A 288,358-nucleotide genomic window follows, 5' to 3' on the forward strand; every position below is an offset into this window, starting at 1 on the left:
GCACAGGCTCCCTTCAACCCCTGCAAAATCCTTAAGCCAGTCTTGTTGGAAACGAACCAGCGCTGTAACAAACAGTGCCTACTGCAGTTCCATCTATTGAGGCTATTATTCTGTGACAAGGCCAAAAGCAGATGTTTATGGGAAGGGTCAGAGATATGATTTGTATCTAATCTGGGGAAAATAAAATTCACTTTAAGTGTTTGCCATTCTCAGTCTGCTTCTTTGATGAATGGTCAGTTTACACTTGGTTCCTACCTTCCCCGCTACCACGTCCGTCTTGTTTGATTTGCCGGAATACAGTTGATGATAGTCACTGAGAATAGTTTGAGGGCTGGTCCAGAGGGGGTGTCATGCACCAAACACTCTCTCAGCGATTGAGTGCAAGTCACCTGGAAAACATAGCTATGCTCCAGCATCCTAAAGCTTGAAAAGACGGTTACTCACCTTTGTAACTGTTGTTCTTCAAGATGTGTTGCTCATATCCATTCCAGTCAGGTGTGCGCGCACCGCGTGCACGTTCGTTGGAAGACTTTTTTTTTACCCTAGCAACACTCGGCTGGGTGCCCCCTGGAGTGGCACCACTATGGCACCGGATATATACCCCAGCCGACCCGGCCACCCTTCAGTTCTTTCTTGCCGGCTACTCCTACAGTGGGGAAGGAGGGTGGGTTTGGAATGGATATGAGCAACACACCTCGAAGAACAACAGTTACAAAGGTGAGTAACCGTCTTTTCTTCTTCGAGTGATTGCTTATATGCATTACAGTCAGGTGATTCCCAAGCCTTACCTAGGCGGAAGGGTCGGAGTGAGATGTGGCAGCGTGCAGAACCACTGAGCCAAAGGCTGCGTCATCTCTAGACTGTTGGACCAGAGCATAGTGCGAAGCAAAGGTGTGGACTGATGACCAGGTCGCTGCACGACATATCTCCTGGATAGACACGTGTGCCAGGAAGGTGGCTGATGAAGCCTGAGCTCTGGTAGAATGTGCCGTGAGATGGCCCGAGGGGACATGAGCCAGGTCATAGCACATGCGTATGCACGCCGTTATCCAAGAGGAGATCCTCTGGGAGGAGATGGGTAGACCTTTAATCCGTTCAGCGACTGCCACGAACAGTGGGGGGATTTCCGGAAGGGCTTTGTCCGCTCAATATAAAAAGCAAGCGCCCTACGGACATCTAAGGAGTGCAACTGCTGCTCCCGTCAAGAAGAGTGAGGCTTCGGGAAAGAGACCAGGAGGAAGATGTCCGGGTTGGTATAGAAAGCCGACACTACCTTAGGGAGGAACGCCGGATGAGGTCGCAACTGTACCTTGTCCTTGTGGAAGACAGTATACGGTGGGTCCACCGTAAGTGCTCAACGTTCGGAGACCCTTCTGGCCAATGTAATGGTCACCAGGAAGACTGTCTTCCACGACAGGTACAGGAGTGAGCAAGTCACCAATGGCTCAAAAGGCGCATGCATAAGTCTGCTTAGGACTAAGTTGAGGTCCCAGGTGGGGGTAGGGCGGCGTACTGGGGGGTAGAGGTGCTCCAGGCCCTTAAGAAATCTAGTAACTAAGGAGTGGGAAAACACGGAGCAGCCACTTTCTCTGGGATGAAATGTGGAGATAGCTGCCAAGTGCACCCTCAGAGAAGATATCACCAGGCCCTGTTGATTAAGAGACCAGAGGTAATCTAAAACAGCGGGGATCGAGACCTCAGAAGGAGTAACATCCTGCGTTGCACATCAGCAGGAGAAACGTTTCCACTTGGCCAGGTACGTTGACCGAGAGGAAGGCTTTCTGCTGCTTAGGAGGACATGCTGTATCGGAGCGGAACAGCATAACTCCGATCTGTTCAGCCATGCAGAAACCATGCCATGAGGAGAAGGGCCTGCAGGTCTGGGTAGCGAAGACTGCCGTGGTCCTGCGTTATGAGGTCTGGAAGGAGTGGTAGGGTAACTGGATTATCCATGGACAGGTTGAGCAGTGTGGTGTACCAGTGCCATCTGGGCCACGCTGCGGCGATCAGGATTAGATGCGCCCTGTCCCTGTGGAGTTTTATTAGGATCTTGTGAACCAGAGGGAACAGTGGGAAGGTGTAGAGCAGCCAGTGCTTCCACGACATGAGGAATGCGTCCGTGATCAATCCCAGTGAAAGACCCTGGAAGGAGCAGAACACTAGGCATTTCCTGTTCGTGCGAGAGGCGAACAGGTCTATGAGGGGAAAACCCCACCTCTGGAAGATCAAATGAATAACATCTGGTCTTATTGACCATTCGTGACAGAGGAAGGATCTGCTCAGCTGATCCACCAGAGTGTTCCGAACCCCTGGGAGAAAGGACGCTACCAGGTCTATTGAGTGGGCTATGCAGAAGTCCCAGAGTCGAATGGCCTCTTGACACAGGGGAGAAGAGCGAGTCCCTCCCTGTTTGTTGATATAATACATGGCCGTTGTGTTGTCTGTAAACACTGAGACACAATGGCCACGAAGATGTTGCTGGAATGCCTGGAACGCGAGGCAGACTACTCTCAGCTCCCAGACGTTTATGTGGAGTGTCAGCTTCTGTGATGCCCAAAGGCCCTGGATATGAAGGTGACCGAGATGAGCCCCCCAAACGAGAGATGACGCATCTGTCGTTAGGGACAGCGAGGGCTGTGGTGGATGGAACGGTAGCCCTGCACACACCAGGGAGGGAGTCAGCCACCAGTCAAGGGAGCGTAAGGTGCTCGGGGGAACGGTCACCAGCATGTCTATTGGGTCCCTGCCCAGGCGTTAGACCGAGTTGAGCCATGTTTGAAGGGGCCGGAGGCGGAGCCTGGCATATTTGGTCATATAAGTGCAGGCGGCCATGTGGCCTAGTAGGCCGAGACATGTGCGAGCCGAGGTGATTGGGGAGTTCTGCAGACCTCGAATGATAGCCCTGATCATCTGGAAACGTGGCTGAGGTAGGTAGGCCCTGGCTCGAGTGGAGTCCAGGGTTGCCCCTATGAAGTCCAGCCTTTGTGTAGGAACCAGTGTGGACTTTTCAGCGTTGAGGAGCAGCCCCAGTCGGGAGAATAGGTCTGTGATTATGTTCACGTGCTGTCTGACCTGAGTCCGGGGGGTTCCCTTGATGAGCCAGTCATCCAAATACGGGAATACATGTATCTGCTGCCGGTGGAGGTGGGGCGACGACGGCCATACACTTCGTAAACACCCTTGGGGCTGTAGACAGGCCAAAGGGGAGGACCGTGAATTGGAAGTGCCGGTGACTGGCTACAAAGCGAAGATACCTCCTGTGTGGAGGGAAGATGGTGATATGGAAGTATGCATCCTTCATATCGAGGGCGGCATACCAGTCTCCAAGATCCAAGGATGGGATAATAGTTCCCAGGGAGACCATGTGGAACTTCAACTTGACCATAAACTTATTGAGGCCTCGCAGGTCCAGGATGAGCCTGAGGCCTCCCTTGGACTTGGGGATTAGAAAGTAGTGGGAGTAAAACCCTTTTCCCTTCTTGTCTGGTGGTACCTCCTCTGTTGCTCATGCGGCGAGGAGAGACTGCACCTCTTGTAAGAGGACTTGCTCATGAAAGGGGTCCCTGAAGAGGGACTGGGTTGGGGGGTGGGAAGGTGGGATTGAAACAAATTGGAGGTGGTATCTTTGTTTCACCGTCCGTAGGACTCAGATGTCTGAGGTCAATTGGGACCACGCCGGGAGGAAGTAGGAGAGGCAGTTGGAAAAGGATCCTGTCCTGAAACTGGTACGCCGTCCTTGTGCGTATCTTCAAAAGGTAGACTTAGGCCCCGGAGGTGCTTTTGGGGGGCCATGGTTTTGACCCCCTTGGGGTCCCGACTGGCATCTACGGCCACCCCGCCCACACCTTCTGTTGAAGTCTTGTCTGTGTCGGGGCATAAAGTACGGCCGGTGGGGTTGGGGCTGTAAGGGTCTGCGTTGGGTCACAGGCGTATGCATGCCCAATGAGCGCATGATGACCCTGTTGTCCTTTAAACTTTGCAACCTGGGGTTGGTCTTTTCAGAGAACAAACCCTTGCCATCAAAGGGTAAGTCCTGGATGGTGTATTGGAGCTCGGGTGGCAGGTTGGAGACCTGTAGCCATGAGATGCACCTCATGGTGATACCTGAGGGCAGATTTCTAGTTGCCGAGTTGACTGCATCGAGAGAAGCCTGGAGGGAGATTCTAGCCACCTTCTTCCCTTCTTCAAGGAATGCGGCAAATTCCTGGCGAGAGTCCAGGGGTAGAAGTTCTGTGAATCTACCCACCTCCGCCCAGGTGTTGTAGCTGTAACGGCTCAGGAGAGCCTGCTGGTTGGCCACCCGGAGCTGAAGGGTACCTGCCGAATATACCTTGCGGCCTAGTAGTTCCATCCGCCTAGCCTCCTTTGATTTGGGGGCTGACGCCTGTTGGCCGTGGCGTTCCCTGTCGTTGACCAATTGGACAACTAATGAGGAAGGAGGAGGATGAACGTATAGATATTCGTACCCCCGAGAGGATACCACGTATTTCCTCTCAACTCCTTTTGTCGTAGGGGGAATGGAGGCTGGGGACTGCCATAAGGGTCAGCAGTGGCCTGGATGGTCTTGATGAAAGGCAAAGCCACCCTAGTGGGGGTATCTGCCAACAGGATGCTGACAACTGGGTCCTCGACCTCCGGGACTTCCTCTACGGGAAGATTGATGTTGAGCGCCACCCTCCTAAGGAGGTCCTGATGGGCTCTGAGGTCTATTGGCGGGGGCCTTGATGATGAGGTCTCTGCCACCGCATCATCTGGGAAGGAAGAGGACGACATGCCGGGGACGAGGGGGTCCTGGATAGCCTCTTGCTCCTGGGTTGGTTCCTGCTCCAGCGGTACCGGGGAACCTGGTGGATGGATTATTTGCTCCTCTGTCCCAGCTGGAGGGGGACGGCTAATGGTGGCCTCTGGAGCTCAATGCTCTGAGGAAGCGGAGCGGGTCTGGAGCAATAGAGCACCCTGGGCATGATGGTATGCCCAGGGTGTCCAAAAGGACCACTGGTGAGGTCCCGGGTCCTGAGACCGGACCTCCTGGAAGACCCTGGTAGGCACCTCCGTATCTTGCTCCTGGTCGTAATAACTGTCCGCGTGAGAGGACACCGACATCTGCCTGGATGGCCATGGAGGAGCAGAGAAACCTTGGGCTGAGGTTCCAATGGACCTCGTTCCCTTCTTTAACGGGGACTGGTGCCAGTATTCGTAGCAGTACCGGGATCGAGATCGGGACCTGCGACCAGACCGGTGCTGGGAGGTTGACCGAGATCTGCAGTGTGAATGGCTCCGAGAGGTACAGTGCCTGGATCGGCGCCGAGAACTGGAGCGGTGCTGCGGATAGTGAGGAGGAGAGCAGGAGTCCGACCGGTGCCACGAGTCTGACCGGTGCCATGTAGGAGAACGGTGCTGGGACTGCGAGCGGCGTCGAGAGCGGGAGCGTCGTCTCGACCTGGAGCATCTGCGGGACCGCAATCTTGAGCAGTGCCAGTCCGCTGAGCTGACAGATGGTGGTCTAGGCAGGGTCGGCTTGCCCTGAGATTGGATTACCCACACCAGCGGTGCTGGGGGTAGAGACAGTGCCGAGTCCGTTAAGGCGATGAAGTCTCTCGCCGCCGAATATGCCTCTGGCATGGTGGGCTCTACCGAGGCACGCGCCGGGGAGCTATTAGGCGCCGGACTCGACGGCCCTTGTGGGACCGGAATCAACGGTGCCAGTTTAGTCGGTGCCGTGGTGGGTAGCGGCGCCAGGCAGTCTGAACTGGGTGCACTCTCTGGCTGCGGCATGGGTGGTCTCCAAGCAGCAGGAGTCTTGGCCTTCTTCGACCTCGGGGAGAGTGAGCGATGTGTAGTCGACTTCTGTGCCGGTGGCGCCTGGTGCCGAAAGTCTTTAGGCATACTGGTGCGATCTGGTGCCATAGGGGTGTCTCTGCTCACCAACTGACCAGTGCTCGGTGCCGAAGGTGGCGGTGTCAAGGCCGCCTCCATGAGGAGCTGTTTTAGTCTGATGTCCCGCTCCTTTTTAGTTCGCGGCTTGAAAGCTTTGCAAATAGGGCACTTAGCTGTTAAGTGCGATTCCCCGAGGCACTTCAAACAGGAGTCATGTGGGGCTCCTGTTGGCATCAGCCTGTGACAGGCAGAGCACGGTTTGAAACCCGGTGAGCCGGGCATGAGCTCCGGCACCGGGTGTGGGGAAGGGGCTACTCCCCGAACCCCACTAAGTAGTACTAAACTAACTATACTATTAATGTAAGAACTTACAACTAAATCTATCTATATCTACAAGAACAATAACTATGTACACAATAACGAGAAACTACGAGTAGCTAGGGAAGGTGGAGGTCAGCTAAGCCGCACGCCACTGTTCCAACGACCGACACAGGCGGTAAGAAGGAACTGAAGGGTGGCCGGGTTGGCTGGGGTATATATCTGGTGCCATAGCGGCGCCACTCCAGGGGGTGCCCAGCCGACCCACCGAGTGTTGCTAGGGTAAAAAAAAAAAAGTCTTCCAACGAACGCGCATGCAGCGCGCGCACACCTGACTGGAATGCATATGAGCAATCACTCGAAGAAGAATCTATTATTTGAATATGCAGTACTGAACTCCAGCAGCATACAGTTTGGTAAATCAATTCTGGGTAGCTGTTTGACGCTCATAAAGCCTCTTACCATCAACTTTCTTCCAATCGCCATTGCTCATTGCTACAGCCTGCAGCTGTAGAAAACATGACAACATGAAGAGCAAGAAATTTGTCGTAACTGAGTTTGGGAAGCCAATGAAACACCCCGAGCTCTCCTCACCGCTGCATGATCAGTGCCACTCTGCCACCCCTCTTCCAACTTCTTTACCAGTTACTGCAAGGTCCTTTTTCCTTCCCCCATCTCTTCTCCCCAGCTCCTCATCCCCCCAGTTATGGCAGTGTGGGGGGCACATTCCCTCTGTTTGGATTTCTGGGTTCTCCTCCACCTCTATGCTAGTCCATACAGGTTCCCGTACCACGTTCATCACGGCAGTATCTGAGCTCCTTCCAGGGGTGCATTAAGTAACATGACTAACGTCTGGCGCATTTTTTCTCTTCCCAGGGGGAGATGGTTGGGCAAAGGAGTGTTGTGTTCTGGATTTTCTTTTTTTCAATATACACACGCAGTTCATAATATGTTTAGGGTAGAGGAAGCAAGGTCAAAGCAATACACTTTGCGCTGAGAGTGGAAGGCAGTGAGGCTTGGGATGGCCTTTTACTCCTGTAGAAGCTCATTCTGCCATCTCATCCCAGCCCCCAAGAAGCTCTGTCTCTCTATCCTTATTGTAGAAGCTTCCACTGTGCCAGAGAAGAGAAGTTGCCCAGCAGTTCCTGTGGTCCCCTCCATTACCTCTCTTCCTCACCAATTCCTGCATTACAGAGCACCCGATTCTCTCCTCGCTCTCCTCCAACCGTCATTCCATTACTCCAGCACCGGACACCTGTTTCCCCAGCCCATAGGGAAGTTGCATTGGCTGATGAAATAACCACAAGGCAGGAGCCAGGAACCCCTGCGTTCTAACACCAGCTCTGCCACTGGCACAAACTGCGACCTCTTGGACACATCACCAGCCAGGGTGTACGGATGGGCTGGGGGAGAAGAGAGGGTGCCAGGAGACTGCAGCAATCATTGGGTGGCTGTGTAGGGCAGAAGGGACATGGATGATGCCAGCCAGGAAGGAGGCACCACAAGAGGCATTTCTGGGCAGGCCTGGGAACTTGGTCTCCCCAACCCCAGCTCCCTCAGCTTTCTGAGAGGTGTAATCAAGCTCTAACTTCGCTGCTTGTTTCCCCCTTTTATTCATGGGGGGATAACACCTACTTCACAAGGTGCTTGAACATTAATGTCTGCACAGCACTTTAAACGTGGGGCAGGGAACTGCCTTGGGTACCATTAACTAACCCTCCTCCCTCTTAACTACTGCAATATGAGGCACCCATTTCTCCCTCACTGGGCACCTCTCTTTATCCCTCCATTAACCCCCCCCAGCCCAGGAATGCAGCTCTAGGGTACCCTATATTCTGGGCCCCAGACCCCAGGTAACCCTCCCATTTCCCGCTGAAGCGAAGCTGTTCGGCGAGGTGATGCTTTGGAGAACTAGCAGGGACAGTCCCACCTGCCCCGGGAAGGCACACAGCCCTGTGTGTCAGAGTGACATGAAGCCTCGGGATCCTGACTCGTCAATGAGGCTGGATGCCATGCCAGCGCCAATAACTAAAATCCCTCTTACGCCTCCAGCTTTTTAGGAACCTTCGCTTCTTCCTCCGGGATGGGGACCTGGCCAGGCTGGTCCTGCAGGATTCCTGTCATTCACTATATCAGGAGATGAGGGCGAGAACAGCACTCAGACTCCAGCTGGTGTAAAATGTGACAGTAATCACCTTCATGGCTTAGGCCACTGTGAATGTATCTAGCCTTTGCTCCAGTTCCTCCTCATCCCCCAGACAGCTGCTGTGCCCAGTTTAGAGCTTTGGTTATAATCATCAAAGCCAGGAATGGATGCACATGCACCTATGTTACACACTGCATTGCCATCCATCTTCCACCAGGACAGTCAGGAACAATGCAGCTCATAAAGCCCAAAATGAAATATGCCAGAACCAGGGACAAAGCATTCCCAAGCAGATCTGGTTGTAGAAGGAACTTCTGGAGGACAGGAGATGACTTCAAAGTCTAAAAGCCTTTAGGAATGTTGCAATCACTTCCTCTTTAATAACACTTTTCCTCCACAACTGATGGTCAACACTTCAAACCACCTCCTGTTCCAACCATCCACTTCCACCCCAAATCCTACCCCAGCAGAACTTTCTATAAGAAGGAGCCAGAGACTTCATGAAGTACACCAGGAATGTTACTGTTCCTAATCTATTTTACACAGAAGGTGTTCAGATGCTACAATGATGGATGACAGCACTACACCCCCACCAAATAGACCAATAAAATCACACAGAAAGTGAGTGCTGGAGGGTTTCCTGACCTGGAAGCTGCTGGACAGCTAGCTAGCTAGCCAGGCAACCAATCATCTCCTGGCTTCTGTTTTCACTCTCTCTATGTGACAAGCTCTAGCACAGCAGCATGCAGAGAACACACATATGAAGAGAGTTGTGCTCTCATTCTGCAGGGCAGCTTTTGGAACAGGGCACAAAAAACAAAACGAAACAAAAACCAACAGGAACCCCCCCTCCTCCCCCCAACATCTCCTGAGGAGGTCAGAAGCACAGCAAAAAATTTAACGCTGCACCCGTCCACACAACAAGGCCCTTTATATCGATATAAAGGGCTCGATAAATCGGTTTCTGTACTCCTCCCCGATGAGAGAAGTAGCGCTGAAATCAGTATTACCACATCGGATTAGGGTTAGTGTGGCCGCAAATCGACGGTATTGACCTCCGGGCGGTATCCCACAGTGCACCATTGTGACCGCTCTGGACAGCAATCTGAACTCGGATGCACTGGCCAGGTAAACAGGAAAAGCCCCGCAAACTTTTGATTTTCATTTCCTGTTTGCCCAGCGTGGAGCTCTGATCAGCATGGGTGGTGATGCAGTCCCAAATTCAAAAAGAGCTCCAGCATGGACCGTAAGGGAGATACTGGATCTGATCGCTGTATGGGGAGGCAAATCTGTTCTATCAGAGCTCCGTTCCAGAAGACGAAATGCCAAAGCATTTGAAAAAAATCTCCAGACAGAGGCCACAGCAGGGACTCAGCATAGTGCTGCGTGACAAGCGTAACGGAAAGCCAAAGAATCAAATGGACACTCATGGAGGGAGGGGGTACTGAGGACTCCAGCTATCCCACAGTCCCCACAGTCTCCGAAAAGCATTTGCATTATTGGCTGAGCTCCAAATGCCTGTAGGGTCAAACACATCATCTGGGGTGGTTAAGGGTATAGCTCGTCAATTTACCTCCCCTCCCCCCCGTGAAAGAAAAGATAAAAAAGTCAAGAAACGATTTTTTTCCATGTCACCCTATGTCTACTGCATGCTGCTGGTAGACACGATGCTGAAGCACTGAACAGCAGCACCCTCTCCCCTCCCCTCCCCGGTGGCAGACGGTACAATATGACTGCTATCCATCGTCATCATCAGCCCGTGAGTGCTCCTGGCTGGCCTCAGGTGAGGTCGGCCGGGGGCGCCTGGGTAAAAATAGGAATGACTCCCGGTCATTCCCGGTAGATGGTACAGAACGGCTGGTAACCGTCTTCATCATAGCAACTGGGGGCTGAGCTCCATCAGCCCCCTCCTTTCATGTCTAAAGAAAAGATTCTGTACTGCCTGGACTATCATAGAAGCGGGATGCTGGGCTCCTCTCCCCTGCACCATTTAATGTCCTGCCTGGACTATCATAGCAGCTGGAGGCTGCCTCCCCCTCATTTTATCTCACTAACAAGTCAGTGTTTCTTATTCCTGCATTCTTTATTACTTCATCACACAAACTAGGGGGACTCTGCAACGGTAGCCCAGGAGGGTTGTGGGAGCAGGGAAGCAACGGGTGGGGTTGTTGCAGGGGCACCCCCTAGAATGGCATGCAGCTCATCATTTCTGGGGGATCTGACACGGAGCGGCTGTGCTCTCTAGTACACTAGTTCTCTAGCACACTTGCCCCATATTCTAGGCAGGACTGACTCTATTTTTAGATACAACATAAATAATGACCCCCGGGTCATTCCCATTTTTGTCTTTGCGCCCCCGGCCGACCTCAGCCAGGAGCACCCATGACAGCAGCAGACGGTACAGAAAGACTGATAACCATCATCTCATCGCCAATTTACAATGGCACAGCAGACGGTACAGAACGACTGGTAACTGTCTCTGCTACCTTGCAAAGGCAAATGAATGCTGCTGTGTAGCGCTGCAGTACCGCCTCTGTCAGCGGCATCCAGTACACATACGGTGACAGTGACAAAAGGCAAAACGGGCTCCATGATTGTCATGCTATGGCGTCTGCCAGACCAATCCAGGGAAAAAGGGAGCGAAATGATTGTCTGCCATTGCTTTCACAGAGGAAGGAATGAGTGACGACATTTACCCAGAATCACCCGCAACACTATTTTTGCACTCATGCATTGGGATCTCAACCCAGAATTCCAATGGGCGGGAGAGACTGCGGGAACTATGGGATAGCTACGGGATAGCTACCCACAGTGCAACGCTCCAGAAATCGACGCTAGCCTCGGTACATGGATGCACACCACCGAATTAATGTGCTTAGTGTGGCCGCATGCACTCGACTTTATACAATCTGTTTTACAAAACCGGTTTATGTAAAATCTGAATAATCCCATAGTGTAGACGTACCCTCAATTCCTGTCCTTGGCCAGTTTGGTGGCTGTCCTAGCTAGTAGTGGATTTGTATCTGGTTTGTTAGTATGTCCCTTATTGTGAAAAACAGACTGGACATTGTATTACAACAAAGCTCTCTTGGGTCTGAGGGACAAGCGAGTGTCTGCACAAGTCTCACTGGAAGGAGAGAGAAGACGAAAAATTCCCTTTCCTGTGACCTGTTTGCTACTGATGGAGATCAATTGGGTTTCTGAGTAGTGATTTCCTTACCAGGGATAGGAAGCAAATGCTGAAATTACTAAATGTATCCATCTGGCACAATGGATCATGTGCTCCGAAGACTGAAGGCCCACTGCTTGCAAGCTGCACCCAGGGACTAGATCAAGCCTATTATGATTCCCCAGAGATTCTCAACTGGTCTGTGCAATACATACTGGCTCTTCCTTATTTCCAGAAGCTTGTTGCACGTTAAGAAACTTAAATGTTTCCATAAGATTACTTTCCAATATAAGCAACTGCCGTACTTACCTCAGGGATGTTCTTCCATAGTCAACGAGAGGAGAAGAGTCCATGTATTAAAATGTGGCTCATGCTAGGAATACAGCTGAGTCCCCCTGCTACAGTGGTTGTTAATAGTGGGAAGGGACTGCCACATGGCAGCTTTGCAGACCAATTCTCTGTTTTCCCCTATTAGCAAAATCATCAGCTTGCAAAACACAGGATCTGAGTCATTTGCCTATTAGGAATCTGCAAGTTGCCATCGTACCATAAAGATAAAAACAAGTTCTCCTGAAAGGAACGGATTAGAGTCCAATACCTTGAGGGCTCTAAAAATATCACAGGAAGGGCCAACTTGGTTGTTCTCCATCTAAGGCTAGTGGACTCTTCTGGGTGCTGCTCCCTAGGAAACCAGTGCTTGGTCCAGTGAGTAAAATCAATACAACGCTCTGCATAACAAGAATGAAAAATCATCATCATCCCAGCAAGGGTGTGGGGAAGAGATTATAAAAAATGGTGCAAAGAGATGCCAGCCAGAGCTTCCAGCTGGCAGGAGCAGGAGCAGCCAATTCAAGGCACTCTGGACAGTCCAGTCAAAGCGGTAGAAGTTGTGTCGCCCTGCTGATTGGCTGTTTGCTCCAACTCCCTCCACCACAGCCTCTTTACCAGTTTTATTCCATACATGCCCTCCTTGCTCCCCCCTCTGCCCCTCCACTCCCTTTCTCTTTTCTTTCCAGTTAGCTCAACCCCCCCTATGTAAAGCTCAACCCCTCCTATGTAAAGCCACCCTAACCCCTGGGGAACTAATGCCATGTTTGCCACCATCACTCTGCTGGTGTGTTATTGCCCTTCCCCCACCTGTCTTGTCCAGTTAGACAATATTGTCTCATTGTCTCCATGTACTCCCCATCTGTCTGTCTCCATCGGCCGTCTCTTGTCTTATATTTAGATTGTCAACTCGCTGGGTCTTTCTGTTCTGTGTTTGTACAGCATCTAGCACAATGGGCCATGACTGGGGCTCCAAGGCAGTGTAAGAATACATATAAATAATCATAATAAGAGGTAGAAAGCAAATTGGCTGAGACAAACAAACATCCAATATCCTGATGCAGGACCTGCATCTTGATGTAGCATGATTGGTTGCCACCTGCCTGACAATGAAAAAGGACTATGTCAATAGTCTGCAGCAGTGGCAACCAGCCAACAGAAAATACTTTTTCTATAGCACCTTCCATCAAAATATCTCAATGTGCTTTACAAACATGAGTTATTCAAGCTTATTATTCATTATCTCTATTTTAGTGAGGGGGAAACGAGACACAAAGAGGCTAAGTGACATGCCAAGGTTACATACAAAGGTTCTGGCACAGCCAGAAATAAAACCCCATTCTGCACATTAACCACAAAACTCTCCAGCTTCCTGATCTTCTGGATCATTACTGATCTGGGCTTCATTTGCACTGAGAGAGGGGAAGTCTTCATCTGCCATTACCAAGCCCCCAAACCATCCAGTCCCCAATAATCACTATAATAATGGATTTACTAGACACATGTATGCTTCCTATGTGCAAAAACAATCAATCAATCAAAAGACCTTTGCTGCATCAGTTATCCGTTTTTGTATCAGTAATATGTAAATTCATATAGCCATAGGATGCAGAAGGGTAACCCCTCCCTTAATATGGCAGCTTGCTGGATTATTCCACTGTCACCATTCTCATTATCTAGATATGCATAATATACCAAATGGAGTTTTGTATCAGCCAATCTGATTGACAGCTAGTTAATTTACTGGTAAAAACTCATTATGTGCAGATTTAGGGACAGTGGATTACTAAAAGCTTTGTGTGTCTGGGAGTGATTACACAATACAGCTTTCTGTTGCTATTACAATCCTTCCAAAAGGATTAGCTCGCAGGTTGGGTCTTCCTAATTTGGTTAAACTAACCCAAAATTAATGTGCAGTGCTAATCACTTACCAGTGATTGACTGACAAAAGACTAAGCAAAATTGGCATCTTGGGGAGAGTGGTGTTTCAGTGCATTGGGATTTAATGGCTTGCATTTCAAGTGCGCTCGGTTTACAAACAAAATATTTGGCCACACTAGGGGCATTTGGCTATATAGCTTATTCCAGCCCCCACTCCCACAGCAAAATAAGCTATACTGGCAAAGGCAGTTTTGCCAGTATAACTGCATCTACACTATTTACAGCTATGTCAATCAGGGATCACACCGTATACTTCCGACCAACATAACTTTTCGAGCACAAGCTGAGAGTGTAGATCTGAACTAAGTGCCAGCCATGCAAACTCGCCAGAGGTTTAGAGTCAGGCAGGTTTTTTCCATCTTTCACAGCACCAGCCATAATAAAAGGTTCTGCTGTCCTAACTAGGCCCTCTTCACACTCTAGCAACCCCATGTTCTTCCAATTATTCCTACAGTAGCATCTGTGCAAAACTCATGGTCTCCACAGGGAATGCGGATTACAAGTCAGCAAATAATTCTGTTGATCCACTCAATGGAAGACAATCCAGCTGATATTCTCTTTGTTATGTTGGTTCTGCAGGGATAACAGGAGTAAAAGGAAGTGAAAACTTCTTTGTTACTAAAGTGAGCAGAGGTGAGTGACACTTAATATACACAGGGAGCAGATCTGTTTAGGGAGACAGGAGAGTTTTACAAAGCAGAGTTGTCAGCATATAAATGCCACAAATGAACTCAAAAGATGTCAAAAGCATTTGTCCTCCTGGAAGTAATTTGTTTTTGAAATTACGTATTTGAAAAGTATTTATTGTGTGCACACAGTACACAATTTTCCATGAAACTTTCAATTATATATTACAATGCTAAGCTCTAGCAATACTTGAGACTCAGCACGCTCAGGGCCAGAGCACTCCACGCTAAAACAACAGTTGGACCTGGCGTGTCAATGAGTTAACAGTGCAGTAAAACTGGAGTCCCACAGCAGTGGGTAAGGCCCAGTTGCCCTTACTTTTGATTTCATATAAATATACAAATACAAGTCACATAATATGCTGCTTCTATTTCAATGTGCAATCATTTAACACAGAGCTGCAGAGCTCCAGTTGAGAAACTTACACACACACACACACACACTATCCTGCATGTGTTAATCTCCCATCACACATTGAAATAAGCAGTGTTTTCTTCATTTCTCTTTCTCTTTGTTGTATTTCCCTAAAAATAAAGAGGCTATGGCAAAAATATTATGGCAGATGCTGCTCTTGCAAAGATGTAGGCAGGTGTTTACATTTATGCATAGTGCCACTGGTTTCAACAGGACTATTCAGAGTGTATAAAGTTAAGCATGTGCATAAGTCTTTGCAGAATCATGCCCTTAATGCAGCATTCTGGCTGACAGTTGAAACTCCCAAGAGGCAGGAGTTCAGAGTTATGATTCTCACAACCACTGTAGCACCTGTTCATACACACACCTACATATGTGAAGTAACTTCACACGAGTAGCCCCATCAAATTAAAATGGGATGGCTTAGACATATAAAGATACTCACGTGTGTAAGAGCCTGCAAGACCAGGACCTTAATCTGACCACAAAGGCCATACGTATTAAGGTGTGTTGTTTTTGTTAAGTAATACACACATTTCTGACTTTAGAGCAGTTAAATGCCCACCTATGAAGCTTCTTTTATATCTGTTTTTCAAGGATGAATTAAGATGGCTGATGCTTTTATTACATCTACCATGTTTTAAAACTGAAATTATGAAAAAAAATCAATATCAGCTTTAAGTGTAGAAACATTTTTAGAAATTCTCATAAGAATATTTCTTTTTTGTGGTTTTGTTTCACATGCACCTGTCCTAGATTTGACAGACACATTTCATGATGACTGCATTTATAAGACATCTTCAATTTTTATATATCTACAGTTGCCAGGACAAAGTTGTTTAAATATACAAACCTGTAAAAAAAGTTCAATTCTGGATGTACAAAACATCTTGGAATCTAGATAACTCTCCATTGAAGATAACAGTCAAAAGGACAAAGAGAATGCAGTTTTAATATTGAGAGACAGCTCAGCACAAACACTGTGTACACTACAATAAAATAGCCTTTTAACAAAGTCACTTTTTTTAAAAAGAAAAGCACTTCACATTCATTAAATATTAATTTTTGTAATGTTTTATATATGTAATTATATAATATTTTGTTTTATTCAAGTTTTTTTCATTATCTTAGATATTTTTATTTTCACAAAGTATACATAGTTGTGAAGTGTAATCTACATTTAACCTTTAAAGGCCTAATCTAAATCCCTGTTGACTTTAAGAGGCTTTGGATCAGGCACCCTATGCAGAGAGAAGAGATAGCTCAAAGGTTTGAGCATTAGCTTGCTAAACCCAGGATTGTGAGTTCAATTCTTGAGGGGACCACTTAGGGATCTGGGGCAAAAATCAGTAGTTGGTCCTGCTAGTGAAGTCAGGGGGGTTGGACTCGATGACCTTCCAGCTCTGCAAGATAGGTATATCTCCATATATCAAGGTAAACATACACACTGTTTAATGTGGGGTAGGGATAGCTCAGTGGTTTGAGCATTGGCCTGCTAAACTCAGAGCTGTGAGTTCAATCCTTGAGGGGGCCACTTAGGGATCTGGGGCAAAATCAGTACTTGGCCCTTCTAGTGAAGGCAAGGGGGGCTGGACTTGATGACCTTTCAAGGTCCCTTCCAGCTCTAGGAGATAGGATGTCTCCATTTATTTAGAGATCTGTAAAGAACACAGTAAGGCAAAGTGATAATATCCCATGCAACATCAGACTAGGACAAACACAAGAGGCTAAAAATGGCTCATCATAATTTATTTTATGTTAAAATGTACAGCTTGGGGTTGTTGGTTTTTTGTTTTTTTTTTTTTTAAGTGACTGACTAAAAAGATAACAGATAAATACAAGAGTGTCACTGGGTCCTATTTTACACAAGTATCAAGCCTTTTCTGCTTGGCCCTTACAGTCACTCTGTACAGGTACAAAGGCTACAAAAAAGGAAGCAATATAAACAGACACATAACTTTTGCCTTTTTACATGCGATCTGTAAGCTTAGTTTGAACTATTCACACGCTACTGCTCTATTTTTTTCCCTTAAAAAATAACTTCAATATTTTATAAAGATAGAAAAATCTACAGATGGAATGAAAATGTAAAGTTAGAGGCATTTCCATAAAATAGCAACTTTACAACAAATTCACTATTTTTTAAAATCCTGCCAAGTATTTAGACATATGTGAAAATGTTTCAAAACATGACAAATAAACACTGAGATATGCTTCATTCGGTCAAAAAAAGTCTGCAGTTATAAAACAGAAAGCTGCCTTTTTATCCCTCCCTCCACAAAAAAAAACCAGATATCGGTCACCAAAAATGGAAAAGAGTCTCAATTTTACACCAAACATTTAGCAATAAAACCCTTTGAACTAATGAAAATGTGAATAGCTTTTACAGGTTTTTTTATTTTTACAAGTTTTATAATTAACAAAAATATAGTTTTGTTTTTTTACCCTCAAATTAGGGTAACCTAATCAAGGCAAAAAACTTAAGAAATGGCTTACTGTTAAGCACAACACTTGTACAGTACTACAAAATGCACTGTCACTAACAAAGACATTAGCGGCATGCGGAAGTGTCACCTTAAGAAACAAAATGTACAATAAATGAAATGCTAAAAGGCATTTACATGTGGGGGAAAGTGGAGAGAAATCTCAGGGTCCAGTACTAAGTTTTGGAGTCTATGTATCCACATTTTTAATGGGAGCAGGCACATAAAATGGCTCTGAACCATTGGCTGCTGTGTAATTGCAGTTCGTAGAAAGAATTCTTCCTTTCCAGAGAACTTCAGTTAAAATTAAAAAACCAAAACAAAGAAAATTTTAAATAAATCAAAAAAAAACCCCAAAACCCAAACCCACAACCCCATCCCCCTAAAACAAAAACAAAAAAGAGAGGTCCAAAAAAAAAAAAAAGAAAAAGAAAAAGAAAAGAAAAGAAAACTTGTATAAGGCTTTCTGCTGCATACAGCTTTTAACATGGTGCCAATAAATGTTTTTGCATTCACACCGATTGCTGGTTTTGAAATCGTACTCTCCTATTTGTGCAGATCAATCCAATACGCCAGTTTGGTAATCTGACTCTCCAAAGAGCCTACCTTCTCATGTAGGATCCATTAAGAGACTGTTTAGACATGCCAGTATTCATGTAGCCATGATGCCCTGGAGGAGTGTACATCATGTTACTGTGTGGTGTTGTCTGCATTGGTTGCTGTGCATATGGCTGAGTTCCCATCATTCCCATCTGCATCTGCATAGGGTACTGGGGTGTTTGATTCATATATCCGTGGTTACTATGATATCCACTGTTCATCATGGGCTGGGACATACTATATCCATTCATAGCATTAAGGGTGTTCATATTCATGTTCACTGAATTGACATTATAAGCGGGGGCTGGCATCAAATTTACACTCATATTCATACCGCGTTGCATCGTTAAGGTCCGTGCGGGTCCTTGCATAGCCACAGTCTGTGAAGCACGCCCATAGATTTGTGACTGATGGGCTGCTGCAGCTGAGGGCAAAGGGGCTGATTTGGTTCTCACAGACACGTGGCCTTTGCCGGCCATCTGAGTTTGCAGTCTTTGGGTATGGGATATTCCAATATTTGATGCTGCCATGTTACGTTGCAAAAGGGGAGGAGGTAAATTCATGGGAGGTGGAGTAAGATTAGGGGGCGGGGTCATAGTAGCCTGTGCTTGGGGTCCGCCAGGAACAGTGTGTGGAGACTGAGAAAGCTGAACAAGCCCTGTGTTACTTAAGGGTGTGGACAAAGAGGCACTGTTTGCATAGGAAGTTACAGCAGCTGAATGGCTGTAAGGCAATGAATGATCCATAAGTGTGTTAGTTAATTGTTGCAGTTTGGCAAGGCTAAAGGTGGCAGATGGCTGTGGGTAATGACCTGCTCCAAATTCACTCTGACCCATTCTTTCATATAGGCCAATGTTGGCATTGCCAGTCTCTGGGATTTCAGTTAACTGCATAGGTGGTGTAAAATTAGCAGCCATGCTGCACTGAGATAACTGTTGGTTGTTGCTTGGTGGCCTCTCAACAACACAGCCTTGAGGAGATTTTACATTACAGGTAGGAGGAGAATTGATGTTGGTTTGTTGCATCATACTGCAGCTTCCATTAATATTAGACATTTGCTGCGTCACTGCACAGCTACTCTGTGTTAGGTTACTAGATGTAAGGTTGCTATATGAGCAACTGTTTTGGGAAGAGTTGTTTCCACAGATACTACTTCCCATTGTAGAATCGTAACTGCTTGGGTTTTCATAGTTTTCCGTTGTGCTCTCGATGCTTCCTAGATCACTAAACCCACTATCCACAACTTGTTGTGAATGATCAGAAACTGATGGGACATCCATCATTGGGCTGGTCTCCATGTTCTGTAAAGATGGCACAGAGATGGCACTTCGATCTGGGCTGATTTGAGCATAACTGTTCTCTAATGGAGGAACGTTTGGACTATTAACAGAACGAACTGACTGGCTAGGATGAGAATGGACAGATGAAACTGGGCTACTGTGGTCAGATTGTTGGCAATCATCCAGTGTGGTCATTTGTGGACTTTGGTCAGTATGAGTATAATTCTGCAGGCTTCTACATGCCTCTTGCGTCTCTGAACAGTCCTGAAACGCATCTTCCTGTTCACTTGTTTCCTGGGTTAGAGATTGGACTGCTTGTACTGTCTCTGAATCAATCTCCATGGTTTCAGTATTTTCTTCCTTGAAATCAGAATTTAACTCTTCACTCTCCTTTTGGTCCTGATTATTATCTGTATGATCATCATCAGATTCAGGCACAGGCCCTGAATCTTCAGTAAGCTCTTTATGGTCACCTTCACACTCAGCTGCAAGGTCAACACCACAGTCCATTAAGTCCTCTTGATTTGAATTACCAGTTTGTACATTTAAGTCTAAAAAAGACTCCTGGTTCTCTAGCACTTCTTTGAAGGCTTCTCCTGGTAACTCCTCTTTCTCCACTTCTGTTGAACCCATATGGCTATCATCTTCATCATCTGCATCATGATCCTCATTGTGAGATGGTTCTTCCTCTTCTTCCTCTTCCTCTTCATGATCATCCAAATGCTCAGGTTCATCTTTTTGCGCACACGTTTCCTTCTGTGGATCTTTATCTTGATTTTTTGCACTGGCAACATCTTCCTCTACATTTTTTTCTTCTTCCTCTACTTTCATTAGATCATTTTCTATGATTTCAAAGGGTTCACTGGGTGGGTTTAGAAGCTCAGATTCCAGCTCTTTTACCTCATCTTGAGGCTGCAAATTCTTAACAGGCTCTTTAATCTCCTCCTCTGCAATAGCAGGAACTTGGCTGGGCTTGACTTCAGATACTTGCTTCTGTTCCTCTACTATTATCTGGCAGTCAGGCTCCATAGGAGTCTCAGGTGGAGTGTATAAATTAAGTTTAAAACCAGGCTTTCTTTCTTTGTTCTGCCGCCACTTAGATGCACCACGCTTCAGTCCTTTGGGCCAGCCTTGTTTACACCTCAAAGGTTCAGGATTGTCTTTAGTGCTTTCTTCCAAGACAGCTACATCCTCTGTGTTGTCTTTGGGAAGCAGAGAATAGAGAAAAGAAAAAAAGGTCTTAGTTTGCATAAACAAATCCATTTCCATCAACAGACAGAACTGATTAATCCAAAATTAACTTGTACATTCTTTAAAAAAAAATTTGGATAATTAAAAAAAAGTTATACTGCCAATAGATACTCTTAATATAACCATACATGACAGTAAATAGAGGTAATATTTACTTTACACCCACTGCTTCCCACTCAGTAGAACTGCACAAGAGTTTTAAACATTATAGAAAACTAGCTGAATAAATGTAGACAGACACCTTACTTGTAGCACTATAACACTTAGTCTCATAATTATATACGTATTTTAAAATGTCATCTGATACTTCCTGAAAGAATTTTAAGCAAAAAACATTTTTAAACTACAGAAAATGTACCCTACAGACCTTTTATTTAATATAAACTATCTCCTCACCTAGTGGTATTTATAAAATGTGGTGGACAAATAGAATACAGAGCTAGTTTGCAGAATAAAACAGAATGCGACAAAGTTTACTATTGTTAATCTCTCCCACTAGTGAGATAAACCAACCCCAGAGAGATTTTTTACACACAAGAGCTCACATACATGCACCCCTTCATACAATAATATGTACTTTTATAAAAGATGGATATCAATTCTCATTATCTAGATATGGAATGCATGACTACACCCTTTCTGTTACTGCAGAAATATACAGCTGCTGGATACACAAAGGTGCTCTAACTCTAGGAAGTACTATGCTGAGTTTGATGCACGTAAATTATTGCTCCAATGCTGAAAAAGGAAAATAATTTTTCCTCCTCACAAGAAGCGTCTTGCAATACAAACCAAAATGTGGGGGAGATTCCATGCAAAAACACATTCTGAAACAGAACTAAATAAAATTGAAAGCAGAGACAAAATTAAAAAAATAATTCAATTAACCATAAAAACAATTAGGAAGAAATGTATTTTGGTGTTGAATACTGCTGCCTTCAAAGACACAGCTTCAGAAAAAGTGTTACATTCTTAAATACTACCTCCCACTGAAAGGGTTACTCCAAACTCATTGCAACAGTTGGTTAATGTGATAACGAGACTCTTAGGCCTCATCTATACACAAATACCAGTATACTTAAAGCAGTACAACCTCACTACTGTGGATGCAATTTTATCAATATAAGTGTGCTTACACCGGTACAATTTATTTCTGTACAGGAAGGGGGCTAAACTATACCAGTATAAGGCACCTTTACAATTGTAAAACGGCATCCACACTAGATGTTGTACTGGTGTAACGGGCAACATAAACATTTAACTTCTTCATATGTCCTGAGAATTATTAGTTCTCCAGTACCAAAGAGATACCTGCAGTTTTTGAGGAAAAAAAGTGTTTATATGTAGGAATCTATAATTCATTCCAAAATTGGAATTAACTCTCAGATGAAAACATCAGTTTAAGAGGGACAGAGATGAGGATTTTCCCAAAACTGCTCATTGGTGAATACACTTTACATCCTTTAGCTTTCCTGCTGGGCAATATCCTTGAAATCTAACTTGGTGAGCAGCTGTTAAAATGTGCATTAAATAAATTGTTACACACTTTTTAGGGAAGACCTGGGACCCCAGAACCAAACATCTCCCTACAAATCAACAGAAGAACCCAGGCCTTTGGAAGTTGTGTCAGGGCTTAAACAGCCCCAGGCTATTTTGAAAGATGGAAAGGGAAGTCTCTGGATGCTCATAGTGGAAGAATGTGAGGTCTCAGAATTTATTAATATAGCATTGCAGAACTGCCAAACTAAAGTGAAGAGGACATATAGTTCCTGGGGAACTATGCAAATTTCAGTAGTTCTCATAACTAAATACTGAGCGAAAAAAAAAAAATCTGTATCAACTACCTCCTGCTTTTTGTAGATAAAGGTTTCACGAAACAAACTAAAGAGAAAGAAATCCCCTGGTTTTCCCTGGAAAAGTATGATGAGGTCTATTGTAGATATACAAGATTACATTTTTGTTCTTTCCCAAATGGTAAATACATGAATATCCCAAACGAAACAAAACCTGCTAATGAACTGAGGTTAATATACTGAAGAAGCTGTAACAGGACAGAGAGAAAGCAGAAATATTAAACACTAAAAATACTGAAAAAAGAGCAACATGCCTCAGGCTATTACACAAAGCAAGCAGATAAAGTGGGACTAACAGCATAAAGCATATCTCAGAGAGACGGAGCATTAGTTAAAATTCATGTTATTTTGATCGTGAAACGTAAAAATTTCAACAGCTCTGAAAATCTGGTCACAAACCGGCTAGTTAACTACAAAAGCAAGTATTGCCTTTGAATCCCAAGTGACAAGTTAACTTTAACATAGTTTAAAAATAATGTTCAACTTACTTCTACACTGAACATCATTTTTATAATGATTGTCCTTCTCCTCTTTGTCCTCTTCTTCCTCCTGGTTCTGCCTACCAGGTTGATACTGGAATACTTTTCTGATCACAGGCTTTAAATTATCACCTTCCCCATCTATCTCACAAGTAGGTTCCAGCTGTGGCATGGGTCGCTCTTCATCCGAGTGATCAAAGGGCTCATTCAACACCTCTGTGGTTTCAGAAATTGTCTCTGTTGTAACGCTACTATTAATCCTTCTGCGTTTACGACCCCTTTTCTTTTTCAAGATGAAAGGTCTCTAAAAAAAAAAATTCCAAAAAATATAACAATGAACTGTTAGAGTCCAAGAGGAGTTAGCTGACTTGGTACACAGAGAACAAGTTAATTTTTGTGAAATGTGTTTATGATGGTCTGATCTATTTATTAACTTAGAAGTTAGCTTGTGTTACATCAAGATTTGATTTTTTACTGCTATATACTAAACCCACACAGTTAAGCAATGAGCGTGTACCATCTGAGACAGAAAGCACACTGTGGTCTTTGTTCTATAAAGGTGAAAATTAAGATCTACAGTTTATGGTTGGCTTCCAGCCTTTATTCTGGTTAAATAAATAAAAATTCAGAATAGTAGTATATAAAATATTTATGCTTACAAATACCTGGTTGTATACTTAGTACCTCATAATTCCACTAAAAACATTTGCAAGACTCAAATGTACATCTTACGCTTTTAGATTTCAGGTTCCTTAAAATTATGAAGCTGCTTATAAACAAACAAGCAGAAAATGATAATCAGCACAGTGCCAAGACAAACAGTCCAAGGGCTTGTCTACATCAGAAAGTTGCAGCGCTGGTGAGGGAGTTACAGCGCTGCAACTTTGAAGGTGTACACATCTGCAGGGCACCACCAGCGCTGCAACTCCCTGTTTGCAGCGCTGGCCGTACTCCCGTTTTGTCTCGGGTGTAGAGGATCCAGCGCTGGTGATCCAGCGCTGGTAATCCAATGTAGACAGTTACTAGCGCTTTTCTTGACCTCCGTGGAAGGAGGAAGCCTCTGGTAATCAAGCTGGTTTCCTTTCCCGGTTTGCTCTCTCGGTCCCGGAGCCACCCAGCAAACCGCAGGGAAGGAGACCTGCTTGCTCGGGGTTCCGGGACCGAGAGAGCAAACCGGGAAAGGAGACCAGCTTCGCCGCGGTTTGCTCTCGCGTTCCCGGAGCCACCCAGCAAACCGCAGGGAAGGAGACCTGCTTGCTCGGGGTTCGGGGACCGAGAGAGCAAACCGGGAACGCCGCGGTTTGCTCTCTCGGTCCCGGAGCCACCCAGCAAACCGCAGGGAAGGAGACCTGCTTGCTCGGGGTTCCGGGACCGAGAGAGCAAACCGGGAAAGGAAACCAGCTTCGCCGCGGTTTGCTCTCTCGGTCCCGGAACCCCGAGCAAGCAGGTCTCCTTCCCTGCGGTTTGCTGGGTGGCTCCGGGACCGAGAGAGCAAACCGCGGCGTTCCCGGTTTGCTCTCTCGGTCCCGGAACCCCGAGCAAGCAGGTCTCCTTCCCTGCGGTTTGCTGGGTGGCTCCGGGACCGAGAGAGCAAACCGCGGCGTTCCCGGTTTGCTCTCTCGGTCCCGGAACCCCGAGCAAGCAGGTCTCCTTCCCTGCGGTTTGCTGGGTGGCTCCGGGACCGAGAGAGCAAACCGCGGCGTTCCCGGTTTGCTCTCTCGGTCCTGGAACCCCGAGCAAGCAGGTCTCCTTCCCTGCGGTTTGCTGGCTGGCTCCGGGACTGAGAGAGCAAACCGCGGCGTTCCCGGTTTGCTCTCTCGGTCCCGGAACCCCGAGCAAGCAGGTCTCCTTCCCTGCGGTTTGCTGGGTGGCTCCGGGACCGAGAGAGCAAACCGCGGCGTTCCCGGTTTGCTCTCTCGGTCCCGGAACCCCGAGCAAGCAGGTCTCCTTCCCTGCGGTTTGCTGGGTGGCTCCGGGACCGAGAGAGCAAACCGCGGCGAAGCTGGTTTCCTTTCCCGGTTTGCTCTCTCGTCCCGGAACCCCCTTGAAGCCGCCCAACAGCGCTGCAGTGTGGCCACATCTAACACCACTTGCAGCGCTGGTTGCTGTAAGTGTGGCCACTCTGCAGCGCTGGCCCTATACAGCTGTACTAATACAGCTGTAACAACCAGCGCTGCAAAATTTTAGATGTAGACATGGCCCAAGTCTCAAACTTGGTGTAAATAATAGCAATATACTAAAGAATGTTACAGTTTAGCAGCTGTAGAAAAGAAGGGTTTGAACAGGTTCTGCTAAAATTTCAATGATATATTTCCACTGTTACCTATTCATTTCTCAAAGATTCACATTTACTTTACAATTCTCTAATCCAAAATATACACAATGGGATACTCATCTGTAAATTCTTACCAAAGCCATGTAAATACATTTCATTAAGCCAAGCAGCTTAACATTTATGGGTTCTTAAGTTACTGAACATTCAATGTGATTACATAATTTTCAGCAACAAAAATTCAATACTCAAGTTTAAGCAGAATTTAGAGAGTTTAGTTCTTGGAATAAGAAGGCTCTGTATAAGAAAAATAAATGTAATATTTTGAGAAACCAATTTTTCTTTAAAAATGTATTTGCTTTAACATATCTTGCAAAAAACCATCTTATCCTGCTAATCTTGTAACAGGAGAAAACACATAATTGATTTGACTCCATCCCAAAAGGACAAAAAAACCCAAGTGAGGGTATGGAAGAACCAATTAAAATGTTTAATCAGTACCAACCCTAAACAGCAGAGGGCAGTCATTAGTTTAAAAATAAATTCTAATTCTGATGTTTAGTGCTATCCATTTTTTCTTAACAATACAAAGAAGTCAAAAGGAAAACCAAACTTCCGAGGAAACAACTATGAACTAGAAAGGGCTCAGTGTGCAAACACAATTTAGATAAAAAAAATGAACAGTCTAATGAAAGCTCGTAAAGAGAAAAAAAACCTGCCTTTTTTTACATCTTTTTGACAAACATGGTTTGATTGTAATGGACACTGAACAACTTTAACTGAAAGTGCTAAAAGTAACATACCTTTCTTTTTATGGCCAGTGATTGTGGTTTGGTCAGCCGTGGAGGTGAATTTTGATGATTCCCATCCCCTTCATCATCCTCACTGCTTTCTTTAGATTGCTCTGTGGATTGCCCTCGCTCTCCAACCACTGCCACACTCTCTGGAGATCGCAAGTATTTATTTTTAGATTGTACTTTTGCAGGTGATTCCCTACTATTAGTTCTTGTGGAGAATATTTCTTGCTCTTCCTTTTCCCAGCAGCTAGCCTGTTCCATCAAACGCTCAGCCTGAAGGGTTGGGGTTAAAATAATGGGTCACTGAAACAGTATTAGCCATATCAAGTTCAGCTAAAGAGTTACAATAAGTCAACCCTGATTAGCACTGCTGCCTAATCAAGCAACAACATTTCAGCTGAATCATCTAGTAGCTACTTTATAACAGTTAGGATAACAAACCAAAGAAGATTGCATTTCATGGGATATTTAGCACTATTAATGATGCAGCGAATTGATTTAAGTCCTTCAGCACTACATTACACGCCCGCTGACATGGATCACTTTGAGGAAGTTCATAAACACAAAGAATCAATTGACACTGCAGCCTTTGAGCTCTGCACCAAATCTGATCTGATTCCATGCTCCTAGACTACTTCAGGAGCAGTAAATACAACTTCATAACAAGTGAAACAGAGTTTAAGTTTTCATATTCTTTTTCCAAAATTTACTGTACCATCTCCAAAACCCGAGTTATTACTGATTAGTGCTGAAGTGTTTCACATAAGCAGTTTTCCTCATAACTAAGATCTGACAATGTTAAACAATGCTATATTTAAGACAGCCTACTACGTAATGATAAAGACTGGAGAAGAAATCTTAAGGAAAGGAATTCAGACTGACAATGTCTGCTGTTACCTCTTTTTCAGCTTCCCTCTCTTCTTCAGAAACCGCAGCATTAGAAACAAGCAGTGGAGTCCATCTCAAACTTTCAGGGTCTACTTCATTGACACGTGGATTAGCTTTCAGTTTCTCCATGTGGCTTGAGATCAGTTTTTCCCTTCTAATTATTACAAATCTAGAATTCAAAAAGGATTTTTGATGTTAGAAAAACATCAAGATAAAGCAAAACAATCTCATATCTTAAATCTCAGGCCTTCCTGGTTAGCAGCCATTGATGGATCTATCCTCCATGATCTTATCTAATTCTTTTCTGAACTCAGTTTTACTTTTGGCCTTCACCAGAACCGATGGCAATGACTTCCATAGGCTGACTGTGCCTTGTGTGGAAGAAGTACTTCCTGATGTTTGTTTTAAACCTGCTGCCTCTTAATTTCACTGGGTGACCCCTAGTTCTTGTGTTATGTGCAGGAGTAAATAACACTTCCCTGTTCACTTTCCCCATACCATCCATGATTTTATAGAACTCTGTCATATTCCTCATAACCTCTCTTTTCTAAGATGAACTTAAAAGAGCAAAGCAATCCTTCGGTTTTCCTTGGGAACCACTTCTATCATGATACCTGTAAGAAACTTAATGAACTGAAGGGAAGATAGGTATAGTTGGCACCTTGTATTTTTTCATATCTATCTAGTTATATATAGTTATTTGGGGAAGGGGGAAAATTGCACAGGTAGATGTATATAAAAACCATGTGTATGTGACTTAATTCCTTTCTCCCACCCTTTGTGGGTTGCTTTTTAAAATTTGGATGCTGTTTGGGGCAGGGACTGTGGGCCAAATTCTCTGCTGATATAAACTTGCACAGGTCCTGTGAAGGCAACAGAGCTGCATCACAAATATACCAGCAGAGAATTTGGCTTCATGCTTTCATATTTGTTTGTACCAGGTGCAATGGGGCTCTGATTGTGACTGTCACCCATGGATGCTGCTTTCATCGTGCAGGGGATTCTGGAAGGACGGCACACGATGCTGTGCAGACAACAAAACTATGGCTTCAACATCAAAAGTCTGGAACCTGACACAGAAAACACAACACTCTGATTCTGCAAACACATACACATGTGAGTAACTTAATGCACCTGAGTACATAACTATTCACATGCTTGAAGTTACTCATGTGCTGAAGTGTTTGTAGGATCGGGCATTGGTGCGATTATTTCTGTTTATTGAGAAGTATCTATTTATAAACTAGAGGCATATACCATTATTATTAGCACCACATCAAAAACCAAACCTGGAAAAATATACACTTAAGAATCCTCCCAACTCATCACCATATACATGGAGACTCTCCCTCCTTAACCTACTCATTCCACCCAAACAAGGAATTTTATCTCATGGTTTGTTCTCATGTGAGTTATATTTTAATTTGCTGCATGACTGTTGGAGATTGTGTGGCCTAAAATACAAAACAATATTTCTCAAGACAAGATATACACCATCAGAATATTTGGGGACTGTCGTGGTCCCCTTCCCGAGCACAAGCAAACTCTAACTTCCTTTAACAAACTTACATGCTGTGTCTGATACTGCAAAGTGGAACATTATAATCCTAAATTACGCCCTACCAAGATTGGCAAAATCAAGGGCAGAGATCAAGAATATCTAAAATGGAGGATATTACCATTGGCTTTCCTCCTATGAAGGAGAACACGTGCTTAATTCCTATGTAGTGCTACTAACTTTTGTGATTTTATTGCAAGTCTTGTAATTTTAGGGTCATTTTTAAAGCTCCAGCTCCTGGAATTATGAGAATCACATGTCTAGCCATCATAGTTGCAGAGAATAGCTTGTAAAGTGATGCACTCTAACAGCTCAGAAACCAGAAGGCAAAGAAAAAGAACCTCAAAATTATTTATTTTTTAAAAAAACCAACCTTATTTTTAAGCCAATCTCATATTTTGGTGATGGACTCATGATTTTATTTTTTAATGCCTGAGGTTGGTAATACTGCCTACAGCAAAATGAACATGTGTTATTGAGTCCACAGTTACTACCTTCTTCCTTATAATATATGGAGATATACCTATCTCATAGAACTGGATAGGACCCTGAAAGGTCATTGAGTCCAGCCTCCTGCCTTCACCACCAGGACCAAGTACTGATTTTTTGCATCAGATACCTAAGTGGCCCCCTCAAGGATTGAACTCACAACCGTGGATTTAGCAGGCCAATGCTCAAACCACTGAGCAATCCCTTCCCCTTGCCAACAGGAGGCATTATACAGTCACACTGTCCCTTCACCAACTAATTTTGCAGACTTTTAGTTTCTGAAGCTGAAATTTTCAAACGTGTTTAAGGGCTTACTTATGCTACAAGGACTACACCAGCATGGCTCTAGTGTCACAGCTATGTTGGTACAACCCCATAGTGTAGATACAGCCTACATCAATGGAAAGGTTTTTTCTATTTGTGTAGGAACACCACTTCTCCAAATGACTGTAGCTAAGTTGACAGAAGTATTCTCTCATTGACCTAGCTGCGTCTACACCGGGGGGTCAGGTCAGCATAGTTATGTCACTCCAGGCTGTGGATTTTTTATATCCGTGAGTGATACAGTTAAATCGATCTAAAATGGAGACCAGACTCATGAGACATAGAAGCACAGGTTTCACTGAAAATTAATAAGACGTGTCTTAAATCAGTTAGGCCTTTTGATAATTCCACCCTAAATGCTAAATCTAAATTTTTTCAATCAAGTATATTAATAAAAAGAGACATGTAAAAAAGGACCCTGTCAACTTTAAAAATCCACTAATGTTACAAGCTCTATTAAAGATTTCTATAAATGAAAGCAAAGAAAAATATTCTGTTGTTTTGCTTTCTCTGCGCATCTGCCCGAACTTGTGTATAGTCAGTTAGCTTCCCTTGTTTGTGTGTCTTTCACACAGTAATAAGAGGAGAAAACCCATTTTTTTTTTGGTGGTAGGCGGGGACGGAGGGACTAGGAAAACGTGATTGTAAAACAATGAAAATTAGTGAGGGGACTCTGGCATGGGTATGCTATCTGAAACTATCTTCCATTCAAAAGAGGTGTTGGCTAGATTTTCAAGTTGGCAGTCCCTTCTAAGATAGTGACTATCACCATTAAGCCTTCATAAAAGTCTATGCAAAGTACACTAGTTTTTTTCCTATGGTAAAAGGTGCACTTTCAATGAGTATTGCTACAATGAATATTTTTGTCTTCATAAGTACTTTCCAAATAGCATATGCTTTACTGACCTGTCTTCCCTCCTGTCTATCATGCTGTGCTGTTGCAGGGTTGTGGCAATATCATGTGGACACATTCCGGTGGCTCGGCTCATTCCCTTGATGCTGATATGTTTTTCATGATGGCAATAAAGGTATTCTAATATGACACTTTTCCAGTAGGCCAAGTATGAGAGACGACCCAGATCAGACAGCGGCTTTTCAGGAGACCCTGCTTGTCCCTCTCTTCTAGAAAGTAAATAACCTAACAGAGTGAAGAGAAAGGACATTTTATTGAATTAACTCACCTTGAGAATTTAGGACATGTCCTATTAGAGACACAATACATAACAGACATGTCAATGCGACCACATGCTATGAAAACAAGAGAAAGATTCAGCTGAAAAAAGGCAGAAAAGGCTGTCTTTCCCTGTTCCAGTAGCATCTAAGAATGTTTTGTGGGCCTTATTTTTCTGAATTCCTTATAGCAAACATCAGATACGTTTGTGTGGTATCAGCATTTTAAACTTGCAGCCGAAATGTTTTAATCATGGAAAAAAATAATCTTTCAGGACAATAACTTGAACATACATACTGTCATTTAGACCGTTTCTTGCCAATACTGGAAATCAGGAGATAACATGGAAGTTCTCACATGGCACCATCACAGGGAGTAACAGTCAATTCACTTTACCTATTGGCAAGTGTGTATTATCAGAGTCACCTAGACTAAAATGCAATAAACAATGTACAATATAACTTGTGGATTAACCTGAACTTGTGAGAAATTTTTTTTAAATGCCATCTCCTTTAAGTCAGCTGTAAGAACACTCAGATAGCTCCAGTTTTAGGTCTTCCACAGTAATGACCCTATTTTGCAGTAGAATATAATAATCCTGTTCAAAAATGTCTTCCTCGATATATACCATGTAGGTCTCAATGGGATAATCTAGGCTAGTCCTTTAGCCTGCCTCAACTTCAAGAAGCTTTAAATTATAAAACGGAGCAAACCTGATTACAGATGGTGAAAAAGAATCTGGAAGCCTTCAGAGTAGCAGCCGTGTTAGTCTGTATCCGCAAAAAGAACAGGAGTACTTGTGGCACCTTAGAGACTAACAAATTTATTTCAGCATGAGCTTTCGTGAGCTACAGCTCACTTCTTCAGATGCACAGAATGGAACACACAGACAGGAGATAATATAATATAAATCTCCTGTCTGTGTGTTCCATTCTGTGCACCTGAAGAAGTGAGCTGTAGCTCACGAAATCTCATGCTGAAATAAATTTGTTAGTCTCTAAGGTGCCACAAGTACTCTTAATCTGGAAGCTGTTATTGTAATTAAAATCTTTTTAAGGAGAAGAAATGGTATAAACTAATGTTGTTTACCTTTCCCTGTTAAATACTCCTTTAGCTTCACCTTTATGAACACTATTCAAATGTAGACCTGAAAAAGCAGGTGCCCATATTTATGAAATTACATTTCTCAAAAGGTGTCAAACTAGAGCCTACCAGCAACTGCTAGTTTTCTCTCTTACAAATAACTTTCTAAAATGGCTTGATGCATTAAACTTAAAAAAGAGTCAATTTCATGTCTTTAAATCTCAAAGCTCACTGCAAATACACCTTTACTATAAGCAACTTTGCATATCCCAAGACAAAATCAGCATATTCCCCATTACATTTCTGATTTCTCCCCCATTTTAATCAATGTTTTTCGCTATAAATTAAAGCCAGGTGGTTAACATTTTGGTTAGTGAAACACAGTTGTTCTTATAGACTTATTTTTCCTCCCTTTTCTGCATACTTTATGCTCTCCAAATCAATATTTTATGGCGTGAAACAATGGTCTTTATTTTTCTTGTTGTGGGCCCCATCAGAGCTGACAATTTGAAAGTGTATCTACTCTGATCACTCTCTCTCGCCTCTGGACCACAAAATCTCCATAATACAGAAAGGCAGACATGCCATTACACACAAGATGATTAGTAACATCGTGGGTGCAGTTAAATATTATTCAGATATCTATTAGTCTATTAATAAAAGGATTTATGAATAATAAAGCCCATTAGTTCATTAGGAGGAAAGTTGCCCCACAGGAAATGTAAACCTATGGAAACCATGAAGACACTTGGGTCAGTATAACCTGTTCTATTTGCTGCACAACTGCCATCTTATATAGTGCTACTTAAGCTTACTGCAGTGAGGTAGCCTATAACAATATACCCATTGTATACAGTAGTGCCTTACAACCTCTGTTGACTAAAATACATTTTCTAACAAGCTAAGTCACTGTGCATACAGAAGACACAGGTCTTCTTGTTCTAAGACTGATTGTATTTGTTCAGTGTGTATTGGGTAGGCCGAACGCCAAGAATAAGCATCTTGCTTCAGACTTTGTTATACCACAGCCCTCTTTACACCCGTACATTGTGTACAATTTGGGGGAAAATTTTAGTTTTAACTGATAAGAATTCTAAACCAGCTTACTTATGCTGTAAAGTAAGATGAACTTTGTATTTAAACGTATACTAGATGTCACTGCTAATCAGACAGAATGTGAACTTGCAGTTCAAGAAATGGTGGGATGGTTTTAGATGCAGACAGAAGGAGCATCTAGGTTTGTACAAGGATATGAAGTGTCCCATAATGCAGAGATCGAAGCTGGTTAAATTATTAAGTTATTTGAAATCATCAGCTAATGCCATAACTTGCAAAGACACTCAGACACAACTTTTTATGTTGTTTTGCTTTTTCTAACATCAAGCCATGTATTATAGTGTTACTGCTCAGTGTATACTCTCCTAAAGTATCTTTGCATATCATTATGGTTGTATAGCCTAGTGAATAGAGCACTAGACTGGGATTCAGGAGAATGTTTCCATTCACAGTTCTGCCATTGGCTTGCTGGGAGACCTTGGGTAAGTTACATATGGAGATACACCTATCTCATAGAACTGGAAGGGACCTTGAAAGGTCATCAAGTCTAGTCCCCTGCCTTCATTAGCAGGACCAAGTACTGTCTCTGGTGGGTTTCCCCCCTATCCCTAAATGGCCCCCCTCAAGGACTGAGCTCATAACCCTGAGTTTAGCTGGCCAGTTCTCAAACCACTGATTAACCTCTGTGTCTCCACTTCCCCCCATCTGTAAAATAGGGATGATTATCTCCTTTATAAAGCACTCGGAGAACTACTGATGCAAAGCACTACATAAGAGTGAGGTATTACTCGCTTTTAGATCACTGTAAATCACTTTACAATTTCACCAATTTATACTCTGAAGCACAGGCTCCTTCTGTTTGCTACAGACTGTGATAGACCCACGCCAGTTGGGTACAACAAAGTAGTAGAAGGCAGATATAATGGCCACGGGGTTAGCAGTTTTCTGTTCCCTGACTGATCAGAGCAGGGGCTGCTCCAGACTAATGAGAACACCTGACTCCAATTAACCTGCTAAGTCAAATGAGTCCATTAAGGTAATGTGAACACCTGACTAATTAAGGCCCTTTTGATACTAGAAAAGGGCTCACTATAGTCAGGCTGGGGAGAGCCAGAGAGCCAGAGGAGAGAAAGTGCGGCTGAAGGGCTGGTTAATGAAAACACCCTCAAGCCATCGGTAAGGGAGCCCTAAGGGAAGGGTGAAGAAGGGAGAAGCGGGAGAGCTGTGGGGAAGTGGCCCAGGGAAATGTAGCAACTCTGGCACTGAAAGGTTGGCTGCCAACAGCTGCTACTATTATGGTCTCTGGGCCTGAAACTGGAGTAGAGGGTGGACCTGGGTTCCCCCCCAACCTGCCACTACAGAAACACCCGCTAGGAAGGGAAGACAGGCCCCTGTCAGGACAAGAGGCTAAACTGTTCTGAAATATGCCCTAGTGACAACAGAGACTGTGGGAGTTCTCTCACCAACCTCCTTGCTGGTTTATGATGAAAAGGGCTCAGTAGACTGTAACCCTGGCCCTAGAGAGAGAAGGACTACGTGGAGAGTCGCAGTGAGCCACTGAGGCTAGCATAAACCGCCTAGAAGCACGGGACTCACGGGGACAAGGTTGGAGCTCTGCCACAACCGGTGTCAGGGGTGGGATCGTGATTGTTCACAGCGTGGCAGAACAGAGTTTAATTAAAAAAAACAAAAACAAGAGAGTGCACTGGGGTTTTTGGTTCTGCGTTTTTGTTTGTACCACAATGGAGGAGGTGGTGGAAGCGCTGGTGCAAGCCACAGCAGCCCAGCAGGAGGCAACCCAGGCTTAGGCGATGGTGCAACAGGAGTCTATGAGGTTACAGCAGAAAACCAACCAATTATTGAGCCCAGGTGACCCAAGATCGAGCTGTCCTGCGCAAGGTTGTGGACCAGCTGAAGATCCTCACCACCTAGGCCTGGGAGTGCGATGGGACACGAACCCTGAGGGCCACCGGTTGTCTGCCAAAGATGATGGCAGAGGATGATGTAGAGGCCTATCTCCTCTCATTTGAAAGGACTGCTCAGCGTGAGGCATGGCCCCAGGAGCAGTGGACCAGCATTCTCACCCTCTTTTTGTGTGGAGAGGCCCAGAAGGCCTACTTTGATCTGCCCACCAAGGATGATGCTGACTATTCCCGGCTGAGGGCAGAGATCCTAGCACGACCAAGGGTGATGGCAGCAGTACGGGCCCAGAGGTTCCAGGAGTGGAACTACAGGGAGAACAAATCTCCGAGGTCCCAACTATTCAACCTCATACACCTCGCTTGGAAGTGGTTACGGCCTGAGGCAAGCAGCCTGGATGAGATTTTAGAGACCTTGGTCATGGACCATTACATGCGGGGACTGCCGCCAGATCTCTGCAAATGGGTATGCCAGAATGATCCGTCCACCTACGACAAAATGATCACATTGGTGGAAAGACAGACAACAGCCATGGAATTAACCCAACTACCCAAAGAAAGCCCCTCACGAATCAAACACTCGACCCCGACCGTGGAGGGTCAGGCAGCCAAACCCCCAGGCAGTCCTAGGTGGAAGAAGAGGGAGGCTGAAAACCAGTCGGGAACCCAGAAGGAAGGGGAAGGCCTGAATGGGGAGAACCCTGGGACTAAACCCACGTGATAGGAGAGTGACTAGAAGCAATTATAGGTGTTACAGGTGCAGGGAGCTGGGGCACACAGCTGCCCAGTGCCCCAATGTCATAGAGCCAATGCAGTGTAACCTGGGGGACAGGGCAGACCCATGCAGCCTACTCAATCTTGTAGAGGTCACAGTCACCCCACATAAATATACAAGGCACGTAAAGGTGAATGGGGTAGAAAACATGGCACTCGTAGACTTGGGGAGTGCTATCACCCTAATTTCGACTAAATTAGTGAAGCGCAGCCAGTTAATGCAGGCTAAGTGTACGGGGGTAACCTGTTCCATGGGACTGTTAGTTACTACCCCATCATACCAGTGAAAATTTGAAAATCAGGGAAACGTCAGAGGGGTGAAAGCAGGAGTAGTTGCAAACCTCCCATACCCTGTGCTCATAGGTAGAGATTTCCTCGGGTTTGGAAACTTGCTCCCACCAGAGAGACTGGGGAGAAGGGAGCTCCCCGAACTTCAGAAGGCTTCTGCGGCAGAATGTCACCTCCCATATTTTGTGGAAATGTCTCAGGAACTATTCCCTGTCCCAGGGAAAGGCAGGAAGACCAAAACAGAAAGAAGGGCGGCCAAGGCTTTGGGTACCCAAATCCTGATACAAGGACAGAGGGCAGCCTGTGTAGGCAGACATATATGGGCAACTGAAGGGGAGGGCCCCGAGACGCAGGAGGGGTCAGAGACCAGTTCCAACCCCAATCTCACAGAGCCGGCCGAGAAGGCAGAGACAGATCCCTCCGAGTTTGGGCTGATAAGCTCCGGGAGAGAGACATTTGGATGGGACCAGCTGGAAGACCCGAAGTACAATAATGCCAGGAAGGAGGTGGCTGAGATAGATGGGGTACCTATAGACGGAAAGGCCCAAGAGCCAGGGCCTTATTTTGTGATCAAGAGGAATCCCCTATACCGGGTAGTGCAAATGTAGGAGCAAGAGGTACACCAGATCCTAGTACCCCAGAAACACCAGAAGGCAATATTAAGCTTTGCTCACAGTCACCTTTTTGGAGGGCATCTGGGAGTCGAGAAAACCCAGGCGCGAATCTTACACAAGTTCTTTTGGCCGGGGATACGTGAAGATGTCCGGTGGTACTGTACCTCCGCCCTGAATGTCAACTGCACAGCCTTTGTCCACATCTAAAAGCTCCTTTGGTACCCCTGCCGATCATCAAAGTTCCGTTCGAGAGGATCGCGATGGATCTTGTGGGGCCATTAGAGAAAATGAGCCGAGGCCACCAGTATGTGCTTGTCATCCTAGACTATGCAACCAGATACCTAGAAGCTGTCCCCTTACGAAACACAGCTTCCAAGAGCATTGCCAAAGAACTAGTGGCAATCTTTGCCCGGGTAGGGCTACCAAAAGAAATCCTCACAGACCAGGGAACACCATTCATGTCCAAGTTGATGAAGGACCTGTGTTCCCTGCTCCATATCCGGACCCTGCGAACCTCAGTTTACCATCCACAAACCAATGGTCTGGTGGAACGATTTAACCGGACCCTCAAGGCCATGATAAGAAAGGTGGTAAGCAAGGATGGGAAAGATTGGGACAACCTACTTCCATACCTCATCTTCGCCATCCGTGAGGACCCCCAAGCTTCTACAGGATTCTCTCCCTTTGAGCTGCTGTATGGACGCAACCCCTGAGGCATCCTGGACATAGCCAAGGAAATTTGGGAGGAGGAACCCAGTGAGAGGAAGAACGTAATAGAGCATGTGCTATGGATGAAGGACCGGACATGCCGGGTCACTCCCACAGTGAGGGAGCACCTAGAGAAGGGCCAAGAGGCCCAGAGAACCTACTACAACCTTCAAGCCAAGGTTCATCAGCTTCAACCTGGTGACCGAGTAATGGTACTGGTACCCACGGCCGAAAGTAAGCTGTTGGCCCAGTGGCAAGGCCCCTACGAAATAGTCGAACCCATAGGGGAAGTAAATTACAAAGTGCGACAACCGGGACGTTGAAAACTAGAGCAGATATACCACGTCAACCTTCTGAAACCCTGCCATACCCGAGAGGTGTGCACAGTGGTTCGAGAAGACCTGCACTCAGGCAACAAAAACTCTGAACAAGCGAGGATGTCTCCCAATCTAACGACAGCCCAGAAGAAAGAGGTAACCGAGATGATCACCAGATATCAAGATGTATTCTCAACAAAGCCGGGTCGCACAACCGGGACATATCGCCACTTTGTCATGAACCCTGGGGCCAGAGTAACTATGAGGCCCTACCGGGTGCCAACAGCCAAAAGGGAAGAAACAAAAGCCGAAATCAGGAAAATGCTGGAGATGGGGATCATTCAAGAATCCCACAGTCAGCGGTCTAGCCCAATAGTGTTGGTGCTCAAACCTGATGGCACCACGAGGTTCTGCAATGATTTCCATCAACTAAATGAGATATCCCAGTTTGATACCACCCTATACCCCGCATAGACAAACTAGTGGACCATTTGGGGAATACCCGGTACTTGACAACCCTAGCCTTGACAAAGGGGTACTGGCAGATTCCCCTAGCGAAAGATGCAAAGGTAATGACGGCATCAGAGGGTCTCTTCCAATATACAGTTCTCCCTTTTGGACTACATAGGGCCATAGCTACCTTTCAGTGCCTCATGGACAACTTATTAAGCCCCTATGCCAGTTATGCTGCTGCCTACTTGGATGATGTGGTGATTCATACCACAGCCTGGGAAACCTATTTGAAGAAAGTGGGGGCGGTCCTTGATACCTTCAAGTGAGCAGGCCTTACAGTGAACCCTATTAAGTGTGCCGTGGGGTTCACAGAGGCCAAATATCTTGGCTACGTGGTAGGAAAACGTCTGGTAAACCCCAACTGAATAAGTTAGAAGCCATCCAAAATTGGCCACAATCGAGTCATAAGAAGCAGGTCCGAGCATTCCTAGGGATGGTGGGGTATTACCGACATTTCATCCCCCATTTTGCCACAACAGCAAGTCCCCTAACGGACTTAATGAAGGCCCATGGTCCTGATCTGGTCAGACAGTCTGACGCAGCAGAGATAGCATTCGCGGACCTAAGGACTGCCCTTTGCAGTAACCCCATATTTCACCAAGGAATTCATCCTACAGACAGATGCATCCGAGGTAGGGTTAGAGGCCGTCCTATCGCAGATGGTTGGGGAAGAGGAACACCCAATTCTCTACCTTAGGAGGAAACTCCTTCTGAGGGAACAAAAATACGCAGTGGTAGAGAAAGAGAGTGCTTCGCCATAAAATGGGCCATGGAAACGTTGCCTTACTACCTGCTGGGGCGCATATTTGTCCCGGTAACCAACCATGTCCCTCTTCAATGGATGCAATGGAACAAGGAAAAGAACACAAGGGTAACCAGGTGGTTCTTATCCCTCCAACCTTTCCAGTTCCGCATAGAGCACAGAGCAGGGAGTCACCATGGCAATGCTGATGGCTTATCATGCGTACACTGTCTGGCATTCCGAGCTGCCCAACCCCTTGGTGTTGAGCAGAGGGGAGGGAAATGTGATAGACCTAGGCCAGTTAGGAACAGCAGAGTAGTAGAAGGCAGATATAATGGCCACTAGATAAGCAGTTTTCTGTTCCCTGACTGACCAGAGCAGGGGCTGCTCCAGACTAATGAGAACACCTGACTCCAATTAACCTGCTAAGTCAAATGAGTCCATTAAGGTAATGTGAACACCTGACCCTAATTAAGGCCCTTTTGATACTAGAAAAGGGCTCACTATAGTCAGGCTGGGAAGAACCAGAGAGCCAGAGGAGACGAAGTGCGGCTGAAGGGCTGGTTAATGAAGACACCCTCAAGCCATCGGTAAGAGAGCCCTAAGGGAAAGGTGAAGAAGGAAGAAGCGGGAGAGCTGTGGGGAAGTGGCCCAGAGAAATGTAGCAACTCGGGCACTGAAAGGTCGCCTGCCAACAGCTGCTACTATTATGGTCTCTGGGCCTGAAACTGGATTAGAGGGCGGGCCAGGGTTCCCCCCATAACCTGCCACTACAGAAACACCTCCTGGGAAGGGAAGACAGGCCCCTGTCAGGACAAGAGGCTAAACTGTTCTGAAATAAGCCTTAGGGACAACAGAGACTGTGGGAGTTCTCTCACCAACCTCCTTGCTGACTTATGATGAAAAGGGCTCAGTAGACTGTAACCCTGGCCCTAGAGAGAGAAGGGCTACATGGAGGGTCGCAGTGAGCCGGCTAGCATAAACTGCCTAGAAGTGCGGGACCCACGGGGACAAGGTCGGAGCTCTGCCACAATACTTATGCTCCCAGAATCTCTTACTATAACTTTGTCTACACTAGGGGCTTGTTAATTATACCCATTCCAGTGTAACTAACAAGGAGGTAGCACCGGTGTGAATTTCCCCCCTAAAATTCTGCAGTACGCACATAGTAAAATGATAAAAAGTTTAGAAAACTTGACCTATGAGGAAAGGTTAAAAAAACTGGATATATTTAGTGTTAAGAAAAGAAGACCGAGAAGAAGGGGGACTGACAAGTCTTCAAATATGGTAAGAATTGTTATAAAAGAGGACGGTGATCAACTGTTCTCCATATCCACTGAAAGTAGGACATAGAAGCAAGTAACTTAATCTGCAGCAAAGGAGAATTAGAGTAGATATTAGGAAACTTTCTAACTATAAGGGTAGTTAAGCACTGGAATAAGGGAGGTTGGGGCATCCTTGTCACTGTAAGTTTTTAAGAACTGATTAGACAACCAGTTAGACTAGGTATACTAGGGCCTGCCTGAGCACAGGGGGATGGATTAGATGACCACTCAAGGTCCCTTCCAGACCTACATTTCTTTGGTTCTATGGCCTACCAAGATGCTCATACCATATTACTGTAAAAATAATTTGCACTCACAGTGTAAATAGTGCAGATTAAATAAGTTCCTCTTACTTACAGTGTACACAATTTAATTGGTTCTGTGATTTAAATTACATCTATTAAATTAAACTTACCAAACAGATGCCAAATAATTGATCTAAGTTGCGGGTAAATAAAAAACATTGATCTTGGTAGCTCGTGTATTTATCCTGAAGCATCTGAAATGAGTACAACATGCCCCTGTTAAAAAGATAGCCCCAGTGCTGGTATCTCCATCTAATCTTAATAATGGATATTCTCAAAATGACAACCTAACAGATTTTCTAAAGATATAACCCATGACTTGAGACTAGGAATGCTAGCAATATTTGGAAGGAAAAGCACAATAAATGAAGTATAAACAGCCATTAGTGGAGACTGTTACGAAAAAGAAGTGAAGCAAAAGTACTGCTAGGTGTAACTTAGTTAAGAAAAGAGTCCTCGCTCTCTACACACGGATGCATGGTGATAACTAGAAAGTCTATTAGACCCATGCACAATAAAATTAATATCCAGAAAAACATTAACATTTAGCACTCCTAGCCCTATCTCCACGTTTGAGAAACAATTTGTCCATGCACATTCACTTTGTTGCATGAATCTCCTCATTACTACTACACTTCATCAACAGAAGAGACTAAGATTATATATGGGGAGGGAAGAATTGTATAATCCTTTTTAATCAGGAAAACTCTAGTCCACAAATTTAAGAGCAGAGATGTGTAGCCCCCTAGGATTCCCATTAAAGAAACTATAGCAAACACTAAAAAGTTCCCGTTCAATATGTTGCTATGCTCAGTTTGATACTTAATTCCCTTGGAATCCATCTGAATAAGAATTTATCTATGAAAGATTCTGCAGAATGCTTATTTAAAGCAATTAATTATATATCTAAGTAGTTTATTCTACATTGAACAATTCTGCGAAAAAAGCAACCTTTTAAATATTTATACCACCTTTATGTAACTTAAGAACACAATCTCCCTTCTTTGGCCTCCATGGTTACTGATGATATTGCAGTGATCTAGATTTTGAATACTCCAAAGTTTGGGGCTGTCTGGATCTAGGATTCAATTTGGATTAATCCTGACTTGCCAAGCAAGAGACTCAGAGGCTTACGAACATTGTATGAAAAAGGCAACCCTGATCCATTATTTACTGATCAAATTCACATATTAATATAAAAGTTTTTCCCCAGCATCTTTCAAGGGAAGTATCAAGCCCATTGTACCAAGTCTCTCTGCTGACAGGGTCATAAATCTGAGCTCACATATATGAAAGTGTGGTAGATTCAGCTTCCTGCAGAGACTGCAAAGTCTGAGGGAAGCAAAATCCAAGCTTAGCAGACTGAAGCAAGCTTCCGTTTAATCTGACTGGAAAAATCAGTTCTTTTTTCCTGGAATTGAGAGATTTTGCTTTGTACCATTCTCTCTACAAACGCTAAATGAAGTTCTAACTTGCTGCAGGACCTGGCCACATCTTTTCTACCCAGTTACCGTTCAAATCTGTATTGAAATAATGAAGTCTTACTAATTGTTTAAAAAAAAAACACAAAGATTTATTAAACTACAATTGCTGTCTCCATGGAGTCAAGATGAGACTATCATGAAGATGCCCAAACAACTTCTTAGTTTGGGTTAGAACGGGGGAGATCAGTCCCAAAAAGCAATTCAAGTGGCAAGTGGTCCGGAAGAAAACTGCACAGAGGAAGATGTGCTATGAGCATTATACTGTCAAAAGGTCTGCAGAGGAAAGAAGTTAAGCCAGTAGGGCTTTATAAAGATGTTCAACTGCTGAGACACACAACAGGATAGTTGTCTTGCAGATCTTCTCCATGGGGGCTGATGCCCTTTCTGCTCAGATGGCTGTTGTGGAACATGAACAGTGGGCTCTGATCCTTTCAGGAATTAGTTTATCTGTCGCTGAATAGATATTTCAGTATACAGCACCCAATCAACCTACCTACAGAGGATTTAGTTTCTTAAGCATTTATGGCGAAAGGAAATGAATAAATATGTTTTCCTTGTTCTCCTGAAGTGACTGACTATAATAAGGTAAAATTTAACTGCTCAACAGCACTTGCCATGTTTTTCCTATTGTGTTAAAAGAATGAGGGAAGAAGAATCTCCTCTGATGTATGGAAACGTTAACCTTAGCAATGAATTAATTGAGAGCATGATCAACCACCTTGTCCTGAGGGAAGATGAAATAATATTTGTGTCTTCTAAATGCAGATGTTTCAAAATTCTTGGAAAAAGGAAGCATGCCTTTATATAAAGGAAACAAGGAAGTAGAGGTGACTGACTCGAAGGGATATAAGAGTTGCAGCAATTTAGAAAGATCTTATGTCAAGAAGATAGAACTAGCTGCTGTGAAAGAGAAGGAAGGAAGGCGCCCACAATCTGATGGTCCTCCTGTTTCCATGAAATGAGGAACTGGATCACTGTGGATGAATGTTGTACTCTGCTTTGCATCTCTTGTTAAGAACAGCTGCAGGCTTTCAAGGAATCCCTGAAGCTCTCATGCATGTGTAACCTGAAGACCAAGAAGCTGCAGATACAGATGGATTGATGACATCATTCCATGACACTTCAGAAACCAATGCCTGGATCTTATCAAACTTCTCCTGTGTCAGGAAGACTTTGGCTCTCCTTGTGTCAATCCCACCTCGTAGGTGGACTATCCACTCAGAAAGAATCAGATAGCTCTTTAGGTTTATGGAAGTTATTTTCCTAGTGACTTTGAACCTCTGATCGGAAAATCATCTAAGAAAAGTCATAGCTGAGCTTTTTGGGGCATGACTGGAATACAAAGATAAACTTTTGCCAGATCCACTGAAGTAAGAAGGTCTCCTGCAGTGACAGTGAAAGATGTTTAGTGCTGTGGAATATTGTTGCTGCTGTGGCATTGTTACTGCTGCCAGTGTTGCTGTTCTTGGGGTGCCAATGTCAGCTGCACTAGCAGACAGCGCAGCATGTTAATTCAGCAGACCTCAATGTTATTCACAAGAAAGACTACAGGCTCGGTTGGGTGGCAAAGGTGCTCAGCCAGGTTTATTTGTCAACAAAGTACATAGAGCCTCATAGAAGCTACAGGTACACTAATACTTGTATGACTGAGACAAGGTACCTGCTCAATCAGTACACCAGGATGCTGTTCCCTTGGCTAGTACAAAGTTGCCCCTCCTATGACTTCTTTTATACATGGATACAAACAAGTTCCATAATACACTCCAGACATTGTTAGTTACCACTCTTATCCTTATACTTGCTAGTTCGAACGAAACATCCTTATCCTGTCATCCCATCCTTATCTTATGAGGGATCGGTGAATTCTTATACCATCTCTTAGGAATGTGTATATGTAGTTACTCAAGAGATCTGTGTGTTTTTACACTTGACTAGAGAGGATGGTATGTGCTTACGTGGTATTAGCTAAAACCTACTGTGTGGTTATTTTGTCAAGGCCAGGCCTGCTCTGGTTCACAGCCTTTGGTTTAAACTGTTAGTTTTGCCCAGGGCTTCAGCCAGGTCTATAAAAGGTAGAGTCTCCATCCTGAATTTCATCTTTTTTGTTGATTTGTTCAGTTCCTCTTGAGGTCTAAGATGGCCTAGATATCTTGAGCCCTTGTGCTCCTCATCCAATATGGAGTAAGAAAGGAAATCCATGCCTGAAAGGGCCAGACCTTCCTCTTGGGAAAGAGGGAGGTCTGGATGGATGCCTGATTCCTTGCCAGGTGACTATTATTCAACTAAGAACAGACATTCAGGGAATTCTGAAGCTGTTTTCCCCTTCTGTTGTGGACTGGAGTGGAGAGTTGGGGGGGTGGATTTTTGGACTTACCCATGAGGAATCCCTGACTAGTGAAAACGGTCTGGCATGCTACATCCCAAAGAAAGGAAAAGCAATGACTTGCTCTAGAAGAGATGTTTCTAGGGAAACCTTAGCTGCTGTGGGGAAGGAATGTGGAGCACCCCCACTACAACTCATCCACACTCTAAGGGCCTTCTCCTGGCAGAGCATGAGTCTGTAGGCTGACAGCCTTCCTTTCTGCAACTCCTGAGGTCTCCTCAGAGATGGAGTCCTCTCATCTTTCTGCTAGCTCTGCTGTCATGGGGAGGGAGGAACAAATTGGGAGACAAAGCTTCAGGATAGTCCAATTTGGGGTTCAAAACCCAAGACATCTGCTGCTGGAATACTATTGGCTTAGGCAAGAGTGCTGATCACTTCACTCTGAGGCAAAAAAATGCAGGCATGTGGACTGAAGGGACATGGCCAAAACCTAAACCCATGTCTCAAATGCTGCTGGAATGTGCAGAAAGAGAGGCATAATAGACGATGCTTTCCGGAAGAGGCCAGAATCTAGAATGAATGTTTTAGATCAATTATCTAAGCCAGTCCCTAAGAGTCACAGAATTTTTAACTAGCCATCTTATGCATTCAGCACACTATAACAAAGGCACATTTTTAGAAAGTTTTCTTAGAACATACTATACCTCTGGACTCAGCAGACTTACAAATTGGCATCTACTGAGAGACTTGCAGCAGTGCTCAAGGGAAAACAGTGATTTTCAACAAGGTTGTCATCATTTCTTCAACAGGACTATGTCAACTTGGTTCATTTATTAACCTCATTTATTAACAGACTTTAAACGTATCACTCTTTCCAACAGTATCCATTGCACTTTGTTAAATACAGACACAGTCCTGTGGGGAAAGAGGTCTCTTCCAAGTGCTTGCATCTTGTTATGCTGAAATTTTGAGGATTTTATGGAGTTTTATGTAAGGCCCCCTTCTCATGAAATAACCTATGCCACCACAGTCACCACCTCCCAAACTAAACATTCTCAAACTTTCTGATAATATCTTGGGCACAGGTTGCTCTTTAAATTTTAAAAATAAATATAAAAAGGGCAAACACCTAATTCAGGGCAATCTAATTGAGCTTCATGAAGATCAGCCGATGGAACTGTTAAATTTGGTCATCCACTCCTCTTTTCCAACACTGCCAAGCTGTCTCACCAGCTGCATTCCTCACATAGCCAAAAAGAGCCAAGGACATAGGCTGTTCAGTGAGAGCAGCAGAGGTGGGCTCTGGGACAGACTGTAAAGGTCAGCTGTGCATTGACGTCTGGTGAGAGCAAGGTTTAGATAACATGTAGGTGGCCAGGTAAAGATCTATTCATATCATGATGGGGTACCCTTGAGGGCTCCCCTGCAATCTATATATAGGCTTTAGGGCAGAGCTTCCCAAACTGTGGTCTGTGGACCATCAGTGGCCTGCGAATAGTTCCCTCTAAGGTGCATGCCTGGGTGGCCACACACGAGAGAACGAAGGGCCACCCACTTAATTAGTGGAGCCATGCAGGTGTGGCTCCACTAATTAGGTGCCTGGACCATGGAGAAGATGCACATGTAAGGTGAGGTGGTGGCCTTGGGGGGAATAAGGGGTAGATGGGAGGGGGCAGTGGGGTAAGAAGAGGGGGTGGGGGGATTTTGGGATGCGCAGGGCTGCGGCAGCCAGAGAAAGGGGCGACTTTCTCCAGCTCCAGGGTTGTGGCTGCCAGGGAGAGACGGCCCTCCCTCCCAGCCTCAGCTCTGTGGCGGGGAGAGATCCCTCTCCTTCCCAGCCCCAGCTTGGGGTCTGCCATGGCGGAGGAGAGAGGGCACATCCATCGTTAGGAAGATAAGACTACTGATATTAAAATGAATTGTGTGCTCTTATTTGTAGAGCAAAAAATGTTAATTATGAAGATTGTTTTTAATATAGTGCTTTTATCCAAAGCGCTTTACAACAGTTAGCTAACGGTACAAACAATATTTGGAAAGATCATTAAGTGGTCCGCTGAGACCCTCAGCAATTTTCAAGTGGTCCGTGGGGAAAATTTTTTTGAGAACCACTGCTTTAGGGTCATTTGAGATGAAAGGTGCTATTTCAAGCAAAATATGAATTTAAATTCCTCCACAAAGAGTCTTGGCTGAAACAACAGTTCTGGTTCATTGAGTGCATTTACCACCAAACACACTCAGAAAAAAAACAGGAAACCAATAGGTTAAGACCCCATCCAACTTTCACAACCTGCAAGCATGATTTTGCCTTCTCCATATTACCTCATTCATACTCAGTACAAACTATCATGCCTCTTCCCTACACCTGCATTCAAAAAGTATAACCCCCAACACTTCTGACTGCAGTTAAGGCTGCACTTTGGGAGGGCAGAGGTATGCATGTTTTAGAGTGCGAGAGGACTGGATGGGATGAGTAACTGTAGAAAAGCTAAAATCAGTTTGTAGGTTGCATGGGTTGGGCGAGGGCTTCACTAGTGGTTTCCTGTTTGTTTTTACATTGTGCTGATGGTAAATGCACTTGAGCAACCTTAACTGAACTTCAACAGATTTTTTTGAGAAGATAATATATTAAACAACCATTTCTACTTGTAGGACACTTTTTATGAATCCCAATGAATCCTTCAAGTATTTGACTTATAGTAATATATTAAACATATGAATCACTTTTATCTGGCCCAGAAATAACCTGTTTCTGGAGTGGCCCATGGCAGATGGTTAATAGCAACATTAAAAGTTAAGAGCAAGATTAACATGTCCAGTTGCAATACAGCATGTTTTCGGGAGGAAGAACATAAGAGCATTTGGCCAGGCCACCAGATTTAACAGTTCTTCTCCCATGAAAGTGCCATGAGATATTTAACAATCACAAATTGTTGGACCAAATTATTAAACCATCAGTTTATAAGCCCGTACAGGATAACAGGGTTATTAATAATAGCCAACAAGGATCTGTCATGAACAAATCATGCCAAACCAACCTAATTTCCTTCTTTGACAGGGTTATTGGCCTGGAGAGGGGAAGCTGTAGACTTGATCTCCATTTTAGAAAGTTTTTTCATACAGTTCCACATGACATACTCATAAGCAAACTAGAGAAATGTGGTCTAGATGAAATAACTATGAGGTGAGTGCAAAACTGGTTGAAAGACCCTACTCAAAGAGTAGTTATCAACGGTTTTCTATCAAACTGGGGGGGATATAGCTAATGGAGTCCCACAGGGGTTTGTCCTCAGTCCACTACTATTCAATATTTTCATTAATGACTTGAATAATAGAGTGGGGAGTATGCTTATAAAGTTTGTGAATGACACCAAGCTGAGACGGGTTACAAACACTTTGGAGGACAGGAGAGGAATTCAAAACACCTTTAACAAATTGGAGAATTGGTCTGAAATCAACAAGATGAAGTTCAGTAAAGACAAGTGCAAAGTACTGCACTTAGGAAGGAGCAATCAAATGGACAATTATGAAATGGGGAATAACTAGCTAGGTGGTCATACTGCAGAAAAAGATTTGAGACTTATAGTGGATCACAAACTGAATATAAGCCAACAATACAATCCAGTGGAGAAAAAGGCTGTGGTGTACTAAAAGGAGTGTCACGTGCAAGACACAGGAGGTAAGTGTCCTGCTCTACTTGGCAGTGCTGAGGCCTCAGCTGGAGTACTGTGTGCAATTTTGGGTCCCACACTTTAGGGAAGAAGTAGATTAACTGCAGAGAGTCAAGAGAGCAACAAAAATGCCAAAGTTTAAAAAATCAGACCTCTGAGAAAGGTTAAATAACTGGGCAAGTTTAGTCTTGAGAAAAGAAGACTGAAGGGGGGGGGTCTTCAAATACGTTAAAGGGCTGTTATGAAGAGGACAGTGATCAATTGTTCTCTATGTCAGCTGGAGGTAGGACAAGTAGTAATGGGCTTAATCTGCAGGAAGGAGGATTATGTTAAACATTAGGAAAAACTTTCTAACTATAAGAATAGTTAAGCTCTGGAATAGGCTTCGAAGGAAGGTTGTGGAATCCCCATCATTGGAGGTTTTTAAGAATAGGTTAGACAAAACACTTGTCAGGGATAGTCTGGGGTTTACCTGATCCTGCTCAGTGCAGGGGGCTGGGACCAGGGAACCTCTAGGAGGTCCCTTCCAGCCCTGTATTTCTATGATTCCGTAAGTGGTTAGGACCTCGGCAGTACCTCATGTGAAAATGAGCACTTCCAGAAATACAAGGCATGCTAAAACCAGTCAGGGCCCATGTTTCAAAATAAATTCTTAGGGAGCATCCCCCTACTGAATCACTAAAACCACTTCCTGCAGCATCTATGTGTTCTCTGAATGTTCCTCATCCACATATTAACCCTAGTTCAACCTTGCTTAGTTTGCCGTGGGTCGTTCATTTTATGTGGTAAACAAGGGCTATGGATCTGATCCAGAATGGCCATTCCTAGCTTCCTATAATGTGAATGTTTACATTTATGCTGTTCCTTTGAGGATGACATCATAGAAGACAATTGCTTCATTCTTGTGGAGGATCTTAAGTGCGAAATTTTAAAGTCTGGTCTGACATTCTCTTTCACTGCATGTCATGCAGTACATGGGAGCATCTGACTCTTGGATAAGACAAAATTTGGTTATGTTACATATCTGAGTTTAGAGGGTAAATAGCCTATTCACCAAGACTACTGCCTTACATCTGCCATTCATATCCTCATGTTAAAAGGACTGAAGGACATTTCTTGAAAGAATGCTACATCACAGATCAGATGCTTCAGATACTTTATTATGCAATTTTAACCAGCTACCAATAACCTTGGTATTCCATGAAATATAGTTTAAGAGACAAAATATAGGCAATCCACAGAAAACTAACACATACTTCCTCTCCTGACTTTTGGATTTTTCTAAATACTTATCTCCTGTTTTCATTTTTTAATAAATTTAGCTGGATGTTACTCCTAAAACAGTACACAGTGATGAAGTTAATATATTGATATCTAAATTGATATCAAAGTTGCTGATATGAACGGGACCAGTTCCCATTTCTCAAAGTGACTGTTTCTGACTGGCTTTCTGCAGACTTCACTTGACTGCACTACAGTGGTTCACATATAGAAGAGTCTCTTTTCACTCATAAGGGCTAGAAACTAGGTTCTTTTAAAAAATTAAATAAAGGATAAATTCCACAGAAGCTGATGGACACACCAGAGCCTTGCTAGGATAGTATATAGGCAAGGCCAGCTCCATCTGAAACCAGGCAGAAACGTATAACTTGCAGCATTTTGTTTTGATAAAAACACATTTGTTTTTCAGTTATGCAAGAAAAAAAAGCATTTAAAAAATGAGCCACTTAGGCTGAGACTCATGTGATCTGCCTTTCAGTGAGGATGGAATTCTCATGTCTGAGTCATAAACCCCTGGTGGAAAAGACAGCACAACCTTACCTCTGCCTCTGTCACTGGAAAGCAATTTAATACATTAAACAAATTAACTGCCTCAAAATATATTAATAGCTCTGAGCAAATATTCACCTTTTTGTAATGTTTAGATTACACTACTTGCCCTCTTATGGGAAACCAGAACCTAATGTTACTCTGAATAATAAAAAAAACCCACAACATTCCCATCCTTTCAAGTAAAGAAATAAATAGCTAATAAAATTTGGAGAACTAAGGAGTTGAGTAGCTTAAGGCTCACAACTGAAGTGTCCTCAGCAATAGCTGGCCATCAGAAACAGTTTGAGAGAAGGAATTGCTGGCCTCCATATTGAAATTACTCTAGGATTGCACAGGCTCAACAAACTGATCGAAAGTGGTTTGAGAACAACTCAGCACAAACCAGTTACATTGCAAACACCACCCTGTGCTGCAAATTAGTACAGTAACTCCTCACTTCAAGTCTGGTTAACATTGTTTCATTATTAGGCTGCTAATCTATTAGAGAACATAGTTGTTTAAAGTCGTGCAATGTTCCGTTGTAAGATTGTTTGGCTCACCTTGCTCCACCCGCCTGACCAGTGTTCCAGCTGGGGTGAAGGGTTAGGGCACGGGGGCTTGCCCCACTCTGCCTGGTATTCCAGCCAGGGCATGGGGTCAGGGAGTGGGGGCTTACCCCCACTCCGCCCGCCCAGCATTCCAGCCAGGGAGCAGACAAGCCCCTGCGCCCCGACATCACTATGCGCCTGCCTCAACCAAGCTTCACAAACATCATTGGTGAGTACAGTATTAAATTGTTTGTTTAAAATTATTTATATACATATACAGTATAAATTAATGTCTTGTCTGGTGAAAAATATTTCCCTGGAACCCAATCCCCCTATTTACATTAATTCTTATGGGGAAATTGGATTCGATTAAAGTAGTACTTTTCAGGACTGTAGCTACAACACTACTGTACTTCAAATGGAGCCTGACATAGGAAGTCAGATAATTACTACGGCCCTGGCTAAAAGGTGGGACAAACCTGGAACAACTGTGCTCGAGGCCATAATAGAGTAACTATTTCCCAGGTTAGAATACCTTTCTCACATGTTTTTAGCTCATCCACACTGATTTACTGTTCTGAAACATGGGTTTAAATTCTGAAGTTCAGCAAGTGTAGTCAAGGCCTTAAAATAAAACAAGGTAGAAGTGTGTGACTAAGGATAAGCAGATATTTTGAACTTAAATCCTTATTTTGCTCTGCTAATTACTTGTGGATTGAAGCTAAATAGCTTCCTGCACAGCTCTGTTAAAGACAGAGGATATAACTGTTCGACATCCACTCCATTTAAAAGTTAAACTCTCCACCTTATTTAGCTAAACCCATTACTTATGGAGGCATGTGTGATTGTATCAAAGAAAGTTCATATTTAATCTCTTAAGTATCGGTTTGAAATTCCACTGATGTCAATCATCCAGATATTATAGCAAGAAAGTAATGGATGATGGAATTGTATGACTACATACACAGTCCCAACTCCCTGTGTTCAGACTTTGCTTCTCATTGCACTGCCTATCTAGTAATCTAATCTGTATCTAGGCTTGCTTTTCAAATGGGTGTAGCCAGAGAATTCTATTTGTGTTCTTAGAAATAGTAGGAAACAGAACCCTTATTCCTCTTGTGGTGTGCTTACAAATCCTTTTTCGCATCTTCTGTATGGCCTGGATACTTTACTACTGCTCACTGGAAAAGCCTCTTGATAATCTGTTACAACTCACATTTCATGGAGCAACAGCAATAGAGAGCAATAATTTCTTCTTTAAATAGGGAAGTGGAAAGAGTGTCAGTTCTGGGAGAGGAGCAGAGTTTCACAGCAGGGTCGAGGAGAGCGGTTTTAAAGAAACTGGTGTTTCACTGGGAAATTTTTGCTTCCTCCATGTTTCTGCCTGTAATCAGTTTATTGGAGACCAACTTTCAAGCCACACAGAACTCCTCTTCAGGTCTGGGAAAGAAGAGCTCTATGTGGCTCGAAAGCCTGTCTCTCTCACCAACAAAGCTGGTCAGAGAAAAGATATTACCTCACCCACCTTGTCTCTCTAACATACTGGGACCAACACGGCTACACTGCATGTAATCAGTTTGTCAAAGATCACCACCCACTTTTCACTCTGAGTGTTCAAAAACCTCACATACTTCTCTCACAGATGCCATTTCTGTTTGGATCTCAACCCACTTTCTGCTACAAATGGTTCTAAAATTGATGGATACACAGCATGTAAGCCTGTTCCAATTGATGTGATTTTTTTCTTACCCGGCTGGAAAATGACAGTTAAAGCATATCACCATTTGAAATTTTTCAAATTTATTATTTTTTTTCTTGAAAAGAAAAAATCAGGGGAAAATTTCACAAACATTTTCAGGATTCACCTTTGCAAGAGGAAAGAAAATATGATGAAAAGACATAAGCTTTCAGACTCCCAATAAGCTTTTCAGTGTCTTTCTAAGGGTAATTTAGAGAACTGTAGAATATCAGTAGCTCAAATTTAACCCATTAATCACTAGAACCAGAAGAATTGGTCCTACAGGAGACAGTGGTAATTTCTAGGGTAAATTAAAAGAACAGAACACAACTGAAGCGTACGTGCACGTTTCTGCACAAATGTAAGACCTACTGATGTCACTGCTTCCATGTACTTTAGCTGACTTCTCTGAAGAGGAATCAGGAACTCTCACTAGTGGGATATTTCACAGAAAGTGTCACGATGAAGTTGTCACTTAGGAGGAAGATATGTTTCCTCCCCTAGGACACAAAAGGAGGCAAGGAAAGCTTAGCTGCATTTCCCAGAATGATCTCATATTTATATAACATCACTGACTGGAAAAGGAACTCAGAATCTGAGTTGTCAAGACAATCAGTCCATGACAACTGTGATCTGAAGTGACAAAGTCGCAGAAGGAATTCCCTGAACCAGTAAGAACTGGAAAGTCTGCCAAGAGTGAGAATTTCAAAAGTAAATTTAACCAGTACAGGTCTGTTCAAGGCATCTGTTGGTGGAGACCAGTGGACTGGGGATAGGAGTCCACTGAAGAATCTTCATGCTGACACAAGTTAGCAGTACCTCTGTAACACTGCGCACTGCACTCTTAGCAAATAGGTCCAGAGTCTGGATGAAGCAAAGCCTGTTAGCTCACAGAGCAGCCACAGATTGAGGGTTTGGGAGAATATCACAATTACAGCATGTCTGAATCAAAGAGTACTTTTCCGGGTTGACAAAAATAAAAAAAAAGAGGACGACAAAATACCAAAAGAAGCTTATGCAACCTGCCTAAACAAACCTGTGGCTATCCAACTGTGGCTAGCCGTACACACAAACCAACTTTCTGCATATACACATTTATTGTATTTTTCTTGATTTACACATGGCTTTCTCAAACTCAGTGCAAAATCAACTATGCACTTTGTTAAATACAAGACAAAGACAACACAAAATCACCTCCTCTTTTTGCTTCCACACATCTCAAATTATGCCAACAACCAAGCTACTGAGGGGCTTCTTAAAGGAGCTGTTGGGATAACGGGATAACATTAAAATGCCTTCCTATAAACACATTGTAATTGGGCCAGACTGATGCCAGACACACAATGTACAGGTCGTTTTATAACACAAGAACAGAAGAGTGCACTCAAGTTCTGAAGAAAGCTTTAAAAAAATTCATAAGGGCAATCAATCCCTAGAAGCTGGGAGAAGAACATGCTCTCTTACTGACTGGTGCTTGAGGATGTGCAGCTCTTATTAAAGTGGGAAAGTGGGGGCTGGAAGGGTTAGCTTCTAAGAACCTTTGTGGCTCACAAGATGCGTGTTCCTGGAAATAAATTACCATCACTGATCCCCTGGACTTGACTATGACAAGATCACCTATAGTGGCGAGAACCACAGAGCTACTCCATTACCCAAAGGGTGCTTGTGAGGCAGAAAGAAACATGACGGATGGTCTGCCCTTCCATGAGAATGATTTATAATTTTCTCTTAATGTTTCTTTTATTCCCTTCAGCAGAGTCTCATCAACATAGCTCTGAATAACTCCCCCTCCTTCTCCTGACCTATCTCTGGGAATTGCTCTTTTCTTACTCACCTCTGCTTTTGTTGCATTTCTTCCACAAAAAGCCTCATAGTCATCATGGTGTTGCTTATCTTACAAAGGCAAGTCTCTGGCCTTCTTCCCTATCAGCAATAGTGAAATTTACAAGTCTCTTTCTCTCTGAGGCACCAAGGAACAGGATTTCAAGAGCAGGATTCTTGTAAATTTCAATTTACCGCTTGCATATAAAAACAGAACAGAAAGGCATACTAAACAAGAGTTCTCAACACATCCCTAAAGGCTTCTGATCAGAGCAACTGAGCTTTTTAAAAAAACCTGGTGCAATTTTAAAACCCTGTAACAATTAAGTCAGGATTGCAATGATGTTTAAAAATTAGAAGAAAATTTAAGTAACTGGGAAGACCCTAGGACAAGGTACGCACACATTAAGGAAAATTCAGATTTGGGCCTATTAACCCAGACAGTATCCCCTAACAAAGCTTCTTTAGTTCATCTAAATCCTATTGTATTGGGGGGGGGGGCAAGTTACCACACAGCAGAGTCCTGGTTGAAGAATTGCTCAGTCTTGCCCACGTAAACAAGACTAAATGTTTTAATTATGTTACCACACCACATTAGAGTCCTATGGCTGTGGTATGATCCAGTCCTGTAGACAGGACTGCTGTTTTCACAAAACTAATCTCCGTTTAAAACTCTACCAGGGAATTATGCTGTTGTAAATCAGATCATAGAATCACAGAATATCAGGGTTGGAAGGGACCTCAGGCGGTCATCTAGTCCAACCCCCTGCTCGCCCAAAGCAGGACCAATCCCCAACTAAATCCCCAAATGGCCCCCCTCAAGGATTGAACTCACAACCTTGGGTTTAGCAGGCCAATGCTCAAACCACTGAGATCTCTCCAGACTAGTCATTTATTTCATTTTTTAGGCAGTGTGTCATGGAGCTATTTTTGCTAAAGTTCCCAGGCATTGCTAGTTCTAGTTCAGTTCCACCAGCAGTAGCAATAGTGGAATCACAGATGTAGGCAGGCGTTTAGGTAGCTGCCAGGTTTGAAGTTGCATGTCATCTAACCCTGGTCATAATATATCTACACAACATGGTGGTTAAATGCCAACCTGCTGATGGCACCTAACCTACACTGATACTTCTGCTGGTGGAGCTCAACTGGTGGTAGCAATGGTGGGAAATTTTAGCAGCAGTATCCTAGATTAGACATGACTTTTGAAAACCTGCAGCAATTTACAACTTGTTTTGTTATCCTGAGATAAAAATCAAAAGCTTTCCATCATCTTTTGTAGCGTACTGGTGTCTCAAATCCATTTACTTCATTAACTGCTCATGCTGCAACATGAACAAAAGTAATCACACATATAACTGAATTCCTCTTAACCCACTGCACTGAATTTCCAAGAGCTCTATTTTAATTTGAAAAAAGATTTGCTGATGTGACAACATACTGCACTAAGCACCATTCAATACAAGTAGTCAACAGATTTTTTCTACTGAATTTATTTTCAGTCTTATTATGTTTAGAGTAACGAACATCTAAACTTCTACTGTCTCTGCATCACATCAAAAATCCTTTTAAAAATCACACTTTGTCAGAGCACTAAAACAGCCAATGAAAAGACTTCACCAAGAGGCACTGTGCTTTCATGCATAGACATCACCTCCTGAATATGCTATTATTGGAAACTGGACACTGGAAGAACTAACCAGTTTTATGTTTTTCCTGCTAACATCTTGCATGTTGTTCTGGCTTTCATACCACAAACAGGTTTCATACATAAATCTGATATCCTCTTACACTGAACAACATATATTAACAGCTGCTTAAACAAAATTGATGAATGGACAAAAGTCTCATGAGTATTCTGACTGATCACTTGTCCAGAGTGATTACAGTATAAAGAGGAACATTTGGACTTCAATTTAGTATGCAATTAGCTAGTTTATACTGCTAGCCAATATGCAATTAATTAGCGCAACAAGGACCATGTCATTCTCAAGCACCTAAGTTGATTATGTAGTTAAGCACTATGCTCTGAAGTTCACTGTATTTAATCTATCTGCCACTGAAGTTACAAATCACAATTTCGCTACTGATAGGAGTGTGATTGGGAAACAATGTCTATCCAGACAGTCAACTGCATCAGGCACTATGCAAAGAGAATGGATTTGGAAGAATAATCTGAAGCTTTGAGACACATAAGTATTCAGTCCTATTAAGAGCTGCAAAAATTAACCTCTCAAAAATTGAAGTTATTGAAGATCGCTTTATTATTGAAACTTCTTTCTGCTTTAAAGGCCATACTCTGCATTTCACTTGTCTCACTTTCCTATTTGCACAGCACAAATAACGATAGAATTCAGATGCTAATATGTTAGTAAAATCATAAATTCACAACACATCATTACACACTGCACTTAGATCTGATCTAGAAAGATTATGTAGAAAGCTTTTGTAATACCTTTGACATCTCAAGTCTGCCAATCCCAGTTTCAAGTGTGCCTGCATACTATATACACATATGCAAGTATATGTACACTTACACACACACAGCATCACAGACAGCCCCTGTACCATCTGAATGGTTCTCACAATGAAGATGGACTCAAATTACTTAGGAAAGCTTTACAGATACATATACTACAGATGCCATCGCATTGCTGAAAACCCCAAGCACACAAAAGAGTTGCAACAAAACCGAACTGCTGCCAAAACTTGGGAACAGCTTGAGATCTTAAACTTTCTCACACTGAGGCCCTCACGGACTAGAATGGGGTCTTTCAGAAAAAGAAAAAGTCAGCAGCACCATTTCGTGTTCAAGAGATTGCTCTTAAATAATATGCATTGCTGAACTCTTATTTTCTCTCCTACATTTGATTTTTTTTTTAAACTTAGCAACAGAAAGTATTAAAAAGAATCCATCTAATGCAAAGGAAGAGAGGATGAATGAACTTTTCTCAAAAGCATATTCTGTGTTTTTACATATCCCCTTTAAAGACTTCCAGTGAGTGAATAACCAGACTCAGAAGGGTTCAGATCATGCATGTTTTTATTAACCTGAGTTTTATTTATCATACAACCTGGTTAAATAAATCATTAATATGCAAAGTAAGAACCGGAAGGGTTTAGTGCAACATACTGTACCAAACAAGAGCTTTGAAAGCAAAATACCAAAACTAGTAACAATTTTTATGATACACTACCACATAAATGGAAAGGCAAGATATTTTCACAGCATTTTAAATTATAGCAAGAGACAGCTTTCAATCCTGTGCCATAACAAACAGTTGGTTTGTAAAAAGGAAATGATGCAAGAAATTATCAGAAAATAGATGTAAAGCACGGTTGAGGTTTCAGCACAGAATTTCAAGCTCCACATAGGAAATACCAAGGAAAAGAAAAAATAGAGAAAAAACCTAGAAAGGCCAAAATGTGAGATTAATATAAATGTACCCTCCCAAAATATGACTTCTTATTTTTTCATAAATAGTCTGTTCTATTTATGGCAATATTTTCCATGTGTGTGCATCCACACCTCCGATATAGGTCAGGTTGGTGGGGGGGGACTGTCAAAGATCGAGGACCTTAAATAGGAGTTTATATCCTATTTGAAGCTGCCTTAAGAATGCTTTCAAAGGAACCACAATGCCAGGGTCATTGTAAACATTGCTGCTGAGAAAAAGAAAGGTCAGTTGTAACTTGAGATCCTTAGGTAAGTGAACAATCTGCTACATTCTCTTTTCTTCTTTGTCCGGTTAAAGAAAAAGCTTTACTTACTTTGAACATGGCCAAGTCAAAGTTTCTCTCATTATTGTTACGAGGAAGAATGGTAGCTATCACTCGTTTCTACATTCTCAACTAAACGCAGCACAGAGGGCCGGAAACCTTTGGTTCCTTTATAGAAAGTTTCATAGAAGAGGCTAAACAAATTCGCTCGACTAAGGGAAGGAAGGGTAATGCGGACAGCATTAAAGTCAAAACAACAAAAAGCTCCCTTTGAAAATTAATTGGCTAACACTCACTTCACCTGTGCTGGTTGCCAGTAAATCCTTGACTGGGTTTTTTTTTGTCTACACAAGTGGACTAATTAGAACTGTAGTGAGAGAATAAGTGAGAGGAGAGGAATTACAGCACCTCTGAAACCAAAACCATGGTGCATGGTGCCAACAGGAGGAACAGATTTGTCAGCAGGTTAAGCAGTTCAAAAGATCATTACTGAGGTTTGATTCTTGCCATGGATTTTACGTGCAGATATCTTGATTTTAAAAATATATTAATGACTTCAAACACTGAGATGTTTATAAATAGTATATGTAATTGTAACAGTTGAATAAAAGTCATGAAGAACCACCATTACATTCTGGTGCTCCCATGATGTCGAAGGCTAAGCAACAACTTCGGTTGCAAAATATACCAGATGGTTGATTTGAAGATGGTGATCATATTTTTAACAAACTTTGAGGACTGCAGAAGGTATCAGAGGGTACTTATTATGAGATAACCCATATTTCCAGGTAAGCTATTTATAATCGTCTCAACTGATAAGTCTGTCATTCCAAGACACACAGAAATTGTCTCTAGCACTAATAAAGGGCATTCTAACAACTGGGAAGGGGGCTCATGGCAGTTCTGTAACCAAAAGTCGCATCACAGTGGAGAGAAAGAGGCAAATAACCTGTAATGTGGTGCAACTTCCAGGTCTCACAAATCCTATATAAAACTTTCAATTTCTTTTGTACCAGAAAAAGTTGGAACTGAGGGTTGCCTGAGGTCAGATGCAAAATCCTTGCACTCCAGTCTGGCTAAACAAAAATTAAACCAAACTGTAGCATATAATTATGAGCTCCAGGTAAGACGCGAGAGTAAAGCAAAGTGATGAGGGCTCAGACTTCACCTCGGAGTCTCACTGTGGCAACAGTTAGCTACCAAATACTGTGATCAATACAATGAAAGAGGTGTGTTATATTGCCACCCAACTACCATCATGGTGAGAAAGAGCAAACTATGACACACACTCTGCAGGTGTTAGTCTCAAGGTGTGGTAAGTCTGACCTGCCAAAGGGACAGAGATGCTCAATGTGGGTGGAGGAGGGAGGGGGAGGGGAATCACACACTCCAGAGAAAAGCTGACCTGCCTGATGAAAGCGAATAGGATACTGGAGGAAAAGTGAAGTAGCTAGAGAGGGAAAACCATTTTCCAAATTAGCCTCTCTTTTCTAATGATCATCCCCTAAGGGCAGAAAGCCTGACTTCAAGGACTTACCTACATGGGGACATTCAAGTTCTCATTCACAAGTCAAGTGGCCTTAGTTTGCTGTAGCTTAATCCTCCTTCACAGCAAACTAAGGCCATTTTACTTCTGAATGAAATCATCCACACAGGAGTTTAATGCACTTTAACTTACGTGCATTAACCTTACAGCTTTATCTGATTCATCTTAACTTTCCTGAGAGCCTTTAATCCGTCTAAGGAAGTAAGGGAGGAGAGCAACAGACATGTGTTTGAATTTCTTATGCACCTTTACAGAAACGTACACAGAGAAATGGGTTCTGATACAGGGCTCCTGTACACCTTATTGGTGGGACTAAAGAACACAGTGCGGCTGAGCAGAAGCTCATGGCTCATGCACCTGCAGTGCACAAGCTGTGCTTCCCTCACTCTCCCTGTTGGCTGGGAGAGAAACGACAGCCCAGCTTGCAGCTCCAGGTTCTATCTGGATCCTGATGGCTTCTTCCCCTGAGGCTGAAGTGGGGACGTGACGATCCCAGCATGGCTTCTCCTTCCCACTCAGACCTGCACGGGCATAGGGAAAGAAGGTTTGCAAGTGTTCCCTCTAATTTTTCCCACGCATGTGTGGAATGAATTTTGTTACGTGCACCAATATGGAGATGATGTGTGACACACCACCTCCATATTGGTGCACATAACAAAATTCATGTTGCAGGGGTGGGGCTGAGGACTTAGATTTAGCAGCGCTTTTAGGAGCAGTGTGGGAGAGGGCTCAGGGCTGGGGCAGAGAGTTGGAGCCAGGGGCGGGGTGCCTCTCCCCTGGCTGCAGCAAGTCCAGGGGAGAGGTCTCTCTCCCCCCTGCATTCCTGAGCGCCTGCGTGACATTTAATAGGCTGCTGCGCAGCACTCAGCTTAAAAGGAACTTAGGTTCTGGCCTAAGGTCAGGGAACAAAGCTAGGAGTAGAGCAACCCTCTGTTTTTTTAAAAAGAAGGGAGGGGAAGATTGAGGGTGGGGTGGCCTAGATGCCAACACAGTAACTCCTCACTTAACGTTGTAGTTATGTTCCTGAAAAATGCGACTTTTAAGTGAAACAATGTTAAGCGAATCTAATTTCCCCATAAGAATGAATGTAAATGGAGGGAGGAGGGTGTTAGGTTCCAGGGCCTTTTTTTTTTTTTTTTTCCATACAGTACAATACTATAGTTGAGAGGTGCCCCCGCCTTACCCCACACAGGCACAGCCCACTGGCACTGGAGACAATGAGGTAGGCAAGGAGGCTGAAGGTGTTGTAGACTAGGAGAAGCAGGTTGCGCAGCAGCAGTGGCAGCTTCCCCTACTCCGCAAGCACCAGGGGCGGGGGACTCCACCATCAGCCCACCCACGCCACCCCTTCCCCTAAGCCCCATCCTTAACCCACTTCTTCCCCTCCTCTTTACTCTGCATGACGCATCCTCGCTCCTCCCCTCTCCCTCCTGCCCACAGCAATCAGCTGGCTTGCGACATTCAGGGGGCAGGAGGGAGGAGTGAGGACTCAGCGCGCAGTCTCCCTCCAGCCCTCCCCTGCCCATGGAAATCAGCTGGTTTGCGGTGTTCAGGAGGCAGGGGAGGGAGAGGGAGCCTGTGCATTGAGTCCTCGCTCCTCCCCCCACCCTCCTGAATGCTGCAAGCCAGCTGCTTGCCATGGGCAGGAGTGGGAAGGCGCTGATCTGCAGGGTCTGCCAGCGGGAGGGCGGGAAGTGCTGGGAGGGGCGCGTAGGGGAGCTGATAGGGGGGCTGCCAGCTGTGGACAAAGCAGGCAGCCAAATGACATTATAGCGAAGCATTGCACAACTTTAAATGGAGCAGGGATGCAAGATCGAAACAATGTTAAGCGAGAGGACGTTAAGTGGGGAGCTACTATATATGAGAGGAAGGGAAGGAGCTGAGTGCCTTAGGAGGACTTAGCTGGAGCACGGAATGCAGGAGGAGGACCTTTAAATGTGCCTGATATATCAGTGGATACATGCGCATATGATGTGTGATGAAAGAGAAAAATGGAGTAAGTAATGGGGAGAACATGAACAGTGTGAGAGACTGGGCGAGAGGAGAATGCAATGGGCGATAGGGATTAAGGAGAGAATGGAGAATGGGGAACAGGAATAGCAGAGGGAGAAGACTGAGGGACTAAGAAAGGAAAGGATGACTCAGGGAGAATCGGAGAGGAGAGAGAGTGAATTAATGGGGACAGGTAGATTGAATTTAGATGAGTGTGTAAGTGAAAGAGAATGTAGACAAAGGACTAAGATTTAAACAGGAACACTGTTGAATGGGAACAATCCCTTGGTCCCTCTACAACCCAAACTGAGGACAGTGTCTATAAGACCAAATCTCACAAAACATACTATTTAGGAACATCTATGTAACAGGCTAGTTTCATCTATCTGACCCAACCCTCTTTGTTAGGAATAATACTTTTATACATCACTGTACAACATACACTATTGTTTATCAGTCTAAAACTGTTGAAGATATTTAAACAAACAAAAAAAAACACCTTTAAAAAGTAAAATCAATTGAATAAAGGAGTTTAGTTTGAAGTTTGCTTGGAGGGACGTGGGAATAAGGTATTGGAACTAAAAACAGCAGGTGTTAGGTATGATACACAAACATCTTTATGCCAATTTTCCAGATTCTTAAATCCTCTATTAAAACCTGGAAAGGCAGACTTCCTGCAGTCAGATGGAATTCTTATAATTTCAGTAAGTTTCTTATGGATCTTTCAAGAGTCATCCTGACGAAGGGGCTCAAGTTTTCATCTGAGACAATCAAATACCGAAGGTAACATGTTGGTAATATCTGCAACAGGCTGTTAAGGGAAGAATGAGGTTCTCTTAGTGAGGGCGCTGTCTTGTTGAAAGGAAAGTGCTAGACTACATATGCTGCGGGCAAATGACTGCTGTATTCATCAGCATACTGCAATATAACTGGACTGTGTGGTTGACCATAGAAGCAAATACGTTGGTCAATGCAGATGCTTTTTTATTAAAATCTGTAACCTCTCTGGGTCAATCCTGCCTACTCATGCATTCTACTTTGCCTATCAAATGCCCTGTCTTGACTGTTACCATGTTTTATCCTTCCTTCTGGTTGCTTTCAATGCTAGCAAGTCATCACTGAAATATAGATGCTTTTGGGTTAGAAGTCTTATTCATGATGTCTGAAGTGATATGCCAGATTTCTTTTACCATTTTGATAAATGCACAGTGTCTTGAAGCTACATAAAATATGCTGAGAGATCCCCACAGGCTGATTTTCTTGGAATAATCATAAATCAATATAACTTGTTTCAAAATTTATCGTTAGGAGAAGTTTCTCTCTCTGAACCAGGGGATTGTTGGAACTGCAGTCCACACACAGAAAGGTTTTAAATAATATTTTGATTCAGCAAAATGAGCCAAAACAGATCAGCATTTTTCTAAACATAAAATGCTCATATTGATTCCAATTAGGTGTGGCTGGCCGCCCGAAAGTTTTCCCCAGCAGCATCCGTCAGGTCGGCAGTGGAGTGGCGCCTCCATGGTGCTCAATATATGACCCTGCTGAACGTCAGTTCCTTCTTACCATGATAGTCACTGGAACTGTGGTGTCTTGCTCAGCAAGTTCTCCACATTTCCCTAGCTTTATTTTGATAGTAGTTGCTCTGATTTTTGTTGAGTTTTTCTTTTGGTTTTGTTGTAGTTAGTGGCAGTTGGGTTGAGGGGGTTTACCCTCCACCCAGACTTACTTTCTTCTGGGCTCTCATTCCCAAGTCCCCGAGATTTAAGCCCTGCTAGTTCTGCTCCAAGCCCATGCCAATGGGCGACCCCCACGACTTTTGTCTGAAGGGTCTGGGGGAGGCTCACCAAGCTGAGCAGTGCAGGATCTGCAAGAGATTTCGTCCTCAGACTAAGGCCAGGTCCACACTACAGCGTTAAATCGATTTAAACAGCGTTAAATCGATTTAACGCTGTACCCGTCCACACTACCAGGCACTTAAAATCGATTTTAAGGGGTCTTAAAATCGATTTATGTACTCCAGCTAAACGAAAGGAGTAACCCTAAAATCGATATTACTAAATCGATTTAGGGTTAGTGTGGATGGAAATCGAAGTTATTGGTCCCATTCTTTTACTGAACTACCCAGAGTGCACCGCTCTGGAAATCGATGGTAGCCTGGGACCATGGACGCACACCACCGAAGTAATGTGCCCTAGTGTGGACGCGTAAAATCGATTTTATAAAATCTGTTTTATAAAATCGATTTTATTAATTTTGATTTTACTCTGTAGTGTGGACGTGGCCTAAGAAGGAGTAGGACTTTCACCTGAAGCAGCTCCTTAGACCCCAGCCTCCTTCAACGCGGCAGGACCCGGCACCTGGCTCTTTGGTGCGCAGCACCCCGGTGGCCATGGTGGAAACGGCACTGTGGGTGGACTCTGGCCAAGACCCAAAACATTACCGCACCCCGGCACCAGAGCCAGCAATATCGACCTGGCACCACTCCCACTCCCCAGCACTGAAGCGGCACCGGAAGCCGGAGAAGGGTGGCTCTTCTTCATAGAGACCCCAAACACACACCTGGAGCAGGCTTCTGTGGTAAGTCCAGAGAAGAAGCACCCAGGAGCAAAGGTCATGGACATGACACTGTTGACTTCGGCCCCACTGAGGGAGCCACTGAGTCTGGTGCCGCTGGACTCCCCGCCCCGCAGCGTTGTGGAAGTTCAGCTGCTCTCCACCACGGACACTTTTGTAGCTGCGAGGGACCTCATTGCCATGACAGCACCAGAATCTCTTCTGCTCCACATCAAGCCTCCGGTGCCTCAGTGGATGGCACTATCTCGAGGCAAGCCGGTATTGATCCATTTGTCGGCACGGTTGGCTCCATTGGGCAAGCTCTGAAACAAGTGTGCCAGAAGTCTTGGCCAGTCAGTCCACTCCTCAGGATGAGAAGGAGATGTCGTGCCCCCTCCCCAGCTTGGGACTTCTTCCAGCTCCGGTTCCTGAGCCTGGATCTATGGTCAGCGATGCACGGCATCAAGGCCCTGTGGAACAGGGAGTTCAAGATGACCCTCTCCCCATCTTGGCCTCTTGGTCATCCTTCCCTGATGAGGCTGTGGCAGGGATCTCCAGGTCACCCCCATAAACATCTCCGCCCATCAAGACCTCCTGCACAGGGGGGCGTGCAACTTGGGTCTGCAGGCCGAGGAAGGGGTGGAATCAGAGGAGCCGGTATTTGGCCCCGGAAGATCCAACAAGGGTAACCTGCTCCTCATCAAGACCATTCAGGCCAATGCTGAAACCATCTGACAGTCTCCATTCCCATGGTCAAGGGGATCAAACGCAAATATTTTGTACTCTCAAAGGGGTACGACTACCCTGCTCGCTGGTGGTTGTGGCCATGAACGAGAGGAGAGGCACAGGCAGCAGACACCAAAGCCGAAGTTTAAGGATGCCAAAGGTATACTCCACGGGGGGGGCTCCAGCTCAGATTGCTAATCAGCAGACACTCCTGAGCAGCTACAACTTTAACTCCTGGAACTCCATGCTGAAGTTCAAGGAGCTTGTGCCACCTGAGTCCAGGGAAAAGTTTGGGGCTCTTATTGATGGTGGCAAGATGGTGGCATGGACCTCTTTGCATGCCTCACTGGATGCTGCAGACTCAGCCACGCGTACCTTGTCCTCTGGGATTGCCACGAGGTGCACCTCTTGGTTGCAAGCCTCTGGCCTGCCTCCTGAGGCTCAGCAGACACTCCAGGATCTGCCCTTTGACGGGGAGGGCCTGTTCGCAGAGCAGACTGACTCTAGGCTGCATAGCGTTAAGAACTCGAGAGCGACCATGAAGTCCCTGGGTATGCTTACCCCAGCAACCCAGTGGAGACACTTCAAGCCCCAGCAGCCACAACAGTGCTCCTACCCTCCTCAGCGGAGGCAAGACTTTTACAGGCGGCGGGGATGGAATGGCAGAAGGAAGCCCTCCAACTCCCTGTCTGGACAAGGCCAGGGCCTGACCAAACCACCATCGGATTCCAAGGAGGCCTTCTGAAGGGAAACCCGAGGACAGCATACAGACTTACCCCCGGATCCTTCCCTGCCCTTTTTGAATCATTTATCCCACTTCCACCTTGCGTGGTCCCAAATAACCTCAGACCACTGGGTCCTTCGCATGGTGGAAGCAGGATACTCTCTCCAATTCTGCTCTTGCCCGCCCTTCCACCCCCCTTCCCTGTCCCTTTTCATGGACCCCACTCATGAACAACTCCTAATTCAGGAGATTTGGGCACTACTCACCATGGGGGCGGTAGAGAAAGTTCCACGAGACCTAAAGGGCAAGTGGTTCTACTCCCGATATTTCCTAACCCCAAGGTCAAAGGGGGCCTCCAGCGCATTCTGGCCCTACACAGGCTCAACAAATTCATGGTAAAGTTGAAGTTCCACATGGTCTCCCTTCGCACCATGATCCCTTCCTTGGATCCTGGAGACTGGTATGCCGCCCTCGACATGAAGGATGGGTACTTCCACATAGCAATTCATCCAGTGCACAGGTGCTTCCTGCACTTCATGGTCAATTGCGAACATTACCAGGTTACATCCCTTCCATTTGGCCTTTCAACAATCCCCCCGAGTGTATGTCAGTCGTGGCTGCCTTCCTCCGTCGATGGCAGGTGCAAGTGTATCTCTAATTCAATGACTGGCTGCTTCGGGGCCGCACCAGAGAATGGGAGCAGTCCCAACTCCACTTGGTCAGGCATACGTTCAAAGGGCTGGGTCTCCTCCTCAATGTGGAGAAAATCGACCCTAGAACCAACCCAGAGAATAGAATTCATCTGGGCGCTGCTAGACTCTGTTCAGGCACAGACCCTCCTACCAGACTCCTGCTTCCAGGCTATCATGGACATCATTCAAGGCCTTCAGCAATTCCCAGCCTTGACAACATGAGGGTGCATGAGTCTCCTCGGCCACATGGCTTCATGCACATACATGACCCGGCATGCCAGGCTCCAGCTCAGGTTGCTGAAACCATGGCTCACCTCGGTCTACTGTCCAGGGCGTGACAACTTACATTCAGTGGTCACTGTACTAGGGCAGGTCCTTGCCTCTCTCTGCTGGTGGCTGGACGCCCAAGTGGTGTGCGGGGGGAGTACTCTTCCACTGCCCCCAGCCTTCCTTGTCCCTGATCACCGACACATCAGTTTTGGGGTAGGGCACAGATCTGGGAACCCTTCAGACTCAGGGCCTGTGGTCTCAGTCAAAGCTCTCCCTCCATATCAACACCTGGGAGCTGCTGGTCCTGTGCCTTGCTTGCCAAACTTTCCAGTCCCAACTGCAAGGTCGCTGCATAGCAGTTCTAATGGACAATACCACAGCCATGTTTTACATCAACAAGCAAGTGGGAGCCCATTCCTCCCCCCTCTGCCAAGAAGCCATTCGACTGTGGGAGTTCTGCATAGCCCCCTCCATTCACCTGGTCACGTTCTTTCTTCCAGGGATCCAGAACATGCTGGCAGACCACCTCAGCAGGTCCTTCAATTTGCATGAGTGGTCTCTCCGGCCAGATGTTGTGCACCACATCTTCCAAAGGTGGGGGTTTCCCCAGGTCGACCTGTTTGCCACCCGAAGCAACAGAAAGTGCCCAGGGTTCTGCTCCTTCTAGGATTGCAGCCTGGACTCCCTCACGGATGCATTCCTGCTACCCTGAACAGGTCACCTGCTCTATGCCTTTCCTATGTTCCCTCTCGTGCACAAAGTCCTGCTCAAAATCGACAGGGAGGGGGCAAAGGTGATTCTGATAGCTCCAGCATGGCCTCACCAGCACTAGTACACCATGCTGCTGGAGCTGTCAGTGGACATACCAGTCACATTGCCTCTCCTCCCTGACCTACTCACTCAGAACCACAGTCGCCTCTGCCATCCCGACCTCCAGTTCCTCCAGCTCATGGCTTGGAAGCTGCATGGCTGAACCCCAAGGAGCTTCTGTGTTCAAACCAAGTAAGACAGGTCCTGCTACACAGCAGGAAGACCTCCACTAGAGCCACATATCTGGCAAAGTGGAAGAGATTTTTGTGTTGGTGTGACCAGTGCTGCACATTCCCTCTCCAGCTGCCGATACCCCTCATTTTGGAGTATCACCTGCACCTGAAACAGCAGCGCCTGGCAGTGTCTTCCATGGAGGTTCACCTCGCTGCCATCTCAGCCTTCCACCTGGGCATGTCTAGCCGCTGTCTTCACCAATCCTATGGTTGGTCACTTTCTCAAAGGCTTAGACCATCTATACCCACAGGTCTGCTAGCCTATCCCTGGCTGAGATCTTAACCTGGTCCTTTTGAGGCTCATGGGGCCCCCGTTCGAACTTCTGGCAACGTGTTCCCTCCTATATCTTTCCTGGAAGACAGCTTTCCTGGTTGCCACTACATCTGCGAGATGCATCTCAAAGCTGAAGGCCCTCACCTCGGAGCCGCCTTATACTGTCTTCCACAGGGATAAAGTATCAGAGGGGTAGCCGTGTTAGTCTGGATCTGTAAAAGCAGCAGAGAATCCTGTGGCACCTTATAGACTAACAGACGTTTTGGAGCATGAGCTTTCGTGGGTGAATACCCACTTCTTCAGATGCATGTGGTGGAAATTTCCAGGGGCAGGTATATATATGCTAGCAAGCAAGCTAGAGATAACGAGGTCAGTTCAATCAGGGAGGATGAGGCCCTGTTCTAGCAGTTGAGGTGTGAAAACCAAGAGAGGAGAAACTGGTTCTGTAGTTGGCAAGCCATTCACAGTCTTTGTTCAATCGTGAGCTGATGGTGTCAAATTTGCAGATGAACTGAAGCTCAGCAGTTTCTCTTTGAAGTCTGGTCCTGAAGTTTTTTTGCTGCAGGATGGCCACCTTAAGGTCTGCTTCAAAGAGAAACTGCTGAGCTTCAGTTCATCTGCAAATTTGACACCATCAGCTCACGATTGAACAAAGACTGTGAATGGCTTGCCAACTACAGAACCAGTTTCTCCTCTCTTGGTTTTCACACCTCAACTGCTAGAACAGGGCCTCATCCTCCCTGATTGAACTGACCTTGTTATCTCTAGCTTGCTTGCTAGCATATATATACCTGCCACAGGGATAAGGTGCAACTCAGACCGCATCCGGCCTTCCTCCCCAAGGGGGTGTCGAACTGTCAAACCAGCCAGGACATTTTCCTGCCCGTCTTTTACCCAAAAATTCATGCTGGTCCCCGGGAACAGCGGCTGCATTACCTTGATGTCTGCAGAGCCCTGGCTTTCTACATCAAATACACTAAGCCATTCAGAAAATTGATCCAGATCTTTGTTGTGGTGGCAGACACGATGAAAGACTTTCCGGTCTCCTCTCAGAGAATATCCTCATGGATCACATCCTGCATCTGCACTTGCTATGAGCAGATGGTGATTCCAGCTCTCACCGCACACTCCACTAGGGCCCAGTCCTCGTCAGTGGCATTCCTGGCCTAGGTGCCTATCCAAGACATATGCAGAACGGCAACTCTGTCCTCGGTGCATACCTTCACATGGCACTATGCCATCATGCGGCATGCTTGCGCACTGGCCTGCTAAACCAAGGGATGTGGGTTCAATCCTTGAGGGGGCCATTTAGGGATCTGGAGCAAAAATCTGTCTGGGGATTGGTCCTGCTTTGAGCAGGGGGTTGGACCAGATGATCTCCTGAGGTCCCTTCCAACCCTGATATTCTATGCCAAAGACGACGCAGCTTTCGGTAGAGTGGTGCTACAATCTGCACTCCTTCACTCCAACCCCACCGCCTAGGTAAGGCTTGGGAGACATCTAATTGGAATCAGTATGAGTAATCACTCAAAGAAGAAAAAACAAACACTTACTTGCCTTTTGTAACTGTTGTTCTTCGAGATGCGTTGCTCACATCCATTCCAAACCCACTCCCCTTTCCCTCTAACAGAGTAGCTGGCAAGAAGGAACTGAGGGCGCGCTGGGTCGGCAGGGTCATATATTGAGTGCCATAGAGGCGCCACTGCAGGGGGCTCCACTGCCAACCCGACGGATGTTGCTAAGGGAAAAGTTTCCGACAGCCGTGCATGCGGCACGCACACCCAATTGGTATGGATACGAGCAACACATCTCGAAGAACAACAGTTACAAAAGGTGAGTAACTGTTTATCCCCAACCCTTACAGCCCAGCAATCCCAACAAAGGGCCTTAATCCAGCCCTGCACCTGCCATCCTGTAATAGTTTAACAGTGGACACCATTGTACAACAGTTTGAAGGAAGTTAAATGTAATCAGCTGAAAAATTGTGTTTTTTTGTTTTTAGGCAATCAAATAATAAATCAAGTTAAAATTTAACCAGATTATGTAGGAAATGACATGGGATTTGTAATGTACATCAACAGAGCATCTACTCCAAGTCTAATCAATAAAATTACAGCATTGTGGAACAAGGTTGAGGTCTAACTCAGACAGAAGAATACCACCTACTAAACCATTATCACTTCATGAACCAGCTAGGATTGCACCTGGAGGTCTCCAATTCAGGTACTGACTCCGCCAAGTCCTGCTTAATTTAGTGTTCTGCTGGAAGGTGTTATTGGCTGCCATCAAGTGGTCTGATCTATACACAATTGCCTTGTTAAAACTGGTGTGTGTGTAAAGCACCTTTTTCAGGATAGATGGGGAGGAACAATTAAACGCACTTTTATGTAGTGATATCTGGAAATAATATGAAGCAACAACCCAAAGCAATGGGCTGCATGGCAAGGTTGATCACTAGCTAAGCCACACGGGCTGATGAATTTTCCTGGGACCAGTTGTAAAAAACAGAGGGCTTGGGGACTGAATGGTTGCAGCTATGTGCGTTTATGTATGAAAGAAGGAGGAAGCTTCAGGAAAGCCAGGAAATACTGAGAGGAGCAGTGAAGAGAGTAGCCCTGGGAGGAAGACAAGATACTTAGATTCTAATGGGCACAATACTTGCTGGAAAGGCAGACTTGGATCTCTAAGCAAGGAAACTGCCTGCTGTTTGTTTCTAGAAGATTCAGGGAAACATGTCTTTGTGTACATTCTTCGTATATAAACAGGACTGCACAAAAGAAATACTTGATTTGCATCATCCATTTCTCCTCCTAATAGAGACAACCTGGTCAGGCCTCGAATATTGACTAACCACTGTGCTGCGTGGTTTTGCAGCAGAAGTGGTATGGTTGCAGAATATAACTATATCTTAACAGGAACATTGAAAAGAATGCATATGCTGCAGGGAGCGCAACCTGATTAGAAAAGCAGAAATGAAAATGACCAGGGACCAGCCAACAGAAAGGGTGTAGGACTAGAAAGTCTCACTGAACACTGATTCATACAGGAATCAGAAAGACTGCTAGAAGCACATAAGTTAAATAATGTCTTTGGCTTATGTGATGGCTTGGTGCAAGAGCTTAATTTACCATCACCCCACGTATACCCATGTGGCGGTGCAAATCTTTATAACCATCCCTCCAACCTGAAGGAACATGTGTGCACACACAATTTTCACTTTTATAGGTTTAAAAAAAAAAAAAAGAAAGGAAAGAAAGAAAGATTAAGTCCTGAATGTCTATGGAGCAGGAGCGTCCTTCAATATATATAAAGAAAGGAAGAAGGAAGCTCCTGCCCCAGGCATATTCAGAATTTGCTGTTTCTTTTAGGAACTGCTTAAAGCTACCAAATTAACCTGCCTTCACTTAGGCCATGGCTACACTCACACTTTACAGCGCTGCAACTTTCGCGCTCAGGGGTGTGAAAAAACACACCCCTGAGCGCTGCAAGATACAGCGCTGTAAAGCCTCAGTGTAATCAGGGTGGCAGCGCTGGGAGCACAGCTCCCAGCGCTGCACGCTACACCCGTAAGGGATGTGGTTTACATGCAGCGCTGGGAGAGCTCTCTCCCAGCGCTGCTGCTCCGACTACACTCACACTTCAAATTGAAATTCCAAATGTAGCCATACCCCTACTACCACACCAAACACACCTCTTCCAATTCTCTAGAACACACAATGTGATCTAAAGAGACAAATCACCCTAACTCAATAGAATAGGACACCATCACAATCCAGGGATAAAATCAACACCTACGCTGACACAAAAATCAGTATTGATTGGGCCAAATTTTGAAACACTGGTGATTAAAGCTAGGCATCTAAATAAAAGTAGCCCATTTTTTGTAAATACTGAGCACCAACAGCTTTCAAAGAAATTATAGGTAGTTAACATGACCATCACCTCTGAAAAATTAGTTTTCTAAATTTAGATTTTGAAGCCCAACTATCCTATTGTGAAAATTTTGGTCATGGGTTTTCCCAAGACAAAACAGCATCTGACAATGAGTAACAATACTGTATTTGTAAACTGATATTTTTCTAACGGCACAAGTTGGAATAATGAGTAATGCTGTTAGAGTTATTCCAAATACAAGTGAAAAAACACTGTGTGGAAACTAACACCCGTAATATAATGTAATATAGGAATATTTAGTAAAGTATACTGGATGCAATAAACAGTCACATGAATCTTCTTCATAGCTAATAATATTGTTCAAAACTCTTCCTTTTAGAATATGTCAAATTAATTTTAGGGTAAGAGAATTAAAGAAAGTCAAACCAAATCTGGGTTTATATATGAGCAGTTTTTCAATCTCAACAAATAATTTGGAACTGGATGTTGCATTGCCTACATCCCAACAAAACCGCTGCAGTCAAGAAACAAACTATTATTCTATAAACATACATCTTACCAGATTTTCAAAAAACAGAATTGACAAAGCGCATAAAGTGGTGTTACAGAACATTTCCATTGAACTTAGTTGTCACATACAGTAAGACATGTGAAAAGAGACGTTGGCTGAAGGCATAATCAAATTTTATCCACGCCATTTAATTGTCTTAATATACAAACTTCTTCCTCCTTCATAATTTGGTCTGCTTTTCTTCAAAACACACTTTTTCACTCAAGAGAATTCACACTATTCTTTTTGTCTGTGGGAACCAAGGAGCTTGAACATAGTATTATACTAATAGTTCTAATCAGGTTTAGAAACAATAGTAATTTCAGTTCCTATCTCTCACTCCAGAAGCAGTTTATTCCAGGTAATCTAACTGAAAAATGCAACATGGAATAGCCCTAGAAATAGGTTACTTACACATAGCCAGCTGTACGTTAACAGCTGTTGAGAAGAAAGGGACAGATAGTAAAAAGAGAAATATGGATCCTTTATATAATTTTATTCATTTATTTTTGCAGTAAAAACCTAAGATATTTTCCCTTGGGCATCACATGCCGAAAATCAACCTGAACTTTCTCTAAGGACAAACTTGTTCCACGAAATCTAAGGGCTTGGCTATACCACTCTGCAGTTTGGACAAAAGTGTGACTAGCAGTGTGCACCAAAGTGATATGCTTTAACTCCCCCCGGTGTGTGCTGTGGGCACAAATCAAAAGGTTCACAATGCATGTTAATGAAGTCCTCTTCCAACAGGACTATATTACTGTGAACTAGGAACCTTTTACTTTGCACCTCTAGGGTCTACATGGGGAAGTTACAGCACATCCCTTAGGAGATCCCTGCTATTTATTCCTCTGTAATCGGAACTGCGGTGCAGTGTAGACACAGCCTAATTAAAACGTCTGCCAGATACCAGATGCTGCACAATTCAAACTATACATGATTATCATGTATTTTAAAAAAACTAATAGGATGCAATCAACCGATTATAGTAAAGTGATATTAAAATGAAAGTAGTCCAGTGACTGACTTTCTCCTTAAAAAGTTTAACCCCCCAAAACAGGGTTACCTCAACAGAAGCTTGGGCAAATATAAACAGAAAGTTACATGTGCAATGTTAATTTTTATAAAATGATAATTATGCGCCATGAAAAAGAGGCACTTCTGCTATTCGTAAGCAGTAATCTGCTCATTGTTTTGAAATAAGTATCTGATATGTCTCTAAACTGCAAAGCGGTGCAGCTGTTTCTCAACAGCATGATTCAGTGAGCTCGATTTTGATTATTTTGGGCTACAAACTCTGCTGGCTGTCTTTATGAAATCAACAGATATTATCAATTATCACTTCACAAAAACAGAGATACAACAATTATTTCCTGTTTCAAGTAGAGGGAAATACTACAGTGTGACAATGTGGTAAATTAAGACCTTTTAGTATTAATCACTATGTCAAACTTACAACCACTTTGCAAAAATCACATTAGAATGAAACATTCTGCAGACCAATGTTTCAGGTAAATGCTTCTTTTAATATTCTGAACTTTGACTCTCATTTTGTGCTGATAGGCCAGGAACGTGGGGGTTAATTTTACCCTATTCAGCAGAATGTTAATTGGGCCACTCCGCTCTGGCTAGCTGCGAAACAGTACATTTCACAGCAACCCTCACTGGCCTGCAGCAACGAACCGCAGCCACTGGGAGCCGCGATCGGACGAACCTGCGGACGCGGCAGGTAAACAAACCAGCCCAGCCCGCCAGGGGCTTTCCCTGCACAAATGGTGGAACAAGTTTGGGAACCACTGCCCTAAATCATCTCTGAGAATGAGGACAATTCCAGGGCTCTGATGTATTGCAGGTTCTTTAAAGAAAGAGAATTGGAACACAGACTTCAGCAGGGCTACCTCCAAAGCCCCACTGGTACCTTCAGATTAACAAATGCAGGCAAGTAAAAGGGATAGGAGAGGAGGCAGGTGGAAGAGAGATCCTGTAAAATATATAGTGCATTGAGTTCCTGTGCCTGTCACTCCCTCCTGGACTGAATTAAATGAGACAACACTCCCTTGTGCTATTATCCAGCTAGATCTCACCAAGCTAAGCATGGCGGGGCCGTGCCAAGGAACATCTAAGTTTTGAAGCGGTGTTGGCAATTCAGTAGGGGCCACTCTGCTCTTTGTATCAGTACTAAATCAAAAATCTAGCATGGTGTTATTCGAGGATGTGGGTATTTTACTGTATGTGCGGTCTTTCAGATAAGGCACAAAACAGAGGTTCTGACCACCTGTGGTCATTAAAATTTCAACATCCCTGTTCATCAGAGCAGAGGTGTTAATCCTCATGCCTGGGCCAAATTCAAACTCAAGTAACTATCCTCCTAAATTCCCCCTGCTGTTCTAATAGTATATGGTATTCTTCAGTTCCTGCCCTAAAATGTGGTATAATCTAACTGCACAGTTAGACAGCTGTTGTGTTCCACTCCACCGGTGGCTGCCTTTCAATGGTGGATGAAGTGATCCGTATCTGTCTCACTGGGGTGTTGTGAAGCTTAATGGTTTGTAAAGCTATTGGATGAAAGGCACTATAGACATCGTATTATTATTAATCCTAATGTTTTTTAAAAGCAGTGTGGTCATGCTGCGTAGAATGTTGCAAGACTGAGAGTATCAAAACTCTATAGTCATAAGCTATTGTCTTAGTCATGCTGTTATACCATAATGTGTTTTATTTGTATGTTAATCCACTTGCATGCCCCTTTGAGGCAGGAACCATATTGCTAGAACCCTGCGAATTTTTTTATTTATAAATTCTTCATTTTATTTTTTGGGAAGTTTGTCTCCTCGTGCGAAGCTCATTGTAAGAGGGTGTTGGGTCCTGCCCCTGGAGAGGGAGGCTCTGGGGGAAGGAGCAGGGTGCTGCAGAATGAATCAGCCCTACACTCACACTACAGCAGCAGCTCTTCTCCTGCAGGGCTGGGCCCAGCTCCCCGCTCTAGGCGTTGCAACACACAGGTGGCATTGCCATTCAAGTTTGGCCCACCTGCCTCTCCAAATTTGAGTATTTGCTAAAAACATGGGGCTCTACCTATTATCTTAACTGCCTATAATGCCACGTACCCTTACAATGCTTTAAAATCATAGTGAAATCTCTATTTCCCATTTCCTCACATATGCTAACCCAGCTTCTCTATCCTCTCTCTAAATGACATTACAAAGTCAGATTCAAAAGCATAGAAGGCATTTAACTGGAACATTTACCTACAGAATTTTGTTTTGAGTTGTATTGTGATTTCAAATTGAGTGGTTTTGGGTGATACACGGGTATGTTTAAACAAATTATCCTTAGGCTTTTCGAATAGGTCAGATGTACAGATTTGCATAATAAAGCAGCAAGCAAGGATACAACCATGAATGCCAGTTTATATATTTGCTACAAAGAGCAGAATTTTCACGAGAGAAGGTAGGTAATGAAATACCTCTTTCCCTCTCTCCGGCTTTTTAAAATATTTTTCATGTTCTTTTCATAAGAATTGTTCCACTAAAAATATATTACAAGTTAAAAAAAAATACAGAAAGTGGAGAATGCCTTGGACTAACACCTTCTTTAGCTTTAATCACAAATAAATAGCCTCTTTTTGTACTAATGAGCAGCACAAAATGGAATGTAATTTAGACATTCATTCAGTGTAATAGCTTTGTGAACTAACATTACTGCAGAGAGATCTATGCTCAATTTCCTAGAGCACAACAACAGAGCAGCTGTAAGTTTTTCACTTCAGGGAGCTTTTCTGCCCTATGTAAATATAAACAGGAATCCCATTGTCTATTGATAAAAACAACAAAGCAGGTTAAATAAAGTTTTATATGTTACTGTTTCCCATAACAACCATCAGCTCTGTAGATCATGAATGTAAATAAAGCACTTCACTTACTGAAATCAATGAGAAACCTTCCAAATCCTTGCCTTTGATATTGAGGCATGATCATTATGCATGAGACATTGTACTTCTGCTGGCAAAGCTTTTCCTGAGGGAAGGAGAAACAGATCAAGTATGTCAAAGCACCGCTGAAATGGGCAATTCCCTGCACCTGCCACTGTCCATGTAAAATATTCCAGAAAGGTGAAAAGATATATCTGATCAATATCAAAACAGAATAATCCTAAAGTATTCATTAATGATAAGGGAGAAAGTATCAATCAAATGCACTCTCTAAAATATTTCTTTTTTTACAATTTAAGAAGTCAGAACTATAGAAATTAAACAAAATCCCAATGACTTGCATAAACAATGAAGGTGAAGTGCAGAATGGGGGGGAAAAATCTTTTCATGTGACATTGATTATTCTGTCAGGTATATACAAGTGGAAAAAAAATACACACACTCACCGAAGAGAGCAAGTTAGGTTAGCAGCAATTGTCATGTTAAATAACTTACTGCCTTTCACCCACATTTCATCTTCTACCTTTTAGCAAAGACCTTTAATGCTAGTACGATTGTGTAACTGAAGTGATACTTTTTTTCCCACAGACAAATGCATTCTCCTCTGATTACAAAGTGAAGAAAAAATGCTTGAGCCATCAGATCTCAGCATTTCAGACAAGACAAAAATCACATGACTATGAACTTAACAGAGGCAAAGATTACACTGACTGCTTAAGACAAAGGGGAAAACAGAAACAGAAACTAAACTAGGAAGCAGCCTTTGTAATATAGTCTGAAGGATTTTTGTTTTTTAAAATTTCAATGCAATGTAGGGGCAGTATTGTTTTAGCAGGAGTATCCAAAAAATGTCAAAATCCAGACAAGAACAGTTCTGAGACAGGCCTCTTCCTGTCTTTAGGAGTAATGCAATTAAATATAAGTAACTTTTTAAAATAAAGCTAACAGCATCAAAGACCTACATCAGACCACTCAAATCCAAGGTGACATGTTCAACGGAAAGCTGCAGCAAGCACAGACTTGATAGGAAGCTACTCAGGGTAACACATGTAAGGAAATGCCAGAATAGTATGGGAATTGTCACCGTCACAAGTGGCAATAAGCCAGCCTCAAATCATGCTCCCTCACTTATGAAATTCGATTGCCTCTTTGCCACATTTCATAAAACTATCCCATCTCGTGCAGATTTATACTGACAGTACTGCTTAGTCTCCATTATGGCCTCAAACCCCTTGAACTGACTGCCATAATATGTACTTTGAAATATTACTGTGCCCCTGCAAAGGATTCAGGGGAATTTTTGCCCACAAAAGAATACTAGCTACAGAACACTGAAAAGAAAGGGCCCTAAATTCAGAAGAGCACTCCAGCATATGCTAAGTCCTATTGAAGTCAAGTACATGTTTCAGTGGTTTCCTGAACTGGTGCCAGGGGGTGGGGGAGAAAGAAGCAAAAAATTCCTGTCTTCATTTTGAATGCTAACGCATTTCCTGCAAGTCCTTATATCTAGTAAAGTTTAGGAATGATACCTCAGACAATGAATGTACTAGAAGGTATGTGCCAATTTCAGAAGTGGCAGTACTACTTTATCTGTAATCTACATACTTCGAATCATCTAAACTATGATCAATGAATAGGCCTACAAGGAAATAGATCAAAGGCATACGAAAAATTCTAGAGTCTGAGGCAGTGCAAATTATGTCTGTCAATCTCGCTGTTACTTAGGGAACGTCTACAATAAAAACGCTACAGTGGTATTCTTCCATCGCTGTCATAAATCCATTCCTCTTGAGACATGGTAACTAAGTCAAAGACTTCTGTCAATCCAGCGGTGTCTATAGTGGGGCTTAGGTCGGCTTAACTGCATTGCACAGGGCAAAATTGAAAAATTTCATGTCCTGAGCAATGTAGCTAGGTCGACTTATGTTTTAGGTGCAGACCATGCCTTAGATTCTCTCCAAGCCTTATATTTGAGGACAAATGTATCAGGCCCAAAACACCTCAGTAGACTATGCTGCTACTTCAACTTAATCACTTTCAACAGATCTCATTAAAAAAAAATATTTCAGATCTTTTTTGTTAAGAGCAATCTGAAGGAAAATGAGAAAAATCACCTAATTTCCAAAGATAAAAATGATTGTATGACATGTTAGTTTGGAAGCCACTGATATACCAAACATCTGACTTGAAAGTTGACAAACAAATATAGCTTCTCCCTATTCCAAGAAATTCTACTTTTACCTTGCAGTTAATTTTACTATAGCCTCTGTCAAGGCAATACGGAGGAAATTCCTTCTTAGCAATAATTGGGATTGTTGTTTTAAAGTTCAAAGTATCACCACAAGTCATAAAGACATCCACTATGAAAATTAGTAACTTAGGGCTTGATTTTCAAAAGTTTAATGTGCAATTAAAAACTGCAAAAAAAGTCAGGTATTTATGCACACAAGCGACCAAAGATGAACAGTAATGGTCATTTGTTATATGTGTAAATAGCAGGTTTTACCAAAATACATCTGTAAATACATATGTAAATTGTGCCTATTTTGTACATCTAAAACTTTTGAAAACCAGGTGTAGTACAGTATATCTATGCAGAATCTGTAACTAAGTGAACTGTATAGAAAAAGATTTCATGTCAAACTGAACAATTATAAATCACCAGATAAGCAGTAAAAACAGACTTAACTGAATACTAGGTCTGTCAAGCGATTAAAAAAATTAATCACGATTAATTCCACTATTAAACAATAACAGAATATCATTTATTTAAATAGTTTGGGGTATTTTCTACATTTTCAAATATATTGATTTCAATAACAACACAGAATACAAAGTGTACAGTACTCACTTTAGATTTATTTTTATTACAAATATTTGCACTACAAAAAAGAAATAGTATTTTTCAATTCACCAAATATAAATACTGTAGTGCAATCTCTTTATCATGAAAGTTGAACTTACAAACGTAGAATTATGTACAAAAAAACTGCATTCAGAAATAAAACAATGTAAAACTTTAGAGCCTAAAAGTCCACTCAGTCCAACTTCTTGTTCAGACAAACAAGTTTCTTTACATTTGCAGAAGATAATGCTGCCTGCTTCTTGTTTACAGTATCACCTGAAAGTGAGAAAAGGCATCCACACAGCACTGTTATAGCTGGCTGTGACGTTGCACTCTATATGATTTTATGAAAATATGCTATTGAGTGGAATATGCTTCATGCAAAAAGTCTCTTGTAAGGTATCCTTACAAAGCTTATAATCTATTGAGTGTGGTCATCCTATTCGTATAAATGTATCACTTGTATCTGAAACTAGAAATATGAAATATAACTCTGAGGTGTTAATGTAGTTATGCAAAGTGTGGGCCATTAATGGTGGTTTAGAATCTTGATGGCTCCCATCAACTAGAACAATTGACTGTAGATGGCTCTGTTTACTTGTAAGTCTTCCTGTATACCTGTGTGCTGGCAGGTGGGTAATGTAGCCTTACAGTGACATGTGATCATGTCACCTGAACTGGAATCCATCTTTAACCTGGTGCTTTTCCATTTAGAAGGAGGGGTGGGAACCCAGAGAAAGATAAAGGATTCCAGCCTTTTGCAGAAAATATTTCAGAGGGTGGAACAGAAAAAAAGGGGGCTGCAGACATGAGAAATCCCCTAGCTACCACCTGAGCTGGAACAAGGACTGTACCAGGGGAAAGGATTGGACACAGACTAGGAAGGCGTCCAATCTGTGATAGAAGCTTACTGAAACATCTCTGAGGGTGAGTTTATATCTGTAATCACTTTCTCACTGTATTAGGATTAGACTTGCGTGTTTTATTTTATTTTGCTCAGTAATTCACTTTGTTCTGTCTGTTATTACTTGGAACCACTTAAATCCTACCTTTTGTATTTAATAAAATCACTCTTTACCAGTGTGAAACCCAGAGTATGTAGTAATACCTGGGGGGCAAACAGCTGTGCATCTCTATCAATGTTATAGAGGGTGGACAATTTATGACTTTACCCTGTATAAGCTTTATAAAGGGTAAAATAGATTTATTCGGGGTTTGGACCCCATTGGGAGTTGGGTATCTGAGCAGAGGAGACAGGAGCACTTCTTAAGCTGTTTTCAGTTAAGCCTGCAACTTGTGGGGCACGTAGCACAGACCTGGGTCTGTGTTTGTAGCAGGCTAGCGTGCCTGGCTCAACCAGGCAGGGCACTGAAATCCAAAGCTGGCATGGAAAACAGGCTCAAAGGCAGTCTAAGCACACCAGGTGGCAGTCCCAAGGGGGTTGCTGTGATCCATTCTGTCACACCATACTTCATCCACCATTCCAGAGGATATGTATCCTTGTTGAAAATGGGTTCTGCTCGATAACCATCCAAAGCAGTACGGACCGACGCCATGTTCATTTTCATCATTTCAGTCAAATGCCACCAGCAGAAAGGTTGATTTTCTTTTTTGGTGGTTCAGGTTCTGCAGTTTCCGCATCGGAGTGTTGCTCTTTTAAGACTTCTGAAAGCATGCTCTACACCCCGTCCCTCTCAGATTTTGGAAGGCACTTCAGATTCTTAAACCTTGGGTTGAGTGACGTAGCTATCTTTAGAAATCTCACATCAAACACATTCTTTGTGTTTTGTCAAATCTGCAGTGAAAGTGTTCTTAAAATGAACAACGTGCTGGATCATGATCCGAAGACTGCTATAAAATGAAATATATGGCAGAATGCGGACAAAACAGAGCAGGAGACATAAAATTCTCCCGCAAGGAGTTCAGTCAAATTTAATTAATGCATTTTTTTTTTTAAATGAGCATCATCAGCATGGAAGCATGTCCTCGGGAATGGTAGCCGAAGCACAAAGGGGCATACAAATGTTTAACAGAACTGGCAAGTAAATGCCTTGCAATGCTGGCTACAGAAGTGCCATGCAAACACCTGCTCTCACTTTCAGGTGATGTAAATAAGAAGCTGCCAGCATTCTCTCTCATAAATGTAAACAAACTTCTTTGTCTTAGCAATTGGCTGAACAAGTAGGAGGACTCAGTGGACTTGTAGGTCCTAAAATTTTACATTGTGCTGTTTTTGAGTGCAGTTATGTAACAAAAAAATCTATATTTGTAAGTTGCACTTACACAATAAAGAGATTGCACTATAGTACTTGGATGAGGCAAATTGAAAAATACTATTTCTATTGTTTGCCATTTTTACAGTGCAAATATTTGTAATAAAAATAATATAAAGTGAGCACTGTCAACTTTGTATAGTATGTTGTAATTGAAATCAATATATTTAAAAAAATATAGAAAAACAAAAATATTCAATAAATTTCAATGGGCAATCTATTGTTTAACAGCATGATTAAAGCAGAGATTAATTTTTTTTAACCTGATTAGTTTTTTTAGTTAATTGCGTGAGTTAATTACAATTAATTGACAGCTCTACTGAATACAGTAACTGAGAAAAGTTCTATGTGTAAGTGTTTTGAGGAGGAATAAAGATATTGTTATTGTCTATCAGACAGTGAATAATTTTATGAGACTTGCAGATCGGATTTCATATTTTAAAAACTGTCTTCATCTATTGAAATTACATACGCAAAAATACTTGAATAAGAAGCATAATTTTTAACAGTGGAAAAATTATGAATTGTTAATATTAAAAAGCATATAGAGATATTGCTTTACCTTAGAGAAATATCCAACTAAGTGACAGCCTTTTTCATCATTTTTTGTAAGAACATAGAAAAGGAATGGCTCAACATCATAATACAACGTTTTGTGGTCCAGAAAGAGCTTGGCTAACAAGCAAAGATTTTGGCAATAAATTTTGCTCACATTTCCATCAACCTAAAAAAAAAAAAGTTAAAAAAAAAAAATCACACTGATAAATTTATTTCCCACAAAACCATTATTTCTCACATATTATTTCACAGAAAATGGTATCTTGTACTTACAGTATCCTTTAAGAAAACCTGAAAAATGTAGTATTAAGGGGGAAAATGCTAATTTCAGAATAGAAATTCTCTATTAGTGCTAATTGTTTGCATTAGCAAGAATCTTCAGAAGATCTGGATTTCTCAAACAATCAAGGTTATCTGATCTGATAACTGGTCCAGTCAGACTTGGTTACATCTCCTTCACTTATTGCCCTATAATTAAACAGATATGAATAGCAGATAATGCAAACATTATTAAAGCTATCTTAAGCTCTGGATCATTATTGCAGGAGCTGCGCTCCAAAAGTAGAACAGATTGAACTGCATTATCCTGAGTCCCTGAAGTGTAGGGCCAGCAAATGGGATGTCACTTTGGTATTATACACTGCAGTATTTTAGATATAACTAGAGAAGATAAAAATTATACACTGGAGCGAAGATGCTACTGAGCAAGAGAAGTAAATTTTCAAGCTAAATACCATAATTAGTCTATGTCTGTTATAAGTATAAAGAATCAAGCTGTGATACTGATGGTTGCAGACAGGCTAGGCACAAGTGCAGATTTCTTTGATCACAATCAGTTTCTCCCTGAAATGAAGAGCATAGTCAATGTGAGCAGCCTAGTCTTTCCCCAAGATTCTTCTTCAGGGAAACGATTACTTGCAATTAGAGTTCTTTGATGATGGGACCATCTGTATTTCATTTACACAGAGAGCTTTCTGGTCTAGGCACAGCACCAGGAAGAAATTCTTCTATTATAATCCATTGCCAGAGTCAGTTTCTGGTGTGGCTTGGACAAGTCTCTGCTTTACCTGCTGTAAAGTGGGTAAGCACTAACCTCATATGTGTATCTGGGGGTGGATAAGACAATATCTGTAAGTAAGCTTAAGATAAAAAAACATTACTTACGAGTTAAGAACTACTGATACAAATACTTTTATCAAAAAGAACGAGGAGTAATTGTGGCACCTTAGAGACTAACGAATTTATTTGAGCATAAGCTTTCGTGGGCTAAAACTCACTTCATCGGATGCATGCAGTGGAAAATACAATAGGAAGATCTATATACACAGAGAACATGAAAAAATGGATGTTGCCATACTAACTATGATAAGAATGATCAATTAAGGGGGCTATTATCATCAGGAAAAAAAAATGTTTGTAGTGATAATCAGGATGGCCCATTTCCAACAGTTGACAAGAAGGTGTGAGTAACAGTAGGGGAAAAATTAGCATGGGGAAATAGTTTTTACTTCTCCATGCAAAAGAATAAATGGACACAAATCAGACCTCAAGAATTGTAACATTCAAAAACCAGTTGGAGAACACTTCAACCTCCCTGGTCACTCAATTACAGACTTCAAAGTCGCAATACTCCACGAAAAAAACTTCAAAAACAGACTCCCAAGAGAAACTGCAGAATTGGAATTAATTTGCAAACTGGACACCACTGAATTAGGCTTGAATACAGACTGGGAGTGGATAGGTCATTACACAAAGTAAAAACTATTTCCTCATGCTAATTATTTTTCCCCTACTGTTACTCACAACTTCTTGTCAACTGTTGGAAATGGGCCATCCTGATTATCACTACAAGTTTTTTTCTCTCCTGCTGATAATAGCCCACCTTAATTGATCACTCTCATTATAGTTAGTATGGCAACACCCATTTTTTCATGTTCTCTGTGTATACGATCTTCCTACTATATTTTCCACTGCATGCATCCAATGAAGTGAGTTTTAGCCCATGACAGCTTATGCACAAATAAATTTGCTAAGTCTCCACGGTGCCACAAGTACTCCTCATATTTTTTGCTGATGCAGACTAACATGGCTACTGCTCTGAGATACTTTTATGTATCTCACATATAGTACCTTACAATTTCAGAAGTATTTTAAGCACACTCATGCAACTGACTCTCTTGTACGAAACTGGGGATTTTTTTTTGTTTTTTTACACACATGCAAACAAGTGATAAAAACAAGTGATAAAGTCGACCTTAATTAGATTTTTAAAAACTTGTTATGGTTAACTAAAGACATTTCAGTTCCTCTAAAAATGTTGGCAATGAATATTGGATTTTGTTTTTCAACTCTCCTAAAGAGGAAGTATCCAATTGTTATGTTGTTTCAATGGAAGACTTCCCTGATATTAAAAAAATTCCTAGAAACAGACAATCCTTTAAAACATTCTATATGCTATTTTGTGAAAGAGCACTCATGTGAAGATGGAAATGCATTCCATAACTTTCTGATAAGACCAGCTTGTTCAGCAGTTCAATGGGGAAAAATGGACTACAATCTCAGACACCAATGTTTGCTCAACTAGAATGGAGTAATAAATTATGACAATAAGTCTCCTCTTAGATTTGTCGAAGTTTTGCACTGGAAGGAAGGCATACGTAAACATAAGATGCCCTGGGGCATTTTCTGCTCCTTGGAGAAAAAGAAGGAGAATAAGAGCCTATCCCCTTCTCTGTCCTGTCACACAGGGAATTAAGGGGTAAAGTCACTGTATCTTGCTGGAAGTCTGCAGAATTTTTATCAACTCCTCATTGAGTTTCTGCAGCTATCAAAATCAGAAGTAATGGCCTGAGCCAACACTTCAACCAAACTGGAAAAGTTAGTCTTCAAGAGTTTCAGTAATCCTATCCAAATGTCTCAAGTACAGAAGGAAAAAAGGGCCATCTGATGAATCCAGATTTTCCTTCCACAAAATATTCTCTCTTCCATGGCTCTTTCTGAGAGACCCTTAAGAATGCTTAAAAAAAGAAAAATGAAGGACTGAATAAGTTTTGATGTACGGATTGATGTTCACAGAATAACACTAACATAGTGGCAGATTCACCTGTTGCCCTACTCTGTATTAGCAGGTATTAGAAGAATCCAGCAGAGAGGAACAGGTTAATCATGTTCACTGGTGACTCACTAGGAAATGTGTGGCTTTTTATATGGGAAAGTTTGGCTTTTTATATGGGAAAGTTTAAGGAAGGTGGAAGTAACTCTGTGGATGAGAGATCTAGGGTGTGGCTCACCTGCATCATGGGAAAACCATAGGAGCAGAAATATGTGGGAGAAAAAAAAATGTAGGCTGGGGGAAATGAGCGACTAGTAGGGGCACCAGCTAAAAGGGGGCATGTGACCCCTCCCCCGCAATTCGTCCCCACCCCCAGCCCAGGAGCTCCACACTCTGCTCCAGTCCCCCTGGCATGTGTGGAGCCACTAATGCACTCTCCCCGGCAGCCTCTGGCCATGCTGCCTGCCTGGACTGTAGGCAGCATGGCCGCAGGCTTCCTGGGAGAGCGTAGCCACTGCATGTTGCAGCAGGCAGCATGGCTGGAAGAGGAGAGGCTCTGGCCCCACTTCTTCTCTTAAGGTTCTGGCCTTGCCCCTTCATCTTCCCAGCTGCTGGCCTTGCCCCCCCCCCCGCCATCCCCCAGCATTTTGGGGAGAGTCATGTGTCCCTTTGTGCCCCCCCACGAATCACATTGGCTGGGGTTGGTGTAGTTTTAATTCAGAATTTTCTTTTAGTTAAGAATATGAAATCTGTGAATGACTAGAACAAGCCTTAAGGTTTGGTCAGTTGCATGGGGACTCCACCCAATTACATATCAGTATTTCAAGACATGGAATAGACAAGCATACCTGCAAGGGTAACAAATATATTTACACAACATGAAAGTGCTAGGTAGTGACATTTTTTAAAATTCAGAATTATTTTTCAGTATTGATAGTCAGAAATAACTTGTGCCATTCTTCTGAGAGAATTAAGATGGTCCTAAGACCCTGGAAGTCTTTTCTGCTAGTAGTATTGGGACTGGTGCTTAAGAAATATGAATAAGTAGGTTAGGGTAATTGGGTGCAGCAATGACACTTGAAGCCATGATACAGAATACTCATTAGTTAAGCTCAAGGGTCTTTTCACAGCAGAGCAATGTGGACAAAAGTCCTTAAGAGATTAGCTCCAAAATGTCCCGAAGAATTATATTCTGCTTGGTTTAATTTCTGAATTAATTAAATTAAAGGCAGTTTACTTTGACCCAATTTGCAACAGGCTGTGAAAGTAATATAGATAGCTAACAGGTTCAGCCTGGGAGCCAACACACCCTGGCAGAATGTCTCAGGAGGTATTTTTCAAGCTCTCTGTAGGGGTAATAACTTTAGTTTCAAAATTTAAACTTCTGAACATAAGAACATAAGAATGGCCATACTGGGTCAGACCAAAGATCCATCCAACCCAGTATCCTATCTACCGACAGTGACCAATGCCAGGTGTCCCAGAGGGAGTGAACCTAACAGGTAACGATCAAGTGATCTCTCTCCTGGAGTCCTAAATCAACCATGCAGAAAACTTAAGTGAGGAAAACGTTACCTTTGCATTTTCTATACAGTCAGTCAATGGTCATGCTCATTGTTCTCTTCCTTCCCCAAATAATCAGTGTCACAACTGAATGTCTTTAAAAGTCTATAAAATCATGAACCATGAATGGTGTGGAGACAGTGAACAAGGAAGTGTTATTTAACCCTTTACATAACACAAGAAGTAGGGGACAACCAATTGCATTAATAGGCACTGGGTTTAAAACTAACATAAGAAACTATTTCTTCACACAACACACAGTCAACCTGTGGAACTCGCTGCCATGGGATGTTGTGAAGGCCAAAAGTATAACTGGGGCCAAAAAAGAATTAGATAAATTCATGGAAAACAGATTAATCAGTGGCTAATAGCCAAGATGGTCGCGGAGCAATCCCATGCTCTGGATGTCCCTAAACCTCTGACTGTCAGAAGCTGGGACTAGACGACCAGGGATGAATCACTAAAAATTGTCCTATTTGTTCATTCCCCCAAAGCATCTGGCACTGGCCACTGTCAAGAGAGAGGATGCTGGGCTAGATGGACCATTGATCTGATCCAGTATGACTGTTCTTATGTAATGGATAGAAAGGAAAAAAGAAGGGTGCCCTTATCTGACCAGAAGTAAAAGAACATGTAGTTGGAAGATATAGTTTCAATATACATCTAAAAGCCTGCTGCACCAGAAGGCTAGAAAGCTCTTAAGTTCTACATAACTTACAAGTCCACAGGATATAAAAGGTGGGGAAAAGTGAAAGAGGAGACTTATTTTTTGAGTACAATATGAATATTAGTAGAAAAATATTTACAGTAGAACCTCAGAGTTACGAACACCTTGGTAATGGAGGTTGTTTGTAACTCTGAAATGTTTGTAACTGAACAAAAGTTCAAAGGTCTGGTTGTTCTTTCAAAAGTTTACAGCTGAACGTTAACTTAATACAGCTTTGAAACTTTACTATGCAGAAGAAAAAATGTTGCTTTCCCTTTATTTTATTTTTTAGTATTTTATACATTTAACACTGTACTGTATTTGACTTTTTTTTGGGTGGGGGGGTGGAAGCGTTGTCTCTGTTGCTGCCTGATTGTGTACTTCCGGTTCCAAATGAGGTGTCTGGTTAACCAGTCAGTTTGTAACTCTGGTGTTCGTAACTCTGAGGTTCTACCGTAATACATTTTTATCTTTTTCTACTGTGGCCTTCAACTGGTATACAATCAACAAATACATGTAAGTTTTTCTTTTTTAAACAATCTGGATTTTAATATACCTACCTCAAATACTGAAAGATCATTTCTTCTGTAGATTTCATTGGCTGGAGGATGGAACCAACCACACTTCTTTGAGTGTCTTAGCAAAATGTTTTTACTTTTCATATATTTAAGACAGAATTCACACAGGTAAAGCTTTGATAGTCTGTTGAAGTATAGAAATCATGAAGAGTTTTAGAGTGCTGTTACAGTTCTAAACTCTGTGAGCAAAAATCATGTTCTCCCTCTCCACCCATCTTAAAAATATCTGAACAGACTTGAATTAAACTGTATTTCTGTGTATGCCAAACACGCACCACAGGGGGAAGATTAAAACAGGCATGCATTATTTGAAAGTAATGCACAGAGACTCTTGTACGTGATTTTCTCCTAAATGAGATGAGAGGCTTTATTACATAGTAGAGTTAATTCAGCTGAGTCAGAAGTGAAGAATGCCTCATCTTGGCTGATCCATGGCCTGGACTGTCATTAGCTGCCTCACCAAAACACAGAAATTAGAAAAAGAAGACCAACTAGATCATCTAGTTTCATAGAATCTTAGGACTGGAAGGGGCCTCGAGAGGTCATCTAGTCCATTCCCCTGCACTCATACTGCCAGAACAGCAAATCCCTGCAGTAAGTTTTCTAGCACTAGGTTTATCCTCATTTTGAAACTACAGACACAGCAGGACACTGTTGCATAAACTAATTATATTATATCATCTTTGGAGCAGAGGCCTATTTACACGTGCTCTAAAAGCAACTCGCATGTCCTGGGACTGCATATAGGTGGTTATAATGATTTACTTCCTTCAAGTATTTGTAGGCACTTATGTCCACATCTCCATCATCACTTTGCCAACCTACAGACATTTATTTCTTAATCTTTCCTGGGAAATCAACCCTGAAGACCTTTAAGCATGTATATTTTTTCCCCTCTATATCCGCATCTTTTTGGTAATTTGGTGGCTAAAACTGCACTTATTCTAGGGAGAACTGCCTCCACCACCATAAAGAGGCATCATCAATTCTCATTCCGTAATGTAATGCCTTTTGCAAGTGCAGCCAAGAATCACAATGCCCATTTTAGATGCCATATCACACTGTTGGTTCATACTAATGTACTACCTGCTATCACCTCAGCCTACTTGTTGCTCCCTGTAGCTGGTTGCTCAGTCCCCAGTGTGGTAGAATTGAGGAAAGTTTACAAATAAGTGAAGTAGGCTGTTGCCACTGGAAAGTCCTCTAGTTAATAAAATGAAATTGGTCTAATCCAGTATATTCTGTTTACAATATACACCTCATTCTCAGTGGAAGAGGGAAATACTACCTTGGGGAAAAAAAAAAAAGTAAAGGCAGGATTTACAGTATGTTTGCAATAAAGGGACAACTAGGAACTTATACAAAATTAATGAGACTGCAAAAGAAATGCTGTAGAAGTAATAGTTTTGGGTGCTGCCTCAATGTGTTAGTTAAATTTAATCTCAGCTGAAATACCGTGAAACAAAAGAACAGGATGAAGCCCCCATCCTCACCATGACATAAAAAGAAATAGTAATCTCGACCACCCTATTACCTTGCATATTCCTGTGGATAAGGTGAAGAGTACCAGGTCTGGATCTCATACTTCCCAAATTCTATCACTGAAGGGTACCGGCTATTTGTTTCACTGCTGTTTTTACATCCAATTTTCTGTCAGGTGTAATAAAAGCAAAAAGTTGCAGTTATAAGGAATTAGACGAGGCTCAATTCAAATCTTCATTTTCATTTGGTTAAGATTAGAAAATCTTTAAGTTTCTCTGACATGATTAGTTGTTAGAAGTCTCTGGAAATGGTCAAATGTGAGGCTAGAACCCAGGCTGCAGAAATCCTGGCAGGATTGGAGTGCAGCAGTAAAAGCTGGCTATAAGCTCCATTCCACTGGAGGGCCTGGCACTGGGTGATGCTGCCCACAAAATAGGCAGGGCTGGCAGAGGCTGGGCACAGCTAAACAGGTTTTCTGATTCACTAAATCTCACAGGCAGTTGGCAGAGCTTGTCTGGGGTCCTGGCTCAAATTCCAAGAGGTCCTTCTCTGCAGAACCAAATGAAGAAGGATGGTGACATTGGGAGCACCTTCTTTATCCCAGAAGTGGGCGTACCCCTCCTGCAAGCAGGTGCTGTGGGTACCGAGGGTTCAATTTGCAACCTCCAGTGCCAAAAGGGTTTTAAAATAAGTTAACTTTAGCTGAGATGACAGTAGTTCACTTGGTAGGACAATGACCCCTAGGGGGTCAGAGGAAGTTAAATGAGGACTGTGTGTGTGGTGGGGGGAGGTTACCTTAATCAAATAAATTCAACAGAATATACTCTGACCTGTGGGAGAGGGATGAGAATTTATTTATAAAGACAAGTAGCTAGCAGCAAACTAAGAGGTAAAATCCTCAATAGCCAATCTCAAATTAGGTTGAAACACTTAGGGCTGAGAAGGTGCCTAATTTACACTGTGTGTCTATACCAGACATAGTCTCAGTACTTTCACTTCCGGCCTGCAAGGGGAAGTTTATTACTGAGAGACAAGCTAGACTCTCTTTAAAAAGACTGCAGGAGCAAATTTAAGTATTTTCTTGTGTATCTCTTATAGGCCTTTATAGGCTAGTTCAACTGTGCTACATGAATTCTGAACACAAACCTCCTGAAACTGTTACGGTGATACTAAGTATATGTCTAATGTATTTTAAGTCTCCAATGCTCTCTCTCTATAAAACTAAAAATCCTGTGTCCCCTTCAGTGCTAGTTTAAACAAAAAACTTTTTAAAAAATTAGGAGACCAGTGCTACGCTAAATGGGGGCTTCCACAGGAGACCACAAGTCTAGATTCAGACACAACACTGTAAAAAATTGTAGTAGTGGATGTTAGGTGCACCCTCCATCCCTTACTCTCAGAGATGCAGTTTTTGCCTGTCTCCTTGAGCTCCCCCTGTGAATAGCACCTTCCACAATGAGGTTCAAAGAAAAAATCTTATCCTTTCACACTGGCACATTAAAGTAAAAGCTCTTTTTGCGAGAGGGAAATCCAGTCTTTATGTCGGGAGCTCTCTCAGCCGAGTGTACAAGGAGCAAGGGAAGATATACAGCCTCAGCAGGGTATGTATTTATAACACATACTAAAAAAAGAGAGCATCTAAGCATCAGCTGGTGCAACAGTTTTAGGCAGATCCAGCTCAAACATTTCAATGACCATAATAATCTTATAGACTATTAAAATAACTGGGCAACATAAAGCAGTGAAGTTATATACTGATCATAAAATCCAGTTTTGCATTTTTTATAGAAGAGTGACAGGATACTGAGATTATCTGGTGGCTTTTCCACAGTGTCTGCTTTCTGCATGCGGGGCTGGGGGTATAAATGCACAGTTCCTAGCTACCAACACCTACATTTTAAAAGGGCTGATCAGGATTTTAGCCTTTGATTTCTTGTCTAGAGAACAGGAGCCAGATATCTAAAATCCACTAGTGTCACTCATCTGGTTCACTCCAGGATGACAGGGCTCCAGTCTAAGGGAATACTACTGTATACAGAACATCTCCACTAGATATTCATCAAGTATGGAACACTAGGTCAAAGGAGCATATCAAAAATACCATGAGGCTGAATGAACATCGGAAAAATAATTCAATGTTAATTTATAAAGGTAATTGAATTGACCACAACATGCTTCATTACTGAAATGATTTTCAGTCTTACCTCCAGAGAAAGTTCCCGAGCCTGCTTAAAAACTTCCACATCCTCCTCTGTAACAATTTCCTTGCTCCCCACCAGAATTACATCTGTATTTTCTTGTTTGATGCTTATTTTGATTTCTGTATCTGTTATTTAAAACCAGCAGAAGGTTTATTCACAGACATGAAGACCACATGCCTTACAGTTCCTGTGTGGTACTCCTAAATAGCACTGCAGGCAGCGACAGCTCTTAGAAACTCCCATTCTAGTTTAGATTTGGAATCCTTTATAACTATGCCCCACCTCCCTCTCTAGTTTTTAAAATTGCAGCTGCAGGAGCAAATTTCAGCATTTTCTTGCATATCTCTTATAGGCCTTTATAGGCTAGTTCAACTGTGCTACATGAATTCTGAACACAAACCTCCTGAAACTGTTAAGGTGATACTAAGTATATGTCTAATGTATTTTAAGTCTCCAATGCTCTCTCTCTATAAAAGTAAAAATCCTGTGTCCCCTTTAGTGCTAGTTTAAACAAAAAAACTTTTTAAAAAATTAGGAGACCAGTGCTACGCTAAATGTACATTCAGACATTATAAATATATTTCCTCTTACTTTAATAAAAATAATCAGAAAAAGGACATTTTACAGCAGTACAGATCAAGTGTCGTGGAGACTGCAGCAGGATGGAATTGGTCATGAAAAAGCAATGGAGCAGAGGGAAATGAAGAATTGAAATGTCCATCATTATAAGCACTGACAGCACACAATTATGACAGCACTACTGCCAGAGAAAGGGCAGGGGAAAGAACAAGGAAGTAGCATGAAAGTGGCTACTCATGCGGTACTACAAAGCCATACGCAACGTTATGAAGGCATTTGGGGCTCCTAGTGCCACTACAGATGCAAAAATAATAATAAAACGGTGGTATAGTATTAGTCAGAAAACACATTTTGGAGGTTTAGTCAGCATTAGGTAAAAGGTCAAAGTTTCATTGCTTTGGTATGAGAGTGAAGTAAGAATAAGAGAAATAGCTAAGACCTATGTGATAAAATAAGAATTTTGGTTTTGGACGGGACGCAGGTTTGGTTGGAGCTTTGACCTTTGCTTACCATCATCCTGATCAGGTTTAATCCTTCCGTCTGCCAAGCTCCCCTTCCCTGGTGAGGGGGTCCCCATCTGAGGGGTCACTTTATACTTTAATCTGCCTAGAATCCTGTGCTTTTTAAGGAAAGTTGTTCGCTTGAAGTGAGCAATTGCTTTAAAAGCATGTCCTCTAGACACACCCCATCCAGATGTGGAGGAATGAGAAATAAACCTACTTCTAATCTCTTTCTTTCCATAGAAATGGGTATTAGATTTTGATGTGGAAGATAACTCTGGTTTACGACGCATACGCTTAGGTGGTGCATAACTCGGGTGTCCCTTTTTTCGAGACTGTCCCTGGGTGGTATAAATATGAGAAAGTCCATCAAAGAGTCCCTTTAGCTGACTGTTATTAGGAAGGCTGCTAAAGGAGGGTGCACTTGACTGACTAGAAGAACTTTGGGGAGAGTTAGAAGAGGTGGAAGTGCAGGATTTTTGTGAACTGGGGCTCTGACCAGAGATGGGAGTTTGGGGTGGAAGTGAAGAAGGTGGAGGTTTTAGCTTTTGTGTGGTACCTGTAGCCAACACATGAGAAGTGCATGACTGTTTCTGAGAGACCTTTTTCCTTGGACGATAGTGCTTTGAAAAGTCTATTATTTCACCTCGTGATCTGCGACCATCGGGTGATGGTGTAAAAAACTTAGTAAGGCCATCAATGAGCCCTTTGGTTTTCTTGTTAACTTTAAGTGTAGAGGCAGATATGTAGGTGGAGGTGGTGGTGATTTTGGTGGTGGCACCAGGCCGAGTGGGGTCTGTAACAGGCAATCTGCTGCTTGAATCCTTCACAGATGCAGCATGACCAGATGAAGGTGTGGTACAGACTTTAGTCTTTTGACCCCTACCAGGTGACCCCCTTCCTGTGAATGCATTCATGGATCCTTCATCACTGGTTACAGACCTATGCAAAAATTTGGAAAATAAAATCAGCATTAAAAAAAAAACTATAAAAACTGGTGTCAAAACAGTTCTACATAAAACATATATGCCATTGCACTTAAAAGTCAAGAGTGGAACAATGACCCTTAAAAATAATTATGCACTACTGACACATGATTCACTGAATGAAAGTGAGCTGCTGATATCTATCAGATTTCACTGGGTAGTCCATAGCATGTACCAATAGTAGGGAGGTGGAATGGAAAAGTCTTCAGTATATACACAACACATACTTTAAGGAAAAATTTTCTCTCTCAAAAGAGAAAAATTGTTAATATACTGGTTTTGTTCAAATCAATCACTTCACTTCTGTGAAATCTGTAACATACATCCAGGAGATGCACATGTCCTGTGCTACAAAGTATACACAGCACATCAAAACATTTTATTGATTTCAGCAGAATGTTCACTAAAACCCAGCAAAGGTGTTCCACCTGTATGGGTAAATAATATAGCCAATCTTCAGGAAACTGGTATTTTTGTATGATTTTATTAGATTACACTGATGAAATTAGTATTTTTTTATATAAAAGACCATAAAAATATCCCTTTAAAAAAAATGAAGCTCTAAAGACGGAATGAGGTAGTTTATGCACAGCACTATCCATACAGCTAACAAAGCGACCTCTCTATTTAAAAAAAATAAAAGTGTAGTTAAAGCAAAAAAGAGAGAGCGAGAGAGAGAGGGAAACAGCAAAAGCATACATAAAATAATGATCAAAGAAAAGTCATAGCTGGGTTAGGCATGACATGGAAGAGCTTAAACAGAAGTGGTGAAGTTCACTAAGAATGAGCAGAGGGCATGCTCGAGGCCAAAGCTTGCATTAAAAAAATGCTGATTTAGCTGATGGCTAATGACTGAAGAAGACGACAGAACACTGAAGGAAATATTGAAGAATGGTATTTTGTTGAAGTAAATACAAACTGAACAGCCGAGGTTATTCATAGTAAAGAAATACATGTCATCAGGAAGTGTTATACTGCAAACCCAAACAAAGCTGCATAATTACATCAAATTATTCCACTCCCACTCTCCCCCAAATGCATCCTTACATTTGTTTTAAACATTTGTGTATTTTGCAGAGGAAGGTTTCCTTCCACAGGCTTTTCCCTTTTTAATTGTAAAGCTGAAACAATTAATTCCAACAGATTACGTTTCGTTAGAGATGGAACAGCCTGGGGCTACCATCTGGTACCTGAACTCCAAGAGCCCACCAGCCATAAAACTGACCCCTGCTTCACTCCCACACATCACTGAATTTGGGTAGCTGAAGAGCTCTTAAAATTCCCAATCGTGTTTAAAAAAATCTTTTTCTCTAAAGTCTTCTGAATCTGTTGATGCCAGAAGTTCATATTTCTAGCTACAACACCTATTGTCACTACCAGATGTGCCAATAACCATCAGTGCCCAAAGGTTAACAAGCATCTTGTTTTATTTAATTTCCTGCAGTAATTTGTCTGTTCAGGTTTCCATACAGAGGTCCTTTTAAGCAATGCTAATCCACTAGTATGGGATAAGATTCCATACACTATAACAAAAGGGATAAGCAGCTTCAGCAACTTTATGCACATTAAGGTCCAGCCCCATATGAAAGATGGCTAGATTCGCTACCTCCCATACCCTCATGCTGCTTTTATAGTGGGGGTATTTCTGCAGTAGATTCCATCTACGGAATTATTCTTCTCCAGTCTTTTTACCCATCCTTGTAAATTAAGATATAATCCCATTTTTAAGGAATATTGTTCAATGGGAAACCATACACTGTTTTGAGTTTTAATGACAGAAATACATACATACAATTGAGAAAACATGGAAATAATTTATTCTTGGACAAATCCTACAAATCAGTCACTAGGATTACCCAAGAATCCTCGGACACAAGTGGGGAAATGAGATTTTTATAGTCAAAGAGTGTAGAAGAGAGTACAGCAGAATAGAGACAATGGATTTCAGGAAGGCGGATTTTGGTAAGCTCAGAGAGCTGATAGGCAAGGTCCCATGGGAATTAAGACTGAGGGGAAAAACAACTGAGGAAAGTTGGCAGTTTTTCAAAGGGACGCTATAAGGGCCCAAAAGCAAGTTATTCCGATGGTTAGGAAAGATAGAAAATGTGGCAAAAGACCACCTTGGCTTACCCTTGAGATCTTGCGTGACCTACAAAATAAAAGGCGTCATATAAAAAATGGAAACTAGGTCAGATCACAAAGGATGAATATAGGCAAATAACACAGGAATGCAGAGGCAAGATTAGAAAAGCAAAGGCACAAAATGAACTCAAACTAGCTATGGGAATAAGGGAAACAAGAAGACTTTTTATCAATACATTAGAAGCAAGAGGAAGACTAAGGACAGGGTAGGCCCACTGCTCAATGAGGAGGGGGTAACAGTAACGGGAGACTTGGAAATGCAGAGATGCTTAATGACTTCTTTGTTTCGGTCTTCACTGAGAAGTCTGAAGGAATGTCTAGTATAGTGAATGCTTACAGGAAGAGGGTAGGTTAGAAGAGAAAATAAGGAAAGAGCAAGTAAAAAATCACTTAGAAAAGTTAGATGCCTGCAAGTCACCAGGGCCTGATGGAATGCATCCTAGAATACTCAAGGAGTTAATGGAAGAGGTATCTGAGCCTCTAGCTATTATCTTTGGGAAATCATGGGAGACGGGGGAGATTCCAGAAGACTGGAAGGGGGCAAATATAGTTCCCATCTATAAAAAGGGAAATAAAAACAACCCAGGAAACTACAGACCAGTTAGTTTAACTTCTGTGCCAGGGAAGATAATGGAGCAGGTAATCAAAGAAATCATCTGCAAACACTTGGAAGATGGTAAGGTGATAGGGAATAGCCAGCATGGATTTGTAAAGAACAAATCGTGTCAAACTAATCTGATAACGTTCTTTGATAGGATAACGAGCCTTGTGGATAAGGGAGAAGCGGTGGATGTGATATACCTAGACTTTAGTAAGGCATTTGATACAGTTTCGCATGATATTCTTATAGATAAGCTAGGAAAGTACAATTTAGATGGGGCTACTATAAGGTGGGTGCATAACTGGCTGGATAACCATACTCAGAGAGTAGTTGTTAATGGCTCCCAATCCTGCTGGAAAGGTATAACAAGTGGATTCCGCAGGGTCTGTTTTTGGGACCGGTTCTGTTCAATATCTTCATCAACGATTTAGATGTTGGCATAGAAAGTACGCTTATTAAGTTTGCGGACGATACCAAACTGGGAGGGATTGCAACTGCTCTGGAGGACAGGGTCAAAATTCAAAATGATCTGGACAAATTGGAGAAATGGTCTGAGGTAAACAGGATGAAGTTCAATAAAGATAAATGCAAAGTGCTCCACTTAGGAAGGAACAATCAGTTTCACACATACAGAATGGGAAGAGACTGTCTAGGAAGGAGTATGGCAGAAAGAGATCTAGGGGTCATAGTGGACCACAAGCTTAATATGAGTCAACAGTGTGATACTGTTGCAAAAAAAGCAAACATGATTCTGGGATGCATTAACAGGTGTTGTTGTAAACAAGACACGAGAAGTCATTCTTCACTTTACTCTGCGCTGGTTAGGCCTCAACTGGAGTATTGTGTCCAGTTCTGGGCACCGCATTTCAAGAAAGATGTGGAGAAATTGGAGAGGGTCCAGAGAAGAGCAACAAGAATGATTAAAGGTCTTGAGAACATGACCTATGAAGGAAGGCTGAAGGAATTGGGTTTGTTTAGTTTGGAAAAGAGAAGACTGAGAGGGGACATGATAGCAGTTTTCAGGTATCTAAAAGGGTGTCATCAGGAGGAGGGAGAAAACTTGTTCACCTTAGCCTCCAATGACAGAACAAGAAGCAATGGGCTTAAACTGCAGCAAGGGAGATTTAGGTTGGACATCAGGAAAAAGTTCCTAACTGTCAGGGTAGTTAAACACTGGAATAGATTGCCTAGGGAAGTTGTGGAATCGCCATCTCTGGAGATATTTAAGAGTAGGTTAGATAAATGTCTATCAGGGATGGTCTAGACAGTATTTGGTCCTGCCATGAGGGCAGGGGACTGGACTGGATGACCTCTCGAGGTCCCTTCCAGTCCTAGAGTCTATGAGTCTATGAGTCTATAAAACCACTATGCAAGCTCTTTCAGAGGACTTGCCCATTTTTAAATGTAGTATTTATTATATATGGTTGTGGTGCAATGACCCAAATAGCTAAAGGTAAGAGTGGCACCACATGTCATTCTAAATGTTTCCACTTCGTTTTAGCAGAAGTGAAATCAAGGCCCTCAGGTGCCAACCGCTGCCATGCTGCAACATGCACCATGCTTGGGTGATCAGATTTCAGCATCCCAAACTTCGATCAAAGTTCTCACTAGGGACTAGGTAGTGAGGAGAATAATGGGGCAGCAGCACTTCTACAGTGAGAGGCTGAGATAGCTCTTACTCTCTCTTTTTTTTTTTTAATTTTAAAAACTCCTACCCTTGTACTTATCTACAAAGTAAAGTAGAGAGCCTAGGGTTTCCCCTCCCCACTCCCTTAACTGGTGTGCTTCTCACAGTCCCCTGGTTAATATCTTCATTTCTCCCCAGGGCTCCTCCAGCCCCACCAGGGACATGGAGAAACAAGAGGGAGGGTGGAATTGGAAAATCCCTCACTTTCCTCCATGCAGGTGCCCCTCGATGCCCCCTTCATTACCAACACTTCTTCTAAAACAAAGGGCCAAAAACTTGGTTAACGCAGAGTTATGGTTGCCAGTAGTGCCTCATATGATTCCAGAACATCAAATGCAAACTGTACTTAAAGCTAAGGTGATGACTCCCGTACCGCTGCCCTCATGCAATTAGCAATAGGCACTGGAACAAATCAAAACCTGACATACCTCTAATAAAATCTGCACTCAATTTTGTCCAACTCAATGCTACATTGTTACTGCTCTTCACACATTCTTACTGACAGTGGGCTAGGCTCATAGCTCATTAATCCAGACCTTAGTTGCAGCAAGTCACCACAGCTCACACAGCCATTTGAGGAGAGGTGCAGCTGATGCTAGATGAATCAGGGATCCCTCTCTCTCTTTTTCTCTCTCTGTGATACACAGGAGGTCTGAGCAGACAAAAATTGTTAAAATGTCTGTAGAGTTTTAGTTTGCAATCTTCTTGTATCCATGTCAGTCCCAGATATAGAGAAACAAGATGGGTGAGGTAATATCTTTTATTGGACCAACTTCTGTTGGTAAGAGAGGCAAGCTTTTGAGCTACACAGAGCTCTTCTTCAGCTCTTAAGGCTGCTGTAAAAACTGCTACTGTCACCTCCAAGTACTGGCATTCCACTGTGCGTGGCAATAAGACGGGAATATAAGAGTGCTTCATCCACTTCTCATAGACTCATAGACTCTAGGACTGGAAGGGACCTTGAGAGGTCATCGAGTCGAGTCCCCTGCCCTCATGGCAGGACCAAATACTGTCTAGACCATCCCTAATAGACATTTATCTAACCTACTCTTAAATATCTCCAGAGATGGAGATTCTAACACAGTCTTGCATATTCTCAGTGCCAATTAGAACTCCACATTGTCTGCACTGGCTTTCACCAAGTATCATGTACCCTCTCTGTCCTGCTCTACGGCGGTCTAGCAGCTTGGTGGCACACAACAGTGCACTGCCAGTCTCAGTCAGGGCGAGGTAAAGGTGATGTCTCACAGAGATTGGCAAGGATGAGGATGAACTGGTGTTAGAATCTGGGAACTCTTTGGTGGTTTGTCAAGAATAAGTGAAGTGGTTGAATGTAGGTCACGCCTAGCTAATTTGTGTTTACTAAGCCTGACCTACGCTTGACCTAATAGTTTCCATCACATTACTCCTGTGCACTTTTCAAACTGTCCTCCAGCTGCTCAGGAAGGGTACAGTCCTATGCTCTCTCACAGTGATGTAAGGGGGCAGGGTTAAGGTTTTGTGGGACACTTCCTCTAACAATATATATCCCAGTTGTCAAAGGTTTTAAGTTTGTTTTACCTTAACTCTTTATTCGTTAGTCATTCAGAGGTTTAAGCATAGGTGCATCTGATATTCTGGAGAAGTATAAGATGCTGCCAATCAACCTTAACTCTGCATTAACCAAGTTTTTAGGCAGTGAATAGTAGATTTTTGGCAATGTGGAGTGAAGAAACCTTAGGATGGTCTTAGGTGTGTAGAGAAAAATTTGATAGGGGCAATAGGACTGGGGCAAGTAGTAGAGTTCATTAATAATTGTGAAGCTCTCCTACAGTACAGTGATGAGAGCCACAAAAGTACAAATCAATAGCACTAGAGGAAAGCATGTGGGGGCAAAAGTAGGAACATGTGTTGGACAGTGACATGCTACTATCCTTATCTCGCTTTGCAGATTCAAATAACCCATTCCTCACATTCAATATTAATGCAAAAGTTTGACTCAGCTTCTCTACTGGGCCCAATGTGCTACCAACTCATCAACCCGCCTCTCTGATAGTCACCTCTCTCTTTGATTTTGCCACAGTAGTGGGGATATCCCAGGTACAACCTGAAGCATGGTAGTACAGCCAATAAAGAAGTGGAGAAAGGGAATGGCAGAGGAACTTCATTGTGAAATGGAGGTGTCAACTGAGTGATCATTATCCCAGACCTGCTGAACTTGGTCCTAAAACCTACCGATACAGTTGCCAAAAAAAAGAGAACAATCCTGGAGAACCAGGAGATCTGTTCACTCTATAACTATGCAGCAGTGTTTGCACAATCATCTTCTCCTTCTAACACCACAATGTTGGACAGGTCATTGGGCTCCCCTAAAGGATGCTACGAATCAATCTACTTTATAACATTCACACCTAATTCCTAAATAGTAACTGTCATTATTAGATGAGCAAAAAGTAATTCATGTGCTCCAGACCTTGCAAGCTGATGCTATAGTGTTAAGATGTGGCAATCAATGTGTGCATACATCACTGAACTTCACTCATATATTTCTTGTTGCATGAGTGATTGCCACAAATGTTCTTAGTGCAAAGTTGATGAAATGAATCAATGAGATGGCTTTACATTTTGCCTTTTTTTTTTTTTTTTTTTTAAGGATGTCTTTTTAGTCCATGCTATGGATTTTTCTTGCTTTGCTCTGTTTTCTCTTGCGTGTGAGCATGAAAAGATGGTGAAAAGGACAAGGGAGTTAGCTCCTCCTCCCACAACAGCCCTCCCTTCAGCTTTAAGATGTTCAACAAGTCTGTGTTCAGTTACATAAACATTCATTGGGAAGGTGGGTGCCAAAGGTGTTACAGTACCCTCTTCTCTCAGACACTAAATATCCCCTGGGCTGGAGAGAAGCATGACGAACTGCAGCCCGCTCCCGTCCTGACTGGCATCTACTTAGCAGCAGCAAAGGTCAAAAATGTTACTTTTCCAAAGTAACTCTGGACTCAATAGCTCGGTCTCACGGATACCTCTGGGGCTTGAACTGAGCACTGACTCATTATGGAGCTTGTGTTGTAGGTAGGGACTTTATACATATTAAGAGGGCATTTGTACCAATATTAGGAGGTGGCAAGCAGCATTTCTGAAATAGTATATTCATGCAAATAAATATTCAGCAAAGAACAGTCTCCTGAACAGGTGACAAATCAACTGTAGAAACTTTGCAAGACATCTTTTGGGGTGAGGTGAATTACATTTTTCACTTTATCGGTGTATCATCCATTTGATATGGATTGTGCACATAATCCAGGTATGATGGATTTTTACTTTTTTTTAAGTAATCGATCATATGGCTATTTGTTATTGAGGACTGCTGGCACCACTTGTATTTGGAAAAATGGCACTGTTCACATATGAATTTCAGTCTAATTCCTTCCCTAGATCCAACAGTAATTCTTTTTAAAGTGATGCAAACTTTTAGGATAATTTTTTGCTGCCATCAAAAGACTCAGAAATATCAACTGTACTTAATTATTTTCCATTACACTGAAGATTATGCATGTTATTTTTTTTCAGGCTGTAGTACTCAGTTAAAGCAGTAGTTTAGTTTTAAATAAACTGTCACCTAAAATCTCACTGTATTACATTTTTCAAGAACACTATAGTCAATTGGAAAAAGGGAACCTACAACATTCGTTGCTTTAGTTTATTTTTCGGCCGTCCAATAGGTTTTGCATATCGTCGTCTTATTTGCGCAGCTTTCTCATGAAGTAGTTTTCTTCCCTTCTTCTTTGGTCTGCAGACCTGGCAAATCCACATCCCTGCATTGATTAAGAAAAAACATACTTGTTTTAACTGTACATGCATGTGGCGGGTGTCCAGTTTGTACCCAAGGTATAGAAAGCTACACCTGAGGTGCATTATTCCAATAAGGTCTACTCCAGCAAAAAGGATGGTTGGGGGAAGGGAAACTCTCTCTGTAATTCAGAAGGACACTTTTCTCCTTCCCATAGCAACAAGAATCATGGGAGAGTGGCACTAGCAGAAGGATTCTAACATGTCCCCTCTTTCTACTGCCAGACAGGCCTCTTCCCATCCAGGAAGTACTAGACCAAGTTTTCAATTTAAAATGAAGTGATGTATGTGAAGAGTTTTACTGTAGCTTCAGCATCTGTGTCAGGTCTGCACAACTCGTAAAGCGGCGAGGGCCACATTACTCCAAAGAAAACAGCTGAGGGCTGAAACCTCCCAGCCCTGCGGAAACAGCCCCCCCAGCACCTCTAGGCCCCGCAAAAACACCCAGCCCCAGCACCGCCCAGCCCTGCCGAAACAAACCCTCCTTCCCCAGCGCCGCCCTACCAAAACAGCTGTGGGCCAAAAAGAGAGGTTGGGGGTGGGGAGGTGATACTTGATTTTAAATCAACCAGGGACTCCCAGCTGAAGAGGTGGTTGGGAGCCCTCAGGGGCAAATTAAAGGGCCCGGGGCTCCGGAGGCTGGGGGAATCCAGAGCTTTCCGGGGCTGGGGCAGGGATTTAAAGGGCCCAGAGCTCCTGCCCCTGAGGGGAGCCTGAGCCCTTTAAATCCCAGCCCCAGCCCATCCGCTGGAGCCGCGACCGAGATTCCAAGGGCTCTGGGCTGCCTGCAGCGGTGGGGAGCCCTGAGCCCTTTAAATCTCAGCCACAGATGGGAATCTCTGTGGGCAGCCCAGAGCTCTCTGAATCCCGGCCGCCAGGGCCGGCTCTAGACCAATTCAACCAATTCCCCTGAATTGGGCCCCGCCCCTAAGAGGGCCCCAAACCCACGCCCCAATAAGGTGTACTGGCAAGAGCCGGTGCACTGTACCAGGGTGGCCCGGCTTCCCCAGGGGCAATTTAAAGGGCCTGGGGATCCCAGCAGGGATCCCCAGGCCTTTTAAATTGTCACCAGAGCCCCACTGAGTAGGGTTGCAGGGCTCTGGGAGCTATTTTGAAAGTTCGGGGCTCCCATTGCTTCTACCACCCCGGCCCTTTAAATAGCCACCAAAGCCACACCGCTTCCCCAAGGCTCCCATGGCTATTTAAAGGGCCAGGGTGGTAGAAGCAGAGGAGCCCCAGGCCCTTTAAATAGCCCCCGAACCCCAGGCTGCTGCTGCTACCCTGGTGGGGGAGGGACAAGGAGGGGCCACTCACCATACAGGGTGGGCTATACCCCCTGTACCTGCACTCCCTACCTGCAGCCAGCCCCTGCTGCACCCCTGCCTGCACCAGCTCCTGTCTGCAACCAGCCCCGCACCCCCCGCCCTGCCTGCATCCAGCCCATCTCCAGCCAGCCCCGCATCCCCTGCCCTGCCCGCAGCCAGCTCGTCTCCAGCCAGCCCCGCATGTCGGGCAGGCCTGGTGCATGTTCTCTCAGGCTGTGTCTACACTGCCATTTTCAGCGCTAAAACTTTTGTCATTAAGGTGTGTGAAAAAACACCCCACGAGCGACAAAAGTTTTAGCACTGAAAAGCATCAGTATAGACATGCTTTATTACTGGGGAAGAGCTCTCCTGGCAATTAAAAAAAAACCCACCCCCTAATAAGTGGTGGTAGCTTTATTGCCGGCCCAGTGGGTTTTTTAAAAATTGTTGGGAGAGCTCTCCCTCAGCGATAAAGCATGTCTATACTGCCCATGTGGCCCCACAGTAACCTGGGTAATGTAGACATACCCTCAGTTTCATATTGTTAATTACCCTCATTTAGGTTTCCTGGACCAGTCAATGTGAGGCTGAACACCACCACTAGAGAACGCAATCAGACTTCTCACCATACAATCCCTCTGCTGAGGGCACAACAAGATACGTCTCTACCTTGATATAATGCTGTCTGTGGGAGCCAAAAAATCTTACCATGTTATAGGTCAAACCACATTATATTGAACTTGCTTTGATCCACCAGAGCCCAGGCCCTCCGGAGCACTGCTTTACCGCGTTATATCCAAATTCATGTTATATCGGGTTGCATTATATCGAGGTAGAGGAGTACCTTAATTCAACACTTATCAAGCTTATGTTACAATCTGCTCTGAGACACTCAACAACAGACTTAAAAGTGGTCATTCTTCAACAAAAAAACTTCAGTCACAGACTTCAACAAGAAACTGAAATTTCCAATAGAATTGGAATTAATTTGCATACTTGTCACCATAAAATCAGGCCTGAATAAAAACTGGGAGTGACTGGGTCACTACAAAAAGTAATTTTCCCTCTGCTGATATTCACCTCTTCTTGTCAACTGTTGGGAATAAGCTACATCCACCCTGTTTGAATTGGCCTCGTTAGCACTGACCCTTCACTTGGTAAGGCAACTCCCACCTTTTCATGTGCTGTAATATATACACCTGCCTACTGTAGTTTTCACTCCATGCATCTGATGAAATGGGTTATAGCCCACGAAAGCTTATGCCCAAATTAATTTGTTAGTCTCCAACATGCCACAAGGACTCCTCATTGTTTTTGCTGATGCCGACTAACACGGCTATCCTTCTGAAACCTGCTGACTCAAGATCCTTTGTAGCTTGCCCTCTTGGGTTTCTTCAAGTAGCATCTGGCATCTCCCCCTCCCCTGCCCGTCGCTGATTCCCACCAGTCCTGCTTCCTTCTCTGAAAGTATTTAGTTCTTTTCAGAATATTTGTGTTCAGTTGGCACTTCCAGGTTCTAGATATGCTCAGTATACTTTATACTGGCTGCAGTGCTAAAAATTCCCCATCCTCATTTCATATGGGCCCTTTAGACCTTTTCCATACCACTCAATTCCAAGATCCTGAAATAGTTCTCAAGATAGTTCTTGAAAGCCATTTCAGGTAACGTGGTTCTGCTAGACTACGCAAGCACTAGTAGATAGTGAAGCCTAGGTAGGAGATACAGCTTAGAAACAATTAACAGTAGCAGAATTTTCTTAACCACTGTCCCAAAAAATTTTCTGCAGGAGGCTAAACCATGTCACACACAGTGACAGCAGACTATAGCATGGTTTCTTTTAGCACTGTTTGGTAAGGCAAATTGTTTTAGAACCTTGTCAACAGTAATTATGTTAAAGAAGGTTGTACAGTAGTAGATGCTGTTCTTCCCAGTGTAGGTGGGACCAAACTTTATAACACTGATAAATATATAATTTTGCCATGTTTACATCTATTTTCAGTTTCTCTAAATTCCCTTCCAAAATGTTAGCCAGCTTGAAGCACTACAAACCCAATATATCAATGGCTCTTGAAAAAAAAAGGCCAGATTACATCTAGCTGTAATTTCAAAAATATGGTGACTCAGATATGCTAACAACCTAACCTTACCTGGCCAAGCCTAAAGAGGGGCAAATAATACAAAAATGTTGTTTAAGAAAAACTTTATATCTAGAGCAATTTTAATAATGAAATATAAGAAAAAGCAGTGATCAGCTGTGATACAAAAAATGAGATATTAAATACAGTACATATAATCCTAGATGGAGAAAGAGATCCTTTGAGAGGAGAGAGGAACTCTGACCACATGATTGTCAAATGGCTTTTTACAATTATATCTTCTGGAAGACACAAAGGAGGCTTTCTCCATGTGCCCTGATATGTTCTAGTGCATATATCCCATATGTTATTGGCTACGGCCTTGCCCAACAGCTTCACTCTGAATAAATAGTTCAGTGATTCAACTCATGTTATAAAATTGATCAAGAGGAATGTCATTCACTTTGCAGGAAGGAATCTTAGGAACAGTCAAGCTCAAGAGGCTTTGCTTTTCATGTTCAGGACCATACTGCTAAGCAATCTATAAATGCTTAAAGTCTAACCTGGAACTTGAACATCTGGTCTAATTAATACATTAGTACAAGAAAGGCTTTCAGTATCACCTTTAGGCATTCGGGAAAGTGGTGGGTCACAGCATTCCATGTGGAACCCTCTATCACAAGAATCACAGAAGAGCATGTTATCCTGAAATTGAAAAAAAGGCTTAATACAAAGTTACTGGAGATTCTGCATCAATACTTTTTGTATTTTTAAATCTGACAGTAAGATTAAAAAAGAAACTGAAAACTGATTATAGAGCTTATTACATTATATAGAAGTTTATATTTTTACTCTTTTTAAAGTAGCCTGAAATTGTAAAGCTGAAGGGACTAACCCACAGAATACGGGTGAATATGCAAACATGAACTCAAAAGACACTATGCTATTAAAATATTAACTTACTGCATTTTTGCCTTGGATTCTACATGCACTGCATGTCTTGCATTCGATACACTGCCATCTTAAGGCCTTTACATTTGTTGTTAGCTCAGGACAAAATTTCAGACATGATGGATGCCCTGCAAAATAGAGTATTTAAAATGTGTTGAGGTTTAATAGAGTTTCAACTCCTGTGTTCTACAACAGCTATGACACCACTGCATTTTCCATCTCTAGAACCCTGCCAATGTCAACTATTCTCAGAACTTTATATTACTCAACTTATTTTTTCTCTTCTGGAGAGGATATGAAATAGCTGCTCAGAACGCTTTAATGTGGGTAAAGGTGGAAAGTTTGCATTTACTGTAAACATAATGTGTCAATAAATCCATAAGCACCTGAAACTGAATGATGTCTTGCCCAGGCTTTCTCCACAGTATATTAAACTATCACTGAATCTGAAAAAAATGCTCTTCATACACTTGAATCCATCCCTTTCATAGTAGCCACAATGAACTATAATTTATTAAAGAGTTTAATATAATAGCATTAATACATTTCTAAATTTTAGAACTAAATTACAGTATTTTTAAAGTATGCACAACGGAAAACCTAATAAAATATATTTAATGATATATAATATTCTTTTCATTTTAGTTATATTACTACTTAAACTGTCCTACACCAAACACATATTATGGCAACAGTAAAATAAAAAATGTAATAAGATATTTATATGTAAAAAACTTTAAAAAAAATCTTTGGCTTCAAACAGAAATAAGGAGTATCTGATCCATGACTTCCTATGAAATGGACCCCTCTCCTTCATAGGGAGTGAAATTTGGCGAGAAAACAGTTCTCATGGTTAAGATGGTCAATTCCTCCTTCAAAGAATGCAAATGAGCAGGCACCTTCGGAAATGCAGTGGTATTCTTCTTCAGGATTGGTTGAACAATTATTGCCATTGATCTCACCAGTAATCACCCTTAATTCTGACAAGGCAGATGTTATATTGATAGGAAAGGGCGAATCTTTAAAGGAAGAAGAATTTGCCAATCTGTACCCACACTGATCATCAAGGCCATCAGACTATAAATTGTCAGGATGGTAAGAAGCTTTGGAGCCATAGTAACTCATCGCTATTATTAGACAGGTGCATTGTCATAGTCACAAGGAATGCTCTTGTACGTATTTATCAGTGTACTCTCAGAGGAGAGCCTAGCCATGTGATCCAGGCTGTCTCCTCCTCCAAGTTAGATTGCTGTAAATCTCTTTACCTGAGGATGAGCTAAACCATCACAAAAAAGCTAGATTGGATAAAACATAGAAGAATTTCCTATCTTTGTCCTAATCTCTAAAACCTGCCAATAGGCAGGGACATGGCTACCTCAGGGATGACCTCACCACTCCATAATCCTTCAAGCAGCTTTGCTCCAAGGTATCAATGTAGTCGGAGAAACTCAGTTTTAGACTATCAGGTGCTGGAGGAGAAGATTCATTAGACAGAAGTAGTTTTTATTTTAATTGAGAGCAGATTCTCAAATTGTAATTTAGGCTCTGCCTCTATCATCTATGGCAATTGTCTCAACCTCTCTGCCTCAGTTTCCTCACCTGTAAATTTGAAAGATTTATGTTTACCATTGAGTGATTTTGTGACAAATCAGTTATCGTTTTTAAAGAACTATGAAAATAAGCATTATGTAACAAGCAATTATTATCCTGCTAATTCAGATATGTTAATATACTGAGTTTCCAAGATTTTGTGGTCTTCTATTTCCACCATTCTTGTTATGCTGCACAATTCAGACATATCACTTGCTTCCAATGGTATTCTATGTGGAAGAGAATTATTCACTAGAGTACCATTATTTTTTACGCAGAAAGGATCAGGACACCTGTCACAGTCAGGATGCAAGTAAAAATGTTTTAATAGCTGGAAGTTTCTTAGTTGTTCATTCCTCCTGCCAAACCAACCACCCTCTCCCAGTATTTTGGAATAAAAAAATGGGACATGGGCAAATAAATGAGCAGAGAGAGTGGGAGGCAGTCCTCACTATTCCCTTACTTTTGGCTCCAATCCCCATCCTCTTAACTGAAGTCATCTGTCCCATGCCCTGCAGACCCTAATTCCCCTTCTCCCTCTGCCCTGTCCCCTCCTCTTCTTGATTTGTTCTTCTGTCCTCCTACCCAGACCCCCATGCCTCCTTGCACTTTTCCTTTTCAGTCTAACCTAGATTTGTGCACATTTGCTAGACTCCACTCTCCCCTGCGCCCTCAACTTCCAGCCATCTTCTCTTCTCCTTTTTTTCCCACCTCCAACATAACTATCTTCTTCTGTCCTCTTTCCAAACAGGTCCTAAACTGACTGATTAAAAATGAGTCTGCATGACACTAGCTCCACTCTCCAAAGCTCTTTGGCGCCTTTCACCTCTCAGCTGTGCAGTGGGGAGCAAAAGCAATATGATCCTTCCTCTACATAGGTGAGAGGCAGCTAAAAGATCCTTCCTCTACATAGGTGAGAGGCAGCTAGCATGAGGATCAAAGGGCTATTAGGAAACTGTCAAAGCTGAAAAATATCACTGCTACAGTGCACAGCAGCATCAGCAAGGCCAGGAGCAGGGTGACCAGATGCCCTAGCTAGTTCTATGTGTACTCTGCTGGAGAAGACCAGCAGTGAGCAACACAGAGCTTGCCCAAGATTTCAGTTCTGAATGGCCTCTTTTAAAGAACCCTCCTGATGAAGGAGGATTACAGTCACTTCAGAGGGAGAATATGCCACCTTAGTGCACCCAGGCCCTACATGATTGGGAAATGGAGATGAAACCTGGTTCCCAACAAACCCTAGGGCCAGTTCCCCTTCCTTTTAGGAGTCTTCTCCCTCCCATGCATACCTAAAGTTTCCCTCTGTCCCTCTGTTCTTGCTGGAGTTAGAGAACCCCCGTATGAAACGGCACATGTGACTGAAACAAAGAATGCAGGGGAGCATAGAAAAACACACACTGATAATAGGCATTGCAGTTTAACCTCTGAATCCCAGTTTCACAGATAGACTCTCTCTGTCCAGCAAGAATGCAGATTATTCCTATAGTTTCTTTAACTCCTGCACAGAGGAACCTGCTTGTAGGCGTGCTGCAATGTGCAAATCACAAGTTCAATTACAATGAACAGCCACAGTCAAGTTTTTCTGTTTATATGGTACTCTGAGATTGGTTTTTATTTTAATAAATCATCAGTAACTAAACTTCAGCCATCTGGTGATCTGATTGGCAGTCTCAACATTTCATTTTGTATATCTAATACATCCGAGGAACTAATTAAAGATAATTTAGTCTTAATGAGGCAGAGCAAATGCATCAGTGTTAATTTAAATGGAAGCTGATCCATGAAAGTCAAGGCTTCCAATTCTAATGCTCCTTAAAACTGCCAAAGATTGTTTTATAATGGAAGAATAGCTGATATTTATTACATCATGATTAATGCAAACTATGTTTGCAAAAAGCCAGTATAATCAACTATGTACCAATCCAGTTCATTCTAAAGAATATTTGATTTGGGGTTGACAGAAAGCACAGAGAATTTGGTAAGTCACAAATAAAACAGTTAAAGGAAACATGAACTTTCTAATATAGAAAATCCAGCAATTTGCTTTACTGTATGGTGTAAATACATTAGGATACATGCTTATGGAAGTCTATCGCAAGGTGATACAAATCAATTCAGAAGTGGATAATGGCAAAACTTGATCCTGCATAAATGAAATTTCCCTTTTCTTACTTATAGATGTCCACATTCTATTCTATGCTGTCCTGTTTTATCCAGGTACTTATATGAGCCATGGCTGCGGAAATTTGAGTGCCTCACAATTTTTAATGCATTTATCCGCACAATACTCTATAAAATAGGAAAGTGCTATTATCCCCATTTTACAGACGGGGAACCAAGTCAAAGAGACATTAAGGGCTTGTCTACACTGTAGTGCTTTAGTGTAGATATTATCTGCACTAACTGACAGGATTCTCTCATCAGCGTAGGTAATCCATCTCCCCAAGAGGTAGTAGGTAGGTCGATGGGGGAATTTAAGATGGCTCAACTACAGTGCTCAGGGTGTGGTTTTTCAGACCTCTGACCAACTTAGTTAAACCAACCTAATTTTCTAGGGTAGATCAGGCATACATGACTTGCCCAAGGTTACACAGGAAGTCTGTTGCAGAGCAAGAAATGATCCAGACCAAAAGGACGAGTAAGAACCGAGTATTATCTGCATACTTGTGTCTCTAATGACCAGCCAACCTCATTAATTCTATTAATTACCTCATATACAAGAGGTAACAGAAAAGAACCCTATGGGAAAAGTCCTTCGGGAAAATGAGCAGTTATCTAAAAGTCCTTTATGGGTCTGCTCCAAAATTACTTGCTATAAACACTAAGTTGTCACAATATCGTACACGATTACCCTGAGTTAACTTAAAGTACTTCTAAACTCATACTCTGGATTTCACACATACAAAGCAAAGATTATGAAAATTCAGTATTTTAAGAAAGATTCTATGCTAAGAGGTAAAATGCAAATTTAAGTTTGCCACAAACTTTGAAAGAAGAGTAACTGCCATGGAGCCAGCAGCATGGGGAAGTGCGATGACCAGGACAAAACTATCAGGGAGCTGATCAGAAGAGGAAGATGGGTTACTGTACACTGAGAGGAGGGAGAGAGAGAATGAGCCGTTTAAGCAATTTTCCTTAAAATCATATGACATCTGGGGAAGATTTTCAAAGGTGCAAAGGGCATCAACTTTCCACGCAAGTTGGATGCCTAACTGTACTTGTGCTTTGCAAGTCTCCTTCCGATCTGCAGGGATGCATGACTATACAGTATTTATAAAATTAATGTTTAAAAAAAATGTTTTAATCTTCATGCATTATCGGTTCATAAATTGTTTCCTCCCTCCCCAGGATAAACATGGGGAAACTGGTATACTAGCACTTAGCTAATATTTCAAGTGATTTACTAAAAATTATTATTTGTATTTTCATCCATACATATTTTGTAAAAATTAACAGAATTTTATGTAAAATCTGCAGCAGTATAGATAATAGCCAATTTCTCTATCCTCTACCCCAACTTTTTAAATACTGTAACTGAGTGCTTGTGAAATGTATCAGACTGATAGCCTTGGAGATGATGGATAAGATTCTGAAACATGGATGCCAGAGGTAGGTTTCTAAAATCAAAGCTTTTGCCTCAATTTTCAAAACCTGCTGCCCACACTGACTTCAAGGGAGCTGAAGTCACTCAGATCCTTTGAAATTCAGGCCCACATGAATACTATGAATTTAGGAGTCTAATTTTTAGTTATCCAGGTTTGAAAAGCTTGGCCTAAGACTATTTTTGACTGTAACAGGAAATTTACATATTGAACAATGACCAAAAAGATAGACTTAACGATGGCTCTTGTACAATTTGCAAGTAGAACCAACTTACCGCTGCTGCCACAGTCTGCGCAGGAGAGCAGTTCTTCTGGTTTTTTTTCACGATTTGATTCTTTAGTCCCCAAACAGAAACTACATATTGGAATGGGATCAGCTCGTGGCTAGGGCAAAAATAAATACAAATTGTTGTTACTTTTTTTTACACAAAAAGTGACATTCCAGTCCTCTTTCCTCAGAATTAGAGGACAATTTACCTTCACTTTATTTTCTAAATGTTAGTTTCTTGGTTTATCAGACACTTATTCTGGTATATTAAGTTAATTTTTCCTAATCGATATTATGTTGTAGTCATCTCCTTCACCTTACTCTTGAGGCTCAAATGTAAGTTAAACGTATCATTCATCATAGTAGTATCAAAGTGTTTTATAAAAATGTTCATTTAGCCCCAAACACAATCCAGTTAAGATAATAAACTATCTTCTTTTACAGATGGAGAAAACAGTGGCATAAATGGTGAAATGAATTGCTCAAGGTTGCTTCACATCAGTGGAAAAGCCAGGAGCAACTACCCATCCCATGCTCAGCTGTATCAATTTAGCTGGAATAAATGGGCCAAACGTGTTAACATAACCCAGTCACCTTCTAACATTAAACAGTGTAAAACAAGGTCTGGGGTTTGGTATACACAGACCTAAGCCTGCTTAGTACCATGGCAAACACAGCATTAAAAATCTTTTTAAACTTTTATTAAAAATACGGAGAAGGAAACACATTGAAAGCATTTAAAACAGGGGTGTGCAAACTTTTTGGGCCCAGGGCCACATCTGGGTGGGAAAATTGTAAGCAGGGCCGGGGCAGAGGGTTGGGGTGCAGGAGGGAGGGAGTGTGGGGTGTGCAGGAAGGGCCTCAGGGAAAGGGATTGGGGCAGAGGAGGGGTGCGGGGTGTATGAGGAGGCTCAGGGAAGGGGGCTGGGGCACAGGAGGGGTGCAGAGTTCAAGAGGGAGCTCAGGGCAGGGGTGCAGGAAGGGTATAGATTGCGGGAGGAGGCTCAGGGCAGGGGTTTGGGGTGCAGGGTGTGGCAGGGATTGGGGTGTACAGGGTGCAGCATGGAGCTCAGGGCAGGGGATTGGGGTGCAGGGCGTACGAGGGGGCTCAGGGCAGAGAGTTGGGGTGCAGGAGGAGTGTGGGGTGCAGGCAGGGAGCTTAGGGCACGAAGTTGAGGGGGTGCAGGCAGGGTTCAGGATCCCACCCTGCTTACCAAAAGCGGCTCCGGGGTGGCAGCCGTGCGCACTGGGGCTGGGGCAGGCTCCTGGCATGCCTGCCCTGTCCCCAGCCCCACGCCACTCCAGGAAGAGCCCCTTGCCGCACCTCCAGGTACCTCCCCTGAAGCTCCCATTGGCTGCAGTTCCCCGCTAACAGGAGCTGTGGAGGGCGGTGCCTGGAGGCAAGGGCAACGCACGAAGCCCTCTGCCCCTCCGCCCGGGGGCCGCAGGGACGTGGAACTGGCCACTTCTGAGAGTGGCGCGGGGCCCACGGCGCCATGGGGGGCAATCCCACGGGCTGGATCCAAAGCCCTGATAAGCTGGATCTGGGCCGTAGTTTGCCCAACCCTGATTTAAAATGTAAAGCTTTGAATGAGGCTTTCATTTTAGCAACATCCCTTTTTCCTTTTCCCATTAGCTGGAGAGAGTTTTTAGAAGGAAAAACCCCTTGTTTGACAGTCTCTTCGATGGGAGTATCTGAGATGGGAAAAGAGACCAAGTTAGTTGTGACAGGCGGGAACTGTTGCTGAAGTCCAACCTCATTTCATCTCAGGTGGTGTCTGGGATTCAGCCGGAGTTCGTAGGGATGGCGATATCATCTGGATCCAGTTCTCTGGCCCTATCTAGTTAGGGCATCCCTCAGGATTAGACAAACAAGGTCTGGCATGTCAGAAGAGGGTGGGGGCGACAGACATTATGGTGAAGCTTGCTCCACTAGCCTCAATCTGTTATTTTTGTATTTTCCCCCAAAGTCTCTTTAAAGACCCAAAAAGGGAGTGATGGGTGGAATTCCCATCCCCATTCCCTCACTATTTTGTCCACCAGTTAGGCCTAATATATAACACACCAATTTTGGATCATTAATTTCCAATTCCACATGTTCTGCTTTTACCAAGCAAGATTTCAGCATACTCCCTGAACCATCTCGGCAGGCTTTTTTGTTTGGACTAATTCCGTTTTTCCTGTTTGGTTTTCTTGCACCTGTTCCCACCACCATTTGTTGTTATAGGTTGTTGTGACATCTTATGTACTTTTACATACCTTTTACAGTGGGGCTTATAACTAGACTACTTTGGTAGGCCCAAACACCACAAACACCTCTCATCCACGCTTACTCCAACTTAAAACAACACCATCTCTAATGAGACAAGAGCAAGGGGATATCAAATAAAATTGAAGATGGCAAATTCAAAACTGGTAAAAGGAAATTACTACTCCACATCAGAGACAACTAAATTGTGGGAACTCATTGCCAGTATATACAATTGAGGCTAAGAGCTCAGCAAAATTCAAATAAAGATTGGGCATTTGTAGGGAAAACAAGAATATCACAAGCTATAATAATAACAACAACTATTACAACAACACATTAGAACTTTGGAAGAGACCGAGACCCTAAATCAGGGGTAGGCAACCTATGGCACGCATGCCAACGGCGGCACGCGAGCTGATTTTCAGTGGCACTCACACTGCCCAGGTCCCGGCCACTGGTCCGGGGGGGCTCTGCATTTTAATTTAATTTTAAATGAAGCTTCTTAAACATTTTAAAAGCCTTATTTACTTTACATACAACAATAGTTTAGTTACATATTATAGACTTATAGAAAGAGACCTTCTAAAAACATTAAAATGTATTACTGGCACGTGAAACCTTAAATTAGAGTGAATAAATGAAGACCCGGCACACCACTGCTGAAAGGTTGCTGACCCCTGCTCTAAATATTAGGTAGGAGGAAACTCTCTCTGAGGACACGTTATCCCATAACTGTCCACTAGAGGGGTTTCTTGCCCCTTCCTCTGAAGTAGCTGGTACTGGCCTCTGTTGGAGAAAGGATCCTGAACTAAAAGGACCCCACCAATCCGATCCGATCCGATCCGGCAATTTCTATGTCCCTATTGAATCAACATATTCTACGGGAATAAATTAGACAAACACAAACTTTAATTTAGGAAGTCTGAGTTTTTCCCAACAAAGCACATTTTTCTGATCAGGAATTCAGTTGAAGGGTCTCACTGTTCGTCCTCTGCTGTATGACAACTTAACATCAACATATTAAAATACTTCAAAATAATTTGTGTAATAGATTTCAATGTGTTAAAAACAACAATCACATTAGCTAGAAAAGGCTAGCTTACTTAAGGTGCTTATGGGTCTGATCCTGCAGACATTTCTTCAAATGGAAGTACTCACAGTAGGAAGTACTAAATGTTTGCACAATTAGGTTCTAACAGAATTTTTAAGTTTCATAATCACTAGAAGATAACAAAACAGTTAAAAAAAATCATGTGAAAGATCTGGAATGCAGCAGAACTATAGTATTAGTGTAGATACCAAACTGAACAAATGATATTTTAAAAGATATACAAGCTCCAAATCAACATTTTTGCATTTCCAAGTGGAAAAAGAGGCAAGACAACACTTAACCAACCACTGGTATTATATGACGTTACTACAGAAATTCATTTTAAGAACATGTAAGTCTACAATTACTTCTCCCAATGGTTCTTTACTACTCCTAGTGATACTAAGGCCTCATACATCTGTTTATGTGTAGACTCATGAATGCATAGAGGTAGCAGTTTTCATAGCGGTTAACATACTGCATTAAACAAATATTTATTTCTCAGAACTACAGTTTTGTTATTTGCTGGAATGTCCCTTTAAAATATAATTTAAAGGATTTTGATATTCACACATACTCTCAGACACAAACACACCACACCACACCACACACAAAATCCACCCTTAGCAAAATATTTTTGATTTATCAGGAATCATAGATTTACTGGTCTTAAATTTTGCATAAATGCATTAAAGGAGACTGAAACATCATCTTCTGCTGTGTCAGATATAACTGCAGACAACATGTACTGATTAGTTTTATTAATGCCACCAATTGTTACAAATTATGTTTACTGCTGAAAAATCAAATCGCCACCTTGAAAGAAATAATTAGGAAAATTATAGCATTGTGTCATTTCTAATTCAATCATGTTTCTAAAACAGTGAAAATGAATTTCAATAATTTATTTTAAATTGTTGTGGGATGACCTTCAATAGCTTCATTAACCTTACTGGTCGGAGCATTCTTCATTTCAAAGTTTAAAAACCAATGCAAGAAGTGAGAGAAGAAAAAAAAGAGCTGTGTTGATTGTTCTTGCTCAACAGGGGCCTTTTGAATTCAGTAAGCCCCTCCCTCCCACTTCAAGCACACTGCAATTTTTGCCTATGCAAATATACTTTCTAAGAGTGTTAGGAACATTTCTCCAGTACAGAAACCTTTAAAGAATTTGCAAAAGCTATAAATTGGTTACTGACCCTGCCATCACCTTAAAAAAATGTCAGGCAACCAGTGCTACCCATTGGTGGATCTAGTTATTACCTGCAACTGCTCAAATGCAGCATCTTGGGAACACTTTTGGCCCTTTAAACAACAATTAAAAGAATAATCTGATTTAAAAAGCAATAATATTCCCTCAACAGAGGCCAGTGAAAATCCTGTCTTTGCAGTCATAGTATTCTTTCCTTGATTTGATTTAACAATGGTTTAGTCATTTCTGCCATGCTTACTGCAATAAATAATGCACAAAATGTCACATATCATTCATGCAATGAAACAAATCCAGGTCTACAATCTCATTTGTCTTTCCCAGATAATTTTTTTGCTGTAAGAGAGACATGGCTATTGGCCAGCATTCATGCTCTTTTTTGTTTTTAACTAAAGGTAACATAAAGGACAAAGGTTGTCGGTAGTTCAGGGCTAGAAAGACTGATGTCCCCATAACAAACCTAATAATAGAAAGCTTACAGATCCTATCACTTCATGCTACGTTTCCTAGAACCCTACAGCGCTGATGTTCGCCGTCAGCCATTTATATTAATGGTAACTACTTCAGTGCACCAGTGCATTATAAGACAAAAATAATGTCTGCTGTGCTACCTATCACCGAAAATTCAAAAGTCTTTAAAACTCTTTCCCAATACACTAACTCAATTATCCAAAATTATGTGCCTAGGATTTTAAATGAAATGGCATACAAACTGGCTGTATGATTATTTTGGCTCACAGCTGTCTCAACTAGGACATGTACAAGAAATAATTTTTTACTAGATCAGGATATGATCCAACACAAACTAAAAATAGCATATTAAGTACTGTACATACTTCGTACCTATACCTGTGTTTTCAAGTCATATCCATTAGTTTAACTGCCCAACCCAAGTAATTAAATACCAGTGTCATCACCACAAAGGTAACAGGTAAAGAGAACAAAGTAATTCCACTCTGCCTCTTATATGAACAAGAATTGCCAGGTAAGCTCAGATCCCACAGTCTTTGTAGTTGGAAATAACTGCAGGAAGCAGAAAAGACACAGCATGACTTTCATCTTGAACTCACAATACTAGTATAGTTAAAGAAATCTTGTTGTGTCTTGTAAACTGAACTGATTTGAGAGAAAAAATGTTGACTGAATAAATCCAGCACCTGAATAGGTTTTCTGATTGTAGAAGATAAATACAACTAATAATTTTGCTACCAACTGTAAATTATTTTAAAAGCTCATTTTTTTAAAGAATGTAGTTACTAATTATGTTAAAAACATGTCTAATCAGATGAGCTATTAGAGGTTGCATGCCACATGTCCAAACAACGTGCCATTGTTCCTTCAATACACCTAATTAATCAAGGGCCATTTTTTCCTCCGTATTTACTTTGAGAGCCAGTGAAAATATTGTGATATATATGATGATTTCATTTTGTTTTTAAATATAATATTTAATATTTCTAAATTGTATTTTCTCTTCAAAAGATTCTGACTTACCAGATCATGCAGAGTGATCACCACTAGCAAAATTTCCAAGGTTAAAAATCGCCTCCCCTCCCATTTCTCCTCAGTTTGAGAACTTTGTACACTACCAGGTTGGATAAAAATCAATTATTTAAACTAAAAAAAATCAGATTTTATTTACATCAGTTATTTTTATAAAATGCTTTTTGAGGAAAAAACCTAAAGATAAATTTTAATTAAGATATTTTTGAGCTATAATGTATATCATCATGGAATAGGTATTATAAATTCTAATTCTATAGTATGAGACAATATATTCATGTAATGTTTAAGAAAAGTTTTGTAAATGCGTTCCAATAGTTCATGGATTAGGGATCCAATCTTATGGGATTCCACAGGCTTCTGTATAGATTATTTAGATTAAACTTTCTATCTACACAATGGGACTCAGTGCTCAGTCTAGAGCAGTACTTCTCAAAATTGGGCTGCAGCGTGTTCAGGGAAAGCCCCTGGCGGTCCAGACCGGTTTGTTTACCTGCCGCGTCCGCAGGTTTGGCCGATCGCAGCTCCTCGGTTCATCACTCCAGGCCAGTGGGAGCCACGATCAGCCGAACCTGCGGACACGACATGTAAACAAACCGGCCCGGACCACCAGGAGCTTTCCCCAAACAAGTGGCGGACCAGCTTTGAGAAGCACTGGTCTAGAAGATACCATCAGAGACGCTTAGTTTCGCAGTTCTCAAACTGCAGATGTGTGTCTCCAGAAGTAACATGCTTGTTAACAGCAAAAACGTTTTCAATAAATAAGTATTATAGAAGTGAGAAATAACAGACCTCAACTCTATTGTCCCTCTGCAAATTTGTGTACACAGAATCCATCTCTTACCTCTCTCTAGAAGTGCAAAGTTTCAAAAAGTTCAATGAATAGAAGATTGTTGGGGGCGGAATAGATCTGGATAAGGAGAAGAAGTCTGGAGATAAATGTGAGAAGTGAGGGATATATGCTTGTTATGTTAAATATTATATGTTTGTTGTAGACGAAAAAATCCAGAATACTTTATGTTGTTGTTTTAGTTAAATAAAACAATTTAAAATGTCTGCCTGGTGTTGTTCTCCTCCTAATACAACATGGTAAGAAAATCCTTCAAATATTAATTATTAACCCATTCAACTGGAGATAGGTCACCTCCCAATGACTTCATAAATATCTGCTTCAATTACCTTTGGTATATGAAATAACCAAACAATCATTGATTTTCTGATATAGCTGTAAATCTAATCTAAAAAGTTTTAAAAATAAATCACTGTTTAAAAATGTATAGTATGTACAGTCTAAAAATGAAACTTACATCTATCGCTGAGTTGTGAAGGATATGTATTAAGAATATAACAACCAACAAGAATGCACTTTAATGTAGAAATCCAATATTAAATCAAGTCTTCCTGACTAGTGATTTAAATCATGATTTGATTTAAATCAAATCCACCCTGTGAGCTACTGATAGTTTGCAAAGATTTCAGATGCTAAGACAGGGGAGGAGGGGACTTCCAATACACTCTCCCGATATATGTTAAAAAAAAATTAGGACTCGAGGCATTTTCTACTATTCGTTAATGTGAAAGTATCATGACAGGACATGTACAATTCATATGTATTTTAACATCTTACTAGGTATCAAACTACTATTTGTGTATACACCAGACTACTGTAGTTAATCAACCCCTTGAATGTCACAAAAATACTAGAATCCTACAGTGATAGTAATTTCACTGCCATCAATAGTTCTGATACATGCCCATGGGGAACGCAAGTGCCCTGCAGCTGCACACTTCATGACCTGGAGCTGCCCAAGGGCAGCAAGCTGTCACTCCTACAGTACATACCAAAGACAAGACTGAGCTATAAAATAATAAAAATGTTTTATAAAACCACTGAAGTAATATATCTACAATGTTCAGCACTTTGTTATTTTAACTTTAATAAAAAGAACTATTTACTATTTGCTAAGAGGTACTTTTTCATTAATGTTACAAATATAGTACTAATGTCAAAGAGGGTTCTACTCAACACTCACAATTTCAAAGTATGACATTGTTATGTTAGTTTAACCAGTGCAAGTTGTTTTTAGACAAGGCTTAAGTACCACTGTCACTGAACTTGTTATCTAATCTATGCAACCTGTACTTATAGCTTTCATGAATCACAGGTATTTGTCCTAAGAAATTAATGAGCTTTTCCTAGTAAGCCAAATTAACAGTTGGTGTAACTCCACTGGACTTTAATGAATTTACACTAGGACAAATTTGCCCAAAGGGTCAACAGAGCTTGTATTAATTTTCATTGGTTACTTAAGATTGGGGCAGTGTGTTGGTGTTTAAAGGTCATATGTCAAACCTATGAGAGATCTTCCAGAAATTCTAAATTCCTAATCCTGCAAACTCCTATGCCAGTGAGTAGCTTCATACCTTCGTGTAGTTCCACTGAATTCTATTAGACTATTCTTATTTTTACAGGGGCAGCACCTAGATCTCCAATCAAAGGTTAAGATCACATTGTGCTAAGCAGACTCCTACCATGCTCAAAGTTACTTATGTTCTTAATGAGAGTCCATATTACAAACATACATTTAAAAAATCAGATTTTTAAATTTGTGCTTTTTTAAAATACAAGTTTCTAAAGAAAAAAGTTACAAATCTTTTTGAAAAGTCAAGCTCACTATTGTCCCACAAACTCCCTTACCTCAAAACTTCACCTCTACTAGAAAACAGTTAAGTATATTATATACACAGACATTATACATCTAAATTCTGTGGAGACAGACAGCATGCGAGTAATTTCAGGCTGAAAAGAGCTTTTTAAGCAAGTTAGATGCTGGGGTCAAAACTGTTTAAAATGGAAATTGTCATGACCTTAACTGTGGATCCCATGCCATGGTCCCATCATCTGTATCCCTCTGCAGACTGCTAAACTCTATTTACAACCTCATGAAAGACTTCTAAAAACATTCCAATTAGAAGCATAAATCTACTTTCTCTGGCATTTTCTATATTTCCATAATGTTATTAAATGGCCCCTGAAGAGTCTGCTTTTCATTTCAGTTCCTATTGAGAGAAGGGTCTGCATATATAGACCACTGCCAGAGCCAAGATAACTGACACCCTTTTACTGCCTCAGAAGTAGGGTGACCCGACAGCAAGTGTGAAAAATCAGGACAGGGGGTGGGGAGTAATAGGAGCCTATACAAGAAAAAGACCCCAAATTGGGGACTGTCCCTATAAAATCAGGACATCCGGTCACCTTACTCAGAAGACAGGCCAAGGACCAAATGGGCCATATTATTTTGATGGTTGATCATTGATGAGGCACATTGGCATGGTATGATGAGTTCTTTAAACTGCATCTCCCTAACCGCACCTGTTGTGTTGATAAAAAGTAGACTATTCTCTAGAACTGATAACCCATCTCCTTCCTCACTTACACACACACACACACACACACCACCATTTCTGCTCATGCTTGTTTTTCATCTAAAGTCAAACTGTCTTTCTGACATCACAGTTGATTGAAAGGATGATTATGATGTCACAGTTAGGATTTAGGTTTCAGGTGCATAATAAAGAGAAGCAGGTGCTTGGAAATACTTCTGTTAAAAGTTGTTTAAATATATAGTATGACAGACTACCCAGACCAGTGGGGTACAAGAATCTGCTAGAGAGCAAATATACTGGTCACTGGATGAATAGTTTTCTGTTCCCTGAGTGACCAGAGGAGGGGCTGCACTAGAGTAATCAGGAAACTGCTAGAACCAATTAAGGCAGACAGGCTGATTAGATCACCAGCAGCCAATCAAGGCAGGCTAATCAGGGCACCTGGGTTTAAAAAGGAGCTCACTCCAGTCAAGTGAGGAGGAGCCCAGAGGAAAGGAAGTGTGTGTGAGGAGCTGGGAGCAAGAGGCACAAGGAGCTGAGAGTGAGAGGGTGTGCTGCTGGAGGACTAAGGGGTACAAGCGTTATCAGACACCAGAAGGAAAGTCCTGTGATGAGGATAAAGATGGTGTTTGGAGGAGGCCATGGGGAAGTAGCCCAGGGAGTTGTAGCTGTCATGCAGCTGTTACAAGAGGCACTATAGACAGCTGCAATCCACAGGGCCCTGCGCTGGAACCCGGAGTAGAGGGTGGGCCCGAGTTCCCCCCAAACCTCCGAACTCCTGATCGGACACAGGAGGAGTTGATCCAGTCTGTGGGGAAGATCACTGAGGTAAGCAAATCTGCTAATAAGCGCAGGACCCACCAACGTAGAGGAGGGACTTTGTCACAATAGTCATACTACCATTACCAGCTTTTTATCCAAGGATCTCAAAGTGCTTTAAAAACCTTCAACTACCTGAGCCTCCAACACCCTTGTGAAATAGTAAAATGGGGATAACACTTTTTACAATTGCGAATCGGATGCAGACACACACTAAAGGACTTGCTCAAGGTCACACAGCAAATCATGACAGAACCAGGTCTTCGGACTCCTAGCCCTGTGCTTACCCTTAAGATCACTTTTCTTTTTAGCTTAAAAGTGCCAGAATGCACCGAAGCTCAAACTAGATAGGTTAACACGTATTCACCTAGCACTTGCATTTTTAGAACAGATTCCCATCCAAAGCCCTTATTAATTACTGTAGAAACACTTCACCCATCACTGACGTGCACTTTGGAAGTACACAATTCTCAGCCACACTATTTTCCCCTAATGTTTCAAATCAATACAGAATGTTCAGTAGCAACATTCACTAATTGCAGTTGATGGATTTTTGTATAAAAGGTACCCCTTTATGGAAAAAACCTAGGTTTACATGCATAACATTTTAGTGGGGGAAGAAATGCACAAAACAGCATACACTAGAAGATAGGTTTCTAAAGGGGATATTTTTCAAGATTCTCATGAGGCAGCAATAGCTCTGTCAAACAGGAAGAGAGTGTTTCAATTTGCACTAGTACAGGTGAGCTCACAAAAGGTACTATACCTCTACCTCAATATAAAGCTGTCCTCAGGAGTCAAAAAATCTTACTGCATTATAGTGGAAACCACATTACATCAAACTTGCTTTGATCCACCGGAGTGCAGAGCACCGCTCCGGAGTACTGCTTTACCACATTATATCCAAATTCGTGTTATATCGGGGTAGAGGGGTACTTAGACAACAGTATCCAATTTCTAGCTTTGGATGTCTAGAACAGTGGCTCTCAAACTTTTGTACTAGTGCCCCCTTTCACATAGCAAGTCTCTGAGTGCGACCCCATTTATAAATTAAAACCACTTTTTAATATAGTTAACACCATTATAAATGCATAAGGCAAAGCAGGGTTTGGGGTGGAGGTTGACAGCTTGTGACCTCTCATGTAATAACCTCGCAACCCCTTGAGAGGTGGGTCCTGACCCCTAATTTGAGAACCCCTGGTCTAGAATATGAAAGAAGCTATAAAAAGTCAAATTCTAGTCTACTTCAAATGAAACTGTCTATGTTCCACACATGATTCAAGAGATTAAATTGAAACCCTACACTAATCTCTATAATGATGTATTACATCTACCACAGTAACACTCAAATGCCCCACTCAGGATGATTGCCACGTTGCACTCAGCACTATACAAAATACACATATATGTAGAAAATTTAATATTAAAATTCACCTCATGTGCAGGGGACCACCTCAAGACCTAGGCACGAATTAAATACAGTTTTAGCAATTTAAGTCAAAATAAGACTTAAGTAATGCCAAGACCTTGGGTTGGTTCCCTACAATGTTATCCCGAAGTCCACTCTCTCTTGAATCTTACTCTCTGTCTGGTTGCAATTTATAACCACATAGACTGAAACCTAAACAATAATCTCCTGCCACTATAAATCAATATTTCCCAAAGTGTGGGGCACACCACCCAGAGGAATATGCAAAGAAATAGCTGAGAGGTGAAAACAAATATCGCAGTTGTTCTCCAGTGTCTCAGCTTTCATTTTTAAAAAAGTCAGCCTCAAGCTGTGATGGTTGTGGAGAAAACCATGACCTGAGTGTAATGGAGGCAGAGAAGTCTGTCTGAGTCTGCAGACAGCCTAAAACAGTAGCTCCGAGATGTCAATTCCCTTAATCATTTCAATGGGCATCCATTCAGATGCCAAAGATGATACTTCAAGTGTCACATAATTATTTCACTGTTCATCAGAACATGTAAAAAAAAAGTATAGAATTAGCATATTATGAAGAATACTGCATGGCAACACTGAAGGCAGTCTGATTGATTTTACTTTCTTGAACAGGGACTCATTTTTCAAAATTTCATAACTTCAGTAACTTCTCTTCACATCACCCTTTCAAGTGATACTATCAAACTGAAATTTAAGTAACTTCTTAAAATTCCAGTTCCTGAATAGAGCAACTTCCTTTAAACAAATGTGTCATTTTTCTTATATTCACTTTTAAAATATATGCTTATATGCATCATTTGAGTTAAGGAAAGGAGCTTCTTTCAGTTACAGTAATCTTAAGTGTTATTTATTTCTAACCACTGTAGGTACACATACATTTTCCTCACAGAAAGGAGGATTTTGAAGTTGAGAATGTCCCTTTAAATTGTGCATTTAAGCTTGGTAAGCATAAAAACAAATTCAGTGATGAATCCTGGTCAGGACCCACCTGAAGCATGTTGCGCATATGCTAAGAAAAGCCAACTACCAATTGTGCCAAACTGTAATAATTACGTGATGGTTTGGTAATATAAACAAATTAAAAGCTAGATCAACTCATCTTCACTTATGTCCTAAGGTTGCATTTAAACCTAAAGTGAAGAGCAAGTACATTAATCCCATTGTGCTGCTGGATACGCTGACTTTTAGTCAGTCCTGATTACTTACCAAGCAGCGAAAGTTTCAGAGTTAGAAGTTGTCATCTTGCAGTGGCCTAAGACAAGCTATTCTCATGTCTTGGCCACTCCCGCCAAACCACACCCCTTAGGGGAAGGCAGGTTACCTTCCTTTTCAAGTGACCTCACAAAAATGAAGGAAGAAGATTCTTCCTTCCCCTAGATAGCAAAGGGAAGGTTGGCTATTTCATTCTGCCATCCTTTCCAGCCATCCCATTCAAAAAAAGAATGGGCATGAAGAGGACAATCTCCTCTTTCCTCATAAAAATCACTGAAAACGCTGTGGAATATAGGACTTTAAACTTTTATGTTGTTGGAAAGGTTGAGACTTTTCCTCCTCTCCTCCCACACTGAACTCATGGCTCAGAGAGAAGAACCTGACAACTTCCTCGTCACTGGGAATTTTTGCTGAGCAGTCAGATCATAGTAGCTGAAGTGGTCTGATATGTGCTAAATAATATTCCTTTCCAGTTTGATCACCTTATAGTTCTGGACTGCTACCAATCACTTGCTGTTAAACCAGAAAAGCAAGTTTTCCCCCATCAGCACCTGATCAGAATATCTCAGTAAAAATCTAATTTATATTCAAGATGCTGTCAGATCTCTTATCACATGAGGCACCCAAGTATATTATAATTGCCTGATACAAGCTGGAACTTTGCTGTAATTCTCAGTCATCAGTGGCCAATGCCCTTCAAGCAGGTAGTTTAGGTATCCTGGTCCATTGCAGAAAGGTTTCCACATCAAAGCTCTGTTTCTGCTTTCACTCTTCATAAATGCAGTTTTTTTCCCCCATCCACTAGTCACTGGATTATGGAACTAGGAAGATGGAAAAAGGTGTCCCTCAAACTCCTGACTAGGTTTGTTAAGGTTCACTACACATGCTACCACCACTTTATATTATATCTTAAAAAGGATCAGAACAGCATTAGATTTTGCCTAGCAAAAAGAACCTGCCTAAAATATTTCTGAATGTGTTACAATTTTAATTGCATCACAGGAGTAATCACTTCTAATCTGCAGTCTAACCTTCAAGTAACCTGTGATCAGAAACAGTTATAGAAACAGTTCCTCCATCAGAAGCATTTGGTTATGCTAAAATTGCTGGGCAGAGTTTGTTATTTGAAATACACCTTCTGAAGAAACATGCAAGAGCAGAAAAAAAGAAGACAGCAATGTAGCTTACAAGCTTGTGAGGAAGCTATAGTTTAATACTTTTCATAGATTCCAGTGTGAGAGGGACCACCATGATGATCTAGTCTGACTTCCTGTGTAATATAGGCCATAGAACGTCCCAAAATAATGCCTAGAGCAGATCTTCCAGAAAAACATCCAATCTTGATTTTAAAAATAGCGAGTAATGGAGAATCCATTGTTCCAATGGTTAATCACTTCCCTGGTTAAATTTTTACAGTTTATTTCCAGTCTGAATTTGTCTAGCTTTAACTTCCAGCCACTGGATCACATTATACCTTTCTCTGCTAGAATGAAGAGCCCATTATTAAATATTTGTTCCCTATGTAGGTATTCATAGACTCCAATCAACTCACCCTTTAATTTTCTCTTTGTTAAGCTAAATAGATTGTGTTCTTTGAGTCTATCACTATAAAGCAGGTTTTCTAATCCTTTAATCATTCTTGTGGCTCTTCATATCACCTAGACCTCTAATAGAAACTACTGTCCACTACATCACCTGCAGCCAGATAACACCCTGAAACTTTTAAGATAGAGTACAGAGACTTTGCCATTAGCCTGCTTTGTGAACTTGGGCAAGTCATTTCACCTCTCTGTGCTTCTGTTTCTAATAAATATTGACCTCTTTGTAAAGCCCTTTGAGATCTACTGATGCAAAGTGCTACATAAAGAGCTAGGTATCATTATTGTAAAAGAACAAACAAATCCAGTTGAATGCTATAGATAATCACAAGGGAGTGGGAGAGGATTTTCTATTTAAAAGGAAAGGCTAACTAAATGTAATGAACGACAGGTGGAGGCCAGTGATGTAGGTAAACTTGAAGAAAACCTAGTAACGGCCAAAAAAGAGCTCAAAATCCATTCAGGGACCAGCTGCCAAGGAAGAAAACAGAGAACACTCCTTCAGTGTTCTGTTTGGAGTATTCCCTTCAGTTCCCTCCAGCTTTCAGTGGGGCTTCACGCTCAAGTCCCCCTATCTCTAGGGGATCTTATGGCAAACACAACTTCAGCTTTACACTAAAGACTCGCAGATCTACCTCTCTAAACTGGATCTGTCTCCTTCTGTCTAAATTAATACTGTTGCCTCTTTCTAGCATCTCTGTTGAGGTGCAGCTGCCAAAGTAAGTTCAATGCCACCAAAACTAAATTATTGATCTTTTCCTTCCGAAGATCTCCCACTAGCCTCAGTCACCCTGGGCACCTCCCCTACCCTCCCTGTAACTCAGATTTGTAATCCGGGCCTCATCTTTGACTCCAGCTTCTCTCAAGATCCACACAGCTCGACTGCATCTAAATCTTACTGCTGCTTCTTGTGCAAGGTCCTCAAAATCCAGCCTCCACTGATTCACAAAAACACCAGGTTTGTTATCCCCAAAGTGTCAGTGTACACACCAGCCTGTTTGATTCAATTGAGAATCACTTCCTATACTGATTCAACTGAGGATCAGCTCACAGCACTGAGATAGATTTATAATTATAACAATCATAAGTTTATTCTGTTAAGATTTAAGAGATAGTGAGCAAGGATAATACATGCTTTCTAGAAACCAAGCTTAACTTTAACAGGCTAATCATATGTCTAAAAGCTGTCTTATTTCACCTAAATGTCCTTTACAGTGCTTCCAACCAAGGCAAGATGGGATCCCCTTTTCATGAATGCAATCGTACTGCCCAGTTGCTTTCTCAGGTGCAGGATAAAGGTGTGTCCATCTGCCTTCATCTTTTATCCCCCAAATCCACTGTTTGTCCCCCAAGTCAGGATAACTCCCTCTCCTCCCTGTGATTATTCCCTGGTGTACTGATTTCATGCTGACTGTGTGCAAATAGAGCGTTTGCTGTGTTGGTTTAGAACGCTTAATTTACACGTCAACTGAGGCATACGTCCTTTATGTGGCAGAAATATGTTTGTCAACCCTGCCTTGATTCAGACTTTTTTAGGAACATATTTTCAGGGTATACGTACACACACCCATTTAACACACTATCTGTACAAATATTCACAATATTCATGTGCCTCTATTTTTTTTATTGAAAACCCCACATGCCATTCTTTATGAAAGCAGTGTCTGCTAGGTGTGATTAGTTTATCAGACCTGTCATGAGTTAGTTACAGAAGAGTTCTTAGGGTCACATACTTGTCTTCACTTTTAGGTTTAACACCGCCTTATATATCATCTCTTAAACATCATCAACTATTGCTTCTGTTGTACTAACAGGCCACCACTTATCCTTGGGAAGGGCACCTTTAAAATCCAAAGAGACACTATATTATCCTTCTTCAAATCTCACCTTATCACATGCCTCTGCCACAATGCCTACAAAACATTTGACAAGGGGCAGACAGCTGGTGGGCTGTGATACTGCTTATGAAGTTCTTAGTCTTCCTGTTTCCTTGTACACCCCTGTTGGATGAATCCTACTGTTGTCTCTCCTCTTAGACTTAGATTGTATGGAACTCTCTGGGGTAGGGCCCTGTCCTTTTGTTATACACGTGTACAGTGCCTTGCACAACAGGGTCTCTAACTGCCCTTGCAATACAAATTATAAATACCAAGATAAAGCAGGATATCGGGGACACAGATGTGACCATGCCAGCAATCAGACAGTAGCACACTTCAGAGCGTAGGGGCCTAGTAAGCACGATTGTTTTCAAAGCCTTTGGGAAAGCATATCCTCTACGGGGACTGAAGCAATTTCTTTCTTTAGTATTAAATTACTTCATTACTGTAATGCGGTGCTTGCCCAGATTTTCACATAACTGTGTATTTTCTATTCATAACTTATTATCAAAGTCATCCTACATAAATGTTGATAATATGTTTGCAGTGTAGCAAAAAATATGTAATATGTAGCACAAGGCAATTAATCGTTTTGGGAAGATGTTTAACTGAATATTAAATTGACCACATATATGTTTTATTTAAGTACTCTTTTGTGGCAAGGTTGCTATCACAACAATACTGATTTGAATTGCCTTGGAATAAACAGAGCAGTATGGGTTTCATGGAACCAGACTAAACACTTGAAATGTCATCTTAATCAGAAGAACTCCAGTCATTGTGCTTCGGCAGTAAATTGTTTATTTCCACACACCAAAGCAAATCATACAAGAAATAAATACTCTCATCCTCAAACAGAAAACCAACAACTGGCCTGTTTGCCTTTGAGACTTAAAAGGGCTAGAAAAGGGAGGCCAAGGAGAATTGATTTGAAGTTTGAAACAAGACAATGTCAAATGAAATGCAAAAATTCTAATCCAACAACATTCATTCCTCAATACATCCACTATCTATACATGGACCTGTATAATATTGTTTTATTGAAAGTCAAACATTGTGGAATTCACACTCATGGAAACAGATTATTTCTTCATCACAGACATATTGTGCTTTCATTTTATTAGTTTAAGAATAAGCACAGTACAAATCATATTTCATCTGAATTAAAAGGGCATTCAGCTCACTTACATGGAAGCACATTAGGGAACTTACACTACCTAATACCAATTCACCATGTTAACTAGTGTGAAGAGGCTTCCAGGAAACATCAGGCATTCCATTTATCTGTTGTTGAGAGTTGCTGATTTGTCTCTGGTAAATATCCCAAGGAAGTACTATGCCATTTAACAGGAGTGGCATTTAGGTGCACTATACTGTATTTACTTAAGTGCCTTGTACATTATGCAACAATACAGACAATGAACACACATCCTGACAGCTATGAAAACAGATTCCTGGTCTCCCTGGTGAAAATGGGAAAAAACTGCACAAATGTCCAACGGAACAAGCGTGAGGCCATTTAACTTCTGATCCAACAGAAACTGAACTCTACTCTCAGAAGCATTATTGTTCAACAGTTAAGACACTGAAGTCACTCATGGACTCCTTGCTTTACAAATCAGTACATATGAGATATGATGCCATTGAAAATCCATCAATATTTATAATAAATACCAGTGCAGTTCATACAAGTCTTCTGAAGGAATTATGACTTATGTGAATAGCAGCCTTAGTGTATCGGGTGCTGAAATCCATGGCAGAGAGGTAATGAAGGTGAATAAGTCAAGTAGTCCAAAGCCATGTGGAGATGCTTAAATTGTTGGAATTTCAATAGGAACTAGCCAGTTATCATTAATCCATGCTACTTTAGATACATAAATAATAGTGCCTATTCAATGCTTCCAAGAACAGTTCCACAGGAAAAAATAATTCCATTTTATAATTACTGACTAAAGAGACGCTATATCACCACACTTAATTTTTAAAACAAGCAAAATGTCTCCATGCAAAATTAGACTAATAATTTTAACAACTGATGCCACATACTCAAGTCCACAAGTAGCAAAGAACAAAATTAATGTTCTGATTACAGCAGTCTACCAGTTTTTGGCAAAGTTTTAAGATATATATGCTACTCATATACATAAGGATGAAACCGAAATGCTTTAGAAAAAGGAAATGTAAAAAGATTAGATTCCAAATCATTGATAGTAATGTAACATATATGATTAACAGTTATTATTTAGAGACACATTTTCAAAAATAGGAACCTACTCAGGCTGCCAAATCCTGATTGTGACCCCTAAATAAGCTATCTGATTTTGAAAAGTGCAGGATACCTAGCAGTTCCTACTGCAGTAAGACTATGCTGTCTATAGAGAGTGAAATTAAAGCCTGTTACCAATAGGTAAGGATCTCTCCACCATGATTTTCTGAGGGATTCTCCGAACTGCAGAACAGACAGCCTGTACTTTATAGATAAGACTTTAGAGTAGAGTCACAGTATCAGGGTGCATCTGGCTATTACTCTGCTTAGTGTAACTTTTGACAATACCTTGAGCATGTTCAGATCTGCATCAGGAGAGGAGACAATATGACAATAGCATTGCTAGTAGCCGCTGGTGGGCAAGCTCACTCCCTGCAAGGCAGGGTGGATAAAAATCTGATTCATTTTTAAAAAAAAATTTTAAATGCATTTTTTTTTATTTATTTAAAACCGATTTATTTGATAAAACGCTTTTTGAGGAAAAAATTAAAACAATCTTTAGATAGGTTAAGATATATTATAGCTCAAAGATATCTCATCATGGAATATGGACTATAAATTCTAATTCTATAGTATGAGACAAAATATTCATGTAATGTTTAAGAAAAGTTTTGTAAATGAGTTCCAATAGTTCATGGATTAGGGATCCAGTCTTATGGGTTCCACAGGCTTCTATAGAGATTATTTAGGTTAATCTTTCTATTTACACAATGGGACTCAGTGCTTAGTCTAGAAGATACCGGGACATGGGGCAGAGTGGGGGCGGTCTGTGGGCAGCACTGACGGCACCCCAATGTGTCCCAATATTTTAGTGTTGTGATCTGGTCACCCCATTTGAGATCTACCATACCATTCTCTCACTAGAAAGAAAAACCTATAATGGCAGCAGGCTGTAAAAGAGATCCAGTTTGGGAATATTTTAATGAAGTTCCTCTACCTGTGGGTAAGACAGGCATGCATGCAAAATGCAAACAGTGCAACAAAGAAATGCAAGGCCTGGTCGCTCGAATGAAACAACATCATGGGAAGTGTTTCTTCTCAGGAGGAAGCTGCGTTGAAGATGATGACGGGAACATGTCTAAACATGCAGGATCTTCAGGTTGGTAAACTTTACTATTTCATACTTCATTCTTAAGGACTGCCTGTCTTCCTTCTGGACTATTCTTGAATTCTCATGTTTGAGCAAAAAAAAAAAATAGTTGTTACCCTATGGTACTATCATTTTAGATGCAGTTGTGATAAAAAAATAAATAGCTGAAATAGGCAGATCTTCCTTTTACAATTTCACCTTTAAAGTAGTACTGAGTGTCAGTGAATGCAATGAGTAATACTAAATGAGCAGTATGGTAATAATAAATAGCTGCACTGACTTATTTTGTTTAGGAGAATCCATCCTCAACATACAGGGTTCTGAAGACTATCTACCTTCAAGATCACCATCATTTTCTATAGTTTCAGAGTTACCTGCCAGTGATACTGTTTCAGTCACATTATGTGTGGCACATAGCCACCTGTAGCAAAAAGGAAAAAAAAATCTCCATCACCCAGAAACAACCATAGATAAGGCTGTGACAAGAACCAGCAGATTGTAAAAAGATAAATGATTAAAAAATTGCCCCGTTTGTTTATGCAACAAACTCTCCTTTCCGTATGATTGAGAACCCACACTTCATTAACATGGCTCAGTCATTAAGACCAAAATTGCTGGACAAAGTGTATGAAAGAGAAATTGAGCAGTGTGCAAAAGATCTAGAGGGTGAAATATTAACCTGAGTCTTGATGGGTGGAGCAATGTCAATAACAATCCTGTTGTATGTGCTTGTGCGACAACATAAGAAGGGAATATCTTCCCTACAGAAACAACTGATACATCAGGAAATGCACACTAAGCAGAATACTTACAAGACATAGCAGTAAAAGCTATAACAAACTGTGGGAAAAAAATTCAAATGTCTAGTACGCAGTTTGGTCACAGACAATGGTGCAAATGTATCTAAGATGAGCAGAAATTATTTAGAAGAGAGTCCTAAACTAATAACATACAGTTGCAGTCCTCATTTGATGCACCTCCTAGCCAAAGACTTCAGTGTTCCAGAAACAAAGGCTAATGTTGAAATTGCAAAAAAAACACTTCCATAACAAACACTTTGCAGCAGGTGCTCTGAAGAAAGTGTGAGGAACCAAGCTAACTCTCCCACAAGACATGCAATGGAACTCAGTAATGGACTGTTTTGAGCACTATATCAGGAATTGGCCTAATCTGATGACAGTTTGTGAACAAAATCGTGAAAAAACAGATGGCACTGTCACAGCCAACGTTCTCAACATTGGGCTTAAGAGAAATGGTGAACACATGCTATGTACCCTGAAACCTATTTCTGTAGCCTTGAACAAAATGCAGAGAAATAGCTGTTTTATTGCAGATGCTGTTGAAATTTGGAAGGAACTGAGTGAGATCTTAAAAAGAGAAATATGCAATGACAGAGTTAAATTACAAGCATTAAAAAAATGAATAGGACCAGCACTATCTCCAGCTCATTCTTCTTGCAAATATTCTCAATACTTGGTATCAGAGTCAAACCTTAACTGCTGAAGAAGAGGAGTTGGCTATGACATGGACATCCAGCAACCATCCTTCCATAGTGTCAACTATAATCAACTTCAGAGCTAAGGGTGAACCATTCAAGAAATATATGTTTGCTGATCATGTTTTAAAGAAAGTCACACCAGTGAACTGGTGGAGGTCACTTAAGCACTTGGATTCAGAGACTGATGAAGTGATAATCTCATTTTTAGCAGCAGTAGCTTCTTCTGCCAGTGCAGAAAGAATATTTTCTTCCTTTGGACTAATTCATTCCAAATTGAGAAATTGTTTGGGAACTGAAAAAAAAGCAGGAAAGCTTGTTTTTCTTTTCCAGATTATGAACAAACAGGAAAATGAAGGTGAAGACGATTGAGTTAGCTGCAGAAGCCAATATTTTAAGTTTCTCATGTTGACCTGGCTGACATAGTCGATTTAATTTTTGTTTTTTAAATATTTCATTTAACTATTTTAATTAAAAACCAATTTTAACAAAAACAAACCTGATTTTAAAAACTTGAATGTTTAACTAATTCAAAAATTCACATGCTTGTTTTGTTAAAATATATGTTGCTGTTGAATAAAAAAATCCAGAATACTTCATGTTGTTGTTTTAGTTAAACAAAACAATTTAAAAGTCTGTCTGGCGATTTTCTCCTCCTAATACAGCATGGCAAGAAAATCCTCCAAATATTAACGATTAACTTGTTGAACTGGAGATAGTTCACCTCCCAATGACTTCATAAATATCTGCTTCAATTACCTTTGGTATATGAAATAACCAATTATTCATTTTCTGATATAGCTGTAAAACTAATCTGAAAATAAATCACTTCAAAAAAATGTGGTGTGTACCTTCTAAAATTGAAACCTACATCTCTGAGTTGTGAAGAATATGTATTAAGGTTATAACAACCAACAAGAATGCACTTTTATGTAGAAATCCATGATTATATTGAGTCTTCCTGGCGAGTGATTTAAACCAATTTGATTTAAATCAAATCCACCCTCTTCCAAACAACCAGGCTTTAGCAGCAAAGAGAGTGAAAAACAGTTACCATTTGGGAAACTAATTACACACACAGACTAGAAAGACAAAAAGATTATTGGATTTCTAGGCCTTGTCTACAATAGAAAGTTGTATACTGCTGTAACTAAACCTAAAGCTGTAGACACAGTGCTTATATTTTTTTTTTCCATACAAGAAGGGGAATGAGTAGTATAAGGCACCTTTAAACCAGTATAACTGCATCCATACTAGAGCATTTACCAGTATAAATGTACCAAGTAACAAAATGAATAAATAATTTAAATACTCAAAGGTGCCACAAGTACTCCTATTCTCTAGGCAAAATAGTTATACTGGTAAAGCTTTCAAGTGTAGACCAGGCCCAACGATCCAATAATCTTTGTCAGTGTAATTCCATATATTCTAAGAGAACAGTAAACTGATACACTGAAGCAATTGCAGGGATCCACTTTTTGCGATAACCTCTAAAACTGATTTTTTCCTCTACAGAATTATACAACTTTTCCTTCACACAAGCAGGAAGTAAAAGGGGTGCGGGGTAGGGGTCTTCTATAGGAACAGCATGACAGAAACTACCAAAGGGCATACAGGGACGCCCCTAGTCTAACCAATTTGAAAATTACTTTGTGACAGGTTAAATGACCATAGCACAGACAGACACGTCCAAGTCTTCCATCAAGGTTTTTATAGTCAGGCTCTGGTATTTTTAGAACAGAGCCTGTGGAGATCCTGTCTTCCTTCAAGACAGATCATGCTATTTGGTAGGCTCTAAAGGCACTTGCTCCACTCTCCACGTTCTCTACAACTAATTTAGTTTATGAAGGGGAATCATTTCCTTAAGAAACAACCGTGTGGTATGCACACAATAGTTCTCACAGCATGTAATTAAAGATTATAACATAGGCCCTGTTAAGAATTAACTACTCTGGTTATAATTCAGACCTTCTGGTGGACTAAGCATTTGCTGTCTAGTTGCAGCGTCTATAAGAAGGGCCTGGAAGGAGAACCCTGGCAAGGAGATCCTCAATTTAATCACTCTACTAGTCCTCTTTGAAGTGAGCAGCTTCTCCAGCAAAAAAAATAGTACAGAATGATTAGGCAATTTATTCTGAAGAGGTTTCTCTATTTATGTATTTCCTTCCCTGCCTTGTGTTTTGATCTTTAGCTGTGTCTGAAGGGCAGAAAGTCCACTAAAATAATTAAAAATGAACAAAACAGAAAATAAAAGTTTTCCTCTCAGGAGCTGTTGAAACTAACTAGAGAGGCAGAAGAAAGTCTGGAGAAACAGTCTACTTATGCCTATCTAAAGTGTTCATTTGGCCCCCATCACTATAGCATCTGAGCACTCTGCAATTGTGTATTCATCCTCACAACCATGAAAAAGGGCAGTGCTATTATCCCCATTTTACAGATGGGGAATTGAGCTATGAAGAGGCTAACTAAGTTGCCCAAGGTCATACAGGAAGTCTGTGGTGGAGCAGAGAACTGAATCCAGGTCTTCCTCATATCCTAGACCAGGGATCAACAACCTTTGGCATGTGGCCCGCCAGGGTAAGCACCCCGTTGGGCTAGGGCCAGTTTGTTTACTTGCTGCGTCTGCAGGTTCGGCCAACTGCAGCTCCCACTGGCCGCCATTCACCGCTCCAGGCCAATGGGGGCTGCGGGAAGCGGTGTGGGCTGAGGGATATGCTGGCCGCTGCTTCCTACAGCTCCCATTGGCCTGGAGCGGCGAACCATGGCCAGTGGGAGCTGCGATTGACCGAACCTGTAGATACGGCAGGTAAACAAATCAGACCGTGTGCCAAAGGTTGCCAGTCCCTGGCCTAGGCCACGTCCTAACCACTGGAAATTCCTTCCTCTCAATTTACTTGTGATGGTACCCGAAAAAATCCCCCCAACATGCCATATAAAAACCCCTCCTGACAGGTGGTATTGTTGATCTGAATTGGTGTCCAAACAATGCAGACCTCTTTCAGTACTAAAATCTGTATTTGTCTGCTTCTGTTTAACTTTACTAGGTTGATAACCAAAATCTTATTTTAAAAAGCCCAATAAACTTAAATGTCTGTAAGATTAAAACTGCAATAATTAATGTATTTTACATAATGCTATTTCAAGGTAAAGAGACAAAGTTAAACTCTTACAGGAAAATCCTAGCCCCACTGAAATCAATGGGAGTTTTGCCACTGACTTTAAGGGACTAGGATTTCACACTTATGGTTTAAAAAATATCTTCTGCAAATTGTTTAAGTGAACCAGGTTTGGATGCATCATTTAAGAGGCCCTGTGCTTTACAAAAAGCAGTTATGTGTTTTACGACTGGTAAGCTAAAATGTACTTACAAGTCAAACCATCTTCTTTTTAAGTTTGTTTGAACCTTACTTTCAGGGCCAAATAAACTGGCTGCTACTAAATCCAATGTATGTTTCATGTTTGCAAAACGATCAAGCAAGGCATACAAGACTTAGTAAGAAAGCACTCTAAAGTAACCTGATCTGAGCAGAGCGCCTTAGACCACTGCCAAAGAAAAAGCATGACCTAGTTATTCCACACGCACCAAAAACATTTTGATAGGCTAATTAATCATGAACATAACTTTTCAGACATTACATAATTTCACACAGACTTGCTTCTAGCTCCTGCCAAAAAAAACAATGATTTGTATGAGAAATAAATCAATACTTAAAAAGAAGCAACAGTGACAAAACAAGAAAAAGGGAGGGAAAGAAATGGAAGAGTTGGGGGAAAAGCTGAACATTAATACTACAAAAAAAAAATCTTAATCTGTTTAATTTTACTGCTCAAAGCATAGTAAAAACCCAGAGTACAAAAGTGAGATTAGTTCAAAATGTATGTATAAAAAAATAATTTCTCCCCTCTGATGACATCCATCACAAAGTCACTATCAACCTCTCTATTTGTGATCTCCACAGTTAGATACAAAGGGAAGCCATAAAACACAGTTTCTCAATCTCTGGTACTCCTGTTTGGGGAAGTTAATATCCCTCAATGATAAAATACATTATATTTATCATCTGGGATAAATTATTACTTGTATACCCAACAGAGTTGAATTAATACTTCATATTGATGCAATATTCTCTAAAGGTTTTATCTGTTTGACAGCATGTCAACATCTGTCTTCAATAAGTCAATATATGATCAACATGATCTGTTCAAAACAGATGCACAACTAATCAAAAATGTTTGTTTTTTTATATTTCCCTTTCAAAATAAATTGAAATAAAAACAATTAACAAGACACTTAAATTGCTGTAATCATTATTACAGTCAGGAGAGGGTCAGAAAGTCTAATGGTAGGCTACTAGACTGACTCCAGACTCCAAGTGACATGGATTCATTTCCCAGCTCAGCCAGAGTCTTCCCACATGACCTTGGGTAAATCACTTAATCTACTCTGTATCTGAGTTTTCTATCTGTAAAAGGAATTTTACCTCACAAAAGGTGTTGTGAGAATAAAATCCATTCATGAACATAACTTTGGGAAGCAGTCTGACACTATGCAGATGAAGATTATGAATGGGTTAGATAGATAGGACAAAGAAATGAAACCGACAAGTCTAGATTTCCATTTCTGAGTACTATATCAGTAGTTATTCGGATGCTACTATGATTTCTGCTGTTGTCTGGAATATTTAAATCATCTGCTAACTACACTATACCAGTTTTGCCAGAATTCATATGCACAACAATAAAAATCAGGCCCTTAAAAACATCAGTTGCCCCGTCAATATATGTAAGGAGCCAGGGTTAACTACTCTGCATCACTGTTAAGTGGTGTTCCCTTCAAGTCTAAAAGGGGGCTTGAAAATTCACTTGCCAAAGGCAATGAAGAGCACCATTTAATTTATACTGTGGTAACATGGATAGTGTGCTGCTTGCCAAACAATAAGAAATAATGTCCTTGATCTGAAAAGCATAGTCCGAAAAAGGAATTTTCCTTGGAAAATGAGGTATGGATGGGGTTATATCATCTATTTCCACAGAATTTTAGTTATCAGGGCTGTGAAATAAGTTTGCATGAGCAGCAAAGAGTCCTGTGGTACCTTATAGACTAACAGACGTATTGGAGCATGAGCTTTCGTGGGTGGATACCCACTTCATGAGATGCAAGTTTGCATGGGAGGTTATGTGGGCAGGCAGCAGTAATGTCACTGCTACAATGTGTGAAAGGAAACAAACAGTAAAAATGATAAAAATCATGTTAATTTCACATCTCCTTCTGGTTGGGCAAGTTATGGTTGGTGGCAGAAGTGGAAAGCAGTGGAGCTATTGACTAGGCAGGACAAACCGCTTCATTTCCCTCACCCCCCTAAAAAAAGGGTCTGGAAAGACATAGACCACTGGAGACTAATATCCATAAAAACCTACTCTAAAACTGTCAAGAGCTTCTAGAGTTGGCAGCATATTCTCACCCACTTGCCATCAAAGACCCTCCCAATGCCCTATAACCTCTCAACCTAAAAGTTTACCTTCTCAACCTTTCCAAAATAAAACCTCCAATAAAGACAGCCTTCTCCCCTATACGTAGTCACTTTATGCCATCTACCCACAAACCACCTTCAAGTATTATCATCCCTCCAAATCCACTCTCTATCTGCAAAGTACCTCCTCAAAAGGAAGCACACACGAGTCTCACCTAAACAACAGAAGACAAGTGCTCTGAAATGTAACTGACTCCATCACTGAGGCCAAGTTGGAGGACATGATTCATCCACGATGGAAAAGCCAACTAATATCCTGACTCTGGGTGACATTAAATTACCACAAACACACCCTCTATCCATGCTTCAAAACCCTGATCTCCAACAGCAATGAAAATTGTAGGACTGGGGCAGTAGTGGTGAAGAACTGATGGGAGACTTTCTTCATCAGTCCTCCAAAGATTGGCTCAGCAATTGCAATGGAACCAAGCAAGTAGAAGCTTTAACTCATGCTCGGAATTGAAACTACATGCATAATAGGACTACACTCCCCAATGCGCACAAGATTTGATGGCATGGGTGTCATGGGCCAGCAGACTGAAAGAGATAATGGTCCCTGCAATGCCGTAAGTGAATAACATTCAACTTGCTATTTGCACAAGCACATTTTAATTCTAAAGACTGACTAATTGGATCACGAATCATAACTGCAATTATTACAAATCTATAGGGTCACATAAATCAACCAAATAGCAAATAGGAAGCAAGTCCCAGATATTTTTTAAAAGGTTGTCATAACTTTGGAAGCAGTGTGTTTCAAGGCCATGCATAATGTAAAGCAATTTAGAAATGATTGCCAGTCTTCATTCAATGCTTTAAATTTAGAAACTAGTTAATAGTATTCAAGAAGAGTTGGTGAACATGTACACTCAATCTGATCAAAGATCAAAACAGACCATGCTGCACAATCTCTCAATCTAAACAGTTCAGTTTTCCAAAAAGCATTAGATTCAGCCATTCAAAAATTGCAGAAATTACTCTTTTGCTTTGGCTAGGATGCTGTATGGCAAAATAAAAATTCTGAAGTTCTCTGGAAGCAAACAGGTCCAGAAAAAGATCATACCGGCAGACACCCTGAAAGGTTAGATTTAAAAGATATTGGCCTACATTTTCAATAGGTTCTAATGATTTGGGTGCTCAACTTAAGATAACATAGGAGCATGAAGATAGGTTTTCAAAACTTTCTGATAATCAGGCCCCTTTAAGATGTCCAATGGGGCTCCCAAATATGAAGACACATAAAAATCACTTTTGAAATTTAGCCTATTAGCTACTGAAACAGCTGCACTCAACCTGCCTAATCCCATAAATGAATAGGTGATAACATGGAATCAAAAACCTGATAAGTATCACAGTAAGTTGCCTAACATTGTTACTGAATTGTTGCTATGAAATCTATGCCAAGTGGGTCATGTAATGCCTGCTCTGGTGACCTTTTGTCTTATGGCCAAACTACTGAACAAAGTTTGCTAGTAACATGGTTGTATTTTGAGCATGTTTCTGATACACTGATATAGTCTGTCTATACACAGGAGTCCACTTTTACTACATGTAAATTACCAAATATTTAGTTATTCACCAACATTATTGAAATTACTACACAAAACAATGTTAAACTCACATAATGTGTTGGTATTCAGTCCTCCCCTTGGCCAATTCCAGTCATGTAATGACCACTGAAGGATGATGAAGCCTGTCTACTTAGAGACCCCCATTCTTTCTACTAAATGAGCTGTGTGGATGGTAACTTGTGATCCTTTAACTCTGCAGGGGGAAAATGGTACCAATGGCAAAGCACCAATTTACACTAAATTTACAGCCACATGTACTTCAGCAACAACATCAGGACTATTTGTTTACTACATGTTTTAGCTTGGTGAGTTCTGAAACAATCAAGAGAATAAATCTTGAGACAGTCCAAGTTTAAAATGAAATAATTTTAATCACAGCATTGCTACAAGAGTACTAGATCAATATCCTGCTGATCCTTCATTTTATCAACTGCTAAGAGAAGGTAGCTTTACAGAAAGAAAAAAGAAGGCCAGACAACCACCCACATTCACAAATCGTACTTGAATACGTATAAGCTGGGATCAACAGTCTCAAGAGATCATAGAAGTTCTAGACATCCCTTCTGAATACCTCATTAGTGAGAGCAATGCAGCAAGTCAATTAGAAGCCCAATTACATTAAGTTTGTAAATCACTTTTAAAAAACCTAAATACTAGAAAGTTAATATTCAGTTACCCCAGTTGAAGATACCGGATAATTATTCTATCCTTAGTTCAGGGTAATGTATTTCAACATAGTTTTGTTCTCTATGTATACTTTCTGGAGTGAGGAGGAGGTAACACATGTTCTCTAAACCCTGTTAACTATTGTGTGGTTAAGGATCGATTTCATATTATATTAGCTGTGTGTCTAATTTAGTGCAAATCTATAGAATAAAACATTTATTTTTAAAGAATCATTGGTATATTATTAACTATGTACAATAACAGTGTATCTGATTTTTCTCCCTCAGCAATACTTCACTTGATACTCATTCATCTCCAGGATTATCATATAACTACCAGTTTAAGGCTGAATCAATGTTTTTTCACTTGACTGAACAACCCAATCAATAGCAACAAGAACAAAAAGCAACTGCTGTTCATGCTGCTAGTTCCCCTTGGGCTTGGTGTTACAGAACCATGTTAGATAGATCCCACCACACAGTGCTCAATATAACACTGATCACTCTGTAGGCACAGTACAGGGTACTGATATCATCTATATGGCTAAATCAACAGAGATAATTACTTGCACCTTAAGAAAATTAAACAGTTGTCAAGGCAAAAGAGTTGAAAAACTATTTGTATCTTGCACTGCTAAGAAAAAAAATCAACCCACCATTTCTATATACACAATACCCTTGAACATAAGATATTATATAATTAAAACAAAACAGAGTTGAATATAGATAAAAGCTTTTTTAAAATTTGACATATATTTGCACATATGAAAATCAAATTCTTCACGCCAACTCCTGGAATCAACAAGGTTGTCCTTTCAACCCAAAATGTTATAAAGACTTCAAAATTACACCAATCACAATTTCCTTATGTATTTGGCGTACAGAAAACATGTTAATATTTTGTACATTACTAAACACATTTTCAGTTTAACACATGAACAGCAAGTGGATAAGGGGAAAAAAAAGAGATAGGAAATGGCTACAAGATTTCACCATTTAAATCCTTAGAAGTATTTGTTTAAAATATATTCCCAGAAATCTTTAGTGTGCACATTAAGTTTACTCGCTGGCCTGTCCAATTTGTGTTCTGATCCTTCTAAAGTACCAAGTATGTGGATTCAGTTGAACCCAGTGATACTAACATAGTTCTGTTCCAACACAGTGTTATTTTTATAATATGCAGCAAAATAATGGCTAGTACCAATGTATCCATTATGTGACAGCCTAGAACTTCCACAAACATGAAGGCACTAGCTTCCGTATCCTGGAAAGAACAAGTCTGTTCACACGCTGTGTTTGGGATATTCCAGCTAACCGAATCCATACCACGTGCATTTAATTGACTGGCAGACTCACATTCTTTAGTTATATTTAGCGTTAGCTTTCATCTTTGCAAGAGTTTACAGAAATTATTGAGCAAACATATATTCTGCTCTACATCGGGTAACAATGGTCACTTACATACTACCGTTCTCTTATTTAAATTTATAACAGAACATATATAAAAATGATCCTATCCAAGGTTCTAAGTACTTTTACTAAAAATTTAAAAAACACAATTAAAAATAAAGCTAGCAGCTATCATCCGCCCCCCAAAATCAATCAAAAATAATCCCCAAAATACCCCCTCTCCAAAAACTGGAGTAAATTAGATGGGCCCCATAGAATACCCTGAAGTAGGGGTTCTCAACCTTTTTCTTTCTGAGGCCATCCCCCCTGCCCCCATGCTATAAAAACTCCACGGCCCCCTGTGCCACAATAGCTGGTTTTCTGCACATAAAAGCCAGGGCCAGCATTAGGGGGTAGCAAGCAGGGCAATTGCCTGGGGCCACATGACACAGGGGCCCCCTGAAGTTACATTGCTCAGGCTTCGGCTTCAGCCCCGGATGACAGGGCTCAGGGGCCTGGGCTTCAGCCTCATGCAGTGGGGCTTCATCTTTCTGCCCTGGGCCCCAGCAAGTCTAATACTGACCATGGTTGGAGGACCCCTGAAACTTGCTCACGGCCCCTTAGCAGGCCCCGGAACCCTGGCTGAAAACCAATGCCTTGAAGGTCACCAAATTTGACTACTCCATGTGAAGCAGAGCGAGAGTGTACAGACACCAAAGCTAGAGAAAGACTTTCACAGAGAACAACTTACTGGCAGTTCATTCTTTTTTATACCACCTTCACCTTGAGCACTTGTGGTGATTGCAATAGCAGTTCGCATCTGAAGAAATGAGGTTTTTTACCCACAAAAGCTTATGCCCAAATAAATCTGTTAGTCTTTAAGGTGCCACCAGACTTCTTATTGCTTTTGTGGATACCGACTAACATGGCTACCCCTTGATAGTTGGCACTATATGTTTCAAGTCAATGCAGTGCTGTTGAAAAATACCTGTAAACTGTTGAGTCCCGATCCAGCTCACACACACCCCCAAAAAAACAAAACACAAAAAAAAAACCCAACAACTCCGTACATGTGTTGTAGAATCAAAGCCAGACTTCCTGGGATCTACTTTTATTAACAAATGGGTAATTCTAAAATATACTATGTAGCCCACAGTCTAAGCTTTCACCCAAGGCCTTGGTGCTCCCTGAGTTGACTGGCAGATTGATTCAGGAACCATGTACTAGGCTGAAGGTGCCTCTGCCAAAGGCCAAAGCCCACCACCCTCATATCCACAATGAAGTGGAATGAACCACACTGCTCATAAGTCACCAGCAATCAACATGAAGTCCCTTGCAATGTTTCAACACCTGCTACCAAAGTGAGGAAACAAGAGAAACCTACCAACCTGTAATACTATCATACTGACAGCCCTAGAAACAGAGAGTCTATTTTTAAAATTCATAAAACAGGTCTAGCATAGGAAACATTAATGAAGGTTTGCTTATCAACATGCCTCAACTGTTTGTAAAGATACTCAGCTTGTGTGAATGAGTGTATGTAGATCCATTTACTTTAATGTAATAACACTATCTTACACCGAGGATCAAATCATCTCCATGATCTTGAAATCGTTGGAATCTCTGATGAAAATGCTAGTTAAGGATATGAAATTTTATTGATAGGTATAATGTGCAACCTTATTCCCTAGGAACTAGACTAGGACTTCAGCTCATTTACATAAACCACTGAACAGCCAAAGAGAGAGTATTGACCTTCAGGAATTACTGACCTGAACTAGATTTAAAATAAATAATTACCTAGAGGTGAACAGCTTCATATCCCATTAACAATCTCTTGATGGAAAAATATATTAATGGATTGCAAAAACCCTTTCAATAGGCTTCTCACACTAAAAGTGAAGTCTGCAGAAACTCCACAAAACTTATCTGAACATGGTACATGTAAACATTGAGAATGTATTGCATTGACGTCTTTTAACACAAGCTTCCAATGAAATTTCACGTCTCCATGCACATCTTCTACAAGACTTTTAGTATATTTGCAAACCTTACGTGAAACAAGCTACTGCATAAAACTAAGGGGGTGTCAGTCTCTAAAATATATTGGGCATCAAGCAAGTTCACACAGGAGACTGAAATTTATGACACTAAACCTCACACTACAACAACAGCTGGGACCAACAAATGCAAGGTAGAAATAAGCCAAATAGCTGTGGAAGACAGACAGAAGAATGCCATTTTCTTCAATAACCTACAAGTGAAAAAGGAAATGACTAAGTAAACAATAAGCCTCATCAAAGAACTAAAGCTGTAAGTCTGCTTCAGCGGCATTCCATTAGCACCCAAAATTGACATTTCCCCTTTTTTTTTTTTTTTTTTTTTTTTTACATTTTTACCTCTTCTGAAAGCAAAATATTAGAAAGTCTGAAAATTGCCATTGCAACAGTCACTCACTACTCTTCCTCTGTTTACACAGCCAACCAAACTTAATTTTCTGTTGCAGAACGAAGCAAGGGGGAAATATGCTGTTGGATGTACACACTTGATGTTTATTAAATGTGAAGGAAAGACTTAAAAAGTGATATAGTCCCAGAACAGTACATTAAGTTATCCCTGAAATCTCTCCGGTTGTTCTCCTAGTTTAATATTTTAGTGGAATGGAAGAATACTTTTTATGACTCATTGGTTTGTTTGGCATTATGAGGTGTGTTTACTGTAACATTTGCACATTTCTATAAGTACAGGTAGACCTTAACTTTTAAAGTGTATGGACAATATTGTTTAGAAACCAATATATGTTTTGTTGTAACACTGTAGCATAATGAAAAGTTCCAATATTTTGGGCAAAATGCATCTCAAATAGGAAATGGGGTTTTTAACTTCACAATTTATTTTGATCTTGGTGTATATTTTTGCAAATTTACAGGACAACAACAAGTTGGGTAACTCAGGTGGGGCACAGGAAACAAAAGTATTATATGGCAGTGGGGAACTAGCTAGTTTCTACAGGAGGGGAGCACAGCTCCAGCTGATCTTAGGAAACTCACCAAAAGCCATATGCACACTTTATTAAATCTGTGGGATGTGTATGTGGAGTGGGAGGGGTATTGGTGGTAATGTAACACCTAGACAGGATATGAGGCGATGGACAGAGATAAATGAAAGGGGACGGTCTTATCTACTTACATTTTTGATCCAACTGTAAGCATTTACCTTTTAAAAAAACCAACAACATGAATATAATTCTTTGCCTTTTCCTGTCCTCCTAGATGCCCCTATTCTCATCCTCTATACCTCCCACAAACCTCAGCATCTCCCATCCTTGTCCCCTGCTCCCAAGCATCTCCCCTTCATCTGCTCTCCCTGTCCACTTTTCTTTTGTCTCCTCCACAGCCTCATACCACTCAGTCCTCCACCCACAAATTCACCTCCCTCTGTCCACTGTTTCTCCCTCTAACCTGAATTCTTCTCCTTACAACTCCACCACCACCCTTATCTCCTACCCTTCCACCCATGCCTGGAGTTAGAAGAAAAACTATCACATTTTATTTTTAAATTGTTTCTTAGCATTTTGCTGCTCTGTATACATGTGAAAACAGCTTTGTGCAGATGCAGGTAAACAGAAAATGGTGGGAAAACAAGGGGAAAGCAAATAAGGTACACCACAGAGTATTTCTTCACCCTTGACAGTGTGTATACAGAGTTAGGACTAGAGCTTACGTCAGCCTCCCTGGAAAAAAGAGGCTAAACAGTTGACACCAAAAATGCAAAGCATCCTTAACTTATAAAACTGTATTAAGCAGTAGAGCAAGATGGTTAGTTTCCTAGTTTTTTCTTCTCTCCTGTCTTGGCATTTAGGGCTTCATACTTGAGATTGAGAATACATCCTCTTCCTCTTGCTTTCCTTTGCCTTCTATACATATCCCTACCCTCATGAGCCCCTAAATTACCACTTCCCTGATTTTCTTACTGTGGCATTTATTCTCTCTCTTTATAATAATTCCCCCACTAAGCCACCTCTCTCCTCCTACAAAAACCAAACCCATAAGGAACTTCTTTCCTGCAAGGTGAGCAAAACCAAGCAACTAAATTTGATTTTTCCCAGACCAAGCCACTTTGGAGAAACAAGTCAGAAAAAAAATTAGGAAAATTTTCAGTGTCAACAGTAACGTTTTTGTAACATTATGGGTCAGATTCTCACCTGTCTTAAACTGATGTAGGAGCCACACTGATTTATGGTAGCTGAAAATCTGGCTTCATAACTTAATTTTTCCACTGATTTTTTCCCAGGACCCCCTCCCGAAAAATTATACCCAGAGATGAGTTATGACACGTGAAATTTCAGAGAACTTGGTTTCTTTGGGGGATTTTAGGAACAGGATGAAAAGTTAGGCTTTACGGGGGAAGCTAGCTTTAGTCTTAACTTTGGAGTGGCTAACACCACTCCACGGCTCTTGCACTTTTTATTTTAGTTTTATTACCTCATCAGATTACAATCGCCTCTAAAAGGGAGATAAGGGTATTTTTTCTGCAACAGAAAGCAATCCTGGCCAAAACAGGATCTGCCCATTAGCCACCCAATCTCCACAAAGACAGCAGCCTTATTAAATTACAACTGTTTGAACAAGGTCAAGCACTAGGGGTTTAATTCAAAGTGTTTCCAGGTATAATGCTGTCAGGTCAACTTAAACAAGCCAACAGAGGCTTTGAGCCTGATTAAATATTAAAACAGAATCTTTCACATCTGTTTTTACCCAAGGATGAAATTACTGTACATCACTTCAAACAGCTCATTAATACACTGTCCACATATCTTGCTTCAAAAGGTTACAGGAATATCAATGCTTTCGCAGTGCCTGCAGTGAAACCTACACAACACAGCTAGAAGTGAGGTCACTTTATACTTTAGCAGGATGTCAATATTTCTTTATAAATGTGAGAGGTAATCAGTTAGACATAGATTAATTTTAAATTAAAGGATGGAAAGCTCCAGTGAAGCTAATCCAGTTACTTTAGAGCTGAACCTTTTAATCATTCATCTCATTTTCTTTGATAGATAACTTGATAACAGACGTTGCCAAAGAAAGTTTGATCCAACAGTAATTATTTTTCAAACTGGAGGGCTGTCATGTCCAACTAGAAATCTGTGGTAGTTTTTTTTTTTAAATTTACAAAGCATAATTTTTAATTGGAACATAAAAAGATCCATCAGGATCATCGGTTTAAGCACCTTCCATTTCTAATGATACTTTGATGCAAGATTAGGGAGAGAAAACGTTTGAAGATATGTTTCCTTTGACAATGAAACAATGCATTAATGTACTCAGTGAAATATCTGTAGTACTCTAACAACCAAAATAATGGAAAGCTCCTCCACTATGACTTTTGTGAGACAGACTAGAAATTAATCATACCATGCTTTTGAATAAAATTTATAAAAATACACCATGCCAATTTAAAGACTTATCTTTAAAAATGTATGGGCAGGGTGGGACTTGGAGAAAAGATGCAGGAGAAAATGACTTTGTATCTAATCTCTACTTATCTTGGAAGAGAGTGACTGTGATCCACAAGCCAATTGCCTACTGAAGTGAAATTTAAACGTGAATTTGCCAGGAAACACTTTACCTTACGATGCAGTTTTACCAGCCCAACACTACAGAAAAAAAAAACCACTCCTATGAATACCAATAGGCTTACATAACAAATAAGAGAAACCTAAAAGAAACTTTCAGAATGTTTTGGCATCTATACCAAGGATCAAAACTACATATTTTATGCACTTTTAGTTAATAAGGCATGAGACAATTTCCGTAAGAAAAAATAAAATTCCAATACAACACACAGTCTTCTACCACCCACTAATTTACACTCGAATGATATAATCAGCGAGACCAAACTATGCTCAATGTAAAGTCAATAAATTCTTTTTTGGCCATTGACACAAAAACCTACTGGGAATTTAACACTTGAGGAAATTAATCATTATAACACTTTGGCTCAATGCACTTCTACATTGAAATAATTTGGTCTGTAATCCACTTTATTTGTAGTTGGGTTTAAAGCAGTAAGTTTTATAGAAGCTGGTCTCATTAAACTGGATCCAGTTCAAAACTGTCTTCCATTAACACTATATATTTGAACTAAATCAAAATATTCATTTCCTTTAACATTTACAATTGTTCATTATAGAACAACCCAAACAAACCATCATCATTAGAGTGTAATCGAATAAAAGCATTTAAATTTGATTTTATCAAGTGTCTACAGAGATAGGTTTGCCTACTGCAGAAACAGATTTTCTTTAGGCATTATAGGTGTCATCAATTCTTATGTTCACCAAATAAATCCACAGCAGCCTAAGTTTTTCCAAATACAGCACCCACATACTATGACAAAATCTTTGCTACCTGAACTTTTCTTTAAAAGCTTAGTTCATCTAACATGGATTTGGGATGCTTTGCAGAGACACTACAGATTAAACTAAATCATGCTGAACGTATTCTACCAGGTCTTAAGAACACAGGCTCCCACCTCTACCCTTTTTCAGTGTCTCTACCCTTTTTCAGTCTGAGAAGGGAAGGCTGTGAAGGATGTGCTCTTTCAGAGGCATATCCTTCAGTCGGCATAGCTGTCAGCTACATTGCAGTCAGTTTATACTCATTGAGGATCTATCCCTCTACGCCCCACATCCCCACCATTTCCCCCTCCTCCTTCAAAAAGGAATTTGCTTCCATTTAAAATGGAAGCCAGCATGTTTACATTTTATTTTCAGAGAAAAATCCCCCCCAGTTTGTGCTTCTGTTTCCCAATCTCATTTGGAAAGGCAGGTAAGCAAAGAACCCTGGCCCTCGTTGTAAGATATTAACCTGCTTCGACACTAGGTTTCGTTCTGCAGCAGTTCTGCGTATGTTTGAGAAGTCTGTTTCAGGGATGGAGGATGTCCTATCTGGGACGCAAAAGGTGTTTCATAATTAAAAGAGCGGAATTGGCACCTTATAAATGGGGCTCTGGACCTGAAAACAGCTAGCCCATTGCCAGTCCAGTTACACTAGCGAGGCTACCTCTGCACAATCCCTACTACCCTGGTTGACATGGAGCAGGGCTCATAGCAGGATAATATAATTACTGTGCCTGATATAGTGAACCCAGCAGTGGGGCAGTGCAGGTGGCAAGAAAGAGAAGTGGTATAATGGGCAGTTCAGAGAACACATTGATGGGCACACTTAATCCCTGCAGCCTCAGGAACTGGCTCAGATGCAGCAGTTTCCATCAGACAGTTGCAGCATAGCAAAAAACGATCATCTCTTTCAGCACGGAGACACTAATTTTCATGTTAAAGCTTGTCTTCACTGGAGACAGGCTGTACACCTCCATTTCAAGCAGACTCCATCTGCCCACTGCATCCTAATCATCAGTGACATAAGGTAGAAATGGAGAGTGTGTTGGCAGAAATGTGGCACTGCACAATTGTGGGGTCTCCCTCTGATTAATAGGATCATCGGAAGAGAACAGAGAAAAGCCAAATTTAGTTCTCTTACCTGTATTTCCTAAAATGGATCCACTGCTCTGGACCACAGTCATAGCTCATGGGTATTTCTGTCCCATTTAGCAGAAGTGAGGCAGAGCCGTTAGTTAAAAGTGCTTCCTGTTGGTAGGTTAGCTGAACCCATAATGCCCTCCCTACACGAATGCTTCCAAGGCCAGGGAGGCAAAACTAAATCATTAATTTTCTTTTCCTTCAGTTTAAGTTGTAATGTGTTTGTCATGACTGCAACGTTAGCCCCACTTAATAGCCCATCTTATCCTGAATTGAAATTAGACATAAAAGAAGATTACGCAAAACCCACAGAGAATACTACATATAAACGTACTAGGAGAAACTAAAACAAACAGGTAATGCAAAACCAGTCCTTCTCCTACAATAGATTTACTGCTCTAGACAGAAGTCAGAGGTAATGGAAAGTAACAATCAGTGACCATCAACTAGTCATATGCAGAAGGTAATAAAATAGCAGGGAAATGCAAAATGTCACTACAAATAAAAGAAAAAATGGTTGTGGTTCAAACAGAAACGAGACTAATAAGAAACCCTCTATAAAATAATATTAGCCTGAGAATTAGAAGCTATGATAATGCCTATTGAATTAGCCTTGAATTCAAAAATAATTATTGCTTCGGCAAGCTAGTTATCTCTATATATTTACATATAAACTGTATTAATATACACATGAAAACAAATTGTACTGGTATCTCATGGTCCTGAAATGCATGGATAGCACGGTAAAGTTTTGATTTTTTTGTTTTGTTTTTTTTTAATTTGATGAGTATAACAACAATTCAATTTTGAACTCTTTAGAAAAAGAATGAAGTTTTTGGTGACCAGTTAGCCTTGCAGGTTTCCTTCAAACAAGGTTGGTATTTTTTCAACCCAACATACTACATAGCTTTTCTTCTGTAGCATGAGCACCAAAATGCCACAGGTGGTTTCCAGACCACTGATTTATTTGCCTGGAAAAAGGCATTCACTGATCCTTCTGGCACAGCAGAATGTGGAGGATTACACACCCTTTTTATATGACTGCCAAGCGCACAAAAAGGCGCATGCTTTCCTCTATAGATCAATTTTTGTAGATACCTGGAAGGAAAGTGTAACATGGGAATGCTGAAAAAGGAGCAAATAATTAACTAGTCCTATTGCAGAGCAAGCCATTTGGTTGAGATTAGTTAATCACCAGGATGGGATCCAAGAAACGCATGGAATTTTATTAACCAGTCTGACGGGGGTGGAGGGGTGGGAAAAAACCCTGGGCTTGGGATTTCTTTATCTTTGTGGGTCAAAACATAAATAGTCCCTCAGCGAGGGATGTGTTCTAAGCCTTGAGGATTTCAACCAATAGCTTAATGTGCTTCAACAAAAGTGGGTTTGCTGGTATTCTAGCTTTTAAAACAAAAACACACACATTAATACTCCAGAGCTCCTTTTGTATCAACTATAAGGAATGCTAGAGCAGATTTAATGTCTGATGTGGCTTCGTCATATACTTGGTTCTTTGGAAGTTAATCCTCATTATCCACTTTAGACCTCAACAACTGCAGCGCAGAAGGGAATTGCATGCAAGGTTTCATGCAACTTCAGGGATAGGACTGTAGGCACCGCTGCTGCCGCTACTAATGTCTGCTTATCTGGACTTCAACTATTTAGAAAGCACTGAAGAATCTGTCCTCCAACAAGCTGAAAAATTACTTGTGGCAGATCAGTTGAGTTAAAGATAAGTACTGTGTATTTTGGGACCTTTCCCTGTTTTAAACGAATGCCAGTCAGCCTTGCTGCAGAGGTGGAAAATTAAGTCAACCCTGAGCTTTACTGCCATATCATGGTCCAGGGGAAAGAGGAAACTGTCATTGGCAGGCTGGTGGTCAGAACTACTGTCCCCCATGTCAGTGCAGCATCCTGGGTAGGTAGCAAAAAACAAAAAACAAACAAACAAAAAAGAGAAACTAAGCCAATCTAGGATCTCTGAGAGAGAGAAATAAACAGTTAGAAATCACATTGATTCACCATTTCAGTACTGAGCTGTGGCAGAACAGAGTACTTCGAGTGTTTGTTAAAGACAGATGAGGCACTCAACAGGAAAGAAGGACAGTGGTATTTATAAGAGAACCAGAACCAGCTATTATGTCAAGCAGTGGGGTCCCATGCACTAAGTGACCTTGCAAAACATCTCCTTCAGGAGTACTGAGCTACACTAAGAGTGAAAATGAAAGAAAGGGAGGGCTAATTCTCAGGTCTTTTCTGGCCCTGCTTTCTTTATGAACTTTGTCCCTAGCAGCCGCTTTGGATTGGGAGATTCCTGTGGCTTTAAGAGTTCTGTGGTTGTGTGCATACACCAGGAAGTTGTTCTTTTTTCCTCAGATGAGCTACCTTACAATCCAGTAGCAGAAGAGCATGCAATGAAAAAATAATTAGTTTCCTGAATTAGATATGCTTTGGAGATTATTTTTAGGAAGTTCTATGGCTTGCGTTATGCAGCAGGTTAGACTTGGATTACAATGGTCCCTTCTGGCCTTGGAATCTATTAAGAGCAGAGAAAATGAATGCATACGGAGAAAAAGTGATTGTAAGGCCCTCCCTTTAAGTGCTTAAAACAAAAAGAAAATTGTTCTAGTCATCATCTGCATGGGGCTCATTGCCGGCACAGATAGTGCCCGAGGCCAAGCAACAGCGGGGGGGGGGGGTCCTTCGCCCTGTGTGCCGCGCCAATAAACACACCAGGGTGGAGAAGCAAACAAAGTTTATTTGAGATCTCAAAGCGGTGCAAGGAGACGAACGTCTCAAATCATGCACACCTAACACAAGCAGTTTCCTCCTTTTATATCCCAGGTGCTTTCTGAGAACTTTTCTCGCTGACTAGCTTACCCCACCACTTCTCCTTCCTCTCCTGTCTGCTGCAACATTTTCTTCTCACACACTCTTTTGTCTTCCCCCTTCCTCCCCCCTCTCCGCTGCTGAGACATGTATACTGTATCTTAAAATGGCCTTGAGCGTGCTTTAGCCTAGCTTCAATGTATTACAGCAGAGAACTGGCTGTTACAACCGAAAACTAACTGCTAACACTACATTTTTGCAGCTATTAGTACATTAGGTTACACTAGGTTACACAAAGTGTTTAACATGGAGGGACATTGGTTCATTGAGGCCTGAGCAGGAGGGCTTCATCGGCACTCGTGATCTTCCACCCTCCCAAGTTTTCTAGGGTTTTGCCTAGTGACACCAACAGGCTCCTACAGGGTCTTCCTTCCCTTACCTGGACTTGCTTGCAGGCATTGTGGGGAACAGACTGACAGTGTAAGTTCAAAGATTGCGCGGCTACTGACCCCAAGAGGATCCCAAACTCTATACCAGTAAAGTGGAGGCTGGCTCACGGTGTATGCATGATGCTATAGGGCTGGTTACATCAGCTTTACAGCTCCCGAGAATGCCCCCACAGCACAGGAAGGCCAGCAACTGCAAAATAAGCTATTTATCCAACTTGAAGGCAAGCAAAGAATATATAGTTGGCAGAATGGTTGCCAAAACCTCTCAGAAAGTAAGACAACCATAAATTCACCATTTCACAATTAAGAGTACAGAAAGACAGTCGCATTCCCATCCTCTTGCTTCACATTCCACTATCCTGCTTTCATAAAGCTTCTCTTTACATTCCCCCCGCCCTTTCTCATTGAGTCTTGCATCATTTTTTTCTGTTTACCAACAATCTTTACACGACAGAAAGGGTGGTAAATCACTGTTCCAATGTGCACAATCGAGAGGGCACTGAAATTGGCAAATGCATGGGGAAAGACAGAAAGAAAATATTGTTTTGAAGATAAACAGCTTACAGCACCACAGGAAAATTCTGAAAACCCCCCAATTATTTGCATAAATATCTGAAACTCTGATGCTAAGCAGCCTTAAACACAAGATCATAGCATATCCCACAATTTTCCCCTGCTGGGAGTTATAGTTAAAATTCTAACAGAAATACTTACTGGTTAAATTAGATAGAATGAGATAAACCTTTTATCAGACCAACAAATATTATAGTACACAAACTTCTGGGCCTAAAAGATTTTTCTTTGAGTGCTGACAGTTCGTAAATTAAATTATTTGCAACATAAAGAGCTTTATAAATAGTGCTTATATCACGAAAACCTTGCAATTCGCTGCTAGGATGTCGCAGACTAATGAGTTTGCTTCTTTCTTTCTATTCATTTGCACAGCCTATATTCTTGCATCTAACCACAGTCAATTCCACTATTTTCTATATAAACTGACCAACTACAACAGCCATAATTCTTTCCCCATAAATATGGTACATTAAATGATCTAGGGTCATAGTTACCACTCTTAAAACAATTCCACAATGTACACTGGGCTCAGTTTATGTTCTGACAAGGCTTAAGATGCTTCACCCTGCAGCCCACAACAGTTTGATTTAAAAACACACTGTATAGTAATTAGATTTAAGCAACAGAATTACTTAAAGTAGTACACTCATTGACAGGTAGAACTTTTACAGTAATAGATTAGACTCATTACCTAAAGAAACTGAAAAGCAGAAGGAACTTCATTTACCTCCTATTCCAGAAATTTACACATTTAGTTCCAGTGACAGCAGTCGATAGGAATATGTAGATATGAGTCCTGCAGGTCCACCAGTGCCAGATAATGACCTGGACTGACGGAGAGACGGAATGTCTTGGCTGATTCAATCTTGAAGCAGTGGCAAACTTGTTTAGTACACCTAATCTTCTGGAAAACCCTGGAACACACTCACTTAGAAACCCTTCTATCCAGAAAACTAAAATGGTAACTCCTATATTGCACCCAGATGCAAGACAGTCGATAGCATTCTTTAGTAATATTTTTATCACTTAACATAAAATACTGAGATATCTGCATGTTCTTGTGCACAACATATTTTGTTCTCATACGAAGAGCAAACAAACATGGTTGGGGAAATACAAGTGTACTATTTAAACAGGCACTAAAGTAAATATGCTATGAAAGCTGAGAAACATTTCTTTCTGGAGCAGAGGAGGAATAAAAGGACAGAAATAAGAAGATGGCAGATTTCATCAAGCTAGAGCTGTACTTTATAAATGTCCCAACTGTTAACATTGTACATGTGATCCAAAGACTGTATTTAGGCACCCATTGGTGTGATTTTTCAAAAGTGACTTAGGAGTACAACTCCAACTGATTTCAAACTGCAAATTCTGATGGAGGAGTGTAGCCTGGTAAAAGCATTTCAGCTCTCTTGACCTGTGGAAGCTCAATATATTGAAGGTGATGTTGGTTGAAAACATAGTGTGGACTATTTGTACAGCAATTTTATGTCTGAGTTTTTGTTTTAATAGGAAGGATGTTAATGGGCACCTGGACTTGTCTTTTTCAACACAGATGAACAGCTGAAGTGTAAAATTTAGCAGAAAAAAATCTTTGTAAAATCTAAAGTTCTACTAACAATTAGCAAACTAAAGAAAAGTATGAAACACCTAGTTAGTAATTTTTCTATAAAATGAGAAATGAACTAGAAATGTAAATAAACCCAATTTATACTTTAAAAAAAATAGCTGTTTTTAATCCATTCTGCTTCTACAGTGTCACTCACTCACACACCTTCTCTCTAGCTGGTTGCCGTTTTCTATGGTGGAATTGATGGTAATATCCCAATCAAGTAACTTATTCATAAATGTACATTGAAAACATCACTAATTCAATTCTTCTAGTTTCATAGAGTCACCAAAGATCTTACTATTGCAATTTCCGATCCAGTATTTTACCAGCTTCATTATTTAAATTTGTGGTGGTAGGAGTGGTAATTCTTATAGAGAGTATCTCTCTATTCTGCAGGGCTTTTCAGCTTCTTACTTTTGGCTTCTGCATTAAGATACTGTAGACTGCCAACCCGCCCAATCAGTATAGGAGGGTCCCAGAGCTCAGGCTGCAACCTGACTCCGAACTTGTCTCCACCACAAATAAACACCCCATTAGCCCAAGCTCTGCAAGCCTGAGTCACCTGACATTGGCCAGCTGCAGGTTTTTAATTGCAGAGTAGATATACCCTTATAGACAGTGAGAAATCTAGGCCGCTACCCTGTCCCTCCGCACCCTCCACAAACCCTATATTCCCCATGTAGAAAAAGCCCAAACACTGTTTAAGGATTTGGGGCACTGGAAGAATATTCAGCTTTCCTCCAAGTAGTGTAAAAGAATTCCATCAGAACCAGAATACAGCAAACCTGTATCGTTAATACATCAGCAGCAAAAGAAGTAGTTTAGTAGCCAACAGAGTGTCTGAGGTCTTAAGTGCTCAAGAGGGACAAGCGCTAGTTCGAAAGTTTGCATACTTCTGATTAAGGCTTGGACATAACATCTCTAGTTTCTCTCCCCTCTTGCAGACAGAGGTGAGAAGTGAAATGAATTCATAATTCAGATCCCTAAAATCCTCCATAGCAAACATTATGCCAAAATAAATCAGCCCATATGCTAGACAAGCCTTAAAATTATCAGTGGTCAAAATAGTTAACAGTGACATGAATTCTGAAGTCTAATGATGACAATTAAAACACACCTCCTGAGATGATTCAAGCCATTCCTACCTCTCAGAGCTTTACCTTCTGCATGTCTGATTGCGCACACAACCCCACCATGCCCATCACTGATTCAGATTTTTCTCTGAGACCATGAGGGCTAAAACATTCAGTTCTTTTGATTAATAATGAAAGCTTAGATTCTACAGGAAGTAGTGGATTATGTTGCAGAAGCCAAGGAAATTCAGGGGGTTCCTCCAATTAGAACTGTTCATCTCCACAGCACATGGCAATACATCTTCTAGAAGCCCATCTCATTTTTATTTTTTTCAAGGGACTGTGTGCTAGCAGGGATCAAATGAACTTGGGGACCAAAGTCAGGCTGTTGAAGTTGATCCGATATTTTTTGGAGCTATTCACGTAGCTCTGGCCTACCTGATGGAAACCTGAAGCGAAATTTTGTGGAAAAAGGGCAAGGTGTACTTCCATCTAGTAAGACTGACGTGTAGCTCCATACTGGGAGTTTGACTGGAGCACAGCCCCTACCAAAGCTGGTCTTGGTGAAAGGCCATCTTTGTTCAGACTCCCTGTGCTGTGATCTAGATTTATTAGAATTTCCCTAATCCTCCAATGGGGATTAAAAACTTAAGTATATGGGGGAAATGGGTATGTCTGTAAGGGCTTAAGTTTGGTCTACGCTGCCAACTTATGTCAGTGTTACTAAAGTCGCTCAGCAACATACTCAGCTGAGTGACGTAGTTATACTAACCTAACCCGTGTACACAGTAGTATGTCAACAAGGAGAGAAGCTCCCCCGTTGGTGTAAGCAGCGTATTCACTAAGCTCTACAGTAGTGCTGATAAAGTGCTTTAAACTGTAGACAAGCCCCTAGTCATTGTGTCACTGAATCAGAAATCCAAATCAGTTCAGTTTACAATCAAGTAAAAATGCAAGTGCTTTCAGGACACCTATGGGTTGGTTTATATAACCAAAAATACTGGACTGTAAGTAAGTATCTTAAGATTTCTCTGACAGCTCTGTTAGCAACAGAGATATAAATGGAATACATCAAGCCACATTACTAGCTTTTGATAACATCCTTAATTGTTGTTGGGCATAAAGAGGCAACAAGATGGCACCTGGCAATAACTCAAGAGAAAGGTTTGGACTTTTGGTCAGATATCCAGGTAACCCTTACCCTTCCTAGTCAAAGAGCCCTGTTAGAAGGAGCAAGTAAGCCTAAGGGAAACGGCACAGAACAAGAAAATACTCTTTTAAAAAGGACCATTGTTTTCAGGTCATGTTTGCAAGGAAGGAGACTACCAATAAGCTGAGGATAACAGCTGGATCATCTTTAAGGTAGGACCACCGCATAACGTGTCACATCTTGAGAGTCTCTTAAAAAAAAAAAATCAGAAATTTTTCCAGTTAAAATGACTTTAGAAGTCAACAGAAAATTTTTAAGACAGACACCTTTGTAGGATTAACGGTACCATTTGGCCCTGAAAGTCATTTTCTATCAATCAAATGCATTCCTGCTTTTGATTCAGGAGACTGAGGCCATGTCTACAGTACAAACTTTGTTCAATGAAAGTTATGTCAGCATAAAGCCCCTGCAGTTAGCACACTGCTTCTTTGTGAGAGTACTTGGCTTCTTGAGCCAGTGTTGTGTGTACTCACCAGGAGTGTTTGTGTTGCTGCACAATGCAATGTACCAGAGTAGTTGTTCCAGTGCACAACCTGCCGCCATGCAGCACACTGTCTTTTGAGAAGTTTGGGCAATGCATGGTTGGGCAGAAACAAGTCATGCAAGGATGACAGGAGCAAGGGATCAACTTCCCAGTGTGTAACTGTCTCCATCTTATGTCATCTACCGTCCCATAATAGTCTTTTTTTCTTTTAAATCCCTCTCAGCTGTTTGCCATCTCTGACGGAAGCATAAAACCTGCACAGATCTTCACCACTGTCATAAGCACTGCAAGCACAGGACACACGATCCGCAGGTATTTGCAGAGCTGTAAGAACCAAATAAGCAGGGAACATGATGATTTCTTGGAGAACATATTGCTGTGGGACACAGCAAGAACTAATTCAAGTTTGTTGATGGCATTCCCAGAGTAATTGCAGATGGTGGAGTGCCATTTCCGGGCCTGGGAAATAAGCACTGACTGGTGGGACTGTAATGCAGGTTTGGGATGATGAGCAGTGGCAGCAGAATTCCTTGGTCTGTGTGCTAAGCTCTCCCCAACCCTCCAGCACAGGGTCACCTAAATGAGAGCTATACTGACAGTGGAGAAATGAGTGGAGATCACATTATGGAAAACTTGCAACATCAGACTGATACCAGTCAGTGTGAAATCATTTTGCAGTTGGAAAATCCACTGCAGAAGCCATTGTCACGCAAGTGTGCACAGCCATTAATCATCTCCTGCTATGCAGGACTGTGATTCTCAGCAATGTGCAGGACATAACAGGTGGTTTTGCAGCAATGCTGTTCCCAAACTGCAGTGCAGCAACAGATGGAATGCATATCCTGTCTTGGCACCAGACTACCTTGCTATAGAGTACATCACAGAAAGGCTATCTTCTCTATTGTTACACCAGTGTAGACAGTTCATTGGGGACACTTCATTGACATCAGGTGTTGGCTAGTCAGGCAAGGGGCATGATGCTCGCATCTTTAAGAAGAAAGGACTATTCAGAAAGCTACAAGCAGGGACTCTCTTTCCTGACTGGCAGATTACCTATCACTGGCAATGTTGAAACGCCAACAGTGAGACTGGGGGACCCAGCCTACCCTTTGTTTCCCTGCCTCATGAAGCTGTACACCAGTCATCTCAACAGTACCAAGGAAAGACTCAACTATAGGCTCAGAAGGTGCACGACAGTTGAATGTGCTTTTGGTAGATTTAAGGGACGATGACATTATTTATTCACAAGATTGGATATCATTAAAAAGAAACCCCAACAGTTATAGCTGCCTGCTGCATCTCCATAATATCCATGAAGCAAAGGGAGAAAAGCTGCCACTGGGTTGGAGGTGGAGCAGTATCTGCTGAGTTTGAACAGCCAAGGACAATTAGAAGAGCTCAATATGGAGCTATACAGCTCAGGGGAGCTTTGAAAGAGCACTTTAACACTGAGCCACAGTAATACTCTGTGGTGTAGTGTGCTCTACCTGGAGCTGCTGTTTTGGGACAGAAAGGAATTCTGTGGTGCTCGGCGTACATCTGTGATTATAACACGAACACTGCACCTATGAATTTTTTAGTGCTTGCTGTACATTTATGGATTATTATACAGTGTGTCACAGATCCTATGAGTTGTGTGTCAATGTACAGCAACAAGTAAGTGGGTGCTTTCAGAACTGCTAGGCACTCTGAAGCATATGTTGGGAATCAATAATAAAGAATTTTTTTCCAAATAATAGAATTTTATTCAGTAACAAACCCAGTGCAAAGAAAATCTTTGCAAATAAAAGCAAATACATTAAAAGCTTGAAAAATTAATAAAACTGAACTTAAGGAAAAGAACATTCATGTCCATTTTATCTCCACATACAGCAACCATGTCTTTCACAGGTCAGCATATGAGAAGCTGTGGTTGTCCTTAACGTCCTCCAGGGTGGACTGGTAGGGGTAAGGGATTCGGCCCCTGACACCATGCGAAATGTTGAGGGGAGGAGAGAGTGTAGGGAGATGCTGTAATGAGGTTCTCCATGGATTGCAAAAAGAGAGGTGAACCAAAGATTGTTGAACATTCAGGTCCACAAAAGGTATGCAGCATCTATGTTTGCTGCTGGAGAAAACCCTGTTATATCCTCGTACATCTCCCTCTCCACTTCCTCCTGGAACTCTCTCTTATCAGCTCTTTCCTTCTCCGGGTTGTCTTCAACGGTCCCCTCCAGGATCTTTGCTCATGATCTGATGCAGCACTCGCTTGCAGGATCTCTCACTGAATGTGTCATCCCAAATCCTCTTCTCTCCTCTCTGGTGTTCTGTGCATGTGGAGGCGGAACCCCTCAAGGTCTCAGTAGTGACAGCTACAGATAGAAACACAGAAGTACCACTGTCAATGCAGTCACAATAGAAAGTGAAAGTTAAGATTTAGAACTCCCTTCCCCTGCTTTCCTGAAGTTTTATACAAGACATGCTTATTGCCACTTCTGCTTTAGAATGCATGTCAACACTCACATCACCAACCACGGTGAATATGGCCCACTAGAGGTGAGGGAAATGAGGCAGGTGTTGCTTGGTTGCATGTAACTATGAGTATAGTGCAATGGCACTGAATACTGGCACCATTTCCCATAGGCGGTGGTACTTTTAGCTGATCTCACTCCTGAAGATAACAAAGGCACAGAATGCACAGCTGCTACTAGTGTCCAAAAGCAGGCCGGCCCGTATGCTGCTTGCCTATACTGCAATGGTGCCTGCCAAATGTATCACTGACTGGCATGAGAAAGCGTCCTACCATGGGAAGAGACTGTCTAGGAAGCAGTACGGCAGAAATGGATCTAGGGGTTACAGTGGACCACAAGCTAAATATGAGTCAACAGTGTGATGCTGTTGCAAAAAAAGCAAACATGATTCTGGGATGCATTAACAGGTGCGTTGTGAGCAAGACACAAGAAGTCATTCTTCCACTCTACTCTGCGCTGGTAGGCCTCAACTGGAGTATTGTGTCCAGTTTTGGGTACCGCATTTCAAGAAAAATGTGGAGAAATTGGAGAGGGTCCAGAGAAGAGCAACAAGAATGATTAAAGGTCTAGAGAACATGACCTACGAAGGAAGGCTGAAAGAATCGGGTTTGTTTAGTTTGGAAAAAAGACAGAGGGGACATGATAGTAGTTTTCAGGTATCTAAAAGGGTGTCATAAGGAGGTGGGAGAAAAACTTATTCACCTTAGCCTCTAAGGATAGAACAAGACGCAGTGGGCTTAGACTGCAGCAAGGGAGGTTAAGGTTGGACATTAGGAAAAAGTTCCTAACTGTCAGGGTGGTTTAAACACTGGAATAAATTGCCTAGGGAGGTTGTGGAATCTCCATCCCTGGAGATATTTAAGAGTAGGTTAGATAAATGTCTGGGATGGTCTAGACAGTATTTGGTCCTGCCCTGAGGGCAGGGGACTGGACTCTAGGTCCCTTCCAGCTCTACAATCTATGAATCTATACCTAGACCTTTGCAGGAGAGGACTGCAAAGTACCTCCATGGAAGTTTCACTGAGATCTCAAGATGAATCAAGGGACATGCCGGTGTACATAAAACACACTGCTCGGCACGGCCCTCTCCCGCTTAACTCTATGCGGGAACAAAACACAAACAACACTCTCTCTTGTATTGTTATCTTTTACTATGAGCTGATTAATGAAAAGTTGATAGCTGTGTCCTGTTAAATTAGAAGCACCGTCAGTAAATCAATCATTTTCATGGGAAACACACTTACCTGAGGTTCCTTCCCCTGCATCAGGCTTGCCTGTGCTAGATTGCCAGGACTGACTGGACTGCAGGCGGGGTCTCAAGCAGGTCCTGGCTCGCAGCATAGCTTGACCCTCCCCAGTCACGTGTCCCCCATCCTCCTCCTGTTCTGTGTTTTCATTCCAGGGACCTGTGACTCTGGTTCCTCAGAGGTATCCACGGTGGTCTGTGCTGTGGTGGTGGGGAGATGTCTCTGCTAAGCATAACATGCAGCTCTTTGTAAAAGCAGCAAGTCTGGGGCTTGGCACCGGACCGACTGTTCGCCTCCTGATATGCCTGATGCAGTTCCTTCACTTTCACATGGTACTGCTGCTGGTCCCTGTTGTAATCCCTTGCACTGCAACCCCCATGTAATCTGCTTGTAGATGTCCACATTTCTACAGCTGATCCCTAGCTGTGCCTGCACAGCCTCTTGTTCCCACAGGACCAGGAGACCCAACATCTCCTCACTACACCAAGCTTGAGTGCATCTGGAGTGTGTAACTGGCATAGTCACCTGGACAGTTGCACACAACAATGGAGAGCTGGGCTTTAAAGGGGAGGTAGGTCTTCAGGCCTCTGTGACCCCTGGGCAGTGGGCAGCTTAAATTAACATAGTGCCTACACTTGAGCCCTGGTTAATATCCTGAGATTGAGGCAGCACGACACCTGTCAGGGAAGATGGTGTTACTGCATCGCCGTAATGGGTCACTTGCATTGATGGGAGGCAAATTTAAGTGTAGATACATGCACAATTAGGCTGACGCAAAGCAACTTACATTGACCGAACTTTGCAGTTTAGACCTGGCCTGAGAAAGAGATAACTTAAATGCCTTTAATACTGTAGTTTGGAGAACAAAGCCCTATTTTCCCATACAAGTTTCATGGAGACTTCTTTGCACTCAGAATCCTTTACTGAGGCAGAGAAAATTTCCATGCTCTTCGATAATTCCTACTATTCATTTGGATGCTTGGTCCTTCTATTAAAGGGTCTCCCTACTCAAGAATGAGTGTTATAACTTGTGCATTGAAGAGTTATTTTCCTCCAATTGTAGAAATTTGGGATATTTTCCTAAGAGTCCACCTAAAAGAAAAGTCCTTGTGCTAAAGCTCTTCTGTAACAGTAACAGAACACTCACTTACAACATAATTAACATGTTAATATTTGTTAAATTTGGATGGGACCACAACTGCACTAAACCCTTCCAAGACTTGACCCCAGTTACATCATGGATAGGTACTGTCCACCCTAATTTTAGTAGTGTCAGGTCAGAAGAAAAAACTGTGCTGTAACCAACCTGAGCCAGCTATCTTTTTAGTACACATCGGACCTGAATGGATGAAAAGAAAAAAGTAATGTTAAATTGGGATGAGGAGAAGAAATAAAAGTGAAGCGGACGGCAAAGTGAATTGGTTTCCCTCACCCCCCAGAAGATAAGCGAGATTTGAAGCACTCTAGATTTTGTGCTACTACTCCAATGCAAATTTCACATTTTCCAGTAGCATTTTATATCAAAAATTAATTTCTTTTTATTTTAAAAATGCTAGTGAATTGAAACACAAATCTGGGGAAAGGGCAGGAAACAGTCTACTGCGCAGTATCCCTATACTAGGATGTGAATGCCACTCCAATTGTGGTTCACTTTTTCCTCCCACTATTTGTTAGCAATGGAACCACAAAATCTAAGTAATATCTATTGGGAAAGGTACTACAAAAGCAGTAAACCCTGTTCTGCTCAAAATAATCACTGAACTAGTAATTCATTTAGGCAAAGGAAAGTGAAATTTGTTCATCTAAAAGTACTCTCTCTCTCTAATAATCCTAAAGCTTGCTGAATTACTCATGCTACTATTTACTTACTATCCCAATTAGTGATTCTGATGATTCAGTAATAAGCTTATAAGATAGCCAGATATAGAGAATTGTTGCACATTTTTAAAAAGCAACCAAGCACTCAGTCAGTACTGCTGTGTATTCTGATGTACAGTTTTGATGCATACTGTCGAGGCTGTATGGACTGAGGATTGGGAGTGGTTGAAGTGGAGGTAGTGAGTTGCTTCTTTCTTTGAAACACTGGTTTATTTCTAGATGTCTCAGAATATTGGGTGGGCTGGAGAATCACTGGCAGTTTGGGACCTACTAAATTGTTCACCTGCAGGTCTATAAATCCAAGTGATCACAAAATGCCCTCCAATCCTTTTAGGTGCGCAATGATTCATCAGTAAATCTCAGCAAAGAGGTTTAGACAATCAAAGGGGAGGTCTTCAGCAAGTATTTTAGACTATCTAGGGAAACCCAGAAAACCAGAGGCAGGATGCCTGACGCATAACGATTGCCAAGGAGATGGAGCGTGCTACAGTGTCAGCCTCATCTAGGTAGGCCTGTAATGATGTTCTAGCCCAGGGGTCGGCAACCTTTCAGCAGTGGTGGGCTGAGTCTTCATTTATTCACTCTAATTTAAGGTTTCACATACCAGTAATACATTTTAACGTTTTTAAAAGGTCTCTTTCTGTAAGTCTATAATATTAACTAAACTACTGTTGTATATAAAGTAAGTAAGGTTTTTAAAATGTTTAAGAAGCTTCATTTAAAATTAAATTAAAACCCAGAGCCCTCTGGACCGGTGGCCAGGACCCAGCCAGTCAGAGTGCCACTGAAAATTGGCTCATGTGCCGCCTTCAGCACACGTGCCATAGGTTGCCTACCCCTGTTCTAGCCAATACCTGACCCTCAGCTATTATGCCATGGAATGGTTTGCAATGTTCTGCTGAAAGGTGTTCAATGAATGTGATGAACTTGGAATGGTTGATGTGATTAGTATTACCAAGCTCTCATAGTGCAATTTGCATTTCTAAACTGTAAGGTCACAGAGAACTCTTACGGCCAAAAAGGTCACAGCGTTTTTGGTCCTTGTCATATGTGATTGATTTCGGGTGGTGCTGTCTGCCACATTCATTTACCACTTCAACCACCAGCGAATATAACACTAATTATCCATGTTGCTGGGATCTGCCAGATGGTCATGGCAGAATCTAGGAAGGCCTCATTAATGGCCATGGCTACTCAAGCAAAAAGGTGTCATTTGCAAAATGTCTAAGAGCTTGTGCTGTGACTCTTGGACCTCCTCGAGGGGAATTTCCAATGAGCCTGCTACACATTTTATTAGCTTCTGAAATTGTTTGAAGTCACTGGCCAGAGAAGGTGGATGAGACATGCGGGGAAGATGAGGTGATATTAGTTAGTGAAGTAGCCTCCTTGATTGCTCTGGCCTCTTACTCCTCAAAAGTTCTCTCCTGTAGTTGAGGTTGTGGAGAAGAAACAGAGTAGGGGAATGCCTCCACTGGTGGTTCCAAGGAAAAAGGCTAGGAGCTCATGAGAACTGTTGTCAGTAGGCAGTCCAAGGGTTCCAATATGGCCACTTAGGAAGACCACAGGCTATAAGGGATGGCATCCACTGCTGCTCATACCACTGAGGAGCAGCCCTGGTTTGTGTCTCACGTGAACCATCACAATGACAGATGACAATTTTCTAACTCAAAGAGTGTGGCATGTAACACATCGGAACTCTATATTAGACCTTCTCTTTACGATAAAGAGGAACTCACCACAGAACTAAAAATTAATGGTAGCTTAGATAATGTGATCATGATCACATTAATAATGTGCAAACAGAATCTAGTCCAAACCAGCAATATATACAGTTGGTGCTTTCAAGGGCCAATTTCACAAAACTGAAAACCATTATGAGCCAAATCAACAGCGAGGAAGAATTTAAAATCAGAAAAATGTGACTTGGGAACCATTTAAGAATACTTTGCAGCTTTTTGGGTATCTAGTAATCGAGGAAGGTTAAAAAAAACACATATCTGGTTTGCAGGGGAAGTGAAAACAGCTATAAAAAACAACAATCTAAATATAACAAACGGAAGAAAAAGTCACGAATAATGGATATAAATCAGAAGCTAGGAATGGTAGAAAACTGATAATGGAACCCAAGGGTCACAAGGAGAAATCTATGGCCAGCAGAGTTATGGGCAATAAGGAGTCGTTTTAAGTACAGTAGGAACAAAAAATCTTAATGGTATTGGTCCATTACTAGCTGGGAATAGTAGAATTAACTATAATAATGCAGAAAAGGCAGAAGTGTTCATTAAATATTTCTGTTCTGTGTTTAGGGGGAAAGGCAGATGACTTAGTCATATTCTTTCCATTCCACTAGTATCTCAGGAGGATGTTAAACAGCAGCTACTAAAATCAGAAGGTCTGGATAACTTGAAACCAAGAATTTTTTAAAAACTGCCTGGGAAGACTGTTAATGTTGGTCTTCAATAAGTCTTGGAACACTGGGAAAGTTACAGAAGTCTGGCACAACATTAACTTTCTTTCAATCTTTAAAAAGGGTAAATGAGATGACCCGGGTAACTATAGGCCTGTCAGTCTGACATTGATCCTGAGCAAGATAATGTAGTGGCTGATACGGGACTTGATTAATAAAGAATTAAAAAAGGGTAATACAATTAATGCCAATTAACATGGTTTTATGGAAAATGGAACCTGTCAAACTAGCTTTTTTATGAGATTACAACTTTGGTTGATAAAGGGAATAGCATTGACATAATACACTGACTTCTGTAAGGCATTTGACTTAGTACCAGCATGACATTTTAATTAAAAAAATAAAGATATAAAATGAACATGGCATATATTAAATAGATGAAAAGCTGGCTAACTGATAGATCTCCAAAATATAACTGTAAATAGAGAATCAACACTGTGTGCGTCCAGTGGGGTCCCACAGGGGTCAGTTCCTGGCACTACTGTATTTAACATTTTTATCAACGACCTCAAAGAAAAACACAAAATCATCACTGATAAAGTTTGCAGATTACACAAAAATTGGGGGGAGGTAAATAATGAAAAAGACATGTTACTGTACAGAGCAATATCAAACCATGTGTGTGTTTTAATATGGCTAAACGTGTATGTATACGTCTAGGAACAATGAATACAGACCATACTAACAGGATGGGGGAGTCTATCCTGGCAAGCCGTGACTCTGAAAATGATTTTTTGGGGGGGATGTGGGGAGGGAAAGACAGAGGAGAAATAATCAGTTGACCATAAGCTCCCAGTGCAAAATGCCGTGGCCTAAAGGGCTAATGCAATCCTATGGTGCATAAACAGGAATCTCAAATAGGAAGAGAGGTTGTTTTACCTCTGTATTTGGCACTGGTGCAGGCACTGCAGGCAAATATGTCCAGTTCTGGTGTTCACAATTCAGGAAGGATGCTGATAAATTGGGGAGGGTTCAGAGAGGAACCATGTGAATAATTAAAGGACCAGAAAACATACCTCACAGTCATAGACTAGAGGATCTCAATTCATTTAGAGTCACAAAGAGAAGGCTAAGGGGTGACTTGATTACAGTTTGTAAGTACCTACAAGAAGAATATTTACCGGTAATAATGGGCTCTTCAGTCTAGCAGAGAAAAGGTATAACACAATCCAATGGCTGGAAAGAGAAACTAGACAATCCAGATTGGAAATAAGGTATACATTTTTATTAGTGAGTAATTAACCCTGGAACAATTTACCAAGGGTCCTGGTGGATTACCCATCACTGACCATCTTAAAAAAAAAATCCAATCGATTTAAATATAAAAGATCAGCTCTAAGAATTATTTTGGGGAAGTTCTATGGCCTGTTATACTGGAAGTCATATCACGCCAGGTAATCACAATGGTCCCTTCTGGCTGTGACACCTATGAAACGATGAGAGAGAGAGAGAGACTGACTATATTTATATATTATATATATAAAAAACTATATATACATATATATATATATATATACACACACACATACACATACATATATATATATACACACACACACACACACACACACACACACACACACAATATAAAACAGACCTAACTTATTTTTAGATTAACATTCCTACTATTACAGTAGCTAAAGTTCTGTTATTCTGTTCCTATTAATACCTTGTATTTATAAAAGTTTTCAACATGCCTAGAAGAGTGTTCAACAAACATCAATTGAGAAAAAATTCCCCCAGGATGAATTTATGCCTGTTATCAAAAGTTCTCTACAGCCTCACCCATTTTCTTCCACTGCGGATGTTTTGTTTTTGTTTGTCTAAATGCAGTTTATGACTCCAAAACCCACTGGAGACCAGTAATAATGTGCACACTATGCTATATTTTTACTATAAAGATTGCAGGCTTTGACTTGACATACTCCATATCACAGCAGCCTTAAATATCAGCATATGTAGGTACAATGACCATCAGCTATTTGAGTATAAAACCAGAAATTAATAAAAACAGAGGAGAGCGTGCACAGAGGGTGGGGGAATAAAAAGAAAAAAAAATTACTCTCACCTTGAATTCTATTATCTTGAAAACAAATTCCCCTTTGGAAGCTTTTTTAAAAGAAAAAATAGCTTGGAATAGATTTAGAATCCCAGGCCTAGACAGCAAAAAGCCAGCGGCACTGCATTGACATTAAAACAGTCTTCACCAAGAACAAGCAAGAAAGGAGCAAGTATCATCGAAAAAATCTCTGCACCTCCACCTGACGAACAGTCTCAGGAGAATTACAGTGGGCTTTGGGAGACCACTTGCAGGTAAAGCAAAGCAGCTTTAAATTTCCTTCTTGTGTTTGGCAAGAATTTGTTGCCTATTCTGTATAAGCACAACTATAAAGACTATTTTAGAAAGTAGACACACAGGACATTAGGATGTTTATGCACATACTTACAGTTTCAAAATATCAACAGACAAACTTATCTGATGTTACTAGTGAACAGAGAACATGTGTAAACACACACATACACACTTTACAACCAAAGGCTGCATTGATAATGTGCATTGAAGCTAGAAATCAATTTCTGCACTGCTGTGCAATTGCTTGCATAAAAAGACTTCTGCAACATATTGTCTGCCTCTGTGAAGTTAGTCCCAATTATGGGTCCAATTCTCCTCACATGCTAATTTTACACTGGTTTAACACCACTATCTTCAGTGGAATCACTCCTGATTTACACTCGTTTAGGTGAAAGGAGAAAAACCCACTATTACTATATTTTACCATGACAAAATGAGATATTAACTCCAGAACTCTAATAATTAACTTCAAAAAGTACGAACATTTTCCTTCTATCATGCTGCCTGAATATCTGAGTCTTAACATATAACTTTCAGTCTTTTGCAATTACCGATACTGTTGCAATGAGCTATTAGGCTCCTGCCTGTTTTGCCCAAAGAAAGCACTAATATTTACATAATTTTGCCTTTGCTAAAAGAGAGTCTTTAGTAACCTTTGCTAGTGAAAGATTCATTACAGTACATTCAAGTGCTAATTTCCATATGTATAATTATGCTATAGTTACATTTGAATCTGTATACTCCATGTAAAAACAAACAATCATGCACAAAGCAGGGGATTTTAAGGACTGAATAAGACATCCTTTGTTTTCAAACTAGTATTATATATGGACACTCCCCGGGTTATGCAAGACCAGATTTCGCATTTATGGAAAAAGAGTTCCATAAGCCAGAAATAGGATTTTCGAGGGGTGAAAATTATTGCCTAATGTACGGTATACGTTTCCGACTTGCACAAAATTTGAGTTACGCAAGGCTTTCCGGAACGGAAAGATTGCGTAAGTCGGGGGCATCTGTATTAGACTTTACTCCACACACTGACAAGAATTCTAGAACTTAGATCATAGACCAGAAAAGATCTCAGCTTACATATTTATTTGATAAAATGAAGCATAATGATACCCATGGGAATTGGAATTAGAATAAGACACTTCACTGGAGTAAGAAAGAAAAAGAAAAAACTAAAGAAATTCTACTGGGAACAAGACAAAAATCCATGTGTTAAGCCTAAGAAGCTGCTTCAAATATCAATTTATGATGAGATGCAACCCACGGTTAAATGTAACATTTCGCTTAGAAGTGGAGGCTGATTTGATTCAAGATAATGAAATGTGGCAATTGGGATAATCCAACAAAGTAGAAACCTATTTCTCCTTTATTCAGAGTTTAGAAATATTATTTGACTAAGACATCTTTGATAGATCTGGCAAAACATCTTGCTGCCCAGGTCTCCTGTAAATGTCTCCCCTGAGTAGCATATTAAAATCTTACTATAACTATTTTAAGTGTATTATTTATTTGTGTCACAGCCCTTAAACGGATAATGTAAAATGTAAATCACAGTTGTAAATTCTATCAATTCTTTCTGTAACAAAAGCAGACCTTAAGTTCGCCTTTATATACATTTAAAATATATGAAGTCAGATATTTCATTACAATCTTAATATAAAAATAGGCATTTCAAGTTCTGCACTAATCCAGTTTTAACAGGAATAGCATAAGGAAATTTTCTGGTGGGGTGGCGATCAGTGCTTAATTTGTAATGAAAGAGGTGCTCGAGCCATTTTTTACTTTCATAACTGACATAACAAGCCCAGAGATGCCGGGGCTATGAACTGCCAAGCCTAGAGGTGCCAGGGCTCGGCCCTGGTAAGCTCTGGCACAAATTAAGCGGAGGTGGAGGGTGATGGATGGTTAGTAGAAGGAATCTGATCAGTATAAAAGGTGTGAGTAAGCAAAACTGTAGAGTTACCAATTAGCCAAACTACTTTTATGAAGACATTAGGGAGGTGTGCTATTTTAAGTCTGAAGAGACATGAGAAAAACCAGACGTAAGTAGGGTGAATAATTATTCAGCATGCAAAACACATTCCTTCCTTAAATTTTACCAGGTCAGTGCTCTAAAATACACCTTTCACCTAAAAATACATAGTGACACTTCAGACAACACTTCACACATTTCTGCATGAAGAAAATCCTTGTTGAGTAGACCATGATGCATAAAGGACACTACTCTCTATGAACATACACTTCAAAAATCTTCATTTTCTGCTATGAAAGGGAGAAGATGGTCATATGGTACACAGTAAGTTGGTAGGAATCTCTCTTCACATATTCGAATCACTACACAAAACTCATCTAATTCAAATGCATCTTTAAAGGTTTTGACAATTAGGGTTTAAAAAAGTCTCTTTGGAATTAAGTTTTAAATGATCTCTTGATCTTTACAGAATATAGTTTCTCTCTGAAAAAACTGGGGCTGTTGATTAATCGCAGTTAACTGATGCGATTAACTCAAAAATTAATTCCATTTTAATCACACTGTTAAACAATAAAATCCCAATTGAAATGTATTAAATATTTTTGGAGGTTTTTCTACATTTTCAAATATATTTACTTCAATTTTAACAAAATAGAAATGAAGTGGGTGTTCACCCACGAAAGCTCATGCTCCAATACTTCTGTTAGTATATAAGGTGCCACAGGACTCTTTGCTGCTTTTACAAAATAGAAAGTGTACAATGCTCACTTTATATTATTTTTATTACAAATATTTGCACTGTAAAAATGATAAACAAAAGAAACAATATCAGGTAAAATTGAAAAATACAGGCACTGTAATGCAATCTCTTTATACTGAAAATGTAATTTACAAATGCAGATAATTTCACTCAAAAAAAAAGGCCAATATAAAAGCTTTAGAGCCTATAAGTCCACTCAGTCCTACTTCTTGTACAGTCAACCGCTAAGACAAACAAGTTCGTTTACATTTACGGGAGGTAATGCTGGCAGCTTCTTATTTACAATGTCACCTGAAAGTGAGAACAGGCATTCGCATGGCACTTTTGTAGTCGGCATTGCAAGGTATTTACATGCTAGATGCCCCTTCATGCTTCAGCCACCATTCCAGAGGACATGCTTCTATGCTGATGATGCTCATTAAAAGAAAAATAAGACATTAAATTTGTGACTGAACTGCTTGGGAGAAAATTGTATGTCTCCTGCTCTGTATACCTGCATTCTGTCATATATTTCATGTTGTGGCAGTCCTGGATGATGACCCAGCACATACTGTTCATTTTAAGAACAACTTCCACTGCAGATTCAACAAAACACAAAGAAGATACCAATAGGAGATTTTTAAGGATAAATAAAGCACTCAACCCAAGGTTTAAGAATCTGAAGTGCCTTCCAAAATCTGAGAGGGACGAGGTGTGGAGCATACTTTCAGAGGTCTTAAAAGACAGCAACACAATGTGGAAACTACAGAACCCAAATCACAAAAAATCATTCTTTTGGTGACATCTGACTCAGATGATGAAAATGAACATGCATTGGTCTGCACTGTTTTATCAAGCAAACCCATCATCAGTATGGATGCATGTCCTCTGGTATGGTGGTTGAAACATGAAAGAACATATGAATTGTTAGTGCACCTAGCATGTAAATATCTTGCAACACTGGCTACGACAGTGCCATGTGAATGCCTGTTCTCACTTTCAAGTGACATTGTAAAGAAGAAGCGGGCAGCATGATCTCCTGAAAATGTAGACAAACTTGTTTGTCTGAAGGATTGGCTGAACAAGAAATAAGACTGAGTGGACTTGCAGGCTCTAAAGTTTTACATGGCTTTGTTTTTGAATGCAGGATTTTTTGTACATAATTCTACATTTGCAAGTTCGACTTTCATGATAAAGAGATTGCACTTCTAATGGGGGAATTGAAAAATACTATTTCTTTTTTTTTTACAGGGCAAATATTTGTAATAAAAATATAAACTGAGCACAGTACACTTTGTATTCTATTGTAACTAAGAATCAATATATTTGAAAATGTAAAACAATCAAAAATATTTAAATAAATTGTATTCTATTATTGTTTAACATCGCAATGAATTTTTTAACCACAATTAATTTGTTTAATCACTTGACAGCCCTAAAAAAACCTGTACATTTCTAAAGACTTTATGAAATCATAGAGAGCAGCAAACATTATGAAGCTTGATTTACCTTGACTTGCAAATTATAATATCAATGCTTGCACGTTTTAAATTTAGGGTTTTTTATGTTATTTAATTTGTCAATGCAGTGGTATCAGGAAACAAGGCCTTCTCTCCTACAAAGAGGCGAATCACCCAAGACGTATTATTCCAATGCTTGTGAACTAGGCTCACTCTTAATTCTAGAGCCTGGATGGATGATTTCTCATATTTAAAATGTGCCTTCTCATAATATCCTTGGCAAATCTTGAATCCTAATATAACCATATTCTTTACAATACAGATTAGGCAATTGTGGCAAATGTCAATAATAGATGCTGTTTGGATACAGAGCTAAACATTTTTTGTGATAGGCTCTTTGGGGCAGTCACCATACATATGCACAATGAAGCCTTAAGTCTCTGATCATAGAATATCAGGGTTGGAAGGGACCTCAGGAGGTCATCTAGTCCAATCCCCTGCTCAAAGCAGAACAAATCACCAGATAGTTCTCTTTTTCACTTTTTTTTTTTTTTTTTTAAATCCCAGCTCCCTAAATGGCCCCCTCAAGGACTGAACTCACAACCCTGGGTATAGCAGGCCAATGCTCAAACAACTGAGCTATCCCTCCCCCACTAAATACTAAAGACATCACTCACATATTGGTATCATCTTTAGGGAACACTGGAAACCAAATCTCAAAATTAAATTGTCTGAATAAAGCCAGTTTCCCATAGAAGAACAACCTATCTGAAAGTCTAATTCCATCTGAACTCAAGTGAACACATACACACACGATTCCAAAATGTAAAACATGGAAGGTAAAATAATTACAGTGAAGTGAGCTAACAGAATCAAAACTACTACTAAGTACACTTGCCAATACTGTCAAAAGAAGGTAGAAACCTACAGATAGCCTAATCAGAACCCATAAAAGTAAGCAACAGATAGCCAGAACCACCACTCTGTCATTGTCTCTATTAACATCTAAGGATTTTGATTTCTCTGACATTTGCCATGTGATTTATACCTCAAGTTAGGCTGCTCTGACTTCAAAAGGAAGTGTTTCTAAAAATTAAGTAAACAAAATCCTGAGCAGTAAAATCAACTTCCTAAATAAACCTCTGGTTGCTAATCCATTTCTACCCAAATTTCATCTTATTAGTAAGTAAGTGCTCACAGAAAAAATTTAAACAATATTAAAAACCGGTAGCAATTAGTCAAACATTTGAGAAACCATTATTTCAATGGATTTAGTTAACTGCATGATTATTAGAGAAGCTTGTTTTTCTTTTCTTATTGAAAATATTTAACATGGTGGCTAAATAAAAAAGAATTCTTGTTGCGTTGCTATGCTGTGTACCTAGAATCAGGCTGAACACCCTTTAGCACACAGTCTTTGTCCCCTCCAAATCCAGAATTAAACAACACTAGGGCAGCTGCTCAGTGACTGGTCTGCAGAATTCAATGAATGACAAAAGGTTACCTTAATTCAATGAGATAATCAGCACACATTTACCCACTACCAAGAGTTTTCTAACCATCTGCAAGGCGGCAGAGCTAACTGCTTAGAAAACAACTGGCAGCATGCTGACATGTCCTCAAGTCCCTCATGTCAATAAAAATTTATCTCTTAGCAACGGCTAAAAAGAAGCTGTACTTACAGAAATTTTAGAAGCATCATGAGCCAATGACTTCTTAGCATATGATGTTGATTGCTACTGATCCCTAAACAGATGTATTAAATATATTTTTACCAATGAGATTAGACAATCATCAACTATTTAACTTTTTCATAAGAGATAACAAAAGGGGTACACATAAAGGCAGAGCCAACCTTATTTAAAGCTGCTACCCGTTCCCAATCATACCAGAAACAATGAGGCCAAACAAAAATGCATGTGACCTATTGAACAAGAAATCAATGACTGCTGCTCTAATTTCTATCATCAGCATTACATTCAGCTAAAACATAGGCTAGTGCTGAGCCAAACTGAAATGCCAAGTATGTTAAAAATACATACACTGGGGTCATATTTTTACTATGCAGTTTATACTCAAAAAGATTTTTCTTCCAAAATATTTTAAAGAGGAATTGGTAGATTAAAAACTACTTTAAGAAACAAGTTTGTTACCAAATTTAAAATAAAAAAAATCTGTTCTCTTTTGCATATAAATATAGTAGCGAAAGATTTTCTATTAGATGCAAGACACAAACAAATAAAATTTGGAGCCCAAACTGTCTGAGAGTTTTTTGTTTTTTGTTGTTTTTTTTTAAAGGAAACTTCTGAAAATCATTGTGCCCATTGCTGAAGTCTTGATACCACCATCAAAATAGTCAGTGAATTAAAAAGGTGAACCATGTATAATACTAAGTAAAGATAACACGGCTCAAGAGAAGATATACAATTTTTTTCCCTTGAGAGATGTTATTTTTCAGTATCTGTAGTGAGTTTCATCTTTCCTTAAGAATTCCCTTTAAAATTTCAGTAGACTGAAGTGAAGCATTGGGAGAGAAAACATTTTGGTCCTCAGAGATTAGGTATAGAAACATGCCCCTCTTTTACCAGACAGCAAACTCTCTCCCTTTAGAAGCTGTATAAAACAAGTAAAACCTAGTACGTTCACACAATGAAATCTGAGCATCCAGTGATTTTTGCCATAACATAACAGAGCTCCATGCTGTCAGTGTCATCTTATAAAATAAAATGAGTTTAGAGCAAGTTTACCAACTGTTTTGTACTCAAAGCCTCATTTTAAAAATCATCTGTGCGAGTCTACTTTTGTCATCCTGGTCAGTGGCAGTGGCTGCATACCAGCCACACTGAACATCATTTTTTCCCTTTTTGGTCATCTCTTTATCAAATGGTATTCGCAATTACAGTATTGTTAAGTCTCTTTGAAGAGAGATTCAAAGCCAGACTTTACCAGCCTTACTCATATTGAATAGCCTCACTGACTATACAGAATAAGGTGTTATTCACCATGAATGGGGGAGAGAGGCCAGAATCTGTCTCTCTATTATTAAAAAGTCAAATTTATTTCAATATTCTCAGAATTTTGTTCTAGGAGGTAATCACATTTGAAGATTTACAGCACCTGTTTGAAATAGTGATATGATACATGAACATATGTTGTACCCTGACTGGATTCTTTCCAACGCGTGCGCATGCTCTCTCTCACACACACACACACACACACACACACACACACACACACACACACACACTTACTTCCTAGTAGACCAAGTCTTGGGTGACATTCACTTACCAATGATGGTAGGCTTTCAAAAGAAATTATTTCCATTCCTAATATCTATGACTTTACTATATAGGACTGTAGGTTATAAGATTAACAGAGCTAAAATTCATTCTAGATCAGGGGTTGGCAACCTTTCAGAAGTGGTGTGCCAAGTCTTCGTTTATTCACTCTAATTTAAGTTTCAAGTGCCAGTAATACATTTTAACGTTTTTAGAAGATCTCTTTCTATAGGTCTAATATATATAATTAAACTATTCTCTACGTAAAGTAAATAAAGGTTTTTTAAATGTTTAAGAAGCTTCATTTAAATTAAATTAAAATGCAGAGCCCCCCCAGACCAGTGACCAAGACACGGGCAGCGTGAGTGCCCCTGAAAATCAGCTTGCGTGCTGCCTTTGGCATGCATGCCATAGATTGCCTACCCCTTTTCTAGATACTTTAAGGTAAAACTCATCTGAAAAAGTCATCTGGAAGTCAGGGTGGATAAAAATCAATGTTTTATTTAAAACTGATTTTTTTGATAAAATGTTTTTTCAGGAAAAAAGCAATCTAAAGATAAGTTTAATTAAGATCCATGATGAGATATCTTTGAGTTATAATGTAATAGGGATTATAAATTCTAATTCTATACTATGAGACAGTATATTCACGTAATGTTTAAGACAAGTTTTGTAAATGAATTCCAACAGTTCATGAATTAGGGACCCAATTTTATGGGGCTCCAGGGGCTTCTGTATAGATTATTTAGGTTAATTTTTCCATCCAGCCAATGGGAGTCAGTGCTCAGTCTAGAAGATATCATCAGAGATGCTTCATTTTGCAGTTCTCAAACTGCAGATTTGTGTCTCCAGAGGTAACATGCTTGCTAACAACAAAAAATGTTTTGAAATGAATAAATATATAGATGTGAGAAATAACAGACCTCAACCCTATTGTCCCCCTGCAAATTTGTGTACACACAGTCAAGCCCTTACCTCTCTAAAAGTGCAAAGTTTCAAAAAGTTCAGTGAATAGAAGATTGTTGGGGGCGGAATAGATCTGGACAAGGAGAAGAAGTCTGGAGATAAATGTGAGAAGGGAGGGACAGGCAGTAGAAACAAAAGTGAAACTGTTTGAGCAGCATATTCCAGAAGCCTTGAGGTCTTCCTGAGTGTAGCCTTCATTGATTTGAGATCTACCATACCATTTTCTCACTAGAAGGGAAAACTTTTAAATGGCAGCAGGCTCTAAAAGAGATCCAGTTTGGGAATATTTTAATGAAGTTCCTCTACCTGTGGGTAAGACAGGTATGTGTGCAAAATGCAAACAGTGCAACAAAGAAATGCAAGGCCTGGTCGCCCAAATGAAACAACATCATGGGAAGTGTTTCTTCAACACAGCTTTCTCCTGAAAAGGAAGGAACATGTCTGAACATGTAGGATCTTCAGGTTGGTAACAACCAACAAGAATGCACTTTCTATGATTAAACTGAGTCTTCCTAAGTAGTGATTTAAATCATGATTTAAATCAAATCCACCCGGCTGGAAATATATAAGTGGGTGGGAATAAGGAACAACCTTCATGAGAGATGATCAGGTACCCTGAGGCTTTCAGATACACAAGGACAACAAAATGGAGAAACTAGAACTACTGGTGCAGGAAGTGAAATCAGATATTAGAACAGTGGTGGGCAACCTGCAGCCTGTCAGGGTAAGCCACTGGCAGGCCGCCAGTCCATTTGTTTATACACCTCTACCTCGATATAACGTGACCCAATATAACACAGATTCGGATATAACATGGTAAAGCAGAACTCTGGGGAAGGAGGGAGGGGCTTGCTACACACTCCAGTGGATCAAAACGAGTTCGATATAATGCGGTTTCACCTATAAGATTTTTTGGCTCCCGAGGACAGTATTGTATCAGGGTAGAGGTGTATTTGCATGGCCATCTGCAGATTCCAATGACCACTGTTCACTGTTCCTGGTCAAAAGGAACTGAAGGAACCAGCGCAGGCCTGCCCAATCTAGGCATGGCCCAACACAAACAGTTTTTAAAATTAGGCTATTAAGAGCTTAGGACTAATGACAGGGTGGTTAATGGGAACAAGGCTATGGACATAGAAGTTTCCACCTTGGATGTGGTAATCAAACTCGAACAGCTTAAGAAGACTAAATCAGAGGGCCTGGACAACCTCCATCCAACAATATTAAAAGGAACTGACCCATGAAGTTGTAAGACCAATAGCAAGGATTTTTAATGAATCTGTAAATTCAGGGGTCGTACCTTATGATTGGAGAATTGCTAATATATTTTAAGAGTGATCCAGGAAACCACAGGCCTGTTAGTTTGACTTCAAATTGTATACAAGGTCTTGGAACAGATTTTGAAAGAAAAAGTAGCTAAGGGCATAGACATTAACAGAAATTAGGATAAATACAACATGGTTTTACAAAAGGTAGATCATTCCAGACCAACCCGATCTCCCTCTCTGATAAAACATTTTTTTTTTTAAGACAAAGGAAATGCAGCAGATCTAATCTACCTGGATTTCAATAAGCCATCTGATACAGTTCTACATGGAAAATTAGTTAAATTGGAAAAGACGGGGATTAATTTGAGAACTAAAAGGTTGATAAGAAACTGGCTAAAGGGGAGACTACAGCAGGTCATACTGAAAGGTGAACTGTCAGGCTTGAGGGAGGTTATTAATGGAATTCCTCAGAGATTGATCTTGGGACCAATCATTTAACAGTTTCATTTGTGACCATGGCACAAGAAGTGGGTGTGCGCTAATAAGTGGCACAAGAAGTGGGTGTGCGGACGACAAAGTTGGGACATATTGCCAATACAGAGGAGGACCAGAATATCATACAAGATCTGCATGATCTTGTAAACTAGAGTAATAGAATTGGGATGAAATTTAATAGTGTGAAGTGCAAGGTCATGCACTTACAGAATTTTTGCTATAACCTGGGAATGTATCAGGTGGAAGTTACTGAGGAGGAGAGAGATCTGGGTGTATTGGTTGATTACAGGATTCCTACGAGCCACCAACATGATGTGGCCATGAAAAAAGGCTAATGCAGTCCTAGTATGCATGAGGCAAGCTATTTCCCATAGAGACAGGGAAGTGTATGTACCATTATACAAGGCACTTGGTGAGACCTCATCAGGAATACACTGTGCAATTCTGGTCTCCCATGATTAATAAAGATGAATTCAAACTGGAAGAGGTGCAGAGGATAATCTAAGGAAAAGAAACCTACCTTATGAGAGGAGAATCCGAGAGCTTGGCTTGTTTAGCTAAACAAGGGTGAGGGGAGATATGATTGCTCTCTCTAAATACATCAGAGGGATAAATACCAGCAAGAGAGAGAAGTTAAGTTAAGCACCAAATATGGACACAAGAAAAAATTGACATAAACTGGTCACCAACAGGTTTAGGCTTGAAATCAGACAAAGGTTTTTAAACTATCAGAGGAGTGAAGTTCTGGAACAGCCTTCCAAGGGGAGCAGTGGAGGCAAAAAACCTAACTGGCTTCAAGACTGAGCTTGATAAGTTTAAGGTATAACAAGACTGCCTACAATTGCATGTAGCTGATCTGTGACTGCTCACAGTAAATATTGCCAATGGCAGGTGAAAGGACAGTAGATGGGGAGGGTTCTGAGTTACTACCAAGAATTGTTCCCTAGGTGTCTGGCTGGCGGGTCTCGCCCACATGCTCTGAGTCTAACTGCTGGCCATATTTGGATCAAGAAGGAATTTTTCCGATTGGCAGAGACCCTGGGATTTTTTGCCTTACTTTGCAGCATGGGGCACAGGTCACTCGCAGGCTTAAACTAGTGTAAATGGTGGATTCTCTGTAACTCAAAGTCTTTAAACCATTATTTGAGGGGTTCAGTAACTCAGCCAGAGGTTATGGGTTTATTACAGGAGTGGGTGACTGAGGTTTGTGGCCTGCAAGGTGCAGGAGATCAGATTACAAGATCACAATGGTCCCTTCTGACCTTAAAATCTATGAGGTAACTGACTGGACAGCATGAAAGTAGCTACAGTCACTCCTGCATTATGAAGAGCTCTACAGATCTCCTATCATCCACAAGACCAAGCTTCTTAACATAAAGAACTCCCATGATAGACTGCAGTTCTGTTGCTCACCCTTCCCTCTGCCCACCTGAACAGGTGCTCTACTCCTAGCAAACCTGACAGAATGAGGACACTGCTGCACCAAGGTTAGGAAAGAGAAAGTGGAGGGGGAGGGGAAAAAGAGGGAGAACAGGACTCCTTCTCTTCCGCAACCCCCCGCCAATAAAACACCCAAGCTACGGAAGAGCTCCTCTTTAGCTTGGGGACAGCTTGGCAAGAAGGAAGCAGGAGGCTGCTGCCCAAATTTCGAGCAGTCAGCCAAGAGGTTTTAAAATCTGTGCATATTCAGAGAGCTGATTGCCAAGTTTGTTGGCCAGCCTCCCATATTATCCAAAGGATTCAGGTATGCAAGACTTCAGGCAATCTGGGTTCTACTATAATGGCAAAAGAAAGCAGAGAGAGAGAAGCAAACAAGGTCAACAGTTTGGCCTTTTATGACGATTACATTACAAAGCAATGCATCACAGAGGTTTATCAAAAAGCAGAGAGATGACTGACTCAAAGAGAGGGACAATGTCTAAATAGGGTGTTCAGTTCTTGGCACATTAAAACAGTAAGTATTCAGGCAAGTTGTGAGGAGTTTTTGTAAGAGTAACAAAAGTGTTTAAGGGCTGACTGCCAAGGAAGATTAAATGACCTAAATACATATACAGCTGGTCAAAACTACTAAATGAGGTCATGTTAGGTTTTAACAAGTATTTGGAGGGCTATAAACATAAAGGTGAGCTGAATTATTTATATTAGCACCAAGTGATGTAATCAGGAGCTGTGGAATGAAACCAATAATGAAAATTTCACCACCGAAATCCAATCGGTCTACAGAGCAGTTTTACAAAAGGAATTTTTTATTTAATTTATTAAAACACAAAGGTATAATTGCTGGTAACATTTTGAATTCAGCTAGACAGAGCACTAAAGGTTAATGACTTCAGTGGGGCCTAAATCCTTATTCCAGGGCTAAATTTGACCAAATGAGCATCCTGCAGGAAATAATCCTGGCATGCGTGCTGGATGACCAAATAGATCTTTTCTTCTGTTTCAGTGTAGATTCTTCTCTTGTGAAGCATCAAAGAAATGCAGTTCTGAAGCAGTTTAACATGTTCTGCGAGTTAAGCTAGTCTTTCATATCCATGTTAAATTCTACCTCCGTTTGAAACATCATGCAATATACATACTCAAGGAATTCACATGAAAATTGTTGGGTATAGCTAGGATTTCAGTGTAGAGACTTGTTCTGTTTGAATGCTCACGTATGCCAAGAGGCAGTGATTGGATTTATATCTGAAATGTTACCAGAAAAACTTCATTTTTTAACATTAGAAATCTGTTTCTGCACAGCACCTTCTGCCTCTACTGTAACTGAATAGTACAAAACACAGGATCTGAAGAGGCACAGAGTGTATATAGGTGATAGTAAAGTTTGACTCACGTTTTAAAACTTTCAGTTGGAAAACATGAAAACAAGATAACAGATCAGATAAAATGTTACTAGTACAACTGTAAATTTGTTAAGCTCTTGTTCAACTGAGCAGTAACTAATGTGTAGCATGGAGAGTTCAAATCAATAAGCCAAATGGATGCAAAGATTAAATGGTCGGTCACCAGGACCGGCACTAGAGTTTCTCGCGTCCTAGGTGCACGGCCATTTCACCACCCCCCCACGCTGATCCGGCTGCTCCGGTGGAGCTGCCGCAGTCATTCCTGCGGAGGGTCCATTGGTCCGTGGCTCCAGTGGAGCTGCCGCAGGCATGCCTGCGGGCGGTCCACCGGAGCCGCACGAGCAGCCGACCGTCCGCAGGCATGACTGCGGTAGCTCCACTGGAGCCGCGGACCAGTGGACCATCTGCAGGCATGCCTGCAGCAGGTCAACCAGAGCCGCCTACCGCCCCCCTAGCAAAATGCTGCCCCCCGAATAATCCTGGCGCCCTAGACGATTGCCTAGGCTGCCTAAATGGTAGCGCCAGCCCTGTCGGTCACATACCAGTTTTGGTATGCCAGTCGCCGAGAAATGTTTAGATGCACTAGCCTGTCTGCTGCCAAATTTTGTTCCTGGTAATTTACTGATGGCTGGACCTAACATTTAAAGTTGAGTAAAACTAAGTTACTTAACTTCTCAGTCTAAGTAAACAAATACCCCCTCAATAGGGCAACTGTTTATGGAGTTCAATATTTAATGGACTTAAAGAAACTCACTTTGGTTATATAAGAAGGTTACACAAATTTAATCCGTAGCAGATAGAACCCTGATCCTGCTAATTCTTACTTCCTTGAATAAAAAGTTATTTGTGTAAATGGTCTAAATGCTTTTAACTGAACTATCTGTGTGCGATATATGTATTTCAAGTTTGGAAAAAAGTACTTGTCACAGAGAATCAAAACTTTTTCAAGCCAAATTCTGCTCTGTTATGCAGGTGTAAACAGAGTAACCCATGTAATGGGGTAGAATGAAATCCAGCATGTGCAATTACTTGAGAAAATATTAATTTTGTTCATATGAGCCCTCTAATACTCACACCTAAAACAAAATTAAAGTGCATCTTATATACAGAAACTGACCAATGAGCCTGTCCTAAATGTATACCCCAAATTCAAAAACTGAGAGAACCAAAAGAGCCATTGGTGCTAAACAAAGTAAAGCAGCAGTGAGAGACAAAAAGGCATCCTCTAAAAAGTGGAAGTTAAATCCCAGTGAGGAAAATAGAAAGGAGCATAAACTCTGTCACATGAAGTGTAAAAATATAACCAGGAAGGCCAAAAAAGAACCTGAAGAACAGCTATCCAAAGACTCAAAAAGTAATAGAAAAGATTGTTTTCTGCTAAACAACCAGTGGGGCCACTGGACGATCAAGATGCTAAAGGAGTACTCAAGGACAGTAAGGCCATTGCAGAAAAACTACATGAATTCTTCAAATCAGTCTTCACAGCTGAGGATGTGAGGGGGATTCCCAAAACTGAGCCATTCTTTTTAGGCGACAAATCTGAGGAATTGCCCCAGACTGCGGTGTCATTAGAGAAGATTTTGGAACAAACTGTAGTAAGTCACCAGGACCAGATGGTTTTCACCCAGGAGTTTTGAAGAAACTCAAATGTGAAATTGTAGAAGTAACTGTAGTCTGAAACCTATCATTTAAATCAGCTTTTGTGCCAAATGACTGGAGGATAGCTAATGTGATGCCAATCTTTTTTAAAGGGCTCCAGAGGTGACCCCAGCAATTACAGGCTGGTGAGCCTGACTTCAGTACTGGGTAAACTGGTTGAAACTAGTAAAGAACAAATATTGTCAGACATATCAATAAATATAATTTGTTGGGAGAAGAGTCCACATGTTTTGTGTAAAGGAAAATCATGCCTCACCAATCTACTTGAATTCTTTGAGGGGGTAAACAAGCATCTGGACAAGGGGGAAATCAGTGGATACCGTGTACTGAGATTTTCAGAAAGCCTTTGACAAGATCCCTCACCAAAGGCTCTTAAGCAAAGTAAGCAGTCATGGGATAAGATGGAAGATCCTCTCATGGACTGGTGACTGGTTAAAAGAAAGGAAATAATGGTTAGGAATAACTAGCCAGTTTTAAGAATGGAGAGAGGTAGATAGTGGTGTCCCCCAGGGGTCTGTACTGGGACCAGTCCTATTCATAGATTATTAGGGTTAGAAGGGATCTCAAGAGATCATCTAGTCCAACTCCCTGCTCAAAGCAGGACCAATGCCCAAATGGCCCCCTCAAGGACTAAACTCACAACCCTGGGTTTAGCAGGCCAATGCTCAAACCACTGAGCTATCCCTCCCTCTAGATCATCTGGAAAAAGGAGTAAAACAGTGAGGTGGCAAAGTTTGCAGATGATACAAAACTACTGAAGAGAGTTTAGTCCCAAGCAGATTGCGAAGAGCTACAAAGGGATCTTGCAAAACTGGGTGACTAAGCAACAAAATGACAGATGAAATTCAGAGTCGGTAAATCCAAAGTAATGGACATTGGAAAACATAATCCCAACTATAAATATAAAATGATGGGGTCTAAATTAGCTGTTACCACTCAAGAAAGATCTTGTAGTCGTGGATAATTCTCTGAAAACATCCACTCTATGTGCAGCGGTGGTCAAAAACACGAATAGACTGTTGGGAATAATTAAGAAAGGGATAAATAATAAGACAGAAAATATCATATTACCTCTATATAAATCCATGGCACACCTCCATCTTGAATACTGTGCATGGATGTGGTCACTCCATCTCAAAAAAGATATATTGGAGTTGGAAAAGGTTCAGAAAAGGGCAACAAAAATTATTAGGGGTATGGAACAGCTTCCAGAATGAGGAGAGGTTAATAAGACTGGGATTTTTCAGCTTAGTAAAGAGATGACCAAGGAGGGATACGATAGAGGTCTATAAAATCATGACTGGTGTGGAGAAAGTAAATAAGAGTGTTATTTACTCCTTCCTATAACACAGTAACTGGGGGTCACCAAATGAAATTAAAAGGCAGCAGGTTTAAAACATACACAATCAACTTGTGGAACTCCTTGCTGGAAGATGATATGAGGGCCACGCCTAACAGGGATCAAGAAAGAACTAGATAAGTTCATGGAGAATAGGTCCGTCAATGGCTATTAGCCAGGGATGGCATCTCTCGCCTCTGTTTGCCAGAAGCTGGGAATGGACAACAGGGGATGGATCACTTGATGATTGCCTGTACTGTTCATTCCCTCTGGGGCACCTGGCACTGGCCACCTTTGGTCTGACCCAGTCTGGTCATTCTTATGTTCCTATAGTTTCAACTCAATTAGTACACGTACACACACGTACATAGGGGAGAAGGGATAGCTCAGAGGTTTGAGCATTGGCTAGCTAAACCCAGGGTTGTGAGTTCAATCCTTGAGGGGGCCACTTAGGAATCTGGGGCAAAAATCAGTACTTGGTCCTGCTAGTGAAGGCAGGGGGCTGGACACTATGACCTTTCAGGGTCCCTTCCAGCTCTGCGAGACAGGTATATCTCCATATATCTAGGTAAACGTACACAAAGTTTAACCTGTTTCTGAAATCTTCTACCTATTGTGTAATTTTAATGGAGCTCAAGGTTTTCATAGTTTTTAAATGAAAAGAAAATATATTGCTGTTAAATTCTTCATATGTATCTGTTTAGCTTTAAAGTGTGATGATTAATTACATTACAAGAGAGAGGATTAACATCACAAACTACAGCCAACTAGTGCAGGTAGGATTTGTGCAAATACCCTCTCCCTCCCATAAATTCTGGGCCTGCAAGTCCTTGATTTCCATAGGTCTTGTTGCAGGCTCAGATCCTTAGTGATCAGATAACTCACTCCATTCCTGGCTTGCAAGAAAGGCTTGCAGTGGTATTCATCCTACTATTGAGCAAAGACTTCTATTTCTTCCAAGTTGTGTGGTGGCTTTGTGATGTGGACAAAGGTGCTGTCTTTGAGATGGCTAGATTCACTTCACATGTGTCATGAAGGCCAATGGAATTTAGATTGGGGACCAAACATGGATTCCACAGAGTTGCAGTGGGGAGAATCTAGATTTAAAGTTCAGATTTTATTCAAGTGCGCTGAGGAAGCAGTAAAGTACAAGCTACTGAAAAGCACTACTAATTTAGAGTTTTATCAGCAAATGGTGTTTTTAACTTGAAAGTAGTCACATTACATTAACCGTATGACATTTAGTTGCATCTACCAGCTAGAGATTACAAACAAACGAATCAAATTCTAGTCTTCCCTCAAAGCCTCCTGTTCCTAGGGTGACCAGATGTCCTGATTTCATGGGGACAGTGCTGATTTTTGGGTCTCTCTTATATAGGCTCCTATTATTCTCCATTCCCTGTCCTGATTTTTCACATTTGCTATCTGGTCACCCTACCTGTTCCGCTCAATCATACTCCTCCGAAATGAAACAGTGAGTAAAACAGTTGCATCCATTGGTCCACAATGCATAATAAAATCTGTTTACTTTTTATTTGGGAAAAGTAGCATGAAAAATTATGCCTGAAACAAGATGCAAGAGAGATGTATATGGAATCTAGTTACGTTTGAAACTAGTATAACTCAATTAAGCATCATGTGATGAGATGTATAAACCCTGCACTGGAACTAAAAGGGTTAAGGAGCAATTCTAGGCCCAGACATACCTGCAGAGAGCATGCTCCAGCTCAAAGTGGAACTTAAAAAGAGAGCTAGGCAGCTCAGAAGGGGCCTCATAGGGCAGGGAGAGAGACCTACCCTGAGAGTTCCTGAAGAAGGGCGCAGCAGAGAGAAAGAGCCAACCTGCTAAGCTAAAAGGGCTGAAGGTTCAATTATTTTTTCTTCTACTATTTCGAGGCAAACTAAGACTTTGGCAAGAGAGTGGGTGGTAGGAAGTAGCCCATGGAGACAACCTTAAGGGACACCTAGGTGCTGGACATTGGTACCTCTTATAAACATCGGTGGAGAAGGAGGGCCCAGGCTCCCCACCAACCTTCCTTGTTAAAAAGGGCATGTAAACCCTCACTTCTAGCCTCTCCATGGGGTAAGGAAGGAAAGGGTAAAGACATTTGGAAACCCACAACTGGGATGGAGACTCACAAGAATCAGACAGACAGACCCCCATATCTTCCTTGGAACAGTCACCCGTAGGAAGAGAGAAAACTGATTGGTGACATGACCAGAGGATCAATCACCACTCAGACAGAGCATCTCAGGCTGTGACAGTGGTCTGGGAATAAGATTAGAGGTGCAGCAAAACAGAGGCTGAACCCAGCCCCAACCACTAGGGAATGCCACTTGTGAACAACCATCCATCGGGGGGAAAAGAAAACACCCTACACATTATTGCTTTTTAGATCAGCTGCACCTCTTAATATTGGGACCAGACAATTCTGCTTTTTGGAAGGTCAGCTTAAGAACAGATTGCAGCCAGGAGGAATGGAGGGCAGGGGGGCTAAAACAAAAATACCCGTTTATAATGTGTATTTGGGTGTCAGGTAGCCAGTGGATAGAAGAAGAAAAGGGACACAGAGAAATGGCTTTCCATCCAATTTCTCTCTACAAACTTGGAATTTAATTGAGATTTTTCTAAAAAACAGCTGCCAAGATATTTTCAAATTAGGCAGAGTTACTCCAACATTTCCTCAGATGGGTTATTTTACTAGAAAATAATACTATTAATAATAATAATTCGTTATCATACATGTCAGGCTCTCAGTATGCTTTTTAAACCATTAAAGACACACAGTGCTCCTGTGAGTGGGGCAACAACTGTCCCCTCCCCAAGAGAGTGGAAGCAGGTATGCAGAAATTAAAGTAACTTGCCCATTAATACCAATACACAGCCAGTAACACAATCAATATTTCTAGACTCCTAATCCTTAAAACAGTTTCCAACAGATTTCCTGGTGAATGACTGACTGAAGATGACTTTCTTCAGTAGTTATACTATTAAATTCTAAGATGGTAATTTTTAACAACTAAAGATATTCTAATAGAAATGAAGCTACAAATAAAATGCAAAAACATCAGTGTTAGATAAGCAGGAGCCACTTACTTGCTCTGCTGGGGCGGGGGGGAAAGATTATGTCTTAGTGCCCTTTTAGAAAAAAGATTTAAGTTGCCATGAGGAGTTAAAAATACACCTAGCAGGATTTCCCGCCTCCCTTCAGATGTGATCATACAGAAATGTCAAGTGCCTTGATACAAGGCATTTTCTGCTGCGTGTCACAGAACTGATGGGAAACTAAATTTAAAATGGCTACAGAAAAGCGAATCACTGGTTTCTAAGATCACACTGCATCAGCTCTAATGCTGTGCAGCAGAGCTAAATACAATGCACATATGCAAGTGCTGTAGCAGATTCTTGAAAGATATATAGCAATGCATCAGATTAGAATCCGCCCCAATAACCTGTTTTCTTCAGTCATCATTTCTCCTATAAAAAACAGTTAATGTTCAGAAAATTTCTAAGATTTGCACTTGATCATTTTCCAAAACTGCCTGAAGGCCTGCATTCGTAAGATGGCAAGATTTATTGCCAACCAACATGCCATACTAAATTGGAATTATTCCTATGACACAATTTTCCAACATCAGAAAAATAAAGATTTCTAAATGTGTGTGAATCGTTTCTTGGAATAGAAGTTATTGGCAGTGGTGCTAAATTTCAGTAGCTAATGAAAAAACATGCATACGTTAGAAGGTTTATAACAGGTCAAAGCTAATCATATCAGAAGATTCTATTCCTGTTCATCACCTCTAAAAACTATGTTTAGAGACTGACTGATGAACCTCCCCGTTAATTGGCTCCTGCGACAGGTCTCTTACTGGAGCACAAAAAATGAAAGCAAGAGGAATAAAGTCGAAATCAAAACAGAACATCTTTTCTCCTTTTTGAGAACCTGCCCATCTATATAAAGCGGATCTTCCTTAAATAGCCATTGTTAAATAAGTCAGCCAACAAAGAAGAATAGAATTGTTACATTAAAATGCTTTTATAAAACAACAAAATTGTTTTTGACAAAAGTATTGCTATTTTGACTATTTAAAAAGAGGCATTACAAAAAGAGACAAGGATTACGTTGAACTGATTACTATATAGCCATTTTAATGGAACTTGCTTTAATTACCGTCACATTCTAACACTTCAATGACTTAGGCTTCAGAACATGCTTGTGAATTAGATGTTATCCACATTTTTACAGATGAAGAAATGGAGAGGGGGAATGATTAAAGTCACTCTTCAACAATAAGCTTCAGATGAGAGGATGACAAGCTCACAGGGAATCCGACAGATTTTATGCAGGTGGACAGCTATTGGAGCCAGCTGCAGGATCAGAGCCCGTGGATAACTTCAAAGTCACACAGGAAAACTGTAGCAAACCCAGAAAGATAACCTAGATCTGTCAGTCCTGTTTTTAACCTCCCACACACACGATTTACTTAACAGTATTTTTCGGTTTTATGTTATATTAATTGTTGAAGGGTTTTTGAAGTGAGGTTTCCTCTGCTTATAATTTTTCAGATAATGTTTTGACTATATGAGGTAGCTGTACATAAAAATCTCTCCAAGTAATTGTTCTACAACAGTAAACAAAAAAGACTACTGGGCACACAGGGCTATCCGCTCCTATAGGTGGACAGGCCAAACTAAAACATGTATCCATTTGTTACACTGGCTGCTGCTGGGCAGTCTCGCACAGTCCCCACCCCCAGCAGCAGGAGTTTGGGTCTGGGGGAGAGACTCAGGGCTGAGGTGTGGGGTGGTGCTTACCTAGGGCAGTATCCCCGGACGGGTAGTAGGTCTCAATTTTTTTTTTTTTTTTTTTTTTTTTTACACTGATGACCCCTTTCACATTGCATACCTCTGAGTGCGACCCCCCCCCCCAATAAATTCAATACCCTTTTTAATATATTTAACACTATTATAAATGCTGGAGGAAAGCAGGGTTTAGGGGTGGAGGTTGACAGCTTGCAACACCCCCATGTAATAACCTCACAACCCCCTGAGGGGTCTCAACCCCCACTTTGAGAACCCCTGGGCTACAGGAACTTCCTTCCCTCAGCTCCTAGTTCTACATGCTGCCTCTGCCAGCAGGCACCCACCCCCCGCAGCTCCCACTGGCCACGGTTCCCAGCCAATGGGTGCTGCAGAACTGGGACTTGGGGCGAAGAGGAGGGAGCACATGGAGATCAGGAAACGGGTAGGAGGCTTGCCCAAGCACCACCAACCCTCCCCCCACCCCAGCACCCATGGTGCCCCCTGGGCTATTCCCCCGAGCCACCTCCCCCCTCTCAAATTTTAGTCAGAGGTATATAATAACCGTTATGGACAAGTCACAAGCCGTGAACTTTTGGTTATGCCTATGACCTGTCCGTGACTCACTAAAAATACCTGTGACTAAAATGTAGCCTTAACTATGCCTAATAACCAGGATGAAATACACTGATGCCACGAAAAGCCTTGGTTTTGCACTGACCAAACTGCACTCCCCATTAATGCTACCTCCCACCACACAGACATCCCATTTTTGAAAAAAGTCAATTATGCCAGGCTACCCCTGAACAAGATGTTGTCGGGGGACAAGAAATTAATAGTTGGCAGTAAGTGGTGCCAACTGCATTACATTTATGCTGGCCCTTCCCACAGAGAGCTCTACTGCCACTCCCCCCAATCATACCCCCAAATGGGGCACTTTGTGGGGCTGTGAAGTTTCCCCTCTCCTGGGCCAGATCTCAGCCCACCTAAACAACAAGGAACCATTAGGCTCCATCCAGCAGATGGACTGCTGGAGCTGGCCCCAGGCCTGCCACCTGAGAGGGAAATAAGTGTGGCGGTGGCCCTGGCCTCAGACCTAAAAAACACACTGCTGGGATGGCAAGAACCCTCAACCCCTGCTCTAGTTCTTAAGAGTTGAAAAAGGTGTATAACCAATGCAGAGATGCCCAAGTCCACTGAAAGCCTACAATAGTAACTCTGAGAGGCATGAGTGGCCCCTGAGGTGTTAACTGATACCCATAGATGATCATGATCTGAATGTCAATTTTGTTAACCATTTTATTAATCATTTAAAAAGGGAGGATTGCAGATTTGCTCAACTGGTCTCATTTGGGTGGCGTAAGTGGGTGGTGCTTGGGAGATACCACAACCATCTATTTCCCTCTCCATTCCTCCACCCCCCGCCCCCCCCCCCGGGGAAACAAAAACACCACAACAACTATCAACAGTTAAGCCCAAGGAGGCTACCATGGCCCATGGGCATATTCAAGCCACTACCATTCAACTCCAGTATCAGCCAAAAACTCAAGGAGCCCAGTATAGGTCAGAGAGCACTCCAGATTTGTATGTCTGCACATTCTACTGTGATCAGTCTCTCATTCTGGGAATTCATATGGGCAGAGTTTATTCTGCAGGTGGAGAATTGTTTCTCCCCTCACAAAAAACCCTGCCTACCATTAATTTTCACACTGGTGACCTATACTGAAAAAGTTAAGTCCAGGACCTTAATGTTTTCTTTGGAACACCACAAAGCAAGCAAATAGCCCCAGGTATATCTGTAGTTAACATTACCTTCCAATATATTGAACTTCCACAAATCAGGAGAGGTGAAATGCTTTGATTAGCTCTACACCTCATCAAGATTTGTAGTCTGAAGTCAATGGCACTTGTGCTCCTAAGTCACTTAGTCACCTCTGCAAATCCAACCCTTAGGCAACAAAAATATAGGATTCAAAGACTAGCTTTAGGCTTTTACTTTTCAAAAATTTTGATTGATACATAAAAAAAGTTACTATAACTTAAATGTATTCAAAGTCCAAATAACTTTTCCTTGTTAACACTGAAACAATATTGTTTTGACGAGAAAGGCTTTGCATTTAAGAAAAGGTTTTAATAAAAATACAATTTTAGCTCTTGATGTTGCATATATGTATACACATGGGTTTTTTCTATTGAATGAAATGGGACTATTCATGTGAGTAAAGTTATAGAACTGTTTAAATATTGCCTGATCAGAATTATTTAAATTTTTTACAGTACTACTATAGGCAAAAACAAAATTAAGAAAAAGAGTAAGACACCCACCAGTTGTGACATTAAAAAAATCCCACAGCATTTAAAACGTATTATAAATTTTCATCTACATTTGTAGTATGTCAGGAGCCTGGTATTATACCCTGGTCCGTCAGTTCCCTAGATGGTGTCCCTAGCTGCCACACCATAATGGCACCCTGTGGGGTTCCATGTTTACTTCTCTCAACAGCCAGATCAAAGAATTGCTCTATGACATTCCATGGCCTATTATGAAGAAAGGTCAAACTAGGTAATCATAGGGATTCCTTCCGGCTACCAGCAGTTTATAGGTAAAGTGTTGTGGTTTTTTTTTGCACCCTAACTGGTTACTGCCCTGGAAATAACCTGGCATCTTGTAAATGTGCTCTGACTCAAAGCATCACCAATCTCAAAATTCTACAACTGAAATCTTGTGAATCCTTCTTACAATGCACAAGGAAGAACAAAAACCATCTCACTCACACCCCGTTACGTTAGTAATCAATTTTGCACTCCTTACACACAGCACCAGCACATTATTCATGCCTAGAAGAGTCCCAGCACCAAAGAGTTCAAAATTGGCATTGCCCTTAAGTTGCCAAGAAAAGGTTTTCTAAACCACTTGACTTCCAAACTCTCCTCTCTCAGGAAGAGATTCTCTACTGCAATTTTGAGCTATCAAGTTAGGCAACTTTGGCTGATTAGCAGTTGATTTATACTCAAAGGATCATAAACATGAAGGGAGGAAGTCAGTCAAGGGAATTAAAAAAAAAGGGCAGAAAACAGTTCTTAGTTTTTCCACCACATGTCGTACAACTGTGCTCTTATAACAACAAAGAACAGTGGAATGTATAGACAGTTAGAATCTCTTAAGCATCAACAAATCCCAACTGTACTATGATGAGCAAACATTAGCCAAACAGGGGAGCTGAAAAGAACTACTTAATAAAATTAAGGCTGCTCTTGGGGAGAGGGGGGGACGACCAGCTTTGTCAAACTAGACAAGAGACTAAAAGAGAAAATTAATTTTGGTTACTAAGGTAGAACCTGTTTCTTTTAACATATAGAAATAATCTAGACAGAACAAACGTTTGTAAACTAGTTACACTTGCTAATGAAACAAAATTTAGACTGTCAGAGAGCAAAATAGAGAAATCCCTAAAATTTTTCAATTTGTAGGGCAACCGCGATGATGCCGGGTGCCCTGCAAAAATCAGAGCTTATAGAAAGGCTGGAGAGAAGTGAATATGAATAAAAAACTACCAAAATTATCCAAGTTTAACACTCTGCTGTCAGCTGCAATACATACATTTCCTTTAAAACAGAAGCACATTACAATGGCTTCTTTCTTTTTGAAGCAGCATTGTTTTCAGAAGGTTAAGTAAAAGGACTTCCTTGTAAATTTAAGCGTCAGTGCCTGATATTCTATCGTTTCCCCCAGTCAGCAAAGACAATCCATTTGTGGTTGGTGGGTATGATGCAGGAGAACAAAAACCTGGCTTTCCAGGATGCAATTTCTGCTTAGCAACAGCATGACAGTATAGGAGAAGAGTTCTTGAAGCTCTAGAACCAGACTGCAATGGAAAGGGTAGGGGAAAAAGACACTGGCTATGTTCTAGTGCTATGAGAACTAGGGTCTTCACCGTCAGCAAGGAGAAGAGAAGAGTAGCAGCTCAGGGCGGGGGGGAGGGAATAAAGAGAACCACACACACCTTCCTACCCCACATCCAAATGCAAAATTGCTTAAGGAAGTAAAGTCTGAAGAGATAGTACTATCTAGAAGACTTACAAATGAAGCGTCAGCTCAACAGAGCTCACGCATGGAGACTCTCTCTTATACACTGCTCTGGCAAAATCCTTCACTGGTCCAGATTGTACCCTGGTATGTCATACCAGGATGATAGCATATATGGAAAAGATTTCTTTCCTTCACATGAGCCCTCAAAAAAAGATGAAGGGATGAAGGATTTGTAAGAGGAATTAAAGCTAAGTCTTCAAAACTCAGGCAACCAGAAAATGCCAGAACACCTTCTTAGGACTTTTGTGAGTCAGACAAGAGTTAAGAAGGAAGGGGAAAACTGTGGGAGGTGCAAAGGACTACTTTCTTTTTTGGAAGATTAAAGTAGGCTGCCAACTCCCCAATCCATCAGAACAAAAAGTGATGGCCACCAAAACCCGTAGGTGCCAGCTTCCTCTGGGCCCAGGAGATGCTCAACCCCCTTCTCCGCCCCAAGCGCCGCCCCCACCCCATCCTCTCTTCCTACCCAGTTCAGCCCCCTCCTCCCAGCATACCCCATTCTCACTCTTCCCTATCCCTCCCAGAGCCTTCTATACCCCCCAAAACAACTGACTGTGGCGGGTGGGAGGTGCTGGGGGGGGGAGCTGGCTGCTAGTGGGTGATAAGCAGGGCTGGAAGACCCAGGGCTGGAGCACCCACAGAGTCAGCACCTATGCCAAAACCACCACCACTTTCCATGAAGAGGGATTAAGATCTGGCTCAGAAAAGAATTAGAAAAAAGAACTGCAGGAACCAGATTAGAGGATTCATGGAGAGATACAAGGATTTTAGTGGGGTTTAAAGTAGCATTTCACCTCAAGAAATCTTGAAGCCATTTACCGAACTCCTCAGAATGCTTGGCATGAAGGTCTTGAGGTAACTAGCAGTACTCTTCTTGAGCCCATACTTACAGAGATCAAGGGCAAAGAAGAAATTTCTCTGTCCTTATCCCTGGGACCAGCACAAGATCAAACAATATGTGGAAGATAGACTTCTTGTGGCAGCAGAGGAGGAATTTTTATAATCTTTGAAACTCCCAGGGATTTTAAGGACTAGTCAAGAGTCAGGCTTTAAGCCTGCAGAACGTAGACACAAGAGTTCAGTACTGGACTTGGATTCAGGAGGCTGTCTATTATTTCCGCCCTCCCCCCAATCTCCAATCACCTCTCCCCAATCAAGTGGAGTAGGTCCATGAAGTAGAGTCACTCAGCCTACCAGCACCAAGAGGCACCCTCCTCTTTTCATAAAATCATAGAATTGTATGACTGGAAGGGACCCTGAGAGGCCATCTAATCCAGTCCCCTGCACTCATGGCAGGGCTAAGTATTATCTAGAGCAGGGGTAGGCAACCTATGGCATGAGTGCCAAAAGGCGGCATGCAAGCTGATTTTCAGTGGCATTCACACTGCCCGGGTCCTGGCCACCAGTCTGGGGGGCTCTGCATTTTAATTTAATTTTAGATGAAGCTTCTTAAACATTTTAAAAACTTTATTTACTTTACATACAATTTAGTTATATATTATAGACTTATAGAAAGAGACCTTCCACAAACGTTAAAAATGTATTACTGGCACACGAAACCTTAAATTAGAGTGAATAAATGAAGACTCGGCACAGCACTTCTGAAAGGGTGTCGAGCCCTGATCTAGACCATCCCTAAAAAGGGGTTTGTCTAACCTGCTCTTAAAAATCTCCAGTGATGGAGATTCCACCAACCCACTAGGCTATTTATTCCTATGCTTAACCACTGACAGTTAGGAAGTTTTTCCTAATGTCTAACCAAAACCTCCCTTACTTAAGCCCACTGTTTCCTGTACTATCCTCAGAAGTGAAGAACAATTTTTCTTCCTCCTCTTCCTTGTAACACCCTTTAAATACTTGAAAAAACTGTCATGTCCCTCTCAGTCTTCTCTTCTTCAGAACACACACACATTTGTTCAATCCTCCCCTCACAAGTCTTGTTTTCTACACTTTTAATCATTTTTGCTGCTCTCCTCTGGACTTTCTCCAATTTGTCCACATCTTTCCTTAAATGTGGCACCCGGAACAGGACACAATACTACAGTTGTGGCCTAACCAGTGTGGAGTAGAGTGGAAAAATTATTTCTCACGTCTCACGGTTCTTTAAGATTTTCTGGAGAAGCAAAAGGGTTTGAAAGGAAGGCCTGTTTAACCAGCTGATAATGAATGCGTTCCAGGCCAGAGCTCCCTAGGTTTGGGATCTGTTGCAGGGACTGGGGAACTTGATAGTTCTGGGGGAGATTGCGAATAGGTTACATGACAGTGGTCTGCTGAAACCCACTGGAAAACTTCCCTGTGGGGTTTACATTTGTCTAGATGGATGAGCTAATGGCCATAACTATTAAATTGGCTCCAGAGATGCAGATTTTCCCTCTACTTAATGCAAAAACAGGACAGACTTACTCATGAGGCACCAGTTCTTGGTTCAAGTAGGCTATCTCCAACCTGATCATGATTTACTGGACTGGATGGTATTTCAGAGAAACCAGAGCAAGCCTAACCTCTAGTACACTGCCTCTCCCTGGAAGAACTAAATCTTCTGAACATACCCCAAGTGGGAAATGAGCATCATATCCACTGGCATCTACGAGGAGGGGAGGAAATCCTTCAATGAGGACTTGACTCAAGAGAAATTGACCCATCCATTCAGGTCTGAGAGAGCTTCACTGACTGGAAGGCCTCTAGTTTGAATTCCAGGAGATTCCCAGTAGGTGAAAGACTAAGACATACCAGTTGTTGGCAGGCTGGTCACCAGGGTCACCTATAAGGATATGCAGCTCCGGATGGATACCTCTGTAAGATTAAAGCTCAAGCTGCTTGCAAGCCTGGAGTTGCATTACAGAGAATGCAACTCTCTTCTCCTCCTCTTTATCTACTATGACTCCAAAATGGGGTGAGGGAGCTTTTCTCCTGGTTCGCAACAAGCCCAGAGTTTCAAATGTGAGGAGGTATCCATCTGGATGCTGACTATTTAGCACTTTTGGACACAAATCCCTGAAAGAGGCCAGACATATAAAGGCATTAAACAGACAGTTTGTCTGAGAGCAGCATCTAATTACCATCAGCATTTTGTTGGACGCTCGAGGGGACAGAGGCAAGCACAAATGGTAGTGTGGTCTACTGCTTTATAGTCAGTCTGCTGAAAGCCTCATGAACGTCTGGTAAGCTGGGATAATGGACAGGTTTAGAGACAATTGCTGAGGTCAATGGACAACAGGAAGTCCCTTGGTCATTTGCCCCTGAAGAGAGAGTATAACAGGGACTCCATCTTTAACTACTGTATTTAATAATTGGGTCCGTTATGATAGGACTAGGCTCAGCCTCATTCCCCAGATCATTCACAGACATGAAAGTACCTTAAGACCCATACCTGTTTGGTCCAAGGAAGTGGCAAGATGGCTCCTAGCAGATGGGAGAGGGTTTTGGTCACAGCAGGTCTGGTCTGACAAAGGGCAGAAGCAAGGGTAAAACTCCATTAAGTAGCTTACAAGAATTACTTCGAGGACTCAGGAGATTATAGAACAACCATGTAGGCAACAATAAATCCTTCCTCTTGGCACCTCTGACTCAGGAGGATCAGAAGGAAAGAAATAAAGCTGATTACACCCTCTTTAAATTAGGGCTCAGGCTTGAAGTTTGTTGCTAGAGCCTGTTAGTGTTAAACTTGTGCCCGACTACAGGCCAGGAGGAAAAAAAAATAGGCTTATTCCTCTGGAATTAGGAAGATGGAGAGGGGATTGTTTGCTCTTGTTTTTAAAAACTGCTGTCTGTCTGAAAAATCTTTGTAAACAAAAGTTTTGGCCAGCCCTCAATATTTTTGGGCCATTGAAGGAAGAGAAGATATTCTTTCCTCAGAAATGCACCCAGATGGGGTTGGAACTAGGGAAGCTAGAATGTTGTCTATTAGTTGAATGGAGTCCTGCAATATGTGGCTTAGGTTCTGCACTAGCAGAAGACATATGGAGAATTTCCTACAGACGGACCCTGCAAGTGGTGCAGGTGGTCCTGGATAATTTCAATGTCAGCTATGGTAGGTCACTATAGGCAAGCAGACGTCAGTGGGTGTGGAACGCCGCCCTAATTATGGAACAAGTACAGTGGGCAAAAGCAGGAGAGACAACTTCCTTTCTGCTTCTGCTCTCCAGTATATCTGGAGGCCAGATAGGTAAGGTGGAGCAATTAGCAAAGCCTTTACCCAACAGGCTCCAGCTGCCTTTCCACAGGGAAGAAGCAGAGAGAGGAGGAGCCTGGAAGAGGGGGCTGGGTGCCACAATCTTCTCTATACATTGGCTCCCTGCCTGACAGACAGAAGGAGAAACACCCAGTGTCTGCACTAGCAGAAGCAGCATCCCAGACAATTGAAATTCAACCCATGCCAAGTTACAATCTGAAAAGCAACTAAGGTCTTCACAGGCCAGTAAAAACATTAAATAGGAGTTCAAAGTATGAAAAATTAATCAATCAGCTTGTTTTTGCAATAAGATCAACTTGTAGGGACAAATTGAAAGTGAAAAAGAAAAACCATACAAAAGAATGACTCTTGGCATAAAAATCTAATGCAGAGAACTATTACTCAACTGTGTGGTGTTTTGTTTTTTTTTAAAAAGGCATTTGAGAGGCCTAAGAAAATATTAAAAATGAATACGTATCAAACAACATATTGTCTCTTCTGATTCGCCCAGAACACAGGAACGGCAAATAGCTATACCTGTGTTATAGATACCCACTATCTGTCACAAATCACTGCACATCCATGTCTACACAGAGTAAGCTCCTACAAATGATCAACCCACATCCCTTGTTTTTAAAACAGCCCCTCTTTATTAGTACATGAGTATGTGGGAGAAAGAAGGTAAGTGTAAGCCACCACACTAGTCCCAAAATAGTTATCTGTTATGCTCTTTAGAAGTTCAGTTCATTTAGCTCTAAATCACACTTTCTGCCATCCAACCCAGAAAGTGTATGGTTGAAAACCTAGGGTACATTCCTAATGGAATATGTTTTGCCTATGGGCCAGGTGCTTCCATCCCCCCAAGCAGACGAAGAGAAGCAAAAGGATACTGAGAAATAAGCGGCTCCGTTGCACACTTCTCTTCCCATATTGCTGGGAGCCCTTTGAAGCCCCTCCATGTAAATGTAGTACCGAGACATAAGAACTCCCATTCTAGGTCAGACCACGGTCCATTTGCCCAGTACCTGGTCTCCAATGGTGGCCGTACTACAGCTTCAGTAGGAATGCACAGAATAGAGCAATTATGGGAGCAATCCAGCCCTGTCTTACAATAGTCAGAGGTTTAGGGTCACCCCAAGCATGGGGCTACATCCCTGATCATCTTAACTAATAGCCATTTATAGGCCTATCCTCCATGAATTTACCCAGTTCTCTTGGGAATCCAGTTATACTTTGGCCATCCTATGGCAATGAGTTCCACAGGTTAGCTGTGCATTTTGTGAATAAGTACTATCTCTTGTTTGTATTACATCTACTGCCTCTTTATTTCATTTGGCAATGGCAGGTTTTTGTATTGTGTGAAAGGGTTATATCACTTCTCTATTCATTTTCTCCACACCATTCATGATTTTAGAGATCTCTATCATGCCCCCCTTTAGTCAGTTCTTTTCTAAGCTTATCAGCCCTAAATCTTTTCAGTCTGTCTTCAAATGGAAGCTGTTCCATACCCTTGACTATTTTTTCCCACTACTCTGAAACTCTACAGGAAGCAGAACTGACATTTAAACACATGCTCTCCTTTGGACTCATGCAAATTTTCTAACGGAAATACACATGGTAGTTAAAGCTTGCAGAAACAGCAATACTCCACTCTGTGAGTTCTATTCCCACTGCAGCAGGGAGGTAATACACAGCTATGGTGGAATGCCAATGTACTATACCACTCCTAATATAACTCTGATGCCAGAAGAAAATGGATCCAAACAGCTTCATGGAAAAAGCTAACCCAGGATCCACACAGCAGTGCTCTAACATCTCTCTGAACCCTTGTGATATGCATGCAGCACACTTCAGCTATGAGTTCACAATCCCACCTATCCATCACCAACATTTAAAAGGAGTTTGCAACTCCCGTTTTGCAAGGCAAACTTCAGAGTTCCCACAGCATTATTTTGTTTATTACAGAAGCATCTAGAAGCCCCAACTGAGATCAGGCCCCCACTGTGGTGGACACTATATAAACCTAATAAGAAACGTTACCTCACACTGGGTTCCCTCCAAGCCCCCAACAAAGGGGAATATCAAGGTCTGCCTTTGGTCTCACCAGTCTGAAAGCCCATTTACTTCAGGGGTCTCAAACACACGGCCCACGGGGTTATTTTCTGCAGCCCGCAAGCTCCTAACCCCCCACTCCCCACCCTCCCCCAGCATTTACCTAGAGCGGCTTCAGCCCAACGTGCACAGGGAGCAGGGGAACCACGGCCAATTGGAGCTGCTGGGGGAGGTGCCTGAAGCAACAGCCACACACACCCCTGCACCCCTCCTTCCTCAGGTTCCGTCGGCTTCCCGGAGTGGTGCAGGGGCAAGGCAGGCAGCCAACCTGTCCTGCCCCCAGTGCACATCAGGCCAGAGCCTGCCCCCGAACTCCCTGCCCTGAGCCCCCTGCCATACCCTGCACCTCAACACCCTGCTGCACCCCAACCCAATGCCCTGAGCCCCCGCTGCACCCCTCCTACACCCCAGCCCCCTGCCGTGCCCCTCCTGCACCCTGACCCCTGCCCTGAGCCCCCTGCTGCACCCCAACCCCCTGCCCTGGGCCCCCTGCTGCACCCTGCACACCCTGACCCCCTGCCACACCCCTCACCCCTCCTGCACCCCACACCCCAACTCTCTGCCCTGAGCCACCATCACACCCCACGGTGAGTGCAGAGAGATTGGAGAAAGGATTGCCCCCTGCACTCACCTGTGGAGGGAAGCAGAGCGACAGCACCAGCCTGCTCCGCTTTCCTTGCCCCGGCCCCAGCCGTGTCGCTGGGGGGCGGCTGGGGAAAGGTCCTGCACTCACCTGCGGCAGGAATTGGAGCGTCATGGCTGGGAGCTGGTGGAGTGGGGGGATCCCCCTGATCACCCCCAAGACCCTCTGCCCCTTATCAAACCCCTCAGCCCCAGCCTGGCCCGACACTTATATAATTTATTGAAGGGATGGTTATTTTAAAATAAAGTCATGCAACTGGTAGTTACATACAGGACATTGCCACATTAAACTATATTGTAAGAATTCACCTACACAACTATTATGGAGCCAGATTCACAGATCCTCAGTGTCAGCCCAGCACCATTATTTGAGTGGGGCTACACAGGTTTCCAGAAGCTGATGTAAAGACTTTGAGTAAAATCTAAACAGCATAAATTAGCAGTACATCTTTATACCGGAATTTGCTTCATGTAACGAAAGCTCAATTCTTGTAACACCACTTGACATCAGAGGACTGGTTTGTTGGACATATGTTCAAAAATCAAATTTAGATCTATATCAGCATTTCTCAGTGGTATACAATAACGGCTAACTTTTCCAGCACTAAGACCTGTTTGACCATTTGCCTGCCCTGAACATGAGTCACTAGCCCTACACTACCAGTGGAGATTTCCTCCTGAGAACACAGATCATGAAGATCTGACACATTATTAATGTGTTTTTGTTTGCTTCAAATGATTCACTTCAGTGTAGAATACTGGAATTACAGCAAGAATTCCTAAAAGTACTTATAATGAGGAAGCTCTCAGTGGTTTGCATTTAAAAAAAAAAAAAAGTCACTTGGTAAGCAATATTCCTGAATTTCTATTGCAATTCTAGGGCCTGATGCACCATGCACTTTTCATACATGAGCAATATCACTGTAATAAATGGGTAACTGTGCTTGAGCACTCCCCTCCGACATCTACATATAATTTTGCAGGCTCAGGCTTCTAGCCAGTGTCGCTTTGCCATCAGCTCTATAGCTGAATTGCTTCTGTACAACAATGTAGAGTAAGACTCAAGCTACGCTGAGAGGAGAAAGGAACGAAAGAGATGAATGTGAAAACTGCTAAAAGGAGAATTGATAGAGATGCCGTTTGCAGCCCCCATAACTGTCAAAAGAAAGGTGTATGTTATGCAAAGTCAGAAGTGAGCACTAATAAAATGCATCTGAAGTTCAAAAGCCACTCTGCAATTAATCCATTAAAAAAGCCACTGAGATGAATAATTCAAGCTGAGTGGGATACCAGGTGGCAGAGTAGGAAAAAAAAAACTCTAGTGAAGTTTCCAAAAGCACACCACAACCTCCAAGTGAGGAATGACCAAGGAGTCCCTTCAGGTATTTTTTATGCCACTGATGCGCTCTCATCATCTCATCCTTTAAAATCTTGGGATGAAAACACAGGAATAAGTTTTAGAAAGAAGTCAGAGCCATTAAACACCTCTGCTGGAAATATAAGGGCCACCTAGTGACAAAGCAGATATATGATGGTCAAGAGAATTAAAATGGGCTGAGAACATTCTTCAGGACAGAGAGAGCACCAAAAGATAGCATGGTAGAAGGAAGAGGAAGCAACACATTGATCTGACATCTTTAGTTCAGTTCCTAGATGCATATATTATTAACGTCAGCTCACAAACAACCACAGTTCTAAGACGGAGTATAACTAAAATACATTTTAAAAAAAAAGGACTTAAGACTACATTAGAAATGTATTAACAATAGATCTCATTAGTGTGACTATAGTTGTGAAATTGTGTCTGATCCATGCATTTAGTACAAAACTACACACACAAAGAAGCGAACTGCTTGAATTCTACTTATTTTTATGCCAGGATTATAGCAACATCATAACATTACTTTATCAAGCTGGTGGAAAAGGTGACAAAAAGTAATCACTTCATCTCCAAAAGTGCCCAAGCACAAAGGCACAGACATCCCTTTTCCACATAGCTCCCCTTCCCTATCTTAAAACAAAACACGAAACCACCCATAAAAAACTTCACAACAGCATATACAGCAATGCAGGCATCACCTTTCAGAACGTATTAGTCAAAGATTCATTCACAAACAGTTAAATTAATCCCAAACTATTCCAAATTATAACAAATCAACTTCATATAAAACCAAAGGAAAACTGGAATAGTCATTTATTTGGATTTTGTTTTCACATCTAGATTTGCCTTCATTTTCCACACTTACCTGGTCTTTTTCATGGGGCAGAAGGCTTACGGGAGGAAGAGAAGCTGGGAAAGCACTGGAATATTTTGGAGTTCCTTTACTGTCCAAATTACCATAATTCACTCTATATTGAGGTCCATCCTTTAATAACCTCCCATTATTTACAGCACGCTTGGCCCCCAGCCGTAATCTCTGCTGAAAGACAGGGTTGTTGAAAATACTTGCTAGGTCATTTTGACTTCTCAAATATTTCTCTATGTTTTTCAGAGAGGAGCCATTTGGTTCCTGAAGCCCTTCGATTGCTCTTCTCAATAGTTTATTCCAATCCACATTACGAAGCTCATTAGAGGCTCCTCTAGATCCCTTAACAGATTTAGGAAGAGTGCCAGGTTTAACAGACGAAAAACGCCCAGGATTATCTGGGTCCTTGTAGGATGCAAGGCCTTTGTTTGTAACTTTAAGAATAGAGCCATCTTGAACACTTAGTTCCAACTGTTCCGAAACAGTTTTCTTATCTAATCCATGTGAAGCGCACACAGCATGACAAATTCTTTCTTCAGATGGCCTTTGCTTTTGCTTTTTAACCTTTTGTATAGCCTCAAGAATCCACTCTGTATAAAGTGGGTTTGCAAGTTTTACCATGGTTGACCAATAATATCTTCCAGCCAAAAGTTACCCATAGAGGTTCCTCTTTATTCTTTTAACAAATCTTTCCAAGGTTATTCACAACTCTAAAACAATCAGGGTTCCACATGCTGTTTTGCAGTTTCTCAGAAATATCCATCCTTCAGGAATCAGAAGAGACACAGAAACACGTGCTGACTGAAATTCCTTATTATTTTATCAACTTGGAAGTCTAGAAAGACTGTTCCTGGTGGTACAGGTACATCCTTATTAGGGAAGATAAAAGCTTTAGAGAGAGAAGAAAAAAAAAACAAACAGTTAATGCTGAAATAGATACAAATTAGCAATGGTGTCATTTTTTTAGCTTGGACATGTTCCAGTAATGAAGCCTCCATGTGACTTTTTAAGAACAGCACTTTCTTTGCAAAATGTGTTTAAGAATTCCACACTTCCCTCCTCTTTTAGAAAGTGATCCACAGAACGCATAAATTTCTACTCATACCCAGTATAACTGTAATTTAGAGTCCTAATTCCCCAACCATTTACTCACTGATCAGTTCTTAAAAGGATTCAATTCAGTGAAGTCTTTCCTGATGGAACACTTTCGGTCAATAGACCTTCTTGAAGCCCACCACTGTAAAACGTAAACACCATACATATGCACTATGGTCTTGTAATTAATGAAGAAAGGATTAGCTGCACCTGTTAGGCAATTCATTGATAAAGTGCCCTTTGTCAAGCACTCCCTCCTTTTCAACAGGTTACAAAACTTTAAAAACTACCTGTTTTGTCTGATTAGTTGATATATTAGTTTAATCACAACCACCACCAAAACATGAATACTGTATGACTGATATAGTGCCCATAACAAGTATCAATGTCACAGTATGTACAGGGATAACCATACACCACTGAGCTACCATTATATCTGAGGCTGAAAACAAGGGCCTATTTGTGCCAGCAATACCAGAGCTTCTTAGGAAGTAGGAACTTTGCCAATGGAGTGACAGGATGAGTCTGAGATAGGCATAATGTAATTACATTTATAATTCCTATTTTTCGGTATGAATACACATAGAACACTTGACTTAAACATACCATGTGCCATTTATATGTGGCATTTGTCTCAAGACACAAATTTGCTCATATTTCTTCTATTAAGTGAGTGATTACATGACCTCCAAAGTTAGTTGAAGTTTAGAACACCATAAATAGTTTCTTGGTAACTCATTTTGTGTCAAGGTGTTAAGAAAATAAATATACCCATACACGGAGATGAAAATATACTTCATTGTTAAGATCATTCTGTTTCCTGACATAATCTTCAAATCTTCAAAATAGATGTTTAAAAAAAAAGTTAACGAACCACTTCTGAGGACATGCCCTATTATATGCCAGCTTTAAACAACAAACACCACTTGACAGGATTAATACTTTGATAAGAAATAAAGTAGATAATAATAAAATACCACCACATGGAATAGAACTCAACATTTAAACTGACTGTTCTCTTGACAAGTAGATGATTCTCCAATTCTCCAGAAAAATCTAAATTTAAACAAACAAATATGTACGTGTCAGCTATTGAGGCAGCACACAATGACTCAACAGTGAAGTGCAAAGCCAATATTAAAATCTCATGTAAAAAAAGTGGCTTTTGCAATCAAGTGTCTATCCAATAATGAGCTCACCTTGTTGTTTTAAATAAAAATATTCTTGATCTACAATACAAGCGAAAATTGAGTATATGGTATACTGTATTAGCAGAAAATGGAATTGCAATTCCACAGGTTACATGTATCTAGCAGCTGTAATTATTCTAATCTTCTTACAAGATTGTAAGTAATTTTCAAGAGGAGCAAATAGGCATTTGTTGGGTCTTACATTTTTCTTCTCTCTTTAAGTTTCAACTCCAGATCAGGTCTCATGTGGTAATCCTGCTGGGCAGTAAATAGTGGAAGAGTGGCCAGTTACTGATGAATTTAAATGGCTCTAGACCAGAGGTTCTCAAACCATAGTTCACGGACCACCAGGGGTCTGCGAGCTCCATTCAGGTAGTCAGTAGATAGCTCCCTTTAAGGTGAGACAATGAAGGACCCACCCACATAATTCTTGCAGCAGCGCAGGCATGGGTCCATAAATTAGGTGCCTGGATCCTGGAGAAGACACACATGTAAGGCGAGGTGGTGGTGGCGGCCTTGGGAGAAATAAGGGGTAGATGGGAGGGGGCAGTGCGCAGTAGGGTGAGAAGAGGGGGCAAGGGGAATTTGGGATGTGCAGGGCTGCAGCGGCCACAGAAAGAGGTGACTTTCCCCAGCTCCAGGGCTGTGGCTACCAAGGATAGAGAGCCCTCCTTCCCCGTCTCAGCTCTGTGGTGGGGGAGAGACAGCCCCCTCCCCCCCGCTTCCCAGCCCCAATTCGGGGGCAGCTGTGGTGGGGGAGAGAAGGGAGACACCTCCCTTCATCCCACTTCCCAGCCCCAGACTGTGGGCTGCTATGGCGGGAAAGAGAGGGCACATCCTTTGCATTAGAAAGGTAAGACTACTGATATTAAAATATGAGTTGTGTGCTTTTATTTGTACAAAAAGAACTTTAATAATTAAAGTTTTTTTATATATATAGCACTTTTATTCAAAGTACTTTAGGTTTGGTTGGGGCTTAAGTAGCTCTGAGATTACAAACACAAATTCAACAGATGGCCAAAATAAAAAAAAGACATTCTGAATAAAATTAAATAGGATTTGGATATCGCTCTGACTCCTATACTGAAGCTTCTTGATCTAAACAGACTGGCTAGTGAAAAGGTAGCCCCACCCATTCAAAGTTTATTTCAAGTCCACACTAGTACACAATCCACATTAACTACTACTGTTTGAAAACTGTTCTGCACATTTGAAAACAGTTTTCAGACTGCTGTAGCTAGAAGTGTTCAAATAAAAATTGATATTCCATTGTGGAAAGGGTTAAGTTTAAGACAGAATGTCTACTCATGGGAGCCATGCTCTGGTTAACTACACAAGGAAGGTTCTAATATAGTTTCATTTTGGAACCACATGGATGAGAACTGTGGGTGAAGACCACTTCAGACATAGCTGCAATGCTCAAACAGAGAGAGAGAGAGCTGTAGGCTGAAAACAGCTCATGCTTTAATTTTTGAGCATTTCTGAACCCTGGAAACTGTCTTAAAAAAAAGATCCCACAAGTAAATATACCTTAGAAGTCACACTAACACCCATATCCTGTAATAAAATTTTGAGGGAATTCCTTGCAGTGGCAAGAGATTCCTATTCAGCTACGAGTCCTGTGGCACCTTATAGACTAACAAACATATTGGAGCATGACCTTCCGTGGGTGAATACCCATTTCGTCAGAGGCATGTCCACAGCTACATTTCTTTTAAAAAGGAGAGAGAGAGAGAGAGAGTTATTGAGTTGTGTGGCTCTACCATGGATTTTTAATGGGGATAAAGGTCAGTGCCTTAATTAAGCCCTCAAAACCATAATTGCAGAGTCATACAAATTTGCCACATTTTAAATCTACTCAAGTTTATACTACATTAATGTCGTATGAACTACCATAACATTTCCATTCAATTCCAAACCACACAGTGTAGGTTTTGTTCTAACCTCTGAGGATACTGATGAAGCATATCAATATAAATACTGTAACCTGTGAGTTACAGGAATTTTTATTAGCCAATGGCTCTGGCAGAGGTGTGTGCAAGCTCTAGGCTACTGCTAAATTCTGACTACACTGCTGTGACACTCTTGCAGCAAGCAGCAGAGTCACATTTTTACCTGTTTACTTTAAATTCCCTCTGTCACACAACCTCCTGCATGCTAGCACCTACTATATCAACACTGGTGGAGTGTATCCAGAAGTCCAGGAGAATTTCCACTGCATATGACAAGGTTTTCTCAATGGAGAAACAAGACTTTTAAAATTTACTTGCTCCAGAGGTCCAGCAGAGCCTGAGTTTGTTAAGCTTCAAGGCAATACTTGTGCAGTAGAGCTTCTGAATGACTTGTTTAAAAATGTAACAAATAATGAGTGTTATTCTGTTGGTTTGTCATGGAGAGTATTTAATTAGGCAAAGCACGCAGATACCTTCACAATGGGCATCAAAAAGGTCTATTGTAAATGAAATACTTAACAGCAAAAAATTCCTCAGAATATAGCCCAGTTCAGTGCTTTTGTGTCTGGTTTGCCTTACCTGGAAGAAGTTTTAACCTTTTTTTTTTTAATTTTTTTTTTTTCAGAAATTGGAAATATTGATAGCAATTATTAAGCCAAGTCTAAGACAACCAAAAATCAGATATAGTCTTTCAGATTCAAACCCCCAGTTTGAATCTGAAAGCAAAATATATGACTCAGCAAAATATGACTCCAAGAGTCTTTTCAAAGTTAAAACAAGTGAATATTGCAAGATTCAAAATAAAGCTACAATTAATAATTTTGCAAACTATGCTTCTCTAGCACTGCTAAATCCAGATCAAAGTCATATACATTTAAAACTCAAAACTGCAATTGTTATTTGGCTAAAAGTTTGTTAGCAACTTCATTTTATTATGTATAATAGAATTACCAATTTTCTTGGTATCCACTTTAATCTTCAAAAAAAAATCATTAAATAATATTCTATTAAGATTTTCATAAACTCCAACAAAGCAAGGATTAGTTTCACCACCATAATCTTAAATTGGGAGGGACCAGTTCCAAGTCTCTTGGTGGCAGGCATTAACTTAGTGGTTCAGCAGCCTCACACGGTGTATTATGGTTTCAGTTTCTCAAATGCTCAATTATGCTTTGTTTTGAAAATCATAGCAACTTTGATTACTTTTAAAATGCAGTATTTAAGAAGCCAAGTGGTTAAGAGTCAGTAATCCTTTATATGTTCACAAAATGTAGCCACACATTAATATTTAGCATGCAGATAGAGGAGCTCTGGAAAACACAGTATCTTACCTTGCAGTACAAGAAAAGACATCTCTTTTCAATGGTTGGCCTGTGTTTAAATCAAAAGCTAGGCTTCAGCAAAAATAGTTGCACAATCTTAGCTTCATTCTAAAAATTAAGTTAAGTTGTGAAAAACAAATCTACTGTAAGGCTAAAGCTAATTAAACAATACCTTGACTGAACATGTCATTACAGGATTATAGGATTAGTGACTACACTCAAGAATGACATCTTCCTTTAGCCCAAACTAGTATCTGGATCATTCAGAAACAATTCTAGTTTCAGAAAACAAATTGTTTGCTTAAATGGAAAGAAGTTATAATTTAGCTGTTCTTTTTCATAAGAAAAACAACAAGCTTTTCAAACACAGATCTAAAAAAATAAAAGCTCAAAGTTATCCTCAGTTGTTTTAAATATTATGCACAAGTTTTTAAAATATGATTTTAATAGAACAGATGGAGGGGGGGAGGGAGGGAGAGAGAACAGAAAAGACAGTGAGTTGTGCAACCTGCTGGTGACCTGTAAAGTACCACTTCATTCAGCTCCTTCCTACTTGCTCTGTTCACAGACAGCAGGAGCAGCAGCAGGCCAGCTCTCTGCTGCAGCATCAGGGTCAGGTAAGGACTGCAGCAGGAGCAGAGAAAAGAGAAAACTGCCATTGCATTAAACAAACTCTCTTGGCCACACTCCTTTCATCCAGCCCATTATTTAGAATTATGCAGCCCATCAATTCTAATTCTTTCCTACTATCCCCTCAATTCAAGACATAAGTTTCCTTCTCAAAATAACAACAGCCACAACAGAAAAAATCAGACAGGGGGACTCCCAGTTCATAAGACACTGTTTAAACTAAAATTATTCAGATCATGGAGCCAGTGATTTCTTTTCTCTTCACATGGTATATACCTTTAATTGTGAAAAGTGAATAAACTAGTACTTCCACAAACTTTAGCTAACTGCAAAGGGAAAGGCACTAGCAACTTTAGCTGCAAGAAACAGATTAAGGGGTTATTTAATTTATTGGAGAGCAGCACGTGTATATCAGGATTTGATGAAGTGTCTGGATGCTGCAATACCCCACAAGCCACCGTAAGATCACACATTAAAACAGCAACAACAACATGACAGAAACAAGCACCACCAGCAGCAAGCAGCACTACCACAACCTGACAGCAACAAAAGTAAACGTTTGCCCTTCACACCTTCCCCCCCCCGCACATTTTTAAAGCACTGAATGTGCTACTACTATGACAGTGATTTCAAGTAATCAGCGACTGGAAGGAGGGAATATTTTGACTCTCGGGTTAATCTGGGGTGGATGCTTTGGTTGGAAATATATTTGGAGGGTCTGGGAGTAATTTAAAGGTAAAGTTTTTTTGCAGGGAGGAGGCGGATTTGTAATTCTCAGTGAGAGAAGTGACAAGTTTTGGCCGGGGATGTATTTTAAACTAAGTGTTCTCAAGGTGGAATTTTTGAGGTTGCATGTTTATTCTGAAATGCACAATATTTTTGCAACCTGAGGTGGGGAGGATGTATTGGCAAGTCTCAAGTCGGCTATCGCAGGGGGACGCTTTATTGGGAAGGGAGATGAAGGGTGTCATTTTATTTTAAATTCTTAAATCCTCCCCCCCCCACATAGCCCCATTTTAAAGCACAAACGTTCTGCACGTTTATCTGGCAGGGCTGCAGAACCGGGTGGGTGGGGAGGGCAGCATCACTGTGCAGCTGTCCCCACATGAGGCGGTGCCTGTGTGGGTGTGTGACATGCCCTCCCCTCCCCTGGGGGAGGGATGCTGTGGGGACAGATCTCCCCTCCCCCTCTCAGGGTACCACTCACCTCTGCTGGGATCAGGGCTGGGAGGGGGAGGAGCAACCTCCAGGTGGTGGTGGTGGTGCTGCTGCTGCTGCTGCTCCCCCTGCTGCTGGCTCTTCCCCCTGCTGCTGCCAGGCTGAGGCAGCTGCCACCATTGCTGCTGCGGCTGCTGGCTCCCCCCCACCCCTAGCTGCTGTACTCTCCCCGCTGCTGGGCTCACCTAAGCCGCCGCCATTTTGTTTCACCCTGTTGTAGTTAACGTGAATCCGACATGACACTGATTACAGCCCAATGGAGTCTCATTAAAACCTTACCTACCCCCCCTCCCGCCTCGCGCGCCCCGCCCACCGCCGCCCGGCATTGGGCCGCTCCTCGCTGTCCATCACCAGCCCGCAGGAGAGGCGCGCCGCGCCCAGCACCCAACCAGCCTCCCCATTGGAACGTGATGCGTGCCAATCACGGGGCGCGCCCCTTCACTCACAAGGAACCCCGCCTACCTGTCAAGGGGGAGGCACTGTGGACAACCATTGGCCGCTGCCGCCGCCAAACACCCGCAGAACCCGGCTAGACCCTGCCCCAGCCTTGAACTCTACCGATTGGCAGCCGATTACTAATTAGGGCGAGGAATCTCGCAGCCTTACCCTTCTATTGGCTACCGCACCCGTCAATCTCGCCTACTTCCCACCCCCTCCCCCAGTCACCGCCTACTCCTGAAGTTTGTTCGAGAGGTGAGCGGTGGCAAGCGACAGCGACGGCCGCTACTGAGCCAATACTTCAGGGCGGGCGCGCGACACACACTAATACACCGCGTTAAATATTGAGCTTCATGCGCGTGCTACGGATCTTGCCACTCGTACGGGCGGGCGAGATAGACCCTGCGTGTTGTCTCAGCATAACCCTCCCGAGGTGCCTGGCACTAGCAGCGGTTTAGCGCGCACGGACGCAGCCCGCACCACGGAATGGAGGGGCTGAGGGGCACAATGACTCCCAGCTTCAACGCCACATGCAGGTCCCTGCAAGTTTCTCCATGCAAAGCACAAGAACTTCCTTGTCATCCCTTCTGCTAAGGAACGATTACAACCTACCCGTACAGGGTGGGCGCATGCAACACACAAAAAGCCAGCCACTCTCTGCCTTCCCTCCCCCACCCAACCCAGCCATCCCCTCCTCTGCAACATACACAGGGACGCTGCAATGCTTTATCGAGCATAAGTGTCTGCAAACACGTGCATCAGCCTCCAATGCGAAAAGAAAAAAAAAGTACCCAGCTTACTGACAAGCCCCTTGCACAGAGAGAGAGGAGGGAAAGGGGGTTGTTGTGGTAAATTGTAGCCTGTCACCTAATGCAAAACAAAACCCATCGCATGCTCCCTGTTATTCCCCTCACCCCCACATAAACTCCTATGAGTCTAACCTCTGGTGCAGGTTTCCCCCCTTTGCTTGCAATGACCTCCTTTCTCTGGCTGTGTGTGTTTCTGCAGCAGCGGTTCCTGCGGAATGCGCTGCCCCTGAAACGCGATCGCGGCTTCTCTCTCTCTCTCTCTCTCTCTCTCTCCTGGCTGCAATCAGAGCCAGGAACACAACAACAACACAACCTCCCCCTCACACATACACAGCGAGGAAACGCAGCCAGGAGAGACAGACAAGGAAGGTGGGGGGAGACTTGAGAGATTCCGAAGTTAACGGATTGATTGCATCAGTTACCTTTTCTAAACTCCTTTGCAAAAGGAAAAAAATAATATATAGAGAATACCTTGGCTCCCCTCCTCCTCTGTGGGGCTCGTCTTCTTACACACACACACACACACACACACACACGCGAGGTGTGGGAGAGAGATCAGACATACAAAAATAGGTTGCAACCGTTCACATCAGAATGTGGGGGAGCAAAGGAAAAACAGAACAAAAATTACTATTATTAATTTTTTTTAAAACCCACCCTAAACCTCAAGCCTTCCTGATGCTAAATGGAGGCAGATTGAAAGCCTGGTGCTAAAACACAGAACCTGATAACAGCTAATTGAAAGGTTAATCTACATAGCTTGTGACAGATGAGGTCCCTCCCCACTTTTCTGTCTACTGCTGGAAAGTAGGAAATTGAGCTTTTTCAAAAAAAGGAGGAAAAAAATTGAGGAAGGTTGAAGGAGTGTTTGTTTTCTGATTATCCAGTGCCAGTCTGGTTAGGTCTGGGTTATATGCCAGGCATTAGGGGGCTTAGGTTTGGGGTATTTTGTTTGGAGTGGATGGTGGAACATGGTTATCATAAACATCTTTGGTGATTTTAAAGCATTCTGCAGGGCTCTCAAGCTGCTGAGATCATTTAAATGAGGGAAAATATAGGGAAATTTAAAATGCATAAATTAAAAAAGAGAGAGACTACAAAATCCTTCATCATAAAATGCTTTAAAATTGCTTCAATCCATAATGACGGAGTCTCCTGCACCGCACTTGCCCCACTCTGGGCAGGACTGTGTTAGAGGGAATCAAAATTACCGATGGAACAGAAAAAGGATGAGGAATTTGTGAATATTTCCCTCCCCTCAAATCTGATGTTTATCTGGTGAGATTAGTATAAGGACTTATTTTTGGGGACAGGGTGTCCTGATTTCTATGTGTATTGAGGTTATGGTAGGGCTACACTTAGGTTGGGTCCCATTTCCTGCCCCCATTTTCATGCTGCAGTCTTGAGTGACATTGGCAAGAGCCAGACATCAGGTCAAAGCTTTCATACCTTCAGATGTTTGCTCAGCTATGGTTAGCAAACATCACACTTGCTATAGTCTAACATAATAGAATGTTACCTGCTGTGGTAGCATGTGATAGAGTGAAAGGTAACTTACTCTAGCATCTTTTAAAAAAGATCCTCCCTGTTTCAGATACCCAGTTTGGGACTTGATCCTGCAAACACATACATGCTTAATGTTACTCACATGAGTAGGCCCATTTACTTCACTTTCTATACACTGTGGATGAAATGCTGCCCACAGGTGTTCCTTTGTAAACAGAGACCCTCAAAATTTTGTGAAGTTCAGCTCTGGCTGCGTACCTGTACCCGAGAGGAAAAAAGAAAAGACCTCTGCCTTCAACATGTGGCTAGAAAATGATCTGTTTCAACAAATCAAGAAGGTCTTTCCCAGGGAGTAGATGCTCCCTGCAGATCAGCAGGGGATCTAGACTTCCATACTAATACTAAATATTAAGGTTTATTACAACTGTTTCAGCAAGTCAGTTGTTTCAGATTGTGTATAAGACAGCTATGTTGTGTTGTTTTAGAGCCCTGTAAAATTGAGAGGGCTATTTACAGAAAGCCACTTGGTGAAAATTTTATTCCAGTCTATATCTATGGAAAAACAAATGTTGACTGAGGATTTTCTGTCAATGTTTTTATCTGCCCAAGTGCAGTATTACAAACACATGGTGGGAAATTGTATTTTGATATAGCATTTGATGGAGAATCTTACTTTCGGCATCCACCACATTCATGTAATATACAGGATTTGGTGATGCTTTAAAAATAGTTTTAAAATTATTGGGAAATAATATAAATCACGAAAAGGGCTTCACATTTGGAATGCTGTTCCGAATGTTGCGTCAACATTTCTATTGTAAACCCTTTTTTTCAGGATGTTTGCAACTTGGTTGGTAGTAAAAGAGAAAAAAATCTCTTGAGACTGAAACTTGGCATGACACATCTCAGTCCAGGAAACAAAACTCTGGGGAAAACTTGACAATGTGTTTGGCCATTTTGGATTTAAGAGTGTACTAAAGTCATAAAAAACAGGATTACTAGAAAGTAACTGTTTTCAGATATTCCTCCTTCACCCCCCCTTACCACACCCCAAGTCTTCTCTGTCTAGAAGGGCTTCTCTAAAAGGAAATTTTTCAGGCTTTTAGACCGTTACATGTTCTGTTCTATTTTTTTAGCACTTGAAAAGAAGGAGCATTCAAAACTATTTCATAAAAATATCCAGGTCCAGGAATCTTTAATTGGGCAAAAGTTCCTAAAGGCGTCAGATGCTGCAACTGTTTATTCATGTTCTTAACTTTATGTATTTGAGGATGGTTTATATGATTTGTAAGTGTTGGAAGGCTTGGGGCCCAACTTAGTCTGTTTGCTGTACTGTTATTTCGCACATAATTTTTTCCCCACTCCGATGTATTTCAGTCTGTGAGCTAAATATGGAATCCCTATGTTGTATTTAATTTGATCTAATCAAAGCAAACCATATCTTAATTAAAAACAATGTTTTTTTTTAAATTGATATACACAAGGACATTAAGAATGTGACAGAAGCTAGTAAAAGTAAAGAAATGTTTTCACCCATCTAACTGGGGGGGATTTACATTCCTACAGTGTTGTTGTTGCTTTGTTGGCCCCAGGATATGAGATAGACAAGGTAGGTGGAGTAATCTCTTTTATTGGACCAACTTTTGCTGGTGAAAGACAAACTTTTGAGCTCCACAGAGTAGAAGAGCTTGAAAGCTTGTCTCTTTCACCAACAGAAGTTGGTCCAATAAAAGAGATTATCCCATTCCCCTCGTCTCTGATAACTATTAGCACTAATGAGCTACAATACCAAATAATGCCCCTAACCACTGAGAGATGTCTAGACACCTCAGGGAGAAATGTGCTATATTATTCCCCCTACTTACCAGAGAGCCTCTAATAAATACTTTCCAAGATCAAAAGTATACTATTGCACCTGCATCCATAAGGAAATATTATGGTTCAATTCACCGTACTGTGTCAATTTCCTTCTCTTAATTATGATAATCTTAATACTTTTGTTTTTCTGTAAGAAAATATAGGTAAAACATCACATTCGTACCATTAAACACATTTGTTTACACATATCTACATGTTTTGTGTACTGTATGTCTTCAGGGTTATTGCAGAAATCCAGACACACTGCCCACTTTGGGGACACAAGACAGTGCAAACAAGGATGTAACCAGGGTCTGATTTTTAGAAGTGCTGAGCATTCTCAGGGGCTACTCCTGTGTGTAAAGTTCTTCCCATACGTAAGTAGGATCAGGGCCTTAATCTGTGGTGTAACTCCATTAAAATCAATGGGGTTACACCAAGATGGATTTGTGTAACAGGGCTCGGGGAACCAGAGAAACAAGATGAAGCGGAAATTTCAACCTTCACTTTAAACCTCTTTACTTTATTTGTGTCAAACAAACAAACAAACATCAGCTAAGGGCTAACAAATTAGCAACAGTTCTGAAATGTGAGGTCTCTATCAGCTTAAATACACATGCTGCCCATTTGCAAAAGGCATGTCCTTCACCAAGTGTGTTTCTCTTCCTTGAAGTCATTATTATCCATTATCTGTATATGAATTTAGAAAAAAAGAGGAGGGGGTTTACATCATTTTAATAATAGACCCCAATTTATCTCTTCTGGAGCTGTTAAGGGTTGAAATCCAGACCCCACTGAAGCAAATGTCAAAAGTCCCATTGACTTAAATTCAGCCACAATGTCACCCAAGACTTATTGTGTAATGACCATACATATACACATATCAGCAAATTCCACCTGAAACTCCCCTGTCCCTGACTCAGACTGTTAACTGTAGTGACCTTGGGGATAAAGCTAGCTATAAGAGCTCTGTAAGTTACTTCTCTGTCCAGGAGTCTCGTAAATGTAAGTGTCTCCATGGATCTGTCAGATATACAGATTCTGTAGCTACATCTCTTTTTTTGGTCTGCTTCACTGCCCGAGTTCAACAGCTAGGCTGTTGCCCTCACTGTGGCCTTGAGCCAGCACACAGATTTCTTTCTGGCCTGGAATAACTTATCCCTTCGTCATTTCACCTCTGCCTTTTCTGCAGCCCGTTACTTGCATTGTAACTGAACCCAAAAGAGTGATCCATATATATGAGACAATCCCTTTGAATGTGGATTTTACATTTCTTGTCTTATGTATAAGAATATAGGGCAAGTTTTATTATATGCACTATAGCACAACGGAACTCCGATCCCAGCCTTTAGGTTTCACCTCACACAATTAATAAATAGTAATAAATATGCATAGTGAAATATTTATGAAACTATATCCCTGGCATGTGCAGTACTCACTTCTCAACAGCAGCTAGCTCAGCCATTATACTTAAAATACTTAGATGATAGTATAAAATAATCACCTGCTGATACCTCATTTGGTTCTTTTGTTTTGTTTCTAAATCCCTGAAACTAAGAGTTTACAGGAGAAATGCTGACACAGCCTTAGTTCAAGAATTATAATTGGTGTGATGTTATAACAATAACAACAATGTTTGGGCTGGATCAATTGCCAATTTATCCCATTGGGATAAAGAGTAACTTTTAATAATAAAATTACACTTCTGTAACTTGTTTAATCCAAGGATCTCATTTACAAACATTAATTAATTAAGCCTCACAACAGTCCTGTTAGGTGAGTGCATATTATTATCCCTGTGGAGATGGAGAAACTGAGGCACAGAGTAGCGTGGCTTATAGTGAGTGCTAGAGCTGGGAAGAGAACCAGCTGTTCTGCTAGTTAGTCCCCTGTTCAAACCCCTTAGGGTATGACTACACTGCAATAAAACACCCATGGCTGGCCTGTGTTCGTGGGGCTCTGGCCAAGGGGCTATAAAATTGCAGTGTAGACATTCAGGTTCAGGCTGGCGCGGCAGGCTCCTGGACCCTGGAGACCTCACAGCCAGAGCCTGAACATATACACAGCAATTTTATAGTCCCGCAGCCTGTGCCCCGTGATCCTGAGTCAGCTGACATAGGCCAGCCATGGGTGTTTTATTGCAGTGTAGACATGCTCTTAGAACACCTTTCCAGTTAGGGAGTAACTGTTAGCCAAGGAGAGCAAAACCACTTGCTTGTAAATACACATATTGACACCTTGTTCTTTTGCCGCAGTAACTACAGTTCAAGGCAGATATACCTCATATACCTCATCAAGAGGAATGGGTTTCCACAGCTTTAAAGAAGCAAGCCTCACACAAAACAAACAAGGAAACAAACAAATATTGCCTAAAACAAAGCAGAAAGAATGAAATGTGGGATTTATATTATATAGTGCCTTTCTTATGCACATTATCCCAAAGCCCTGTGCAATGCATAACCAAATCAAGGTCAGATTGCATACTGACATATTCCATTTATAAATAGTTAATAAAGGGTTAATAAGTGATTAATAGATGTTTTAACAAACGGTTAATCAATTGTTATGAGTCCAATAGGTCAATAGGATGCTTATAACCTTGGCTTATAATCCTCTATAACATCTATCAACATGCTTATAAACCTCTATAACACATACTGCTCATGTCTGCAACATGCTTATAACACCTGTTAATCATTTATAAATGGAACTGTAATATAAAGTGTGATCCAAAACTATTCTTATGGAGAAAAAGCAGTAGCCTCTAGTCATCCAATCTGCAGTAAATTCTGTCATATTTATATTGGTTTTAAGGGATTTCCCCCCCTGTAAAATGTATCTCTATGGCAGATGGAGTTTGACTGCTGGGTGCAAAAGTAGGATTTTCCTGTCTAATCCCAAGAGGAAAGGCTGTCCTTTTAAATCCCAGCTCTCTGTGTCAGGCGGTATAATTGAACCTGGCACAGCTTTGTGTTTTTCCACATATTTACCATGATACTTTATTAAGGCAGTTGATGAGATGAAGGATGGAACTGAAAATGAATAGAGATCTGTTTTCTCAAAACTAGTGAAAGTGGCCATAATCAGGGGTCTGTACAGGCCCTTCATCCACAAATTGTGTTGGGTTTTGTTACTTTAGGTGAAACAGGAGGAGAGGTGTTTGTAGGAACCATTTTAACACTTCAGCTTGTCTTTGTTAGCATTAAAGTAACTAACTCTCCAATCGTTATTGGTTGACTTGCCCACAGGTTCAGGTTTCCCTCCTGCTGTTCCCTTTGGGGATATTGAGTTGTCACTTGTTGAGCGGATAGGATTCTCTTTAGAGTTCACATGAAATCCCTTTCATGACTTCCCAACAGTTTTATCGGTGCTCTCAAAGCTGCTGGAGTGCTCTCTCTCACTCTTTTAATGGGTTTTACGTTCACAACCTTCTCCAGACCCATCTGGAGAGGATGAGAGAAGAAAACTCCTCTCCCCAGCAACCCTGCTGAGCACACCAGGAGAAAACAAGACCATCCTCTCCCACAGCTGAGCCACTGGGAGAAACTGGATAGGCAGATTTAATAAATAATGATACTGTGAGCTTCTGAAATACCCTAAATCTGAGGATCCCAATGGTGGATCCCAATGGTTTATGAATGAAGCTTCATAATCTCCTACTGGGAGGTAGTTATAGAACATTGTTATCCAGTTATAGCTGGTTGAAATTTTCCAGATTTTGATTTTTCAAATAGTTGTTGTTGTCAGATGTTGTCAAAAAGGACAGAATGTGTGGTAGGGGACTTTTGACCACATTTTCATCAATTTCATTCCTCCTGCTTATCTCCATTTACAACGAGGAAACTGAATGGGCCATAGGGTGCATTACAAACCAGCATAGTTTAGAGCAGCCCTGAGTTACTCTGGAAGCTGAGTAACTTCCTTGTGGCCCCTCTCCTTTATGTCTTGTGAAGTTGTGCCATGTGGAGCTCAGCCAGACACCAGGATCATGGCTGATATCTTCTGCTGGGATTTTCACTGGGTATATTTACTTGTTTATTGTTATTTGTATATTTAATGTTTATTCAAATGCATTGACTGCTTTAGTGTGGATGTCCTGGTCAACACTTCCATGGTCAACCACCAGCTCAGCTCCACCCCCCTTTGCAACATAGAGAGCCTTGGCATAGATAGGAAGTCCGCTGCCCAGACCACTTCAAGCATGATGTGTTCTAACCTTGCTCAGAGCTGGTCTAATCAGCCTGGTGTCATCAGCCAGTGGTCAGTCTAACACTGCTGAAGCTGAACCAGTGTTATAAACAGAGGGACATGTTTTTTAAAACATCTCTTGTGGAGGAAGAACTGTGAGTAAGAGAATTTTTGGAAAGGTACCTGATGGATCAATTGATTGACTTATCTGCCTCTGGTATTGAAAACGGTTAATGACCAGAGAAGCTAGTGACTGCTGTAAAGCTAAGGTAAATTATCAGTGCTGGAAACATAAAATAATCCTCTTTAAATATTCAGCTGCAGAGCCCTGTGGCATAAGATATCCCTTATGTTCTCTGTCATGGCTAGGTAGATAGTGACTCATAATGCTGGGGTGGGGAACTCACAGTCTGGCATCATTAAGCCTTTTGTTTAATTCATAGAAAAAATATTGTTTTATTTTAAAAGGGGGAAATTTCCAACTCCCTCAGCTGATAGAAGCAGAAGCAAGATCAGGGCAGGCAGTGCTGTCATTGCATGTATTTTTGTGGTGCTAGCCATCACCCCCGCACTATCCTTATGTTTTTTCCCTTTGTTATTTTGTATCCCACAGTGCCAGCTAAGTCACTGAGTTGTCACACTCAGCACTGGTGCTGCAGGATACAAAATAGCTGAGGGGGAAAAATCAGAATGGTTGGAAGGTGGAAGGGAAAGGCAATTTTTTTTTAATGAAAACAGTAGCACCAGCTGCATCCTGCAAGTTGCTAAATTAGCCAGTCAGTTGTTTTTCTTTTAATTTTTGTGTGAATTCAAGAATAGGTCGTGGATGTCTTGGCAACTCATGAATGAGGCCTTTTATGAAAGAATTCACCTAGCAGAGGCACTGCTGTCAGACGCACAGGCCTCTTTCCATTAATTAAGCTACAGAACATCCTCTCTCATTTTTGGTCCCCCTTGATGCCTGGGTAATCAGGCCCTGAGCTTTTCCCCAACATCCATCCCTGTTTCACTTGCTTTTAACAGGATGTCCTCCCTCCTCATTAATTTTGGGCCACCAAACATTTTTGTTTAATACCTTTTCATGTAGCTTGATGCCAGCTATTTAGATTTCATCTCCCATGGCTATAAGGGAACATGAATATCTTGCTCTGATGCAAACACCAATGTTCTCATATCAGCAACTGAAGGTGCCTGAGAGCAAAGGGGGATATTTTAAAAGCACAGATGAGAGCTAGGCAATTAATTGACTTTCAGTGGGAATTGGGTGCCTAACTCCCATCTGTGCCAATAAAAATCTCCTCTTAATTCTAGCTTGTCTTACTCACAGGAGCAGTCCTATTGAAGGCAATGGGAGTTGACAGTCATCATTGCTAGCAAATTCTAGTGCAGAATTGGGTTCTGTAAGAACTTAGACTTACATTATGCCTTGTATCCTGAAGGATCCCAGTGGTCTAACTGCATAGTAAAAGCACAATTAATGAACTGAAGCATCTACCTCATAAAACTCTCTAATACAGCCTTGCAAACTGCCATAGGGCTTCACCTGCCCGGATTCAAAGTCTCTTTGCCCATCCTTTTCTTTGATGATTATAAAATGGAAATACTTAGTATCAAAATGTGTATTTTCCCTGAGCGAATATAAGCCTCAGTCCTGAAAACTCTAAAGGACATGTGTAACTTTACTTATCTGAGTAATATTAAAGATTTCAATGGCATTCTCATGTGAATTAAGTTATGCACCTGCTTAAGGGCCTGATCCAAGATCACTGAAGTCAGGGAAAAGACACCAATTGAGTTCCATGAACTTTGAATCACACCCTATGTGTTTGCAAGATCAGGGCCTAATTTTGTGAGGCTGAATTAATATAACCATAAAACAAGAAAATAAAAGTACAGTGTGGAACAACTCAGTATAAAATATAGATTTCAAAATTTTGTATATTAATTGTTCCACATAAAGGTCAAAATTTAAAAAAATGATTAGTGATTTTGGGTGCCCAATTGAGACACCTTAATGGGACCTGATTATCTGAAAGGAATGAACATTTGCCCTTTGATAATCAAACATCTTTCTGAGGGTGGCCAGGTGCCCGGTTTTCAACCAGAAAGTCCAGTGTCCGGTCAGCTCTACTAACTAGACCCCAAAGTCCAGTTACTGTGGGTGGGGGAGGCATTGGGTTATCACCCGTGCCAGTCCCTACTGAGCCAGGGCCACCTCCTATCTGCACCGGGCAGCTACAGCTCTCAGCCCTGGCAAAACAGGTGAGTCCCTCCTGACTCGGGCAGAGGGGTGGGAAAGGAAAAGCAGCAAGTGAAGGGGGGAGGAAGGAAGAGGAGTGGATGGGGACGGAGCCTTGGGGGAAGAAGTGAGGCAAGGGTAGAGTCTTGGGGGGAAGAGGTGGTGCAGGGGAGGTTCCGGCACTCCTGCTGGAGTGACTGGTTTTTAAATATTACCAAGTTGGCAACCCTACATATGCTGTAGGAGATTGGGCATCCCAAAATAAGTCATTTTTTAAAATCCTGGCCAAAAGAAATTCCATTCAAAAATAAGAAATATGTCTGTGACCCCTAGCTCTTGCTCTTACTGCAGACAAAGGGTACATTTGTGGATCATAAAGAAAACAGATACAGAGTTATCTAACAGGAAGGAAATCCACAAACATATGTAATAAATTCCCAAATTACATCATAAATAGAACTATCTTACAAATGCTCTGTGAATGCTAAGACACATGAGAGAACATTCAATCAATGGTAAAAACTGATAAGTAAATAAGAAATCATTTACACTGAACTTATTCATTTTCCTTGTATTATGGTTGCCTTTAAAAAGTCAGCATATTCCAACAATTACCAGATTATCTGAGATACCACAGGTTTTCCCTGTATTAAAACTTGGATCAGGTAGTACTGGAAATACTACTTAAGCTTTTCCATGCAGAGACTATTCTTTCATTATGTTGTAGAGTGACAGTGTCTTGGACAATGATGCTTTAGCTTCACAATACTTGACTGGAGTCTTTGGGCTCAATCATAATATGTAAATACATAATGATAATACTGAATAAATGATATGCTTTCTATTAGCAAATGTTGACTGTTTAATAGCAACCTCTGTAGCTTATTTTAAAACTAATTTGGAAATATATTATCCTCAATTGTAAATTTAGAATCCCCAGGAAAAGGAGAATAATATTTCCTCCTCCATTCTGTGTTGCATTAAACACAAGGGAAGGGTAAAATGGTCTTGTGGCTTAATTTAGCATTACTGGGAGTCAGAAAACTTGGGTTTTAATTTGGATTTTATTAATTTTAATGGGATTTACAGGTTGCGAACACATCTGAAAATCAAGCCCGTAATTTCTTTGTACCTTCATTTCCCCGACTACAAAGTACCATGGGGCTATTATTAAAAGTTGTTTTCTCTTACCCCAGAGGGCAAGACAAGAGGCAATGGGTTCAAACTACAGCACAGCAGATTTATATTAAATCTCAGGAAAAGCTTCCTAATTATAAGAATAGTAGGACAATGGAAGAGATTGCTTTGGGTCAGGGCCGGCGCTTCCATTTAGGCAACTGCCTGGCGCCAGGATTTGGGAGGGCGGCAGACTGCTCCGGTGGACCTCCCGCAGGCGTGTCTGCGGAGGGTCCGCTGGTCCCGCGGCTCCGGTGGAGCATCCGCAGGCACACCTGTGACAGGTCCACCGGAGCCGTGGGACCAGCGGACTGTCTGCAGGAACACCTGTGGGAGGTCCACCGGAGCCACGGGACCGGCAAGCCAGCCCTGCGCCTAGGGCGCCAAAAATTCTGGTGCTGCTCCTGCCTTGGGTGGTTGTAGAAGCTCCTTTATTAGAGGTTTTCAAAAGGAGGCTGGATAGCCATCTATCTTGGATGGTTTAGACACAGAAATCCTACATCTTGGCAGGGGATTAGACAGTGGTTATCAAATGTATCTGATCACACCCCCTTCTTTATGCCTGTAGTAGTTTATGCCTCCATCCTGCAAGTACATATACTGATAAAAAAACAACATGGAACTATAACTAAATATTAAAAACAGTAAGTCACTGAGTCAAACAGAGTATTTAAGTATATCATAATGTAAATTTTAAGTGAGATATCTATTGTGGAGGGTTGTGGTATTGCCACCCTTACTTCTGAGCTGCCTTTAGAGCTGGGTGGCTGGAGAGCAGTGGGTGGCCAGGCGCCCAGCTCTGAACACAGCACCACTTCCAGCAGCAGCAGAGAACTAAGAGTGGCAATACCATACCATGCCACCCTTCTTTGCTGCTGGCCATGGCACTGCTTTCAGAGCTGGGTGGTCAGAGAGCAACGGCTAGCGGCCGGGTGCCCTGCTTTGAAGGCAGTATTGCCGCAAGCAGCAGTGCAGACGTAAGAGGGGGGATGGAATATACAACTGTATGAACACATCTGCGAAATTTTCTCTTTATGCCCTGACCAACCCATGAAAAATATGTGATCTCTCCTCAGCTTAAGTAGACCCCTATTCATTGCTGTGAGTAAAATGTGCGCAGTAAATTTTTTTTCCCCCTAAAGCTTCTCATGTCCCCCCAGAATATATTCAATCCTCCCCATTTGAGAACCTCTAGACTAGATGATCTTTGTGGTCTCTTCTAACCCTATGATTCTATGATTCACTTTGTACAGTGGGATGTTCTGAAATCCAATCCATTGATATTTGTAAAGTGCTTTGAGATGAAAATGTTGGGTCAGGGCAAATTATTATTATGAACACGGCCATCAAAGAACGCATTCTTGCTCAGATTCTATTTCCCCGCTGACTCTGCTCTCAGTCTTAATCTATTTCAGGGGCTAACTCTTGATTGTTCTTCCCTGTTTTCCTGCAAAACATTCCCATAACCAACAGAGACCTGTGGAATAATGGAAAGTAGGAGAGCCTAATGGTCTGAGCACAGTACTGGGCAGCAGGAACTCCTCAGTTCTAAACATAGCTCTGACACAAAAGCCCCTCACTAGTCTTGCCTTAACCCCCTTGTCTCAGTTGACCCATTTGTTAAATAGGGACAGTATTAACCTACCTCACAATTAAACACTTTGAAGCTGAAAAGTGCTACTCTCTATGTAAGTGCTGAGTATTATTACACAGAACACAATCAGCAAAGGACAGGGTTTCCCGAGCACAGAGAACACCCCAATCTATTTCAATTGCTGCATATATTTTTCTATTATAACAATTAACCTCTTATAAAACAATCAGCAGTGAGTTTACATGTTGAATTTATATACAATGGATAATTGCTTTAAAAAAAGTCTACAGTTAAGGAAATTGCATTTCTCCTTTTGCTTCTAAAATTACAATCTTCTGACATCCCAGCTGGTAGGTAACAGAAGCAATCAGAGTAGGGTCCCTTGAGCACAGCTGTATGACACACATGAAAACCAATCTCATTTTATAAAGAATTAACCCACAGCCAGCCATGTTTAATAGCACTAATTTGTGACTCAAGCCCACCCAATCAAGAAGATGCACATCCCATTGTGCTTAGGTTGCAATGAATTTGTCAGGTCTTTTTGCAGCTGCTCAGAGGCCTACAAGAGAAAGACCCACTGATAGACAGGAAGGATGGTTTTGTTGTTAAGGCACTGGACTGGAACTCAGGAGATCTGGCTTCACCTCCTGGCTCTGCCACAGACTCCCCGCATAACTTGGGGCCAGTCATCTGATCTCTCTGGGTCTCAGTTTCCCATCTGCAAAATGAGGACATTAATACTCCCTTCATCTATCATGTCTGTTTAGATTGCAAAACAAGGGAGCCCCACTCTCAGTGGAGGCTTCTAGGTGCTACTGTAACAAATAAATAATGTTAAAGGTGGTGGGCCTGCTTCCATTTTGAATATCTTTGGGTTTTTCAGTTTAAAAATCTTTTTTCTTTCTTTCCCCCGCCTCTCCTCCCCCTTTTTAAGCTGTTCTTAAAAATTAAAAACCCTCCTCAGTACTGAATCATAGAAATAAACAATGGAAACTGGATTGTCATGTCCGTTGTCCCAGGGGTGGGCAAAGCATTTTACTAATTTACTCATGATAACTCTGTAGTATATTTGTGCTTTGTTCAGCCTAGCTTTAAAGGTGACCTGCAAATGAAAATGCAGAATTAAGTAATGAACGCTTAACTCAATTTTGAGCTTTCCTCTGCAAGTCACCTTAATTTGACCCAAGCAGTGGGACTCCTACCACTCCCCTGAGAGATCATTTCACAGTCTATATAAATATGCCATCAGGACTTTTTCCCTGACATTCAGCTTACATTTTTCTTTTATTGTCACCTTATTATGCCCCCAATTATAGCCCCTAAACAATTCCTCTCCTTTCCTGGTGTTCCTCTGTAGACATTCTATGCAAGCAGTTGCCACATCTCTCCCCTATAACCACTTGTTTCTGTTCCTCAGAAGAAGGTCATGTCAGCTCAATTTTAAACTTATTTTATACTGGAAGATTCTAAGGTCCAGCACATTGTTATTCCAAAATCTACAGCTCAGGGGATGTTGTTCTTACTATAAAACATAGTGCACAAACAGGTTACATTCTATTAGCATAGTGTGTGTGTGTGTGTGTGTGTGTGTGTGTGTGTGTGTGTACACACATTTGAAGGTGTTAGATTGAGAATCGTGAAGATTGAGCTGCTGGGACTTGGAACATGGTACTTTGATTTCCCCTAATTTGAGAGCTAGCAAATATAGAAATACAGAATTACTGTGGTGTAACTCAACTCCTTAACTTCATCATGCTGCCACCAGACACATACTGTATTTGTCAGGGCTTGTCTACATCAGAAAGTTGCAGCGCTGGTGAGGGAGTTACAGCGCTGCAACTTTGAAGGTGTACACATCTGCAGGGCATCACCAGCGCTGCAACTCCCTGTTTGCAGCGCTGGCCGTACTCCCGTTTTGTCTCGGGTGTAGAGGATCCAGCGCTGGTGATCCAGCACTGGTAATCCAATGTAAACACTTACCAGCGCTTTTCTTGACCTCCGTGGAAGGAGGAAGCCTCTGGTAATCAAGCTGATCTCCTTTCCCGGTTTGCTCTCTCGTTCCCGGAACCCCGAGCAAGCAGGTCTCCTTCTCTGCGGTTTGCTGGGTGGCTCCGGGAACGCGAGAGCAAACCGCGGCGAAGCTGGTCTCCTTCCCCGGTTTGCTCTCTCGGTCCCGGAACCCCGAGCAAGCAGGTCTCCTTCCCTGCGGTTTGCTGGGTGGCTCCGGGAACACGAGAACAAACCGCGGCGAAGCTGGTCTCCTTCCCCGGTTTGCTCTCTCGGTCCCGGAACCCCGAGCAAGCAGGTCTCCTTCCCTGCGGTTTGCTGGGTGGCTCCGGGAACGCGAGAGCAAACCGCGGCGAAGCTGGTCTCCTTCCCCGGTTTGCTCTCGCGTTCCCGGAACCCCCCTTGAAGCCGCCCAACAGCGCTGCAGTGTGGCCACATCTAACACCACTTGCAGCGCTGGTTGCTGTAAGTGTGGCCACTCTGCAGCGCTGGCCTTATACAGCTGTACTAATACAGCTGTAACAACCAGCGCTGCAAAATTTTAGATGTAGACATGGCCTCAGACTAGATATATTTTTTTAAACATGTCTTTACTGAAATGAGTACAAGAGTGTCATAGCGATGGCTGCTACATGGACTTTGATGTTATACTATGGCCCACATCTTGCAAACACATATATGTATGAATAAGGCTCTATATACACAGAGCTGGGGTTTTTTGCACTAATGATGCTGTGTCAATGGGATTTCAAATCAGCAAAAGCCACACCAGTTCAAGCCCTGTTTTACATTTATGCAGCACACCTGCATATTTTGCACTGATGTAATGCAAAAATAAATAAATAAAATCTGCATGGCCACGACCTAACTTCACATACATTAGAAGTCCCATTGCACTCCAAGTTACATTACTAAAGCTCCAATTGTGCACATGCTTATATGCCCATGCATAGTCTTATTGAAGTCACTACTCACCAGTGAAAATGCTGGATTGATGCTAGAGGTAGCACAGTGAAAGGTCTCAATTATTTCTCAGTCTATAACCCATTGAGAGCTCACCATGAAATCCTGTCATGTACCATCCAGAACTTTTTCCACGCCCATTGCTGTTTGATGCACAAAATGAGAAGGACTCCTTGAGCGAAGCAACCTTGGCTTCACTAGAACATTTTAATTTTCTTCAGTTGCATTCACTATTTGTTGTATCATTGCCCATCTTTTTAGTAGATTTTGCACACTGCTACATTATATGTACTTACAGTTATCATTGTCTGTATGGTAGCTCCAATTAGTATTGATCTCAGATATACATGTGTTTCAGAGGTGTTTTTTTTAAAGGCCAATAAAGATTGGGAATCATGAAATCCTACTGTATCTTACGTAACCCCCAGGAACCCACCTAGGTCCCTGGGGCTCTGTGTGCTGGTAGCTCAAGGAGAGGCACACTGCTCCTCGTAGGGATGGGGAGCCAAGGGCAGATGAGAGTCTGCTAGGCAACCGAGGTGGAGAAAGGAGAGCCACTATTTAGAGAGTTCCCTAAACTTTTTACCTTACCTCATTCCCCCAGCTGGGGGTGGGAGCAAGGCCATGGCTCCAGGAGGGGAGAACAGGGTAATGTGGCCTTGGCTGGGGGCAGGGGTGGAGCATTGGCTAGGGGCTGAGGCCAACAGCCAGGGCCCCTAGCATAGGGACAGTAGCAGGGGCCCTGGGCACGGAGTCCCAGGCATGGGACCAGCATTCAGTGCCAGGAGCAGAGCTGGGTGGCGCTCCCTCCCCGTCTCCCATGGGGGCTAGCCTGGCACCCCCCAAGGGGGTCGTGCCCCACAGTTTGGGGACCTCTGATTTAGCACAAAGACAGCCCCTCTTGGCTAGGGGAAGGATAACCAATGTGCCTACTGGGAGAAGAGGGCAGAGTTGAATAACTGACAACGGATAGCCCAGGAAGAAGAGCTAGCCTGACCAATAGGAAGTGAAACACCCTCCCCTGGGAGCACTGGGGAAAGAAGGGGGAGAAGCCATTTTGGAGGAGCCTGCCACAGAAAGGGCAGGGCTGGCTGTGTGGGAAGCTGGAGAGTCCCAGGTTAGTATGTAGGGGTCTCCCTGAGAAGTGGGCTCTGGGGACCTGGAAGCAAGAGCCCTCAGTTTGGCCCTGTCACTCTCCAAGGACACTCCCAGTTTGTAGAGTTTTGTTAGGAAAACTCCCCCCTAGCCAGGCTGAGTTAGTCCTCCAGCTCCCTAGGGAATCAGTCACCACATGTTGACCAGCTCTGCTCCGGCCTCTAGTCTAGGGCTGCTGCCTGCCAGGAGTGTGTGAGCCCTAGGATAGGAGATTAAAGTTTGGATTTTTAGTATAGTTTTGTAATTGGCACCTTGGGCCCTACACCCCTTTGTCGTGCGGGGAAATCCTGGGGCCAGAAGCAGTCTGACTCCTGCATGAGGAAGGCACATGCCAGCAGTGATCATCAGCCCCTCTGCAGTGACTGAGGAGTCCAGAGCCCTCTCTGAACCTGAGAAGGCATGATGCAGTTGTGAGTATGCTATTGTACCTATTGGGTGTCTGGGAAGTGGGCGGGCGAAGCCCGCCCACAGCTAAAGGATCCTCCCCCAGCCTAAGGGGAGGAACCACAGGGCCACAGAACCCACTGAGTGCGGGGGACAACTAATAAAAGAACAGGGACAGGAGTGAAGTCAAAGGGTCAGAAGGAGGGAACCTAACGGGGACACCGAGCAGAGAACCCTGGACAGCGCCCACTGCTCCTCGAAGGCGTCAAGGGAGCCAGTGGACGCCGCCCAGAGGAACTCCGCCCGGATGCGTGATCGGACCATGGAGCGGAAGCAAGCCCCACAGTCACCGGAGTCTCCATCGGCCAACCTCCCCTCCCTGGTCGCGTGGATGGTCTTTTTCGCCAGGGCGAGGAGGAGGTTGACCAGGAGGTCCTGGGACTACGTGGGGCCACGGATAGGGAGTGCGTACAAAAGGAGGTGAGGGGAAAAGTGTAAGCAGAAACGTAAGAGGATGGCTGTGAGGAGCCGGTGTAGGGGCTGCAACCTGGTGCACTCTAAGTAAACGTGCGCCAGGGTCTCCCTCACGCCGCAGAAGGGGCAGGTGTCAGGGACAGGGGTAAACCGCGCCAAGTACACGCCGGTGCTCACGGCCCCATGGAGGAGCCGCCAACTGATATCCCCAGTGGGCCTTGGGACCAGGGTGGAGTAGAGGCTGGCCCACCGGGGCTCCTCACCCTCCAAAGGTGGCAGGAGGTCCCTCCACTTCGTATCAGGGTGGGACACGAGGGTGAGGAAGTGAAGGGTGTGGAGCACGAGCGTGTAGAGCTGTTTCCTCGGCGCGGTTTGGAAACGGACCGGCTGCAGGTCGTGCAGCCGGCTTGCGGAGAAGGGGCGGGGGGGGCCGGTCGGGCCTACGGGGCAGAGGCCCGATGAAAAGGTCCGGAGGGCTTGGGGTGGGGGGTGGGCGGGGCGTGCCCTCCCGCAGGACCCGGTTGAGGTAGGCCCGAGCAGCGGGCGGCAAAGCGGCCTCCACCTCCTGGAGTACGCGCCGGGGAGTGCAAGGTCTGGAGAGCCCCATGCGGTGAGCGAGCGTCAGAGGATCCAGCCAGCCTCCTCGGTCGTAGTCCAGGAGGTCTCCGACCCTGGTGGCTCCCACCAGGACCAGCCTCTGGCGCACCGCGGGGGACTCCGCCACCTGCACACAAAGCTGGGGATTGTGTAGCAGGGGCTCCGCGAGGAGGTCGGCCCCCTCGGTGGCTGCCACGGACCTGGTCACAGAGAACAGCTTCCAGGTCCGGAGGAGGTCCTGGTAGAAGACCGGCAGCCCGGAGAGGTCTCGCGGAAGACCCCTCGGTTCGAGATAAAGGAGCTGCCGGTCGTATCGGAGCCCTCGGAAGCGGCACAGGAAGGCATGCGCCAGGGCTCTCCACGCTGGACTACCCGCACCATAAAAGAGCCTCTGCAGTGCCTGGAGGCGGAAGACGTGGACCTGAGTGCGCAGGCACTTCAGGCCCTGCCCTCCCTCCTCCAGGGGCAGGTGGAGTACCCCTGCAGGGACCCAGTGCAGTCCTGGCCAAAACAACTCCAGAACCACCCTCCGGAGGTCAGCCAGGAGACCCGGGGCCGGGACCAGGGTGTTGAGCCGGTACCAGAGCATGGACAGGACCAGTTGGTTGAGCACCAGTGCCCTCCCTCGAAGGGAAAGGCACCGGAGGAGTCCTGTCCATTTCCGGAGCCGCTCCGCCACCCTGCCCTGCAAACTGTGCCAGTTCTCCGGTGGAGACGGATGTGTGGCAGAAAGGTAAACGCCGAGATAGAGCAGTGGACCCACGCTCCACCGGATGGCCTGAAGCGCGGGTGGGAGGGAGCCTGCCTGCCACCCGTCCCCGACCACCAGGCCAGAGCTCTTGACCCAGTTGACCCGGGCGGAGGAGGCCGCCGAGTACACCGCCTGGCAAGCCTCCACCCGCGCCAAGTCGCCCGGGTCCTGGACCACGAGGAGCACATCGTCGGCGTACGCCGACAGAACTAGCCGCAGCTCCGGCTCCCGAAGCACCAACCCCGTCAACCTCCTACGGAGGAGACAGAGGAAGGGCTCGATGGCCAGGGCGTACAGCTGGCCCAAGAGGGGGCACCCCTGCCGCACTCCCCGCCCGAAGCTGACCGGCTCGGTCAGGGTCCAGTTGAGCCTGACCAGACACTCTGCAGAAGCGTACAGCACCTGGAGAAAACCCACAAACTGGGACCCGAAGCCCAACGCTCGCAGAGTGCCCAGGAGATACCCGTGGTCCACCCTGTCGAACGCCTTCTCCTGATCCAGGGACAGGAGGGCGAACGACAGACCATCCCTGCACCCAAGCTCCAAGAGATCCCGGACCAGATAGAGGTTATCGAAGATGCTACGGCCCGGGACGGTGTAGGTCTGGTCTGGGTGGATCACGTCCTCCAGCACGGACCCCAGCCACAGCGAGATGGCCTTGGCGATGATTTTGTAGTCCGTGCTGAGGAGTGAGACGGGACGCCAATTCCGTAAATCGCGGAGGTCCCCCTTCTTCGGCAATAAGGCGAGCACAGCTCGCCTGCACGAGAGAGGGAGGACCCCTCCCTGCAAGGACTCGGCCCAGACGCTGGCCAGGTCTGGGCCGAGGACGTCCCAGAACACGCGGTAGAACTCCACGGTCAGCCCGTCCATGCCCGGAGACTTGTTGGTGGGCATGCGACGGAGGGCGTCCGAGAACTCGGCCAGAGAGAGAGGCAGCTCTAGCCGGTCCCGGGCGCCCGCGCTGAGCATCGGGAGTCCGTCCCAAAGCACTCTGTGAGCGGCAGGATCGGTCGGATCCGGAGAGAAAAGGTGCGCGTAGAAGGTCCGGCCCTCTCGCAGGAGGGGGGTGCCGCCCTCCGCCAGAAGGCAGGTGATGTGCTTCTTGGCCCCCCTCCGTTTCTCCAGGGCGTAGAAGAAGCGGGAGCCGCGATCCATCTCCTGCAGGAGGCGGATGCGGGAGCGAACAAAGGCGCCCCAAGCCCGATGGTCCTCGAGGACCCGGAGCTCCTCCCGCTTCTCCTGGCATGCTCCGCAAAGGGATGGATCCTCGGGGCTGGCAGCCAGACGCCTCTCCAGCTCTAAGACCTCCCATTCCAACTGCCCTATCGCCGCATCCCTCCGTCGGCTGACGCCCCGGGTGTAGTCACGGCAGAAGAGCCGGGCGCGCACCTTCCCCACATCCCACCAGCACCGTGCCGAGGGAAAGGCACGCTGCTGCCCTCGCCAGGCCAGCCAGAACTCCCGGAAGGACGCCACGAAGCCCGCATCCTCCAGCAAGCTGTTGTTGAAGTGCCAATAGGCCGGCCCCGGCCTCTCCGCACTGAGGGAGGCCGTTACGGTGACGAGGTGGTGATCGGAGAAAGGGGCCGGCCGGACGCTGGAGGACTGGGCCCGTGAAAGGTGGAATCGCGACATGTAGATGCGGTCCAACCGGGAGTGGCACGACCGATGGGCCCCCACCCGGACATAGGTGAACCTAGAGACATCGTCTGGGTGGTGGTCGCACCAGACGTCAACCAGGGAGTGATGGTTTACGATCTCCCGGAGGACGTCCGCGGCGGCCTGGCTCTGCTCAGTCCCGGAGCGGTCCCGCTCCTCCAGGATGACGTTAAAATCCCCGCCCAGGACCAGGCACTCACGAGGATCCAGGAAGCCGAGGAAGGCGGACGCCTGCTGATAGAACGGCAACCGCTCCGGGGCCGATGTCGGGGCATAGACGTTCACGAGGTTCACCACGAGCCCCTCCAAGCGGACCCGGAGGTGCAGCAGGCGACCCGGCACAGCCTCGGCAACCCCCAGCACCTCCGGCCGTAGGTCGGGGGAGAACAGGGTAGCCACTCCAGCACTACGGGTGGTAAGGTGGCTGAAGTAGACCCCGTCCCCCCACTCCAGCCGCCAGCTGGCTTCGGCGGCCGGATCCGTGTGGGTCTCCTGCAGGAAAATCACAGAGTACCCCCCCTCCCGAAGGAAGGGGAGCACCTGGCTCCTGCGGAAACCCACCCAACAGCTCCGGGTGTTCAACGTGGCAAAGATGATGGGCGCCATGAGGAGGGCTGGGGGGGATCCTCGCCGGCAGGGACGCTCACGGCTCCCAGTGGGCCGCGCAGCAATCCGTGACCCACCCCGAAGGTGAGCAAGGAGTCACGGAAGCTGCGGACCCGGTAGTAAGTCGCGGCACCCTGCTTCCCGGTCCTCTTGCCCTCCCCCATGAGGGCCCTCGCGGCCCGGAGGATCTGATGGAAATCCCCCCAGCACTGGAGAGCAAGCGACACCTTGTTGCGGGAGCCCCTGACCTCTTCCAGGAACTCCCGCAGCTCCTCTCGCAGCACGTGGGGGGGTGGGGTCACTGGCCCCTGGTGACCCACCAGTGGGGCCTCTGGGACAGCCCCGTGGCCCACGGGGATGGGAAGGCAAGGGGCGGACCCCCGACGTGGCACCTGATGGGCCGACGCCACGCGCTCTGCCTCAGACCCCGGCTCGATGGGGGGTGGCGGAGGGAAGAGTGCAGCCCCGAGGGGGTCGGGGCTGTGAAACGTAAAGGCCGCTCCCTGGGGGTCTCCCTGTGGGAAAGGGAAGGAGACAGCCCCAGGGGCGGCAATAACAGCGTGGGAGGTGGAGGGGACAGGGACGTGGTCAGGAGTAAGGGCAGGGCTGGGCTCAGGAGCAGGGTCGGGAGGAGGGGCAGACATGGGACTCTGGGCCGCAAGAGCTGAAACGTCAGGAGGCGGCTCCTTGCGGCCAGGCGCAGGGGTTTGAGGGGTAGGGAGGGGGTCCCCGGGGACACCGGGTTCAGGCTCAACCGCTGGCAGGGCAGCCTCAGCGGTGAGGGATGCAGAACCCTCAGTGGGGCCCCCGCCCAGGAAGGAAACCGGTTGCCCCGTGCCACCGAGGGATCCCCCTGGTGGCTCGCCTCCCGGCCGTGAAGCACCGGCCCTCGCCTCAACAGGCTCGGCAGCCGTCAGCGAGGTGCCCTCCGCGGCCGGGCAGGCAGAAGAGTCCAGGGGGTCCCTGGAGGCGGGAGTGGACGCAGCAGTCGGGGCGATAGGACATAGGGAGGGGGAATCCGGGGTGAGGTTGGCTAGGTCGGGGCCCGCTGACAGAGGGTCGTTCTCCCCCAGGGTAACTGGGGTCATCCCCAGGGCCTCGATCTCCTCAAAGAGGGAGGGGAACTCACCGCCCACCACCCCGGGGTCGTCCCCACTCGCGCCCGAGGTGACACTCACCACGGGTGTTGTAGGGGGCACAGGCAGCACGGGGATAGGAGGGGATTCATCAGGGGCCTCCGCCGGGAGGGACTGCGGAGAAGGGACAGTGGTACTCTCCAGTGCTGCCACGTCTTCCCCAGCTGGGACTGGCATATGGTCCGATCCCGGGGGCATGGCAGAAGGCTTGGTGTCTGTGGCCCCCTTCCTGGTCTTATGGGGTGCTTCCGCATCAGATGGCGCGGGCGGAGCCCGAGCCTTCCGCTTGCCCCGCCTACCCTGTGCTAAGGTCCAGCCCTCCATGGCGTCACCTGCGGGCTGGTCGACAGGGGTTGGGTCGGAGGGCAGGGATGGTGGTTCGTGGACTTGGAGGGGCACTGGTGGGACAGCCGGAGGAAGGGAAGATACCCCCTGGGGAGGGCCCTCTCCCACGCCCGGCAGTACCCCTGCCGCACCCTCCTACACAGGCCCCGCCAGAGCGCAGGCATCGGAGGCGGAGCTCTCCCGCTCGTCTGGGCATGCCGAGGGAGGTACCCCTGCAGCCCGAGCGGGAGCAGTGATGGATTGAAGAGGAGGAGGGGCGGCCCTGGGCTCCGGGCAGCCAGGCGCGCCGGCGATGACGGGGCCGGCAGTCTGCCGGGGCTCGGGGGTCCCGGGTGCTCCTCCGAGCTGGGCCAAGGGGCAGTCCCTCCGGACGTGCCCCGTCGCCCGGCAGAGGTAACACCGGGCCTCCCCCGTAGAATAGTGCACCCGGTAATGGGCCCCCTGATAGGGGACCAGGAAGGACCCCTCGAGTGCCTCTCCGCCACGCGCCGCCGGCGGCAGTTGAAGCTGCACCTGCCGGCGGAATGAGAGGACGTGACGGAGGGCGGGGTCCTTGCAGCCCAAGGGGAGAGGGCTCACTATAGAGATGGGCTTCCCCAGAGTCAAGAGGGCGGGTAGCAGGGCGGCATTGGGAAGGAATGGAGGGACGGACGTCAGAACAACACGGACACCCAGGTCCTCCAGCGGCTCCAGGGGGACAAACACGCCCCCAACCGCCAGGCCCTTCTCCACCGCCTCCTGGGCGGCAGCCTCCGAGGCAAGGAAGAAGACCACCTTGCCAAACATCTTGGAGGCCGCCACGATGGCTGTGGGCCCCACCACCCTTGCCAACGCCCGCACGTAGGTCTCCACGTGGGGCGAGGCGGCCACCAAGAGGCAACGGACGCCATGCTTCCTGGTCAAGGTGGGGAATGGGCCCCGGCCGCCGTAGGTGGTACTGGAGGCGGCGGTTGGGGGAGATGACGTAGCGGCGGGCTGGGGGGCCGCCACCACCTGGGCGTATGCCCTGGGGGCCGGGGGAGGGGCACCCGCAGAGCTGGTGGAGGGAACAGCGGGGAGGGGCGCCGCGGCCGGTGGCGGAGCCGCGGCAGCGGTGGCAGCCACTGCCGTGGAGGGCTTAGTCTGCCGAGCAGGACCCTTCCCCTTCTTCTTGCCCTGGCCCTTTCTGCCAGCTGGGGGGGATCCCCCAGAATCGGAGGGGGCGAGGGACGTGGCAGCAGTGGAGGTCACCCCAGCGCCGGGCGCTGCCGGCGCTTTAGCGGGAGAGGTGGCAAGCGGTCCGGCAGCGGCGGTTGAGGCTGAGACTGGGGGGTTTGGGGGCAGAGCAGGCGGGGGAGGGGGGACAGGGGTTGTCCCAGGAGTCCCACCCGCCGCATCTCCTGCCATGGTGAGTAGGGAGGGAGGGGAAAAGACCCGAGGAGGGGAGGGGAGGGAAAGCAGGTCAACCACTCCTCCCTGCTAGGCTGTAGGCAGTGGAAGAGGGTGCCAAAATGGGGGAGGGGGCAGAGAAGGGGACTAGCAAGGACTTTGGGGGGGGGGTCAGGCACCGACACAAGATTGAAATCCGGCCCCTCTAGCTGCACTAGGGGAGGGGAGGGATACAACAGCAATTGGGGGGGTGCAGTGCAAGAGGGGCAAACTCAAACGGGGGAAGCACAAGCGCACTAAAGGGGCATGGGCGCACGAGGGGAGGGGCCGATCAGGATGAAGAGGCCATAGGGAAGGGGAGCAACCAGGCTGGGAGTGGGGCAGAGGGACCAAGGGGCTAGCTGCAGGGCTGGGGCAGGACAAACAAAGCTGCAAAGGGAGACGGGCGGGGCAGGCAAACAAACTGAAGCGGGGGGGGGCAGGGAAATGCTACAAGGGGCAATGGGGCAGGCAACAAGGGGCAAAGCTAGGGGGCCGGTTGCAGAGGGGAAGGGGTCAGTCCAGGGAAGGGGGGGTGCGTGCACCCACGAGCACTTGTGCAAAGTCAATATGGGTGGCTGGCTGCTGCTGCTGGAGGCCCAAACAGTGGCAATAGGGTGTGGCAAGCCAGGCAAGCAGCTGAGTCCCAGAGGTGGGGACCAAGGCAGATGGCAAGCAGTCTGTGGGGGTGGTGGAGGGGGCAGCGGTGGTGGTGGGGGTTGGGGGGGGACACAGATGGACCAGGGGGCAGGCTCCACGCCACACCCCTTGTGCCCCCACAAACACAGTCTACACCCCCACCACTAGAGCACAGTCAAAGAGTTACTCAGTTCCTGAGGGCCCCCTCCACAGTGGTCTCCAGAGTCTTCCTGTGTACTCCCCCAGCAGCCGGTGGTCTTCTCAGTCCTCACCTTCCTCCAGGCTCCAGCAGCTCCCAGGCAAACACAGCTCCAGCAGCAGCAGCAGCTCCTTCTCCAGCAACCCTGGTGGCCAGGCAGGAAGGACCCCACGTAGGTGGTAGCAGCAGTGGTGGTGGTGATAGGGTCCTGGCTTCTCCCCCCGGAGGTGGAGGAGTGGGGGCTGGCCAGCAAGGCCCCCCCACCCCACCTAGCAGCAGTGGCAGCAAGCAGCAGCAGTCCAGCAAAGGAGCACTCCAGCCAGCAGCAGCAGCCCAGGAAGGGAGAAGGGGCTCCAGCCATCTATTGGGTGTCTGGGAAGTGGGCAGCCCAAACAGACACAGAGCACTCCCGGTATCAAGGAGGTGACCAGCTTCTGCCCTGAAGGAGTAAAAACAGCCCTGCGGGAATGTAGCTGGGAGCTGATAAGCTGGGCTGATTGGGAAGTGGCTGCAGATGGGCCATGCCCCAGTCAGGCCACAGCTGGCCTGTATAAAGTCACTGGGAACCAGGAGCTCAGAAGTCTCTCTCTCTGTTGTAGAGGGAGAAGGGCCTGGCTGTAGGGAGCTGGACACAGGGTAATTGAGTGAAGCAGGGCTGGGGAGCTCCAGCCTGGAAAGCCCCAGGCTGTGGCCTAGCATTGGGCCAACAGGTACGGGGAGTTACAGGGGGCAGCCCAGGGGTAGGCAAAGGCAGTAGGTCCAAACCCAACCTTGCCAGTGATAAGTAGGCTGATACTGCAGTCTGCCCCAGAGCGTGGGGCTAGACAATGACTGGCAGTAGCTGTATACTGAGGTGAGGTGGGAATAGTGGGTGGGGGTTCCCTGGGGAGGGGAAACCCTGAGAGAAAGGGTTTACTACCAATGGGGCAGCACCCCAGATAGAGGGGTAACAGGGGCCAGAAGACAGAGAGACAACCGGCCTGCAAAGGGTGCTCCAGTGCTGGAGTGAGCTAATTCCCAGGAGTCACCAGCAGGAGGCGCTGCAGGGGTGAGTCTGCTCATCTACAGCCATCCTTTAAGTCAGGGAGATTGTTTGGGAGATCCCTTATTGCCAGCATGGTGTTCTCAAGCCAGGGGGTAAGGGTTTGGGGATCTTATTACCTGTTGCCTGTTAAACCTGTGGTGGGACTTAACATCTTATTCCACCTGAGAGTCTTCTGGGCTGTACTGAACCCAGTCAGCCACGTTGCTAACTGCTGCACAGAAGATATCATGGTCACAGGTAATCAAAGATTCCTACAAAGAACTCATACCAATGAGACACTAATTTTAAGCTTGCTATATCAGGTCATGTGACTGGGGAAATTCACAGGTATTGACATGGGCACTGATGATCCTAAGAATAGTGTGTTACCAAGTTATGTTATATTTATCTACTGTTCAATATGTCTAACACAGTAATTATATTAATGTTTTTGCAGTGGTGCTGAAACTGGGGGTGCTGCCATATCTCCTGGCTTGAAGTAATAATAATAAAACACCAAATACCTGGTTTCCATTCAGCAGTCCCCTACTATAAAAATTGTTCTGGCACCCTTGAGTGCTTGTTTTATTTCTTGGAAGCCTCCAACTATCTGACAATTAAAGGGGGGTTATCCTGTGGTTAGAATTTTCTTCCCACACTGCCCTGGTGACACTGCCAGGAAGGAGCAAGGGGGGTGGAGGCACTGCCAAATAAATTCATATGGGAAGAAAAAGAAGCTACACCTTGCTGAGTGGTAGGGATGTAAAAGGTTAAATGGTAAACTGGTAAGCGTTAGGCTTACTGTTAACCGACCTTAACCGTTAACCCCAGCAGCACCGTACCGGCTGGAGGGACCCGAGCCTCGGCTGGGCCAGCGGGACCCCAACTGTGCCATCCTGGAGGGACCTTGACCCTGCCCGAACTGCTCCAGGCTGGCTGGAGTGACCTTGGTTAACAGTTAACCAGTTAAACTACATAATTTTAATTGTTTAACCTGTTAACCTTTTAAACTGATATTTACATCCTTACTGAATGGGTGGCAGGATCCAGAAGAACTCAGGCCTGTCTGTCAAAACTCTTAAGAAGATTTGTGTTAAAGGAGGTAACCAGGTGAATAGGGGGTGCTACACTTACATTTCACATTTCTTCATATATTTTGTTAATGTGCAAGAATTTTCCCATACCTCCAACTCAATATTTTCCTCCATTTACTAAACTAGTTAAGCTGTTTTTAAGAGCTAAGAAGGCAATATATATTTAACTATTCAAGGTTGTTTTGAATTTTCTTCCATCCCATAAGTACAGGTTAAATTTTATGGACCCTAAGGGCCTTAATCAGCAAATCACATCAGTTGGCATTTTCAAAGGAGCTTGGCACCCAACTTTCATTGACATTCAGTTGGAACTGGGTTCAGAACCGTTTTAAATGCCTTCGAAAATCCCAGCACATGCTCAAGGTTAGATGCATTGCTGAACTAGATCTTTAAGGCCAAATTTTGTCTTCAGATCCACACTTATGCAACCCTACTGCTATCAAAACAGTTGTTTAAGTGACTACGGCAAGAGGACTGTGTGGTCTTAAGTTATGGCACACAGAAGCATGTCAAAGAAAAACAGTAGGGATTCAGGCACTTATTTAGGAAAGCACTTAAGAATGTGCTTTCCTAAATTACAGCCCCAGACAATGGTCTCCCAAGTAGAGAGGTAAAGGAATTAAATACTTTGCCTTTTTTTCTTCCTCTTTCAAAAAGAGAACATTCTTTCATTCAGTTGAATTTTTTTGTTTAAAACATGCAACCAAGTTAAATAATATACAAAAACTGCAGCTAAGGATAAGGTCTAGACCAGGGGTAGCCAAACTATGGCTTGTGAGCCATATGCGGCACTTTTACCATTAAAATGTGGCTCACAAGCCCCCTCCGCCCCCGCATTCTTCATCTCCCAGACAGGGAGGGCTGAGCTTGGGACCTCTGCGTTGTGGTGGGGTTGGAACTTCTGTTTAGCAGAGAATAAAGTCTTGTGGTTTCAGCCCTGCAGGACATACTTACCAGGGCTCGGGGATTCAGCAGGAATGGGGCTGAAGCCCTATTGAATAGATATTTCAACAGCATCTCATTACAGACCCAATGTTACTTCCACCTGAGGTGCACTCAGTTATTTTGTGATGTATAATTTAGATTTCAAATGCAGAATCATGAAATGGAATGTGTTGGAAAATGTTACTGGTTAAAAGCATTAATGGATCATTCCACTAACCTGTGTATTCTGAGATTTTTCTTCTTGTCTTGACCATTTTGGATCTCTCATATTTGATCCTTGGCAGGCTGAGAGCTGTGCTAGTATACACAGATCATGCAAAGGGGTTGCAGAGTACAGCAATGCAGGGATTGTACCTTAAGCGTTGCAGAACCTCTGATAGGTAAAATGATCTAAAATGTAGAAATCAACCTGGTTGGGTCCATATGTGGGCTAAGGTGCACCAAATGATGAGGTCACAAGAAAAATAGAAATGCAGAAGATAAGGCGGAATTAATTTCTTTAGTCCATACAGCATTTCAGCTTTCATGCTGCAGTCCCATGCTCATAGGTGACAATATTCTTTCAGGGTTTTTGTTTTTTAAATATCTAATTTCCAGTTTGAGAATAAGCAGAGTGGCTTTACCTTGGTTGGAAGACAATTTGTTCTTGTCCTTCAAAATTCAGGTTATTTCATTATTTTGTATGTGAAAGTAACTTTCTTAAGTATCAGAGGGGTAGCCGTGTTAGTCTGGATCTGTAAAAGCAGCAAAGAGTCCTGTGGCACTTTATAGACTAACAGACGTTTTGGAGCATGAGCTTTCGTGGGTGAATACCCACTTCGTCAGATGCATGTATTCACCCACGAAAGCTCATGCTCCAAAACGTCTGTTAGTCTATAAGGTGCCACAGGACTCTTTGCTAATTTTCTTAACACATTAATGACCATGGATAATTTCTAATCCAATCAAATGGATGTTGGATCTAATTGGCTGGGGTGGGGAAGCAAATTTTGGACAGGTATATATATATTTTTTTTTGTTACTTAATCTACATGTGGGACAGGAAGGTAAAAACTCCTGATTTTTCAAATAACTGTTCTACCAATAACTTCCTCTGTCTCTAGGCAACTCACTATAGATATGTTGCACTTTGAGCGGGACGTGTGATTCCCAGCTTGAGAAGACATCCTTGCACTAGCTCTGATCATGCTAGTGTGCTAAAAAGAGCACATAGTTGCAGCAGGACCAGCTAGCTGCCCCAACTACATGCTCATATAGCAAGTACAAGCCCTTCCCACTGCCATAGCTTCATTCTATATTTAGTGCACTAGATTAGAGCTAGTGCGGGTGTGTCTCTTTGAGCTGGGAATTACACGCTCCAACTCGAAGTGTAGATGTGCCTTCAAGCAATGTCTGCACTGCACGGGTTACTGGGTGTGTGGTACTAGGGTCTGAGCACATGGGTTAGTCTTGCCTGGATGTGAGCATTGCCACTGCAAATCCCTACCTGCATTGCTGTGTCCTCACCCGTTCTAGACTTCGTTCTCAGTCAGCTGTGTCAATTGCAGGAAAACTGGTCTGTCCTTCAGGGGAATTATGGGAAGGTATTGGAAGGGTAAGGGTAAGGGTATATGGACGGTAGTGGAGGGTAAGGCTAAAATCTGGGTAAAAGCCCAGGTTAAATGTGCAGCATAGATGTATCCTTAGGGACATGTCACTGACTGTTAGCAGAACTACCCATTTAAACTGATGGCAGGATATGGCTGTTAAGCTCTCCGTGTGTTAGTTTTCCCATCTGTAAAATGGGGATGACAACTCTGATCTTCCTCCCAGGGACACTGTGAGGTTAATGAGGCAGTGTTTGTACAGAGCTAAGCAGTATCAGTGCTCTAGTTTTAACCATTTCTTTAGGCAAACCAGCAGGAAGAGATTAATAAATTAACACACAAGGCCATAATGCAACACCACTGGAAATGAAAGTGATTGTAAATTGGGTTAATGCATGAATAACTAATGCAGTAAAGAGAACAGAGAAGAAGATAGACAAAACATTCCTTTGCTGAAGAGTGTGAAAAGTCTGACAGCTATAGGTGTCTCTCACATCCTTTGTAATGTCATAGTTTACAGTGCACAAATCAGAAGAAAAGTGCAGGTCTCACCAGTGGAAAGAGACTGTTCAGTGGAGAAACTTGCCAAGCCAAACTGCAGAGAGGTGTGTTTTACATTGCACAATTTGGGCCTAATGCTGTAAAGTGCTGAGTTCCCAGTTAAGACCCAGATGTAGCTATTGTGACAAAGTTCCTCCTCTACCTTGGTGGATCCTGTGCTTATTGGCAGATTTGCTCACCTCAGTGATCTTCGCCACAGTCTGGGTCAACTCCTCCTGTGTCTGATCAGGAGTTGGAGGTTTGGGGGGAACCCAGAGCCATCCTGTACTCCGAGTTCGAGCCCAGGGCCCTGTGGATTGCAGCTGTCTATAGTGCCTCTTGTAACAGCTGCATGACAGTGGCAACTCCCTGGACTACTTCTCCATGGCCTCCTCCAAACACCTTCTTTCTCCTCACCACAGGACCTTCCTCCTGGTGTCTGATAACACTTGTACTCCATAGTCCTCCAGCAGCACAGCCTCTCACTCTCAGCTCCTCACACACACTTCCTCACCTCTGGCTCCCTCCTCCCTGACTGGTGTGAGCTCCTTTTTCAACCCAGGTGCCCTGATTAGCCTGCCTTGATTGGCTGCAGCTGTTTTAATCAGCCTGTCTACCTTAATTGGTTCTAGCAGGTTCCTGATTACTCTAGTGCAGCCCCTGCTCTGTCACTCAGGGAACAGAAAACTACTCATCCAGTGATCAATATATTTGTCCTCTACCAGACTCCGGTACTCCACTGGCCTGGGTCTGTCATGTAACATATTCAAGTTTGTGCAGAACTTGCATCACATGAGCAGTCCCATTGGGGTCAACAGATCAACTCAAAGGCTTAAAGTTCGCCTTGTCCATAAGTACATTTCTGAACTGGGGCCTGAGTCAATGGGCAATGAATGTGCTCAGCAATTCCCAGGAGGTTCTCAGCAACCCACAAGTTTGGGTCTTGGTTGAACACAGAGACTGGGTTAAAAAACATAAACCCATCTCCAGGCCTTGGGAAAGATCCTTTCTGGCCCATAAAACAAGCTGATACATAAGCAACAAAGGGCATGTATGTTGGGGAAGCCTGAAATCAGGACAAGGGAATTCATTGACTATAAAGCCAGACAAGACACTGCTCTTCAAGGCCAGGGGCAGCTCTGTTTTTTTTGCCACCCCTAGCATGGCAGTCAGGCAGCCTTTGGCAGCGTTTCTGCTGGAGGTCTGTGGTCATGCGGATTTGGCGGCGATTCTGTGGGTGATCGTCGGTCCCATACCTCTGGCGTACTCGCCGCTGAATTGCCACCAAAGCCACGGGACTGGCAGACTTCCTGGAGAAATGCTACCGAAGGCTTCCTGACTGCTGCCCTCACTGTAACCGGGGGGTTGCCCCCCCCCCGCAGCTTGCCGCCTCAGGAACGCGCTTGCTGCACTGGTATCTGAAACCACCCCTGTTCAAGCCTGGCCTCTTGCATACTACAGGTCAGAGAATTCCACCCAGGGGGTCCTTCACTGAGCCTAGTAGTTTTGTGGCTGAACTATAGCATATCTTTTAGATGAACACATGGATAGACCATTCCTCTAAAATGCTCTACAGCTTTCAGAGACCCTCCCCTCCAGGCTCCAAGCACAGACATCTGCCTTTGTGGTAAGGATAATGACAAAGGCTTCGCATTGGCCAGGAATTTAACCCAGACCTCCCAAATGGCAGGTGAGAATTCTAGCCATGAAGCAACCAGGCTGCAATTATTCTTACTTTTTCAACGCCAGCAATAAAGAGATGGCACAAGTAACCCTGGCTGCCTTTCTCTTATCCCTATGGCCCTCAGATGTCTGGGTGCACATTCTACATGGACACATCACCCCTTCAGCTAAACACATGCTGCCTTTCTCCCACCACCATTGAATCGTGAAGTGAAAGGGGGAAAGAGAGCAAGGAGCTGGTTGTCAGTGATTAATCCATTAACACTCCTCATTAAAAATGGAAACAAGTGTCTACTACTTACAACACACTTCCCCCTCCCTTGAAAAGTAGAGAATTAATATGACATTACACCTGTACATGTGTTTATTTCCTCAGGTTGCTGCTCACGTACTCAGCAGCACACATACCATCTCAGGTAGCAGCTGCCATAATACAAATATTCATTCATTATAAATGGCAGAGTTGCTAGCACAGGTAGGGAAAAGTGAGCTGCTGAAAAGTGGGATGTAATCATATGAAAATAAGCAAAGTCCATGTTTTGTCAGTCATAAGAACAAAGGCAGATGGATTCTAACACTCAGAGCTGTCTTAGAACCAGAATTCTCTTATACTGAAGATTGCAGGGGAAAACCTAAGGACTCAGTCTTTCAAACATATGCAGGGTAGCTTTACTCAAGTGATATGTCTGTTGAGTTCAGTGGGCCTAGTCAGGTGGGTAATGTCACTCCTGTGCAAAAGTGTTTGTAGAATAGGGTCCTAACATATGAAAATCACATCTCCCTGTTAGTTAACCATCCCCAGGCTAGGGACAAAATCCTCAGCTGGTGTGAATTGGCATGGCTCTTCTGACTTTCCATCAGCTAAGGATTTGGCCCCAGAAGCTTTCTTTATTCACTGCCTAGAACAGCAGCCATATATTTAACAAGGCTTGTTGGTGTTTAATTTAATGCAGGGTTAATCTGTGAAGTGGCCAAATTCTGGCTAGTGCTGTGCACATGTATAAGCCTGCAAAACTGCAGCCAAAGTGAAAGTACAGGGTGAAAATGGACCTCCTGTTCTCTGCCTTCTACCAGAACATGTGGAATGACTCTTCTGCAGGTCTTCTGTGGTTTACCACAAAAAAGGAATGTAACAGGATGGTTAACCTTTTGTCCACATACAGTGACCTTTAGTAAGTATTGCAGACTCCCCAAATTGCACACTTCCCTTCCTCTCAACCCTCTCACCAATAACTCCTATTACCAGGAATAGAGTATACACAAGGCAGGGCATTTGATATGTGGCTTCAGCCAGGATGAAGGTGCATGTCAGTGCTGTTTTTGCAATATATTAGTGCTGCTGCTTAGAGCAGAGGTCAGTCACATCTGTTCTCAGACACCAAATGTATTATGGTAGTTTTCGGGGCTGGCTGGAATTATTCTGTCTAAGGTATGTTGACTATGAAAGTGTTTTCAGATGACATGCAATATTTACTAATGGGTAGATGGACAAGATTAAAGAGGCTACACATCATCTGCAAATAAATCTTTAAAATTTAGACTGTTACAGTAGGGCTGGAGCATGTCATTGATCTATCAGCAAACCTCTGTACTGAGTTCACCGCAGGCTTCTATTTAAAACGTGATGGCACAATATGGCCTTTAACTACAATGTACTGCAGTATAGGTTCCCTTTCTCCCCTTTTAAAAGTGAATTTGCTGCTAATTAAATTCACAGTGTTGGATGTTGGCCTCTGTTTAGTCAGTGTACACTTTCCCACAGCACTCCATCAAGTGCTTGACCCTGCATGTGCCAGGGATGAAGGGTTATCTGATCATACATTCCCGTTTCAGTTGTGGGCTGTTCTGCTGAAATGACCAATTGTGGTGGCAGTTTTTGCACTGTGGGTGCTTGCTTATTAAGAGCCAAACTGAATCCTATCAAACTCATTTCATAGATAGGTCACCAAAGAGCCAGCACATCTTAATTAGCTCTGATCAGATTCTAATTCCCATCACCAATTCTCTGAAATTCCCCAAATGTGTTTACATTACTGTAATAAAACAGCCCTCCCACGATTTCAAACCAACCTCAAACAATTATCTTTGGAATGGCATTTTAATACCGTCAATCTTAGTTTTTAACTAGGTAAATGGCTCCCTAATGAAGACATACTAGAGATGGCTTCATTGTTCTCAGTGGCAATAATAAGGAAATGTCCTCCCTAATTCTGAGCTCGTCCACAGTGATTCAGTATTATGGCATCACATACATCTAAAACCAGATGCAGTCAGGCTACACTATTGCCCAAGGGCTGCTAGAATTTTTGAATGATTTTCATGTGAATTGAAGCATCTATTATTACAGTGTAAACAATGGAAGTGTTCTTTCCTTTAAAATAATGTGAATGTTAAAATCCTAGGCTATATTAATTCAGTTTAGGAGACTACACACCAAATCCTTGGCCCTCTTCCAGTGACGGTGCCATAGCACAGCCATAGGGAGAGAGACTGGTAAGGTAAGTTAATAGGCCCAAATCAAAATTCTGGATCCAAACCATCATGAATTTCTTAGTTAGCTGGATCCAGATCCAGACCAAAGTTAGCAAATGGGCCTTATCTTTATACGGGGTCAAACCAATATCTTGGACCTGAAGCGCTCCCCCAGGCTCCAGCTGTTAAAAATCCAGAGTTCATTTCTACTTCCTTTGAATTTGCTTCGTTGGCCAGGAAAATATGATCTATGCCTCTGTCTGGTTTGCTAACAGGGCACTGCTACATTGTGCTTTCCGGCTGCATAGCTGTCACAATGGTAGCTGCAGAGAGAGATATTTGCTCTGTGAGCTTACTTAGGGCATGTCTACACTACAACCTGAAGTCGACTTAATATAAGTTGACATCCAGCCTCCGCATTAAGTAAGTCATTCATGCGTGTCCACACCACACTTATTGTTTGGGAGAATGCATCTTCACTAGCAGTATTTGCATGAATGGGTAGAGTAGTGCACCGCTGGTGATTTTGGGATGAGCTTGCAATGCCTCATGGGACCAAAACATTGTTGCAAGAGGGAAATGGGAACCTGGCTTTGACCTCCCATGATGCAGTTTCCTCCCACCCTGGCCTGAAATCAACACTCATGTTTTTTCGCTCCTTTTTTCAAAAGCCTGGCTTAGCCGCGCATACTCCATAGCCCGAGAAGCATGAACTCGCTCCGCTGTGCACTCTTGTGAACATTACAAACACCGCACACCTTATCCTGCAGTATTTCCAGGGCTGAGACAGGAGCTGCCACACAGAACATAGCAATGTCATTCAAACATGGCTGGCAAGTGGAGGCTAGCCCCCAGCTCCGCCCTCCTGGGTTGGAGCCCGGAGGCTCCCCCCCGCCCCCTCCCGGCCCACAGCCAGAGCTCTGAGAGCCCCTGCCCTCCCCTCTGCGGATGGAGAAGCCCTGCGCACCACCCCCTTTGGCCCAAACACCCCCCTAAGCAAGAGGAGCCCCATTCCCCCGCACTGCCGGAAGGAGCCTCCAGCCAGCCGCAGCCATGTCTCCCCATCCCATGCCATCCGGGAAAACTGCATTGTGACAGCGTCTCTTCCCGAAGAGCCACCTGAGCTTTTGCTATGCCCAATGCAGGTTCTGTAGCAGCTGAGGAGGTGGTATCTGGTACTTAGCTTCCTGAGTTCATCAGTAATCTCTCTGGAGTCAAGGGAGATTACTGACTGAACCCAGGGAGCTGACTAGCACATACCACCTTCTCATCTGCCCCAGAACCTGCATGAGGCATAATAAAGCAAAAACTTCCCCCGACAAACCCGCAAGGGGACACCCAGTGGCAGCGCCAGGGGAAGTAGAGCCTTCCCTGGCCTATTATATTCACTGCCCATGCATTCAAGCAGTCCTGCTGGAAGCCATAGAATGAAACAATTCCCGGTTGCTGGTGGCATTCACTTAGCAGCTGAACACGGCTGAGCACCGTTTCTGGTCCCGGGAAACAAACACTGGTGGGATCACTTCGTTATGCAGTTATGGGATGACTAGCAGTGGCTGCAGAGCTTTTGAATGCAGACAGCCTCTTTCCAGGAACCTTTTGCAGAGCTTTCCCCAACCCTGAATGAGACCTGCTCTGACAGTGGAGAAGCAAATCTTAATCACTCTGTGGAAGCTTGTACTGCCACATTGCTACCGGTCAGTGGGGGATCAATTTGGAGTTGATAAATCCACCTTGGGAGCTGTTGTGATTCAGGTGTGCAGGGCCATTAATCCACTTCTGCTAAGAAGGTTAGTGACTCTGGGCAATGTGCAGGACATAGTGTACGGTTTTGCCAGGATGGGGTTCCCTAACTGTGGTGGTGCAATAGATAGGGAGGTGTGCTCCATCTTGGCACCAGGTCACCTTGCCAAAGAGTACATAAACCAAAAAGGATACTTTTCAATGGTGTCACAAGCACTGGTGGATCACAGGGGGTGTTTAACTGACATCAGTGTGGGATGGTCAGGAAAAGTGCATGACCCGCTCATCGTTAGGAACACAAGTCTGTTGAGAAAGATGCAATCAGGGACTTCTTTTCCAGATCACAAAATAACCATTGATGATGTTGAAATGCCAATAGTGACCCTGGGAGACCTAGCCTATCCCTTGCTGCCATGGCTCATGAAGCTGTACACTGGCCACCTGGACAGCAGTACGCAGCTGTTCAACAATAGGCTGAGCAAGTGCAGAATGGTGGTGGAATGTGCCTTTAATGTTTAAAGGGTTGCTGGCATTGTTTGCTTACTAGGTTAGACCTCAAGCAATATCCCCATTATTATCGCTGCCTGCTGTGTGCTCCATAATATCTGGACGGCAAAGGGAGAGAAGTTTCCACAGGGTGGAGCTTGGTGGCGCATAGACTGGCAGCTAATTTTGAGCAGCCAGATACAAGGGCAATAAGAAGAGCCCAGCGAGGAGCTCTGCATCTCCAGGAGGCTCTGAAAACCCTTTTCAGCAATGAGCCACAGTAATGTGCATTGCCTATCTGTGTTGTGCCTTCCCATATCATCCCCTCCATTGCATCAGTTTCCCTGTATCTCCCCTTCACCCTCCTGACCTCCATGCCTGGGATAAAGCATATTTAATTCTTGCAAAATTGACTTTTACTGCCCAAACATAAACTAAAGAACAGGAAAATAATTTAACCTTGGGCAAATGGTGTGATAAAACTAGGAAAGGAGAAACCAAGTAAGACTGTTCATGGAAGCACAGAAGTCTTATCTATCAAAGGTCTTCAAATGGTCATCTTTTGTTCTTAGCACCCTCCCCTGGTGTTGAGTGGAAGGATTACTGCACCTTCTCTCCCTCCTCCTGGAACCTTTTGGGGAGGGGGCTTGGGAACAGGTAGATGATTGCAGCCATTGTATAGGGGCTGTAGAGGGAGTCTAGCCTGAAGCTGTTTTTCTTAAAGCTCAGCCAGATGCCTCAGCATGTCTGATTGGTCCTTCATAATCCACAGTAGCTAATCCTGTGTGGCCCACTCATGCTCCTGGGATGCTCTCCATGTCCATATTTTCAGACAAGGAAATCCTCCAGGCTCTGAGCTCTGTGTCAGCTGTCCTGGAGGCATTCATTATCTCATTGAACGTGTCATCACGTTCTCTTTTTCCATCTCCTAATCTGCTGTAGCCTCTCCGCTGGGGTAGAGGATGCACTGAAGGCCAAGCTTTCCACTGTAAGGCATGCAAAACAGAAGGCAACATTGTCAGTGTATTCCCTGGGTCTGGTACAAGGTTGCTATTTAAAGTCACTCCCCGCATTACACTTAAGTGCAAGCCAGACCACAATGAGAATCCCAGGCTATTCAATTAACTGGTTTCCAGTACCAGCCATGGTGAGTGAGGCCCAGGGGCATGGGCGATGGGCCTTGTGCTGCAACTTGTGGGGAACTCACGTCAGGAGCAGAGGTGGACTGTGCCTCCTCCCCCTAGCAACATGGATGAGATCAGGGACCAGTGTTAAGTCTCCCAAATTGTGATCTTTATCTGAGGCGGCTTTGGAGGGGGGCAGGGGAGGGCGTGTTTGCAGCCACGAGAGAATACAGGAAAAAAAACCACCCTCCATCTCTTAACACCACTAGCAGCAATCACCCTGGGCTTGCAGATTCTGAGGTCAACACCAATTCCTGCCACAGAAACCACCGGCATGTTAGGGAAACCACGGTTGAGGGACCTGGAAATTACCATGGGTGGGGGAATCATATGCTATATTGTTTGTGATACAAAGACTTGTAATGAAAACTTCCACTGTCCCCCTAGGTAACCCTATGTGATATCAGTCTCCTGAGAGTAACAAAGGTGGCAAGGTAGCAGATGCTGCAAGCATCTGAATAAAGACCTGGTCCTTAAGCTGCTATGCTGTGTACCATAATGATGCCAGCAGAGTTAATACTGGAGTGGCACAGGAAAGTATCCTACCATGGTGGAAGAAATAAGGCAGCCCTTCCCAGAAACGTTGCGCAAAGGATTGCAGAGTACCTCCATGATTGTTTCCTCGAGATCTCCAGGGAGGATTCCTGGGCCATCCCGCTGCACATAAACAGTATTTTCTGGGGGGAACCCTCGGCGTAGCTGGAGCGGCCACTGGGAAGTAAATACCCACTGCACCTCTGTCATGGTATAATTCCCCACTCTGAACCTTAGCGTCCAAAAGATGGGGTACCAGCATGAATTCCTCTAAGCTCAATTACCAGCTTAGTACTTGTAGCGCTGCCACCAACCAGGAATTCCAGTGCCTGGTACACTCTGGTCCCCCCAAAACCTTGCCCGGGGACCCCCAAGACCCAGATCCTCTGGATCTTAACACAAGGAAAGTAAACCCTTTCCCTCACCGTTGCCTCTCCCAGACTTCCCCTCCCTGGGTTACCCTGGAAGATCACTGTGATTCAAACTCCTTGAATCTTAAAACAGAGAGGAAAATGCACCTTCCCCCCTCCTTCTCTCTCCCCCTCCCAGACTCTCCCTGAGAGAGAAAGTAATCCTAACCCAGAGAGAAATTAGCCTCTCTCTCCCCCTTCCCTCCTTTCTCCCCACCAGTTCCCTGGTGGATCCACACCCAGTCCCCTGGGGTCTCACTAGAATAAAAAACAATCAGGTTCTTAAACAAGAAAAACTTTTAATTAAAGAAAGAAAAAACAGTAAAAATTATCTTTGTAAATTTAAAATGGAATAGGTACAGGGTCTTTCAGCTATAGACACCGGGAATACCCTCCCAGCCTAAGTATACAAGTACAAATTAAAATCCTTTCAGCAAAATACACATTTGAACTTCTTCCAGCCAAATACACATTTGCAAATAAAGAAAACAACCATAAGCCTAATTCGCTTTATCTACCTAGTACTCACTATTCTGAACTTAGAAGAGCCTGTATCGGAGAGAAACCTGGTTGCATGTCTGGTCCCTCTGACCCCCAGAGTGAACAAGAACCAGATTCTAACAGCACACACACACACACAAACTTCCCTCCCTCAAGATTTGAAAGTATCCTGTCCCCTGATTGGTCCTCTGGTCAGGTGACAGCCAGGCTCACTGTTCTTGTTAACCCTTTCCAGGCAAAAGAGATATGAAGCATTTTTGTTCTATTAACTCTTACTTATCTGTTTATGACAACCTCACTTTTCCCCCCAGATTAAACATAAAATACAAGAGCATGAAATCCCCTACAGTTTGACTGGAATTGCATACTTATCAGAAGTGCCTGCCCTAGCATCACACTCGGCACCATGCTGTCCTGCGACTGGCTGGGCTCTGGGGTTAAAAATAGCTCCTGGCTCTTGAGGAGAATAGATCCCCTGCTCTCCTCTTCCTTACCCAGAATGTCCTCCTCGTTGTTGCCTGAGGTGGCCCCAGTCTCAGACTCCTGGAAGGTATCCACGCTGCTTTTGGGGGTAGTGGTGGGGTCACTGGCAAGAATTGCATGCAGCTCATTGTAGAAACAGCATGTCTGCACTGCAGAACCAGAATGACTGTTTGCCTCCTTTCTCATGTGGTATGCCTGCCAAAGTTCTTTGATTTTCACGTGACATTGCTGCATGTCCCTGCTGTAGTCCTTCGCCACCATGCCCTGGGCAATCTTTGCATAGAGAACATAACACAAGAATGGCTGTACTGGGTCAGACCAAAGGTTCATCTAGCCCAGTATCCTCTCTACTGACAGTGGCCAATGCCAGGTGCCCCAGAGGGAGTGAACCCAACAGGCAATGATCAAATGATCTCTCTCTTGCCATCCATCTCCACCCTCTGACAATCAGAAGCTAGGAACACCATTCCTTACCCATCCTGGCTAATAACCATTAACAGACTTAACCTCCATGAATTTATCCAGTTCTCTTTTAAATGCTGTTATAGTCCTAGCCTTCACAATCTCCTCAGGCAAGGAGTTCCACAAGCACGCTGTGTGAAGAATTTCCTTTTATTTGTTTTAAACCTGCTGCCCATTAATTTCATTTGGTGGCCCTTAGTTCTTGTATTCTTGGAACAAATAAATAACTTTTCCTTGTTTACTTTTGTTACATCACTCATGATTTTATATACCTCTATTATATCCCCCCTTAGTCTCCTCTTTTCCAAGCTGAAAAGTCCTAGCCTCTTTAATCTCTCCTCATATGGGACCCGTTCCAAACCTCTAATCATTTTAGTTGCCCTTCTCTGAACCTTTTCTAATGCCAGTATAGAGGCTACGTTTCTTTGGCTGGATCAAAGCTGTGCCTGCACAGACTCTTCTCTCCACAGACTAATAAGATCCACCACTTCCTGGTATACTCCAGGCTGGAGTGCATTTGAGACGTTGAGTCACCATGATCAGCTGGGCTGGCAAAGCTCTCTGCACTGATCAAAACAGGAAATGGGAATTCAAAAGTTTCTGGGGCTTTAACAGGGGAGGGGCTGTTTCCTATGTCCCTGGCTGCTGTGCAACGGAGGTGAAAATGTTCTCCAGAGTGGTCAAAGAAAAGCATTATGGGACATCTCCTGGAGGCCAATTCAGTCGACCCACACAACAGTGTGTCTACGCTGCATCTCTGTCAACCCATCAGCATCCAATTAAGCACCACGTCGCTTGTGAAGGTGGAGTAATTAAGTCGACATTACAGGCGAGTTAGGTCGGCGGAAGGGACCTGGTAGTGTAGACGTATACATTATTAGGTTGACCTAAGGTGGCTTCCACCAACCTAAGTTTGTAGTGTAGTCCAGGCCTTACCAATGCAAAGGGAAAGTGGGACAATGCACCCATATGCAACTCACCTGCTAGAGAAAGTGCATGCAGGTCAGTGTATTATGGATGGAATTTACTGAGATGGGGAGATCCCATGCAAAGCCTTCCATGTGACTTGTGCTCAGTGGGACAGCATATAGACAGAATGGCCACCCTGGGAGGGGAGGCTGATGCACCAACACCTTGTGTTCTGTAGAGGTCTCAACTGCAGGCAAGGAGGCATAAAGACCATGGAGCAGGGCAATTGCTATAGGATCTGTGCTCCTATGGATCCAGTGGCCCAAAATGCTGTGCAGAGGTAATGGAGAAGCAGCAGTTGCTATTCCAGCCCATAGGATATGTGTACACTGCCACTGGAGGTGTGACTGCAGCTCAGGCATTCAGAGCTATGCTCTAGCTAGCATGGCTAATGATGGCAGTGAAACTACGGCAGCACAGGCTTCAGCAGGAACTGTACAAGCCCCTTGGAACCCTGGGTGCATACTTGTGCTTCTAGCAAAGCCCATGCCTCTGTGGCTATTTTTAGCCATGCTCGTTAGATGAAAGCTAGTGCAGGTATGCCTTGGCAAGCTGCAAGAGAGAGTTACTCACCTTGTGCACTAACTGAGGTTATTTGAGATGTGTCCCCCTGTGGGTGCTCCACCATTCAATTGCAGTGTAGCCGTACCCATAGGCTGAAGCAATGGCTGCAGGTGGCTTCCAGTGCAGCACTGTAACCTGTGTGAGTTCGAGTGAGGAGACGTTTCCGCTGCTCAAAGTGCCTCAGACCAAGCCCAATTACCAGGCCTGTGTGAAAGGAAGGGATGAATTTAACTCAGAATGAGCAGCAGTTCATTAAGTAGCACAATCATCTGACACTCAGGACTAACTAGAGCTGTTTACAAAATGCTTTCACACTTCAGCAAGGAAGAGCCTGGATATTTTTGGCTTGTGGAACAGAAGGAAATCCTATAATAATGCCTCATCTCTACCCAATCATTCCAAATTATTCACATGAAAGATCTTGTTTTCTTTCTTCGATTTTAATGAAGTTCCTGTTGACCCAATTTATTCCTGGCTAATCATGTATTATCTAAAAGGAAATTTCAGAAGTTTTGTCATTAGGAATAATACTTGTTTGGTGAGAAGCATGGGGTTTTTTTATTTGTTTTTTTCTTTTTCTTTTGCTCGTAAGTCCTAGATTTAGCTAGCAATTTCCCGTGCTATAATCTGAAGGAAAGTGATAAAACACATCTGACTGCAGTATGCAAATGAGAAAACACTTCAGATTAGTAGGAATATAATTACGTTTTTCTTGACATTAATTTTTTGTTTAATATATTCTGATAAAAGTAAACAACTGAGTGTGGGTAGGGGGAAGGAAGTGCCGAAAAACAACATTTAGACTTCAGTGAGATAATTAACTCAGCAATTAAACATATTTCCGCATTTGTCCTCTGTAGCACTTGGCATATGTGATATTTGTCCTTTATTCAAAATCTTGACTCTTGCTGTCTTTTCTGTCAGCAGGAACGGCAGCCAGTACGAATCCTGTGTGAAGACCCAATTCTTGGATGGCTCACCTTTAAAAGTGAATATCAGTAACTATGGTTTTATAGAGTGAAAGCAAGTAAAAAAGGAAATGAAATGTTCAGCCTGGTTACCAGCAGAATTGGGAGGCCTGAGGTTTGTGCATAGTTGTCTGTTGTTTCCTTTCATCAGCAGAATTTTGGGGGAAATAGGTGACCCTCTCTGCTGCTTGTACCAAACAACATTATCACGCTGTAAAGCAGGGATATAGGGAAATACACCTTGTGCTCGGATGCCATTAGACACCACAGTGTTAGGCTGGCTCAGTACATGACCTCCAAGGGACAATTACAATACTGTAGGAAGTGAGGCTAGTAATTTGCTGGGTTGCACTCAGTACTGAGCCAATGGATCAGTACAGTTATAAGGGGCATTGTGTGATGGTGAACTTGTGCTCATTAAAAATCTCATTGGCCTTTTTGCCAGGCTTGTCTAATTTCAGCATCCCTTGACAGTCCAGTCTTATACATGAACCAGTAAAGAGTGAGAGGCAGACAGTATCAAGGGAAATTAGTTGGTAGTTACCTGGACACTGGAAAAACATCTCCATCTTGAGTATCAGAAAAGACCAGAGCTTCTCAGGGAAAATGAGATCATGTTAAAACACGCGAGGCACTGCAGTAACTAAAATGGTATTAAACGTGGCTGTGCAGTTAGAGGTGTGTTTAACATTGTGTCAGCTGGGTGTGGGTAAAGCTATAGCTCCAGTAGGGTAAAACTGTTAGTTAGCACAACTCCTCGAACTCATCATGACCCTTTTTTGTTTTTTAAGTAAAGGTAAGTCCCAAAAGCCTCTTCTCAGGGGAGAACTATTTCTGAAGCTCAGATAAAGCCAAGTATGCTCTAGGGAATCCCATTTTGAGCCACACTTTAAGCTTGTGGGTCATGGTGCAAAAGAAGAAAGGAAACCATCTGCATTCAAAAGAGTAGATCCAGTGGAGTGCTGATAGGAATTGAGAGGCTGATCCTCAGCTGGTGTAAACTAAGTTAAATTTACAGAGCTGGCAGTTAAGAAAAAATCTGATTACTTGCATATGGCACATGCACTGATCTGAAAAGCACCGGGATGCAATAAACACTGGACTTCAGGAGGCATTGTACAGTCTCTCTCTCTCTCTTTTTTTTTTTTTCAAGCATATAAATCCATTTTTAAGGCAATGTGCATCCAGGGCACACCCTTCCCTAAGGCCAGGCCACCTAAACTGTGAAGTGTGGGGACATCTCTGACTGTTTATGGAATCCAAAGTTTGCATCAATAAATGTACAGTTGAACCTCAGAAGTTATGAACACCTTGTAACTGAACAAAATGTTATGGTTGGTCTTTTATAGTTTACAACTGACCATTGATTTAATACAGTTTTGAAACTGTACTATGCAGAAGAAAAATTCTACTTTCCCTTTTTTTTTTTTTTTTTTTTTTAGTAGTTTATGTTTAGCACAGCACTCTACTGTTGTTTTTTTTTTGGTCTCTGCTGCTGCCTGATTTTGCACTTACAGTTCCAGATCAGGCATGTGGTTGCCTGGTCAGTTTGTAACTCCGAGGTTCTACTGTACATTTCGCAATCAGACACAAACACCAGCAGCCATATTATTTGTGTGTGTTTGTACCATCCTTGGTAGATGACATGGAATCGTTGGTCGCTTACATTCTCCACCAACAAAAGAAGATCAGCTTTGTCTTTACCCTGCAGGATAGCAGCTGCAGCTGGCTGCTTTTCAGTCCTTTAAGCCACACCTTGAGTACTCAAGTCATAGGTTTTTACACTACCTCCCCGAGTTAGAGCTTTACACAGCAAGCACCCCTACGGTTCCATGGCCCAGCACAGTGATTATAAATTACATTTTCAAGCAATGCAATTTCTAAAATAAATAATTCCATCTGGTATAATCCCACAGATAGATGGTGCCTTTGGAGTTGTATCATCCAGTTCTCTATTGCACTTGTATGGTCATTCCATTTATACTCTGCTGATTCACAGGCAGAGATTCCAATAGTCTTCATGTCTGGGAGGGCCATTGTGGTTGGTAAGAAACAACTTGCTCTGTAAAGTATATTCAGTTAGAGGGGCCTACCTCTGCTGTGGAGGTGACATCACTATAGTGGAAATAAAAAGTTATGTAGCAGCATTATAACTGCTGCCTAAATGACATCTTAGGGATAGATGGGAGAGTTTGGTGCACTCTCCGGTGGGTATGTTAATAACAAGATGGGTGTTGAAAAGAGCCACCCTCAGTTTCCAATCCAATTGATTTTAGCTACAGATTTCAGAGTAGGTGCAACCCCTGCCCTGGACTCCCTCTGCCAATGTTTGTGGGTTTACAGTTGCATGTATGTATTTGTTTTTAATGTTTCTCTCTCCATTGTTGCTGTATGAAAACCCCATAAAAAACAAAGGGAAAACTCAGTGACTATATAGGAAAAACAGTGACATTCACTATCCACAAAGTGCAGTAAATGCGCAAAGTAATATATTCAACATATAAAATTTCTCTGAATAATCTTTTTCATAAAATTCCATGTTACTTGGAACAACCGTAGGTAAAATATTGTTCATAGCAAAGTGTGCTTTTTTCAAGCTGACTGTATCCCTTTTAAGCATTCCACCAGATGTTGTTTTTATTTCACCGCAGCCATACAGAAGTTCTTTTTGGGAAAAATCTACTGCGATTTACATCTCATGCAATTCCATGGGTTGCAGGGTTTAGTCAGTGCACAATTTGGTCTTTTAAACTTAATTAATCTAGTGACACTTCCATATAGCTGTGCATTTATCCTGAATCAATCACTTGGGATGTTTAGAATTATCATAGCAGGTGTTTCTTTACAGCCCTTAAGAAGATCTTAAAGTGCTTTACAGAGAGCACTCAAAGGTAAACTGAGGCACAGAGTGGTGAAGCATTTTGCCAAAGTGTGCACAGCAGTCCACTGCAAAGCTGGGAATGGAAGCCAGGCATGATCGATTCCCAGCCCTCTGTCTCTGATTTGAGCAGCAGCTCGGGTCAATGGCAGACTGAACTTTGGAGATGATTTGCCTAGTAAGCTATAGCACATTTCTGATTTGTAGGTGTCTAGTCTGACTTGGCTTCATTTTTAACTTTTCATTTTCTTTTTAGGGAACCAAATTGTTCAGCAGGTTTGGCAGCTGATGGCTATTAACTGTCACACTCCAATAACAAGGGATAGTTAGAATAGCATTAAATATTTGGACTGTGCAGCGGGGCTATACTTCAATCTCAGCACACAGGAATCCCAGGCTCTAATCACACTGAAAGGAAACCCACCTTACTGCTATTCAGCTCTATCTGTCCATCTCTCTTCCCATCCTGTCATTAGGTATGCAAGGCCTGTCAAGGCCATTGACACAAACAAGAGCTTTCCCTTTCTGCCAACTCTGGTGAGACCTGACAAAAATAGGACACAAAAGACTTGCTGCTTTTTAAAAGTATTTTTATTTGGTTTTCATTTTGTAATGAGCCTGGTTATTACACATCTTAAGAGAATATTCCTCCTCCATTTCTGAACCCCTGACATGCAATGATACCTTGTGCATCTAATAAGAACAGGGCCTGTGTAACATTCAATTTTATTAACACAGAATTAACTCTACTGGTGTGGTGGTTTTTAGCTACAGACTGCTGTCCACTTTGTGTGGCCTCAGGGTTAGATGTTGCAGCTTTGTTTTAAACACAGATTTTCAGCATTTTAACTTATTTTTGTTTGAATCTTTAAAAAAAGGTACTACACCAGGGGCACCCAAAGGTCTGCATTTAAAAAACAGAATTTCTATTGGCCTCTGCAGGAAATATTTAAATCATAAAATGAATAATGTTTGTCATAGAAGTCAGTTAGCATTCCTTTTAGATTAACAATAGTGCTCAGAGAAGCCTTGCAAGGGATTAGAGAAGAGGAAGATCCTTACGCATTAACCTCTGAGTCATTTGGTTACTGAACTGGTCACAATAGAAATAACTCTCTCAAAAGGTCTTAAGTGTGAGAATTATCTCCAGGAAGTGCACAGTGAGTTAGAGAGATATAAAACAATAGGCTCATGCCTTAATACATGCAGTTAGCACTCCACATGTTCATTTTCCATTTAATCTCTGTAAAACACTCAGACAGTAGCAGTCAGTGCCCAAATTAAGATACTCTTTCCCTTTGATCTTTTGTAAAGACTAATGAATTGTATAATCTCTAACACCTCTGGAATCCTTCTGGCTAAAAGGAAGTATTCCTACCTTTTCCATGCCTGTCTCAGTTCGCTACATGGGAGCTATATTTAACAACAGGCCAATCACATGATCACTGAAAATGAACAGCACAAGAATCCATAATCCTAATGCTCATGAGTGCTGATTGCTATAAATCCTTTGCAAGATGATTTCCTTTAAATCCCCAACATGTCACTGCACTTTTAATTAACATTTCTCTGCTAAAACTGTGGCTAAGACACTCGAAATTAAACATTGTTCCCAAACTTGTCACATTTCAATAGCTTATATTTCTATTGTAATTTCCAGCTAGGATATTTGAAGATGAAGCTTTATTCTTTTCTTCCCACTTTCCCCAAAAACAAGATGTAACAATTAACACTATTCTCTCTCTAAAAATATATGGGGCACATTACTGCTACAAGAAAAAGCAATTACAACTATAAAAGGCAAGTCAGGGAAAAGATACAATGAATGATAGTGTCAATATTATTGTACTCAAGGATGTACTACTTTATCCATTGGGGACACCAAGGTATAGAGCGGTGAAGCAACTTGTACAAGGTCACACAGTAAATCAATGGCTGAGGTGGAAACAGGACTCAGGTAGCTTGATTCCCAGTCCTACTCTCAAACCAGTGGAGTATGTGGATTATGCTGCCTCTGAATAAAGGGGTCACTGAGCTCTATGGCATAACTCCCATTAACTTCAGTGGTATAAATTGAAGCCCAAAGGGTGCAGTGTTAGGTAAAATTCCCTGCTTTGGTAAAAGCCTTTCTGCAGTCAATGGGAGTTTAGGTGGGTAAGCACTGGGGCCAGTGGTTAATAAGCGGTGCGTTTCAAAGGGGTACCCTCCTGACACTGTTCTGATCTGAGGACTCTGTCTTTGAATGATGGTTCATCTGGCAGAGCTGGGATTTCAGACAATTGCACATGTCAGAGCTTCACAAATCTTTGATGGCATATTTTTCAGGAAGCCCATTCTTACACGGAGGTGGTCAGTAGAGGACAAAATGGAGAAAAAGAATACTTATGAAGACCGGCCAGGGATGGCACCAGAACCATTATATGGACAAAAATCTTCCAGCAGAGGTAAGCAAAAAAAGAAATAGAAGCTGAAAGGAATTCTGAAGGAAATCAGCTGACTGTACCTTTGGAAGTTACTTAGCATAGCTTGGCAAGCTGTTTCTAAGTATTCGTGCATCATCCTACGATTTCCAGATATTGAGGAACTAAGGAATGGCTAAACATACTGGGTCAGATTCTGATGCTTCTGATCATGTAGTTGGCTTTGGTCCCATTGGTTTCAAGCTAGTCTCGTTAGCTGGATTGACCCAAACAGCTGAAGTGTCAACAGCACAAGCTCTCACGGTATCTCAGTGCCAGAACTGGGAATAGAATCTAAGACTCCAACTCCTCTGCTCTTTATACTAAAGTGAAGAAACTCATGCTATATATGAAATGTAAAATATATTCCATATCCTGTGGATCTTAATAGACCAGACCTCTTTCACCATGGAAACAGAACTGAAACTGAATGTAATTAATATGAAATGGGGAGCATATCCATTGTAAATTCTGTTGTAAATGCACATAGCTGTATTAACAGAAATGAAGAGAGCCTGCACTCTACCCAATCCATTTCTTAAGCCTCGCTAAATCCTTTAAGGATAGATTGTGCTCATTTGGCACCGGGTCACTGGGGACGGTGGAGTCACATGATTGAAGAGGGTGCTTTGGGAAGTACTGTGCCTCCTGGAGCTCCCTGGTGTGTAGACAGAAGTGCCCTCTGTACCATTTGTTTTGAAGGTGGAGCCTGCTGTCCTCTGCACCAGCCAGCTCCTTTGGCCCATGCACAGTATCATGGTCTTGCCTCCTCCCCACTCTCTTTGGGGCGTGTAGCACCCCAGCATGTGTTAGCAGAGAGTAGTCTCTGGGCTCAGGAGAATGCAAGACTGCATCTGTTTGTGACACCCTTTGGTGGTTCATTGAACCTTAGCTACTAACTTCTCATCTCTTCTGTGGTGAGAACACTACACAGATGAGAAAATGCACAACCACTTCCTTCCTTAATGCTGAGCATATTCCTGAGACTGTCATATAATGTGGGTTGAGCACCTGCTTCCTGGCCCCTAGTTTAATAAGGTCTGTGCAGGAAGGTTGGACGCACACTGCATTACTCTCACTGTGCTCTGGGCAACAAAAGGCCAGGGAATTACTATATGACAATTTTTTATTCATCAGTATCAAATTACATAGCAAAGTAATGAAGGCAAGTGTCAGACAGTCTCTTTTGAATACCGTAATACAAATAAAATCCGGCATATTGTTTAATTATCCAAAGTAAATTACAAATTTAAAAGTGTGCGTTTAAGAGATTCCATTTGGCATATCGTGACAAGACAGCCTGCATAAATATTTCTGTACCTAATTTTCATTATGTGTTTGTATCTTAATTAAATACAGTCTTTAAAAAGCTTATACTGAGGAGACAGATATAAAATGTACAGCTAGCTCCTATCATGAGAGCATGTCTCTGCCTCGAAAGCACTGAGAGTGCCTGTCTTACTGGCCATGGCCAGTCTGATAGAGGCACAGGAATTTACAAATTAAGAGTCAGATCCTGCTCGAAAATACTGCCTGATCCAAACCCACAGACATCAATGGAAAGACTCTTAATAATGGACTTAAAAATGGATTTTGGATGAGGCCTTTGAATCACTGGAAAAACATCTATTAACTTAAGCGGGAGCAGGACTGAGCCCTCCGGGCAAGATCTTGCATATTGGGCCTGATTCTCTTCAAACTTACACTACTTTTAACACTAAACAATCACAATTGATTTAGGAAGAGTTATTATTGATTTACACCATTGTGAGATGAATGTCAGGCCTGCTGATTTTGCACATGAATAAGATGAGCAGGATTTGGCTATGGTGAAACACAAACTAGAGGTTTCCGTGGAAGTGTTTTAACAGAGTTAATCAGCTGTGCCATCTACATGAAACTTCTCTTATAACCTGTATAAATAATACAACTGTTCCACGTTGATGAGAGAATAAGCTTCACATAGCACTGTAATCCCTAAATTAAGACTAGTGAGACATTATGGTGGTATGAATAGGAAAATACCATAGCAATATATGTTTTGTATAGCATAAAGTGAACAGAAGTACAGAAGCCTTGACGCAGGTAATTGGGATGGTGAGGAAGGGGAAGTAGGAAATATTTAGGCAGCAATCCCATAAACTTAAGAATTTCTCTTGATCATTGGTATCAGTGGAAGTCAGGCTTTTCTGGGAAAGTACAACCAGAACGCTTGATGATCACGCTGGCAGTATAATGTCCGGCTCGGATGCACTCTGTCAGCGGCCGGTCATAGACAAGCTGAGAGAGAAAGCCTACAGAACAAAAGGAGAGAGAGAGTGAAGAAAAGAGTTAGATTTTGAGTATATCATATAGTCTCCAATTTGACAAAGTATTTAACATATGCCTAATTCTAAGCATATGAATAATCCCACTGAAATTAAATTTAAACTCAGGCCCATGTTTAAGTAACTTGCTGAACTGGGGCCTTACTGATTTTATTTAAAGCTTCCACCTGGTGACTTCAAGTAAAAACTATCAAGGTTGGTTTTTTTTATTAGTGCCTTCAAACAAAAAGGATCCCACTCACAACACTCTTTCAGAGGGAGCTGCTGGTACCTCTAATCCCATTTCAAAAAGTAGAAGCAACTCTTCATGTTGGAGAGAGTTTCTGCTTTTCATACTGGCTACATTTACAGGCCCATCAACTTACCTCTGGACATTGTGTTCCTTTTAAGAAAGCAAACTGCTTAAGAACATAAATGTTAACTTGATTCATAGATGTAACTGTCCAAAGCAAAATCAAATGAGAAATTTTAAATTGATTAGAAAATTCAGACGGCAACTGTTGTTCCCTACTCATTAGGGAAAGCGAAATCAAGATCTTAAAAACTGGGTGCCTTAAATTGAACTCCGAAGTCTGAATTTAGGCATCTAAATAAGTAGCCCCATTTTCCAGAATGTTGATCAGTCAGCACCTTTGAAAAATCAGGACACTTATCTAGCAACCAATGGCTACCAACTACCATAACCACTGCCTACAAAACCTGAAAGCAACAGGAGTTCAGCACTTTTGAAAATCAGGTCCACCTGTTTAAGTGCCTCTCTGTGGACTCAAAAGCCTAATTTTAATCTCTTTTGCTGGAGGTTTTCAAAGGAGCCCACAAGAGCGAGGTGCCAGTGGGAGTTAGGTGGTTAACAGGTTGACAACACTTACTGCAGATAGGAAAGAAAATACATTTGAAAACTAGAATTCAACAGGGCTTGAAATGGGAAGAAATAAATTTAATAATTAATCAGAACCAACCCCAAAATATTTGGTAAACATTTTCTACTCTTACCAAGTACATTTTAACCTTTTTTTAAAAGCATCTCAGACGTCACAGGTTGGGTTCTCCCTTTCCCATTCAACACAGGAGCAAAACCACCCTCAGCCAGTCAAGTCCAGAATTAAGGAAAGCCCAAACAGATTCTGTAAGGCTTTCACCCATCCCTTCATTCTTGACCTCCATTTTCAGCCTTTAAAGTCCCCATGTCACGTTCAGGCTGCCTCTATGTTTTGACAGTGCAAGATTAGTCTCAAATCACATCTCATAAAAAGTAGCTCAAATCTACCATCTATTGACTTATCAGAAATTCTGGTTCAAAGAGAATGACACATTCCACTAGTTCTCTTTTGACAGAACCCTATATGTTTTCTGTATTCAGCTTGGTTACTATTAAAATAAACTACCTACATTTTATTGCAATACTCTAACGCCCTAAAGGAAGATTATTTTCATTTAACCTGTATTCCACCTTTAAATATTTACTCCTCGTGGGATGTTCAACCCTATTTTAGAACACAATAAAAACATTCTATCTTGTGTAATAATGCCTGTTAGTAATTTAGAGATCAATCTATAATACGAAAATCACATAAAATGTGAAACACAAAAATCTCAAGAACCGTGGACAATACCAATGAGCCAAAAAGACCTCTGTCAATGACTACGTTGGTTCTAACCTCTCCACGTCATAACCAACAGTGAAAAAAAGGCTTACCTGATCCTCAATGTCATCTCTAAATTCCACTGACATGGAGAAAAGCAGGGCTTTTTATATAAAAGCCACAGGTTCAATTAGTCAAATACCACCGATTTTCCAACGGAATGCATGAGATGCTGGAAAGGAGGTGTTTTGGTTGACAGCTTGACAACCATGAAAGATTCTAGATGTGTTTTAAAATCAGTAATTTTCCAGGGAAACCTGAGCCATAAGTTAGCTACTGTTTCACAGATCTGACTTCACTGACAAACTCTGAGGCCATAAACATAAGTGAAAGTCAGAAGTCTTCAGTACATAAGGACAAGAGACTTAACAAGTGAAGAGGAATTGTGCCACGAGCACTGACAGTCATGGCAGTTTGGTCGCAGGAGGGTCCATCCAGCAACCAGGTTTGGATAATAGTTCTGAAATTCAAAAAACATGTCCAGTAGAAATCAGATGGTTTCTGAATAACGCGATGAAAACAGTCAGCTCTCCATTAAATTGGCATGTATTCTTAGTGGAACCCTTCCTGGATACACAGAGAATGTCAGTCACTACATCAGAATTGCCTGGGAGGCATGAGCTTGCCAGTGAGTTTCTGGGTGGTTAAAACTTGAGTGCTGGTATGGCCATATGTAAAATTAGGCAATTAAGAATGTCCATTTCTAAATCAGTAAGTCTAAGAGATGTATTCTGCAGGCCTCGAAAAACACATACAACTCTCAGCTCTGCAAAGAGCATGAGTCCAGAAAGGGCTTTATATAAAGAAGAAAATCATGCTCTTTGTTGCTGGTCAATACTCTGAATATTTATGAAAATAAGGAAATCAAGGTATGTGAAGGATCTTAAGAAATTAAATGATATTTAATACAAACTACCTTTAGGGCCTGACTGCCTTTCAGCTTACCACGGTTTTAAACCAGTGTATTTCCACTGACTTCAATGGAGCTACTCCTGATTCACATTGAAGTAAGTGAGAGCAGACTCAAGGTCCTAGTTCAGCTGCTACTTGTGTAACGCATAGAATCTCCAGTGGAAAGTTTGCCCCAGATCAATATCTAATCTCAAAAGTTTCTTTTAAAAATTATTTATTTTTTACAGGATTTACAAAGGAGACTGTAGCAGCATCAGAAGTAATATCGCATCAAGTAATAATGCAAACACATAAATCACAAGCATATAAGTATAGCACATACTAAACCTAGGCAGTTAGCAAAGTAGACCCTAGGGAAACACCAGAAAGCACTCTCGGTTTAGTAGAAAAACAAAGAGCTCAGTCAAGCAGACTGCTTTAGCTGCAGAGTGGCCTTTTAAGTATGCTCAATAAAAGGCAATCAAATTCAAATATAATTCTGTGCTTGGGTTCTCCAGTGTGAAACATTCTGTACTGCAAATACTGTGGGACCCATCCAGTGCTTCAGAAAAAAAAGTGCAAGAACATACTTCAGTATGTGATAGTACTGGAACACCACTAGTTCCCCCCAAAGTGCCAGCATGGGGGGCATTTCAGCATGACTCCAGCCTTGGCCCGTATCCTCAGCCTCACTCCATCCCCTATGTATTGACTATGTGTCACTTGCTCTTACTCCCACATGGGCATAATGGGCATGGTTATCCTTCTGTGAAGCCGGGTCATGGGACTGGCCTCTAAGGCGCTAGCCGCTATTCTAACTTATGCTGGGGCAGAGCCGGTTTTTTGGCTGCCCTCACCATCAGTGCAGTGCAAAGGTGGCACAACTCCTTAATCAAGAGAAGTTCAGCTAGACCTGAGAATCTGGCCTTGTATATTCTATCAAATCTTAGGGAATATAATGCAGCTTTGTCTAAATATTGTTTAGACTTATTTTCTAATTGTAGATGATAGGTGCAGGAAGTAGGGATGTGGAGGGTGCTGTAGCACCCCCAGGTTTTATGGGAGGCCACTGGTCCTGCGCCCAGGGCTTACTTCCCGGCTCGGGTCCCGGGGGCTGGCCCCACTCCTCAGCCACTTGCTTTGTGCCCGGGACCCTGCTCCCGGCCCTCCGCCCAGGACTCCACTTCCTGGCTGCCGACCCCAGCCACTGGCCCAGTGCTTGGGGCCCCACACCCAGCCCCACCTCCCACTCACATGCCTCCATTCCCAGGGCCCCGCATGTGGGGTCTCGGCTGCCGACCCCTGCACGGGGCTCTGCTTCTGGCCCCACACCCGCCCCCAGCTGTGGCCACAGCCCCGGCCCCCCTTACCTCTGTCTGGGTCTCTCCCACTGGAGACACAGCCCTGCTCTCAGCCTTAGCTTTGGGGGGTGAGGGGAAGGAGGCGCGGACAGGAGTAAGAGGGCTGGCTTTCAGCACCCCCTGTACTAAAAATGTTCCAGTGCCGTTGTGCAGATGATGTTGCCAGTAGCATTTTTCCAGAGTCCGAACACATGGATACATAGCACGCTTTAATACAAACCTCTGGTGAACAGCGTGTTGGGGGAACAACCAGAGTCAAGGCCCCCACTCATTGCCTGCCCCTGCTCTACCACCTCTGTTTGTGTGTGTGGAGGAGGTGGGAATAGCAGATCCATGGTGATTGCTCTGCCCCCCATACTATAACCAGTGATCTGGGTAGCTCGTGCAAGGGAGTAAGAGGTGCCTTTTTCCCTGTACCCCTCCTCCCCCCACCACACCCACACAGACAAATTGAACAAGTAACAATCTTGCCCTAGTTCATTACAACAACTCAGTTGGAATTGTGTCCAATAAAATGGTGTTTGAAAAACCAAATTTTGTACCTTACAAGGTATAAACCAAACCAAAGATATGTACAAATTCTCAGCCAATGGAAATGGTTATGGGAAAACATCAACAGCTATTATCGGCCCAATTTTACTTCCTAAAGAGAATTGCAGGGCTTCTATCTACCCAGGAGCTAAAATGCAGGTTGGCTCTGAAAAGTGTCTCCGGTATCACTGAGTACTATCTTTATGGTCTCCCAATGATTTCCATGCTGTCTGTACTCAGTTTTATGAGTTTTTCTAACTTCCAGCCCTGCAGACTCAACATGGGATATGAAAGTCAAGTTGGTTTCTTTCCTCATGGCACATTGTCATCAGACAAAACTTCTGCAGGTCAAATTAGGCCCTCAATGAAACTAGCATAATATTATTATCTACCATTTATGCCGTCAGTGACACCTGTGACGTCATCCTCCCAACTGCCATCAAATGGTTTTGCATGGGTGTAACTGACTGGAACCTAGAAAACCATACCCTTGATCACAAGCAGGAATAAAATCCAGTTCACTCCGTCACAGCTTTATTAATACAATTCTGAAAAGACTGAGGGAGTAGGAACTGTTTTCACTTAGTTACTTTTGAGAGCAGAACTGAACTTCAGCATCATTAAAGGAAAACTGCATTCATTTTACTGTGGTCAGCTATACAGAAGTTCCAAACCCACAGTGTTAGGAGCAATTGTCACTATAATCAATGCATTTTAAAAAGGTTTTGTTCCAAAATTACCACTGATATCTCTGAATGAGAGGCTAGTGCTAGTGCAATGACATCAGCAATAGCTGAGATTTTAAAACAGTTTTGCTCTGCTTTAGTAATGGTTTAACAACACTTAAAACCAGCTAATATTGAAAGCCAAACATTTCATTACAAATCGTAAACTTGACAATTAATTTTAATGACTGTTCATTACTACAGTTGGCTGGAAACTGGTTTAAAGTCTTCGACAGGGAGCTCCTGGGCTGCCATTCTTATAAGAACACTTCTTTTTTTTTTAAAGATGGGTTCCCCCACCAGTATGTCACATTTATTGCTCCTTGCACTGTGCAAACTTTAATAAAATGCCCAAAGCAAAGTGAATTTTGTCCTTTAAATAAAAAAATGGTAAACAGAAAAAGCAGTTATCAAATGTGTCAACGGGAAGACTAACAAACCCTAAGCCAGAGCAACATGATCCTTAAAAAAAAGGTCTGCATCCTGATCCTCCCAGACATTTCCTCATCTCCAAATTACTCGAAAATACAAATCTATTCTTATATGATTTCACTAGCCATTCAGGCCAGCAATGGCAAAAACAATTAGGGAGGATGTAGTTTTAAGGAAGTAGTACTTTAGCATCAAACCATATACAATCTTTTAGCTAACACTGCTGCATTTTTCTTTAAGTCTTTTAGTGCTACTGGTGTGGGATAATGTTATGGCAACACAAATCTGGTCAACTGTGATCAGGTGGTTAGCAAAGCTGGTGCCAAGAAATCAGCCAGCCAACCTAGATTCTGTAAAAGACATTGGCATCAGATGTTTCTGCAACATAGTCGCTGAACAACTGTACTTAGACATGCTGTGGTTCTCCTCCTTTTTTATTTCTGTGGCAGATGGTGGATATTACAGCCAAGAATTGGGGTAAGCCAGAAGCTCTGCCCATCTAACAAACTGATGGTCGGCTATTCTAAATAGAAACATTTTGATTAAAGGTATCATCTATGGGTTAAAGTATGAGTTTAAAGTTAACTTTTATGCCTAAATGTAAGGTGTAGGTATAAGGCAGTAATACAAGAAGCCTACAGGCACAAACCTGTAAGATACTAGCTTAAGCATTTAGTAGAAGGAAATTAGGCCTATAAACCTTAGCCTAAGTAAACTGACCAACGGTGACCCTAAGTCATAAGATATAATTTTGCAATAAACAGTTCTACTGAAAGTCTGTATCGAATGCTGACAGGTAACTGCAAAAAGTCAGTTGATACCAGTTTTGATATTTTAGGATAGGAAAATTAGCAAATGCTTAACTGCAGGATTGCTATAGTAACCAATGGATGTATAAGTTTAAGGTAATTAATATACTAACGTACAGAATAAGGATACCCCAACAATATGATGGTGAGGAAGTTAGTTATGGGCAAAGGAGCTCAAATGCTCGCATAAATATTCATTGCAGCCGTCAGATACTACAATAGGGCTAACCATGGCTTAGACCAGCAAGACCTCCATCACCAGAGTCTTTTGGCATGCCACAGATGGGTTAGGACCTCATGAACCAGGTTAGGACCTCGTGGGCCACCACCTGTCTCCTGGCCCTAGGTCTCCACAAGAATTGTGAGAGTATGCGTATGACATGATGCTGAATGTAAAGTTACTATTGGATTACTGTTACATTCTTGTTTGGCTTGGAACTTTTGTGTGTTTTCTAATTGTGTTAATAAAACTATTTCAAATTCAAAAGCTTTCTCCTAAGTGTGTGTGTTGCAGTTGCATTGGGGTTTCCAGTTTAACCCTAACTCTAATAACTCTGGGTCTAATCTTGGAACTGAAACCTGTCAAACCTCAGAGTGTTAATCTGAGGGAATCAATTGGGAATTCTTAAACAATCAATGCACAATCATTAGCTCAGGCAACACAGGTGGAATTTTAGCAGTGCAGTTTGGCACATTGTTACAATGCGTAAGACAAACTAGTGCTATGCTAATTACAAGTGAAAGAAAAAAAGTTACTCATCCCTCTCAACAAAATCATTTGTTTAAAACGTGGATCTAACAAGTGACAACCTTGAATTCTCACTGTAGCTGAAAAGCACATTAGAAGGGCCTTTCTGATTCTACCACTAGAGGAAAGTTTTAATAAAAAACTAATTAAACTACAAAAATCCCAAGTGGTTAACGATTTTAGGGGCTAAATTTCTAGCAATTCTAATTATCCTCTCGTGGCTTTACTTAGTGTTTCACAACCATGACAGATGACAATGAAAAAATGCAGTTAAATTCATCTACCCTGACACCATGATAAGCATTAGCTTCTCCCTCTCCAAGTAAAATCAATACCACGTTTGAGTAAACATGTTTACAGCTTTATTAGGCTGTCTTGCTTGTTCTCTAACAGCTACTTGAAGCCCTGGTAACAAATCGACTCAACTCAGTTAAACCTAGAGAGCTGGTAAGAGGCCCATCAATAAGGTTGTTATAAAAATAAACTGCAGGAGATCAGAAAGCTGGAACAAACAGCCTGGTAAATGTCAATATTTTTACTTCCACAGAATGACAAAACCATGAGATCATGAATAAAAGGTTTGGGAAGTCTATTTTCACTGTGTTTACAGAATGTTTCACGTGCTAAATGGTGAATACTTTTCACTGACTATATAAAAAACCTTGTTACAAAGCTTCTTATTTTCTAATGACCAGCACGAAAGCTGAAACAAGTATGCATTCAAGAGTAGCAGTGCTGTTATTGCTATCTCCATTCCTCTTGTTTCCTTTATAGTGCACTCAATTTCTTTAAGGATCACCCAGTTGTGTGTGTATTTTCCTCAGCCTGAGGCCTGGTCTACATTGGGGGTGTGTGTTTGGGAAATCTAAGATACGCAACTTCAGCTACAAGGATAGCATAGCTGAAGTTGACGGATCTTAGATCAACTTACCTCCCGTCCTCATGGTGTGGGATCAACGGCCGCAGCTCCCCCATCGACTCTGCTTCCACCTCTCACACTGGTAGAGTTCTAGAGTCAACGGTGAGCGCGTTCAGGGAACGATTTATCGTGTCTAGACGAGATGTGATAAATCGATCCCCGACAGATCGATCACTACCCGCCAATCCGCCAAGTAGTGTGGACGTACCCTGAGTTTATACAATCATTTATGGACGGACACTCACACAAACAATGGAACTTTGCATTGACTAGATGAATGTGGGTAAGCGATGGGGGTGGTTTCACACTGCTACAGTAGTCATTTCCTGCTGAAATGAAGGTGCTGAGTGCAGCTGTGCTCTCGAGCAAAAAGAACTCAAAAAAACTATAAAAGAATACCTGTAAAACAAGTCTACAAGAGCAAAGGACAAAATAAACCCCACATCATCTCTGTTATCTCAGCAATTAATCAGTTAATGTTTGCAAAGTATTTTTTTATTGCAAAGCATGTTTGTACTATTAATATCGTCAGTAAGTTTACTGCGCAGTTCACTAATGCTGGTGGCGTGAGGCATAATCATACTTCTCAGCACCAGCCAGGATGCTTGTGCCCTACAGGGATTTTAGTGTTGCCACATCATCTCCCATCTTGATGCTTGTGCTGTGGGCTGGCAAGTGTAAACTGCAGCTGGAACTCTACAGGAGCTCCGCTGCTGAAGGTTGTTCAGAGGAAGCACATATGGCCTCAGTCAAAGCACAGTGAAGTCAGTGGGAGTCCTTTCATTAACTTCAAGGTGCTTTGCATGAGTCCCTGAATCAGTTCATACCTTGGCTGCCCTGAACACGCCTAGTGATTACCACCCACCTTTGTGATTAGCAATAGCCCCATCTGAAACACAGGGTAGAAAAGAGGATGCAGCATTTTCTACTGACACAGCCTCCTCTCCTGGTAAAGTTTCCATAATCAGAGGACTTTGCTAGGGTCTATGCCTTTTTATGCCAGTGTACAGACCCAATAGTGAATCTGGCCACTTAGGGTATATCTACACTGCGTTTTAAAACCATGGTAGCAAATCTCAGAGCCTCCATTTTGAGACCTGGGCTCACGCTACAGTACTAAGCACAGCTATGTAAATGTACAGGTTTGGGCTGGAGCTTGGACTTTGAAACCATCCCCCTGCCTGGGTTTTGCAGCCCTACAATTTGCAATGTACAAAAACCAGATGAACCTAAAATCTCCTCTAAGAAATGTGTGATGGAAGGATATTGATAGGTCCTAAATAGTGATTGTCCCATCAACTTTTCTTTCATTTCTACCTAATGAACTTGGAAGAAGTTCACATTTGGATCTGGCCCTGCTTAACCAGGATAAGGGAAAACAATTTGAAGGAAATGTATTTCACAGTCTCCAGGCTCCCAAAAGGTAATCTGAGCATTGCATCAGTTAAATTAAAACTTGGATACTTTCATCCAGCTATCTGGAAAAAAATGATCTCCAAGCTGATATTTCTCTGACTTTTTCTTAGCACACAAGTGAATTTCTGGGAACTTGGATAAAATTCTCTTTCACCATTTCTGAGATATCAGAATGAAGACAAGTGGATTTTTAACAGTTCAGAAATTTTTCAGATGCTATTTATCTGCTTCAATAAGCCAAATGTGGCACCTGGGTCCAGATACCATGGCAATGGGCATGCTATAAAAATAATGACTAGAAGAGAATTTGGTTCATTTCATGTAAAAAAGATAAAGTTATAAACATTACAAAATAGAAGCAAAATGCTACTTTCTGTTCAGTTTTTAAACACTGTTTGGAAGGTGGGGGGAATGATGCTCCTGTCATCTGCTTGAGGAAATTAAATGCAAAGAGGTTGAATGCACGTAACATTATGGCTGAGATTTCACATGCACAAAAGCCAGGAAATTCAAAGTTATAGTTCCCACAGCAACCATAAGTCAGCCACTGCAGTTTGCAAATACATTGCCAGGCATTAAAGGATGCAGAGTGTAACAAAATAAAACCTTTGTGCAAGAGGGATGACTTTTGTGGGCTGAAATTCTTTACCACAGCACTATATAAATAGAGCTGCTATGCAATGAATTCAAAAGGGTCATATTTAATGTCTTTCTTTTTTAATAACTACTACTATGCTAAATTGACATGGCTAAGAAAAAGCCTTCTGTCAATTACTAAGAAGTGTCAATGACAGCAGTGTTATTAAATACAGTAGGAAAGCAAGATAAGGCAACTTCTCAACTGGACACAGTATTTCTTACTCTTTGTGGCCCTGATCCTGCAAACACTTTTGCATATGCTTAACTTTGATATTGTGAGTAGCTCTACTGATTTCAATGACACTGCCCACAGTAGTAAAGCTAAGCATGTGCATACAAATATTTGCAGAATCGGTGCCCACGTGCTTAAATATTGTGTAGTGACATGTGCATCTCTGGGTGAAATCCTAGTTCCAATGAAGTGAATGGGAGTTTTTCTATCAACTTCATTTGTGCCAGGATTTCACTTTCCACCCGTGAAGTGGGTGCATTTCAATGCTGGGGGAGGTGATATACACTATATAAAATTATAGTAGTCAGAATACCTCATAGATCATCCAGTGAATCCTTAGTGCTAGGGCAGGATACAGGTCCCATTAGAGGGCTCATCAGATATGAGATAGCTAATATATTTCAAGTATTTTATACTTCAATATGTTTATATTTATGCTAATATAATATCAACTTAATCTTACGCATCACCTCTCAGGGGACTATATCCTGCCATGTTTCCCAGAGGAATCTGCTCAATGATCTAGTTTGACTAGCGCCTGTTTTTCTACTCAGAATACATTAAAACAGTGCAAAAATATTACCAATATTCTGAGTGAGAGATTGTAACACATTAAAATCACTTCTCTAACCTTCCATACTACATTTTCTTCATCATTACATGATTTTCTAATGGATGCCACATTAACATAAAATAGAATGTTACACTGGCAGTAGGTGTGACAAAATATTTTTAAACAGAGATGATTCGCTTTCAGACTTTAAGTCACATTGTGTCCCAGAACTAACAGAGCAAAAACTGGAACCTAATAATTTGTTATGAAAATCTATTTCTAATGCAAAATATTTTGAAACATACGTAAGACATATTCAGTTTTCGTTTCCCATCAAGTCTGGCGAGAAAGTCATTAAGAAAAATGTCTGTCCTTTAAGGCCCAATTCTGCAAGGTAGTGAGCGTTCTACAATGCTGTTGATATCAATGAGAACTGACAGTGCTCAGCACCTTGACAGATCAGGCCCTAATTCTGCCAAACCAAGTACCGTGGGACATGTTATTCCATACACACATCCCTTTTAATGCATTAAAAAATTAAATGCTACTTTCAAAATGAGAACAGATGAACTAGCATTTAGTTTATCTTGCACTTATTTCTTTACGTTGTTTTCTAAAACATATGTGTTTTGTGTAACTGGAAATTAAAAATTGTAATTTACTATATTTTAATAAGATGAAATACAGACAAGACAGTAAAACCAAAGAGTTGAATACGTGGATCCCAGTGGAAAGGTGGTAAGTAAGAAAAACAGATAGGATTGTATTGAAATTGCATTTGGAGAATAGTTCGTGGCCGTGTACATATACCAATAATGTATTACATCCAAAGAAAGCTTTCATGATTGCAAATGTCTGATTAGTTTTCATTATAATTAATATTTAGCAATTTGTACAGTCTGAATCAGTGAGGTAAACAGAAAAAGGAAATATTCAGTGTTTTTTCTGAGTGACGTGTTTATTTTATATTATGATTTTTTTCAAGGTGGTGGCAGTTCAAACAGTATGGCAAATTTCTAAATTGTGCCAATTCCAATGTGGAAAGTGCATACTGGTGGCCGACTACAACATTTATCAGAATAATAGTGCACCTCCAGCAGTGACAGAGAAAAATCCACTATGAAGGCATAAACAGACAATATTCTAGTTTATGGAAGGTCAGTTATAGAGACAGAGGGGGCATCCAATAGCCTCATTTTAGATGTGGCATTTATCTTTGTGAGTTAAGGATGACATCAGAACACACGAGCAGTGTAGTAATGAACATGTTGAGAGTTGTGACAAGTCATCCCCTAGGATGTGAAGACTGATGCCCTATCTACAGCTGAGCTATTATACTGGTGGGTGCTGTTTATACAACAGCAACGTGAAAGATGTGGAAAATGGGTTGTCAGTCAAAATGCTTATAATATTAAAAGGGTATTTTTATTTCAATACTTTATACATCATCTACTATGACTTCAGCAACAGGATTGTTCAGAGGCAATTAGCCGCCCATGTTGTATAAATGAAGACAACATGAGCACTGATTTCTGTTATAACATTTATCTTCACTTGGAAAGAAAGACAGAATAACGCACAAGTAGTGTCCCCTCACCTCTTTCCTCATGAAGATACATTTTATAACAGAAATAAGCCATTGCATGTTACACATCAATATATATTTAATTGCTATCTCAACAATCATACTGCCAGCTGGCAAATAAAGTTGTATCTTAGGGCTATGGTATCATCAGAGGGCTGTATTTCATGGCTGTGACATTATATCCATGAAATGTGTCTTTTTAAAATGTGATTGAAAAAACCGTGACCACTTTCCATGGTATTTTAACCAATTAAAATAGCTATACACAGAACTAAATACCACTGTATAGTGATTAAGTGGTCTCTGATGTCACAGTTTTGCCACTCAACAATGAATTGATTCTAGTTTCTGAAACTTTGATTTCAAGACACCTAGAATTTTTTTTCTTGTATGTCTGTCTACGTTGCTGTGAGGTCCTTACCGAAACGAACACATAAGAAGCAAAAGGATATGTTGTGCTCGCTACAACTTTAGTAAAAACATGGTTTTTGTTTATAACATTGTAATATCATACAAATATAGTAAGTACAGGAACTTTTGAATAAGGCCACAAACTCATTCATCTCAGAGTTTTAATATCACAAAGCACTGAAACTACTGTTTGTTTACCATGCCAAAAGAACTTTCTGATGTGTAATCTCACAGCTATCCTGCGCAGCACTCTCTAGTTATATCTACAGTACATATGTATATGCACACACACAAAATGCCATCACTTAAAAAGCAGGAAGGATGTGTGGGTCTCTTCAAGATGATGCACATTCATGCACCATATCAAAATTACTTTGGGAGGAGGGAATTTCCATGGCTGCTTGTGAAAGTTTCACTTTTGGTTCAGTTAGTTTCTAAACCATCCTAAGAGCTCACAGAAAATGGTGGGGGCTGGGATTTTCAAAAGAGTTTAAAGGACTTAGGTGTCCATCTTCCATTGACTTTCAGTAAGATTTGCACACCTAACGTCCTTAAACTCCTTTGAAAACCATGCTGCAAGCCAAAACAATTTTTCAAGCTTCTTGGATTCTCCGTGCAGGAGGGATTGCCCAGAGTCATGGACAATAAAGGGGAAGGAATGCAGATTGGGATAAGTAAAGAGCTCATCAGAGATTTTCTGACTAATTTGAATGAATTCTAAATGATGAATGAATCTATTCACCCCAGAGTGCTGAAGGCATTAGTTGAAGAAATCTCAAAGCCACTGGTGATATTTTCAAATTCATAGATGACAGGAGAGGTCCCAGAAGACTGGAGTAGGGCTAATGTAGTGCCCATCTTTAAAAAGGGGGAAAAGGAGGAGTCGTGGAACTGTAGACCAGTCAATCTGACCTCAATATCTGGGAAGCTACAGAGCAATGTTTAAAACATTTCAGTTGCAAATACATGGAGGATGAAGGGGTGATCACTAGCAGCGAACATGAATTTGCCAAGAACAAATCATGGCAAACCAGCTTGACTGCCTTCTTTGACAAAGAAACTGGTTTGGTGGATAGGGGGAATGCGGTGGATGTAATATACCTGGACATTAGCATGGCTTTTGACATAGTCCTGCATGACATTCTCATAAGTAAGTTGGAGAAAGGTGGGTTCAGTAGAACTATCATTAAGTAGATACATAATGGGTTAAACAACCACAAAGACTACTAATGGAATGATGTCATATTGGAAGGAGGTCTCAAGTGGAGTCCCACAGAGATCTGTTCTGGGTCCAGTGTTATTTAACATCTTTATTAATGACCTGGCTGAAGGAATAGAGACCATACTGATCAAATCTGCAGAAGATACAAAGCTGGGGGTGGGTTGCAAGCACTTTGAAGGATGAAGCTAAAATTCAAAGAGATCTTGATAAATAGGAAAACTGTGCTATTGACAATAAAATTAAACATATACAAATGTAAGGTGCTACACTTGGGGAAGAAAAAACACATGCACAAACACAGAATGGGGGATAACTTGTTTGGCAGCAGCACTGCTGAGAAGGATCTGGGAGCTGTGTTGGATCACAATCTCAACATGAGGCAACAATGCAATGCTCTTGGAAAAAAAGCAAATGCAATTTTGGGTTGCATTAACTGAGGCACAGCATGCAAATCACAGGAGGTGATTGGCGCTGGTTAGGTCTCAGCTGGAGTACTGTGTCCAATTTTGGTCACTGCTGTATAGAAAGGATGTAGAGAAAGTGGACAGGATCCAGAGGCGAGTGACAAAAAAGATCAAAGGGATAGAATCCAAGCCATATGAGCAAAGGCTGAGGGAACTGGGTATGTTTAGTTTGAAAAAGTGGAGATGAAGGGGAGACATGATAGCAGTCTTCAAATACTAGAAAGACTGCCATAAGATGGAGAAAAAATGTTCTCTTTTGCCACAGAGGACAGGACAAGAGACAACGGGTTCAAACTACAGCATAGCAGATTTAGATTAAATCTTAGGAAAAACTTCCCAACTGTAAGAACAGTAGGACAATGGAACAAATTACCTAGGAAAGTCATAAAATCTCCTTCACCGGAGCTTTTCAAAAGGAGGCTGGATAACCATCCGTCTTGGATGGTTTAGACACAATAAATCCTGCATCTTAGTAGGGGGTTAGACGAGATGACCCTTGTGGTCCCTTCTATGACTCTATGGCAGCAGCTCTAAAAATGTTTGAAAGCAGAATGAAATCCCTTACCCCAGTAGTGAAACTATTGATTTCAGAGAAGTTATTCCTGATTTACACTGGTTTCACACAATCAAGCTCTTAGATTTATGTTAAACAACTTCTTGGAGCAACATTTATACATGAGGTAATGATGTGCTAAAGCTATCCTCTCGAAGGGATTATGGGGTCTGCATAAGCCTGTTTGTACATTTCCTATGTTGGTTTTTATATTGGATATATTTTACATATTCAAAGCAATTTAAAAAAATGTCAGTAATGTACAAATTAGTGCTGTCAATTAATCACAGTTAACTCATGTGATTAACTCAAAAAATTAATCATGGTTAAAAAAATTAATCGCGATTAATCAGTTTTAATCGCACTGTTAAACAACAGAATACTAACTGAAATTATTAATATTTTTGATGTTTTTCTACATTTTCATATTATTATATTCTGTGTTGTAACTGAAATTGAAGTGTATATTATTTTTGATTATAAATATTTGCACAATAAAAATGATAAACAAAAGAAACTATTTTTCAATTCACCTCATGCAAGTACTGTAGTGGAATCTCTTTATCGTGAAAGTGCAACTTACAAATGTAGATTTTTTTTGTTGTTACATAACTGGACTCAAAAACAAAACAATGTACAACTTCAGAGTCCACTCGGTTCTACTTGTTCAGCCAATTGCTAAGAAAAAAAAAGTTTGTTTACATTTACAGGAGATAATGCTGCCCACTTCTTATTTACAATGTCACCAGAAAGTGAGAACAGGCATTTGCATGACACTTTTGTATCTGGCATGCAAGGTATTTACGTTCCAGATATGTTAAACATTCATATGCCCCTTCATGCTTCAGCCACCATTCCAGAGGACATGCTTCCATGCTGAGGATGCTTGTTAAAAAATAATGCGTTAATTAAATTTGTGACCAAACTCTTTGGGGGAGAATTGTCTGTCCCCTGATCTGTTTTACCTGCATTCTGCCATATATTTCATGTTATAGCAGGCTTGGATGATGACCCAGCACATGTTCATTTTAGGAACACTTTCATTGCAGATTACACAAAACGCAAAGAAGGTACCAACGTAAGATTCCTAAAGATAACTACAGCACTCGACCCAAGGTTTAAGACTCTGAAGTGCCTTCCAAAATCTGAGAGGGACGAGGTGCTTTCAGAAGCCTTAAAAGAGCAACACTCCGATGTGGAAACTACAGAACCCGAACGACCAAAAAAGAAATCAATCTTCTGCTGATGGCATCTGATTCAGATAATGAAAATGAACATATGTCAGTCCGCACTCCTTTGGACTGTTATCAAGCAGAATTTGTCATCAGCGTGGACGCATGTGGCTGAAGCAGGAATAGGAATTTTTAGCGCATGAGGCACATAAATATCTCGCGATGCCGGCTACAAGAGTGCCAAGGGAATGCCTGTTCTCACTTTCAAGTAACATTGTAAACAAGAAGAGGGCAGCATTATCTCCCGCCAATGTAAACAAACTTGTTTGTCTAAGTGATTGGCTGAACAAGAAGTAGGACTTAATGGACCTGTAGGCCTAAAGCTTTACACTGTTTTACTTTTGAATGCAGGTTTTTTTGTACATAAGTCTACATTTGTAAGTTTGACTTTTATGATAAAGAGATTGCATTACAGTACTTCTAATGAGGGAATTGAAAAATAGTATTTCTTTTGTTTTTTTACAGTGCAAATATTTGTAATAAAATTAAATATCAAGTGAGCATTGTACATTCTGTATTCTGTGTTGTAATTGAAATCAATATATTTGAAAATGTAAAAAATATCCAAAAATATTTAAATAAATTGTATTCTATTACTGCTTAAAATAGCGATTAATCACAATTATTTTTTTTAATTGCTTGAGAGCCCTAGTATAAATATACAAAATATTACATTGTTCTGAAATCATATCTGGATGTTAACCTACAGAGAATCATTTGCATTAGCCACAAGAAAGAGGCCAAATCCTTCCACAGGTGAGGGACACTTGGCAACTTGCCAGCAGTTCAAAGGCCAGATGTAATTTGTAAAGGCATTCAGATCAAGGGGGAGGATCACAAACTGGGACCTGCATTCTCCACAGGGTTTACCTCTATATTAAAGATGAGGGCTTTGGCTTTATTTTGGCCCACGTGGTAATAAGAATATAACAAAAGACAGGAAAATATATCCAATAAAGCCTGTGTATCTCAAAATGATAAGCTAAAGTAAGATTCAATGAGGCACACAGAAGATACGTAGGAGGACAGACTATTCCTGTTGTGTCAAGTACTAACTTAGATATGAATTGTGTTCTGATGGCTGATACAGTAGCTGTCACTGAGCAAGACTGATGCTATGCTTCATTAAAAGAGGAGAGATAATTGTTTATTCTGCAAGCATGTACACCGAAGAAGGATTTCTCTTTGTAGTTTTTAAACTATAGGTAACTTCTTCCTGGAATCTGTGTCTGTGTTAAAGCTATCAATTGGATTTTGAAAATGACAATGGGTGTGAGCTCATGACTACAGCTTTGATACGGACAGAGGTAAAATGCTCTGGCTAGTACTTGGCACCTCACAGCACTTAATGAGGAACTGCGTTTATCTCAGGAATGTTGGCCCTTGCAAGTGGTATAAGATTTTTTGATCACATGGCTATAACGTTACTGCATATATTCTGTCACTGCTGCATTAAGTTACTTAAAAATGATTTGCAGTTACAATTTATACTCTAGCACTTTTCATGCAGCATACAATGAAATCACATTAGATTAGCTACAACATTTGTTAGTGAACTTGTAGAACATACTGATTTTGTACCCTTTTCTGTTCATTTGTTATGATTTTTCTTCCCAGTTCCATTTAGTAGACAGACACTAGGGGAGAGATTTTGCAGGGAACAATGACAGTGATCGTCACAAAATAGTCTCACTGTTTTCATTTGTTACTGTGGAAATGTCAAAGAGGATTCCAAATGGCAGACAGACCTACTCTGACAAAACAGCAGGACAGCAAAAAGGAGTTTTCTCTTGATCTAGGAAATTAGGAGAGCACATTGAGCTCAAAATGATATAACTGTTCCTATTTCCAATGTGAGCTGCCATTACATGGGCTTTGCAACACATGATTAGGGCTGTTCAAGATGGGACTGGCTAAATAATAAGGAAACCTCTCCAAGCGCTGCAGAATCAGGCTGTAATTTCATTCCGGGGGCCCTGGTGACATAAACCATGTTAGCAAAGCTCAAGTGATTTGTCAATGTCACCAGAACCCCAAGGTGGAATTACAGCTTTAATTTACGGGTGTTTCAGGGATTCATTTCATATTAGAAATGGAAATCTGGTGTGTTGCTGCAAACCACTAGAGGTGCTGAATTACTGCAAAGCTGCTTGTCATTGCTTAAGCTAGTAAGAGGATGTGTTGCTGCTGAAAACCACTGGCGGCAGCAGAACTGACGGTAGTGTTCACAGAAGTGTTTCAAAATGATATATTTTAGTAACTTTTAAAATTCAATTTCTTATGGGTCAGTCTGGACAATGGGTAACGTGGTTTTCTGCCTGCAGATGGAAGCAGGGAATTCAAAGAAATGTTTGATGTCAAACCCTATCAAGACAAGTTCCACTTAAAGAATCCAGTTCATTTTTTGTCTCTAGTTGCTTGGCTGAGCACAGCTTTGAGCTACATACACTAGGAGGCTCGAAGACTCATTTTTAGAGGTGCTGAGCACCCGTAATGCCAGTTGAAGCCAATGTCAGCTACAGGTGCTCAGAACATTTTAAAAATCTTTCATCTCAATGATTTTAAAATTTACTGAACTTTAGTACTTAGATTCTTTCTAGAGGAAAAAAAAATACATTTCTTATTTTTGGCTTCCCCCACCTTTCTTGTCCCTAAAGCTATTTGGGAGGGATAGCTCAGTGGTTTGAGCATTGGCCTGCTAAACCCAGGGTTGTGAGTTCAGTCCTTGAGGGGGCCACTTAGGGATCTAGGGCAAAACCAGTACTTGGTCCTGCTAGTGAAGGCAGGGGGCTGGACTAAATGTCCCTTCAGGGTCCCTTCCAGTTCTGTGAGATAGGTATATCTCAATTTAAAAAAAAAATCGTTCAATAATTTAATATTTCTTGACCTGTTCAACATCCTCAGCAAAGGAATTGTACCCAAACTAGCCCAGGGCCATTAAACTCTAGAAAGGGGATTTCAGAAAATATGAGCCTAAGCCAAGAAGTAAAAATAGAGTTAGATGATAAAGCTCACATGCTTTTTTGAGCCAACCAGGTATCCTTCAAAAATGGAAATCCAACACTAGGAGATTAATAGAAAGGAGCATCGCTGGTGACTGGTAAAATATAAGAAGGAAACTAGGAAATTACCAAAGAAATAAAAATAAATAAGAAATTATTTAAATAAATCAGAAGCTGAAAACCTGAGAGAACTGGTGTCTGCTGGATTACGGAGAATAAAGGCAGCAAATAAGGAGGATAAGGGCATTCCAGAGAAGCTGTGTTACAACTTTTCCTCATTCTTCATCACAGAGAGTAGTAGGGAAAATCCTTTCCTGGGCCAGTCTTTTTCTGGTAGTAAAGATGAGGTATTATCCGCGATTGAGGCATCAAAAGAAAAGGTGCTGGAACAAACTGATAAAGAATAAGAAATCGCTAGGCGCACGTGGTTATACCCCAGAGTACTGAAGGAGCTTAAGCATGAAGTGGCTCATCTGCTAACACACTTACACAGTCTCTCTTAAATCAGTTAATATACTGGGCAAATGTTATATGTATCTTTAAAGGCAACACTAGGATAGATACTGGGAACTACATAGCAATAATTCTTTCTTCTGTTCCACGGACACTCAGTGACCCTGAAAGGTCCCCACACAGAAATGTGTACTTTTACTCAGTGGAACTCACTGCCACAAAATATTGAGACTGAGTGCTTAGTAGGTTCAAAAGTGAACAAAAATTTTATATAGATAATGAGAACATCCACATTCACATTAGAGAGGATAAAAAAATTAAGAAGAGTCCCTCCCTCTTCAAGGCATGAACCAACCACTCATTTATGGGGATTAGGAAGAAACTTCCCTTCTTGGCAATTACACTATAATTGTCCACGAAATAGTTTCTTTCACTTTCATCTGAAGCCTCTGATACTGGCCATCCTTGGAGACAGGAAACTGGACTGTATTGACTACGGGACTGATCTGATCTGCTGAATCGCTGAACTGGGAGAACTGTGTTGCTGTTTGCATCGATGGTGCTGCCGCTATGACAGGCAATAGGAGTGGTGTTGTAGCAAGAATATGAGCCATAAACCTATATGTAATTGTAACACACTGTATGTTGCATTGCCAGGCCCCTGTATCAAAGAAAATGGAACCCCAATTACATGATGTGCTAAATGCAGTTGTGAATTTTGTAAAGTCCTGGCCTTTGAATTCATGCCTTTTTGCAAAGCTTTGTTTAGAAACGAGCGCCGGACATGACAAATTATTGTTTCATACAGAAGTGTGTTGGGTACCTCGCGACAGAGTATTGGAAAGAGTTTTTGAGCTTTGCAAAGAGCTGCTGGGTTTTCTTTCTGTGCACAATCCCAAGATCTCCACAAACTTTTCTTACCCGATATGGATTGCGCAGCTTGCATACTTTGCAGACATTTTTAACTTGTTGAATGCGCTGAACCTGTCCACACAAGGGGGCAGTAGAATCATACTTGAGCTGAGTGACAGGAGTGCAGCATTTCAGAAGAAAGTAGAGATTTGGAAAACTAGGCTGAGCAGTGGAACATCAGATCTGTTTCTACTTTTGACAGAATTTCCGGATACTCACAGAATGACAATTGACTGTGTGACAGACAGGATCGTTGCTCACCTTTCAACTTTGGCTGAGCATTTCATTGTTTAGTTTAAAAATATCAACAGGGAGGAATATGATTGGGTTTGGGATCCATTCTCCTCTTTTGCTATATCATCTTACCATCTGAGTGGAAAAGCAGAACAGGAGCTGCTCGAACTACCTGTGTCCAAACACTGAAAATTTAAGTTTCAGGAACATATGCCTTGCCAGCTTTGGCCAACTGTTGCTGCAGAGTACCCAGTTTTAGTTACAGAAGCAATAAAAGTGTTGACACCTTTCCCAACAACATATATATGTGAAGCACCATTTCTGCCATGCCAGCTATGAAGACAAAGTTCAGGTCTCCCCTGGAAGTGGAGAGTGATTTATGAGTTTGCCATCACACCAAGGACAGATAGACTCTGCAGTAAGAAACACGCCCACCCATCGCACTGATATCTATCTATATGTACTCTTCTACTCTTTTTCTTAAAGCATTACTAACAGTACGTGTTTATACGAACTACACAGATACTTTTGTCAACTAGTTTCTCAGTCGGGGGGGTCCACAATTAACATTGTATTTGAAAAGGGGTCCATCAACAAAAAAAAGTTTGAGAATCTCTGTCTTAGTCTGTGCTTCCAATAAGTGAAGGTGTAATGGGACATTTGCTGCTATTATTCAGGACTGGTCTACTCTAGAAAGTTGGTTTAACTACATTGCTCAGGGCTGTGAAAAATTTCACTCCCTCAGCAATATATTTAAGTGGACCTGAGCCCTGGCATAGACACTGCTAGGTCGATGGAAGAATTCTTCCATCGACTTAGCTACCAGCTCTCGGAGAGCTGGATTTACTAGTGATAGAAGAACATATTCCATCGCTGTAGTAAGTGTGTACACGACAGCGGCACAGCTCTAGTGCTGCAACCATGCCATTCTAGAGTTTCTAATGTAGACGTAACCTATGTGGATATTGAGCCTTCAAGATGCAATAGCATGTCACTGCACTACATAAATGCTACAATCAACTGGGGAATTTTTGGACTGGAATTTTTCTTGGCTTATATTGAGTCATTTTGAAACCAGGCACAGACATAACATCCTCTTTTTTTGAGGGCTTATGCCAAAAATTAGTAAATTTGCAAATGAATATTAAGCAGTGCCAAATAATATTCTAGTCTAGTTTTTAAAAATTAACCCTTTATATTATTTTCGGATCTCCAAACAACTAGACTTGAAACAGATGTTCTAGAACAAAATGACACGATCAGAAGACATTACACTCAATTATTAAAATACTATTTAATATTCGCCACAACCTGTTTTAAAGAACAACGTGTTAAAATTTTAAGCCAGGAGGGATCCGAGTACACTATATAATGTATTTGATGCAGCTTGTTTATCCAACATTCTGACAGATACAATTAATCTCGTGAAAACAACCATGGTATAACATAATAGCATATTATTTTTAAAGTCAAAGAACATATTTTTTCCTGTGAGAATGAACACAACTAAAACACACAATCTTAGGATGTAAATGAAGGCTTGAAAAGAACAAAACTGACTCTAAAGAACAATTTGAAATTCTAGACTGAAAAAGCAGATTCTATCAAGAATAGGGGAAAAAAAGTCTAACCTCCAAATAAGAGAGTAAAGAAAGCAATAAGTACCTCCAACAAATGCATCACCAGCTCCATTGGTATCAATGATTTCACTCTGGTCACTGTCTAAGACTGGGAAAGCAGTCACTTCATTTTCTAAAAGAGTAGGAGAAAAGAAAACATTAGTAATTTTGGAAACAGAATTTGAAACACCTCACTGCAAAATAAAACAACCAACATGTGAATGTCAGTGCTCAACAACTCAATTTGGACCAAAAGTATCATACATTTAGTTTACAAGTCAGTTTATATACCACATGGACATGTGTGGATAGGTGGTCGAACTAAGTGACAGAAAAACACAAGAAGATGCAGACACAGATAAAAAGAGAGTGGAGAAAAATCCATCCTGCCAAAAGCAGGACCTCCTGTCAGCTGCAGACAGCTGATGTAGCCTCTAGACTAGCCAGTCAAGGCCTCAGGAAGTAGCAAGCCCAATAGGGAAGACCTACAAGTATGTGTGTAAGAAAAGTCAAAATAAATGTGAAATAATCAAAATAATAAAAATGTAAGATAAGGGGCAAAGTGAATACATTTTGGTGTAGTAAAATACTTTGAAACGGCATCTCATTTGAAAATGTGTCTGAGGATGGACCCTAGGAATTCGCAGCCAAAGTAGATTTGGTTTCAAAACGTCCAGTGACCTCAGTGTTCTTCCTTAGCGGTTTTTTTAAGTCTCTCTTCCCTGAAGCTCTCTATCCTCTACTGGCACCCATAAAAAGTATTTCAACAGACGGATCTAGAGCATCTGCACCTCCAATTCACCAACACACTACAACTGAACATAACTGCACCACTTCCGTATGATAACTTTAGCAATCTTGGGTTATAAATGTAATATATGCCACTAATCAATCAGCTAGGGCTTTCTAGGTGGTAATGTCATAATGACGTGATAAAAATATAATGACTACCTTCTCACAATAACTTGTTAAAGTGTAAATTACTCTTGTAACAGAGCCAATGGAAGTTCTGCCTCTGGTATTCAGCGTGCATTAAAATGGTCTCAGCAAACGGATTTCCTTTGGCAGATAGTTAAAAACATTGCCTGCCAGCCAGCAAAACTGAAAACTATCAGAACTGTCTTCACCCTTTAATTTTTGATAAAAATATAAGTAACATGACTAATAGTCCCTGCAATATGTAAAAATTTCAGATGTTTAGTCTTTTCACTACCCAACTACACGGCAGATCATAAAATGGTTCATACACAGAGTCCTTGGCCGAAAAGCAGTTATGAACAAAGAATCTCAGGTTGGGAAGCAAACAAAGAATTCACAGTCTCAAACCAGGAGCCTCCGTGTGTGTTGCAAAGGTACCAGAAGGATCCTGGTTTCTATGAAGTGCTGTGTATCAGCTCTACTGCTCTTCACCATCTGCTATTAAGTGAACCAGGCAGATACAATGATGCTACCTCCAGAGGGAACTGTTGGCTGGCCCACCAGAAAGGGAGGGGAGTGTTGGCAACAACCATCAGTGAGAAGCAAAGGAAAAAAGGAAAAGGGTAACGAAAAAATATAAGATGAATATTCCAGTTAATGAACAGGTTTTAGTCAGTACTTGGTGCATCCTCTCATTTATAAAGCTATTTAGAAACGCGACTTAAATGCTGTTGCATCACGGTATTCAAGAACTAAGCGTTTCACCCCTTACAGTACTTTAACTGGATTCATTTGAACTGAAAATCAAGGAATCCAGGTCCTGTATTGAACTGTGCCAGGAGAGCAGAGTGCATTCAACCATCTGATAAGGAAGTATAACATGTTCTGCTCTAGCTTATGCAAAAACAATCCATAAAGCAACAAACCTGTTAAAGACACTTTACAGTGAAGAGGTTTGTTTCGTTGTTGTGGCCGTCTGCAGATTTCTTTTCCCCATAATAGAAATACACACACAGATGTATCATATAAAGTATATGTGCATACACACCTGATTGTGTATGTGTACGAATGCATGTGTATGTGCACAGAAAAGACATCATGCACAAATGTTGTACTTTGAATAAGCTAAACAAGCAGGGATCAAGATTAATCAGGATTCTGTATTCAAGCAAACTCACGTGAATGAAAAAGCTCCCACCATCATCTTCTCTCTCCTCACTTCTCTCCTCCTGAGTCCTTCCCTAAGCTCCCTGTAGTACTCTTAAGTACTGCACTTATAAACTTCTGTGTTATTCATTCTGTATTAGATATAATAGTAGGAAACTCTGAGTTATTTTAAAAAATAAATGCACCAATGACTTCAGCTGATATGATGTAAGCCTGCTTTACTCTCACAATTTTCCAATTTTAAATGGGTCATCCAATCTGTTCTTCCTGCTTCTATAACTTTACATGTTTTCAAGTGGAGTGAGTCAGGATGCTGAGGGTTCAGAAAAAGTTTGTCTGGTTTTGCAGCATGTACTATTTTGAAAAGTCGTTGATATTCTTACATACTGCATATGTTCAATACAGACGCTCCCCGGGTTACACAAACCCGACTTATGGAAATCCGCATTTCTGGAAGATGTTCCGTATGTTCCATAAGCTACTTTTTTTTTTTTGCGTAAATGTCAGAGATACATTCCCGACTTATGCAAAATTTGACTTCCGGAATGCTTGCATAAGTTGGGGAGCGTCTGTACAGCAAATTATAAAACTTTCTCTATGCAAATGCCTATTACTACAAATAAATAGAATTTAATCACTCCTTTGGACCTACAGTATCAGACTAGTTCCCTTTTGTTACAACCTGCAGGTAACAATAACACACATTTAAATACACTGAAGTAATATTAAGGATCTATCTTTAACCCACACAAAATGAAATCAATAGGCATAATTCACTTTGCTATGCCCATGCAGCAGGATATGCGATATCTAACATCACCCATCACTATGAGGGCCCTGTAATAACCAGGAACAATGGGGTGAATTAAGGATGAACCAGAAGCCTCCACTCTGAGTTTCCTTGCTATTGTGAGTTTAATGTTACTTTAATTTCATTTTCACATGTGATATATTATATTATAAATCTCCCAAATCCATCACAGTGAACACAGACACACCTTGGCTAAGTGCACTGGTCATCAAATGACCTTGCTTTTCAAAGTCATTTCTGATTTCATTTATCATTCTGACAGCTATGAAATAAAGAATAATTACATAAGTATTTTGAAATCCAAGTGCTGATCCTCTGGGCATAAAATCCAGTGGGCTATTTTTAAGCTACAAACCTCTTCTATGGTAAACACATTCAAATACAAGGCACCCTCTCTATGTTGCTTCAGGAAGCTAAGGATTGCGTGTGAGAGTTACAACAGAAGTAAAAAATTCAGCAAAATTTGGTAATGAATATCACTGAAAGCTAGAGTCTTAGGGCTTGATCTCACACTGATAACATTCCATTGACTTCAACACTTGATTTACACTGATGTAAGTATGATCAGACTCAGGCCCTAATGCAGTGGCCTCCTATGCTGAAGACACCTGTATAACACACAGCCTTAGTCAAAGTCAGTTCACTGGTAAGTGTTCCTAGCTGTTACTAATTGTTGCATTATGCATGTAGGACCTATCGTTTTTTTTTCCTTAGAAAATACATACACTAATGTATCTACCCAAACAATATTTTTGCAAGTAAAACAGAGCCTGGAAGTAATGCTGCAGAACAACATTGACAGAAAAATTGCCTTCCTCCCACCCTAGTACATATAGAAATTAAAGTTGTCAAATAAATATAGGCAGTTTCATGATGCTAGCTGAAACACTGATGGTGGCTTCAAGTACTACGGGTCTGCCTCTAAACCAAATTAGAATCACAGATTACACGTCTGCTTGTAGTACAGTAATAAACACTAGCAAACAATCATTACATCCAATTAGGCTGAGTACTTTTCTTAACTGGGTCATTTACTAGTTTAGCTTGCTCTTGGAAGTAAATTAAATGTGTAAACTTATATTTAATTACCTGTAACAGAACTCTTAAAGGCAACATGTCTGAGTGCCCTTAACTTTTCATTTTTAAAAAAAGGGAGTTTAAAATGCAAAAGTATTGTCTAGCTGCTTCCTAAAATAATAATCTTTAGGTCCATGGGCAGATATTGATTATACAGATGCTGACAAGCTGTGACACATTCATTTTTCATTTGTAAGCTGAACTTTTTATAAAACAGTAACTGTGAAACAGAACCCAACTGCAACCCCAACCCCCCCCCCCCATTTTCTTTAGATCAAGGGCCAAATCCAGATGGAAAGGAAAGGAGAGGAAAAGAAAGGACAGAAAAAAATAGAAAAGATATGAACTTAAGCCCAGAAATATATAAATGGGTCTGGGCAGCTGTGGTGAGGAGAAGTGAGAGAAGTATTTGGAATCAACTAAGTCAGCAGAGCAGAACCCAAATTCTTAACCCTCTCCAAAAAAGAGTGGAAAAGAACCTAACAGTGTTTAGGCTTCCACATCATCCTTACATTGCGGTAATCAAAAAAGTCCTTTAAAGTAGTACAGTAATAATGTTTGGGGTTTTTTTCCTTGTTTTTACTGCTGGAGGCACCATTGTCACTGATGTGTTCCACAAAAGGAAAAAAGGAAACCAGTATCATGTACATTAAGTAGATACTGTCATACCAACAACAACATCAGCACAGCGATGCCCAAAGCTATAATGAATCCACAGGGATGGTATAGTGCTCTATGCCTCCAGTTAGAAATATCTAGATCCTATAATGATGGATTTCAAATCTGGAAGGGTTGACTCAGTCCATCATGCCAAGGTGGTTCCATGCCATATACTGTTTGAGTTTTTCATATGTCTGCTCTGCATAGATGTTATAGATTCCATGGCACTTTTGTTGAGCGTAGGAGTTTGCCTTGTTTCCTTGCTAACATTTTTCCTCTCCCACACCCACTTTAGTGCAGTGTGTGGACTGATGCTGTGGTTATACTGGGCTGATTCTCCTCTCGCATTGGTGTAAATGAGGAATACGTTTGTTGAAGTCAACATTAAACAGCAAAAGCAAGAGGATAATCAGGCCCATATTTTGGGGAATGCTTTGCGATTCTTCCAATTAACAAGTACTACACAAAAAATATACAATAAATATATGAAGAACACATGATAATGGATGCTGTACCATAACTTTCTATACATACAGTTAGGACACTTTTTTTGAATACGTATAAAGAAGTTAAATCTGATATCATAATTGATAGTGTTGCCAAACTATTTTATTCATCTTGTTCAGTACTTTGGCCATTATTATTGAAAACCCTGATGCATGTCTCTGGTGCTAAACTAAACAATTAATAAAGAAATCATACAAATAATAACGCAACATAATTCAATGCAGAAATACCCCAATGATGCTATAGGACTACATTTCTCATTTACAGCTAGTCCAGCAGAATAGCACTCAGTTGCATTGCCCCAAGAGCAGCCATGGGGAGGAAATTTTACCTCTGAGGGAGGAAGATCAGATGTGCTGCTGCCTTGTTGTGGGGGCAGAGAAATGGAGCCAAGGCTCTGCCCATTCCATGGTCCTTTCCACCTA

At 42.3% G+C, this 288,358-nt stretch overlaps 2 protein-coding genes across 13 annotated transcripts in view; both read right to left on the minus strand.

Annotated features, from left to right (window-relative positions):
* Window positions 1-17,740: 17,740 nt before the first annotated feature.
* On the minus strand, window positions 17,741-210,211 carry KAT6B (lysine acetyltransferase 6B). Of its 12 annotated transcripts, none has more exons than XM_030568381.1 (20): window positions 208,946-209,047; window positions 206,922-206,961; window positions 203,841-203,893; window positions 203,449-203,504; window positions 201,354-202,242; window positions 110,651-110,759; window positions 105,196-105,311; window positions 104,856-104,937; window positions 100,686-100,818; window positions 91,625-92,556; window positions 90,539-90,660; window positions 88,387-88,502; window positions 86,835-86,976; window positions 80,958-81,119; window positions 75,269-75,362; window positions 30,060-30,291; window positions 26,792-26,951; window positions 25,901-26,167; window positions 22,835-23,129; window positions 17,741-20,444 (listed from the first exon to the last, which is right to left on the minus strand). In XM_030568381.1, exons 5-20 carry the CDS (start codon window positions 201,972-201,974, stop codon window positions 17,965-17,967), a joined length of 6,063 nt encoding a protein of 2,020 aa, XP_030424241.1. In that variant the 5' UTR covers window positions 201,975-202,242; window positions 203,449-203,504; window positions 203,841-203,893; window positions 206,922-206,961; window positions 208,946-209,047; the 3' UTR covers window positions 17,741-17,964. The 12 variants fall into 12 exon arrangements, with proteins under 12 accessions (XP_030424241.1, XP_030424238.1, XP_030424242.1 ...); XM_030568378.1 differs by having other exon boundaries at window positions 203,426-203,504; window positions 203,841-204,112; window positions 206,922-207,020; XM_030568382.1 differs by lacking the exon at window positions 203,841-203,893.
* A 48,777-nt stretch (window positions 210,212-258,988) lies between these two features.
* Window positions 258,989-288,358, minus strand: part of ADK (adenosine kinase) — a 637,433-nt gene continuing 608,063 nt past the window's right edge. The window contains exons 10-11 of the mRNA XM_030569565.1: window positions 282,840-282,926; window positions 258,989-260,174 (exon numbers count right to left, since the gene is read on the minus strand). Of these exons, the coding sequence (XP_030425425.1) occupies window positions 260,050-260,174; window positions 282,840-282,926 (212 nt within the window). The 3' untranslated portion in view covers window positions 258,989-260,049. The remainder of the gene's footprint in view (window positions 260,175-282,839; window positions 282,927-288,358) is intronic.

The sequence above is a fragment of the Gopherus evgoodei genome, chromosome 7 (assembly GCF_007399415.2).
Source record: "Gopherus evgoodei ecotype Sinaloan lineage chromosome 7, rGopEvg1_v1.p, whole genome shotgun sequence".
Classification (NCBI taxonomy): Eukaryota; Metazoa; Chordata; order Testudines; family Testudinidae; genus Gopherus; species Gopherus evgoodei.

Excerpts from the sequence above, each read along its gene's own strand:
- KAT6B (XM_030568386.1), bottom strand. The coding sequence starts at position 201,974 with ATGGTAAAACTTGCAAACCCACTTTATACAGAGTGGATTCTTGAGGCT. Across the intron at positions 100,819-104,855 it reads ACTTTCCCGAATGCCTAAAG|GGATGTGGATTTGCCAGGTC; the intron begins GTGATACTGAAA and ends TAATCAATGCAG. Across the intron at positions 86,977-88,386 it reads TATCCACAGGAATATGCAAG|ACTATCAAAGCTTTACCTGT; the intron begins GTAATAGGGTGG and ends ATACTTCAACAG.